The sequence below is a fragment of the Psittacula echo genome, assembly GCF_963264785.1.
Source record: "Psittacula echo genome assembly, chromosome: 2".
Taxonomy (NCBI): Eukaryota; Metazoa; Chordata; class Aves; order Psittaciformes; family Psittacidae; genus Psittacula; species Psittacula echo.
Genome location: NC_137737.1, coordinates 140,627,127 through 140,915,484, shown reverse-complemented (window position 1 = coordinate 140,915,484; position 288,358 = coordinate 140,627,127). Strand labels below are relative to the sequence as shown.

The window sequence follows — 288,358 nt, the reverse complement described above, 5'->3', positions numbered from 1 at the left end:
TCCCAAACGGTAATCCTGAAAGAATACCTTTTAACTGAATATGTCAGGCACATCTACAGGGGATTTGCTTTGGAATCAGAGCCTTCTAGAGCTCTTCATGTCAGATGATACTCAGCTAAGGTGCACTACATGAAACAGTAGTTCAGCTTTTCTCTCATCAGCAGCACACATAGTAATTGATAGCTGAGGCAGTTCATGAACATAATAGAGCCCCAAGAGTGATTTTAGGCTTGTATTCACCACATGGCCATCTGCTGTTATTTTAAATAGAAGTTTTATTAACTTTTACATTTTAACCTTAGCATTTCTACAAAGGTCACAATTAAATATTAACACTTTAGCTTGCAAAAAATTAATCATTCCTTTTCTACTAATAACACTTTGCTTCTGAACATGTCATAAATGTGATAAAGAAAGTGCTACAGTGCATGGGAGGTTTCACCAGCAATCTGGTCAGCAAGGTTAGAAAATTTATTTGTATATCATTTGTTTCTCTCAAGGGAAGAGTAATTGGGATGTTTCGTGATGAGAAGAAAAATCATGCACATTTTAATTCTCATGTGCACCTTTTTTTTTTTTTTTTACAAATACAGAGAGGTCTCTTTCTGAGCACATTATGAACTAGAATTATAATATTGGAAGTATTAAAGTTGACACATCCAGAAAGGGTTCACTTTAAGTTGAAATGCTAAATGGAATAAACACCTGATGGTTTTACTGGAATCAGGATTGAAGTCCTGTTCACATCTGGAACACTTACTAGATAATGTAATTTAAGATATGCAATGTTTAGGGTTGCATTACACCAAATAGATGAGAAGAATCCCAAAAGAAGTACTTGTATTTTGAAGATAACACTCTTGAATGCCCAGTTTAAGTTTTCTTGAATATGATTTAAACTTCTAAAATGATTGCCTAGGGAATTTCTTTGCTTTCTAGATAGAAAGAAATCCAACTTTGAAAAGGTTGAGGCCAGCATATGGTGAAATCATGATTTTATTGCTTCTTAAACTACTATGCAAAACTAGTATTCTTGAAATAGTTTCTGATTTGCAAAACATAGGTTAGAGATTTCACAAGACAAGGGAGGATATTGCAAAAACATGGAGCTAACTAAATGGAGGGGGTACTGCAATGACTCTTGGATATCAGAAGAGAATTTTATCACCATAACTCATCTAGGAAAAACACAAGGGCAGAACTTACAGCAATAGTATCACCACAAAGGCAGTATCTCTGATGCTTGAAGTCCTAGTCTTGCAGCACTAGCACATCTTTCTAGCATTGAAGACAACAGCAAACTGGCAAAAGGAACCCATGATCAGTCTCCCAAAGGCAAACTAAGTGTGAGGAGAAATAGAAGTAGGTAATAGTGAGTGGGAAACATGAGTATTGCAGTGCATCTTATGTTTGCTACATAATATTGGGACTGTGAAAAATGTTATATTGTCCTTATCAAAGAGACCTGAGTTAAGCCAGTAAAGACGTTTTAAAAATCGATTTTCACATGCATGTCTTTTTTTTTTTTTTTCTTTTTTTCGTTGTTTTTTTTTTTTTTTTTTAAATAAGTGTCCTAACTATCTTTGAAACATTTAGAAAATATGGAGCAGGTAATAACAATTAAACAAAACCAAACACAGCACTTACTATAGCATGGTGCAAGAGATATGGCTTGGTATGGAAGCAAATTCCAGAAAAAAAATAATCCACTGAATTTCATTTTATATATTACAGCACCTGGACTGCAGAACACTATGATACAATGCAAAGGATTTTAAATCTGGTTTGGATGAAACCTAGTAAGGATCTGGAGGACACAGCAATGCACTAGGGTTCTAGTTGAAGTCTACTGTTTACCAAAATAGAATATTTTATCCCCAGTGGAAGGTAATAACCAGTCATTTTCTATGGAATGTTCTGTCATCAGTAGAATATTTTGTTTTCTGAAACAAAAGTATCTCGCCAGGAAGGTTTTGTACAGTCTAAGCTGTGAACATGTAATCCAGGACTTCTCATTGTTTCATAATAAGTGGGTTGTACTTCCAAGATACTTCTTTTCTGAAGAGGAAATGAGCCATGTTAGCGTGCTGGGGAAAAAAAAAATATGGGAAAGAAGATTGTCCTACCCTGCTGCTGCAGACACTCTGTAGCTGTAGCTCTTGTTTTCCTTGGCAAGCAAACAACAAAGCCAGAGCAATGAATGCACCAACTAACCCTGTTTCCTGAGCATGAAGAGACTCCCCGTTAGCTGTCAGCAGCAGCAGCAAGTTTGTCTAAACAGTGCCCTGAAGTGCTGAGTCAGGATACCCACACAGGGCAGCCTCCATTCCCGGCTGGCTATGGTTGTGTTGTGCCACATGCCTTCCCAGGTTAATTGCCTGGTTAATCTGCCATTTAGACAGGCACAGCACTGCCAAAGTACTGTTTGTCTGTTTCAAATTCTGCAGTTAATTCATCTGATGCTGTCTCAGATATATCTATACGTAAGGAAGAGATCTCTCCTTTGCTCTTATGTTTCAAGGGAAAGCAATAGGACACAAATAATTTCCAGGCAATTACCAGGATGTGCAGAAAAGTTGTGCTGTGGGCTCTGTCTCCTGCAGGGATGAATAAAAAACCTTTCTATGGAAAGGTGTTATTCAGGGAGTAACGAAGCAGACTACGGAATGAGGACTCCAATGCAGGTTCTAACCATTGTCATTGGATACTCTGTGAGGTCTACAGAAAGAAAATGTGACTGACATCCATACTTGTCTCTAGGGTTCTTATCAACTCACATAGAGTTTTGCTAAAGCTGCTGAAACTAGAATCAATCTCAGGTCTCTGCAATCACTGGAGAAACTCAGAGACCAGAGTCCTACATCATCCTCTGAAAACATCTCTTTTCTCTGACTTCACAGAGTGTGGAGGGCATCTGTAGCCCTAATTTAGACATCACACACAGGTGCCTAACATTAGATAACTGAGTAACAGCTGTGTTTGAAGCTAACAAATCACAGATGAGGTGAAGAATGCATTTAATGAAGGTATTGGAAAAACATACACAGTTTTACCACTTAAATATAAGTATTAAGAAGCTAGATTAGTGGAAATCTTTTCTTTTGCTTTATAATGCATATATTCAGTTACTGTGAAGACATGCTGTTCTTCTACACATGGCATCTTGAAGTCCTGTATGCAAAACATGATGTTATCATTTAATACGCACACCTTGAGCATATGTACACGTCACCATTGCTTTTGCATGGGTGCCTGTTACACAATGCTTACAATGTTCTGTAGCACATGGTCTCTAAACCCAGGTGCTCCTGGACTGACTGTACTATAAATTTTCATATATTATAGTGAAATATGTATAAATTGTCACAGTTAAAAAATATTGTAAGGAATTTTCTATAGAATGCTTTTAATATATAAATTACCATGATAGAGGGATTCTAGTTGGTAGAACCCTCAGGATGCTTTGCAGTCTTATGCTTTTCCAGTTCCTCAGGGTCTCTGGTGAGCTTTACCCAATGGTTCTATTGACTTTGACTACAGACCCTTCCCTGTGGATCACCAGTAATGTGCCTAAAAAGACAGGGCCTTCAAGCTACACAATTGCTATCTTTGAAATCCTGAGGTCACTGTAGCTTTGGGATTGGGAGCATATGAAAAAGTCTTTAAGGTCCATTTTTGTCAGTTCTGCTTATCTCTGACTGTAGCTTCATAGTCATTATAGGCTGATGTAAATTCACATTGCCATTAAGGTCTTTCCCTCCATCCCCAGCTAACTCCTGTTGTGCTGTGCTTGCACTAGCATTTGCACAGCTGTTCTGAGCACTGAGTATGTTGAGAACTAACCTGAAAACTAATCTGGTCAGGTCTGAGTCTTGGTGTCCTGGGCATCCATTCCACACAGGGCATACATCTATGTCAGATAAAAGTGACAGCGTAACTAGACTCTCCACAAACTTGGACTTGGACTAAGCTATGCTTTAAAATATCATTACATAATTCAAGTGTTAGGGAATTTCAGTGGAGCAATGGAGTCTTAACACCACAATTTAGACTCTTCCTGTCCCTAATCTGGATTCTTTCCATTTTGAAAACACTACCAATACTTTAAAAATAAATTACTTAAATTGGATAAGGATCTGTAACTGTTGTCAGACCTATTACAGAGACTGACATGAATGACTAAGTTTCATCTGTGGATTCACAAGGAACTGTTACCAACATGCAAATTAGATGCATAGAAGATGTGAAATATTTGAGTTTTCCTTTTGTTCATCACTAATTCTTGCCTTCACAACACAGGCATCAATTTCCTTCTGTATTAGACATGCAGCATTCATTCTACTCCTGAATCAAGGATTTGAATGGTGCAGCCTTCTATAATTGGGATTTCCTTAAAAATATTGAACATTTTTTACTATTAACTGCTATCTTCTAAATCCTAGGGCAACATTCCAAGAGCTTTGATTTGCCCCGAAATGATTTGGTTCCCAGAATGTTTCAATTTCTGGATTTAGCAACTCTGAGCTGTGGTGCAGAAAAATATATTTTAAAAAATCTTCGAAGCTAAGTGCAGAGAACAGCCCAGTAGCCAGCTAGAAATTGCAGCACGCTTTATTTTACTTTTTCCAGCATCAGGATTCCAGCCCAGAAGGCATACAAACATCCAGTGTGTGCCAAAAAACACAGCGAATGAACTAGATATCAGGATTTAACTTTTTCTAATAATAAAAAGGCAGAGAAAATGTGGCTGCTGATGTTATTTTGGTAATTATCAGCTTCCGCATTATCTCTCTTTCTCCCATTACTGATGGACACAGCCTACTGAACTCTACTTTCAAGTTTATAGTCCTAGCCATAGGTAAAACTGTGCTACTGTTATAAAGCCTTAAATAAAGGTAATTTTCTTTCTGTCCCCATCTCCTCATCTTCAGCAAAGGGGGTAAACCCTTCAACTAACAGTAGTTGTGTGCCAAGGATCTCAGTTTTCAAGCCTTGCTTTGCTGGCTTATGTGCTGGCAAGAAACTCAAGGGGATGGGAGAGATTACACTTAGTCCTGGAGGAATCTGTATGATTATCCAGGAACTCCCACCTATTCTGTAAAGAAGTGATGTAGGAATTTTCTGAGAAGTCTTTCTGGGAAGAGAGTGACCATATTATAGAAATTGGAAGCACTATCTGGTGGATTTCTAGGAAGGTACTTTAGGTCCAGTCTGATTTAACATTTTCATTAATGAGTTGGAAGTGAAAATATCTAGCCTGTAATTACATTTGCTGATACTAAATTGAAAGGAGTTTCAAACTTCACAGGGGACAAAGAAATAATGCCAGGGGACTTATGATACCGATACAGGCATAAAAATCACAAAATGAGTAGGAAGGATGGGAGTAAGGGGAAGAGGAAAGGAAATAGAATATAATTTTAATTATTTTTTTTAACTGATTTGTGTTTCTATCCATTAATTGGCTTTGTGTCACATACAGACAGACACTATTTGCAGATATTGAGTAGCCAGTCAGATATTATAATTAGGTATTTGGCAAACATCTAGTAGGAACAGGAAGAAACTGCAGGGTGGGAACCAGGGGTGTGTGGCTGTGAGGACAGTTGTGGGTTCATTGCATCTGGGAAGTAGTTTCACAAGCAGCAGAAGTGCTTTGATTCTGATCTGGTTTGTGAAGTCCTCACCTTCAGCATCTAGGCAGGGTGGTCCTGTGATAAAGGTGTATGGAACTGGACTGGTAGATCTGGGGAATAAGAAGTGACTGATGGCTCTTGATAGGGAAGTGAACCCAGTTTGTTCAATTGATTAATGTGGAATTGAAACAAATTTGGTTTTAACGCTTACTTAGTCTTTTCATAATGTGACCCTTGTTCAATGGTGAAATGATGATTTGTTTTCTTGTATTACTTAAGAATTTTTGCTGGCTTAGTGGCAGAAAAAGATGTGCCTACATGTGCACATTTGCACATCAGGAAATAAAACCGTTAACAACAATGGAAAACAAAAAGGGGCCTTTTGCTATTCACTGCAGAAAGCCTTCACCATGCTACTAATAAAGGCACAAGACGTCAGAAGGCAGAGCAAGTACTGTATGTTAAAATATTAATGCTAGTAAACATTGATTTGTTTAGATTTAATATAGAGGATTAAGGAACAAAAAATGAAGAAATGGGCATCAGGTAGTACCCCAAGGTAAAATGCAGCTTCATAGTTATGAAAATTTAATTTGACTGCATTGGGAATAATTGCTCCTCTTTGGTAGCAGGCTTATGCCAGCAAGATAACAGTCACGCAAATGGACATCACCCTGCATACACTCTTAAGCAGCTGCATAATATTCTTGACTGGAGAATGATGTTGTCTCCCATTGTTACAGTAGAACCATGCACCTGAAAAAGGCACTAAATCAGTCTGAATAATACTCTAGTGCAATATTGTTCTGTAATGAAGCTTCCTTTTGTTCTAACATGTAAGTCTGCTTAAAAGCCAAAAACTTTTTCTTCTAAAAATGGAAAATCTATTGAATTGTTAAAAAAAACCCAACCTTTTTGAGTCTGATGTTCTCCTCTCCTCTCTTCATTTCTTTTCTCTCCACTATAATAATGTAAAAGCTCTTTCAAGGTGTGTTGATTCTTCCTTCTATAACACAAATAAATTCTATTTGCATTCAGTGTAGGATTGAAGAGCCTTAATAAAAGAGCTAAGTCCTTGTGCTTAATCTGCCAGTTTTTCTGTTTCTAAAATTTCCTGCTAGCCCCCTCCCAAAAAAAAATAGGAAAAAAAAAGAAAAAGAATAATAATTTCTTTCAGATTAATCTGAGATATAACAGAAAATAAGTGAGCAAGGAACTAGCATCCCAGCTGAAGACTTAGAGAAGTAAATGTACTAATTTGCTGTCTGCATTTCCTATAACACCTTTTTTCATTCACCCTTTTCTGTTTCCCACAACCCTTTATGACTACTGAGAAAACGTCATTAATAACTGATGCAAATAATCATGCATGAGCATATAGATAAAGTGAGGATGACAAAATATCAGCTTGCAGCTGCTCAATTGAAAGCCGTATCTACACAACAGGTAATTACTTTTAATTTAATTAGGACTCCTGGTATTGTTTCTATAATCTCATAGATTACATTATAACACGTAATGTGTTAAAGCAGGAAGAACTGTGAGAAGACACAGAAAATATTACCTGTTTTGTCTAGAAATATCGCATTTCAGTACGTCTCTAAGCATCTACTGATCACTGGCAAAAATCAGTGCTTGCATCCTGCTCTTTTTTAGCACTTTGGTACATTTGATACACTCAAATAATATAATTTGCAAAGATACATTTTAGCTTTGTAGAAGTAACGTAAATCAACGTATATATTGGGCAAAATTTTCACAGATTTTATGCTCAAAAAAATGCATATTTTTAAAACAAACTTCAGTTAGCTGCAGAGCATAATCATGAAGCTCAAAGAGCAGAATATATGATTTACAGAAATCAGTTCCAAGAATAAAATCATGTTATGTGAAATACAATAAGACAAACTTCCTACTGGTATAAACAAGAATAGTTCCTTCATCTTCACTCACTTATGTGATCAGAGAATGTATCAGTTCTTAGGAAAGCAGTAAACTGAATGAAAGGAAAATAGCCCCTAAAACCTGATAAAATTTTGAACTTTTCATGTAACTAGGCAGATTTCAGTGCTGTAACTCTGGCTTTTACACAGTTTGAAAGTCCTTCAGTCTATTATGATATACAATATTTTTTAATAGAACCTGACTGTACTCAGAAAACAGCCTCCTATTTAACATATAACAGAGTGCATAATTTTTATCTTTGACCCTCTATTATGTCATCCTTTACATTTTATTGATCAGCAAATCCCAATAAAAATATTTAGCTAGAAGAGCAAATATTTTTACTTTGTTATTTTTTTATGATGTTGAACAAACAGATCTAACTTTGCTTTATATATTGCTCAATAATTGGTGGTATTGGCTTTCAAAGTCCCTTTGTCTGTACGGCTAATGTTAGTAATGCCTTTGGGGATGATTTTGTCCGTATAATAACCTGAATTTTCCTCACTTCGTGCAATCAAATGAAAGTGAACCTGGTACTGGTGTTCCAGATGTAAAACTGTTTGATAAACATCTTTCCTATAACATGGTCCTTGAAATTCTGGCCTTGAAAAACCTTTTTTTTTTTCTTGGTATGAGTTCAACTGAAAATGAGGGTAACTTTCAATTTAGACCTGAAGAACTGCAGCCAAACCATCAGGGTTTTCACTTGTGGCTCTTTTAGTAAATTGTTCTGTGTATTGAGCAAGTTCAGTTCTCCAAGGTTTTTGCTCACAACTAAAGCTAAATATAAGCCCTCATAGCATATACAGCAAACATTATGTGTAACCTGAATAACATAAGTATAAAAACATCATCCCTTCACATTGAAATGAATAAGTCTAAATGATAATAAGGTTCAGGAATGACCAGAACAAATATTTTGTTTCAAGACATCCACTGCAAACTGAACCTCTATAAATCCTCACTGGCCTTGACCCAAAAAAGAAAATTCCATATGAAACCAACTATAAAAAAAAACAAAAAAAAAAAAAACCACATACAAAAAAAGAAAAAAGCAGCTGTCAGCTGCTGCACTTCATATGGTTTCTGCTAAAATGATTAGTCTTCTGAGAATGGCTTTGTGAATTTTCTCTGAACTCAAGTGAATGAATCACACACATTGGCAATCCTGTCCTGAAACAAGTTTTTTCCTGGAGTCACTCATACCACTTGGACGTAATACTTAATAATATTCCTGGTAAAGGAGAAATATTTTTTATACACTTGTGAAAGTATGAATGATTAATTCCTTTAATTCAGACACTTTAAAAATAACTAAATAGCAGGACACTGAGGGACATGAATTTCAGAACATCCTGATGAAGGATGCTATCCTTTCCTGAGATGAGTGTGTTGGAGGACTGATAAAACCCTGCAAACAGGAGATAACTGACAAACTTAGACCTTTCAGAACTGTGCTGGCATCACAAGACACCATAATTCTTTAGAGACTAAGAATAATTAACAGAAAGAGATGAAGACCCAGGGCCCAGGTTTAATGGGAAGTTCAGGGCCATTTCGCTGAGCCTAAACCCGAATGTCATCAGTAAGTCTTAAAGGCAAGACTTATGACACACAGAGTTTTGGAGACATTTTCCTTTTCCTGCAATTTAATTCCTGTTTAAATCCTTACTAGTAAAGGTATTCCAGAAGCTGGCAATAGGTCTGTTTATCCTGACAGTTTTTACCTGCTTATAAACCAAGGTTATCCTTGAAGGGAACATTGAAATTTTAGACTATTTTGCTTAATAGGGAGGAAAATGAACCAGGCTTGAAAGGACTAATAATTTTACCTCTTTGTAATCCCCTTGGTGATAAGCATTTATTTATATCAAGGGAGAACAACATACATGTCATAAGTGCACAAAATTTAATCTCAGCATGAGTCTATGGAAATAGGCTGAAACTATTTATCTCAAGTTGGAGGGAACACAAGGATCATTGAGTCCTACTCCTTGCTCCTTGCTTGGGCAATGGTCTGCTCTTCATCAGAAGGTGCATCTACTTACTCAGCTTATCTGTTTATTTCTCTCAGGTTCTGCTTCACTGATTGTTCAAACTGTACATATGCTGATTTGCTCCTAGAAATTTTTCTCCCAATTATTTCCCTCTGAGATGAAACTCCCATGTAGTCTTGTGTGTTGTTTGCTCTAAGATGAAAGGAGACTATACTGAAGTTCTAGACTGCATCTGTGAACTACATACTTACAAGTACTCAGCCTGCTTCATATCTTGCCACTGCTCAAGTACGCATCACATCCTCAGCATACTGCTATAAACACCATGTAATAGACCATGACAGAGCTGTCACATCTTAGTCACTTCAAATTGAAAATAAAATGCTATTTAAGAGTATATTTCAGAGGGGTGCCTATGAAAATATCTGTATCAAGTGCTGCATATCATGGTTGGGGGGCAGTGGACCTTGATCAGTGTGAGACATATTTTCATAGAATTGTAGAATCAACTAGGTTGGAAGAGACCTTTAAGATCATCAAGTCCAACCGTTACCCCAGGACTGCCAAGTCCATCACTAAGCCATGTCACCGAAGGCCACTCTTCCCCAAGTCTGTAGCACTGCATGGGGTTGTTGTGACACAAATGCAGGACCCAGCACTTTGCTTTGTTAAACCTCATACCATTGTCCACAGCCCCTTGACCCAGCCTGTCCAGATCCCTCTGCAGAGCCTTCCTATCCTCCAGCAGATCAACACTCCCACCCAACTTGGTGTCATCTGCAAATTTCCTGAGGGTGCACTTGATCCCCTTATCCAGAGCACCAATAAAGATGTTAAACAACACTGCTCTAGTATCAGGCCCTGAGGGACACCACTAGTGACCAGTTGCTAACTAGATGTGACACCATTCATCACCATGTTTTGGGCTTGGCCAGCCAGCCGGTTTTTTACCCAGTGAAGAGCCCGCCTATACAGGACATGAGCAGCCAGTTTCTCCAGCTGAATGTTGGAAACAGTGTCAAATGCTTTACCAAAGTCCAAATAGACAATGTCTGCAGCCTTTACTTCATCGATCAGGGGGGTCACCTTGTGCCTTCGCCTTTCTAATTTTCTTCCCTGCATAACCTAACATCCTTGCACTCCTCATGGAGCAATAGTCCCTTCTTCCACAGGTAAAACAGTCTCTTGTTTTTTCCCTGAGTTCCAGCAGTATCTCCGTATTCAGCCAGGTTGGTCTTTTCTCTACTGGTTTTACTTTTGGCATATGGTGACTGCCTGCTTCAGTGCCTTCAAGATTTCATTCTTGAAGAGTGTCCAGCCTTCCTGGGCCCTTTTGCCCTTCAGTAATGTTTCCCAAGGGATTCCCTCAATCAACATCTTAGGCAGGTCAGAGTCAGCCCTCCAGAAATCTAAGGTAGGAGTTTTGCTGACTTTCCTCCTGACTTCTCCAAGGATTAAAAATTCTATCATTTAATGATCACTTTGTTCAAGATGGCCTCCAACCACCATATCACCCACCAGTCTTTCTCTGTTCATGAACAGCAAATCTAGCTGGGTGTCTTCCCTAGTTGGCTCACTAACCAGCAGGGTTAGGAAGTTATCTTGTACACCCTCCAAGAACTTCCTTGACTATTTCTTCTCTGATGTATTTTATTTCCAGCAGACGTCTAGTAGGTTGAATTCCACCATGACTAAGAGCAAAGGCTAGTGACTGTGAAACTTCAAGTTGTCTATTCCATTTAGTCTGTAGGTTATGGACTGTTCCCACAGCACTGTAGATACAGAAATTATGAAACACCAAAGCAAGTACATCTTGTCTTTTACTTAATTAGTCTATGCTCCTTAGCATTAATGAAAGTTATCTTCAAGGAGGCTATGGGCTCTGTCTACATTAGCAGCTATCACTACAAGAATGGGTCTGTATAACAAAAGGGTTATTTTTCCAACCACAGTGTCCATGAGTGTTTCAAGAAAGGCTATCTCCTGTCTTTCCTGCAGACAGAACACCCTTTAGTGGCTAGACCATGCCAGGAGTAGTCCTTTTAGAACTTCTTCTAGTTAGTTTCCTCCAAAGGGAATCCAGCCTGCATGCTCTGAGACCTCTCTTCGATGTCACTCTTGGGTATAGTTAGGGGATTCTCCTCAAAACCACACTCACCAAACAAGAGTGGAAAGATGTACTGCTGGCATGACCATCGGTGGACAGGACAATAAACCAGTCTATGATTAAATGTGATGAGTTAACCTTGGCTTACAGTCAGAACACAGGGGGTCAAAGGGAGAAAATAGGATGAGAAAGCTTGTGGGTTGAGATAAAGACAGGGAGATCACCTACCAATTATTGTCATGGGCAAAATAGGATTGGACTTGGGAAAATAAATTTAGTTTATTGCCAATTAAAATATATTCATTGCTACTTGGCCATGCTCATTTTGAAAAGGAATGGTGACCCCATCCCTGTGCCATATGATTTCTTCCTATCCGTGTTTCAAATCTTCCAGGCAGACTACTGAATGAGGAAGAGATGTCTCTCGCAGTAATGATAGCTAATCTTGTAGTCATGATCAAGGTTTCACAAACATTACTGATCAAAGCAGACGTTAATACTGTCTTTTTTATCAATTGCTTTTTGCTACCAGGGATCACAAAGTTCTGAGGTTTCTTCCTCTGTGAATAAATGAATGCTATAGTGACTTTACCATAGCTTCTCTGAAAGAAGGAATAGGTAATTGCTCATAATTTGTGAGACTTTTAATCTTAACCTTCCTTATTTGATTACTGGTAAAACTGGTGGGATGGCCAAACTTCCAGCCTGTAGATTATACCTGAGCATATCTCTTCTTCAACAAAAGGAGTTCAGATAATAGTATTTCTCCAACAGAGTATCTGAAGGAGAATGACTAGAAAACAAAGAACCCCAACAACAACAAAAACCCCAAACCAAACAACAACAACAATAAAAGATGGAAAAAAAAAAAAACCAAACCAACAAAACCAAAACCAACCAACAAACAAAAACAACCAAAAGAAAATTGTCCAGAGAGAAGTTCAGGTAAGATAAAGGTAACATCTGGTGGAAGAGGAAAACCACTAACAACAACCACCCCAAAAAAAACATTTCCATTGAACAAGGTCTATCACAATTTCTGGAACCAAGTAATCTTTTACTGTTCAAGTAAACAAGAAAATCTGCAGTGGTCCATAACAAAATACCTTATTAGAAAGAATCTCTAGAAATTTTTCAGAGTCTATAAAGTTGTGCAACAAAATCTCAAACAACCTTAGTAACAGAAAAACAATTCCAAGTAGAGTAAAGATGGTGGAACAGAGGTTTAACAACAAATAAAGCTAAAATTAGCAGCAGAAATGGTAAGGAGATCCCTTAAGAAAAAAATTGGCAAGGCCAGATGTTATCTGTAATTTTTGGCTTCAGTACTTTGTATTTTTGCACCCAAGACTAGAACAAAACTCCAGGCAGTTCTCTCAGGAGTAATCATTAAGATGCATATCATAGTAGTGATAATTATGGAAAACAAAAGCACTGGCCATCAAGTAGTTCCCAACTCCTAAATAATCACATCTCTCAACCATGTCCAAACTGTTAGGTTGATCATATCAGAACAAATCTACTACAGTGTGGTTACCAATGCAAATTTCACATCAGAATGAAAAAGACGCAAAAGAAATACTAGTACTTCTGGGGACTGACTTCTGATTCACATGGTGGTTATGAAGACTGCCAAAACCAGAAAATCTCAGGACAGTATGTAAAGACTATGAGGTCTTTGATTTTGTCCCTCATACACAAATAAAGAAAGCATTAAAAACTTATAGCACAATAACATTTTTACAAATTTAAATAAAACAATCTCAAAGGCAGATCTCACCCTCCAAAATTGCAACTTATACCCAGGCCTACCCCTGGGGAAGTTTCCTGGGGAACTTGTTATCATTCCGATTTTCATGATCGCAATCAGCCATTATTCAGCCTTCAGAGGAAACTTTGAATGGAATTTCAATGCATCTTGCAAGATACTACTAATAACCACCCCACATATAAATAATCCCAGATGATTACTAGGTCAGGTAAAATCATCCTAACCTCATGAAGATCATCCTGCCTTTCTAAAAATCATGCATCTCAGACAAGTTACTTACACCTAACACCAGAAAACTGGTGAAAAAAAACCAGTGAAAACTGTTCCCTTTGTCATGGTTTAAGCCCAGGCTGTAAATTAGAAACACACAATCCACTTCCCTCCCCACCTTTCTTCCCTCCGCTCCTGGATGGACGGGGAGGAGAATCGAAAGAATGCAACTCCCACGGATTGAGATAAGAACAGTTTAATAACTAAGGTATAACACAAATCACTACTGCTACGACCAATAATAATAATGATAAAGGAAATAACAAGGGAAGAGAATACAACACCTCACCAAGCGATAACTCGCTCCCACCCAGCAGTGATCTAGCCTTTCCGGGAACTCTCAGTTCTACATCCTGGGCATGATGTGCTGTGGTATGGAATACCTCTTTGGCTAGTTTGGGTCAGGTGTCCTGTGCCTGCTTCCTCCTGGCTTCCCCTCCTCTCTGGCAGAACATGAGACTCACAAAGTCCTTGGTCAGGCTAAACATCGGTGTTATCAGCTCTGTTCCCAAGCTGAAAGTCAAAAACACAGCACTGCACCAGCTACTAAGAGGGAGAAAAAATGACTGCTGCTGCTAAACCAGGACACCCTTAAATGCCAAATTAGCAGAAACACCCTCTCTTCAAGCATGTAATGCCATGTCCTATCCTGACTATATGTTGCAGGGACTTTCTTTAATAGAACTGATGTAGTTGGAAGAATAACTGAGAAAGTGAATTACCATACAAAAAGTATTACATTTGGAATTACCAAATGCTGAAATATTAACTATACTCAGAAGGAAAGCTGGAAGAAGTCTAAAAAGCTTGTGTTTTAGGAGTAGTCTTTTATGCAAGCTTTAAAGTTATTAGGTAAGGGAGTAATTGTGGAAAATACAGTAAAGAAATCGAATTGTTGGAAAAAAAATCAGTTTTAGAGGCAACAGGCCCTGATATAGCAAATGGGTGAAGAGGCACTAAAATGTCAATAAAGACCCTTCTGGTTAAGATAGCTCAGCTAAAATAATTCACTACAGTCCAGGCTGCAGTTTCACACTCTTAACACACAGAGGGAGAAGGGATAACACACTTGAAAGGCTATAAAACATAACGCCGTAATACGTTTGGCACAATGTGTAAACTACAGATAAAATCAACATTGCCCTTTGCTATGATCTGTGTGGCCAATATTCCCCTTGTAGACGTCACAAACAATGAGATCAGAAGCCTGATCTTCTGGCAGAAGAAAGAGAAAGGGAAGAACACTGGGGATCTTATATCTGGATAGATCACTAAAACGCAGAAAAAATGGATTCCAGAGACTTCAAGATCATCATCACCATTTTCAACACTGCCTGCCCATAAACTTAACATCAGACAGAAAGGGAAGTACAATTCCAGAATTTCAGCATGATCACTTTGAATATAAATCTTCAGAAGAACGCTGAAAAGAAGAGGAAGGAGAATGATCAGAGGAGTACTGATCCTTACAACTTCTGTGTCTCAGCCTAATACCCACATAAAGCCAGTGATTATTGCAAGCTGTGCAGCATATTATTCAAAGGTGATACCTTCTTCATTCCAAAAGAAATCATGTTAAAATTTTTATCGGTTCTCTGTTGGCAAAATCTACTGCCCTGACCCACTGTCTCTGTTAAAAAAGCTGTGTAAACTGAATGCAATTTCACTAGCCTTACATGATGTGGACAATATGCAGAAAAGGGTGGAATAACCCAGGAAAAAATGATATTAGCTAGTACTTGAGTATTCACTAATAAAAAACCCCAAATAAATTTCTAACTTGGGAGCTCCTTAGCATAGTTCAAATTGAAAAGAAAATACAAAATCTTTTACCTACCAAAAAACCCGCAAAACCACCAAACAAAAAAAACCTCACTCCTCTCCAAAAGAAAAAAAAAAAGGGGAAAAAAAAAAAAAAAGTGAATGAAAGGGACTGTAAATGGTCATAATTTTGGGCTTAACTATTGTCTTGTGCTGCTGTCACAGTGGTGAAAGTTTCAGTGCTGAAAGACATTTATCCACCAGCTGTATGTTCACAGTATCACAGTATCACAGTATGCTAGAGATTGGAAGGGACCTCAAAAGATCATCTAGTCCAATTCCCCTGACAGAGCAGGAACACCTAGATGAGATTACACAGGAATGTGTCCAGGTGGGTTTTGAATGTCTCCAGAGGAGACTCCACAACCCCCCTGGGCAGCCTGTTCCAGTGTTCCGTCAACCTCACTGAGAAGTTGTTTCTTCTCAAGTTTAAGTGGAACCTCTTGTGTTCCAGTTTGTACCCATTACCCCTTGTCCTATCATTGTTTGCCACCGAGAAGAGCCTGGCTCCATCCTCGTGACACTCCCCCTTTATATATTTATACACTAATAAGGTCACCCCTCAGTCTCCTCTTCTCCAACTATAGAGACACAGCTCCCTCAGCCTTTCCTCATAAGGGAGATGCTCCACTCCCTTAATCATCTTAGTTGCCCTGCGCTGGACTCTCTCCAGCAGGTCCCTGTCCTTGAACTGAGGGGCCCAGAACTGGACACAATATTCCAGATGCGGTCTCACCAGGGCAGAGTAGAGGGGAAGGAGGACCTCTCTCGACCTACTGACCACTCCCCTTCTAATACACCCCAGGATGCCATTGGCCTTCTTGGCCACAAGGGCACAGTGTTGGCTCATGGTCATCCTGCCGTCCACTAGGACCCCCAGGTCCCTCTCCCCTACACTACTCTCTAACAGCTCGTTCCCCAACCTATATTGGAACCTGGGGTTGTTCCTGCCCAGATGCAGGACTCTACACTTTCCCTTGTTATATTTCATCAAGTTATTCCCTGCCCAACTCTCCAGCCTGTCCAGGTCTCGCTGGATGGCAACACAGCCTTCTGGCGTGTCAGCCACTCCTCCCAGCTTAGTGTCATCAGCAAACTTGCTGATAGTACACTCAATTCCCTCATCTAAATCGTTGATGAATATATTAAATAATACTGGTCCCAGTATTGACCCTTGAGGCACTCCAGTAGATACAGGCCTCCAACTAGACTTCGCTCCATTGACCACAACTCTCTGGCTTCTGTCCTTCAGCCAGTTTGCAGTCCACCTCACTACCTGATCATCCAGACCACACTTCCTCAATTTAGCTATGAGGATGCTGTGGGAGACTGTGTCAAATGCTTTGCTGAAGTCAAGGTAGACCACATCCACCGCTCTGCCATCATCCATCCACCGTGTTATTTCCTCATAAAAGGCTATGAGGTTGGTCAAGCATGACTTCCCCTTGGTAAAGCCATGTTGACTGCCCCTCATAACCCTCTTATCCTTGACATGCCTTAAGATGGCATCAAGGATAAGGTGTTCCATCACTTTCCCAGGGATGGAGGTGAGGCTGACCGGTCTATAGTTACCCGAGTCCTCCTTCTTGCCCTTTTTGAAGACTGGAGTGACATTTGCTTTCCTCCAGTCCTCAGGCACCTCTCCCGTTTCCCAAGACTTGGTAAAGATGATGGAGAGTGGTCTAGCAATGACTTCCGCCAGTTCCCTCAGCACCCGCGAGTGCATCCCATCTGGACCCATGGATTTATGGATGTCCAGATTGCTCAACTGGTCTCTAACCCATTCCTCATTGACTAAGGCAAACTGCTCCATTGACCTGACTTCATCTGAGGTCTCAGGGGTACAGGGCTCTTCAGGACTGCCTCCGGCAGAGTAGACTGAGACAAAGAAGGCATTCGGTAACTCTGCCATCTCTGTATCTTCTGTCACCAGGGCACCCATCCCGTTCATCAGTGGGCCTACATTGCCTCTGGTGTTAGTTTTATCTGCCATGTATTTGAAAAAGCTCTTTCTGCTGTCCTTGACCCCTCTCACCAGATTTAATTCTAAGGAGGCCTTATGTTAACAACACATGTTGATGTGTATAATGCATTTTAAACAAAAAACCAATGAAGACCTTTCAACAAAAATCAGTCGTCATCTTTATTTCACATGGTGGGCTATGTGTTGTTTTAATGACAGAAAAACATGACTGACTTCAGCAGTTAGTTTGGATTTGGACAGACAGGTTATAGCTCACAGAACTGAGATGCAGTAATGCTAGTGTGGAGCACCAGCTAAGAAATCAGATGTAATCCCCGTCCTCATTTTCTGCTATTTCCCATTTTGTATGATAGTATCCTTCAGCATATGTCTTCTACAGCTGTTTCAGTGCCAGTGTGCTTAGTCTATGCCATTGCCAGACTGAATTTTGTTAACACAAGCGACAATCGCAGCAGTCCACTGTATCTGATCAATTGTGGCTACTGTTCTCATTTCTCTTCTCCAGCATCAGTATCAGATGGTCCTGTCTTTTACACAACTTGAGAAGAAATTATTTCATCTAAAAGAAAATGATACAGTAGGTCATGGTTCTGTGTCTTCCTACCTGCTGTTTAGCTAACAAAGGTAGCACTATAGACATCTGCTGACACACACACACACACAACTGGCTGAGAATACAGTATGGCATACAGTAGCTCGCTATGAGTTTACTTTGAGAGACATGACCCAGGAAAGTAGCACAGCACTGTAGAGGCTGCAGATATCTTGACTGGGTTAAGCTGTGAGGAATCAATATGGATTCAACACTCACTGAATCAGTATTTTATGATTAAGAAAACTTGAGGAAAAGAAAGCAGTTAGTTTATAATCACTGATATGTATGACCTGTAATTAACAAACTTTCTGCCATCATTTTCAATTTAAGAAAGATTTAAAAGTGAAGTGCTGCAGTAAAGTTTCCTTTTATTAAAACTTCATTATTTTTACAGAACATATTCCACAAAATGTTATAATAAAAATTTAAATCTGAATGAAAAAAAAAAAACCCCAAACATAAACAACCTACATATTGAAATATGTCCTCTTAGACTTTGATTTTTTTTTTGTTTTACTTTTTTACTCACTTGCAAAAGTCACTAAGTTATAATGAGTCTCCAATCATAACATCTCCACTATATTCCTGTATAATAATTCTCTTTCCATCTAAAAAAAAATCACACAAGACCAATAATACTATATAGTTAGTGCTTTAGATCTCCAAGTGGAAGACTCACATTATCTAACTTCAGTTTTCTGAAAACTGATGTCTAACTTGAGGGCTCTGGTAAAAAAAGGAACAATATTTAAAAACTGAACAGCAGAAGGAAAGCCCACTTTGCATCTATGACATGAATAGCCAGCCCAAGGCAGGAACACTTGATCCACACATGAATTTACTCCTGAACCACCGTGTGCTATACAGGTTGACAGCAAGTGTGAGAGCTTCTTAGCTGTCTGTAATGATTTACTGGAAACTTGATTTTCTAATATATTTGTTGACTATGTATGGTACACTAAGATAAACTGATAGTCAACTGTAGAGGCTGTAAGTGTACACATGACAGACTGGGCTTTTAGAATACTTTACTCAATGTCCTGTTAGTCTTGGCAGCTTTGGGGCTTCCGCCATCACAACAGGACTTCAGTTTTTCTGAAGCATTCAATATCCCGGATTTTGACTTTTAAATACATTGTCCTTCTGAAAGGCAACAGAAGCACCTGCCATTTGAGAGGCTGTGGTTTCACCAGAGTTTCCACTTCTGTGTTTGGGTTAGATTTAAACAGTTTTGTTTCAAAAGATCTGCATAACCATCTTAGGACTCTCCTTATTCTGGCATTAATGCTGGCATTCGTGGTACTTTACAGCAAGAGCTCACTATAAGTTCCTTTCATTGACATCTTAGTAATTTCAGGTACAATAAAATGCTTCTGGTTCACACTTGAGAGTTCTAAGACACTGTCCTTGGTACCTTTCCCCTCTTAATTCTATTCCTCTATTCTATGTGTATTTTCTCTTTTCTCTCCTCCCCTCCCTATAGTTTGACTTCAGGATGAACAAGCATAAACACATGCACACAGGTAATAATACCCTGTAGCCCCCTTTGGGTTTGACAGATTTCTGCCTGTTGGTGTCTCTGTCAGCATTACAGCTCCAGTCAGACTTGCTGTTCACTGCAGTCCTAATGGGCAATTTCAGGCTCATGATGAAGAGTAAGACGAACAGGCAAATGGCCGTAAGCAGGCAAGCTTGAAGGGGTTTCATTGCCAGCTCATTATAGCTCCACTAATGAGATTTCCTTCCAATTTGTGGATAGCAGAGCTCAACTCAAAAAAGGGACATAGCTACCAATACAGTAGGATCAGAATGCCTTATTTAAAAAAAACACACAAACAAATAAACAACCCTTTGTTAAATTAGGACCCAGTGGTTAGGGCAGTGACCTTATACACTGGCACAATACAAAAACAATTGCTGCATTATTTACATTACATTCATCAGCTTGGCATAATTGCTGAAGTGATATAAAACTCATACAATTCACTTAGGCACTATCAAATGCATACCTTATGTAAAATCTGCAGTAAAGTACAGTTAGGAAGATTTTTGCTAGCAAGGAACAACCAATACCATTTGTGAAAATGCGTTTACAATGAATCTTAAGATGCATAAAGCAAACTGCAAAAAAAGAAATGGTGATCCTGTGACACTAAATTAGAAACCTTTGAGGAAATAAAAAGGCATTCCCCAATTCTGTGGTTATACACGAGGGTCTGAAATGCTGAAAATGCGAACAGGGTCTAGAAATTTAGCAAAAGTTTCTTTTTGATTCATTCAGAGATCTGCCATCTGCACCCCAGGACTGCTAGCCTTCAAGTCTCAAATAAAGTGGTATTTATTATTTGTTTAGGTATAATTTTTTCTTTTCACTTACCCAGTCCCTATGTAACCCCCATTAAAATATAGACCTACCTCTTTAAATTGTGAACTCACTAACAAAAGGTGATAACTTCATTATTCAAATATGAGGTTATTATACATTATACAATAGGCTGTTTTTAAGCACAGATCTAGCATGTAGCCTTACTGAAAATAGTTAAAAGTTTGTTTCATATCTACCAGAATTAGATCTTGCTTCCCTGAACTGCATTGCCTTTGCCTTCACCACAAAGAATGGATGTTTTTCTCTGTGTTGAGGGACTTACAGCACCAAACTTCTGGGAGTACAAGTAACAGCCGAACTGAGAACTAACATTTGTCCTCTCCGAACATTGCTCTGTCTCCATGGAGGCAGATATTTCTGTCTAAATCCACGTGATTTTTCTTTTTTTTAACTGCAAAGCACTGTAACAGGATTTTTTTTCACAGTAACAAAACCTCAGTTCTGTAACCAAATGGAGTCAGCCTGGTTTAATCAGGCTATCAGTCACCCTGCAGAAGCTAGAAAGGAGGCAAATAGATTTTTCCCCATCTCCTGCAAATGCACAGAATATGCATCAAAATTTCTTAGTGTTGCAGTGGATCTAATTTGGCACAGGATTTCCACCAGAATGTAGGAATGCTGGGCTCTGTTATTTTAACCCAATGCAAGTAATTTGTAAGCCATGCTAGAAAAAAGGCAAAGCTACATTTAGGGACCTTCTCAAAAATGCTGGAGGGTAGAAAGATCATTACAACATGCTACCAGACTGCTAATCAATCAGGCATCAGCCAATATTAGTTGCAACAGGCTGGAGACTCAAAGGGCCTGCCAGTCTTTTAAGGCAGACTGTCAAAGTGGCAAACACATGCCTTAATCTGTTTATTTCACTCACTGCACATGAGCAAGACCAACTGCTAGCTGAAGTGCCCTGGTAAGCACCAGTCTTGGTGAAGGATCATCCATGGCTTCAGTTCTCTGAGCAACAGGAGAGCTGTGCACCACTGGCAATTGTATTTGGATGTCTTGAGCACCTTTGCCATGTACTAAAAGTGGTCTTCTTTGCAATAAATTATACTTTGATTTTAAAGATGCTTTAGAGAGCAGCATGCCACATAAGAGAGCTAATAGCCTTCAGAAAAAGCAGAAATGGAAGACTTTATTAGAATATCAGTGTTCGCAATACTCTAGTGACACAAACTGAAACAATTCTAGGCTGGTGTCTAAAATAAAATAGCTTAACTGCAGGGGCTGCTTGTCTCATTAGCCTTTCCTCAGGGCAAAACACTATCTGTCTTGTTTAACCCACAGATATGCTGGGAGATCTTTTCAATATCATACCTTGTGTATTTTAAAGCATGATTAGTTACATTTCTACTCTGTTTAAGGGGCTGCCAGTTTGCCTAAGTCAGATATTACTATGTTCTGGCATAATGATACTCAAAAGAAAGTGGAGTAATTTGTTGTTTCTTCAGAGTCTGAAAGTAGCTCTAACATTTTTGCACAGATAAATGCAAGAGTTTTATAGCTTGATGAGGAAAGAAACCACCACAATCTGCTTTGGCAGCATGTTCACTGTGATTTCTGCAGTGTGTGAACACAACAACAAGAGTGACAGGGTTGGGGTATTTCTCAGCCAAGCAGCATAAGTCAGAAACAGGTTCAGCCCTGGTGGAAAATCTTCTTTGTCTTTAATTATCATCTCTTTGTATATTCATAAAATCTACTGCCTACAGGGCACAGTGTTAATATCTATCTTTGTTTTTTTTTTTTTTTTAAATTTAGCTCTTTCTCATGTGTTTGTTAATTGTTTTTCACCTCAACATAAATGAAGTGAGAGCCTTGGCATGTTCCTTGTCTAGTTCAAAGAGAAAGGAATGGTTTACAATGGCTTTGTTTGCATGTTGCTTTGGAATTGCAGTCTGATGACTTTCATGGTGAAAATATTCAGATATGGAAATATTCCTGATTCTACAGCATTTCAGAATATTTCCCAACAAGTAGTTAGGTCAATAGATGCTTCAGGAGTTTAATTAGGTTAATAGTCTCAAAACTATTTTGTACTAATGCAAGTGTCAAACACCATTACTGTCCTCGTTTTCAATAGCACATTACTGAAGGAAGACATACAGATCTGTAGGTATGGAAATGAAGAACTTTGGGGGCATTAATGTTTCCCCAGGGAATTAGGTGAATATCCATGCACTTTATAAAAAAACAGGTCAATAACTCACTTCAAAAATGTCCTTTTTCTCAAAGAATCTTATGGTAGCAGACATAGTCATAGCAAGCGAATACGAAATAATTCAGACTATAGCTGAAGCCCAAAGAAAGTTTGCTGCAAGGTACCCTGTAAGGAACAGGTTACACTTCCTAACACTTTTTCATCTGCAATAGTTTGTTTGCGTCTTTTCCTGGTCTTGAACCAGAGGCACTACTGTGCCTGTGTAAGATACGATTATCACAATGCTTGGTTCATATGACATGTAAAGGACAAACATGACAGTGGAAACCTCTTCTGCCAAGGACATTCTGCTTTGGTTTTCACGTAATTGCTACTGAAGGAAGGGAGTTTTCACCATGAATGAACCAAAGGTGTAGGAATTAGTTTTTTTAATTTTTTAAAGCAAGTGCCTTCTTGCAAACAAATATTTTGTTCCATGACTACAAAATTAAGGACAAAAAGTTCTCATGAGTTCTAGTTCACAGCTGTGTGGTAAAATAAAACTATAATCTGCTTGTCAGCTTGTCAACAGTCTATGAAAAATACCTTCAAAATAAGCATAGTTCCCTTCTTTTCTTTACACCTGCTTTATGAACATTTTTTGCATTCAGATCTTCACCTTACTTGTCTTTACATTAGCACGGCTTGTGTCATGACTGATTTTGGTTCAACTAGCTGACAGCAAGGTCCCTGTCTCTTTGGATGTAAGAATCCTTTAACCCAGGGTTGGAAATCATTCTCATGGTGCCCAGAGCCCTAGTACAGGGCTGTGGAAATGAGATGAGGAACTCTAACTGCAGCTTGGCCAACCTGGGGGACTCAGGGCTGGGTAGGAAATGTGTTCTTGCTTGTGCCCGGGCACCAGGCAGCAGCCTGGATGTGGGCTGCCAAACTGGTAGTGGGTGCAGTGTCAGAGCCAGGCTCCCCAAAGAGCATGAAGCAGCATAGTTTAATTAAACACTGGAGCTTGAGAGTTAAGGAGTCAGTTCTTTATTCTACCACTGTGCTCCTGTGCAACCATGCTAATAATACTCATTTTTTCCTGGAATAAGAACTGGTTTAAAGGTAGGTCACACCGCAGACAGCAATACATCAGAGAGATAACTGAGCTAGCTTTAAACAGGAAGAATAATTAGAACCTATCATACTGTAAGCCTCTATACTAACATATCTGTATGGCTTCTGGTAGCCAGGCTAGCCTGGCTATCATTGCATGATACTGCAGCTTACATTGAAGACATGTCCTTAGTATGGTAACATCTACCACAAATAAATCCCAACCCAAGTTGAGGCTTTTAATTAGGATTATTGAATAACTGCTGAGGTAGACAAATGTGGATTCTTGTATGTGCAACCAGTTCTTGTAATTTAGGCAGCATTGCTTAGACCAGACAGTGACACCTCTGCCCATGGCAGAGCCACACTCCTCACTGGTTTCAGTGATCCCACTTGTTTCAGACTGAGATACCGCTCAGCAGTTATGATGGTCATAGTTTGGCCAATTAAGGGAAACAAGCAGGAACTTCTGAAAATGTAAATGAAATTTTAAATTTCCTACTGTTTTCTTCATTTGCTGTTGGGACATCTCATTTATCTGACTGTAGCTACACATCTTTAGTATGCTACAGATTTTGGGAGGTGTACACAGAACTGAATTGTGGAAGTTGCCTGGGACAGAAATAGGGAAAGATAAAAGATGGGATTTTGAGAGCAATAAGGAACAAACAAGGGCATAAATAAAATATAGTAGAGGGCTGGGGCTGTGGAACAGAAATATTCTTCCGCTTGATGAGTACTTAAGTAGTTAACAATTGTGGCACTTCTATTATCTTCATGTTTCACAATGGACAATCCAACTGAATGAACCAGTTTGTCTACATCTCTGCTACAGATAAAATTTCAGGCTCCCTGAAGATTCAGAAAAGTGTATTTTTATCAGCTTGTACCTGGTGCATGTTTTAAAAGATCACAGTGATGAACATGTGGTAGCTGTTTTTATTTTTTAAAGTTTTTTGATTCAACATCAAGGAGCTGATTCTGCAGCCAGTGATAATTATGCAAAGAAAATCCTGGGGTTTCAGTTTTAAACATAAAACACTGCAATAATCCCTATAGGATTGATGACTGCAAAAATCTAGGTTAACCAGACCCACTCATCCCAATCAGTACTAATTCTGTGATCTTAGATTGTAGGCTTTCACAATTTTATTTTCCAAAACCTGACATCTCTGCCTGTAGCTATCTCAAGTGGCTGACTCCTTTCAAATGAATGATATGGACAAAGTTTTACTGCTCTATAAAAAGTTTCCTAGAAACCGTTTATACCATGCTTGAATCAGCTTCAATTTGATCACTTACATTACAAGATACAAGACTTTCAGGGAAGAAGCAATCCCAAAAGCATAATTTTCTCATTTTTTTATTTGTGAGATCCTGTCAGTTTTGGAAGTGGCAAGGGAATCCAGAGACTGGTACTAAAGGACTTCTTCTAATGATACTACATGCGTTGTCAATCTTGTCAGGTCTTCTCTTTTCTTGACCTCCTCATGTAGTCATGCATGGAGAAGTTGAATCTGAAGGGGTTAAGAGGATTTTTGCAGGCCATTACCTACCTTGGCCAACAACACATGCTTCATACTTGCTCTTGTCATTAACAGCAAATCTGTCCAGTCATAAGGGTAGACATGCTGGCCCATTTGTAAAGGAAATGTCATCTCATCTAGGCTTCCTTTTCCACAAAAGGCTTAACCAGGTGATCTTCTGAGGTCCCTTGAAAACTGGGCTATTCTATGATTTTATGATTCTATGATACTTCTCTTCCATTAGGCTTCAGCTATAGAGTTTCATTTCTCAGGTTTTGCTACTGCTGAGTTTTCATGTTTAACTTGTAAAGAATCCAGTGTTCCCACAGAGGGCTTCCAGTGTAGGCCACCTCTGTTTCACTTCTTGGTAAGGTATCCTGCTATTTGTAGAATCCACTGTCTTCTGACTGAAAATAATCTTTCTGGACTTAAGAAATGTTTATCAGGTTTTTTTAATGTACTGTGTTAACTGAGAATTTCACAATGGCCTTCTGGTATTCAAGCACTGCTTTGCACAAGTGGTGGTTTCAGCTTGTCTGTGTAGCTGCCTGATTTAGCTTCATGTTGAACAGCATCTCTGAATTTACACAGGACTGACAATCTCTGAGCACATTCTACTACTGATATCTTTATGGTTTCAATGGTTCATCCCCCTTGTATGCCATATGCTGAAGAAGTCCATGCTATGTCACACACATAAAGAGGCAATGGTATTGTAGTCCTTTTGTGAATTTCACCACAAATAAGTTTCTGATACTTATTTGGTATTCTATGATACTGAACAATGTGTGCTCAGGCTGAAGTAGTTACAAGGTACAATAATTTCAGCCTCTGAAGTCTTAGCAGCTGATGATTTCCGAAACATACTTATTGGTCACAATGAAACAGCATGATTGCTCCAAGATCCCTATTGCTTTTAGAATTAACCTGGCCAACGTATTGAAACTCCACATCTGAGCCAGTCAGGCTATCTTTATATTCAGTGGAGTGCAACAGACAAGTAGCTCATGTCATCTAAAGTAGACATCTAAAATATCCTCCTTAAGGCCCTGTTCTTTTCTATTAAATAAAAGACATTCAAGTGTGCCCAAGTCAGATGTGTAGTTACTTTCACTGTGTGCCACTCAATTTAAGGGGTTAAGGCAAAATAAAGGCTATGTAGTGACTTTTTAAGCATTTGTGGTGTGGAAAATAAAAATGCAGAGGATGTTAATAGGATAATTTTATCCCGGCAATGCATTAAGTTTGGAGAACATAAAGGTTATAAACTAGGGCTGTTAATATATGTGAATGATGGACAGAAAGGATGAACAGCAACGTGACAAAATGTTTGGATGATACAACATCACTCAGAGTAACTAGCACATCAAAGATAAAAAGATTACAGAACCATGAAAATCTAAATGGGGGGACATCCTAAGAAAAATCAGGTAAGTGTCAACAATGGACAAAGAAGGAAATTATATATAAGAACGAATAAAGAATAGGAAAGGCAAGTATCCTAACAAGTTATATCAGGTCATTATGCAAACAAGTAGTACTTCCTCAATGGGAACATTGTGTTCAGCTGTAGTTATCCTATTTTGTAGCGAAGACAGTAGGTAGAGAGCAGGTTTACTGAAAGCTGATTGCTATTATTACAGTCATTAGAGAACTATTTAAAAAGATTCGGAAAAAATTGTGCCAGACTGTTCTAGAATAAGCAAAAATGAGAGTCAAGTCACAAAAATAGTAAGTAGTAAGAGATAGTGGTTTTTGCTAGTTGGCTCACATTTCATTCATGCTCCTAGACAATACATACAAAATATTCACAGAATAAGGAACTTTGGATAATAGAAAAATAGGGTTGTGAGGAGACCATCAAATCCTCCCCCTGCCCTGACAGAGGATGTAACATGCCCGAAGAGTACATAAGTGTTTGGTTTACATGATATGAAAAAAACATGAACTGGGATTGCATAAATTTCTTCATTTGCAATATCCATTGCTTAAGAATCTCAGTTACAAAGTTGTGTCTATTATATAACCAAAATCTTCTTTACAGAAAATTGTCCCAGTTTCTGAACCTACCTATATTGGACATGAAGAAGTCATTTTAGTATTTTTGTGACAAACTTTTACGCATTGAAACGCTGCTACCATGTCTTTCTCTGTCTGTTTTCTCCTAGACTAAACAAACCAAATTCTTTCAACCCTTCTTCATACACCATGCTTTCTAAACCTCTAATCACTCTTGTCGCTCTCTCCTGGACAATCTCCAAGCACAGTTTTTCTTAAAGCATGGTGCCCAAAACTGGATAAAGTATTCCACCAGCAGTAGATAGACCATAATAATTACCTTCCAAATCTCCCATCCAACAATCTTTTTTCCGCATCTTAAATTGAGATTTTCTCTGTTTTAAACAACAGTACATTTCTGCCTCACATTCAGTCTGTGATGCTGGAGAGATTTTCTGCAGTACAGCATTCTTTCTACTTACTGTCCATTTTGCATTTATGTATTTAAAACAGGGTATATTTAGATTAGATATATGGAATAAATTCTTTACTGTGAAGGTAGTGAGACACTGGAACATGTTGCCTCAAGAAGATGTGGATGCCCCATCCTTTGCAGTGTTCAAGGCCAGGTTGGACAGGGCTTTGAGCAACCTGGTCTAGTAGAAGGTGTCCCTGTCTGTGGCAGGGGGTTTAGAACTAGATGATCTTTAAGGTCCCTTCAATTTTGTAACTGTGCTTTCCAGTTCTTAATCCAGGTCATAAAAATATATTGCATATGTTTCATTTTGACTCCTAGTTTTATAGAGTGCTATTGATACTTTCTGTTTGAGAATTGCTTTTCAACCAGTTTTTCTTCTACTATGTAATTATTTAATCTAGTTAATATTCCCTTTATTTTCTTGGGAGTGTCATATGACAGCATTAAAATCTTTGCAAATGTCAAGATAAATTATTGTGATCTCTTCCAGCTTATTCCAATTACTCTGACAAAGAGAGAAAACAGATAGCATTGAGATAATTTTGTTTGGACAAAGCCATGTTTATCTCTATGTGCCTACAGATTATTGGCTAATAATAGGATCAATATAAAAAAACTTAAGTCTACAGTGTCCTATGTTTTGGGGTTTTTTATATATATATATAAGTCAAGTATTCTGTTTTCTATTCCTTGGCCTATGGACTCCCCTCCATATTGTATGACTTCCTAACCATAATCAATTTTCCTTTCCCCTCCCATTAGCATTGTGTCCTTTGTTGTTTTTTTCTTTTTTTCGTTTTTCACTTTTCAATTGCATTAAAGATTTCCAGATGTAGCAATGTTGGTTCTGCGTTGTTTATGGTTCACAATAGTTTACTGCTATGCCTTTATTCTTGTCTCTCTTACACATGGCCTGCTCTTCAGAACTTCATTTTTCTTCTCAGAATTCTCTCCCAACAGACTTACCTAGCCATAGTTTACTGACACTTTGCTTTCAAAGTTTATTGTGATTACTTTTCTCATCTTCTTCCTTTGGCTAGAATCAGGAACTTTCCATTTCATGAGCCTTCTTTCCACAAATTTGTCAAAGTCCCTCCCAAGTAAATCAAACCTATACTGACTACATCCAATTTCTTCTTTTTTCTTTCAAAATAAAAGCTCTTTTCCTCAAAGCAATCCAGAACAGAAAGAATGATACAAAGAATAGGAATTGACTGATCTATTTCAGCCTTTTTTTACAGTATAAAAGAAAGAAACAAAAAATAGTGATATTGAAATTTGGTAAGTTTCAAGTTAATGAGAAGATGTTTTAACCCCCACAAAAAGCACTTTGTGGAACTCATTGCTGCTAGATATTGTAAAAACAAGGAGTCAAGTTCACATGAGGATTGGATTTAAAAAATACTAGTGTAAAATTTTATGCTTTAGGGAAAAATCCAGTCATTGTAATGTCTTAGACTGGGTCTGCTGAAAACATAGGTTCTTTTTTCCCCTTTTTTTCACTTTTCCCTGAAATATCTGGGGTTAGCCACTGTCAAGATAAGAAAAGTGGACTCCTAATCTGATCCAGTTCTTTTACTTCTATGGATAATCTTGGCATTTAGCTTGTCTGCAAATTCTTTCTAATCTAAACACCAGTAAGTTAAATGCAAACCATAAATATAAAACCATTGGCAGGCCAAAAACGATTTTGACGAACAGCTTGCTAATGGCGTAAAAGCCATCTTCAGACATCAAGAAACCAGAAGTGTGCCAGAGTGTCTTTAGAGCTGACAGATGAAGGTGCAAAGGATAGCTCAATGAAAATTAAGCTTCAGCAGTGAAAAAACTTGGAATTCCTTGCATTAATATTCACTCTCTAGGGGCAGAGAAGGAGTCCAACACTGGAGTCTTTCTTTGAAGGGGAAAAGTTTGAAGAACTGTCTCAAACAAAAGCGTAAATTGAAGAGGTTTTAGAGCCTGTGGAGAAAATGAACAGTAACAAATCTCTAGGACCAGATAGTGTTTACCCAAGAGCTCTAAAAGATCTCAGTATGTTGCTGAACCATGGTCTGGTACTGACTGCTTAACTCAGGTTCCGCCATGGCAGCATGGGAGGAGGCAAACATAACATCAGTTTCCAGAAAAGGCTCCAGCAGAGATCCTTGGCAGTATAGAGCAGTTAGTCTCATTTCTGCATCGGGAAAGCTGGCAGGAACATGCTAGTAGGTTAATCACTGTATACGAAGGAGCAGAAAGAATTGAGATACTCTGACAGTAGATGAAGGTTACAAGAAGGTACCAACACTGATATGTGGGTACTGATGCAAGTGGATTTCAATGAATCCAAAATAAGATATATCAGGAAAATAATACTAAATGCAAATTAAATTGTGGTAATAGAATATCAGATAGCTATTCCTCTTCAAAAGTTGATTCTGGAGATACTGTGGCTCGTTTTTTTTTTTTTTTTAAACCTCGGGTCACTGCTGTAGTGCAACCACTAGGTGTTGATGGCATGTTAAGGAGCTGTTGAATGGGCTCTCTCTCAGGAAATCCCTAATCTATGGTGAGAGTGGCAGGATATACCATAAATTCTGTTCTCTCCTTGCCCTAGGTTTCTTTGATTGGCTCGATGGAGGGAGGGGGGAGGGTTGAGCCTGCTACTGGCAACTACTGGACATCAAGACAGCAGGCTAGATGGATGTTTTATCATTTCCAGTACAAACATGCTGATGTTCACATGAATTATCACAGGCTAGTTCTGAATTCACACTGAAGAAGCATCCACCTAATTCCCCTAATCATACAGTGATGTATTCCCCTCTGAAGCCTTTTCTGTTTCTGGCTGAACATTTCTTGAGTTACCTGAGAATTTATGGCCAGATTCTTAAAACTGCACGTAAACACACTTTTTAATCAGCTAATACACCAGATAAATCCATGTTTAGGCACCTAAAACAACAGATAAAAACATGCTTAGGTGCCTAAATACCTTTAAAATACGGCCCTACACATCTTTGAAGATGATGCCAAGACTTCTGTGGACATCGTTAACATAGGGTTGAACTTCAAACATGTTTAGCAGGATTCAGATAACGTACACAGCCCATCTTGGCACAAGCTCCTCTTAAAGGTCAAGAACTAAAAAAGGAAATTCTCCTACAAAGATGGAGTGTACAAAGAATCTTTTGGGAAATAGAAAGACAGTTCCGGGCCCCCTTTTATCTTGATTAATAACATAAGGGTAATGAAAAACAAGGAGAGACAGATAAGAGAACAGAGATAAGAAAATAGATAAGAAAAGAAACCTTTTAAAAGAAAGTTTTTAACATTAATTGCCATTAGAAAGCAATATGACAACTTGGGAAGTGAAAAGAATATAAGAAATTTCAAAAAGAGCATTTTAGATTTTTTTTAACACAATAGAAACACCTGAAAAACTCCTCATATATAGGAACTAGCTTTAACGTGCACAGAAGGCCCTTTACAGAAGAAAACTCAGAGATCTATCCCTTTTCGGGCAAAAAATAACACAGAAGACAAGAAATAAAATGTTATCAATAATCTCTTGAAGATTTAAATGGGAACAAACTTTGAGAAAAAAAAAATTACTTGCCCAAATTCTGTCTTATTTATTTCAAGACACATACCTTTTTGTAACAAGGTATCAATACTGAGGCATATTTCAATTAATTTGTTTGCAGTGAATACTAATTTATGACAGGAGAAGCTCCATTGTCTGTCCAGGACCCGGTTTCACTATGCATTATGAAAAAGGATAACATCTTTTGCTACAGACTGTGGTATTCTGGCACTAATTTTACTAATTAATCTCTGACTTTGGTCTTGAGCCAGGATCATTGGTGACCAAATGACTTTTAGAAATCCTTCTGCTCTCTACATCTCACTGTGAAATTGTTGAGATGGACGTATATGGCATTCAAATAGTTCCATGCCTATGCCCCTAAAATCTGTAGCAAATTTACTTTTTTAAAATTTCACTAATAGATTTCTACAGATATTAACTATTTTTTCCGGTGAACTAAATCTGATCTGCCTGTGACTGTGTTCTTTCACTTTTGACTTGCACTTTTTGTTGCTAGTTGTGATGGTGCAAAACACATGTCCTACTGTACTGAGGTAGAAGCATTCCTCATTCAAACTATGGAGGTACCAATGAATTCACACAGTGTTCAGCCAATAAAACATTGAGGTTTAGGGGCTGTTCAAGATGATGGCCATTTTTCGTATGTTAACAGTCAGCAAATACATTAATTTCTCCAGAGAAAACTCTAGTGATGGGAAATATCCTGATATAATGGACTAAAACAACACCAGGAGGAACAAAGGTGGTAGCAACTCTCTATGAATCTTAATTTACTAATAAACCCAAATAACCTGAAGGATTTGTACAAGTGAGGTCAGGAGCAATCACAATATGCGGTTGTGGTTAACATAGTCTATGATTTCCACAGCTACACTAGTTTATATATTTGACTGACTAAATGCAATCCTGCTGCTATGACTTTCTTGATGTCTAAGCTGATTTTTAGTTTGCATTTTATTGGTGTTAAGGCAGCTGCTTGATTGCACTTAGATAGTGATTATCAGTTCCATGTTATTATACTGAGCAAAATAAATGGTGATAATTGTAATGGACTTTTGATGTTATTTTACTTATCAATTGCACCATTTTTGTAGTTTTCTACATCTGTAAGTATGACACTACTTATGTTGTGGAAGTGTTAATTAAAGAAGAAAAGAGAATTTAGAATAATATATAATCCCTGAATCATGTGCAGCAAAAAAAATTAATACTTGAACTATCTCTGATATTTCTTTAACTTAGTCATATATTAAAATAAAATTGAGTTCATATTCATTTTAAATTTATAATAAAAGACTTAATTCTTTGTCTCTTTGTCAACATTGATTTTATTAAACTCAGTTTTCAAAAATGTTTGTTAAATAGTCAACAGTTATCATAAGGTTATGAAAATGAGAAACAAACACAATATTTTCTTATATTCCAGACTGGAAAATAGTACATTATCACAGAGCCCACCCCTGGCAAAAATCTTTCCTTGAGTTTCTCTCTTTTTTTCCAATTTTGTTATATAATATAATTAAAAGGAGCACTGGAATTGAAATATAGAGTTCATTTATAAAGACTGACTGGCCTCAGGAGAGTATCTCAACATATTTTGTACTTTAATATTTGGGTGAAATTCATTCTTGGCTTAACTCTTGGTAGATGCACCTGGGGATGAGTTTGGTCCTTTCATTTTGAAGAAATATATTGCACCGATTTATCCCTCTCTTATTCAGCTTAGCATCTTGCAAGACTTAGAAAGATGTAGGAATACTATTGACTATCACTTTAAATCCCATTCCACTCAAAAATCCTTAGAGCAAAGTAAGGCAACTAAATTTAAAGTTTAAAATAAGACAATCCTTGCAGTAAAAATCAGTCACTTATCAGTATACTTCCATGCAGCTCATTCGGAATTCAGAATTTGGAACACAAATTTAGAATATTGAACATGGCATTATTCATTACCTGGCACACACTCATTCAAGGCAGTTAGCCAAACAAGCTATCTCTCTACTTACAGGTGAAACAACGTTTTTGAGAATCTTAAAAATTTGAAAACATTCATAAATCAAAATATGAGGGTTTCTAAGAAGGAAGCTAACATCATGCCAATTTTAAGTATATTGGATAGGAAAACAAGTCAGCAGTTTAAAAGGCTTCTCTGACAGGCACTTCCACTTATTCAGACAATATCAATTAGTGTCTGTAGAGCAGACTTACTGATGATATTTCAATTGGTGTGTTTTCCAGATGCAAAGAGACCCTATTTTTCCTCTCTTTGTTCTAGACTTCATCAAAAAGAACAATTAATATTCAGGGTTAGGACATGAATTGGGTTATAGAACAGGTGCTTAAAAATAGGTTTGAAAACCTGTCAGGTCCAGAAACTTTTCCAGTGGTCATCACTACCCCTCGCAGTGATTTTTTCCTACCAGCAAGTTATATTTCTCTTTTCCATGGCTGTACACTGAGAAGCTTGTGACAGGACTGCAGTGGTGGGAAGGGCTTGTGGGAAGTGGCCCAGAAGACAGAGGGGTGTTCCCGGCCACCTAACATGCTCTGGGGGGAATGGGTAGCCTGTCAGCCCACACTCCTGCATCTTAGCCATTGCAGTCCTTCCAGCCCCTTGACCTTTCCTTGTCTTTGCACTTGCAGCCCATAAGTGCTGTTTCCCGAGGTAGCAGATGGAAGCTAGCATTTGCCATGGGTCCAGGAGGAGCATTCCCATTCTGATAAGCTGCTGTAGACCCAGAACTGTATTCTCTCCCCATTGCCTCCTCACAGCACCTTTTTCCAAACTCACAGAGTTTTGGAAAAAGGAAAAAGCCTTGGGAATTTGAGATGAACATTTACTTTGTCACAACAGTGACTGCTGAATGAAAGAAAGAAGCCCAAATGGGGCTTACCGGTCAGTTGTGATTTCCTAGCACCCATGCAAGCAAGAAGATCCAAAACTAAGCTGTCAAGTAGCCCAGTGACCCTTGATTAAACTCCCTTCAATGTGTGCTATGCAGTAAACAGGGGCAGGCTTAAATTAATGGCTCTGAGGCATCTTTCTGCTATAGTGTCTGTGCTCACGTGCATTGTCTTGCCAGGAGATTAGTCCTGGCTTAGAGTGAGAGAGACATCCAGGACAATTTGGACAATTGCTGTGCTTGGAAGAATGAATATAAGAAGTACTATTCAGCTCTTCATTTCTGCCACTGTAGCTAAATCTGTTTTAGACTATTCTGAAACTGCCACTTTATTCATAACGTCCAGGATTCTCAAAACTTTGAGTAATTCAGGATGAATAATTATACTAGCATGGTGTTTTGGCATTCACCTTTTAACCTTTGACATTCCTTTCTTGGGCTAAGGAGACTTAAGAGGTATCAGCCATCCGTCAGGAATCCAGAGCAACCGTACCAGGTTTAGATAATCAGAGCAACTGTATGAGGTTTAGATAATCAGTTATGCCCTATAGACAAGTATTAAATGATTGGCTCATGTCAGTGCTCCAAAAAGATATTGATTGTAATGACTTTTTGAGAAAGTCAAAAGCAAACACTTGTGACTAAAATATATCTACATGAATATTATGTTCAGTTTATGATACAGTAACAACAACAAGATCCAGAATAAAAAGTCCAAAATTCATGGGAAAAAATAATTCATAACAAAGAATTTAATCACATCTGCAAATATTATTCTGTCTGCTTGGAATCCTCTGGAGTTTCAGCTGGATTAGTTCTCCTTCACTTCCTGTCCTAAACATTTGTTTTATGTTTCTGTCTCCTGTTAAACAGAAATTGCCTTTCACTTCAATGGATGCCAGCATTTCAGTAATGCATGAAAAGTTTCACGTATGTACCCTATACAAAGTTAGACAAAAGCATAATGATGGATAAATGGGGAAGTACTTGGTATGGCCATTAGTATACAGAAAAAAACTTCAACCTGTACTATGCAATGCTTATAACCTGGTTTGGGTTCATATCTGTAGAAATGGGTATAGCTGCTGTAATTTCAATAGAGCTAGACTGATGTATACCCTTCTATACATAGAACATGACATTTATGTAGGCCCTTCAATTCAAAAGGATCCTAAAGTGCTTTGTGTTTTAGTAAAAATCTCTTATCTGTATTATAGCTGGGTGAATAATACTCAAGGAATACATTATCTGAGAAATTTTACTATTTCTCATCAAATAATGTATTTAACAAGTCGTTTTATGAGGTGGTAGAGTAATCCCATGTGTAGCTGAATGCTACACATACTTGAATAAAGAATTCAATCAACAATGGTAATATTTATCAAAAGTGTGTTCAATTATTCCTTAAAAAATGTGACTAGCTTCAATCAATATAGGAAATACTAATACAGCTCTAATACTGTCCACCTTGCAATTTTAATCAGCACTTTTCTTTTCCCCAGTAGAATAAATATCTGAATGGTGTCCTATCCTCATTTTATAGACCTGAGATTTGAAAGACAGACCTCGACTCAGATTGCTTTCAGGTACACAAAGAAAGAATAAGTCCCTTCTAGGAACTTTTACCTGCTTACAGTTGATAAGTGCCAGTAAGCAGAATATATGCCTTAGACACCTAAGCAGAATCAGTTGAAAAGAAGCACTGACAAAAGGTGGGTGCTCCATACTCTGTTGGTCCTTCCCTCCCTCAGAGCTCCTCCGGGCTGCCTTTGTCCACTCAGGGTGCACAGCCTGGCTCTCTTCCTTTCCTATGCCTCATCCCACTTTTTTTTTAAACTAATGTAGCTTCTACTGTCACAACCTACCTTTTGTAAAATATCATGGTGAATAGTCCCTCAAACAAGAAAATAACAGACTTCTTTCAATGCCCAGCTCACTTTGAAGGGGTTTAAACATGTTTCCCGCTGGCATGAAAGTAGAATGGGTGGCTTGGGAAAGGTGGGGTTGAATTTTAGACACTGCTTAAGAGCCATTTCCATATTTAAAACTGAGCAAACTACAGAAATAAATCCTGAATCAGGTCTCAGAAGACAGTCTTCCCTCTTCTCTGCTCTCTCTCCTTCTGTTCGTTCGCTCTCTCTTTCTGACCAGGGAAGTCATGTTTTACTTTACTTTGTCCATCTTCTGCACCCTCAACAATAGGCTAGGAGGTCAAATCTAGTCCTATAGTTATGTACTAATTTCTTGCCCACTTGCTAATTCAGTCAGTATATATCTAAATAACAATGTACCTCTGATATAGACATGTTTCTTTTATGAGGAGCACTAATAGTACCTTGTAAGTTACCATTAGGGGTACTATGACTGCTGCAAAAGCCTTCATAGTGTCTTATCCAGTAGATACAGCTGAAAAGACAAGGGTATATTCAGTGTTTTAAAAATTGTGATCTCCCATGATCTTACCTAATTTTCTGTTATTGGGACTATTCTGCATACATTTAAATAATGATCAGATCTTCCTTCAGCTTTATCTTTTCACAGTGCTCATGCAGCCAGAATGATAGCAAGGTATTAAAATTCAAGCGTTATTCTTTTTTAAACCAATTTTTCTTTTTCTGTAAGTATATGGTTTAATTCCATGTAAATTAATTTCACTCAGGAAAGTATTTTTTCACTTCAAGTATCTGTTAAATGCTCCTTTTTACACCCAACCTGCTGGTAAAAAAAAATTAGAAAGCAAACAAATGAGATGATTTGCAGCGAAGAGACGGGATGCCAAAAGAGCATAGTATATAATTGGAAGAACACAGGAGAGTGTTTAAAATAAGTTCAAGAACAACGATAATGCTAAAGATGATGTTATCTGTTGGACTGAAGAAGCCATTAACATATACCAGAGTGTTTTCAATCACTTAATCAGAAAACCCTTTTCCTGAGCACTGTTTCTTGTCCATGTGCCATGAACAAACATAAATATTTTGAATTTCCTGCATCCTTCACTCTGATAATGGGCTCTTAACTGCAAGGCCTTGCCACCTCAAAGAAAAAGCTAAAAACAAATGATAAAACATGAAGCATAGAGATGATTTCTAGACCAGAGTTAAGGAATTCAACTGCATGTTCAAAATGGCTTTTGCACTACTCTGTTAGTCCTAATTTCATATGAATGTAATTTAAAATGACAGACAAGGAGAAAAAGGCCATGGATGAGGATGAAACTGCTCCTAGTGAGTTAAAATTACTAAATTATCCCTTACTGCAGTTGTATATATTCAGCAACACAAAAACAAGAGCTTAACTGTTCTATTTTTATAGCAAATACCAAATTCTAGTTTTCAATGAAATCACATTTGATTTCATGGAAATACAATCAGAGAAAGACAATCTTTTTCTTTTTTTTTCCCTCTTCATACAGATTTTATATGTGAGGGAAATATTCAAGAGCTCAGATGTGTGCTTATTCTAACCGAGATTTTTGAGAGGACTTCAGAATGTCATTGTCTCTGCTGCTGAAGTTTTTTCCACCAGTTTCTGATGATTCAAGGAGCAAATTTAGGTGACACTAACTCTTCTGTACAAACAGTGACATGTTGATTTCTATAACTATATGTCTCCATCAATGCTTCTCACATATGTGCTGCACATATTCACTCTTCTTCATTACAGCTGAATGGCAGTCAAGTATCCTGCCCCATGCTTACAGCACTGCCATAACACATCCAAATACTGCATCAGGAAACGGCAGGACAGCATTCATTCTATAATGGTCCCAGTATATTATCAGAAACATCCCAAGTTTGGCAACAGCAGTATGGCTTCAGGAGCAGTTTTCAGATAATTCTGACACCACTGATGCAACGTTTTCCTTGGTCCAAATGAGCTGTATCAGTCATTTGAATAACAATGAACTGGAAACTGCACAGTGTGTTTCAACAAATAAATCAAAGCAGAATACTTGGGCATCAGGTGAAACTAACTTTAAGTGATCATTACATGGAAAAAAATAGATCCACTTTAAAATGGTTTTGTACTGCTTCAAATGACCAGGAGACAAATTCGTTTGCTATGTTACAACACGTAAAGAAATCACACACCACATAGCAGATTGATCACTAGTCAAGATTTAACTTCCTAGAAGTTATATAAAAATAAATAGTGCCAAATAGTCAGCCGGTGTAAACAGCAACACCTCACTGAACAATACCAATTTGCATCAGGTGAGGATCTGGCTGTTAAATTAGTTCAGGAACTTCAATGTGGTAATTTGCATGGTTTGAAAGTATACACTTGTGGACAAAAGTTGTTTTCAAATCTGAATTAGACTGCAAGAACATAAAATGTATATAAATAGAAAAACAAAGAAAGGGTAACGCTGGCAGTGAACCAAAGTCACAGAAAATAATTACTCAGTTCCATTAAAATATTTGGAAACCCTATATCATTAAATAATTGTGCACAACCTGCTTTTTCTCAGATACCATGCAATAATTATCAGTTTTATACTTAGGTATAGGAGGTCATGAGTGATTTTTATTGTCATCACAGGATGTATTTATAAGCTCACACTTGTATTCCAAGTAAAAACAAACAAAACCTTGAATACATGCAGAACACAGAATGCAGAATTGAGTTGATTCAGTGTTTTCTGTCTATGTTTCCTTTGTGTGTCTGAGTAGCAACAGGAAAATAAACGCGAGTTTCAGATTTATGATGTTTTCCACTTGTTTGTCTTACAGGTGAGGTGCACATTTTATAATATAAGGGTGATTTTTTTCATTTTTTCTTTGTTTCCTGGGGAAAATGCTAAGGAAATCTGATGGCTCATTAGAGGGACTGTTTTCTCATCATAAACATTTCCTCTCATTACTGAGAAAACTGCTACTAATCAAACATATTTCTGAAGTACTACAAAAGGATTTGGCATTAAATTTCAAGATAATGGTTGTTAAGTGCAGCTTGTTTCATTCTTAGTCTTCATTTTACTCTGTTACTGCTTTATTCTTTTTCTGTACGCTGGAAAATGTGCTGCATTGTTTGTTACGGAGTGTGGGACATAAATATGAATCAAACCTGTTTACAGACAATTTTGGGGGGAGGAATTACTTCTCAAGCAATCAGACTTAAGTGCTATGGAAATGAACAGAATGCAAAGTTGGTTTGTTTCTCGTTTTAAAAAATGTTGGTTGAATCACATCAAAATCTCAAGACAAGTCCAAGATGAGCTGACTCTGAGAGTAAATGACCTCTTCATCTCAGTGATAAAGTTCCAGCCAAAATATTCTCTCGGCCCGAGATGTGATTCATTAGAAATATGTGCATGGTGTGGAGCTCTACTTTCTATCTGGCAGAGTCCAGCCTGCAGACTGATAAGAAGCAAATGCAAATGTCCTGATAAGAACTGAATGCAAATATTTATGATATGATATTCCCTGGGAATTATGTGCAGATAAAACAAAGTGTATTATTTTCCCACTTCTCTTTCAGGTTTGCCAAAATGCCCTTTTTCGCTTTCGGAATTTGCATTTCTTCAAAATTGATTCGGCTTGCGTATTATGTTAAGCTATTTGTTTGCTAAGGATGGTAATTAGTTACTGTAATTACAGCAATGACAGTTGCTAAATTGTTTTTAAAGCATTACAGTGAGCCTGTGCCAGAAGATTGCAGTATTTTTTTGGATTTAAGCAGAGGCTGGAAAAACTCCCACTCTAAGGCCAGCATGGGATTTTCAACTACAAAGCTGCTTTTCCTGATTGAAATATTTTTTTTAAGAAATCATTAATTTGCATTGATTGTAAATACTAACTTTAAATTTTGGTTTATTCACAGATCACAGAAATATTAGTGATAGTGGGCCCTGTGGGAAAGGAGATACAAGGGGGACTCCCATCGTAAATACAAGTGAAAGCTGATAGGAGAGGAAAAATGGTATAACTATTACTCTGAGCCTGTTAATTAAACTCTTTAGCCTGTTTTTAGATAAATTAAAAACCATTTAAAAATGGCTGATTGAAAGTCATTCCTGAACTTTTCTGAGGTGCTCAGAGCTAAGTAGGAAACTCAGAAACGACTATATTTACCAAGTCCTTATTGTATAGTACTTTCTGAAGAAGAGAAGAACAGAAAAAGGGAGTAGACAGCTCCTCCAAATAAACTCACAAAATATTGCAAATAAAGGGGGGTTTCTGTGCTGGCTTGCAACTGTAGTCACTGGTTCTTCATTCTTATTTACAGACTAACACTGGACACTTGTATCCGGAATATGTTCAGGGTGAATATTTGGTGATAAACCCAGCAAGTTCCAAGTTTCATCCTTTCCTCCTTCCCCCTAGCATTTCCTCCAAAGGATGCATCGTCACAGCAGGAAGAGTGTGCAGCTCAGCAGTGGAAGAGCCCCAGGCATCATAGCATGAGCTCTTCCTCTTCCAAGACATGTGGTCTCGGGAGATTAGCTGGAGTGTGTGTGTGGGAACCCTAAGGCTTTCACCCATCTCTTCATTCTGTTCCTCCTTCCACTCCACCCCCGTATAATCTCATTCCCCACAGTTTATAGGAATAGACATAATCACTGCACTTTTCTTCCTTCAAAGAAAAGGCAGCTTCCTTTCAGGCTACAGTTCTGCTCTGTAACTAGGAAGCAGAACACTGGCAACCTACCTTTCATCACCTTTGTCCCTTTCTTGGATGCCAATTCACCTAGAGCCCTAATGTTTGAAGAGCTGGGATTTATCTGAAGATTCCTCCCACCCCCAAATCCAGCCTTTCTTGGCTGGTCCTCACCATCAGTCTTGTTTCATTTTCTTCCCAGTCCTATTTTACCTTTTGATCACTCATACCCTTTCACTGCAGATGGCCACTGTAAAACACCCATAAGCATCACACACTGCTGCATTTGTGTGTCGGTGGAGTGTGCTCTTCTACTGAGTATGCTGTCACTGTATTTAAACAGACAGCAATGTATGAAAGCAAAATTTGCTCCATGGTTTGCAGGCCTATGTTTTCATTTTGACATAGACTCAGTCTGTCATAGGTTCATTGTTCTTTGCGGTATCCTTTATCTAGTCTCTAGTTAGTTGATGTTTCCATCTGGTTAACTAAATATCCAGTTCTTGCCCCAGAACTCCAGCTTGAATCAGCTATTGTCCTCATGCTTACACAAAATTTCATTATTCTGATGATATAGAAGTCTTACATTTATTTGGGGGGGGGGGGAATGGAAGAAAGATTCTGTGCTGTATTGTCTTCATGAAGTAGCTAAAGATCCAGAGAAATGCAAATGCCATGATATCACCAGATCATTCAACACAGGAGAATCTTGCTGTTTCTAATCATGAGGGAATAGCATGCTAACAGCTCATGAGAAACACATGGTGTGACATTCTGAGGTCACTTTTCTATCCCCTATATAAACTTAAAATAGTGGATTTTGACTGAGCAATATTGGATCAAAGAACAACTTCAGGAAACATAAGTTAAGATTCAAATATCAGCTAAGTGATTGCTTGGCTACAGAAAGAAAAACGTCCCTCCTGAAGTGAGAGAGTTTTCTTGTCCTGAGTTTCAAAGGCTTATTCTTTGCAAAGTTTATTGGCTTATATTTGGATTATACTCTTCACTTTGAAACTCCTACCAAGGATTTACTTCCAAGGCCCTGCACTAGTTACATATACAATATATCAGGATATAACAGCCCCATCTGCCAGTAAGCAGATTTTAATCTAATTTATACTTGTATTTGCATGATAGTGTTTTTAGAGAAGGATGAGGGCATTATTTTGGATCATAATTTATACGCATTTTCATTTTAAAATGGAAAATAAGTTGATAGTGTAAGCATGTATGGTATGTCATAGACTATTCTCAGAATGTCTATTAAAAGAGTTGTGAGAGATTAGTGCAAAAACCCTAATTATTCATTAGGCTTTGCAACAATTCAGAACTATTGATAAATCATTTATTAGCACATCTGGTAAACATTTAGTGCCATTTATTGGCCATAAAAGTCAACATATAAGTTCTAATCAAGTGAATGAGAACTGTTTATACATTGTCATGATTGTTGCAGAAAGTGAATTGCTAGCTACATTGGGTTTCTGAGAGCAACACAGTAACAGAATATATTTATATTTAACTTACATAATAAACTAGTAAATATATTTGATTGCTACAAGAGTAAACATGACTGTAAAATGAAATTCTGACTCTACAATAACTTTCTTTTGTTTCGTGTGTGTATATATATAATGGTATCATTTGCATTGTGCATGCAGAGTCATAAACTGTACTACTTGTGAGTTTAGCAGACATTATATAGCTAGATGCACGGTTAGATGCATGTGAAAATATGCAGTGTAAAGCACACAAAAGTGATATGCTTATTTGCATACACACACAAAAGATAGCAAGCTACTTCTTGAAATCAGGACCAAGGCTGTGGAAACATGCATTTGTCCAACTCAGAGGTTAGCACAACAGGTTATAAAGGACATATCCAGGTTATATATTGCCAACTTTATTTTATGGTAAAATTAGTTTTGCAAAACACTGGGGTAACAGGTCAGTGGCTGCTTTATTTGTTCTTGAGTTACAGGAGAGTGACTGTGTCAGAGGAGACTCCTGGAGAGAGGGGGATATTGCACTGTCTCAGCAGCTGAGGGGCTCTCAGGAAAGCTGCTTCTGAAATTCAGCCTAGACAGGAATCTAAAAAGTAGGGAGTCATAGAAAGGATGTTGGAGACTGCAGGTCAGGATGGGCTGCTGGAAAGAGCAGAAAGAGGAGAAATGCAAAGCTAGGGTTTTGAGGTGCTGGAAAGAAAAAAGAGCCCGGGGATTAAAGAGGATTGTGTGAAACTGGTGCAATCCAGATTATAGTTTCTGAGTTGCCTGAATCAAGTGGGGAAGCAAAGATGGACCTGGGAGAACTCAGGTGGTTGCAAGAAAGGTCATTCTTCCCTCCTTGTTACTTCCCTGTGCTCTGACCTCATAATTTTTCTTTTTCTTTATATAAGAATTTGCTAATTATCCTGGTTTAGATTACACTAAAACCTGGCATTTTGGATTAAAAGTCTGTTTTGTGTGGGGGTTGTCACTTGCAGTGTATAAAATGTAGGCAGGTGTTCCTCAAAGGCCTGACTACATCAGGATTCTGTCACACTCCGTAATTGTTGTTTTGTTTGAGTTGGGTTGTTTTTTTATTATTTTCCTAAAACCCTCAGCTCTTGGAATCAAAAAATAACAGAAATACTTTCATTAAAAAGGAGTTCACAGACCATGCAGAGGCTAAAGAAATCTTGAAATGCGCCTAACTGAAACCAAAGAGCTCCAAAAAAAAAAAAAAAAAAAAAAAGAGATCAAAAATGGGGAGGAAAAAAAAAACCTAAACTGTATTCTTTAAAATATCTTGTTATTTTTAAACTAGTCTCAGGCTTTTGCAAACTTGAGGTTGATAATGCCTTAACAGTTTTACTTCTGTTCTATCAAGGGACTGTGAACACAGAGCATCACAATACACTAAAAAGTAGTTTTACACTCCCTGAATAATAAAGCAAATGATTAAATAGATTTCTCTGATGCGAAGCATTGTTTAAGGTGCTGTCTTCCTATGTGCATCCTGGCAAATGATAGGGATTAAAATCCCACACAGCATTTAATTAGCGCTAGTGCTCTGGCTACAATAAAAGTTGAACAGATAGATATAATGCTTGGAATTGGATGTTTATTTTCTAGCTTGGAACACATGAAAAGGATTAAGTTAATAAATGACTGCAACCCTTTCACTTCACCAAGGCCAATAGACCCTGATTATTGTAAAAAGTGTTGGTTTTATTCTAAATCAAATCTAGAAAAAGATTATACCAACACTTAAGCCTGATGTTCTGTGTTATTATATTGTGACATGACAAAATATGGATGCCTTGACTCTGCCTGGGTGTTTGGAGTCTGCTATACTTTTGTTAATAATGTTTCTTCTTGCATTTCTGTCACTGCCTACCACAGGTTTGCTGGAATTGACCATCTATCAAGGAGGACTGAAAAACAAAGAATTATGAAGTGTGGGTCATTATCAGTGAACAACCCTTCATCAGTCCCATGGAGAGCTGGTGACTGGATACAGCTGTGATGGTGACAAGGGTGGAGAGCAGACTGTAAAGACACCATAGGTTCTTTTCCCCATCTGGGACAGGTCATGCTAATGGGATCTGAATGGGGAGGCAAGAGTACAGGCCCATTTGTGCTTACTCCTGCACCCACAGTAAATCCTCCACTGACCCTGTTATAAAGTCAGAGCACTATTACACTACTGCTTCATGTGTTGTGTAAGTCCTTGATTCTTAAATCTGTAATTTCATCCCAAAAAGCTGTATGTTCTGTGTTTCAGCCTTCTGCACCAGAGTTGAACTACAGATACTAGTTTGCATGAATTTTCCACCCGAAGTCTTTTTTCTCCAACTCACAGAATCTTCCAAATGATCAGATTAGATATTTTCCTCACATACATGGTGGGGTCAAACTCAGCTTTAACGTGTGATTTTACTGCCACTCCTGCGTTCTGTGACGTGGAGCAAGCACGCTGTGTCAAAAGATGCCAAGAGGGACCAGCTACAGCCTCTTAACCTCAGAAATTCTAAATGCTTTGCAGAAGTATGCTGAATTTGATGAGTTCTCATCAATACACAAAAAGAATTTCAGCAGACTGGAACAGGCTGTAAGGACACATTAATCTGCCAGATTCAGTGACTCTGGGGCAGTACTGTCTTGGACTACCTTAGCCACATGGACTGGAGAGCTTCAAGTTCCATGTCATCTGACTTGATGATCTTATAGGTCTTTTCCAACACAGATGTTTATATGGTTCTGTGATTCTGTGACTACAGCTTAGAGCTGCTTACACCACCTGCTTGCAATGTCACAGTCAGGAGAATGGAAGCTCTGCAGTCCTCAGTTTGAGTTGTTGTAACTTTCTAGACTTCTACCCTTCCAGCTTTGAGTCAAGTGTCTTTCAGACAAGTCAGGTTTCCCTAGTTAAGTTTCATTAGTGAGAGACAGCTTCTGTGTCCTTTGAGGGGGGATGGTGTGATGAGTTCCCAGGAGCTGAGGTACCTGGCTTCTCTATTTCTTCCTAGAAAATGTAATAAAACATACCAATTCATAAAAAAAAAACCCAACCAAACCAAACCAAACCAAAACAAACAAACAAACAAAAAAACCCCACCACAAGCCCAGGTGGCCATTTAGTGTACACACAGTAGACTTCTGCTTTAGATGAGCTAAAGGACTCTTTAGGCTATATTAATTAGGTCCTCATTAACTATAATGAAAGTTTAGGCATTTAGGGCCCATGTGAGCACCTGCCTGTAAACCTCTGAATTTAGGTGTCTTAAACTAAAGCTGACATCACTAAGTTATACCAGTAGTGTGTAGATATTTGCTACCAGTTCCCCTTATTTGTATTTGAAATCACATAAAGGGGAATTGACAATGTAACTCACACTTCATATCTGCATCTAACCATTTGATATAAAAGAAACTGTAAAATTTGCTTATTTGCAAGTTTTTCAGTTGTTAGCATAAGAACATCATTTGTGGTAAAATAGAATAATTTACAAATTAATTGTCTAAAAAAATTAATGATAGCTTTTTTGATGTTGTTGTGTACAGGTTGTGTACAGGTATAAGGAATGTACATTTAACTTACAACTATAGCTTTAGATTGCTAACTGCATGTTGCATATTGTCTTAATGTGCAATGAAGACATGTAAATAAGATAAAATTAACAAGCTCAGGTACTTCTAACAATTCAGCCTTAGAAAAACAGGGGTCAGAATTAGCTAATATATCCTGCATTTCTATAGTCTGTTGGGTAGATACTTGTTCATAATTTTACAATGACTTATGATTAGGATTGCGCTACAAATAAAAATACAATTTGTATGTGTACAAAACACAGCAGAATTTAGCAAGGAAGATAACCTTTCTGATCAAATCACTAAGAAATGTGCCTGTAGCCAAAGCTAACATTGGATGAACTCTGAAATGCTGAAAAAAACCCAAGTGCTTGCTGGCACAAATTTGAAGATGGCTCTGTTGTGTTCCATTAAGAGGATAAATGTGTCCAAATCACAAGTCCTAAAATAGGCTCAAACTCCATCAAAAGAAATTCATTCAGTCCAGGTGCACCCCTTTTCCAATGAAGTTTTGATGGTAGATGATAGATGGTAAATATAAATTAGCTGTACTGGATCAAAGACCAGCTGTAATGATGGGGAGAGAAGAATGGCTGCATTCATCATATCATAAAGCAGAGAGAGACACAAAATGGTACTAGTTAAGCTGAGCTGGGAATATGTGAAGGGGAGAAAAAGGAAAGGGAAACTAAGATATAGAAGAGAGACTATGAATCATCACGCACAATCAGTATCCATATCTTTAAAAAAAATGATTACAGAAATGTGAAAAAGCTATTATTTTCCGAAAGAGCACTGCAGATCATTTAAGATCATTTCATTATCCTTATACTGAAACCTTTAAAAATATTGTGAAAACAGGTTGTAATCCAAGTTTGGTTTTGAGATGTTGCATGTTTTAATATTAGCTTTATTTTTTTTTATCAAAACACAAAATCCAAATACAAGCTATCAATAAGGTTTTGCTAAGAAAGAAATCTGCCTGTAAATGAAAGCAAGACAACATTCGCACAATGAGAAAAACATATATTATGGAAATTCAAGCCTTTTTTGATTCTTGCATATGAAACTTTTGATTTGTGAAATCTTATACTGGAAGGAAAAATGTCAAATAGGTGCAGTTCTACTCTGACAAGTGTTTAGCAGAGCTAAACAATCCGTTTCCCACAAAGCTCAAGATGTTGGAAACAGAACATCAATTGTGTCTTGCTCTTCTCCTGGACTTGATTCATCTTTTATCAGTAATTCACTTTCCACAATAATCTGTTTGCACAACAGCTTTAGTCCCTCTTGATGTGCTTAATGATTTGTATTTGTTATTCCAAACAATTAGCGTTAAGATCCAGCCTCTGAGTTTCATCAAGCCTATGGCCACAGGCCCCAGAACTTGAAGAACATTGGGAAAGTAAAGGGGAATTTAAATTGCTCAAGGTATAATGCTTGGCTCCTTGTTAGATACCAAAGTCTGAAAAGAATATAACTTTTTTCTCTGATGCTCAGAACTGGCCAGAGAAAGTTGATCTGAATGGGTAGGAATTGCTTATGTTTGCATAGTCTAGTCACAAAAAAATATAAGTGTGTCAAATATAGCAAATCCTAACTACAGTAAATATATATACTAGACATTACTGTTTAATACAGGAAGTCAATCTCTCCTTTCTTCCTTTTCTGTATAGCTGACTGTTGTGAGGGTTTGTATGTTAACAGAGGCAGAATTAGGGAAGATTTTACTAAGTTTGTACTTCACAAGCCTTTGCAGCAGGGACCTTCTGTGTTTATACACCACTTACGGAAGTGGGGTCCTGTCTTTTCCTAAAATTATATCAAATAATTTTAATAGCCATAATAGTCATGACAGTGGTAATAACAGCCCATCAGGCTCACCTGACAGCTACTTGTTAGCACACCTGGTGATATTTGAATTGATACCATGCTCTTTGAAGCATTTGAAAGTTATGCAGGATTTCTTTAGTCTTTCTTCAAGGCTATGCTGAATAGACACAATGGATCTAAAATTAATAGATAATTCATTTACACACATGCAAAACTGTTTAACCTCAACACACAGTAAAGTCATTGAAGATTTTATTTGTGAATTTCACTGTGATTATGCCTTCATTGTGAAGAAGCTGTGCTCTGACCTACCTGTACCTAAGAACAGACTAGTTCCTCCCAGGTACCTGTGAGCTACCTCTTTGATTATCCAAGACATAATTTACATATTAAACAAAACAAAAGTATTTTATGCTTCTTAATATGAGAAAGTGATGACAAAAGACAAAATCCGAAACCCCCTCTTCAACAGTAGAGATGCACTTAAAAGTTTAAATCTGCTTCTGATTACCTAGTAAATAAATAAATGTATTTGTCCTAATGCTTGACTATTCAAGCTTATCTGGAAACACTGCAGAACTAATTGCAGCATGGTTATGGGCTGACTCTTTCCCAGGTTTATCACTGAATCACAGAATCATTAGGGTTGGAAAGGACCTCTGGAGATTATCTAGTCCAACTCCTCTGGCAAGGCAGGGCCACCTAGAGCAGGTTACACAGGAACATGTCCAGGCAGGTTTTGAATGTCTCCAGAGAGAACGAGAATCCACAACCTCCCTGGGCAGCCTGTTCCAGTGCTCTGCCACCTTCAATGTAAAGCAGTTCTTCCTTACTTTGAGGTGAAACTCCCTATGTTTTAGGGCCATTGCTCTTCATCCTGTCGCTGGGCACCACTGAAAAGAGTCTGGCACCCTCCTCCTGGCACCTGCCTTTGAGATATTGTCGATTTGAGATATTGACTGCCACTGCTGAACCCAGGACAGATATTTATATGAATTAATGAGATTCCCTCTCAGACTTCTCTTATCTAGACTAAACAGCCACAGCTCCTGCAATCTCTCCTCATAAGAGAGATGCTCCAAAACACTGATCATCCTTGTGGCCCTCCGCTGGACCCTTTCCAGTAGCTCCTTGTCTTTCTTGTACTGAGGAGCCCAGAAATGGACACTGTACTCCAGATGTGGAGTGTTATGAAAGATTTCTACCCTGCTACATATGTTTTAAGACTTTGCTTTTGTTACCTTCAAAAATAATGGGAAAAAAATTTGGTGCATAACACATTTTGTTATATTGATGTGGTTTACTGCAGTATGGCTAAAGTAGCAAAACATGAAGAAGTTTTGCTTTATAGTATCTAGATGCTAGAATAAATAGACATACTCTAACAAAACAGCAATAACTTTGTCAGTATAATATGATGTGAATTATTTTCCCTATCAAGTGGTTTTTGATTCAGTGTAAACCAGTAACAACATCATTTTGATGGGTAAAGACTCAGTCCATAACTCAAAAAAAAAAAAAAAAGAGTAACAGCATGCTTAGTCTTCCTGTGTCTTATTGTACTCTACATACCCTAGAAGACAATTTCAGATGTTCAGGTCTTGTTTCCTCATAAATGAGCCAGGCTGTACCTATCTGCTAATTTTTAATTTCTTTTAACTGTTGCCTTTGACAACACTGATGAAACTGCCTTCTTTGAAAATAAACACTCAAAACTGCCTTGGCACATGGGTGTCCTTATTGCTGTTGTAGCCATGATGGGCTGAAAATGTAAATAAAACAAGATTTGTGAATGATCTCAAAGAAGAGGCTGTGCACCTGGAAAAGCAGGACTGTTTTTCCAGCTACATATTACCTTTTCCTAAAACTTTTGTCCTTCATGGGCTGGAATGCATTTGTATATCCTCACGTCCATTGATTCTGATACTTGTTATCATTTTCCCAGGAAATCTGATGATTTCCCATTAACTCTCACAATAAGGTCTTTTTCCTAAGTTCTCTTTTTCACAGCTTCTCCCACAAGAATGTGGATAAGGAAAAGGTAGAATTTTTGTCCAGTATTAGACAATGCTTATATGGAAGCATCTTGGTGCTCCAGAGAATTGGATACAATTTAAAACCATTTTAAGGCAATCTTAAATTATGCTGTCAGGGATCTCGTATGAGCTCAGGAATGAACATTGGCAAAGGATTGTTTCCCTGCTCCTCATCTGCATGGGATCACACTTCATCACCTAGTTCTATATTTAGATATATTCTAAGCAGTGACAAAACCTCACATGTTTGTCTCAGAAAATAATCAGGTTCAAATGAGTGAGATCTGTGATTTTCACCTGATGGCTTGTTTAAGAAGTCTCAATGAACTTCCGACTCTAAAAATGTGATGACCACTTTATATCTGACCAAACAATAATTTCAAACATTGTAATTTCTATTCAGACCCCTTTAATTGCCTGCAATAAAACAGTACTTCAACAGAGTGAAATTTGCCTATATTTCTTACTTTCTTACGCTTCGCCAACATCTGCACAGTTAGCTTGCCAAGCTACTCTTTCTATTGAACTGAAATACACAGTTTAGGAAACACAAGTAGTTCTTTTTTTTGCTGAGAAAAACATCATTCTGTTGGTTAATAGTAATCAGAAGTCATTGAAATGTTTACTAGATGGCTAAGCAATGAGACTTACTAATAGCTCTTCCTTCAGAAAGGGTTATCAGCCTCTGCTTCACTTTCATGTTTTGTGTCTTTTATCTGAAAAGCACTTTTTAGGCCTACAATTCATGACAAACATAATGAAGGTCCATACAGATTTCAGATTGCTAATCAACTCACTTAATTTGTCAATGAATGCCAACCTATCATATCTACTTAATGTATAGCATGCTTAAAATAAGCAGAACTGCAGTGTATATTAACATAAAGGGGGTATTTCACTGCCAACAAAAGACTGTTGTACACAAGTTTTTAACAATGTGTTACTGATTCCCAAATGGTGTGTTACTGATAGCAAAACTAGCCTTTATAATCGTTCCTTGAATGTGTAAAACACAGTGCTCTTGCATTTGCTGAGAACTACATAGCTGTTTGAGCAAACAAAGAATTCCATACCAGGATTCAAAATATTTGATAGCTAAAACCCTATATTACTGAATTAGTAATAGCTAAATCCTTTACCAAAAGATGCACAACTAAACAAGGAATTGCAGACCTCTCAGCACTGTAAAGATCATGTAGTTATAAGATGAAGCTAGGCCATCTATATCAAACAGATTTGGGACACATGTAGATGTCCTGCTTTTACTGTGGAACTGCTACATCTGCTGTTACTAGGAATCCAGTTTTAGCAATGTTTTTAAAGGATATGAAAGGCTGTTACCAAGCTTATTGTAATTTCTTTTTAATTTCAGAATGCTTGTGTTTGAGCTGTCAAGTGAACAACCTTGTTAAATCCAGAGTTAAAATTTTAAAACCAAAAATGGACATTCATGTACTCTCTTTGACAACTTATAAAACGAAATAGTAACACTGCAGGATGATCTTGTTAAAGGAAATATGACAAATGTCCATGTGGCCTTTCCTACGTGTTTTAAAAGTGAACACTGCTTACTATAGGTGCAATTCTTGTGAAATTATCATGTGGTTCTACAGCTAGTCTGAACTTCTGTAATCCCATTTTGTATTGGCAAAAGCACATATCCTAAATATCTGGTCAGAAATGCTGAAACAATAATGTAGGTTGTAGTTTAAGAACACTTCTCATGCAGATATCATCATAATATCATCCCTTGGCAGTGATGGTTTGAGATTCAAGATGCTTTACACACAAGCTTAAAAGTATGATTCTAAACTTATTTAACAAATTAATGGAAAATCCTTTGCTAATTTAGGAAATTTTCTATTATATGAACTGCCTTACTGATTTTGGACAGAGATACTCACGTAAGAAAAAAAACACCTTTGCAAGTAAAATTAGTAGGACAGAGGCGTGATTAAATGCTTAAGATCCTTGTGAATAAGGAAAGTGCTTAAAACAGACTCTTTCTACTGTAGACAACTTAAACAAGGAGCTAAACTATCCTCTTCCAAAACGCAAGAGTCACAAAAGACAGAAGGATATGAAGGATCATGTGAGGCTCTGTCTGAAGTCCATACATTTTGTCATTAGACTTAGCTTTGCTATCGACTGTGAGTTGGAATAAATTGCATAGCTCCTTAGTACCAGAGCTTCCAATTCCTTTTCTGCTGTGTGCTGAGACACACAATGCTAATGCTTGTAGAACAATGTGAAAGTCTTAGACAAAAACTAATATGAACCTACACTATATTATTTCAAGGACAAAAACTTTCATTAAATTATTCAATACAAACCTTATACTCAGACCACCCACAAACACATATAATTAATGCCTTAATACTTATCATAACTACTTCTTTATGATATTTCAACATCAGTAATGTGTTGAAAATTGAGTTGTTTAGGAAGATATGGTAAGCCAAGCCACACACTACAACTGCTACTCCCAACACCTGCCCTTTTACAGCTAGTGTTCTTCTTGGGGTTTAGGCCTGGCCAATAAATACTAAAGAAAAAATAAGAACAAAAGATCGGAAAACTGGGAAAATTAACAGAAATGCAAACCAAGAATATTAAGCTGATATTAGAATTATCTTCAAAGCTTGCCTGTTGGTATTATTGGCCTTTAAGCATACATTTGCAAGTTACATAAAGAAAAAAAAACCCCACAAATTAATGTTCCAAACCCTAATTGTTGTAACTTATCCATGCATTCCAGCAAAAATGTTCACTGATCTGCAGAAATGTTTGTTCACTTGCTGCAAACCATGTCACAAATCTTCAGTGCAGCAGCTAATATTTTACAATTGATCAAATAAACTGGGATATGTATTCTAAATATGTGACTTAATGAAAACAACTTAAAGATTTATGCTCCATTTAATGTACTTAGTTTAAATCTCGTGGGATTGCCAAAGGAGATAAAAACTGCAACATGGGTTAATGCTTAGTTATCTTTTGGTTAACTTATATAGCTTAGTATCAAAGGACATGAAAGGAAAACCTTTGATAAAAATTAGCGTATTTTAAAATTCCACAAAAGACAGCTGCCTTTAAATATAACATAATGTAAACTTTTATACTTCCAAACAAGAGCTCATAGCTAAACTTAATTTGCAATTTCTAGAAAAGAGCTGTATTCTTAGCTGCTTGGCATCTTATTAAATATGAAAGTCAGTTTGGGGAGAAAAATGAAGAATGTGAAATGATAAGTATTGGTGATATCTCTACATATTTTCCTAGTTCTGTCTTGCACTGGCTTTTGCAAGGCAATAGTGAAAAACAAGATTCTGCAACATAGAAAATTACTAAAGAAAGAGGAAGAAATAAATTATGAGTAAATAGTCATCTAGGTCTGTGTCAAATTCTCAACATTTTGCAGACTGAAATAGAGGTATAAAATGTATTTGCTTCAGTCCACTGAAGAACAGTGTTATTGATTTTCATAACCATATCACCTTGTAGGTGAATATTTCTGTGGCCAAGTGCTATAACACTGCTGTTATAAATATTAAAACAAAAATTGCTTCATGAATTACAGCTGATTGGTTCTGTGCTTTAAACCAACTTGAGCCCTCTCAGAATCCAAGGTAGACAATGTACTCCACATCTGTTTTCAGTCTTCTTAAATGTGTCTGTGTTCAAATCCAGCAGAACAAACAAACACACATATTGTTAAGTACTAGTGATGGAAAGACTGCCTTTCTGAGACTGATCAGTCCAGATACCAAGCACCAGAGATTGGAACAAATGTGGTGTGAATAAACATAGAGGATCAACCTGTAGAAGAATAGTCCTTTCTCAAATGTTACATTACAGGAAGAAAATATCTAACTGAGAAAAGACACTTAAGGTCAGGAAAACAAAAGACAACATTTTTCTGTGGTTGTTTGCTGTTTTGGTAAGAAGGAGAGGTAGGCTGGCCTGCTCCCTGTGTGTGTATTTGTCTGATAAATTGCTTTACTACTTGTCCATGAATCCTACCCCATCTTCGTTTTTGCATCTCACTTTCACAGAAATGGCAGAAAATTACTATTCTGATATTATTCCACAATTTATTTACCCTACTCAGTATGAAGTTGAACTTGGTGCTTAATAATAATGTTACTCCAAATCATGTTACTAGACATTCCTACATAATGTTACTAGACCACTGAAGTCTAGTGTCTGCTGTCAAATACAGCTTTTGCCCTTGAAAGATTTAGGAGATCCAAGAGAAAAAAAAACCCAACACCGCCTTTGGAAAAGCTGCAGGACTGTGTGTGTTGTAACATTCACTGTGAAACTCCATTTTAATATTTGTAGTTTTAAAACGATGGAGCTGAGGGAAAGATTTCTTTCTGGCTGTCCAAGCAGACAAGGAGAGACAAGAGGGCATGTTGCAAGGCTGTATCAGTAACACTAGCCTTACCCCTTGATGGCTTAATGTCAGCAGGGCTGGTCTTGTTGAAATGAATCCAGTCACAATAATGGCACAAAGACATGCATTTATACCTCTATTGACTTTTCACGTTCACAAGATAATTGTTGTAACATTTTCTTAAAGGCCAAAGACCTTTTGATGATAAATATATCTCATTACATGGAATTTTATATGTAATCATCACATGAATCTCAGTGTAATTCAATGGCTGTATTTACCATATGTTAATCCTAGCATAACAAGCCTTTAACCTATGTGACTTAATTATAGGCATATCATCAGATTTACTGTGAAAAAAAGCTGCTTTTTTTTTACACCTGCTTTTAAAACAACTTTCACTCCTTTAACACTTTTGTGAATTACCTGTCAAAGAGTGCATCTTCTCTGCTCCTCACCTTTCGTGAACACAAATCCCATGGATGTGCAACACCATTCGCTCTGCTGATGTGAAGACAGGTAGAGCTAGAGAAGCTCCTCAGCGGAACTGCTGGGTAAATCTAGACCTGGCAAAGATTCCAACTGTGTTTCGTTTGAAATACCTCCCAATTTGCAATGTATAATTGATCAATTCTGATGAGATTTTTCAGTCAGCAGTGGTGATTATATTTTCATTGCTTGTGAACGTGATGTGCAAGACAATGCTTAAAGCCTTCCTAAAAAGGAGAAATATTGGTAGCAGCTATCTTAGTAACCTAAATCTGTAAACAGTTATAAATGAACAGCAGATACAAGGAAACACTGAAGGAATTGGATTTATTTAGATTAGAAAAAACTCAATTGCAAAAACCTAAACTGTAAATACATGTGAAAATAATCAAATGTTCTCGCTGGCTTCTGGAAGAAGCATGAGATCACAGAATCACAGAACAGTTGAGGTAGGAAGGGGCCTCTGGAGGTCCTCTGCTCCAACCCAGCTGCTTAAGCACAGCCACCCAGAGCCAGTTTTCCAGGACTGTGTCTAGGTAGTGTTTTAATATCTTTAAGGAGGGAGACTGCACAATCTCCCTGGGCAACCTCAGCCACCCTCACAGTAAAAAAGTGTTTCCGTACGTTAAGGTGGACGTTCCTGTGTTTCAGTTTGTGCCCATTGCCTCTTGTCCTGCGCTCGGCACCACTGAAAAGAGCCCAGTAAAAAATGAAAAAGGTTGTTAGCATTCAACAGTCAGAATTGTGAAATACTAGGATTTGATGGAAATTACGTAACCAGAGCTTTTAAGAGCTGGGTATAAAATATCAGCTGGAGTTTGTCTAGTCCCTTGAGATTTTCCTTCTCTGGAAGTGGTTATACTGTGCAATCTCCTGAGGTGTCTTTCACCCTCACAGCTCAGTAATTCCACTACTTTCCTCCATTTAGTTTCCCCATCCTATTTCTTTTGGTCATGTTTAGAGCACTACCTTCAGTTGATCATAGATATACTCCTGGGAGTCAAAGCTGTTGTAAACTAGTGCTTGTACCATATGGCCTCTTTAAAATGTGAACAGATTATAGGTATTCTTTCAAACATATACTTCAACATGACAGAAAATGAACTCCATAAAACGAATACTTCTTTCACGAAAAGGCCTTTTCATATGATAGTATTAGTAATATATTAAGAAGAAATCCAGCAAAATCTTACTTAAATCGGGCTAAAGATCCAGTATGTACATACATTACATGTATTCAAGTTTACAGTGTAAATGGTATTCAGCCACCAGGCTGTAACAATCTATATGAGGTAATTTCTTGACCATCAGTGATTGTGTCTAAGATTTTGTCAAGTACGGGGAGGCTCCAGGGGACTAAGAAGGACAAATAAAGCAGCTGTTTTTAAAAGAGCAGAAGAGGACCTTGGAATTACAGGCCAGTTAAAGACAGCTAGAAAGACACACCAACAAGTTATTAAACAATCCAGCTGAAAGCATCAATGAGATAACAAGGTGAAAAAAACAGTCAGTATAGATTTGTCAATAACAAATCACATCAATCTAATTTTTTTCTTTGACAAGATGAGTGGATATCAGCATAGCAGAAAGCAGAAGATTTGATAAATCCTGACTTCTGCAGGGTTTTTAACACTGCTCTGCATACTGTTTTCATAAGCAAGTGAAATGTGGTCTGGATGATTTCATGAAAATGTGTGTGACCAAGTGGTTATAAAACTGTACCCAACATAACAATTAGTACTGATTCTCTGTCAGACTGTAGAGTATTTCAAATAGGATCATACACATGCTCCCTGTGGCTCTGTTCTAGTTTGATTTTCACTGATAATCTCAACATTGGGATGGACAACACAATTACAGTTTTTACACCTGACAGTAGTGGGAAATGTTCAAAGAGTAAGTGGAATGTGACGAGAACTGCAAAGCATTTCTGCAGTTCTGTGAGAATACAAGCCGCTCTTCAAATCCTGAGAAATTATTCACAAGTGAATTTGAAATGCAGTCAATATACATGCAGAATACTAAAATTAGAGAAGTTATATGAACAACTGTCAAAAAAACAATAAATAGGCGAGATTAATGAAAAAACAAAAAAGGCATAGTGGGCCACAAACTAACTGTTTCTTGCTGTTACAATAAAGTCTGGAGCTCAAGTGGCAATCAGAAGTGTTGTGCATAAACTACTGGAGGTGATGTTCTTGACATTCTGTTCTCCTTGGGTAGTGCTCAGACCTCAGCTGGAATAGTGTTTTGCATTTTGGTCACCACCTTTTCAGAAAAGATACAGACACTGTAGAGAGAATCCAGAGGAGAGCAACAGTAATGATAAGAGGTTTGGAAAATGTGACCTACAAGGAAAGGTTGAAGGAGTTGGATTTGTTTAGTCTAGAAAAGGGAAGACTGAGGGGAAGCATGATAATGTCATCAAATATATAGAGCTTGTTAGAAAGAGTACAGTGATCAATTATTCTTAGGGGCCTGAGTGGGATTTGTGAAAGAAGGAAGTGAAACAATTTGCAGCAAAGGAGATTCAGGCTACATTTCCAATTGAAAGGGCAGTTAAGGGTTGAAATAGTTCACTGAGGCAGGTTGCAGATTCTCTTTCACCAACAGTTAAGAACAAGTGAGATATGTCAGGTTTGTTTTATGTACCGTGAGGACAGGAAATGAATTATCTTATGTCTGTAGATACCTCCTAGCCCTATATATCTGTGATTTCCTTGACAATGAAACACTGATTCCACAGACACACAAAAAGATACTGCGGGATATATCTATAGACTGCTTCTTGACAGTCATTTGTATGACTGCATTGTAGAACTGTCCTGTGTGTCCCAGAATTTAGAGAGCTCAAATGTCCTCAGTAAAGGTCTCTACTATGCTTGTTCTTCAAATAATAAGTACTGTGACTGTACACACATGGATAAAATGAGTAAGAAGATGTCCTATTTGCTCTTCACGTAAGTGAAATGAACATCTTTTGGAAATACGAAATACAGAAATACTTTGCTCCTTAGAGGAAAAATGACTGCTCATCAAACCATGATCCAATAAGCGACTAAAATGAATATAAAGACGATGTCCATTGGGTTGGTAGTCTCCTACCTCATTACAGTGAACTAGATACCCGTAAAATTCTGTGATTTTGTAGTTGATAACAATCACCACATAAACTGAGACCAATATACAATCCATGATCAATGGCAGTAGTTCACTGAAGCATCTGAACCTTGGAGGCTAACATAACTGTTCTTCCCATGTTCAGATGAACGTCTAAGCGTAAGTAAAGCCAGGGTGATATAAGCCAGAATATGAACTGAGTTTTGCTTTGCTCTATGCATACGTAAATATTTTTTTTGTATTATCACATGAAACTTGTTAATGGTAATGAGAGCTAACTGTTCCCATGTAGATCTCAAAGGGGAAATAATCCTAATTCAGTAAATCGGCAGACAGGTATGCCTGATGCTGTCTTACCAATACCAAGTGCTCAACACTCAAGAGTCAGGACCCTACAGACCATGAAATTGGCTTAAAATATGGTATTAAAGCATCATACAAGGTTTCTTTCCTTTATATTCTGAGTCTTGAGCCTGTAGTATGTACAAAATTCACATTTTCAGTCTTTTCTCAACAGCCATTAGAGGCTCATTAGCTTTTTAAGTTTTGTAGAAAGGAAGAAGTAACAAAAGATATATATTTGCAATCAAATCTTAATCAATACCAGTTCTCACAGTACTCCATTCTTCCATGCTTTGGTCGACATGGTGACAGCCTGGTTTTGGCACTATAATACAGGCAACTACCCTGCTTCACTGACAGTGCACTGCCTAGCAAAATTTTCACCTGGGCATGGCTTATATGACAGCACAAGACAAGAACCAGCTTCAGGATGAAACAGAAGAGAAACTAAAATCCTTAAGTAGGACCAACAGTGTGCTTTTTTTATAAGTTTTACTTTCATTTGCCTAGGAAAGAGAAAAGCCTATAATGTGTGTGCATCTTCAAACAAAGCTAAGTGACCAGCACAGTTCAAAATCCAGATGCTGAATGCTCCACTTAAATTGAATGTAAATAAACAAGAAGGAAATCCTGCTACCATGAAATTCCCACTGGCAGTATTTAACCTTTGGATTTTCACACTAAGCTTTAATGAACAGGAGGATTGTAACTGGAGAAAGAACTGCAATTAGTTCAAAGAGGAAGGAAAATGTCATTTGGGGCTTCTCCCATGCTGCCATTATGGTCTGTTATGGAAGACAGGGCAAGCTGGGTGCCACAGCCTTCATACAGAAAATAAGAAAATACAGTGAATACATGCAAAGGGAGATATTTATAACATATATAACTATATACAGCATATTAATAAGTAATTCTTATTCATGCAGACCTAAATGAGAGCCAAATTTAAACATTTATTCACATACAGACACACACAAGTACAAATATGGGATATATTTGTATTCCACAGCCCCTTCCTCATTTCTAGAGCATTTCTCTCAACAACAGCACAGTTGTGGCCTTTCTTATTAACTTTAAACTAACCTCTAATTGGGGATTCCATTTCATACAAAGCAAAGCCAAAAGCCAGCAGGTTACCAGAGGAGCATTAGAGAATGTGGTATCTCCACTGATGCAATGGGTGGGGAGCGGAAGCTATTAACATGTCTATAACACTTTGCTTTATATACAACTACCCTGCTTTTAACTCCAGCCTTGGTCACTAAGGTCAGGCAAGACAAACCTGACTAATAGTGTCGCTTTCCTACTGCCTCTCAGCATTCACCCCTGCCCCAGCATGACAGCCTAGAGCTGGAGGGGTAGCATAACACCTAGATGGGATGGGCAGGAGAAGAGCTAATTGGGGCTTTTCATGGTAGATGTTAGGAAAATAAGTGTGATACCACCATAGCTATAAAGCTGTTGAAAAGAGAGCTACTTAGCCATTCATGAAACACTGTTATGTTAACACAATAATGATTAGGACAAGGCCTCTTATTGTCAAGCAGGTGCTGGGCTTCCACTCCACATGAAGGCACCTGGGTGCCCAAATTGCTCTAACCAAGTGTGAAGAAGCTCACAAAACATAGCTGCTAACCCATTATTTGAAGTTTCAAATAAAAGTATATGTGATGAAATGCTTCAACAGGAATTGACACTTCAGAAGTTCCAGTTCCTAAATGCGTCCCCTAGACTGCTCTATGCAGTGAGGCATTAATGTAAGTGTATAAGCTACTGGAGTATGAAGCACTCATTCAATTGCATCATTTTTGAATACGAAATAACAGCAGATTTTATTTTATTATTTTTTTTTTAGAAATTATTGTAAGCTTTCCACATCCCTGTGGTTGTATTTGTACCTGTCATTCAACAGAAAAAGGAGCCACTGTGTAAAGAGCTCTTCTCAAGACCAGTCCACTGACCTACCAACAAAGAACAGAGCAGAGGAGTGAGGAAGGCAACCAATGCCTGCCACTTCCACGTTTTCCCAGCTTCATAACTTTCATGCTCAGCACTTAGATGTGGTTAAGGAACCAGCACTCCCCGCAGAAAACTTTCAGCAGGGAGGCAATGTGAATTTTCCCTCCAAAGCTGAGCATTTTGACCATAGGTATTCCAGCAACTGGAATGGAATACATGACTGAGAGGAATCTGGGCCAAACTTAGCACTGCAGAACTGAATCCACCATCGATCTTTTAGCCTCAGAAAAATACCTAGACCAAGAAGGGCTATACCTTTCCAGTAGAGGAGCTTGGCATCCTGAATCTTTAAGGCAAAACCCTTTTCCTCTACGGTAATGCAGATTCCAAGTAATGGAAGGTGAGTGGTGTTAATTTTATAGGTGAATGTTCTGATTTATGTTATTTTAAATCTTTTCAAGATTTCAAGCAATTCAAGATCCGATTTTCTCTTCCTAATACAGGTTTTTTTCATCAAATACAGCATTGGGTCATTTCCATTCAAAGAGATCTGAATGCACCACCCTTAACTAATGGGATAGAATACTTCATGCTAAATGCAGTTGATACAAGTAAATTTGTTACTCATGCTTATAATGCAATTATTGATGTAATGGATAAAAAATTGAAACCACAAGAAATATTCTAGAAAATATACTTGTGAATTAACATTGGGAAACTGGAGAATTGATGCACGTTTGCATAAAATAAAGCAATTAATGCAGAAGATAATTTGGTTTTAATTAATGCTCTTTATTGGAAAATCAAACATACATTTGCTCATGGTATATACAGGACCACTTCTCTACTTTATAGAAAAAGCAAAAGACAATAGAATTATAAATAGAATAGCTCAAAAATAATCAGCTAGATCCAAAATGGTACTCTGAGGCATTCTCCCTGAAGGTAAAACTTTTTCTTCTCTCAGGTATAAACTTCTGGTTTTATTTTCTCTACAAAAATAATGCAATATATAATGGAAATGAGAAAAAAGATCACAATGACACTAAAAGGATTTCAGAGGTGTTACAGAGTGCCCTGTGCAAAAAGCTGGCTAGACAAAACAAGATAGAGAATTGAATCATAGGACTGAACCTCCCAACAAAACAGGTTCTTTTCTGGAAAAAGGAACAGGTAATTCCTCTAATGTACCCATGTGGGACAGATTTTCCAGTTCTTTCCCCTTACAGTCTTCTAGCAATTCTTTTCAGATTTATTTTTCTCTTCACAAAAAAGAGAAAGAATATAACAACTGGACTTTTTGCTTAGACTTTGTTAATTAGAAATTCAATTTGAGAAATTCATTAATTTGTAATTAATTTTAATTCATTAAATTATTGCTAGGTTTAAAATCAGGCAAAAGACTTCTCACTTGTCCAAATGATTCATTTTACTTTCTGTAAAGAGAATCTGGATTAGATAGACATTTTTTAGATGATACACTAGGAAGCAATTACACACTCAGTAAGAACTATTATAAAACATACAGACAGAGCTGAAGTTTCGTGAGACATCTGAAACACTGCATCCACCCTTGCATCCCAATACAAGGAGGACACTGCTAAACTGGGCCCAGATCAGTGTAGGACCCGCAGGCTGGTCAGGTTAGAGCATCTGCACTGTGAGGAGAGGCTGGGGGAGCTGGGCTTCCCAACTGGCAGCTGGAAGAAGGGGAGACTTCAGGTGCCTAGGAATGTCCTGCTAGTACCTGCTGGGAGGTCATGCAGTCTCCATCCTTTTTGTTTTTCAAGAACAATCTGGATAATACCCTATGTACTACCAGTAATACAGACACATTACCCAAAAGAGGCTTATAGAAGGTGGAAGCAGGGACAGGCTGCCTGGGAAGAATACAGGGATGCTGTCCAGGAAGCTAGGGGCCAGGTGAGGAAGGCTAAGGCCCAGTTAGAATTGAACTTGGCTAGGGATGTTAAGGATAATAGGAAGGGATTCTATAGGTACGTAGTGAGTAAAAGACAGACTAGGGACAACGTAGGCCCCCTTCAGAAGATATCGGGAGAACTGGCTACCCTGGATTTGGAGAAGGCTGAGGTTCTGAATGACTTCTTTGCCTCAGTCTTCACTGCCAAAGGCTCTGACCGCACCACCCAAGTCTTGGAAGGCGAACACAGGGACTGTGAGAATGAAGACCCTAGGCCCGCTGTAGGAGAGGATCTCGTTCGAGACCATCTTAAAAACCTAAACGTACACAAGCCCATGGGACCTGACAACATCCATCCGCAGGTCCTGAAGGAGCTGGCGGATGAAGTTGCTAAGCCACTGGCCATCATATTTGAAAAACCATGGCAGTCAGGTGAAGTTCCTGACAACTGGAAAAAGGGAAATATAACCCCCATTTTCAAGAAGGGGAAAATGGATGACTCGGGGAATTACAGACCAGTCAGTCTCACCTCTGTGCCTGGCAAACTCTTGGAGCAGATTCTCCTGGAAGGCATGCTAAGGCACATGAAAAAACAAGGTGCTTGGTGACAGCCAACATGGCTTCACGAACGGGAAATCCTGCCTGACCAATTTGGTGGCCTTCTATGATGGGGCTATGAAACTGATGGGCAGGGGCAGAGCAGTTGACGTCATCTACCTGGACTTGTGCAAAGTGTTCGACACTGTCCCACATGACATCCTTGTCTCTAAATTGGAGAGACATCAATTTAATAGATGGACCACTCGGTGGATAAAGAACTGGCTGGATGGGTGCACACAAAGAGTTGTGGTCAATGGCTCAATGTGCAGCTGGAGACCAGTAACGAGTGGTGTCCCTCAGGGATCGGTGTTGGGACCGGTCTTGTTCAACATCTTTGTCGGTGACATGAACAGTGGGATTGAGCGCGCCCTCAGCAAGTTTGCCGATGACACCAAGCTGTGTGGTTCGGTTGATACACTGGAGGAAAGGGATGCCATCCAGAGGGACCCTGACACACTTGTGAGGTGGGCTGATGCCAACCTTATGAAGTTTAACCATGACAAGTGCAAGGTCCTACACCTGGGTTGGAGCAATCCCAGGCACAGCTACAGGTTGGGCAAAGAAGAGATTCAGAGCAGCCCTGTGGAGAAGGACTTGGGGGTGTTGGTTGATGAGAAAATGAACATGAGCCGGCTTCAGTGTGCCCTCACAGCCCAGAAAACCAACAGTATCCTGGGCTGCATCAAGAGGAGCGTGACCAGCAGGTCAAAGGAGGTGATCCTGCCCCTCTACTCGGCTCTTGTGAGACCTCACTTGGAGTATTGTGTGCAGTTCTGGTGTCCTCAACATCAAAAGGACATGGAACTGTTGGAACAAGTCCAGAGGAGGGCCACGAGGATGATCAGGGAACTGGAGCACCTCCTGTATGAAGACAGGCTGAGAAAGTTTGGGCTGTTCAGCCTGGAGAAGAGAAGGCTGCGTGGAGACCTCATAGAAGCCTTCCAGTATCTGAAGGGGGCCTACAAGGATGCTGGGGAGGGACTCTTCATCAGGGACTGTAGTGACAGGACAAGGGGTAACAGGTTCAAACTTAAACAGGGGAAGTTTAGATTGGATCTAAGGAAGAAATTCTTTACTGAGAGGGTGGTGAGGCACTGGAATGGGTTGCCCAGGGAGGTTGTGAATGCTCCATTCCTGGAGGTGTTCAAGGCCAGGTTGGATGAGGCCTTGGGTGGCATGGTTTAGTGTGGGGTGTCCCTGCCCATGGCAGGGGGGGTGGAACTAGATGATCTTAAGGTCCTTTCTAACCCTAACTATTCTATGATTCTATGAAACCGTCATTACTTATACTGATGACCATATTTTGTGTGGGACTTATCAATTGCAATCTTAAGCCTAAGGAAATTCAGGCTGAAATGTGTCCCCATTTCATTCACAGTCAATAGACAGGCTATGTTAGAGAGTAATGCAGCGCAGCAGTCTCTGACTTCAACCCTTCAGGTTATTGTTTGTGCATAGAGAGAAGACAGTGTAACAGAATGATTTCATCATGAAAACTGATCATCTCTAGTCTGTCATTCCTCCTTCTAGGTCTCATGCAGTCAACTTAGAGCAGGAGGATTCCACATTAGGTAAATTTGAATTTTGCTGTTGTATTTCCTTTTCTTTCACCAGCAGTGTTTTCCTAGCATGGCATGCAGATCCTTGAGAGATGTTTCACTGCTTCAGTGTTAACAGTGGCAATTTCAAAGGGGCCCCTCCTGCTGCACTATTTAAAATGCTTGGATGGTCCTGGATAATGTGTCCAGTTGTGCTATTAAAAGAAAGCACTTACTTTTCCTTCATAGAGACGAGCTACTGAATTAAGTCTAAACCTTCCGATTAACTTATGTAAGTCAACTTTTTCTATTCAATGAGAGTAGAGCTGCCAGCAGGGGGGGGGGGGCAAATCAGTCCTTCAGTTCAAATGTATGACAAATTTAATAATTTGCATAAATGTAGAAAAATGATTTTTTTTTTCTGTGAACATTTCATTTTCAATGTTGTTTTTGATACTTACACTCCAGAAATCAATTAAAGGGAAGAGTGTGTCAATTAACATGCACTGCAGAATTAGCAGAATGCACATCTGGGTTCATCTTAGTGCAGCCAGTCTGAGTTTACAGCATTGAAGATGAGTACAAAATTTGGCCTGTGTTTGTTGTTTCACTAGAAATTTTCAGCTAAAAAATTACAACATGGCCATCTTTGTAACTCTTTTCTTGCCTATATTACAGCTCAGTAGAGAGTATTAGAGTCTGAGAGTCAAGCAGATTTCTCAAGAAAATCAGAGCAATACTTCTCACTACAGAGCTGGACTACTGTTGTGAAGTGCAAAAATACAGGCTGAGCACAATAAGAATCATCTTGTATCAGGGGATTTATCTTTGTAGTAAACATTGATCTGCACTCTTTAAATGCCACTTATCAAGATGGGACAACTAAAAGGCCTTTGGTTCCTTTATAGTATTTTCAAAACAATGTAGATACTTGGTGAATCTTTTCTGCAGTGGAAAATTATTTTGGAAACAACTGTTTATATTTGGCCACTGTCTCAGAATGCCAGAAAAGGTATATTTTTTCAACTATAAGGCTATTTGTAATGTGGGAAAAAAAAGCCCCACAAAACATAATTTGTTAAATATAATCTTTGAACACGCAAGCAACATGAACTTGTTCCTTTTTTCCTGCTAGTAACAAAACAAGGAATTTCTACAATATGGATGTAGTAGATGTTATCAATAAAATATTAGACCACACAGGGAAATGACCAGATGAAAGTATATATTTTTACAAGGCTAACTTGCCATAAACTGCAAATACTGCAAATCTTGTAAAAGAAAACAGTCATTATAAAGGGTGATGGGATATTCTCCATACAAAAGTCTTCTAAAAACTTCAGACATACTTCAGTGTAGTTTGCATCAGCAATGCAACCTCACTTTACTTCAGAAATGTCAGTGTATATGGGAATACGTGTGAATCTGCCTTTGGGTATTCAACCTGCATGGATTTCCTGTTGGACTGTGCATTCAGGGCTTTATTCCAGGCATCATGTTGAGCTGGGGAAGAATCCCACTGACGGAGACATTTGATGAAAATTATTTTGTGAAAATAATCCTGGCAGAGGCAGGATTATTTTTTCAGGTCAGGTCTCTTTCCCACCCCTTGCTTCTTGGGCCAGCACATTTTTCGTGTCCTAGGTGTCAATAAGCACTCCTCTGGGTCTTGCTTTGCTGAGAAATCAGAATTCAACATAGGAACAGGAGAATCTGTGAATAAAATTGGAAGATGTGTAATGATGTAAGATATTGATCCAAAAGAAAGCAATCACTTTTTACTCATTGTTCACATGCTGTTTAGTGAGTCTTATAGAGCCTCAGCAGTACTTGCTAGCCACAAGTTAAAAAGATGCATGTGGCTAAAGTGGATGAAAACTGGCTAGGAATGGAAGTGAAAAGCCATCACAAATCTACCTCAGTATAGAAAGAAGAGGTTTGGTGCTGACAGTTGCCCTTGACTAGCTAAAATGGGCAATAATGGGAAAGACATATGGGGTAATCAACTGCCACACAGTCCCACACACATTAGTGCAATTATGACCAAGTTACAGCATACCTGTCATGCCTCGTCCTTTCTTTTCTGGTTTTCATGATAATGTATTACAAGACTTTGTGGTAATAGCTGAAAAAATAGGAAGTAATTTTCTAAACCATTATGATTTTGAATACATTTTGAATACATTAACCCATCTCAAACTCATTCCAACATCACCGCAGGATTAAAGGAAAATAGGAATTTTAACTGCACGCTGAGCACAGAACTGTTGAAAAATAAAAATAAGGCAGCTGACCACTGTCACGAGTATCATGGATAGAAACCCTTCTTCTCAACTTTTGTTATTCCAATTTGCATGTAATAGATTGTGGCATAAATTTCTTACTCAACTACTCAGCATAAATCAGTGAGATTTAGGCATCACTTAGACATTGCTAAGAATATACATGGTGGATACAGAATCATGTCCCAGATTTTTCTGGAATGGCAGTAGACACTTCCTAGGCATGAGATTTAAAAAAATAATTAGAGGATACATGATTCTATGCCTTAAAAGTAGGAAAGTATATCATACAAAATACATACGAGTCAGGATAAAGCTCCTATTGAAACAGATTGCATTCTGGTATGGTAATTCTGTGAATAACTATTTTGAAATTTATTTTAGAAAATAATTAAATGTAAAATCATTTTAATGTACAAATGTCTGACAGGAACTTGAAGTCCAACTCTTAATCCTGAGAAAAAGATAAAATAAATTTAGATTAAAAAAGGATTTGAATTTCTCTAAAACCCACAGAAAATGTTACTATTTAGTAATGACATTCACTTTCCATTTGACCCCAGCCTGACATGCTGCATTGCTCTGAACATCCACCACCATATACAGAGTGTGTTACTTCTTAGCTTTTGCTATCCTAATTTGCACACAAAAGTATGTTAAAAGGGATGTTAAGGCTGTGACATAGAACCATAAAAGCAGCATATTCATAAGTAATTAGGAAACATACTATACAAAATATTCTTCAGTGCAAAAGGGCTGCTAATATATCATGGAGAAGACAGAGTTCTATGATAAAGCAACGGAATTTTCTGATATGTCATGCCACATCCCCATTTAAAACAAACAAACAAACAAACAAACAAGAGCACAAAAAAAGAGAGTAATTGCAGCTGGTAAATAATGTATGCTTGTAAAATATTGTGGCCAATTTAGAGACAAGGCCAGCACCATTCATTTCGTGGAAAACCAAAGGACTATGTGCAAATTCTTCACTGTTGTCTTATGTAAACTATATATACAAAAGTATGAAAGGCACCTTCAATTATTTCCTTTATCTTTCCTCATAGTTTTCTCCAAATCCCATTGAAATCAGGTGGAGAGAAAAAGGAATCAAACAGTGCAGAGGTGAGAGCACTTGATTCTTCATATGTATGGGTGACATCTTTCATGCAAGGAAGGCTGAATGTGCTAGACTGATGTGAACAAAGAATATACTTACAAAGAATATACTTACTTTAATCAGCTGAATAGTTATATCTCCAAGCCTCATTTTGCTTCTACCTTTCCCCAGAGGTCTTTCACCAGTAGTTTCTCAAGGCCAAGCTTTCAGTGTTTCTACAGATGCAGCCCTGCCACAATGTAAGACTATCCAAGTTGGAGCTGCCACAATTACAGCCTATGCCCCCCTCCAGAATCACCTATTTGTACTTCATTCACAATGGCCACTCAGTTAAGGAAGCAGTGATATGAATTATAACAAAACAATGATTATTTTTTTTTATATCTTAGTTCATCTCCTAGATCAGCACACAGAGCAATTTCATGACCAGGAATAAGCAGCCAAGAGCTGCTGAAGTGAAGGCCATTACAATTCCCACTGAGATGCGATTATACCACTGCAGAACTGGGGTTCCTTTTAGTCCTTTTTTGTATTCCTGCTGTTTCTTGCCCTTGCACAGATTTTTCAGTAAATAAAAGATAGTGAAACTCTTTTTATCTACATTTTGCAAATATATTCTGGGTAGAAACATATCTCTCTAGTCAGAAGACAAACTGCTAGTTACATAAAGGAGTTAAACAGTTTCTTATGGACTGCATGCCACTAAAGATTGGTGGTTACACATTCCTTCTTCAGAGGAATCTGAATCAGCCTAAAGCACAATTGTCAGCATTTGTTGATGGTACTTTGTATTTTTTTCTAGGAAATGAAATACATAATTTTTTTTTTTTTCTAAATTAATAGATCAATCTTACGCCTATTCACTGTGTTCATTTCTTTCAAGTATTTATATGATCTAGTATTTGTAAAAATCTTTTCAGTTCTAAAATCATTGTACAAGCAGCAGTTGTCCAGGAATGAATTTCAGAACTGTGTTCTTTTTATTCACTATTTTTCATATAACATTCCCCAGTCACTATTTTTCATGTATCATTTTTCTCTTTCAAAAATGTCTTCGAAAGAGCAGAAAAAGATCATATTAAATCAGCTGAAAAATGTCAGTCCTTCTACCAACCGGAAAAAACCAAACAGCCAGTTGTCTCTAATGGAAGCCCAGTGAAGACAATTGTAATAGTTTCAATAGGATTTACTGTCAGGGAACAACAAGCATGAGGCTGCCTCACAAGGGACAGCAAGCCGCGGGATGATGACCCTAACATAGGCAGGGGCAGTGGCCCTCCCCAGTGAAATGCAGGCAATTTTCTTATGAGAATAATAAAAGCAAGAGGCAAAAAAAAAGCCCTTGTGCTAGGTTTTCCCTCTGGATGTTAACAGAAGAAGTGGTTTACCCTAGCTGATTTTGAGTATCTTAAATAGTTCTGCCAATGTCCTTGATAAATTTTTTCAAACTGCCTAAGTTTGGGAGTCAAGATTTTCTTCACAGTCCCTTCAGATTATTCACATTTGGATTTTTTCATCCCAGTAAGCCCCCTAAAATATTTATTGACATTTTGACTCTACCCAGTAAAACAGCATAAGCTTTTTTCACTCACTGGCAGCTGAAATACACGTACTCAGCCCTAGCAACCTTTCTTCATTTAATGTTTCTAGAGTCTTTTTTGTATCCCAGCTTCCATATGCCTATGTGCATCTCACCATCCAGTTTGCTTTCTTCTATCACTCCTACATTTCTTGTTCTGTAACCATAAGGTCTCTCATGCTATCACACTGATATCTCTTCTTCTTTTGCTCTAAGGTCTCTTTTTCTCTCACTCCTAAATATCTCTTGGTTTATCAGGTTTTGCCCGCTGTTAGGTCTGTTGTTGTCTGTTGTCTCTTGTGATCTGTTATTGCAGGTGTCAAACAACTAGAAAATTAGTTATTTTGTTTGAGAGAGAAAATAATTTTATTTCCCTGCTCACATTTCTAACCTATGATCCTTTCTATAGTTTCTTGTTTGCTGGAGTATCTCTCAGCTTAGTATACAATAATATCGTTAACATGCTGGCTGATGCTTCATCTCAAGATCATTAATTACACTATTCAAGGCTGGAGCTACTATTTAAGAGTACCACTGCCCTCCTCAGGAGAGAATGGCAGACATACTTTAGTGTGTCCAAAATACCATCGATTACAGCCACACCTTATGGACAGTCTTCATCTCACCTTGCAGAAACTCTTGATTGTCAATGTAATGGTCTGAGAGGACAAAAGCATGACAGTGGTGTGTCCCATATATTGGTGAGATAACATAGGGAATGAAGATTCTCAGAAACCCTGCCCAACTATTTTCAACAGCCAGTGACAACTGCTTCTGGGTGAAATACAATGAATTAAAACTCCCTCCTTAACTTTACCACTTGATCAACAGTAGACAGAAAAGTTAGTCCTTTGCTCTCCTTCTGAAAGCCTTCATCATGCAATTTCTTCCTATGAATTTCTTTTCTACCTCTGCTATTCCATCTCTCCCTAAGCAAACATTCTTTGTTTTTATGAAATGTTTTCTTTGGAAGCTCCTCACTTGCAGAGATGCCTTACTTCCTAGTCAGAAACACTTGAGTCTTATATGACAAAATAATTTAATGGATGGTTTCTTCTGTAAATCCAACACAGTAATAATCCTCCATGAGAGATCTGCACCTTCTTCCTCTCAGTTTTGTCTTTACTGCAGAAATTATGAAGTGTCCTAGTCTTCTGCAAAACTCACTTTCCCAGGGTCAGTAGCTGCTACTGAACCAGATCAAAGAGAAGAAAGAAGAAAGCCTTCAACGTTTTCTTAGTGCCACTTAGTCTACTGAACTGCATCCTTAGTTTGCTGCTATATGGTCCTGAATCACCACTACTCCAAGTCAATTATACTGGAGTATGGCAAATGCCATATAACTGGATTTGAAAATAGGAATCATTTTTCACAAGGTAACATTTCTTTGGAAGCCTTAATGTTTGTCTGTTTATCTAGAAGCTACTGGTTAAATGCATTACGAAAGATCAGTTTGCAACCCAGAGAATTAGGACTGGCCACATCACTCTCATCAACGTTAACAGACATGCTCATCTATGAAGTCAGTCCTTTACCTTTACAGCTAGTGAAGTATTCCGAGATAAGACCATCACAGAGGGAAAGTGAGTAATATTCACTCTTCTTTTTCTGGTTTGTGCTGGAGTGACTCCACCAACATCAGCAATGAGTTGTCTCTTTTTTTTTTTTTGTTTCCCTATAACTAAGCAAGAGAATGGCCAGTTTTACTTCCCATTATTTATAAATAACAATGCGAAGTGTTATCTCAGAAGGATATTTTGGTAGAGAAGTTACATATCCTTTACAAGAGGGATTTATAATGGGAAATATATAGAAATCAGCTATATACTTGGTTTTGTAATTAAGCTTTTAAAACAGCTGATAATTCAGTATCATTTGTTTTTCTTTTCTTTGATGAACTGATAAATGTCACTTGAATATTTGCATAAGCACTCAGTAGAGAAGCTGGTTTTCTTCAAAAGAAAATAGCATGTACACTTATTGCTCCTCTACTGTATATAAATTCTAAATAGTACCTTGGCAGAATTACGAAATAAAAATGAATGTTTTTAAAGGCATTTGTGGAGTCTGGGGAATAAATGATAGAATTTTCTTATATTTCTCATATATGCAGATAACAGATACATTTAATGCAAGAAGGAAATAGAATTTTAATAGAATTTTTAACTAAAGATCTTGAAACAAAACTAGACATACATTTTAATTGAATTTCTGGCTCAAATTACAGCAAACCATTATAAATCATTAGGAATCAGTTTTAAAACTGCTTTCACTTTTACCCATATTACAAACACAGAGGTAAGCTTTTACAGCTACAGATAAGTGTTAATAAATTACCCGAATTTCAAAATTAATGGCTGCCCGGCTGCTTTGGGGAGATATCATTGTGTTTCATGAATATTTTGATTTTGTGATTAGATCAAAATGCACTGAATTCCTAAACAGTCATAACTAAGGTCTGCTGATCATAAACTGTTCTTTTTTAATAAATTATATTCCTCACAAATCTGCTGATATGGAATAATTAGAAATTGGTTGCCTGCATTTACTGTAATATTTGCATGACTTTAGATCTCCACCTACTGATCTAGTGGCTGGCAGGAAATGTACATTTTGTACATTTCTAAATATACCTTGCTTGCAGAGATAATGGTTTATATTGTGATGTTAAGAAGGTTTTTATTTGCAAAAAACAAAGAGGTGTCACTTGCCAGTTCTGGAAGACATTGATTAGGCTGTTTATGTCATTCCTATTCAGAACTTATTATTTACAGCTTTCCTGTTTCCTTTCCTTTGTAGGAGATAATGATCTGTCTCTTGTAAACTGCTTAAAGTGCCTATTTTCTCTTTTTTTAGGGAGTCTTGAAATACATTTTATAGAAGGCAAACATATTGAAATGGAATGTAAACGGTGTAAAATACAGCATATTAATCGAAAATGATATCTGTCAGTATAATCTTTAAATTAAGTGGTATACAAATATTTATAGTTAGGGAAAATGAGAATTGCAAATCCATTTTTCATTGTGTAAGGCACATGTGTCTGAATGTGGTCCTGTAAGACATATACACTCCATAATTAAATGCACTTACATTTTGGGAACTATTCATTTTAACAGTACTGTACATGTGCATATGTGTTTTTTGCTGCGGATCTTTATCAAGAAAAGGGAGTGTGCATTGCTATCTGGCATTCCAGTCTTGAAATGGACTAAGTACACAATGTCCCTATAGATTCTTTATAACCAGGTGCTTTAGGGCACATTTCAAATACAGAAAGGTGTCTTGCCTTTTCTGGCATATGCAGTAAAAATTTCATACATTTGTTAATGGTTACTGTATTAACATCGTCAAATGTTAAAAACAATACATCAAACAGGCAAGCTACAGCCAACTTTATAACATATTTAGATGATTGGAGAAGGACAATATTTTGGATATTCACATGCTAAAAATAAAATAATACTCCATCAAAAAAACCCAACAGGCAAATAGAATTTTTTACCATTGCCGTGGCTCTACAATCTGAATGATAAATCAAGGAAAAAATATTGATAGCAGACAAAATCTTCAGCCAGTTCACAAGACTTAGAATTTATTCTAATGATACTCTTCCTTTTTGAAGACAAGTTGACCATGCTGCCTATTTTCTCCCAATTGCTACTATAGTTCTTGCTGTAGCCCAGTGAACTGCTTCTTACTCCCACACGGGACAACTGGTCCTGTAAACTAGAAGATGTGTAAAGCTGACAAGGATGAAGCTGTTAATTGCTCCCAATCATGATCTTTTGACATTGCAGCCAAGTCATTGCACTGTTTATTTTACGGATATTTTTCTCATTCTCCCTTGCAGTGTGGCCTACTTGTATTGAAACTTAATACTGAGTTTCGTCAGCAATATTATATACCAATTTCAACTCTCCTCCAGCTTATATTTTCCTTTTAAAGACAAATGCAGTGCTGTAGAGCAACTCCAGTGCCTCCACTTGTTGAATGACATGTATGGATTGATGCTTCATCATAGCCCTGAAAACTGCCACAGAAACATAAATCTATATAGCAAGTTCTCCTTCAACCCTGAAAAGTCTTATAATTTGGCAAAGTACAGATTAATAAATGTGGTGATAACAAAAAATGAATCATATGTGTTACATCCTTTCCACTGGTCATACTGGAAAACAGATTCTTTGACAAGGTTCTGCCTGGCTCACTGTCTGCAAGTCTGTGATTCAGAGCCTGGTGGTGTTGGCCCTATTTCAGCACTGTTGTTTCTAGCACATCAGCAGCTTCTGGTCAGGGCCAAACCCAAATGCAGGGTACGTCATGTGGAGGGGCTTTCCCTGTCTGCATAAGTAGGGCACATTGCCTAGACAAGGTGGCATGTGACCCACTGCCACTAGAGGCACAGAAAACAACAACGGAGAAAGAGGATTTCCTAACGCCAAACCTTAGGTACTTTAAATTGGAAGTGTTTGGTTCTAACAAAGCTTTCTTCAGCAAATGTTTCAGGCAGGAAATTAACTTAGGCAGCCCAAACGTTCCTCTAGAGGAGACGCTCTGTCTTCATTAGCAATATTGGAAGCTGAGAAAAACCAGCTTCCTGACATAGACATGCAAATCAGGCACCTAAAGCTGGCCAAGGAGAATACTGGTGAAAAGAAAAATTAACTGCACAGATAACTAATAACTGTACAAAGGCAGCACACAATGCAGATCATTAATAATTGAATTGGGCTTTTAATTTTGGGGGTTTTTTTTCTTAATTGTTATATTAGAATCAGGGAAATAGTCTGAAAAACAAGACTGAAACAAAACCAAAGAAACAACTAGGCTGATGTATCTTCCAGAATTCCTGACACCCAAGGAAAATTTGGTGCTCTGTAGAATGGAGACCTACAGATAGGAAAAAGCACATGGCCTAGAGTCAGACAAAATAATGTTTTACTTTGAAATCTGTGTTTGACCAAGATATCGTTTAAAAGTACTATGTAGGACATGAGAGCTGCTATGGTTACATTAAGGAAGATAGTCTTATTTGAACCTAAAGATTTCTGTGAGAATTCTAATTCTACCCTTAGCGGATATTGCTAACTCCCATTGATGTTAGTTCTTCATGGGACAAAGTTTGGGCCGGAGGATTGTTAACTGCTATAATTCTTATGAAAAAAGAATATACATTTCTTCTTGCAAAGAAATAACAAGGGATAATCTGAAGTGCTCTAAGCCGCCAACAGAAGGAAGAATTATTATCTTTTCTTTTCATAAGAAAAAAGAACCTACATTTAAGCTAATATTGACAGATCTCTGCAGACCAGAAGAGAAACAATCCCGCAGCCTAAGCAAAGCAAAGAGATCAGTCTCTGACATCCATTCAGAGACCAGCTGCTGGTGAAAGAGAACAGAGTAGCTGAGAGCCAGAAAAACAGATGGGTCTGATGAGACATGTGCAGGGCATATTCTTGGGACCCAATAAGTAGGCCCAGCTATTTAGCAGATTTTGTAAAGTACCTTTTGTGTGGAGAATAAATAGACTAAAATATGATCCTGAAGATTTCTGGATTGTACATGGCATGAAAAACTTGGGGAGCATCAGTGTTCTGCCACTGAATTATTTGTACCTGCTCATGTTTGCATCAGCGACAGTGACTTCAAAGCGCTGTGATGACAGTCATTCTGCATAATGCCAAACATCTGAGCGTGTTTTAACAAGGGGGCAGGATTACATTTTCAACAGTTCCGGTGCTATTTGCTTTGTGCAAATGCTTAATTGTATGCTAAATTGACTGTAGACATGATCTATTAAAGCTTGGTTTCTCAAGAGTACCTCAGGGAGTTAGCGTCCACCTCCCCATGACACGCAGTATGATTTGACCAGGGAACTCCCTCAGGCTCGTGTGAATATCCCAGCCTCATTGTACGTTTCTGGGCAAACATGTGGTAATCATTGTCCTCATTGGGGTGCGTTAATTAGGTAATATTTATATTGTGTTCTGCAGACTGTGAAGTAGAAGTGCTAACTGCTGTTATTATTGTTATCAAATTACAAGACAAAGCTGAGGAAACCTCTCCTGGACCTCTCAAGTGACAGCTATGAGTCACAACCCTGTTTGCACCGGTTGTGTTAAAATACTCAGTTCCAGGAATACCCTTGGCAATTTTTGAACATTGTGTATCTACATGTGCTCATGGCCCCTGCCCCTGGGATATGGAGAATTGCACACGTGATGTGAGGAGTCAGCATCATTCCTTTACTCCCAAGGAAACAAAGGACAAATGCCTCTGCCTTGATCATGGTGAAATGCAGTGTCAGGGATACCCAACTTCTAATATTGTCTAGTAGTACCTAGGACTGCAGGACTACTTTAGTATATAGTCAAACCCAGTCTGTCATACAGATTTTGCTTATAACTTTCCTAAGTCCTTCCTCAAGAAGCAGACTGATCCTCTTGGTGTCTTCTGTTTGCACCTGAACATCCAGAATCTGTTTTCTTCCATCACTGGTCTGATCCCCATCTCTGCAGAGCTGAGATCCCTGGAAATAATGATCATGAAAAATGACCTGGTCTAGCTATTGGGAAGTTTACTTTCCACTTTTGCGTCTATTTGGTAAGGATCACAAGAGAAGGAGCAGTCAGGATTAAATGAATAGGAAATTCATGTTAGAAGACATGGAAATACTGGGCATGTTTATACTGCAGTTCTCTGCAGATGAATACAAAATAGGACAATTGCCAGAGGCAACTGAGACGTGGGTCTGGTAACATTTGGCATGTTTGAAGTCCCTCTTCCTTTGCCTCTGTTCCATCAGGGCAGAGACGGCAGTGTTCAAAAACGAACAGTGTCTTTGGGACAGGCTGAAACAAGCCAATCTCTGCTTAGCAGTCATGTGGTACTAAAACCTTCCGTCTCTCACCAGGATAGGGTGGGAACATCCCTATCATTATCAAGTTGAAATAGTATGCTTTCTGTTCAAATCCATTCTTGTGCCTGATTTTGTGCTTATTAATGCACATATTATTATAACGACACAGCAAAGCAATGTCATTCTGAAGTGTAAAACAAGATCAATTTTGGAAATGAAACCCTAGGATCTTGGAGATGCAACAAACACTTGGAGACTGCAAAAAACTGAGAATGTTCCATGAGGTGGGAGAAAGACAATTTTGCCTCATACGTGCTTGTACTTTTAGAGTAGCCACTGACAATGTCCAAAGAAGGGTAAATTATAGTTCTGCTGAAAAAGTCAGATGTGCAAAATCTTGATGCATTACCTAGATTCTGCCTCGCCAGAATGACAACTGGATATGGTAAAAGCAAAGAGTATTTTGGAGAAGGGGAGCATTACCTATGAATATTTATTCATATGCATATGTGTGATAAATTTCTTCAAACTGCAGTTGGAATCATGACTGGCATGTGGAAAAGAGCTCACAAATCTGAAATAGACCGAAGTTAGGTAGTGCAAATCAAAGGAAAAATGGATAGCTTTAAATATATTCAACTCAGGAGAATAAATAAATCCAAGAGTAGACCCCCATGGCAAAACAGTGTTCATCCTAAAGGCACTTGTGTTAAGTATGAGCTGGGATGTGTACCCACACAACAAAGAAAGATGCTGTGAAAAGATAATGCTTTGGAACACAGAAGCAATAGAGATGTTGTTGAAGATAATCCCTCCTGAAGCCAGTGGTAGTTTCCAGCTGCTAGGTAGTCTCCCTGTATGTTATGGTAAAGCGTCATGCAGATATCTGTTAAGATCCAGTGGATATTGCAGAGGCAAGGGCAATGCCACTAATTATTGCTCTTGCTGCTGCCCTGTCCCATAGAGTTTTCCTGTCTGCTGTATCGGAGCGGGAGCTCACTGTCCCTCTGGCAGCATTCCTTCTCTGTTCGATTAACTGCTTAGCCTGTTTTGGGGCAAGCTCCTTAGGCCAACATTTTCAAAATTAAGCACATCAACCAGACACTTGAACCCATGTTAGGCACTTCAAAGAGTGGACAGATCATGTAAGAGCTAAAGCTATCACAAGATTGATTTAGAGGTATTTGTGCTCAGCTGCTCTAAAAACTAGGCCATTTTTATTTAGAGTCCTAAAGCCAAAATCAAATACTTAGCTTTAGGCAACTTCATCCTGAACCTTGGTCCTAATCTCTTTTTTTAATTCTTTGCTAAGTAGAAGGATGCAAATAGTTGCTGTGTACATAAATCAGTGTTGTTTCAATGATTAGTTAGGGCTTGTAAAATGTTATGCAATATTTTAAAGCTTATCCATTTTTATTCTGTATGGACAGTGAAAATAAAAAGTAATCACCTTTATTTAACTTTTCCTATCACCACATCACAGTACTATTCAAGTTGTACATTAAAAACATTTTCCACATGAGAGGACTCTCTGTAGTGCAAGAATGGAATTTTTGTGGGATGATGGCTGTGGATCATGGTTATTTTGTTTTGAATATAAGCTTCTTTAGTTTTCTGTTAGAGAATTCAATTAAGAAGTTTTCCACTTGCTAAGAATGAAATTTAATAAAGTTGAGATGAGGAAGATCAAGAAAACTTTCACTCATAAAGAGGAATGTTTGCATTTACTTAATGAATTAATTATATGAAGGCCAAAAAGAAAACAAACTAAGTATTTCATGTGTAGCTTTATCTAAAGAAATTATGGCTAAATCTAGATCTTGGACTAGTGAGAGCATATATAAAAATTTTTCTGTCTTCAAGGAGTTTAGAATCAGAAGTATGATGAGAGTTTTGCATAACAGTTGGATTACAAAGTTTACTCTAAAAATCCTGGAATTTTGTCAGTAAATAATGAGTAGATTTTGGTAAAAAGGTATAATAATTTAAAATTTTGGAAGAAACTATCTACGTAGAATAATCCATTCTTAAATTGCTCCAAAAGAAGTTAAATTGGTTCACTGGGCCCGCTCACACATAAATTCTGTTGTAGGGGTAGGCTGAACTTACTTTGAGGAACACTGCATACCCACAACCGCAGCGATCCAACTGGAACTACTTTTAGGATTAATTACTTGCCAACAAGGAGCACATAATCAAGCTCATAGTCTGTTCTGCATACCACCACTGACCTAAAATTGGAAACTCGGTATTTCACAGTTACACTATTCCAAAAAAACTCAGTCAACTTTTTGCTACTGTGAAGTAATCAAAACTGGTGATGCAGCTTTATTCTTAGTCATTAATATTAATTTTTATTTATTCACATTAATAAGCCTTTTAAAAAAATAGAATTATTTAAAGGAAGTAGAGAAAATTACAGATTTGAAGAAATCAGTCAGAGGAACACGGTACAACAGAGGGTCAAATATTAGCTGTTGCTTGATCTGTTTCCTAGTGATTTGAGATCTAAGAAAGAAGTGTATTTTATATCATTTGTCCTGATGGCTAAAAAACCTTTAGCATCTCCAGAATATAATCATAACCTGTCAGTATACTGTGGAGTAATTCCTGGATGATTTGAGGTACTGGTAGAGCTTAGCATCTCTGACAGTTGGGAACACCTCTGTCACTTAAAAATATCATAAGGGCATATGTTTTAGTCCAGGAGTCTAGAAAGATAATAAAAAAAGGGAAGATGATATATAACTTCATTAACCATAATGACATATTTGTCATAAGGGGTATTAGGTATCACAGAAACATGGTGGGATGTCTCCTGTGGCTGGAGTGTTGGAATGGAAGGTTACAGGCTCTTTAGAAAAGACAGGCCTGGCAGGCAGGGAGGGGGAGTTGCTATTTATGTTAGGGATAGGCTGGAGAGTATGGAACTCTGTCTGGGGACAGGTGAGCAGTCAATAGAGCATTTGTGGGTCAGGGTTAAAGGGAGAACAGTGATGGGAGACATTACTGTGAGGATCTGTTACAGACAGCCTGATCAAGAGGACTCTGCAGATGAAGCACTCTACAGACAGGAACAGCCTCATGCTTGCAGGCCGTTGTCCTCATGGGGGACTTCAACCACCTTGATATCTGTTGGAGTGAAGGTACGGCCCAGCACAAGCAGTCTGGGAGGTTCCTTGGTTGTGTGGAAGACAACTTCCTTCTGCAAGTAGTAGAAGAGCTGACAAGGAGAGGTGCTCGAGCTCGTGCTCACCAACAGGCAAGGGCTGGTCGAAAATGTGACTCTCCAGGGCAGCCTTGGTTGTAGCGAACATGAGCTGTCTCCCCACTGCTCATCATCGTTCTCTAGTTTCCTTCACAAAACATCTTTATTATTTGCCCAAAACCCTATTTGTTTGCATATCCTGCATTTTGAGATACAGCATCTCCTGTATTTTGATGTTACCTGGCAAAATCTTGGAGCAGATATTCCTGGAAGGCATGCTAAGGCACATGAAAAACAACAAGGTGCTTGGTGACAGCCAACATGGCTTCACTAACGGGAAATCCTGCCTGACCAATTTGGTGGCCTTCTATGATGGGGCTACGAAACTGATGGGCAGGGGCAGAGCAGTTGACGTCATCTACCTGGACTTGTGCAAAGCGTTCGGCACTGTCCCACATGACATCCTGGTCTCTAAATTGGAGAGACATCAATTTGATGGATGGACCACTCAGTGGATAAAGAACTGGCTGGATGGGTGCACACAGAGTTGTGGTCAATGGCTCGATGTCCGGCTGGAGACCAGTAACGAGTGGTGTCCCTCAGGGATCGGTGTTGGGACCGGTCTTGTTCAACATCTTTGTCGGTGACATGGACAGTGAGATTGAGTGCGCCCTCAGCAAGTTTGCCAATGACACCAAGCTGGGTGGTTCGGTTGATACACTGGAGGAAAGAAATGCCATCCAGAGGGACCTTGACACGCTTGTGAGGTGGGCTGATGCCAGCCTTATGAAGTTTAACCCTGCCAAGTGCAAGGTCCTTCACCTGGGTTGGAGCAATCCGAGGCACAGCTACAGGTTGGGCAGAGAAGAGATTCAGAGCAGCCCTGTGGAGAAGGACTTGGGGGTGTTGGTCGATGAGAAAATGAACATGAGCCAGCTTCAGTGTGCGCTTGCAGCCCAGAAAGCCAACCGAATCCTGGGCTGCATCAAAAGGAGTGTGACCAGCAGGTCGAAGGAGGTGATCCTGCCCCTCTACTCTGCTCTCGTGAGATCTCACTTGAAGTATTGTGTGCAGTTCTGGTGTCCTCAACATAAAAAGGACATGGAACTGTTGGAAGAAGTCCAGAGGAAGGCCACGAGTATGACCAGGGGACTGTAGCACCTCCCCTATTAAGATAGGCCGAGGAAGTTTGGGCTGTTCAGCCTGGAGAAGAGAAGGCTGCGTGGAGACCTCATAGCAGCCTTCCAGTATCTGAAAGGGGGCTATAGGGGTGCTGGAGAGGGACTCTTCACCAGGGACTGTAGTAATAGAAGGAGGGGTAATGGGTTCAAACTTAAACAGGGGAAGTTTAGATTGGATATAAGGAGGAAGTTCTTTCCTGAGAGGGTGGTGAGGCACTGGAATGGGTTGCCGAAGAAGTGGTAAATGCTCCATCTCTGGCAGTGTTCAAGGCCAGGTTGAACAGAGCCTTGGTTGACATGGTTTAGTGTGAGGTGTCCTTGGCCATGGCAGGGGGGTTGGAACTAGATGATCTTAAGGTCCTTTCCAACCCTAACTACTCTATTATTCTATTATTCTATGATTTGTGTTTGAAAGTGTGCCTATCAGTTTTATATACCCAAAGTAAGAACTTTTTGTATGTTTAAGGTACTGAGCAGAACGATCACTCTCAAAATATGCAAAATATGAAAGAAAATAATACATACACACTTTGCCAGGTAGTAAGAAATCCATCTTATTCATGAGAGCACAGGTCTCTTCAGATATATACATACCAATAAGACTGGATTCAAAGCATTGCATGTTGTAAGGGAAATACTAGAGAGTAATATATATTGATTGAAATTAGATGTTGATTTTTGAACTAAATTAGGTTTTGAAATCTTTTCATCATCCTTCTAAATCTGGAAAGTTATTTTAATTTGGTGGCTAATTCATGCATTCCCAGGGTGTAATGTGAGAAAAAATCATGTTGGTAATGTAAACTGACCTCCCACATGAAGAAGGTGTATGGAAGTTAATATTATCACAGAATCATAGAACGGTTTGGGTTGGAAGGGACTATACAGATCATCCAGTTTCAACCGCTCCTGCCATGGGCAGGGACACCTTCCACTAGAGCAGGCTGCTTAAAGCCATATCCAACCTGGCCTTGAATATTTCTAGGAAATATTCTTTACAACTAGGCAGGATTCTAACAAAAAATACCCAAATTCTGTAATTATTTCATTGAAACATTCTGTAAGACCCCTAATTTCAGACAAAGTCATAAGCAATAGTAGTAAGTACTTTTTGTACTGCACCATGAAACAAATCAATGGAAACTCTCCATATTGAGATAATGCTGGTGGTAATAATTTGATAAAAAGTTTTACCATTTCTGCCAGAAGGATTAAACGACCACAATTATAGACCTGGGGAACTATATACTCTAAAAGTTCTTCATGTACATGAAGAGAAGGAACACCAAGTGACATTTCCAGCCCTTTAAAAACAGTATTTCAGCAGTGCTGCATACGCAGCCTCCTGTCTCTGTTTGAAATCTTTTGGTTTTTTGGGGTCGGTATCACAGTTGGAACAGAAAAGAACCCCACTGGTCCCTCCCTATCATCATTCCCTCCTTACCTTAACAAGTGGCTTTGGGATAGGTCTGAAAAGAAATTGCATATCATCCCAAAATTGCTGCAGTATAGAGAAATCTCCAGTGACTACTATGGTTGCGTCAAAGAACTGGATACCCATTTCTTGAAAAGAAGTGAACTTACCAGTGACTTAAGTTGGGTTCTTAAATTTTCTGAAGTAGAAACTGTCTTAAGAATATATTAAAATTGGATCCATTTTTGAGGCCTGAAATTTTCAAATTACTACTGAATTGGTTCTAAGAAATATGACAATATTTTCCTGTGTTAATGTTCATTTGATTTAAAACATTTAATGAAAAAAGTTGGTGAAAAATGTTTTAAAATATTTACAAATACTGTTTCGATTTTTTCAGTATGAATGTTTTACTTGTAAAGGAATGATTTATACATATATATTAATCTCAAAATACAAATATGCTTTAAAGATACCTAAAACATTTCAAATTTATTGAATAAAAGGATTCAAAGTGGCTGTTAAAACATTTTAGAAAATGGTCTCCTCATTTAAAAAAAAGTTAACTTTGTTTTGCAAAAATTGTAAAATATTGGATTTTGCTCCTAAACAAAAAATATCATTTTAATTAGGCACAAAATCTATTGTTCAGCTAGCTCTAACTTTGGAAACAGCTTTAAGCACACATGTATCAGTAGCATTAGCCCTAGTTTCCATATATGACTTGGAAGTTTCTTTTTTTGTGGGGAAATTTCCCTGAAAATGTCACTCCACAAAAGCTGTGCAAAAGAGATGGTTATATTAAAAACCAGATAAAATGACACCAGAGTGTCTCAAGATGGGACTGAGATGCTGCCTTTTTGATCATTAATATCATTCCTCTGTCTTCACAAAGTTCTCTGCCCCATAGAAAATTCTGGCACAATGAACAGTCTTCAGAGCATGACATATTTGGTTTAGCAAAGGACTTACTAAATATTTTACAAAAACTGATGGTGCCAAAACTAACTGGTAGATGATAGTATTTGAAATTGTACATGCAGAACTCATCAAAAGGAAATGATGGTGTTGAGATGCCAGTAAGTACAAGCAGAACATGGGGTTGACTGAGTAAACCAGTGGTTTATGTTGTAACTCAGTGTTGTCTACCTGATAGATACCATTACACTGACCTCAGAGTAGCTGCAAAGTTATAAAGCAACAAGTACATTACCGTCCAGTCGTTCTCTGGTGTTGAAGCTGTTCTGAACACCTGGCTTTTAGTGCTCTGCAATGGGAGCTTCAGTGTGAAATAACAAGCATCAAATGATCAGTCTTCAAAAATTCTGCTTCTCCAGAGCTTTTCAGAAATATGCCTTTAAAAATATATATCTTACGGGCAGCACGAAAACGTTTTAATGAATGCTAACATGTTTGTAAACACAATGAAAATGGTATTTCCTACTGAGCAGTATAAGATCATTTAAATAAAATATCTGCCTTTGGACATCAGACCCTGCTGGTGATCCCAATAGGATTTGTGCTCCATTTTCCTATTGGAAAACACAGCATATATGAACATGTTTTATGAGAACTGATAAAAAAAGAAATCTCTAACACATGACATCTGTACAGATTTCTCCTTTTTAAATCTGTGCATCTTAATAGACTTCCAAAATTCATCCCTGAAAATGTGTTGACTTGTTCTAAATGCCTCATGCTAAGAGGCGAATATCAGCATGTGAATTCATTATTTTAATAGAACTAAAGTTTGACAGAGGTAGGAGAGCAGAATGCAAATGTCAACATTGCTGGAGGTACCAGCAAACTGATAAAGCCCATTTATTTATATGACTATATTTTCAGTACAGCAGTCTCACTTGAATATCTTCAGTCACTTTATGTTTATTCTAATTTCTTTATAAGGTGACTTCCACCTAACACCAGAACCTGATGTCCTAACTCAGTAAATACTGAGTTCTCACTCAATAAAATATTATTTGGGCTAAATATTTAAACCAATTAAAACTGTGAACAGGGACAGGTTTGCAAGATGCTGAGCCCTTCTGCACAGCTTGAACACCATTCATATGGTGTGACAGCTGCAAGTGACAGACCATGAGCAGACGAAGGTGACCAAAGAGCTTCTCAAAGTTCTGGCTGCGGGTTTTGGTGGGAAACCTAAGCCTAAGGGCTTTGCTGGGCAGCCACGCACTGCCACCAGCTTTTTCACCCTTCTGCTCTTGCAGACCTGCTTGTTCTTGTGCAGTCACTGACCTTTAGATCATGTGGCTCCTCCCTCTAAGCCCACTGGCAAGCAGTAGTTGTATCTTCCTCAAGTACTGTAGACAAAGCAAATGAAGCTTTTTCTCTCCCAAAAGAGTTTCTATTCCCCACACCTTACTGCTGGCCATTTTCACACCTTTTCCAGTTCAGATTTATTTTTTTTTAGATACCAATGCCAGAATTTTTTTACAAGCAAAGGAGATTGTTCCAGAGTTCAAGGATTCCGGGTTGAGAGAAACACAACACAATAAAGAATCATGACTAGTTTATTAATACAGGAAAAATATAGTGGTAACAAAAGATGCAGTAAAGGTTGTCTCTGATGTTTGGTTACCTTACCAACCCCAAGGGTCATGTAATGACAATCAGGAAACCAGCTCCAAGAAACATCATTGCATTATGAGGTGGCAGGCTCAACATTAGCGGGTGTCCCCACAGAGGCAACGTTGACCTGGGTGGTATGAGGTTCTGCCTCACAGCATTGCATAATGCTCAGGCTTTTATACAAACTGATTTTATAAAAAATCAGAAGATTTTATAAAAAATTCTGCATCATTCTGATGCAGGGGGCCGGCCTACGTCAGAAGAAGTGGCCAACTATATCCAGAAAGGTCTCCAAGGATATGGAATTTTCCAGAGAGTTCTAAAATGGAACTTTCAGGGGAGGAACCAAAGCTGGACTTTCCGAGAGCAGCAGGACTCTCTGGGGAAGAGCCAAAGTGGGACCTTCTAGGAAGGAGCCAAAGTGGACAAACAGTACTTTTCCATCTTTGTGTGTTTCACCATGGACCATTATCTATTGTCCCTGACACAGAGATCTTACTACCCTAGTATGTGGTGGCCCTAATACCTTTTCTCTCTCATAAATTCTCTTCTGTATTTGTCTTCTTTATGGCTGCAGCATCTCTGCAGCCTGCAGTCATCCTGGGATGATCTGCCACACTGATCTGCTACAGGCATTCCCAGCTGGTGATGTCTCTGCTTTCAGGAGTTTCTGATCATATTTTTCCTAATGAAGACCAAGCTGAAATTGGTGCATCATTTCAGAAATGGCCCTATGAGGTATGAACTGTAGGTAGCTATCAAGTAGCTGTGCTTCAAACAACTACTTTCATGTGTTATAAACTGCCCAATTTGTTAAACTCACTATGCATTTTAATTTATCTTTCTTGAAGAAAACATACTTAGAACTGATTTATTTTTTTTTTACAAATATTATTTTTATGGCCTATAAAGAATATCAAGAAGACTTAAATATATGTACCCACAGCAACCATATCTACTAGCATTTGTATAAGCCACTACGGAGGCTAATGAAGGGCTGTTCACATTAATTTTGGTGATATATATTCAGTAGCATAATTTATGGTATTTGCAACACTGAATGGCTACTGACTAGGAAATTCTAGCTATGTGAGATACAGCACTGAAAAAAATCTGAAGGAACACATTTTTAAACGCAAGGTCTGAGTGCTGATTGACATGCTTTGTACGATAGTAAAATCTGGCAGGTGCATTAACTTGCATTCCTCTGATCTGTACACATCCACACTTGTCTTCTTAGGGTACTTGGTAATAAGCTTCTTTAAAGATCCCTGAGTAAGCACTGAAGATAATATCTGGAGTATGTAGCACTCAGTCCTTTTAGAATGGCTTTTTCCTGCTCCTTTCGTTTTCTTAAGAAAATGTCAGTTTAATCATATCTTAATGCTTTGATAATGCATTTCTTTACATAGCTGTAGAACACTCACTTCAGTGTTTTAAAAGAATTAATGTAGATGTAAAAATGCCAGTTAAATGAGATTTCTTCCAACAGGCTAAGAAAACTGAAGTGCAAGGCTTCAAAACTTGCAAGACATTTGCACAGCAACATAAACGTGCCTTAACAGACCAATCTGCATTTATCATTGCGGAAGAAATTCTGTTCCTATTTGGCAAATTCAGAGAATCTATAGACAAGCTCGCCCACTGTCAAATGCTGTAGCTAGCTTTTTTGTAAAAGTTTACTTCTTATTTATGCCTAGCAGTCCACAAACATCACCAACCCAGGAACCCCAGTGACAGTTCTTTGGGACTCAATATTAGCTACCAGTCCTGGTCAAACTTGTAGCAGCATACCCTTCTGTTGCTGAATAAAGTATTGTACCATGCTTCACTGGCTCCCTCTATACCAATATGTATGTTACAAAACAAAAATACTCTTGGAAGACAACACAATGAAGCCCCCATATAGGTTGCCACCAAAGACCAGGCACACTATAGAGAGTGCTGAGGGAAGAACCTTCAGAGGCAGGCGCACCTTCCTCAGCTGAGCTCTGCTTGGTTCACAGGCTTCCAGCAGATGCATCTCAAACTGATTATATATGTTAGCAAAAGTAGCCATGATTTTACCTTTCACTTAATTTCTTCTTACAATACATGCTCAAATACAAACCCAAAATTTTCTTAATCACTTACAATATAAAATTGAATATTGCAACATGTGTTACAATGACATCTTAGAAAATTATATTAATTCATACATACACAGCAAAACAAGCAACAGGGAAAACGAAAACACAAGCTTTTTTCCTGTTCTCTGGCCCAAGGAGGATTTGTGATGTTTGATATTAAACTTAAGGAATCTGCATACTTAGAAGATTCTAAAAAAATCCTTCTCCACCATTACATTTGGCTGTAACCTACTTTTTATTATTGACTTGTAGACTCAGCTCCTCTAATAGGTATAACTGAAAGGTTTTGTGAGTCTTGTTTATTAGTTTCTAAGACTAAGAGTCCCTTTACACTTTCAATTATGAAGAGCATAATTTATGATGTACTGCAATATACATTGTATAAGATAAATTGACATCTTACATATCTTCAGCTATAGTAATTTTCTATAAGTAGAAAATACTCCTAATTCCCTGTGCTTCTTGTAAAAAGTAAATATCTACTCTGAAAATCCAAATGCAATTTGGCAGAACACAGCATCAAGTAAGATGATCCTATCTTCGGTATTTTGCTTGAAATGTCAGCCAAGACTCACCAGTGTTTCAGTAGGCACAGAACAAAACCAAGGAAAATCCTCATCCTCGCCCATATGAATTTAATGAAATTAATTTAATGGATGAATAGATTCATCGATCTGGAATATTTGTGGTCTGATATTATTTTTGAAAAACTCTTACTCCAAATTGCTTTCAGATGAATAAATTCAAATTGTTTGGAGAATGTGTCCTTTTTATGCCCTATGTCAAAAGCAGCATGATCAAGGCCGTAATTGTAATAGAAATAATGAAGCACAATGATTCAGAGAGTTCATCTTTCGTTTATGCCCTTATCTAAGGCCTATGGAAGTTAATAAAAAATTTTCAAATGATACAGTAGTCTTTCAATGAAGCCCTTACACAAGCATGAATAAAAAACAACAACCATGAAATCTATGAAGTTTCACAGTTGTGTAGCAAGTAAGAAAGAAAGAATCAAGCCCTCCTTAGCTGTTGAAGAACCATTGTTTTCTACCCAGGAAGTTTTAAAAAAATTATGTATTATACAAAAATATATTTAATACCATTATTTGAAATGCATTTTGCAAAGCAGTGATTGCAGCCTTAAGCCACTGAAGATGCACTTTAGGAGAAACTATGAGCAGATTACCATTTGACCAAATTACATCTTCTGTTTGTGTTCCAAGAGACTGCTTTACTTTTGTACTGATGAAATCTTCCACCATTTTATTTTGTGATATTTCAGCTTGATTCCATCTCCATTGTTTAACATCCATTCTTTTGGACTGTTTCTTATAGACATACAGGCAATTCTGTTCTTCCTGGCCCACATCATACCCAAGACAGTGCAGGCTGGATACATCTTTACTGTGCTTGGTTTACATTAGGGAAAGGGAAGGCCACCTAACATCAGAAAAGCCATTACTTCTTGGCAAACAGTAGCCAGGTCACCACAAAGGCTATTTTGTGGATTAATAATTGGACTTTCTAAGCAAGAAGTCAAGACACATAAATCCTTTTGAAACTGAAAACTGAGAAGCATTTCAGAATTCAGAATAGAAATTAGAGTAATGAGGCTTTTGTCTTTGCACTCCAGTATAGATATTCTGACAACAAATTCTTTGCCTGGAGAAGACATGCTTTATTGGCGTTCCCAGAAATACAGTTTCACTGAGATGAGAAAACAAAGCTTGGATGCCTAATATAGAGTAGCCAAAGAAAGGAAATAGAAAGAATTGCTACTGTTGAAACCAAGAAAATACAGAATTTGACACGAAGTCTTTCTAGTAAATAACTTACAGGTGTTCTTTCTTGAAGCTAATTTTTAGCTATTCTTCCCACTCTTCTCACCCCTTTAAAACTCAGTAGGGCTGAGCCTGTGATTGTGTTACATAGGGCCATGGGTAAAAAACATGAACCCAAAGATATTTAAATTTAGAGTTCTTGTTTTGCTCTGTATCCAAATGTTACCTTTGGTTCTCATCTAAACAGGATGAATCGAGACTGCAGATTTGAAAAGCATGTTGCAAGTTTATCTGAAGTTTGTAGGACTTAAGATGCTTGAAATTAGACTCTGAAAATTTGCATTTCCTTCTCCCAAATTATGACCTGGGGCTATATTTGGTAGGGAGATCACTAAGTAGGGTTATTATGTTCAGATAAAATACACTCAAAACACTTAAGAGAAGATACTTCAACTGGCTGTCTCACATAAAGGAGATGTCACAGTTCTGACAAAAAAGAAAATCTTTTTCATCAAGTCTAATAAACGCAAAATCCAGCCTTCCAAATTTTATCTACACCTTCTTCACAAGCTCTTTTTGTCCTCCATTGAACCAGAAATTGTAAATAATTCTGAGACTGCAAACCATCTATCAGATTAAGGATGTGACCTCTTTACCATTATGAACATCTAACATTCATTTCCTCCTGTTGTGTATTACACGGGCCTTACCATGAACAGCAAGTTTGCAGGGCATGTACCACAGTACTTGCATATCATGTTCTACCAATGAAACTCCAGTCGTGACTGGACTTAACATTGCAAATATCAAGCAATCTTAAAAACTCAGTAAACTATTACGGATGTTAGTCAATCTGATTAGCCAAGTTGCCTCCAACTGTGTTAGCTTGTACTATTTCATGCTGCATAAAGCTGTCATTATGTTTGAATGCTGGGTGTGAATTTGTCACTATAAAACTACCAAAAAGGAATAAAGATACCAGATAATTCAATTAACTCAGTTTTGTCCTGTTTCGATTAGAGGTCCTAGATACTCTAAGGAAAATCTCTCAAGCACTCCACAGATGAGAAGTATGTTTCCCATGTCAAAAATTAGGGGAGAATAGTACTGGTAGTTTTTCCTTATGAAAAGTCAGACTGCCAGAAGTGTTCAAGCATGTGTTTATTGGGTCCTTACCCAATAAATCCTCTACTGACATTAATTTTCTTGCCAACTACTGTCTGATTGCTAAAACTCCCATTTCTGGATAAGATTATTGAAGAGATGATAGATAGCAAATAGTGTCTAGCAACATCTGCTCTTAATTTTTAGTCAGACTTCAGACCTTGACATGGCATCTGAAGGACATCAGTTTCAGTGACTGACAATCTCCCTAAGGCAATGGACAATGTTCAGTGTCCTTACTAATAACTCCAGGTCTTAGTGACCTTCTATCTTCGATTTCAGAGACAGTTAGGTGCTGTTTATTTGACTGTGGAACCTGACGAGGGCTAAAAAAATTAGTTTATCCTTTCTTATGCTGGAGAGGATCCTGATGGGTTATGATCATTTGCTTTTCCTCTGCATGGGGCTTTGCTAGGGCTGCCTCTCAAGTATAGCCCTGACAGACTTAATGCTTTTTATTCTGTACTAAGGGGAAGACAAACTAGGAAGCTGGAAAATCATCTGAGCAAATCTGGACATATTTGCAAATGTAGAACTGATGGTATTCCATTTGGCCTTCTATTTTTCCAGATCATGGCCCTGAATTAATTTCTTCCAGGTAAAGGTCTTACTGGCATCGAGGCAATGCTGGCAAAGGAAAGCCTAGTATTGAACAAGTAAAATTTGTAATTGCTCCATTTAGCAAGAGTAACTTCCTGCACTTTTCTAAGGTGTAGGTATGCGGTCATGCTGAATTCATTCTGTTTCTAGTTTCCCAAATAAAAAGAATCCACATACAGGTTTCTGTTCTGCAGTTAAGACAGAAGCAGATGTCACCATTCTCAGCCATACTTCTCTTTTGCCTGGGTTACCCCACAACACGTCTCACATATGATGTTAGTTAAATTCAACAGTCAAAGCCCACCTCATCAGGAGAAAATTCGTATCTCTCTCTCTCTTCCAAACCCATCCACCTACTGCTGTGCTGAGTGGAGCCAGCCAAGGAAAGGGTAGTTTGGGCAGTTCAGAGAACTTGTTCTCTCATAGTTCTCTCATAGTCTTAGGTGTAAATAAAGTTTCAAAAATCCAGGATGCAATGCAGTTAATACATGAGCAAAGGGTGTCAGGTGTTAGCAGTGGTGTCTAACTCATTCCAGTTTTGCAGTTTTCTTCCCTCCCTGCCTGAGGAAAAGCAAAATTCTCTGTGCCTTCTCCTGGGACATGGTTGCTTGTTTACTCAGATGCAGCCGTGATGGATGTCTTGAATTGAGGAAATACAAAACAAAACAAAACCACCCCAAACCTGAGAGAAGGTTAAAATAAGGATTTATATAACCAGTGAGATCAAAGTAAGAAGCCATAGATTTAAAAACTTAATGAGAAAACAGAATCTGAAAAAAAACTTGCTTGGTTTGAGGGAAACATCAAAAAATAACTTGCCGCTGTCTCCAGGATATATTTTATGGACATTAGGCATTTGCGTACCATTGTGGACTCTGAATATCAGACTGACCTTCCATTTCCTTCTCCCTTCCCCTAGTGAGGGTGTCCTGTGTGATGAACATTCCCCAGTTCCAGGTAGTTATGATGTAATGTGGTTGTCAGTGACACTATTCACCTGTCCTGGTCAGAGCCTCCCTCCTTTCACATCTGGAACATTAGGTTTGTTTGAAATCTAAATCCCACTGGAATCAGTGAATGCAGCATGCAGCAGCCTAACCCTTCCAGCTTCACAGATTCGAATGGTTACAGGAGACAGTTTATATATACCATCAGAGGGAGATCTAATAATATGTGTTTAAATGTAATTATGAGACAATTCCAATACATTCTTCAGAGTCAGCATAAGGCATTTGTTGCAGTACATCAGTGACCTCAGTGCACTATCCTGAGAGATTTAGGGCATGTCATAAAACAAGAAGGGAGCAGAAGAGTAAGTGAATTTGCAAATGAATAAGGAACGGTGTGTATAGAGTTATAGATATTAAAACATTATGGATTCTGAACAAATATAAACCAAATTTTAGTGAATTTGAACCTTGGCTTCCTCTATTACTGCCCCTGTTTGCATTATATCCCAAAATCACCATGAATTTACTGGGAATATAATGAGAAATCTGAGAACCTGAAGAGAACAGCACAGAAAACCAACCAGTACCACAAGGGCACACAAACTGCAAATTCACGTAAGGTATTTGCACCTATAATTCAACTTGAGACAAATCTTAAACTCATCTCCAGGCAGAATAAGGACAAAATACTCTCCTCAGATATGCTGACCAAAATTTCGTCTTTCAGACAGCATTAAAAAATCACTTCTAAAATCACTGGAAATATATGCCAGTAAGAATAATTAAGGAAGGCTAGCATAACTGTCGGGAAATACTAATAGCATATATTTTTCCAGCATAATGAGAGGTTCTTACAAATAAGAGCATGTATATCAAATTTATAGAATTCACATAAAAAGCTAAACATAGCCAGAATGTCGTGAAAATATTGCACAGTGTTGTGCATTATTGTTCGCAATGCTCTCTGAAGGGAAATATAGGAAGCTCCATCACTTCACTCTCTTAAGGCTGGATTAAGGAAAACACAAATACGCTTTGAGAGAAGAAAATTGCAGTTGGTATACATGGAAGGCTAAACATTTCTAGCAACAGATCTTGTCCATTTCCTGTTCTTTTTATTTTATTAACGTGACAAATACAGAGATGCAGAATTACGTATCATCACAGCATGGTGTTAGTTTCCATAGATAGAATTTACAACGAGATTTTAAAAATCCTGGTGCTACCTTGGAGAAAACTGAAGCTATCAGAAACCAAGCTGAAACCTGGATAGTATGTACCCAATTTCCGGTCTCATTACTCAGTTCTATACAGTTGTGAGAAAATAAACAAGGACTTGTCTATTGAAAGTCCTTGATTACTGCAAATAACTGCAAGGCCACAGCCCCATTCAGCTGTTTCTCTTAAAATTTCTTGAACTTTTGAACTGCTATTATTAACCTGATTTTTTTTGCCTTCTGCGACAACTACTCTGTCAGTATTCCTGTTGTGGAGAATACATAAGTATCTCAATAACATGGAAAACTGTAGATTCAAGCCAGTACTCAATAATAGCCATTTTTTTCTAAATAATATTTGTATGTATGTTTGTCAGGTACAGCTTTCTTTTAACAAGAAGCTACTGATGAAACAAACTCTTTTATAAGACACTTCATTGCAGAATTTCTTTTCTCTGTTGTCACTGCCATTGTTATTTGGTAAAAAATCAGTCCTAATGGTTAAACTGTAACTGGAATATGTATCTGTATTCATAAATCCAATATTTAATAATCTTTTGTACCCAGCAAATCATGTAATCACGTCTCACTTCATCCCCCAACAAAATGGGTGATGTCCTGTGCCCTGCCTTACATAGCTCAGCATCAAGCTTTGAGACTTAATTAGTTAGAGTCAGTTGAGTGTTTTAAAATTCCCAGACAAAATATGTAGAGACAAACTGAAATCAGCCTTGGCTTTTTGCAGGTCTCTTCAATTGCCCTAAATATACACAGAACATTTATTTGGTTCACCTTCTTTTTATTATTTTCTGATTCTGGCAAGGTTTTTTCCCTCTGCTGTTTTAATATCTCAGGTTTAGGAACGGGAGAATAAAAAGCCCCTGTGGGCATACATTGTGTGCAGCAGAAGCTGAGATACCACAAAATAAAGGTAGAGTCAAAGAAACACACTTACCTAAATAAAGAGGTGCTGGCAGGGAAAGTCAGTGAAAACCTTTACCCGTCTTTTCTTGAAAATAATAAAAAAGGTATCAAAAGATTTCAACATTTCAGTATTTCAAAATAACTGGAATTCATAAGTCTTAAGAAAAAGGACTTTGCTAAAGTGAAGTAAGTTCAGTCTTTGCAGTGTAATTCAAATTGCTCTTGTAATTCAGGTCCTGGAATTAACCCACTGAAGCAAAGCTTGAAAAGATTTAGATTTACTCAAGCTACCAACAATACAATAATATCTTACAATTTCACAACTCCCTGTCTATTGGTGATACTGCCAAACGGCAGTAATCTGTCAGTTTGAGGCTCAGAGTTGCTAATTGTTAAAAAATTAACCTGGACATCATTGCTGAGTTTCTCTGGCTGAAAACTCATACAGACTCAAGCACTTTTTAATCAGGATGAGATAACTGAGCTCTTCATTGAGACACTTGGGGAATGATTTCTACTGTGGTGTTAAAGTCCCATTTTTTATGGGAGAAGAGGTGTGTTCAGGAAAGAATTCCTGCATTGTCTGACCACTGACTGTGATGAAAGGAGACTCTTGCACGGTATTGTCCTGCTTGAGGCACAATTCACGTCACCTCTGCTAACACTTCATTTCCTGGGGATGAGTCCCTTAGGTATTGAGCACAGAGAGATTATTTTATTATATTATTATTTAAGAATATTAAATATTATTGTATTATCATCATTAATAAAAATACTAATTATTATTAATTACAGGGAGGACTGTGGTGCACACAGGGAGGGAGAGGTGGAAGGGAGGAAAGGGCTGGGAGAAAGACTTATTTGAGGATATTAGCATGTGGCACAGCCTTCCTTTTGTGGGGCTGTTTGTGGCTTTCCACACAAGCAGTTTAGGCTAACTCTGCCATTGCCTCTTTATCAAATTTGGCAACAGTTCAGACAGTAAAATAAATCAGGTTTAAAGCTTCATTTTTAATAGGTATGCTTTTTTCCTGCCTAACAAATAATGCTACAAACCAAGTAATGCTATTGTGATGGAAAACTTCAAATTTCCACAACTTATCCATCTACGTTTAGAAGTGTTCATGATTATTTGGAAACCCATCTGGATCTCCAGGGGACACTGAAGCCAACTCTTCATTGTCTTAACCTCCATGTCTGATGGAAAGTCGACTTTAGCTAACAGGATCCCTCTGCTGATTTGGATCCAGCTCGCTGAGAGTCAAAGGAAGCTGCAGTAATGTACTAAAATTGATGCTATGTAAACAGCTAAAATAATAGGAAAATATAATGAGTTCAAAATTACACACAGAGAGAGATAATAAACAAAATGCTTTGTGTAGATGCTGTTTCCACATGAAAAAAAGAAATATTACTGGGAGTAGCACAAGGAAAGTATTGCTGGTGAAATCAGAACTTTTTCCAGCATTTTATATGATACCCCTACAGGGATAATATTTGTTATCACAAAATATCCATACTTTTTGTCTCATAAATAAGATATAATTTAGTATTAGAATATTGTATTTTCTGCTAAAAACATCCTATGCAGAGCAGTGCAGTTTTACATATATTTAGCTTCCTGCTTTCTCTCTTTTAGAACATTTATTAACCAGAAAGACCTCAGTGACATGTAAATTTCATTTTCTGTTCCCTGCAGATTAAATACATCTGTTTTAGACATCATTCAGTAAAGAAATAATTTGAATAGTTCATTTTATTAGAAAAAGATTTATGTCAGCATTCAACTATGACAAGAGAGGGGATAGTGGCATGTGCACAATACTGGAAACAGATTTTCCATGAAAAGTATCTGTACTGAACAGAATTGTGCCAGAAATAACGTGGGCTTTCTATGAACAACCTAATAGGTTGTGGACAACACTGGTCTTTCCAGGTAGAGATATTTTGTTCCGTCTCTGGGCAATTCACTCAGTCTTCTGAATTAACAGCTGGCTGAATCAATGTACGTTTAATACACTTTAGGAGAATGTGCACAGCAAGGTAGATGGGAGTCAGTCCTGCCTGGCTATATGGAGCTCTATGGGTCAAGGAAGAAATTTTATTTTCTTGGGGGTTTAATTGTGTTGTCTCAGGAAAAGTAACTTTTATTTTATTTTTATTTTTCTTACAGTTTGCAACAAAACCAGTAGGCTAGACATCTCTTTCATAAAGGCATAGTAGACATAAAGCATCATAAATACAGGAATAGCATGTTAGGCTTCAGTTTCCTGTGTTACATGATCTAGCAGCATATTATAACACACTGGATATGAAAGGTGATAAAGTGCCATGCATGCCTAGGTAATTTAGGGAGTGACAATAGAATACAGATCCCATCTTATCTAGGTCACTAGTCTGAAGGCAACCTGGTTTTGTGATTGAATGTCTTTGCTATCCAATAGATTTTTAGTACTCTATATGAGTTGAGACCATGAAAATCTTATATTTTTAAGTATTCCCCATAACACCAGCTGAACCCTGGTTTCTTCCAGGACTGGACAAAAATGACTAATGTGTTTGTAAATATTTAAATCTTTCAAATGTCATGATAGTATGCATGCTGTCATGCATTCATAATGTAAATATTAAATAATTATTCACTTCCTGGGAATATTCACACCAAGTTAAGAAACATGCTTGGGCCTGTCAAAATTAAAGTATGCTTTTCAGAACTTGCTTGAATACAGAAGGTGGGAAACTTTCTTGAACTGGAGCACACAAGGAAATGGTGTATTGAAAGAAAGGATATATCTGTTGAACAACTTTTTTGAGGAAAAAAAAATCACAGCATTCAATAAGCTGTTAAGGTCGTTATGAAAACATACTGGCAGGTGGATTCAGAAGGGAGTGGTATCTGTGCACCTCTGATGCAGTCAGACCACGTCAGTAAATCTCAGCTGTGGGTCTAGAGACCAAATTACCACAAAACCTCAGATTCAAAAATGCTAAATAAATATATGTCACACTGGCTGAGTATATTGCAGCACTGTAATGTGTTCCTGTTCATACAGATATTTGGTAATAATGAACAGCCAATGCAGGCTGGTACAAAAAAACAAAATATCAAAGCAGAGTCTGAAAGAGATGAACTTCAGTACAGCCATCATTGAAGCTTGATAAAAGAGCATGCACACATATTTTTGTAAGTTGAAAATCCCTGCTTATGCAAGAGATCTTTTAAAACATATACAGGATTAAAATACACTTGCTTAAAATACTTATCAGATAATGAAATAACTCTCAAGAAACTAAATATGAATATCTCAAATTGAAAAATTGGACTAATAAAATGGAGGTAGAATAGAAGCAAATTTGGAGGAGAATGGTAAGGGCTTTTTAAGTACTAGTTATGGTATTCAGTAATCAGCATTTGTGTTTTTTACAGCCAAAGACATATATAAATCTGCCCCATGGAATCTCAAAAGATGTAAGTCTCTGCATTGCTCTGGTTCCACTCCACTGAAAACAACTGGTAAGAAACTGGAAATCTTCAGACTCAGCTTTGAATTTTGCTAACTGTAACTACAGATTAAAGAAAACATTGCAATCCAGTTACAAATATGACCACTATTACTCATGACGGAAATCTTGATTTTGTACAATTATTATCAGAATGCGTTGGAATTCTCTCTTAAATAATTCTGTTGCAATGTCCTTTAAATATTTACACTATCTATTTCCTATATATATCAATATTCAATTCTGTGTAATTACGTTCAGTACATATATAAGTTAGTAGTAGGAATAGTGAGCTAGTGTTTACATATATATTATGTTCTGTATATAAATACACAAACACAAATCAGAAAGCTTTACAGACCAGGATTAATTTTACCCCAATTTTATGCTTGTGTTTGGAGGCCATTACAATATGTTACTAAGGTATATGAATAATTCCCTATTTTCATGTTAAAAAATCGGAGTAATAAATGAGCTTTTGACTACATTTTCCTGTCTGCAGTGTACTGCAGCACTTGATTAGAGATGTCCTGAGAAGGACATTTGTGATGAGAAGGTACTATATGTCTCAATTTAAGGATCATTTCCTGATTAAATAAACCAAATTGAACTGGCTATAGCAAATAGCAAATGGAAAAGTCCTTTGTACGATGCCAAACATCTGCATTCTTCCTTTTGTTGTGGGTGTGATTTCCAACTGTTTGTACCTCCTGAAGGATTTACAGTAAATGAGAAGTAGAGAAGATGGCCACTTCATTGTGTGGGTCCAGGAAAGGATCCATAGTCCATTTATTTTTCATTAAAGAAATCATTTATGGCAAGCCTTGGTTAACCCATTCCTGCTCCAGGCAATCCCTGTTTTATTCAATGTAAAACAAACTTAACGAAAGCAGGCTAAAGAAAATCCTTCTGAGAACTGTGTATCTAAAGCTGCTTCCCTTAATTAAATCCTTGGCAATTAAAAAAAAAAAAAAAACTTATTGTTATATCTCTGAATTAGATGCAACCACATTCATCCTAAAGGACTGCAAACTGTCTCACAGAGTGTGTGCATGTGTGTGTCAAGCCCACGAGGTGGTGAAATAATCCGTCAGAATGATTTTTGGATCAGTAGAGTTGCCTTTTAACACTAGATGGAAAAAGGGTGCACAAAGATGCTGCTTGGCATAATTATATTTGTCTTTTAAAAGAAGGCAATTCAGGGAGTTCTCCTTGAATGGAGTTTGGAGAGAAAAGCCCAAATCCAAACTGCTGGTGCAGGCAGGTAATGCATCACACCAAGCACAGGATTGGGCCCAAGGATGATGCTGCTCTCACAGAGCGCCATGGGGATAAATGTGCTGGCAATGGTTTCATCACCCACACTTCTTGTTAAATAACATTCAGTTATTAAGGCCTGTAAAAGTCAGGGAGACAAAAAGGAAGAAGAGATCTTGGAAAGATCTGAGGGGGAAATGGCATTTTTTTTATTAGTATAAAAATTACTTAACTTTGGAGCTGTACTAATGATAATTTCTGTGACCAAAAATGTCCCCTTATGATTAATCAATTATGCAAACCATCCCATTTCAAGGCTAGTAAAGACTTATTTAATGACATTTTTCATGCATCTCATGTCTTTAATATATTATTTTTCCCTTTGCTCTGACAGAGCAATCTGCTCTGCAGAAGCAGCACTGTGTGCCATCAAATAAAATCATTCCCCATATCGAGAAACAATTGTTTATTTATCAAACATTCTAAAAACTGATCCTTTTAAAAGAACTGATTCAGTGTTCAGCTTGTTTCTCTGCAGCACGAATTATTCCTCCACTGGCATGTTTCAGTGCAGAGTGTTCCAACATTAATGGCATGAGACACTGAGAACAACAGGCCCACTGCAGGGTTGTTTTTTTACTGTCTCTCCTTTCTCCTGCCCAAGGAATGATCCCATTTCACCTTGGATATACCCTGTCTCTACAGATGCAGCAAGAAATCCTCCAATGCTTTCACTAATTCCTTTCTGGGTATCTTCTGGGCATCTTCTGGGCAGAGACTATCAATAATCCTAAACGGCATGTTACGTGGTGTGGACTAGCGTGCCCCTACAAAATGAGCTAAGACAACCAAACTCATTTTAGTTAAGGCCAGCCATAGCACTGTTCAAAACCTTGAGGTCAGTGCCTCATGTGCCACTCTGCAAAGGTATTTGCAAAGCCCAGTTTACTGCAGAAAGGAGAAAGAATCCATCAAGAAAGGAACTGTTTAAGACAGTGGCTCATATTGTATGGCTTAGATTGATATTGCATAAAAGAAAGAGGTACTTATTAAACAAACAACAGCATGTTAACAAGAGAGATTAATTTATTATTGTGTGTACAAGTCATAGAAAGTCATAGAAAAATTTGGGGAAGATTGAAGGAAAGCGGCTTTCACAGCTGTATTACTCAGGTTTAGTTAGCACACAAAGATCCCATTTATGGAATAACAATGCTTGGGTCATTAGTACTTCTGCAAGTGAGCAACTCTGACATCTTTCCCCTTGTGATAATCTGTGCTACACAGCGGTAAGACAATTGTCACTGTAAACCACATCCCGCACTGAAAAGTGAGAAAACAATTTCAATGTGTCATTGGAATTAAACAATTAGGACGAAGAAGAGCATGTGCTCTACAGTTCCAGATGTATTTCCTTCTCTTTTGAAAGATGCAGTGTAATCTTAATTAAACTTGTATGACGAAAAGTAAATATTTATTTACTGTAGATTACCCTTCCCCAAAAAAAAACCAACCCTTAGTAAAAACATAAATGCCTGAAGAGTAAACTTACATTGCACATACTTTGTCCGGGATAAAACACATTAAAATAAAGAAAAAGCAGGATAAAAGTCTCTAGCATGGCTGACTCAAGATCCCCATCTAGCGTCCAGATGAAGATTAACAGAACCTTTTTAAAAACATGGTCTACAATTGAAAAACTCCCACAGAGTATTTCTTTCTCTGAGGTTTCAGGTCTCTTCATTTTATGGTACACCATGACGATATTTCATTTTATGGCCACTGGTTGGTTTTTTCATGAGTAACTTCTATTCTTTTATACTCTATTCATGTCCTTGTACTGTCCTCCTCATCACTACTTTATGCGAATCTTTAAGGAGTACACCAAGAGATATGGCTATCATATGCTATGTATTTTTTTCTATCTTATCTTTAGTAGCAAATTATATTTAGGATACATTTAACTAGGCTGTATTGTAGAAACGTGTAGCTTATAAGTCCAACTGGGTTCCTGTGCATTGCTTTCTGTTGTCACTGCATACGCACATATTGGTCTAAACCTTTACCACAAAAAGAAAGATCAGAATCAAATGCTTTGTGCTCTGGTGCCAGCAGGTACCATAGTTGGAGAAGCTCCTTGATTCTGCTACTTGGACCTGCCACATTCCCCTCCCATAGAAATAACCAGCCTGAGGCAGGGTGCAATGGCCACGGAATGCTCATACAGCCAATCTTGCAATGGACAGCAATCCAGTAACAAAAATCAAGCAAATAAAAATGCCTAATATTTATCCAAACCTATCATGCATGCTAAAATCAGTCTTTTTAAAGACTCATTAAAGTTGAATGGAGGGATTTCTTCCTCTCCCCCTCATTCTTGTTCTACTCCTCTATGCTTCTTATAGTTTGGCTAGAAAAATGGATGAGATTTTAAAATTCTTTTCATAGTATGCAGTTCTCAGCCAGCGTCCTTTAACCAGCAGTGTGGGAAGAAAGAGCAGCATGGACTTCAGCACAGCTGTGCAGAGGAAAGAGGCACTCTCCCCTCAGCTGCTCAAGCTCAACTAGATCCAAAAGTGATGGCCCACACCACCTGACTGCCACATCATTCCTACAAAGGCTTGTTTACCAAGGGACACAGAGGGTTGCTATCCTTCCATTTTATGGTCCAAGATGAATGGGTATAGGCCACATGGTGTCTTGATGGCTCAGAGTCTCTCAGGTGTCAGTTTCTGGATGTATCTTCTGTGCTGGCTGCAATCAACTCAGGAGAAGGAGGAAAAGCATTATGGGACAAACCAAAAAATGTTGAGCTGTTGAGAAAGGTTGGGGTTTTTTAATATTATTTCTAACAGGTTTGTAACAAGTAAACAAAAATTGGTTAAGAAAACTTCTTCTGAGATTTTCCTGGACTAGGGCACTCTGAGTGAAATGAACCTGCCAGTACTTGGGGTCTGTGCTCCCTCCCTTCACATGAACTAGAACACTTGATGAGCACATTTATAAAGCTGACCATGGGTTTTATGATTTCACAGAATCACAGAAATATTTAGGTTGGAAAGGATACTTAAGATCGTTGAGGTTCCCAGGTTTTTGCAATAGTCCTTATATTTACAGTAGTGAATGCCCCTGGAATCGGTAATATTTCTGACAGTGGAATCAATTTTTCAAGAGCAGGACTGTGACTAAGCACATTACAGCCATGCTGAACTCAGCGAATGAGCAAGGCACTCTGAGCTGGCTTCTAAATCCAAGTGGATATTCTGTGAGGCAAGGATAAAACACTCTGTCTTTTCTATATTTAAACTTTCAGATCAGGAGTGGGCTTTCTTACACAAAAAGACCACATACTTCTGCTGCAATATATAGACTACTGAGGTAGTGCCTCCCAGTTCTAGTCAGAGGCTTGTCCCAGAATGCTGTACAAATGCAAGAGAATTAATAGGAGTGAACCCCACATGCCCTGTCAATCAGATGGTTATAGACAGGCTTGAAGGAACAAGACAACTGTAGTAGGCGATGGACAAAGTTATCCACCCACCAGTCATCTCATCAGTGTCAGATTGTCTTATAGACACCATGGAAAAGGGGCTTGAAGGATGGAGGCTCAGGAGACCATTCTCTTAGACTCTCCCAAGCCTGGGAGCATTGTATGAGAAAGAAGGAAAATGCTTCTGGCAAAACAGTAAAAGTAGGCAGCAACAGCTGGCACTGTTGGAGTGGATGGAGGTTGGAATCCACCATACCAAAACCAAAGCAAGATGCGGAGGATGAAAAAGAAGATGAGTATCTGATAGCTGAAGTGAGAAAAACATAGGAGCAAAAGGAGGTGAGAGGGGTAAAGTCCCACAACCTTCATGCCAATATTATTGGATTGTTAGAAGCGTAAATATCTCTAAAACTTTCTAATTTATTTTATTTTTTTAACCAAAATCTCGTTACTTTTTTCACTGTGCAAGTGCGCTTCCTTGAATTTACAAATTCTTAGCTTTTCTTTCTCTACACTTACATAAATTTAAAAAAATTATTTAACACTAATGATCAAGAAATTGCAAACTGACAAAATTAATATTAACAGACTTCTCATGATCTTCTGTGTACTAGTGAAATAATCACTTTCTCAGTGTCAATACGACTCTTCCACCCCTGTTCATCACGCCTTGTTATCTGTGCTCTGGTGCTTTTAAGAGGAGCCTTCATATCCAAATTTCTTCCCTTTTCAGGTCAGTTCTGGAATTCCTTCTCCACCACACTTTGCTTCCCTCATTTCCTGTGATTACTCAAATCAGGTTTCATAGCTTCCCATCTCATATGTAAACATCTCCCCATTAGTAGTTCAGCCATGCTACATTTTGTAGGACTATGTGGTGCTGTTTGATAAGATAGTGAGGAAGAAGCTATTTTCTGATTTAAAGATAGGGTATCACTACCAACGGGTTGTGTGGCAGTTAAAAAGTTCTAAAAACATTTGGATTCCCATTAGTACTCTGATGGCAGAGCACAGATAAAACATGTCAAATTTTATCAACATGCAAAAATCTCCTCAGTTCTAAAGGTGTAAACCAGGCCCTACTATATCAAACATTAAGTCTTTGGGTACTGAAAGTCACAGAAATGAAAGGACCTGTAGGGTAGAGGAAACTGTATGACTAAAAGGCATAGGCAAACTCTGGCCGTGTTTGCAGACTTTTTATCCAAGAAAGGCTGGCAGAAGCAGAGTGATCTCACTGCTATTGGCAGGGTGGCCACTTCACAGCGATTTCTTGGTGAAGAACCTTTCTGCTGTAAAACCTGACAAGTTTTACAGTTATAAATTGATTCTCCAGTATCCGCAGTATCTGACCATCAAGCACACTGTCTCACTTAGCCTTTTATGTGAGTCACACTTGAAGAGTTTTCCTGACAGCATTGTCAGCAATAATTTTCTAATGTAGTGGGCTGGACACACACAAAAAGTATTTGCTTTCTACTGAAATTAATTCTTCTTATAAATAATTATATTCCCAGAGTCATGCAGTGAACTTTTCAAAAATATCTATGGACATTGCACTTGTGGGAATGGCTTTGGTATTCAGGATAATATGGCCTTATAGCTCCCAAGTAGTCTCTTTTTTGGGCACAACAGCAGTACTTAATAGCAGGCTCATGGCCTTTTCTGAGGCTGTCCATGCAGTTTAGAAAAACAGCAGTACTTTTTGCGAGCTTGTGATCTTTTCCTCAGTCACCTGCCCTCAATCTTCTTCTGATGACTTGGTATCATTAAGGTTATATTTATGTGGCCCTTACGCAGTGTGGTATCACTTGGTACCAATGCAATTATAGACAACTAGGGACAAAAAATGTCTCAAATTCCAAATAAAACCAGAAAACAATGTGCCCAGCCTTCCACACTGCCAGTCTAAAACTACCTAGGGTGCAGCCACAAAAGCTATAGTCTCTGCTTTGGGCTGGTAAACTCTCCCTATGTTTGTTTTGTACCCCAGGGAAATTGTTACTCATCTCTGGCTATGAAGAGTCAGAAGTTGAACTGGAGTTATGTTTAAACCAGACATTGTTTATTCAAAAGAGAGAAGGAGAGACAGAAGTTACTGACAAAGCCAAGAAATAAAATAAAAGCCTGACCAAAGCCTTCCTAAAGGAATCTAAATATCATTGTGAAATAGTGGCAGCAATAACCTTCCATGGTGCTGACTCCCTTCCCGATATCAGCAATCCCTGACAGGTTGCCCAGGAGGGAGGCTGCTTTTCTTCATCTTCCAAAATATTTAGTACTCGCTTCCAAGAATAGGCTGTGGCAGTACTGCCCCAGCTCCCTCATGGGCTCTGGCCGGGGAAGCAGCTCTGAACTCTACTAGTTTCATCCACAGCAGCGGCTGCTGCTTGAGAACTGCTTTAAATCAACACATTTACCAGATGTTCGGCCTCTCCAGCTTTGGCAGCTGTACCATCTGTCTCAGTCCCAGTGATGGAGTAGACTTGGTGGGCTGGTTGTAACTCCCACGGGGCCCTCTGCACAGCATACATAGCTGGGACTCACTACCTGGGTTCTGCCAGCAAAACACAAGCAACTAATCCATCTGAATGCCCTGGGCAACAAGGGTAGTATCTGTTACATACTGTTTCCCTCAATCTGCATCCCAGAGGAGGTAATCTAATTTTCATGTAGAACTCCAAGTTTCAGAAAAGATGACAGACTTAGATTTAAAATCTACAAAGGCATTTTAAAGTTCTACCAATTCCTTCTTTCTTGTATCTTTTGGCTGAAGTCTGGAGAAATTGTTATCACTTGCCCTTGGAATTCAATGCTTCTCTCTTTCCAGGCTGCCTGAAGGATCTTCTCCTTATCTCTCATTTCCATTAAAGTCACAAGCATTGTGTTCTTGGAAGGAGTACCCTTGAGTTGGTTGTGGGTGAGTATTTTATAGCATCAATCAATACAGGAAACATCCTCATTCTCTGGCAGCTCCCAAATAGCAGACTGTCATTTTTCTAGGAAATCCACTAGAACTTTTTTGTCAGTTCCTGCTGAAGATACTGGGATTTATTCACACTCAGGGTCTGGTTTAAATACTTGCTTGTTTCTTAGAATTTCATCTCTCTGAACATGGATTAAATGGTTTGTTTCAACAGATCTTTGCTGAGCCTGCATGCAGAAGTCTTTTGTGTCTGAGGCATTGATCTGTGCAGTCAATCTGATTTCCCCCACATTGACATAGAGCAGTAGCACCCACTAACTTTGCTAGAAGCCGAACATCATCCATAAGACAAATCCAAGGTCTGCATTAGTAATCAGGACCTTCTCATTCTTTTTCTCTCCCTTACCTCAGAAATCAGTGAATCTTTACCAGGGGTGTGGGGGACTGAGTGAGGGAGAAGACAGATTTGGAAAAAAAGTTACTGATGATATGTCATCTAATATAACTGATTCAACCCCTCCAAGGTACTTTTATGATCCAGAATAAAAGCCCAGAGCTGTAATGGCTTAGCAGTATGCAGAGCTATAAATTATTCACTCTACCGGGGGACAGTCTCAGTAAACTGACTGAGGAAGGCAGGAGAACTGCATTCTGCTTCTGCCACCACTTCTGATGTGTGCTGGACAAGCCATCCCAGCTGCTGGTGCCTCCTGGCCCCCTCCTTATTTTGTGTATCTAGCCTGGGGATGGAGGATAGCATGTGGTTAAAAAGAGGTTTCAATCTATTAATTATAAGTTCCAAGACAAAGAACATGTGTGACAGGCTGCAGTGGCTCCTGGATGTGCACCCAAAGGATGCACATTTCCCAGCATGGTGTGGTGAGGAGCGAGCGCTGTGTACCTGACTACTTTCCTCACCTCTGCCTCTGAAAGGGTTGCAGTCAACAGGGAGAACTGCAGGAGTTGGAAGAAATTAATTCCCTCTGGTTTAGGAACCTGTTCATGCAGAACTGGGGAAGCAGGGAGGGTGCTACAGCCGTCCTTCTGATTTCTTTAGTATTGCCTGTGAGGCAAGCCTGCTCCTGCTGTAGGGTGCAAAGGGCCTGGTTGGGCAAGCTGTGACTCTCCATAAGCCATAGGGGTAGTAAAAGAAGTGGAATGTGCCTCGGAAGGGGTAGAAGAGAAGAGGACAGGGGACAAAACCTCCAAGCAACTGGATGGCAGCATGGCTGAAGGCTGTGAGGATAAGAAAGAAGATGATGTAAGGGCAGAACAAGGGCCGACATCTAACGACAAACTCTTTTCTTGAAGACTTTATTCACAAAAGCTGACGATTTCTACTGAATGCTACACCGTTCTGCTGATGACCACAGTGCCACTATATTCGTTAACACCTTCAGGTCATATTTAATTGTATTTATTAATTGTCTCCTTTTCCTCTATTATTTTCCTCCTGGATTTAATTTCTTCATTTCTCTTTCTGGTTTTGCTTTCTGTTTTCATTTTTCCTCGTTCTTTCCAAATTGGCTGAGATTATTGCAAATATTTTGTGAAAAAAATTTATCCTTCACTGAGTGCCTAATAAGATGAAATCACATGTTAGTACATGTTAGATGTATCACAGGAGTGACATCTTCACTGCAAAGTTCACAATCTCACTGTGTTGAAGGGATGAAGCATGGAGAAAGCAACAGATTCCCATTCTGTGACTCTCAGATGCTCAAAATAAAATGAGAAATATGTGCAATGAATTCTGATGTGGCATCTTCACGTCACGTCAGGATTATACCTGACCACCCCTTCTCTCAGCAGGTGTGCAGAGGAGCTGTGACCAAGGGTGTGATGGAAATAACTGGATAAATTGTCTACCAGCCAGAGCTCCCCTTCTCCAGGGGCACCACCACAGGAACCTCCAGCTGTGAGCACTTTCTGTACCTTGTTGCAGGCTAGATCTTCATCAAGGATAAATCAGTTTAGCTCCACTGACAGCAGGGAAATTGTATCAGTGTAAATCAATTTTGAGTGTGATAAAATCTTCTTGAAACTAATTGAAGTGGGCTTCATTAGGAAACTTTCAAGAGTCTAAATTGATTAAAATTAGGAGGTTATTATTTTAATAAATTGCAAGAATCACATATACAGCAATTTTTAGCTTTTCCCATTTAAGAATTAACCACAAATGAGTTACAAATTTGTCAAATATACTTATTATTTCAAGCCAGTGGAAATATTATGAATAATTTAATCCTCAAATTGTGTATCTTCAGGACTTAGTGAGAATTTGGTATTCACAGTCTCAGATATTTATTTTTGTTTTGACTGAACATACAGATCAGTGATGGATTTCTGCTCATTAATATGAATTTTATGTTGTTGCACGTAAGATTTACTATCCCATAAATAATATTAGCAAACTCATTTGTTAGTATAGTCTGACAAAATGAACACAAAAAAAATACAAGCACAGATGAATACAGTGTAGTTAGAAACTGGATATTCACAGAATTTGACCTTTTGAAAGCCTCTTTGTGTGAGCCCAGTTTTAGTATGCTGTGAAGTAGTCAAATCTCGAATATATTTGGTGGAAAATTGTGAATTTATGTTCCTTTACACCTTTATAAATAGTCTCAAAGGGAATTGAAAGTGTATGCTGATGAGATGTTGAGAAGGCAACAGCTGGGGGAGAGGTAGAAACAAAAAGCTGGACAGAAGGTGGACCTGTGCACATGACGAGAAAATAATAAAGTAAATTCAATCTGCAAATATGCTGGGGGGAGAGGCAGGCAACACCTGGTCTAAGACCACACGGTGAGCCAATAGTCAAAATGGCCATGGCTGGTTAGAGAGATGGTTAGAGACTTCAGGAATTATCTTCTTTTTTCCACCCTCACCCCTAAGCTCTGCCCATTTCTTGCTGTGGCTCCTTTTTCTTGTAGGAATTTGTAGCAGTCATAGTATCTTTCTGGAGGTTTTTCAGAGCTGAAGCAGCTCTGAGATGCTACTGCAGTCAGGCCTGACCCTGAGTCTCAGACTGGTGACCAGAGCCTCCCCAGGGAGTCCATGGGCTTTGTAGCTCTCTGGGGAGCCTGTGCTACTCTGTAGATAGGAGTATTTCAATTCTCCTGGTCAATTTACTTCTTTTAAAGGCTGTTATGCTTTCCCTTATAATAACTTCTCCTGCAGTAGAAGTTTCTATTTGCTCTCATTTGATGTTGGTTTTCTCAGGCAGTGGCTGTTTGGTACAGCGTTACTCTGGTATTGCAAACAGTATGATGGCTGTCTTGAAAGAAGATACCTTTTGTTCCAACTAGTTTCAGAATTTGCAGGGAGCCCACTTTCCTGAGCTTCTTGTAAAGGTACGGCAAGGGGTAGAGGGTATAAAGGGCTAGTTTCTTTCTATATACAGCTACTAAATATTATGTTAGATTTTAGAGCTAAATGGAGAAAAATTCCTCTGTGTCTCTATGTGAGCTCTTTCTTTGGCTGTGGTTTTGGGATTTTTTGGTCTTTTGGCTGAAGGATGTACTCAGATGCTGACATTAAGAGTTTAATCATAGAACCATACAATATTTTGGGTTGGAAGCAACCTTTAAAGATCATCTAGTTCACTCACCTGCAATGAGCAGGGACATCTTCAGCTAGATCTGGTTGTTCAGAGCCTTGTCCAACCTGACCTTGGACGTTTCCAGGGATGGGGAATCTGGAATTTCTTGCAGCAACCTGTTCCAGTGTCTCACCATCCTCACAATAAAAGATTTCTTCCTTATATCTAGTCTAAATCCACCTTCATGTAGTTTAAAACCATTACCTCTTGTCCTATCTAAAAAGTTTGTCCCCGTTTTTCTTATAAGACCTTCTTTAGCTACTAGAAGGCTACTATAAGTTTTCCCCAGAGCCTTCTCTTCTTCAGGCTGAATAGCCCCAAATCTCTACGCCTTTCCTCATAGGAGAGGTGCTCCAGCTCTCCGACAATTTTTGTGTCCCTCCTCTGTACCTGCTCCAAAAGGTCCACGTCCTTGTTATGTTGAAGGAACCAGAACTGAACACAGTACTCCAGGTAAGATCTCACCACAGTGGAGTAGAGAGACAAAATCACCTCCCTTGACCTGCTGGTCACACTTGCAGCCCAGGATACAGTCAGCCTTCTTGGCTGCAAGCTCATATTGCTGACTCATGTATAGCTTTTAATCCATTTAGTACTTCTGTCCATTCTCTAAATTAGAAGTACCATAAAGTACCAGGAAGCCCAGTGTAACAAATTCACATTATTATGTGTAGATCTTGATGAAGCTAGTGATACATGCTCAAGGGTTCCATAGTGATACATACTTTCAGGGTTTCTGCTGCTCCTCCTTCCTTGATGCTTCAGACTGTCTCTTTTCCTTGATTATTTTTATTGAAAGATGAGAAAAATGCAAAGCCTCACCTTTCAAAGTACTTGTAATCTCAGCTGGGAAATGAGTCATATCAGCAGGGACACTTTCCAACAACAGTACAAGATTTGTGTGTGTAATTTGTAGTCATAGTTCATACAAGAAAGGAGAAATTAATTGTTAGTTGTTGGCAATCATTCCTGATGAAAGGATGATAGAAACACTGTTAAGGAAAAATGAAGCTTGAAAGACCTTTTATGAAGGAGGGAGTAGCTGACAAAAACAAAAATGGGGGAGGTGGAGATGCCCTGGAGAAGCTGTGTCTTCTTGGACTGAGCCTGTTTAGAAGCCCTCTGAGATGAGGATGTTTGTGTAGTCCGCTGTCAATAAATAAAACATTCACAAACTAGGTCAAGATTAGAGCTGAGACACTAACAAAACTGGATGATGAGCAGCTCTTTTATGTTGTTGAATAAATGCAGCTAGACTCATAAGCTGAAACTATTAGAAACTGCTTGTTATTAACTTTAAACATCCAGGGGAACATGAGGGCCATAGGAAAAAAATGTCTGGAAAAAATTCTTCAGGCAGAATAACTGTCAAGAGTACTGCTGCACAGCATTGGCTGGAGCTCTTCAGCTTCAGGAACTTGAACTTTGAGCAATTTTTGTAAGTATTACACAATTTGAAGAGATCTGTTTGGCATATTCAGGCTCTACTGTAGAAACAAAACTGGAAATTAAATGGAAAACCATTCAAATGTTTTATTTCATCACTATTCAATCTATATGATTCAATCTATACAGCATACGTGATTGTCAGGAATGGCTTGAAACAGCTTTTGGGAGCCAAGCAAAGTTTACTATCAGTCAACCTGTCATGGGCAAAGCAGACACAGCACTGAAGGCATGTTACTGAATGAGGCCTATCTCAAACCACTCTTCCAGTTTCCACCAGGTTTCACTGCCATATTTTAGGGGCAGGCAGCATGATTTGCACATCCTCTGTCCCTAAGGCTGGGAACTGAGATGGTGCATTTCGGCTTTTTTCAAGACAGTGATTCCTGGACAATCAAATAGGATTTCCTATTTGAGCTCATTGTGTGGTCAGTGCGATCCACTTTGAAGTGTAAGTGCCACTCTATAGCATCAGCTGCATGATAGGTGGAGGACACTTTCCCTTTGAATACATTAAACAGGAGACAGTTCATGCAGTAGCCCTTGGGGCAGTCAAGACAAGGCAAGATGTGAAAAATGTGTTCTACACTGCAGCCAGAGAGGATGGTCCTTTCTGGACCCTCTGGGAGAAACCACCAGTGGAGACTCGAAGTTGACCCCCTGGCTTTGGGAGTCAGGGATACAGAGGATCCAAGGCCTGCTATACAAAATATTGGCAGGACTGGGGTGGTTTGTGTGACCAGTGAGTTTTCTCAGGCAGGACTTGTCTCTGCATCCACACACAGCCAAATTCTTCATGGGGAGCACTGCAGCATCAGGAGGACAGCTACAAGTTGGGCGAAGAAGAGATTCAGAGCAGCCCAAGGAGAAGGACTTGGGGGTGTTGGTTGATGAGAAGATGAACATGAGCCGGCTTCAGTGTGCGCTCGCAGCCCAGAAAGCCAACCGTATCCTGGGCTGCATCAAAAGGAGCGTCACCAGCAGGTCAAAGAAGGTGATCCTGCCCCTCTACTCTGCTCTCGTGAGACCTCACTTGGAGTATTGTGTGCAGTTCTGGTGTCCTCAACATAAAAAGGACATGGAACTGTTGGAACAAGTCCAGAGGAGGGCCACGAGGATGATCAGGGGACTGGAGCACCTCCCCTATGAAGACAGGCTGAGAAAGTTTGAGCTGTTCAGCCTGGAGAAGAGAAGGCTGCATGGAGGCCTCATAGCAGCCTTCCAGTATCTGAAGGGGGCTTATAAGGGTGCTGAGGAGGGACTCTTCATTAGGAACTGTACTGTCCAGGACAAGGAGTAATGGATTCAAACTTAAACAGGGGAAGTTTAGATTGGATCTAAGGAAGAAATTCTTTACTGTGAGGGTGGTGAGGCACTGGAATGGGTTGCCCAGGGAAGTTGTGAATGCTCCACCCTTGGCGGTGTTCAAGGCCAGGTTGGACAGAGCCTTGGGTGACATGGTTTAGTGTGAGGTGTCCCTGCCCACGGCTGGGGGGTTGGAACTAGATGATCCTAAGGTCCTTTCCAACCCTAACTATTCTATGATTCTATGAGTTCGGAAAACTGTGACCTGTGACAATGAAGTTTGAAGCAGGCTGACATGCCTTACTTGAAAAGGGTCTGAGCTGGTCAGCGGGCACGCATTCGCATCGCCTTTCCGATTCCTTTGGCTTGTGTTAAGAGGCTGTGTATTTCAGCAGGCAGTGCCAGCCGGTTCACGGCAGCTGTCAGCTGGTGATCAAGAGTAACCGTTCACAGGCAGATTTTAGCACCCGGCGGGCCGGGCGCCGCGAGAGGCCGCTGTGCTGCCGGCGCTGAGCACGATGAGCCTCCTCTTGCCCGCAGAGCGGAGCCGCCCTGCCAGCGCCCTGCCCGGACCGTGCCCACCCTGCCCGCATCCAGCCCGCATCCTGGCAAGGACCATGCCCACCCTGCCCGCATCCAGCCCACCCTGCCCGCGCCTTGCCCGCACCCTGCCTGGATCATGCCCACTCTGCCTGGACCCTGCCCGGGCCATGCCCACCCTGTCTGGACCCTGCCCGGGCCATGCCCATCCTACCCGCATCCTGTCTGCATCCTGCCCACCCTATTGTAGCGGCTTTTCCAATACATCCTCGTGTCCGCTCCACTTTCCACTCCTGTTGCAAGTAAAAACACACTGGTGGCATTTATGGATTAGCAATTTGTCCAGAAATTCAAACAAGCTACGGCACGTTTTCTTTTCAGCACAAGATTCAATCCCCTGTAGGATAAAAGGATACTGTGTGCATGTATAATCTCTGAAACAATTCTAATCACCTATGTTATTTAGGCAACCTGGTATTTCCACGAAGCCAGTGTAGTATTTACAACATGAAGAATAGACAGAACCCTTCACATTGAAAAAACATGGGCTAATTGGCACAAGTTACTCCTGGGGATATTCTGACTGGACACAAGAGGAAAAATTTTCACAATGATAACAATCAGCCATAGGAATAAACTCTTCAAAGAAGTTGTGGATTCCCCAACACTGGACACCTTTAAGATTCAGCCAGAGAGGGTGCTAGCTAGCAGTGCTAGGTTTACAGTTGGATTTGATGATCTTAAAGATCTTTTCCAACCCGAACAATTCTATGATTCTACCCCAAAAATAATTTCTATTAATTTTTTTTCTTCAGCTTTCCAAAGGGATGACATTTACCCGAAAGAAATGTGTGTATCTTGCTTGCATCAGTTCATTGCCGTGTGCATTCAGCATGCGATTCAGGAGTGCAGCTGATGGAGTGGTTAAATGTGGGAAAGAGGGAGGATAGCAGGGCTAACATCTGAAAGGAGAGCAATGTACCCACTGTGCCATAAGGCACAAAGCAAGTCAGAAATACGACACTAGTCTCACAGAATTTGAATTTTATAAAAATTAAAGCTGACTAAACTGTGAATTATTGTGCGTAATGGCCACCTTCCTGTAGGATCAGGTTTCTCAGCTACATTGAATAGGAAATGGTCTCTTACCTGCCTCTTTTTTTTAACAGGATACTTTGATGAGAAACTGTACCTACTCTTGCAAGTAGCAAGTATGTTCAGTGGCATCTGAACATACAGGCACACTGATGTTAAACTGAAATCTGGATCCTGTCAAACCATTTTAAACAGCCATACCCACAAAATATCCTGCTTGGCATATAACAAAATCAAGAGGTCACTTCAGTCTTTCTAGAAATTTCAAAAAAACTCTATCATGAACACTCAATGCTTTTAACCTTCATCCTCATCTCCTCTTGTCCTGCTTTTCTCACTGAAGTATTTAAATACCTCCCAGGCATTATGTGAACTGACTGAGACCTGTCATGTGTTGTTCTTTCCATCCTTCTCTCATCCCTTCCTCATGGAAAAATATTTATCCAACTTGTTGATTCATGTAGTTATGCAAGGTAAATAGCAGGGCATGCAGGGTTTCACCTTTCATCCAGAAAGTCTTTTATGGATAGCAAGGTAGGGATCGGAGTATAAGAAATGCATTCCAAAATAAAGTCTCTCAGATTTCTTAACATCTTCAAAACCAGAAGAGAGGCTAAACCATCATAGCCATTCGATTGTTTATCTATTAGCATATAGCAGGAATCAAAGCAGAATCTGATACTGTGTTTCTATACTGACATAAAGTGGGATGAAAAAAGTGTCAGTAGAATAAAGAGAAAGGACATATGCAGAAAGACACTCACAAAATTATTTCAGAAACAATGCTAAAAAGAGTTATTGTGTATGTTACTCCAAAGCTCCAGAAGTTATCTTAGGGTGCCCCAGCTGAACAACTAGGGAGAACTGTGCTTCCTGGCCAAGCATCAGCTCTATGCTCTGCTTAGCAGAGTGGAAAAGGACAGACTGCTGTCCTTAATGGCCACATACTGACAGCAGTTTTAAAAAACACAAATGCCAAGGAAATATCTGACTAAGAGTGATTTTCAGAATAAAACTGTGAGTTTAATAAAAAGAAATCACTTCATCCAGCAAGGTGGGCCTGAAGAGACATGTTAGCTGGCTGCTTTCCCTGCTCTGTGGGTGAGCTACCTACCTGCCAACAGAGCATTGGGAGAGCCTAAACATGTGGATATGTTTATTTAAAACATGTATGGGTAGCAAAAGCTGACACACCAGCTTCTGGCTGCCATAAGCTTACTCCCTACTTTGACCCAGCTGGGCGATTTCTGCTGGAAGTGAGACTGTGCCTTAGGGGAATTTGAGGTTCAGCACTACCTTAGCCTGAAACAAGTGTGCACCTCACATGATCCAGAAAGGGACTGTAATTGCTGGGGTAAAATTAGACTTCGGGGAACATATTTCTCCTTGTACTGCTGAAGAACTGCTTCTGTGGGTAACACAAACCAAACCCATAGGGTCAAAAATGGGAGTGCTGTAAGAGAGCATGTAACTTAATGACATAGATTGCCTATGCATTTTATACTAAATATTCATTAGATTAAAAGAAGGGAAATAACTCAGGAAAAAGATCTCCTTTTTTTTTTCCTGTTGAGCTGACGAGTTCTTATCACTGTTGTTGCTTATTTTGGAATTTGACAAATGAAAAAACCTGTGTTTTTAGACCTGGAAAAATTCAAGTGAGAAGTTACAGGAAACTTTAATGGTCATAAAATGTGCAGTCTCTCAAATTTGGCTGACGAAATCACTTCAGCTGACAGCTTCCATTTTTAGGAATGTAATGGGTTTAAAAAGAGATGGGCAGCAAATTATAGGCTCCCTGCAAATCAAACCCATGCAGCACATTTCTGCGGTAGGCAGCAGTCACTTCTGCAGGTCTCTGTCAGGCAGAGCCCAGGGTAGGAGGTATGCTGCACCTCCAAGGGGCTGACATGAGACATTTGTGAGATTGTCATGGTTTAAATCCTGTCGTCAAGTCAGTCACGCAGTCCACTCCCCTCCCCCACCCTTTCTCCCCACACCCTCCCCACCCCCCCAGAGGGACAGGAAGGAGAATGGAAAGAATGTAACTCCCACAGGTTGAGATAAGAACAGTCCAGTAACTAAGGTATAACGCAAATCACTACTGCTACCACCAATAATAATAATGATGAGGGAAACAACAAGGGAAGAGAATACAATACTACCCATCGAAAACCAGCCCGACCGAGCAGTGAGCCAGCCCTTCCAAATAACTCCCAGTTACATCCCGGGCATGACATGCTGTGGTATGGAATACCTCTTTGGCTAGTTTGGGTCAGGTGTCCTGTCTCTGCTTCCTCCCGGCTTCCCCTCCTCACTGGCAGAGCATGAGACTCACAAAGTCCTTGGTCAGGCTAAACATTTGAGCAGTAACTAAAAACATCGGTGTTATCAGCGCTGTTCCCAGGCCGAAAGTCAAAAACACAGCACTGCACCAGCTACTAAGAAGGAGAAAAATGACTGCTGCTGCTGAACCCAGGACAGAGATGAATACACTGAATTGCCAGAAATACTTCGCAGTGATGTGAAGTTAAATTTGTAAACTTTTGTCTTTAGTTCACAGTGTTTAAGAATTTATATTTTTTGACTACATCACCTAGCACATACTTTTGAAGGACTGTTGCATACCATTCCTGGGTAGCATTCTGTAGTTTTCATGGGAACACGCTTAAATTACTCTCAGTTACCTTGATTAGCTGTGACAAATTTTGTGTCACATTTATCTTCCCCTCGCCTCCACTTTTACTTGGAAAACCCCTTATCGGTAAAGCACACTTGTGCTCTGGTGCCAGTGGGAAGACAGCAGGAAGGAATGGGAGGAGGCAGTGGGGCAGAGGGAACAAGAGAGGATGCTCTGGCTGGTTTATTCAGTGCCTTCTCCACTCCCTTCAGGGACTCTTGGGGATAGTGAGGAGTGCTGGAAGGTGTGTTGGCATCTGCTGCACAGATGTGAGGGTGCAAGTCCCCTCCCGACCTCTTTCTGCACTTGGTAGTGGCAAAAGGTTGTGACTGGCTTTGTGGCAATTATTTGCCATCACCATCTGATTTAAAGCTGCTATTACAAGTGGCACACAGAAGTCATTCCCCATGCAGCTCTATCCAAAGTGGCACTTAACTGTGCTGAGTGAATGCTGATGAATGTTCTTTAATTAAAGCGCTATAATAAAAAACACAGAACATCTGTGCCAAGGTGCTAAGTAATCCATCTAAACAGATGTCTAATTTTAAGTTCAGTCGTGTTACAGAAATATTATATAAAATTTTCAAATAGGAAATAACTTGCTGTTTTTCATATACTTAATGCAAATCTTCTCATCCTGCTTTTGGTTTTATTCAATATTTAGTGAGTTATTCCCCTTTGGGCTTTCAGTTAAGCAACAGACACACTCTGTTGGTAGAAGAATTAAAAAATTTGCCTTTTTCTTTTACTGTGATTTAACATCCTTGTATTTATTGCACATAAACTAATGCAAACATATATGCATGCAGACATGAACTTTCATGATAAATGTAGTTTAAGAAAACATGTGGGATTGCTTGCGTTGCAAACAATCTTTTTGAAAAAGAGATCTTCGCTTGAACAAACTGACCTTCTTAAACAGCTCTGCAGTGCACCATGAGTCTCTCCTTTCAGTAGAGAGACTGTGGGCTCCAACATAGCCTCACCACTGACCTTGAACACACCAAACTGCAACATAATCCTGAACTCCGCAATGGAGAGACAGCAGCCTGAGTTCTACTAACAGGTATTTTCTATAAAACTCAGAGCAAGATTTCATCCTTGAAAATAATAGGTCAAAAATCAAAAACATTTTCAGGAATGATTCAGCTGATATTAACAAACCATATTCGTATACTGGCAATCTTTCACTGCTCATTTTATATCCTTGTTTTCAGAAAAGAAGTTACAGGCCAGTACAGCTGCTGCTCCTTCTGTTGCTAAAACTTTCCCAGCACCTACCAGTCACTAAAACCACAATGATACCTTCTACTTTTTTGATATAGTCTTCTCTTTACCTTTAAGGGTCTGCCCCTTTCACTCCAGCCTTGGTATCACAACTCATCATGGGGCAAAATGCCAGCTCTGGTAGACTTTTGCTGAAAGGTCAGAGTTCTGGAAATGGTCAACAGCCGCCTGGGCACTGGGGAGCATGGGTGGCCTGGAGAGCAAGGTGTGCTTGGTATGGTTTCTATAAAAGGTTTCTGAAACAAAGCCCTCTGCTAAAAATAGTTTAACTTCAGGTTTGTCACATTCTGCCACAGTTTCCCAGAAACCCAGAGGAATAAAAACATGTTTTGATTGTGTTTCCCGATAGCTGACGCTTACCCTAGCTAAAGCTTGTCAGTCATGACCCTACAGGCAGAATAACACAAGGAATGGTATTTATTAACACAGCGAAAAAGAAAAGGGGGAAGTTCGCTAAGCAGGGAAGTGTCAGTCTCACTTACAAAACCTAAATTATAATGAGAGGCTGGGGTGCCAAAAGAACTTTTTGTCTGCCAGTTTTTATGTGAGATGGGTAGCTTTTTCCAAAGGAAAGTGGAAATGACCCTGACAATCCTCCCAGGCCAGTGGCCACCGGAGCCATAATCAGAAAAAGAAGGGGAAAGGAGGAGGCTGGAAATAAAGCTCCTTATGTTCTAGAGGAAAAGTGATCTGAGAAGGTGAAAGAGGGAAGGTTTGGGGTGCAAAAAGTCTGTATGCAGTGGAAAATGCAGGAAATGTTCAGTTGTCAGAAAGGACAGAAATGGTGTGTAGGGATGACCACAGCGAGAGGATGGGAAGAGGCATGCAGCCCAGGCAGAGAGCCTGTGTACATCAGGAGGCTGAATAAACACAGGTGTAGGGAGATAGAGAAATTAGGGAAACAGTGAGTGAATCCCAGGGAGAAGTGGTGATGGGGAAGACTGGTGGGATCCGGAAATGCAGGAAGCTGGAAGGATTTGTGCCCTCCTTTCCAAATGGGCTGAGTGATTGCCAGGTTCTCTGAATGGGCTGAAGGGTCGTCCTCTCCTAGACTACAGCTACTGCATTGTTAGGTTATCTTAGACACATTCTCCTTCTTCCTGAAAACTTTTCCTAGGTGGATTTTAAATTTTTTCTCATGCTTGTCCCAGATTCCCTGGCATGCAGCAACCTGATCAGAGTAATTCCTCAGTATGCAGCCTGTGTGCTGTGTGTCTCCAAATCCTGAGCAACTCCACTGTGGGGTGGTTGCCAGCACTTTCAGGAAGAAGCAGCTGTGCTGTAAATTAACTTTTCTGCATGTACAGGAAATCCAGGCTGTCCAAGGCCCTTCTGTATTCACAGTGTGCGAACAGTGGGGGTCAGTAGGAAGTTGTTGTGGAGGTACTGCACAGCCTGTGCCAGGCAGTCTTTGCATAGAGACCTTTAAAAAAGGCTGGGGTTTGCTTGTTTTAATAAGATCTTCCAATGTTTTTTTGTCAAGAGCTGTAGAATTAACTAACTCATGCTTCTGGCTGTCAATCAAATAGGCTTCCATTGCCTCCTGGGAAAGCATTACTGAGGCATGCAGCTAAAAGCAGTGTGTCCAATTTAATTCTTTTCTGCTTTGAATGCACCTAGGCCATTTTCTTATATTTCTGCCTACACATGGGGATTGGTTATGCCTGTGTCCCGATTCCTGCTCTCTATATAGTCATGCTCCATGACCTACCCCATAATGACAAAAAAAGAAACACCTCCAAGGAAATAACTGTTGCTCCATGGAAATACCAGCTAAGCAGTTACAATTCTTTGCAGGTGGTAGCAATAAAAGGGGGGAGACAAAGGCCAGGGTGCAGATGATCCAGCAGGATGGGAGGACAGAGCCTGGCAGGCAGCTGGGTGGGATGTCCTGGAGGCGGGCTGGTTTGCTATCCTGGCTGGGCTGCTGAGATTGGTGTAATAGCTGCTTCTGATTTATGTCTGCAGTAGCAAAAATGCTGGGCAGCAAGGAGTAAGTGTTCCTGCGTGAATGGTTTCTAGAAGGCAAATGCCTTGATGGAGCGAGAGGAGAGGAGCTAGAAAAACTGTCACTCGATTTTATTATGCCATTGATCCTGTAAGGATGTGGGGAAAGACAACCTGATGTATTGTGTTATGACTCTACAGAGAGCAGCTTAAGCTTTCCACAGTGCTCCTTAGTCGATCCAAGTGCAAATGGAAACCCAGTTCCTTGGGCTGTGGGGCTGCAAGCAGCTACACAAACAGGCAGCCATCTCACTCCTTCTGTTACCATGTCCTGATGTTGTGCATTTATGGTGCTTCTACGCTTGAATAGATCTTAAATCTTCGTGAATTTTCATCATCTGGTCTTTAAGCTATGTCAGCCTTTGTGATCTGAAGGGCAATACCTTTATCGTCGTAAATTTATGGTAATCGCATGCAGTCTTTGCAAATGCACTTCTGCTTTTTGTGTGCTCTACATAGGCATTCCTACAGCCTTCTTCAAATCTACCAAAAGATTTACCTTCATTGCGACTCCCTGCTACCTGATTACAGCTTGGCTGCTAGTGAACTGATTCTATTCCTTGCTTTCTGAAAGGACCAAAGCAAGGGAAAACATATCAAATGCTGTATTGATCCAGTCAGTTACTGTTTTGCAACTTAGCATACATAATTCTCAGAACAGCAACTTTCTAAAGTAAAGATTTTCTTTTCATCGTTTTTTGTGTAGTTTCTAACACAATGGAGTCCGAATCCTTGATGTGTGCTGTATTACAGACCAACAAATTACCATCCTGTTTTTGATAGTAAAGAGAACAAAGGAGACAAGTAGGAGATGAAGCTTTATTTCTAAGGGCAGTGCAGGGGAAATGACTCAGAGGAACATTCTGTGGTCCAGTGCACCTGCTTTTGCAGGTAGTATAAATGATCTCTTACAGGCTTCTTTGTCTTCATGCACAGTGCAGGACCAGCATCCAAGAAAAAGAAAGCATAGGGTTAAGTTAAGAAATGGCTAGCACAAAGAAAGGTCTCTTTTCCCAGTAAGGATACTCTTCAGAGTGCTGCAAGGATTTGTCCTTGGATCTCTGTCATTTCTAACTCACATGAATGTATCCAGATAAATATTTCCATGTGAACTGGTTAAAATATGAAGACTGAAGTGTTCTAAAAGCTGAATGAGCTGTACATGTATTAGCTGGAGAGGAGGAAATATCTGGAACAAATGGATTTTTAGAAATATTTTATGGGAGTGTGATGTAATAGAGTACCAGGGAGGAGGTAAATACCTTATTTTATTAGACAGTCTTTATCCACTCTATTATTTGTTTCCTTTCCTACTACTTATTTATCTTAGGAAGTAATGCAGGAATTGACTTGAACAATGTAGGGGGAAAGTGACACTGATTGAAATCAAATGCTTGTTGTATTTGATAAATGTGTGGGCACAAAGGTACTTGCACCAATGTGTGTTGACCGCTTTGCAGTATCTTTGCTTTTCCTCTTGTTTACTAAGAAGTTATAGTTTATGCTGTGAAAAAGCATATGACTAGTTACATCCAATTCTGCTGCCTTTTTTGTTTTTAAGTGGAGGCGATTCACCATGTGTTTTGTGTTTTGTAGGAATGCAGTAAGTATTTATGTAGCTCAGAGACTTTCCTGGTAGTCATGTTTCTGTAACTGGCAAATTATAACACGCTCATTTTTTATTCTTACTGAGTCCTGAGGATATTTAATCAACAGTGCAGTCTGAACAAGTCTAGAAAATTAGGGATGTTAATTAATAACTACTTCTGTTGCAAAGATTGAGATGTTTGCAGTCAACACAAGTAGAAGACAATTACATAGCTTGAATGGTTTACTATTTGATTCTGCTTCAAAAATATAAATATTTTAGTAACAATGTTACAAATAATAAGCATTTTCCAGCTGATGTGGTAAATAAATCCCATTGAGGCATTCATCATAAATAATCTTTTTCAGTCTGCAGTTGCTTTTGTTTGCAAACTATTCACAAAGAATTTTAAGTCTTAGAAATGTTTGTGTGAGGACAAGTAGTATATAGGCCAGCCCAAGGCTTCTTCCCCTGCTCTGGCTATTTGTTCCTCACTGTTGGTAATATGGGTTTCATGGAGTCCTGACAAGTGGGATTGCTTCTCATCTCTGGTCAGCCAAAACTTAATAAGGGAAAGGGAATCTGAGTGTCATTAACGAGAGCTGACTAAGCAGGATGAACTCAAATATATTTCTGAAGTTAGCGTGTTAGCTGCCCAAATACCTCAGTTACCAAACAGTGTAATTCCACTTCCACCGCTGTTCATGAGTGGTTGTGTAACCAAATTGACAATAGAGAACCAGACATTCTCACGAAGCTATTTTAGAAAGCAAATATAGCTAGAAGTGAGCAAATTCAGGGAAATTGAATTTGATTATGAATATGGAAATTAAAAACGCCCTAAAATCTGCTAAAATGTATTTATTTTCATAAGTGTAACATTTATACTGTGCTTGCTGCTACCAATGGCTTCTTTTTTATATAAAATACACACCCAACTAGTTGATGCTAAACCATGTTCTAGCTTTTTATGTTACTTCATTATCCAACTTGCCTTGTCTTCATCACCCACTAATGTTTATTAACATTATTAACATTATTAACATCCACTAGTTAGTTACACACTGGCTGTTTGCACGGTGCCTGCAGCTGGCCGGGTGTCTACCTTTTGTCTTGCATAATGCTGCTCCCACTTGCTTCAGCCATCTACACACACCACAGAACAAATAATTACAGCAGCAGTGCTCTGCTGTGTGTGGTTTGCTTGAAAATGAAAATCGCCATAGATCTGTGAATTTCAAATGAATTCTGACTGTCTGTACCATGTAGCAATTTATAACAGCTGAGTATTTGCCCTTAATACTTGAAACAAGTCTTGTGTTGGGAAGCAAATTGAGGATCCTCAGTGTGCTTGTATTTTTTTTTTTATTGCACTCATGCATGCAGAGATCGCAAAAATATTGCTTTATGCATTGAAAAGGAGATACCAAGCACTGATCTTAGAGGAAGAACTTGTCTATAACGAGGACATCTCAATAATGAAACACTACGGCCCGCTGTGGGCAGGGGCAGAGCTGATGCTTGGCTTGGACAGCAGACTGCTGAAGGCTGTTATGTGGCTATGTCTTTCCTGCTTACATTGCCTGTGACAGAATAAGGAAAGTCACTGCTGGAAGTGGAGATACAGCGTGAGGATTATATATAGGCAACTTAGCCCTGTGGGAGTGCCCAGTCCTCACTGACAGAAGCAAACCCACCAAACTTTGTACTTTCACCAGCTTCCCATGATGGTTCTGTCCTTTCCCACGGTCAAATCCCCAGCTCCTCCATTCTTGGAATGGCAAAATTAGATTTTACTGTTTCATACACCTGAGGAGCCTTAAGCTGCCTCTGTATCCTGCAACTCCACGCTGCATGATTAGAAGTTCTTTTTTATCCTTCTCCAGCACAGAGCTTTTTCTGTTGATGACCTCACAAAATTTTCTGCATGGCTTCTTTGGCCTGAAAAGCAGCACTTTAGGGATTACTAAACTCCAGTGTATCCAGATTTTTTTACAGCATTACAGATGGCAAAATATCATGAAAATTATTATAATTAAGAGTGAAAATGAATGGTGGTGTAATTTTAAAAAAAATCATGTCCCTTTCCATGAGTAACAACAGGTAGATAGATTACCCTTTGCATTGCATAATATAACCGGCAGAAAAGTAAACACAGGACTTGATCTGAAAATGAGAATTTACCATCAGCTGGTTAGATCATTATAACTATTTATTTTAGCTCATTTGACATGTTTTTCAGTTCACTCTCCCCTAAAGGCTGTTAGACTGCATATGCAATCACATTTTCACTTACCTGTCAGGGCTAGTGGAGAAGAAATTTAATTAACTCCTACTTAGTTAATGGCTGCATGAGCTTGACCTATTATTAATATAGATGATATAAAATCCACATTCTAGATCTGGAGCCAGAGATAGACATCTTTAAAGGTCCATACTTGCTCAGAGCCACCTTGGAGATTAAGCTGCTTTCTAATTCTTTCTGAAAGATCAACTAGGCAAAGTAAATATACTCATCTTCAAGACCTTGTTGTCTGTAGAATATATGCAACAATTCACCATAAGTTTTTAAACTTCCAAATTCTCCTCTTAAAAAAGATAAATGGCCTGGCATCAAAAGATGCCTGTAAGACAGCTAATTTAATGCCATTTTACCATGCAGCTTTGGAAAACATTTGCACAGCTGAGTGTTTAATAGGTGTATAGATGCTTCAGATGGTCCTGCTGAAATGTATGCAAACAACTTTCCATAATTACTGGAGTGCTTAAACTTCTGCATAAGGACAATCTGCTTTTTTGCAAGATTCAGGTAGATGACAGAAGTAGAAACTTGGTTGTGCTGTGCCTCCCTTTGATCCTTGTCAGACTTCCATGGGAAGGATTTTGGTGTCTTTCTTGAAAGGTAATGACAGTGGGTTTAGGGGCAGTAAGGCCTCATTCAGCATACACAGCTGCTGCTGGCAGGGCCATATCATCCAGCCAGGACATGGAAGGGACAGTCCAACATCTCAAGATCATTGATGACTCCTTGCTAGGACAAAGAATATTGAAATACCTTCGAGAGATCTGGGGTTCTGTTGTTGCTGCTTATAACTAGGTGTCAGTTAAGCCAGCAATTAGTTAGCAAATGATAGCAAGCTTTTAAGACCCATCTGGAGGAAAAACATGTAAATGGGAAAGAGAGAAGCAGATTTAGTCTTAAAATTATCACTGAGTTTACTACCTATCACTAACACTATCAGTATTACATCTCATCTTCTTTATGGCTTTGCAGTCTAGGAAAGAACAGTTGCTTGACTCTGGTTAGGTGTATTTTGAATGTAATTGCCTTGGTTATTCAGCTTGTCAAACCTAAAAGAGATTTAAAATGACAAACCATGGCATAGAGCATAGTTATTTTCCGTGGCAATCATAAATATTCACTGTCTATTGTAACTTTCTTTGAATTTACAATTGTGGAGTACTTACCCAAGCATATCTGAGATTTGTTAACTGGAAAGAGGCAGAATAAAAGGATACAGGAAGCTATAAATGATGCAGTGCAAACCCTGAGGGGCGTAATTACATAGCTAAAAACTTTTAGCCACAAAACTTCTTCCAACTGCTTTTATGTGTGATGTAGTTCAGTGTATCCTACTGTCGTGGTTTAAGCCCAGGCCGTAAATTAGAACCACGCAGTCTACTTCCCTCCCCAACCCCCCAGAGGGATGGGGAGGAGAATCGAAAGAATGTAACTCCCACAGGTTGAGATAAGAACAGTCCAGTAACTCAGGTATAACACAAATCACTACTGCTACCACCAATAATAATAATGATAAGAGAAATAACAAGGGAAGAGAATACGGTACCGCCCACCGGAAAAGAGCCCGACCGAGAAGAGAGACGTGCCCTTCCGGGTAACTCCCAGTTACATCCCCGGGCATGACGTGCTGTGGTATGGAATACCTCTTTGGCTAGTTTGGGTCAGGTGTCCTGTCCCTGCTTCCTCCCGGCTTCTCCTCCTCCCTGGCAGAGCATGAGACTCACAAAGTCCTTGGTCAGGGTAAACATTCTGACCAGCAACTGAAAACATCGGCTTTATCAGTACTTATCCCCAGGCCGAAAGTCAAAACCACAGCACTGCACCAGCTACTAAGAAGGAGAAAAACTGACTGCTGCTGCTGAACCCAGGACACCTACATATATCTACTACAAGATGGATGCACTTCATCTCTGGAAATGACATACTGTGGCAGTCGCAAGGGAAGCTTTCAGAAATAATGCTCTTTCTCTGGAGGGACCTTGACTGCCAGGGTTCTCCTGAAGCAAAGCAAGAGGATGGGAACAACAATGGGAATTTTAGGAGAATAGCTGCAAGTCCTGTGTGTGCAGTTGGAAAGATCTTGGCAGAGTTGGTCTTAGTTTCATTTGGAGGGTTGAAGAAGGCAGACAGGAGCTAGGAGGACCAGATGCACAGGACATAGCTCAAATGCCATGCAGATGTCTCAGGGCTGTGTTCTTTACTTGTGGCTTACAGAAGAGTCTGAAAACCATCCTTTAATCTGTTATTCACTATGAGATTTCTGAGTGCCATTCACTTCAGCATGACAGAGAAAAGACTGAGGGCTGACTTGTTTCCCAACGTAGCCTGTGATCGGAAATTCATGAATGTGAGGGTTTTGGTGCTGCAAATGAAGATGTGATTAGTAGTAGCACATGCTCAACAAAATTCAGTCTAGAAATTGAACCTAGAAGTTTACTTTGATTCATCAAATCATTGTGTTGTTGTTTCAATGGTGAGGACAAACAATCAATGAATGCTGTGAGTTGTCTACTACATTTATTGGTTTTTTAAAACATAGAAATAATTTTAATAGATCTATGTGTGTTTAAGTGGTTGTTTATTCAAGGATCTTCTATAGTCTAGTTCATAAGAAAAAAGATTATGGCAGTGGTTCATTCTAGTCTTTTAATGTGGAAGGTTTTGTTGCTACTTAACATACAAAAGCAAAATTAATACATATCAAATAAGAGTTTAATTTCCCACAGTGCCTACCTTTAGTCTGGTGAGAAGAAGAAGAGACAGGAAAAAGATACACAAATAAATACCATGTGAACTGAAAATAGGATGTGCACAATGTTTCTCAATGGTAGAGAAGGGGTTTGACAAATTCCCACAGAATTTTCAGCCTGGAGATGAGAAGGCTGCATGGAGACCTCATAGCAGCCTTCCAATAACTGAAGGGGGCCTACAAAGACGCTGGGGCTGTAGTGACAGGACAAGGGGTAACAGATTCAATCTTAAACAGGGGAAGATTAGATTGGATATAAGGAAGAAGTTCTTTACTGTGAGGGTGGTGAGGCACTGGAATGGGTTGCCCAGGGAGGTTGTGAATGCTCCATCCCTGATGGTGTTCAAGGCCAGGCTGGACAGAGTCTTGGGCGGCATGGTTTAGTGTGGGGTGTCCCTGCCCATGGCAGGGGGGTTGGAACTAGATGATCTTAAGGTCCTTTCCAACCCTAACTATTCTATGATTCTAATTGGGAAATAACAGACATCGCCCATTCTCACGAGGTCAGTAGTCATGGGATGTTTCACCCTCACTCATCGCTCCTGAAATCCACCTAAGGAAACAAAGCATATGGGTGAAAAAAACACAAACACTAAATGTTCGTTGCTGCTTTGTGAGATTTGGAGTAGTTTCCAGTTCTTGAACACTCTTCTACACAGCTGATTTTTTCCTCTCTGTGTGACTAGCAGGTGCACATCACAGTCCAAAGAAAACCAACACTGAGTCAGGGTAACCTTTGTTCTGGTGGCTTCAAAACCCACTTGACACCTACGTGTTAGTTCCAGAACTTCTTTGTACCTCACCCTGTGACCTTAAATGAAGTCTCATAAGCTTGCGTAGCCAGTTCATTTTCATTTTGATATGGAGTACCCCTACCTATGGCACAACTATTCTGTTTTGGAATCTTAAAACCTGTAGGAATATTTTGGGGGGGTAGGGGGGGCGGTGTTTGAATGTGTGTTACCATTGTGCCTAGTCTCTACTCACACCAGGATGCTGTTGTATATCAACAGTACAGAATCACGGAGAGAAACAGTTCCTTTCCAACATATCAGCTGCTTAAATAGCAAAGTGCATTCCTTTTGTCTGACAAATGCATAGTTATGGAAAAGACATGAAGTGAATAGGTAAATACGAGAATTGACTCTAGGTTTTCTAACCCTAAACCCAAGTCTTTAATCACATGGTAATTCAGCCAATCTCTTATCTAGTTTTGGGTTGTTCTTAACAGGAAGTCTTTCTTTTATTATTTTCTTTTACATATTTTAAGCAGATATTTCTTGTAGTTGTTGCTGCAGAGACCCTTACAGGTCCTACTTCCTTCGGTGTGATCTATTGGTTTAGTATCACTGCCCCAGTGTAACTGGGGAGAGGATGCTAAAAAAGCTTAATAATGATAAGCATGTGCAAAAGGATGCTTAAAAAATTTATTTTAGTCTGATATTTTTGAAATGTATATACATAATAAAAACTTTCTGAAATTGGCACTATTGATCTAATGATACATTAACTCCAAGTTATCTTTAATATAAGAGATTAATTGATACTTTCAGTGTAGGAAGAGTGTTACTATTCTTATTAGCAATTATATAAAAAGATCACTTAGCATAGTTATAAATTATTGCTTTGTAGGATTTAAAAGCAGTTTGCAACTCTTAAGGACCATGCTATACAGTTAATCTTTCCTGTATGACTAGCAAATGTGCTTCTATTGAAATGCATGTAAATTTGACACATCAGGTCAGTTCTAAAAAAAGTGAAGAAAAAAGATTAGCACTAACTAAATTGAATGAATTATGTACTTACTGACAAAGAACACTGGCATTTTCTAATCCCGTCTAACGCTTTTTCTCTGTGTGCAAGATTATGGATATTTTTCTTCAATATAATAATATGTTTTCAAGGCTTGCTAAAGGCTAATACATGAATCTGCTCACCTTTTAGGAAAAGAATTATTTCTTAAAATTACAGAGCATTTTCCACACTTCCACACTGGTTCAGAAAGAGATTAGAAAGTTATACCCCACCAGAACAGAGTCAACATTTCTGAGAAAAAAACCTGTCTCTAAAGGAAACTAAAAGTTTTGTAGTGTCTTTATAAATCACCCCAGAATGGTTTTAAATTGCCCACATTTTGGCTGGTGATTGCACCTAACTGAAACTCTTCCTATAGAAATTTGTTTTATATTTACTTCTGTATGTGTCAAACAGTGATGAACCTGGGTTTTTCCAAAGCTCAGTAGTGCTGTTATCAAGACAGAAAAACCTCAGCTGTTTGTTCTAGATTTCAGCTAAACTTCTGGTGTAATCATAGTGAAACTATGATATTTCTAGTATTTTCTTCGTTGAGTACAAGTTTATTGGTGATTAAATATTTGGCTTCTAAAACATTTCAATAAATACCCAATAACTGTTTTCTTATTTAAGTAGTGAAGCAATCTTCAGCAACACATTGGCATGATTTAGCAAGGCCGAAGTGCTTCAATCCAATTTTTATAGTTTTAACTTTTATCTATAACTCTTCCATAAGCTTACTTTAGGTATATCAGGACTAACTTTTTTAAAGGAATCTTGAGTTATTAGAAAAGACAATTGTCCAAAGAAAAGACAATTCCAAATTTTGATGTGCCCATATTTCAGCTTAAGCCAAAATATCACCATTTTTTCAGTCATTTTCATTCTTTACTGTGAGGGTGGTGAGGCACTCTTGACAGGTTCCCCCAAGACATTGTGGCTGCCCCATCCCTGGAAATATTCAAGGCCAAGCTGGATGATGCTTTGAGCCGCCTGGTCTAGTTGAACGTGTCCCAGCCCATGGCAGAAGGGTTGGACCTGTATGTTCTTTAAGGTCCCTTCCAACCCAAAACTTTCTATGATTCTATAATCTTTATATATATGATGAACAAAAAAGACCAGGTTAGAATGCAGTATTCTCATTCCAGGGAATGTTAGAGGCTTAAGATAGTGCTGTTCTTTCTAGGATGTTTTCTATTTCATTAATAAATAATAAACAAATTACCACACAGGTTTTTTTCTGAAACAAAACCCCCTTTATTTATAAACTCTTAATGTGAGTAACTGACATATTTTAAAATGTTTTTGGTTTTGTCCATAATCACTTTGTCCATGCTAATACAGCATCATAAAATTTAGCATATCACTATTGTTCTTTGCTTTAAAATAAAATACAGAATCATAGAACCATTTAGGTTGGAAAAAACCTTTAAGATCATTGAGTCCAAATGTTAACCCAGCACCACCAAGTCTGCCACTAAACCATGTCCCTAAGTGCCATGTCTACACATCTTTAAATACCTCCAGGGATGGTGACTTCACTTCCCTGTGCAGCCTGTTGCAATGCTTGACAACACTTTCCATAAAGAAATTTTTCCTAATATCCAGTCCAAACCTTCCCTGGCACAACTTGAGGCCATTTCCTCTCATCCTATTGCATGTTATATGAAAGAAGACACCAACACACACCTTGCCACAACCTCCTTTCCTTTCAGGTAGTTGTAGAGTGATAAAATCTCCCCTGAGCCTCCTTTTTTCCAGGCTGAACAGCCCCAGTTCTCTCAGCCACTCCTCAGAAGACTTGTTCTCTAGACACTTCACCAGCTTTGCTGCTCTTCTTTGAACATCCTCCATCACCAAGGGAGAAATTTCTGCCCTTCCCACAAGGTCTGCATGTTTCACATCTCACAGCAGTACTCCCCATTGACCCCATGCCTTCCTATCACACAGACAACCTGCTGGCTGTCTCAGAGATAAATCATTCCAAGGTGCCAAGCTGCTAAACTGCCTGCTGACCTTTTGGGCCTACTGACAATGAAGGGTGTGCTTGAAGTTGCAGTTGTGTTGGATGCATATTCTAAGCATATCTTCAAATAATGGTCAGAAATGGCATTCATTCTTTCATACTTAGAGACAGAAAAAACACTGATGGACTGGAGGCAAGAACTTACAACCTTACACAAGATGGTCCTAAGTAATAATTTCGCTGCTTACTGGCTTAGTTAAACATAAATTGGCACATTTGCTAATGGCCTTTTGAAGCATCACAAGTTGCCAAACTTGTGCGCTATGGACAGAGCTTTTTGTGTGAGCCTGAGAACCTCACCTGAGAACAGCTGAGTCAAAATGAGCTTCATATGCATTTTGACACATCTATTGAGATGCTGGGTTTTGGTGAGCTTTCAAAGGCAAACAGAAGATTTCTGTCTGATTCTGTCCCAGAAGGGCTTGCTGCCTTGTGCAGCAAAGACAGAACAAGATTTATAGTCAAACCTGCTCAGAAAACTGCCTTCCAGCAATGTGGATGTAGAGGCTCTTCACCAGAAAGCTTTAATCTCAGGCTCATCTTTCTGTGCATAGTAAAGGAATAGCTAAAGTGGTATTTCTACTCAAAACCATGATGTTGTGATGTTAACTTTTCAAACAGCACAATTTTTTATTTTTTTTTTTTTTTAGATGAAAGCTAAAAAAGGCCTTGTCTTGAATACATCTGATCTAAATCAAAATCTTTTGAACTTCACTCAAAATGTAAATCTGAAGTCAGTTCAACCTTTAAGTGTTATGGATGATCTCATGGATTTGTACAAATGTTTTGCGGCTCTCTTTCCCTCTTCAGTCTGAGTTTCTTATTGTCTATACATCTTCTCATGATGCATTATGACATAATGTCATGGCAATCATGTGCTGCAGGAAAGGCTGCCTACTCCTTAGACAGGAGGGTGGGCTCTAGAATGACAGTTCCCACGAGGCACTTCATCATTACAGGCTGCTGCAACTCTATGTGGCCTTCAGTAAACTTTTCTTCAGTTGTTTTTAATGCAAGAAAATTAAATATGTTCATATTTCAGCATTTTTATGCTGAAATATTTCTTTCTATTTCAGGGACAAAAACATCTTTTCTGTTTTTTCCCAAAACATTTCAAAAAATTTCTTAGAATGTGTTGGTATTTAGTCTGTCCACGGAACAAAAGTAACGTCAAAATATTTGAGCTTAGAAAACATTTGAATGAATGGTCATGGCACTCATGAACAGGCCCAAAAAGAAGAAAAGATGCTCTGGAATATAAATTAAAAAAAAGAAGAATTTCCAAAATACAGTGGTGGCACCATGAAATGTTGGGTATACAGACTGGATCAGGTTTTTATGTGAATGACAGAGAACTGCTTGTCATGCATAGCGGAGTTGATGAGACTGAGTGACTCAAAATGTCTTTTCTTAGCCTTTTGCCCAGGTTATGCTATTACTTGTTTCCTCTGTGTGGATGTACCAAAAATCCATAAATCCTCCTTTGACTTCTGTACTATGCTAGTATTTTATTTAATTGAGTTTCTTTAGAAATTTTGGTTTTATTAGTATTTTATTTTGGTGGCTAAAGCAGTCAACTGAAAGTAGCTAGCTCAAGTTTCTCACAAATTTTGACTGTGGTAGACTGCATGTATAGACCAGTATCCAACTAGTCTGGGATTTGGCTTGTCATGGAAATGAAATCATACCATCTTTGTGCAAGCATATGCAGATGTAGATTCTGTTCTCAATCACTTTTCAGCTCATTGTCCTTGTGGAATTCAGCCCCTGGAGAAAATTACACTCTGTGAAAACAGGTAAGTGGTTAGAAGGAGATACCATACATGTCCTCGGGAAAAGATGCTGGGTGAGTTCATCCCTTTTTAGACACTAGATAATCAACAGCAGAGGAATGATACACAAATGAGCTGGCCATAGAATTTTCAGATGAGCTTGCACATTTCTAGACAAGTAAACCAGAAGTGACTTACAAGCTGTAGAAACCAGACATCATTCATTGTAATGTTTTAAAATAAAGTTTCTCTTCTCCTCTGTCTGATGTTCCTGTGGTAGTCGTTGATTCAGAGAGGCAAGTTCTGAACCTGAATTAAGTAGCTGACAGAGAAAAGTCTTTCAGTGAGATTTTTGTGTTCCCACAGCTCTCCAAAGCTTCCAGACACCTTTCAGCAGTCCTGGCTGGAAAGTATCAAAGAAAAGTAACTAAAAAGAAATGTTAAGTATAACTAATCTATTTCTCTCCACTCTGTCATATAGATATCTCAGTACACAATTGAGGGATGTGCTGGTCTCCGTTTCTGGTGCAGTGCTATTCTTGGAGCAGGGCTGCTACAGAAAGAAGAGTTGATGTTGGATAGGATGAGGTTTATGAACTCTAGTTTGTTCCCTTTTTGTTTTGATATTCTGCTATCAGGTAGGTCTTCTGAGGAAAAAGAGATGAGAGTGTTAGATGGGAATTCTGGGTCAGACGGGTATTAAATAGAAACTCAAATACTTGCTTTTCATAAAGTATGGAGTTAATACCCCATGATATTTTCATTTAAAACCTGGCTTTGCTTCAGAACTGGAAGGCATTTTAGTGTATTTGTAATACAAAGATAGGGAGGGGTAGTTCCAGAAGGACCGAAATCCTTTCTTTAGAAACAATGCTATGCTATAAATTCTGTGCTAATTAAATTTGCATATTCTGCAAAGACAGCTGAACTTAGTGAAGGGTGTTGTTAGTCACTTTGACCTTAGTGTAAATGTTCAGCAGAAAGCTCTTCTATGAGATTTAGACTTCTTTCTAAGAGTCATGCTTCATCTAGCTTATGAGTGGAAGACAGGGAGGAATTCAGCCTAAGTTTGTGAGAGCAGTAGGGATGATTTGTATTCATCTCAGTCTAAAAGTCACTAACATTGGAAGTTGGTCCCCATCTAAAGTATGAACTGAACCTAATACCGATCCAAAGTAAACGCAAAATTTGAGAGGAGGTACAAATCAAAAATTGGATGCCATGCCTTATATGTAATGTCTAAACTTTTCCTTCCATGGCTGGCAGTGTCTTAGATTTATCTCTATTACCCTGCTGACAGTGCTCATCGATTGTGCACACTGTAGCTTGATGGACCATTTAATTAACATTAATCTGTTTTGAATATACAGCCTGCATAGGTAAGACATGTACACTGTAGTAACCAGTTTCTTGTGAAGTATTCTTTATACAGTTAACTGTTGATAGCCTATACCTCATTTAGAGATAAGCTCCTTATAAATTTCCTGTAGTGTGGCAATTCTTATTTTAACTTTTTTGTTGGTGGTGTTTGAGGTTTTTTTTAATGCAAGGTCATTGGCAAAGTTGTAAGTGTAATTTCTTACTGTAAAGGCTGACTTCTAACACTAGTCTGGTAACTGGACTATACAGCTGGTTCCTGAAGAGAGGCCTTTGAATCATTTGCCATCTGGTTACTTGGAAGTTTATGGAAAATGAATTTGGTGTCATTCCCCAGATGTCCAGCCTCTTTTGCCATTTATGTTAATTGACCCAGTTTCCTGGTCAGGTCCAAAGAAGGGACAAAAAATTAAAAGATTGTAGAGATCAAATTTCTCTGTCTCTCACAGAAATGATTGAAAAGTGGTCAGGATGGAGCAGGGGAGCTGGCATTCTCATAATATAACTTTCAAAACGATTTTTTCTTGTAGTAGACAAGGAATTTGTAGAAAATATGAATGAGATTTTTTTTTTTGTCTTATTTAAAAAAAAACTTTCATTCCCAGAGGACATGGTGTCTATTAGAGCAGTAGAAATGTACCTTCAAGGTGAGCAACCGACATTAGCCAAGCTGAAAATTATTTTAATGGATCACACAGGAGTACTGGTTATAATTTTTTTTTTTTTTTTTTTGTCCTATAATCAGTGCCAGGAGGAAAGAACTAAAGATTTATTCCAAGTTTTTCATGTACATCTGGAATAAAAAATTGTTATGAAGGAGGAACAGGAGTTGCCTAACTCATCAGACTACAGAACCATACTATCAAATTTGAGCCATTCTTTAGGAAAATATGAATCTAATGACTCAGAATTGGAGAATGTGAACTTACAGACTGTAAAGAACATAAATATTAGAAATATGAAGATATTTGTAGTATGTCTACCTTTTATGAAAGCTAATCTTTCAAGTCACTGGGGTAAAAAAAATGATACCAAGTTTGTGATTTCTAGCTCTTTGCTTCTAAGATTAACCACGGTTTAAGAATTTTGCTAAGAGAAATTCAGACATAGGAACACCAGTGTTTCTGGGATGCTGCTTACACTGCAGGCTTCTGCAGACTATATCTTTGCAGTGGTAATCATGGGAGGCATGTACACTCCCAGCACTCAATATGGGAAGGAACTGAATACCCACCACATCAAAGCTGGAACTTCAGCTAAGCAAGTGCAAAAAATAATTAGCTTTGCCTCCAGAGCTGATTTCTGCTTTCTAAAAAGATTTACTAGGCAGACCTGTGATCCACATCTTAATCACTGCTTCTTAGAAGGATTGACTATTAAATACAAATCTGTGATTACCATGTGGTAATCACTTCCAAAATTTTGGATGCTCTTCAAGGCAAAAGGTCTAATATCTGGTCTAGTTCTAAAATCTCAGTATTTTACTGTCATTTTTTGGTTTATACAGGCAAAGGCTCCACTGAGAGCTGAAGTTAAAAAGGGAAAAAAGAAAGTAGATGAACAATTGCTACGCTCCTTAATTCTGTTCTGGGAACTGGTAGCAGCCATGTCAGCAAAAGTACTTTTTTTTTGCTGGTGTAAGTGAAGCTGTGGACAACCATCTTTGTCCAAGCTGGGCTGTACTGACTGGTGATATTATTGTACCCAAGCTGCTCATTGTTTGCCTGTCTCCATCCACAGCCTTGCAGATGAAAATAACCATACCATGACTTCTTACCCATCTGGGTGTACTGAAACCAGAGCCCTGGGTGGCCTGAATCCACTGGCCATGCTAACAGCAAGAGAAGGGAAGAGTCACCTGATTTTCCTACCTGCAAAACAGGAATGGTGACATCTCCCAGCAAAGAGTAAGTGACAGCTAGGAATGCTATAGCACACTCAACCTGCATGGCTGATGTGTAAAAATGTTGAAAGCTTATTTTAGGATGGTGTGCTACTATGATCGTTCCTATGTTACAGGAAGGTTTTTCTAGTGAAAACAGGTTTAAAATATTCCATAGACATTAACGTGAAAGCATACGTTTAAAAAGCCTGCATGTAATGAATATGCAAGAGGTTGTGCAGACACATTTAACTTTGGCTGGTTTTGCAGTCCCTATGTATTACGAAGATAGCTTTTATATGGAATGTATATATATAATGTATTTAACATAATCCAATGCTTTTTTCTATGTGAAAAAGCATAGAATATCTTTACTTCCTGTGACAAAAAAATTGCAAAAAAGCCTCAGAACTAATGTATTTAAATTGATTGATATAAAATAGAGACTTTTTTTTTTTTAAAGGATCTGAACATTTTCAGCATTACAGACACTAATTCACACTGCACTTAACTAATGGCAGCTGTATTCGCCAAAATCGTACACTTGGTCCTGTTCTCCCACATGCTGTAACAGCTAACCACCAAAAGCTCTCAGGGGTTTAAAAATAATCTTACTGAGCTGAGGGCAAAAGAGGCTTTTACAATCATTCTGTCCTACAGGCTTTTTGTAAATCAGTTTATCAAACCCAAGATAAAGCTGAAAAGGTAAAGATAATTTTTTAACTCTAATTATGCATGTGGTAATTATTAACAAACTGATGGACAGCAATTGAGTGCTCATTAGGTACAAAGTATTAGTTCTGCAGATACCTCATGTTGCTTTTAACATTCAGATATCAAAATAAATCATTATCAACCTCTGGCATTTTGAATTAGTGAGAAATCTTTATTATTTTGATGGAGCACTAATTTTCTGGAGAACTGATATTTCTCATCGTCACTGATGATAATTGGTTGGGACCAGTGAGAAGTTTCATTGACCATAGTTTTATTTACACAATTAAGTTTAAGTAGCCGAGTTTGAAAACAGAATGCCTAATTTAAGCACACTTTTTGACAGTGTCATGTCTAGGACAACATACTGCTCAAAAGACAGACATTTTAAAAAATGTGGTTAACAGTTGGTACACATGGTCACAAAAAAGGGAGAAGAAGAAATCACCCTTTTTTCCAGAGGAAGCATTTATGTAGGAATTATATTTACCAGCAGTACTTACTGTGTAAGGACATGTGTATTGGCACATGCTGCCGTACAGTCATGACACTAAAAATTCCAAGAAACTACCTTGCAATGCAGCCAGAAAAAAATATGCTGATAGCTATAAAAGTAAATACAAAACTTCATGTACTTTGCTGGATGTATTTTAGGTTTTTCAAGGGTTTCCCTCCATGCTGAAGCATGGCATTGTCTGCAGCTTCGTAGCAGCCTCTTGTCTCTGCACGACACCTCTACACCTGTAAAGGCATGATGCAGAACTAACTGCAGAGTTTCAACTCGTTTTGAGCCTTACTGAGTCTGTAATTTTAACCACTGTAAATATGGGAGTTCAATTTCCTTCCCCCCCGTGTTGCCATTCTAGCATCAGGCCAATGAAATGCTGCTGAAATCAGGAGTTGCATTTAAAAACAAAAGTAGTCAGTGGTGAATCTAACATGGTTTTTAACTGCAGGCTATCACTAGAACGGAGCTGGTGAAATGGGACATGGGACTAAGCCAGGGAACAGGGGAAAGTAAAACGAAATTAATGGCAGAAAGTTAGAAAAAAGAAGAAGGAAGGAAAAAGCATGGGGAAGCAATCTGGACATCCATAAATCCATGGGTCCAGATGGGATGCACCCGCGGGTGCTGAGGGAACTGGCGGAAGTCATTGCTAGACCACTCTCCATCATCTTTACCAAGTCTTGGGAAACGGGAGAGGTGCCTGAGGACTGGAGGAAAGCAAATGTCACTCCAGTCTTCAAAAAGGGCAAGAAGGAGGACCCGGGTAACTATAGACCGGTCAGCCTCACCTCCATCCCTGGGAAAGTGATGGAACACCTTATCCTTGATGCCATCTTAAGGCATGTCAAGGATAAGAGGGTTATGAGGGGCAGTCAACATGGCTTTACCAAGGGGAAGTCATGCTTGACCAACCTCATAGCCTTTTATGAGGAAATAACATTGTGGATGGATCATGGCAGAGCAGTGGATGTGGTCTACCTTGACTTCAGCAAAGCATTTGACACAGTCTCCCACAGCATCCTCATAGCTAAACTGAGGAAGTGTGGTCTGGATGATCAGGTAGTGAGGTGGACTGCGAACTGGCTGAAGGACAGAAGCCAGAGAGTTGTATTCTATGGGGTGAAGTCTAGTTGAAGGCCTGTATCTAGTGGAGTGCCTCAAGGGTCAGTACTGGGACCAGTATTATTTAATATATTCATCAATGATTTAGATGAGGGAATTGAGTGTACTGTCAGCAAGTTTGCTGATGACACTAAGCTGGGAGGAGTGGGTGACACGCCAGAAGGCTGTGTTGCCATCCAGCGAGACCTGGACAGGCTGGAGAGTTGGGCAGGGAGTAATTTGATGAAATATAACAAGGGAAAGTGTAGAGTCCTGCATCTGGGCAGGAATAACCCCAGGTTCCAATATAGGTTGGGGAACGACCTGTTAGAGAGTAGTGTAGGGGAGAGGGACCTGGGGTCCTAGTGGACGGCAGGATGACCATGAGCCAACACTGTGCCCTTGTGGCCAAGAAGGCCAATGGCATCCTGGGGTGTATTAGAAGGGGAGTGGTCAGTAGGTCGAGAGAGGTCCTCCTCCCCCTCTACTCTGCCCTGGTGAGACCGCACCTGGAATATTGTGTCCAGTTCTGGGCCCCTCAGTTCAAGAAGGACAGGGACCTGCTGGAGAGAGTCCAGCGCAGGGCAACTAAGATGATTAAGGGAGTGGAGCATCTCCCTTATGAGGAAAGGCTGAGGGAGCTGGGTCTCTATAGTTTGGAGAAGAGGAGACTGAGGGGTGACCTTATTAGTGTATATAAATATAAAAAGGGGGAGTGTCACGAGGATGGAGCCAGGCTCTTCTCAGTGGCAAACAACGATAGGACAAGGGGTAATGGGTACAAACTGGAACACAAGAGGTTCCACTTTAACTTGAGAGGAAACTCCTTCTCAGTGAGGGTGACAGAACACTGGAACAGGCTGCCCAGGGAGGTTGTGGAGTCTCCTACTCTGGAGACATTCAAAACCCGCCTGGACACATTCCTGTGTAACCTTATCTAGGTGTTCCTGCTCTGGCAGGTGGATTGGACTAGATGATCTTTTGAGGTGCCTTCCAGTCTCTAACATACTGTGATACTGTGTGATACTGTGAAATTAGGGAGGAAGAAAAAGGATGAAAACAGAGGAATCATTGCTGGAATAGAAGGATGCATCGAAAGTGAACTCACAGACACTCACAGCACAGTAGGGAAAAAAAGAGAAGTACAGAAGAGGAGGGAAATTAATAATGTATTGCTCCATTGGACTTCAGTTCTGAAGTGGATTTTGGAGTTATTATTGCAATCTTAAAGTTTTCAAACTGTATTAGAATCAAGCCCTCACTTCACCCTTCACATCCTATAAGGCACTTCTTAGATCATAGCTTAGTTATTAGGTGCTCATAATCTCCCTACTGACTGGTAACTTTGCTACAGCTTGACCTTCTTGAGCCTTAAATGTCTTCCCTCTGGCACAGACTAAATGCAATCACCTCTGCATTCATCTGAAGCTGGTCTCCCTTTTAATCCTATCACTCTGAATTTCCTTTTCCTTTCTAGAAGCTGACAATTTCTCTGTTTACCTTACATCTTTTTGCATCATCCCATTGGTTGTGTTTATGAGTCAGGCTTCCATGTACAATGCCTATCACATTGCTTCTCAATACTCTCTTCTTCTATGAAGTCAAGAAAAACACATTGAAGTGTGTTTGATGGAGCAGAAGCTATGTTTTAACAGAAGAAGAAAATTTTCCTGCCAAGTTCAGTCACCAAGTTGCAGCCTATTGTAAACTGCATCCTTTCAAGTGCTGTTTATGAATTTTATGCTCTTTGGGACAAGCTTTGCATTTTCTCATTTGGATGGAAAATATCTACCACATGGGTATAGGAAAACCATTTCAGAAAGTACTGCAAGTCTTCATGAGTAATGGCCATGATAAAAAAGACTTGACTTGCAACCTGGCTTGCTAAGCTTTTGCTTTAGGCTACTGGGGTTTCTGAATCTCTCCAACAAAAGGAAATTGAAAAGTAGTACAAAGGTAATTTGATTTACAACTGAATGAATTTTGAGACTGAGAAGAGACAGCTTGACTGCCCACCTCTTATGCATCTCTTGCCCACCTTTAGCCCTTCCATTGCTTTACCTCTCCCTTCAGCATAAAGGTTGCACATTGAATTATTTTACAGCTTGAGGAAAAGGAAAGACTTTACTGCCTTCATCTACATGTGCTGTATAATGAGGGGAATTAGCAATAGATGGTAACACTGATATTCCCTCTCTAATGCTGCAGAGAGGACCACCAGTGCAACTATTCAGTGGTTTTGTAAATAGCAGATTACTGTGTCCTAGTATCTTTGATGAGCCAAAGCAGTCAACACCAGAAACAAGGTGCCCCATCAGACCTACATTTGTTCACAGAATAAAGGCAGGTCCTGTCCAATGCACTCCTTACCAAGAGAGGAAGAGCTGACCATGCTCAGTGAGAAATTGAATTACAGTCACAGCAGAAGCCCTGTTGTAATTTCATTTGGTTTTCATTGTATTCTTAAGATTATTTTGTTGTTTGCTTTAAAGTTGTTGTACAGCTTCAGTGATCTAGCTGTCCAAAATATTTTAAGTAGGTACTTTAAATATAATAATCAGATAAAGATGATAACATGGGAAATATGATTGACATATGATTTCATACTTCAATACAGGAAAAATATGGGCATTGACAAGATGTCTGTAAGCCATTACAATTAAGTTTCATTGGTTTAAATGTAGTTATTATTTTTAAGATCACTAAAATAGTCTCGTAAGCTGGTGCACTTTGAGATTTTCAGAAAATCAAAAACTTCCATTTGTGCTTTAGAAAATTGTCTTTGAACATTTTAATGAGTAGCAACTCATAAAATTATTTTGTATGTCTTTATGGTATTCTGACATTAATGGAGTTGCCAGTTAAAAACAATCATTAAAATAAATGTGAACAATTAAATGTTTCCTTTGCATAAGGAAAGTCTGAATCCCAGTGAAATTACCTATTGTATCTGAGGAAATGTGATGTTATAAACGAGGCTGTTAAAGCCTGCTAAGATATTCAGCCTATATTTCTTTTATGTGTAAGAGGAAGCAAATGTGTGTGTGTGTGTATTTATATATGTTATTTATTTGTCCGCAATCTAGAAGTCTTACTGAGTCTGTATGCAGACATTACTCAAATTAAACATCCATTGGCTTTTGGAGACATTAGAAGCACTGTGTATACAGCCTGAAACTCAAAGAGCAAGAGTACAGGCTATGTCTTTGGTGGTAATACTAATTGTCTAGTCTTATCTTTCATCTTTGTAAGTGCATTTCATTCTGCTACTTCAGCTTTCTATGCTGGTCACATCAATTTGGACACACTGAGATGCTCCTGTGAGTTCCACAAACCTTGAAGCCTTGGAGGCCCACCTAGTACACAATTTTCCATGGACTGCATCCCAGTCTTATCCGCAGCCCACAGGAATCATACATCACACCATCTAGCCCTTCACCATACTGTTGAGCAGCTGCATGACCATGCTGCCTAGTGCTCCCACAGCTGACAGCAAGTTACATGAGACCTGGGACTGGAAGGCCATATGATGCGTACTCCCAACTTACCTAGACTTACCTTTTCCTCAGTATCAAAGGGGATTAATGCAGGCTGTGCCACCTGGTAACCTGCTTCTACCTACCCTATACAGTCAGCAGCTCTGGAGAGCCATCCCTCAGTGCAACTGCCACTGGGTAATGAGACACCACCAGCTGTTGATGGGACTATGTACATGACCACACACACCTCTACATCAGGGGCAACCATCATTATGTATTATGCATATATGCTTTTGTTACTGACTTCACAGACAGCAGAATCAAATGCATTCCATTAGACTCATAAAGAATGTTTTCCTCTCTGCATATAAATGTCAGCACCGGTGTCTTTTTTTTCGCTATTGCTACAATTTTACTGGCCAACTAACTCATGCGATGAATGGACAAGTACATATAGGCTGACTTATTTTTGCACCTTATATTGAAGTTATTTGAACTAAGAAGGAGAAAAACTGACTGCTGCTGCTGAACCCAGGACACTTCGGAACAGTCCTAAGGTATTTTATAGGATGGTCTCATCTACTCTTAGCAATTTCAGAATGGGGAAACCAGATTGCACAAGTGAGACCACTTGTCCTGCCATAACTTGACACAGCCCACACCATGCACAAAACCTCAAGAAGGGGCAAGTGTCCTCTCCTTTTGCCAGGAGCTGACTCCCATACAAAACCGAAGAGCAGACATTTTCAACGAAACAGAGCAACTCTGCCTAATTAGCAGCAAAGAAAAAACTTTGTCTTCTACATCACAGAGATGTATCTGTCCCTCCTAGGAGAACGACCACATGGATGTGTGCTTTTTAACTGTTCTTTTTGAGGTACCTATACCCGAAAAGCAAAAATCTCATTATCGTTCCTTCTCCTTCTTGCCCCGGAAATCTTTTCAAATATTCCCTCTGGAAATGAGCTCTGTGATTTCCAGAAGATATGCTTAGTGTGTCCTGTTACTCTTTCAGGTCTTTAAAGGCCGAGATGCTCTTTTCCTCCTGATCCTCTGGGTTTGAGTGCTCTCCCTGACAAAGACTGCTGCATGGGCATGGTGGCTGTGTGCTACAGAAGCCATGAACATGCTGTAATGCATCTTATCTGATTACAGGCACTTTAATAGGAATGGGTAAAAATCAGTCACAAGAAACTTAGCACTGATGTTTTTATTTTTCATGTCCCACATTTCATGGCCTTATCCTGCCAGACTGAGCCTGTACTTGGACCCACAAAGAAGTCTATCAGGAGCAAACCTTTACTCTCCTCTGTCTCCCAATATGCTGAAGAAGAAGGCAGGCTCTGCATTAGAAGTCAGGCTCCTGCCACATCACTACACATACTCTTTTGCCAAGGCTGAGTTTGTCACTTTCCAGACTTTGCTGAAGGAGAATTGCCTGGAGATGGTCTTTGGCCTCAGGTGGCAACACCTGAGTGCCTGGCAGAAACAGCTGTCTCTTGATGTCACCATGCTAATGGTACTACCCTGCTGTCTATCTTAGATGCTTGACCTACTGTATGTGGACAGAGAACTCATGGCTCCTTTATATGTCCTTGGAAAGTAAAATGGGCATTTGAGATGAGTGCAGTGATGGTGTGCTATGGTTACAGTATATCTGCTTAGTGTCACATTGACCCACATCAAACCAAAAATGTGGTCTAGCCTGGAATGTTATAACTATCACAGATTGTTGACCATAGCCTGCAATTAACAGGGCTTGAATTTTGCCTAATTACGTGCCTGATAGGTGAGGACTAGATTTATAACCGCTTTACTGTGACAGATTTACTGCTGGGTGGATGAGGGGGAACAGCAAAGATGCATATGCAGAGGAAACTGGGAGATAGGGGAGTCTTTTGAAGACCCTTCCTAGTCCCAGGCACTCAGGTCTGCCTGCTGAATGCCAGTATGCTCTCCATAAACAGGGGTGGGCAGAGCATGATCCTTGTCTAAGGATGACATTGTCTTTCCTTCAGCCTTGTTCCCCTCCGTGGCATCATGCATACCTGCACCAGCACATCTGCAGAACAGTGCCACAAGGCTGGCTGCACTGGGCAGCTTAGTTTTGACTTGCCCTGGAGGTGAGGAAAAGTGTTGCTGCCATGGCCACAGACAGGGCTTGCAGAGCAATAGTCTGTATCCTTTGTCAATTCTGAACCTTGTGACTCAAGAGGAGGGTCTCCCTTACCCTTTGTGCCTTTGGTCACTGCATCAATCTGTTACAGCTCGATTTTACCTCAGTTTTCCTTTGTATGTTTCATCCATGTAAGAAGTAAGAGTGAACCTTGCCATTGAATTCTGTTAAGTCGTGCCTTTATAAATCATAGTGAAACTGCTCTTGTTAATACCTCTGATGGTCATTCTTTGAGCAACCCTAAGCCGCTCATTTCATGACAAAAGTGTTTTGCCGATCTGCATGTACCAGGCCTGGGACAAATTCACTGCCACCAAACCACTGTGGGAAACTACTGCTTGTCTTCACTACCTTTACTGCTGTTACAGCAGATGTGAGAAGGTATGAGCTCCTCCATCAAGCAGCACGTGTTACAACATTGGACAGTCACAGTGCCTATGCCTGGTGGCACAGAGCGAGAAGGGGGCAGGATACCTCAGGGGGTGGCAGGCAGGCAAACTGGAATCCATGACTGCAGATGCTGTGAAACGATCTGCCTACTCCAAACTCTTCCTCACAGACATATCAACTTGTAGGCAGCATGGATGACTCTGAACTAGGACTCCTGTGAGAAGTTCAGTACAACAGTATAAACACACCCTCTTAGTACATATTGCCACTGTCAGTCTTAAAAGAACTAGTCATGATTTGTTTTGTTTTTCAAGAATCAGACGACAGATATTTGTAGTTATGAACTTAACCACAAAGCATCAGGACATCATCAAGAAGATCATGTAAGAAAGCATTCCAATACGTGGGGTTTATGCCCTAAATATTGCAAGTTTTCTCCCTCTCTTGGATGCAGTTTTGTGAGCAGAATCTTTGCTGAAAGGAATTCCAACTGCTTTTCCATCAACGATGCACGGTGCCGGCACATATGTTCCTGTCTGAATTGTGAAATGGAGAAAATGGAATGTGAGACAGCTGTGACGAGGTTAATAGTAAATTAGCATTTTCCTATTGGAGTCTGAAGAGGGAGGTGAAAAGCGTTATTAATGCTCAGTCTCCCACAGGGCATGGGGGCTGTGGTCAGTTGATCACACACTGTGTCTTTCACTCCTTCCTCAGGGGAGGACTCCTCACACTCTTCCCCCGCTCCAGAGTGGGGTCCTTCCATGGGTTGCATCCTTCAGTAACAGACTGCTCCAGTGAGCATCCCCCGCAGGGTCACAGTTCCTGCCAGCAGACCTGTTCCAGCCTGGGCTCCTCTCCCCATGGGGCCACAGGTCCTGCCAGGAAACCTGCTCCAGTGCAGGCTTCCCATGGGGACACAGCCTCCTTTGGGCATCCCCCTGCTCTGGCTGCAGCTGTGTAGTTTTTTTCCCACTTCTTAGACACGTTATCTCAGTGATGCTACCAACATCACTGATGGGAGCAGCCTTCGCCAGCAGTGGGTCCGTCTTTGAGCTGGCTGCCATTGGCTCTATTGGACATGGGGGTAGCTTCTAGCAGCTTCTCAAAGATGCCACCCTTGTAGCCCCCTTGCCACCAAAGCCTTGCCACAGAAACTCAATACAAAGTCTTAAGAAAACTGCTTGATATCTTGCTACTCAACATTTTGCAATGCTGCTTAACATTCAGCTACAGTAAGTGAAAGCCAGCACTGGCTACTGTGCTGCACTTATTAAAGCTAACAGAGCATTACGAAAAAGACTTGTGGTTACTAGCAGGGTGAGACGAAATGTTTCCAGTGAGAGGGAAAAGAAAATAATTCACAGGGCAAATGTTACTTTTATTTAGTTTGCATACACTATCCATTATTTACCTAGTGCCCCAAACTTAAAATATGAGCGTTCCTAAAGAAAAGGAACTTTTTCATTAATGAAAAGTACTTTCATGTCAGCAAATGAAAAACACATTACATATAAATTGCCTCAAGATTGAAGACACATCCATAGATTTAAACACTTAAGAATATAAACTGCCATAAGTTACAGAGAGTAATTTCACTACAGTTGCCAAAGTTTCTTAGTGCTCACATCTGTGTGAGGCAGATATTTTGTTCCAATTAAATCCCTATGCATTCATGGGGATATCACAGGTGATACTGTACTCTTTTGACTGTTGCATGATAGTCTGTTTAATCTCAGAATAAAGCACAAGGAAATATGAATCTTACTGAATAATAGTATTTCTTTAGTGATGTATTCTGAGTATAGGGCTTTATCAGAAGGGCATATACACATATATGTATGCAGCGTCTTCTAAATTCCCCATGCTAATTGTGTATTGGGGTGTTACAGAAGACAAAATGTTATGATTTTGCATAATGACATTAGGAATGGAGGGACAATTTGGATGGTTTGTGAGCTGGAGGAAGCGAGCTGATAATGGGTCCAGCCTCTGCTTAGCTGGAATCTCTCCTGATTCTTCACCCTTCTGTGCCAAAACAGGCATTTGAATACCTCCCTTTAAAAACAGTCAGGACTGGTGTATGCCTTCCACACTGATGCAGAAATAAACTTGGTAAGAGATGTGTTCCTCTTATGCCTCCACCCACTTATTTGCCATCAATTTCCTGTGTGTTAGGGGTGATTTTCCCACATCATCTGTAGTTGGACCTTGCTTTGGAACTTGAACAGGCATGAAAGAGATCTGCTGTTGAAAGACAGGCTATCTCTAGCGTTTATGCTTTTCACACGCTGCCAGTAAGAAAGGAACCCCTGAGAATGGTGGCAGTGAGCACTGGGGATAAGGCTGGAATAAAAATAAGTTGTGTAATGTTCCAGATTAGGCTTGAAAAGATTCTTTTAGCAACCTTTCTACCAGGCTCAAAGCTTTATCTTGTTGCTTTCTGACTCAAGTGCTTAGCCAGTATTCAGAGCTGCACCCAATTACTCTGCTGGTAGGGGAAACTGATTTTTACAATATGGTCTTTCTTTAGCGAAATTCAGTTTATTTACAAAGAAGTCTACACAGCATCTTGCTTGTGTGGACATACTGAGACCAAATAGCAACAGCCAGTTCACTTCCTCACATTTTCCAAGCTGTACCTTCCACTGAGTTTCACCTCAGGACCTGAGTGCTCCTTCCGCACACAACTGCAAACATAACTCTGCCCTCCCTTCCTTGTTCCTTTTGTCTTGGATCAACAGATACACTTATCTGCTGTCAGTACACCTCCTGGTCTGTGCAGCTGAGCCATGCTCTGGCCCTGTCACCCTGCCTTCTGGCCTTCAGCTTCAGGTTCAACTACTCTTTCATTTAGCAGGAACAAAGGCTGCCCTGCCCACGGAATCCATTCGGGTGTTCTGTGCATGACAGTCACTGGCTTCTCTCAGCACACCTGAACAAATGGCTTCCCCATAAAATGCTGTACCTTAAGTATTCGGAATATTGGTTTGTGTATGTTATGGCTAAGACCTGCAGAAAGAAAAGTACAATAATGCCTGTTCCAGTTTTGTGTTTGTTGGATTTCTTATATGTATTTACATCCACATTACACAACATATCCCCTCAAAATGAAAAGGGAGACCCTTAGCAGACATGGATTATGAAAGGAATATGAACACCAAGTCTGAGAAGAAATGCATGTGTCCAAACATCTGAGACACAGTTTTGGTACTGACCACCGCTGCTAACAGCTCTGAATTCCAGGATGTGAAAAATAGCATAGGGGGCTATTTAAATTTATGCAAAAGACTTATAGATCCAGATTTTCTCAAAGCACAATTGTATCACTTCAGAGAAAATACTCTAAAGTTTAAAGCAAGTGTGAGTCTAAGTTTCTTCAGGGAAGGAAAGAGACTTCTGCTGATCAAAATATAGGAAAACTTCAACAGGAGAAATTAATTAAATGTCTTACTTGGTATCAATATCGATGACCTACACTTAGAAACATTTGTTTTTAAGCCGGTAGCATTTAACCTATTAGTGTTCACAGAAGGAAGTTAAAGAGTTAAAATCCTGTCTGTGGTATTGATAGATTTTTACCTCAAAGACTGTTGCCATCATGTGTATTTATAACAAATAGAAATTTTTGTAATTGGAAGAGCTAGCCAAAGAAAACCAGACATATTTCAGAATTAAAATATAAATATTTAGTAGTAGTCAACAGCCTGAGTTATATCTCTGATACTGCAGGTATTTATTAATATAGTAGCTAAGATTTCACTGTAACTGCCAGTATGAAAGTTGCTGATTTTTAAAATACAGTGTATGAATGGAGTGGACAACCTCACCATCTCCTTTACACTGAAAATTTTCATGGTGTGACTTTCCCTAGATTTCCCACTGCTTTGCAGAGCTAGAAATATAATATCTACGTACAGCATTTAAACTGAATACTTACTAGGAAGACATAGTTTCAGAGTTTTTCATTTTGATACTTTTAAAATCTACTGAAATTAAGAAATGGGTTTTATCTTTGTTTATTTCCATCATTTTATATGACCTGATTGCCAAAATTTTCTGTATTTGTATTTTTTAAGAATTATGACAACAGATCAAATGGTAAATGGGTTGTCTAACAGATGTTCTACATTTTTCAATTTACCGGTCTTTGATGATGTCTTGTTTCAAACAGTATTTTTCTGATTAAGATACTGTGTGATCCCTTTGTATTTCTGCAACAGTTAACTTGATTTTTTAATTTTCAGTAATTACTCTTACAGGTCTGTTTGCTGAACTAAAATGTAGGTAGTCATTCTACCTGTGGTATAATCACAACAAGTTATTCTTCTGAATTAATGTACAGAGGAAGATTCTTACAAGTTAAGCTACTTTGGAGAGGATGAAATATGGTCCAGATAACCTGGCAGATAAAAGACTGGCAGCGTAATGCTATGAAAGTGAAATGTAACTGTAAATTCCCTTCTTGCAGCTGCTCATTGCTAGCACTGCTCGGACCTTGGTATAAGTACATGTACAGTCAAACTGGTGAGGAGAGGTATGGGTGTGGGCTCAGACCTTTGTCCTGGCAGCCTCTGTGCACTGGCATCATTATAGAGCTCCTTACAGTGGCCAAATCTGTGCTGAAGCCACCTGACATTTGTGCCTCATTCCAGATGTACTTCAACTCCTGCATCCCCATGCACTGCACTTACATTTTTTTTTCTGTAAGGAAGCACTGGAGTTACCTGGCGGGGTCTTTCTATTTCACCTCCAGAGCAAAGCCAACCACCCAGAACACAATCACTTCTGCCCCAAGGAATATCTGAGTGACCATGTGTGACAGATGGTAGCTATCTCCATAATCCCCTGCAAAATACTCAGAGATTGAAGCAATAAACGCAGTGTAAAAATGGATGTTGAACAAAATAACACAAAGCATTGTCTGCTCCCACAGGAGTTCATGAGTATTTTGTTGTTGACTTCAAATTCATGCAAAATTCCACCCATGCTATTTCAAGGTAATTGGAAAGTTTTCTTGAAAATTTCTATCAAATTTGGAATATTTTTTTCCCATGATGAAGACTTTCTCTGTATTTAACTAGGCAAGTTTGGATTTTGCTGTTTATCACTGCACTGTCTCACTGGAGAGGGATCTCAAATTCATGCTGCTACTGACTACAGAATTGCTGCTCTCTCCATGACTCCTAATGTCTTAAAAGATTTTATAGTTGTATCTCATAGCTATCATCTGATCTAATTCTGAACTAAAATATTAAGGTGTCATATGCCTTTGCATCTGCATCCTTTGACTTGCTATTATTCGTCCTTATGGGTGTAGATACATATAGATTTTCTTATTTATTACCTTAATTAAGGTTACTATAATTCAAGATTTGCTTAGCAAATCGTAATTACTAGTATTTCTTTATATATAACAAAAAAATTAATCAATCCATCTTTTTATTTCCAATTCCTTAGATATGATCCTGACTCTCCCTTAGCTTACAAAATACAATCACAAGTCATTCAGAAATTTTATTAGTGAATACTCTGAGGACTGCCGGATGCATATCTTCTAGACTGACTCATCTTTATATATTCTGTTTCTTCATGTATTCCCTTACCTGCCAGATCACCAGATATAATGACATAATTTTCATTACTTAATTATAATTATTAGTCAAGGGGCTTCTACCCCAGGCATACAGCTTCCATGCAGACTGTTGAACAGATTATCAACAGGTTTAAAAAATAAACCATTTGACACTGGGAGTATTATCTGCTAGTCACCTAAGAACAGTAGGAGAATAAATACCCCTTTATTCTTTGGAGAATGCTATGTAATGAATAAGCACAAAGGCAAGAATGAAGGCTGTATGCACATCCATTGTTGAAATTTATTCACTTTTGAATGCACTGAAGTTTAAAGTACTTTTTCTCTTTAAATTATGTATGTATATATACGTATATCAAAAAAGTCTGTATGTTCTTTATGTGGGCTGGGGGCAGGAGGGAAGATCTTGAAATGAAACCTGATTTGCAAGCAATTTGCACTAGAAGGTATAAATTTCACTCAAGAGATTTCCAGGTGTTTGCTGCACACCAATACATGGGGAGCATTTCCTAAGACATGAAAGTTAATGGCTGCAGTAAAATGAATCAGAGGCCTTATCTTGATGCAGGATATTTGCATCTCTACTCTCTGTGAATCTTTACTTCATGGATGAGTCTTATGCTTTTGCACTGTCCTTGTATTTTGAAAAGAAAGTAGATGAATAGGCTTTCCACTAATAAGTTGCACTAAGAGCCTTCTGAATTTCCAGACATAAATTTAACGAATGTACTTGTCTTTTACAGAGCCAGTTCTTTAATTCCGTTTACTATACACATAGCATACTTGAAATCAGAATCCTTGAACTTGAATGGGCACTGTGCATTCGTGAAATGAGATATCCACCATCAAAATCTTCCCAGTTTAAATGGAAACTGTGGGCAAAGGGGCATTGCCTCATTCTTTACACTGGAAGCAGAGATTCAGAAAGGCATTGGTTTTTCTCAAGGTCACTGAGGATAACTGTAGCAAAGCCAAAAAGTTATTTTTTGATTTTGTGCCAGTTTGTGATAGCTCCCATGGAAGTCCTGTCAGCAGCACTCCAATCTTGTATTACTCTTAACCTTCCTTTTTTTAATTTTCTGGCAAAGCCTAAATGTCACAAATTGCCACAAAGCTAAGAAGATCTTACATGCTAGGCTTTAGTATCCTATGCAGAATTGTCAGTACTGAAAGTGAGACTTTAGTTTGGGTCTGTTTAATGGGTAGTTCAAGGAGGCAGCAAATTGAAATATATGGGATACGTTCCACCTCTCCATGCTATTGGTGGGAAGAGCAAGAAATAAGTAACTAATGAGCAGACCTTTAGAGTCCACAGAAGAGTTGCAGCAATATGTGGAGCTTTCAGTGATCTTCCCTTTGTCAAGGAAACTTTAATACTTAGAGCAACAAGCACCATGTCTGTACAGAGTCTACCCAGAGGAAGCCAGTGTATTCACTGCGAACAGCAGCTGAATTAGGGTTTGTCTTGATAAGGTTTCTTGATGTCCCAGATTGCTGGAATGAAGTTACATAGTCCTGTCCCTATTTTCATCACGTTTTATCTCTTCCTACAGGAAGAAATTGCCAGACCAAGACAGTGATTTGTTCCTGCGTTTTATGTCCACATTCAGGCTAGGAAGTTGAAGTCTTCCAAGGAAGCAACCAAGTGAATTTTATCTTCTGCTCAGTGTCTACAGCAGCTTCTCTAGAAAGCTTTGTCTGTTTAGGGGATTTAGAGATTAACAGAATGCCCAGAGTGTATATTGCCTCTGGACACGCAGATTAAGTATGAGGAAATATTGTCTTCCCCTCATTTTTTATTCTTCCAGCTCTAGATCTGTGATGAATAAGGAGGGGGAAGAAGGCACACAGAGGAGTAAAATGAGAGACGGGTGCTGCAGTGTCAGCTAGCTGGGTTTCTGTGATACAGACCTGTCATCAGGGACAGAATTGCAGATAGCAACGCACTGTTTATTACTGACACAGCCTTTGTCTTTACCCTTTTGCTCTGGACAGTCATGAATAAACAAGTAAAATTTGAACACTGTGAAAAGGAACAAAATGCCCTTCTGAATTTTAAGAGCTTCATGTGCTAGTTCAGAAGAAAATGATCCCAGCTGCCAGAATTTCCAGGAGTCCCAGATATCTCCTGCAATGCAATTATGCAGGCTCAATAGAAAACTATTCTGCACATTTGGAGCTAAAGGACAATATAATAAATGACTGCAGTGAACTACATTGCTGTTGCATCAGATTGCATCTGAATCCACTACTAGTGGGTTTTCTGGTGCTGGAAATCTGCCCTTCAGGATTTCATTGTCCTCTTGTTTGTTTACTTACATCCTCCTTGATACTGCAATACCAGTGCAAGTCCAAAGTAGATTAGAAGCAGCTGTTTGGTAGCAAACAAAAAGCCTTTGTCCATTAGCTGTTATCACTTTTTTCCAGTGGGGAAAAAAAAAAGCACCAGTTGTCTCTTTGCAGACAAGTGAAACTTCATCAAATGGTGGAACTTTTTACAAACAGAAAATCTGGGGCTTGATCCAAGAGTGGTTTTCAGGAAAACCTGATATGAGTGGACCTTCGTTTACTTTGAGGAACAATGCTAATGCCTGTAGTTCATGGTACAGACTGTAGCTCTAAAATCTCTGAATACTGCCATGAAAATATTCCAGTGTTCCTGTGCTACTGCTCACCTGGAGTGCATCAAAGACTTCTACAAACCTGACAGAATATATTGAAAACACCAATAAATAAGCAGCATAATATATAGGACTAAAGCTTGAAAGGGGAAAATAAAGTACAAAACTGTCTGGCACAGTGGAGAACTAAAATGTAAAGCAACTAAGTCTAGTCCTAAATGTATGTTTTAGTATATTTGAATGCTCCTTCAAATGATCATGCTAACTGTAACCCACCGATCTCTGGCTACAGGGGAACAGGGAACATGTAGTGGTCTCTTCTGCTATTGATCTCCCACTCTCACTCACAGCAGATGCACTGAAAAGTGCAAATGGGATTTAGACATTCAGGTCTTAATTTACTCCTGTAGCTCTAATGACTAGATGTAAAATGTACTGTTGGTATGTTCCCTGAAGGGTGATGGAATGTGAATGTCATAATCTTAATCTTCCTTTCACATGTTCTTGTATTTTAATTAAAAGATGGTGAAATGATAAAAAAATATATATATAGAACACCTTTCTACACTACAGAATATCACTGTACCACAAGGTCCAATTAAAATATTGAATTATTAAACTGAGGATGTTTTATTTTCATTTATATTGCTGAACATTTTTCTTGAATATACATCTTGAATATGTACATCTTCAGGAAATGCACTTATTCTGTCTTCTGTGCAATTTAATATATGCTTTTACAAATGAAAGTAAGTTTATACATTAAACTTCAAGTAAAGGCTGTTTTGTCAGAGTAGACTAGAATGGTGTATGAAATACCTTTGTAAATGGAAATAATCTAAAAAAAATGAATTACCTGCTTTGAGTTCTGATTTACAAGTTTATATTACACACACTTCAGAACTAAAAAGTTCATGCTCATCTTGGGGACCTCCAGAGCTTTGAAAATCTCTAGCACTCTTAATGTAGTACCACATGGTTTTTGACTTGGCTTGAATGGGTGAGCATATGAGCATATTGCCAAGTTTTATGAGTCAAGTCATATGCAAAGTCTTCTTGAGAGTCTTACAATTTTTTAATAACCATGTGATTTGGAGCAAGGGAAGACGAGACCTAGAATGACTCCTAGGCTGCTCAGAATAGGTATTATTAAAATCAAGGTACCTAAATACTAGTAGAAGGTATACAATGTATATTAACTTAAAATATATACACATATATATATATATCACACGTGTGTTTGTGTGTGCCTACTATCATTTTGACAAAATTACTATCTTGTTCAGAAGTTTAGGAGGAAAAGTGTAGCTCTCCTTGGAACAATTTTCCTCAAGCCAGTAACTGTCAGTTACTGTGTCTGTATTTAGCAGCCTGAGAAAAGCTGTTAGAAGTTCTCTCCTCTAGCCATGGCTAACCTGTGGGTTATATGAAGGTCTTACTACAGCTAGTTGTATGATCTGACTCACAGTTCTCATGAACCTTCACCTTTGGATTTAAGACTGGAGTTTCTCTTGCCAAATCCAGTTCAGTCAGGTATTAAGAGACAAATTATGACATAAAAGGATAATGTATACTGGATGGAACAATGGAAAGAAGGAGTAACTGAAGTAATATAACCCCTTTTTGAACATCTAGCTGCTGTAGGGGTTCTTCCTTTTGGAGCTAGCAGCTATCCAACAGAGTGCTCATGCTCACCTCTACAAGTTTACACCCCAAGGTTTTCTCCAAATTGCAACTTACATCTATGAAATGGTACCAGGCATGGCTAAGCCAAAAAAACCTGTTACGAATTTTAAAACAGCAGCATCAAACTGCTTACTGTGCAAGAAAAACTAAGCACTTTAGTCTTGGTCCAGGGGAATTGTAGGCATTGTTTTTAGCATGTATCAGGGAAAGAGACTGGCTTAAGTTCCTCAATGCACTAAAGGACTGCAAAACTCCTCTGACTGAGATCCTGCCCTCAAAATCAAACTCCTCCACTTGGAGGTTATAGGCGCTCAGTACAAACAGATGATCTGGAATTGCAGCTAAAAATTAGCTGTGCTCAATAAGATTAAAAAATGTAACTGAGCAAAATATTAACACGCCATATTGGTTACATTTTCTTCCCGTCTTGTCAACATACAGAACATGATTACCACTATAAAACTAGAGATCATTCTGCTTCTTTAAACATTGGGCTTAATCTAGAAGTAGTTCACTACTTTGGACTTTATGTTCTTTCTGCCCTAATGACCAGTGGGCACATGAAGTCTCACCTCTGTGCCCGGCAAACTCTTGGAGAAGATTCTCCTGGAAGGCATGCTAAAGCACATGAAAAACAACAAGGTGCTTGGTGACAGCCAGCACTGCTTCACTAAGGGGAAATCCTGCCTAATCAGTATGGTGGCCTTCTATGATGGGGCTATGGAACTGATGGACAGGGGCAGAGCAGTTGATGTCATCTACCTGGATTTGTGCAAAGCGTTCAGCACTGTCCCACATGACATCCTTGTCTCTAAATTGGAGAGACATCAATTTGACAGGTGGACCACTCGGTGGATAAAGAACTGGCTGGATGGCCGCACGCAAAGAGTTGTGGTCAATGGCTCGATGTGCAGCTGGAGACCAGTAACGAGTGGTGTCTGATCCTCAGGGATCAGTGCTGGGACCAGTCTTGTTCAACATCTTTGTCGGTGACATGGACAGTGAGATTGAGTGCGCCCTCAGCAAGTTTGCTGATGACACCAAGCTGTGTGATTTGGTTGATACGACGGAGGGAAGGAATGCCATCCAGAGGGACCTTGACACGCTTGTGAGGTGGGCTGGTGCCAACCTTATGAAGTTTAACCATGGCAAGTGCAAGGTCCTACACCTGGGTCGGAGCAATCCGAGGCACAGCTACAGGTTGGGCAGAGAAGAGATTCAGAGCAGCCCTGCAGAGAAGGACTTGGGGGTGTTGGTCGATGAGAAAATGAACATGAGCCGGCTTCAGTGTGTGCTCGCAGCCCAGAAAGCCAACTGTATCCTGGGCTGCATTAAAAGGAGTGTGACCAGCAGGTCAAAGGAGGTGATCCTGCCCCTCTACTCTCATGAGGCCTCACTTGGAGTATTGAGTGCAGTTCTGGTGTCCTCAACATAAAAAAGGACATGGAACTGTTGGAACAAGTCCAGAGGAGGGCCACAAGGATGATCAGGGGACTGGAGCACCTCCTGTATGAAGATAGGCTGAGAAAGTTGGGGCTGTTCAGCCTGGAGAAGAAAGGGTTGAGTGGAGACCTTATAGCAGCCTTCCAGTATCTGAAGGGGGCCTATAAGGGTGCTGGGGATGGACTCTTCATCAGGGACTATAGTGACAGGACAAGGGGTAACAGATTCAATCTTAAACAGGGGAAGTTTAGATTGGATCTAAGGAAGAAATTCTTTACTGTTAGGGTGGTGAGGCACTGGAATGGGTTGCCCAGGGAGGTTGCGAATGCTCCATCCTTGGCGGTGTTCAAGGCCAGGCTGGATGAGGCCTTGGGTGGCATGGTTTAGTGTGAGGTGTCCCTGCCCACGGCTGGGGGGTTGGAACTAGATGATCTTAAGGTCCTTTCCAACCCTAACTATTCTATGATTCTGTGATTGTTCAGATTGAATTGTGAGTTATAGTCACAGGCTCTGTAGTTTCCCTGACAATAATAGCCCTTCTGTCATATGCTACATGAATTGCTATTAACTAATTTTGTAGCTTTAAACATTTCTGGAAATGTTGCCCAAGCTTGTTCATTTATTAAAGTACATTGCTGCTGCTGCAAGGACAATCAAACAGAAGTAGCTTCAATTTGGAGTAAGGCATGTGATAAAGTGTGATATAATTCAGCCTGCAATTACACTGTGTAATATAATGCTTAGATGAGTACATACAGCATGTACTTTAACACCACTGGTGTTAAAATGGCTTTTGTTCTTTCCCCACTCTTAACTAAAGCAGCTTAACTCTTAACTGTGGTGATGTGGACCTAGATGGCAGGCAGAGATCAACAAGTATGGTGATACCTACATTCTTCTGCTTGCATCCTTAATAAGAGCCCCAGAATTAAGAAACACTATATTAGCATTATTTTACTACAGGATTTCCAGTGCTCTAGATAAGTATCAGTGGTTATCTAACATGGTTGAATAGCATCAGAAGATAGGAGAGAATCTGAGACCATAGCCACATCACATCTCAGAAGAAAATCTGCTGTTTCACTCCAGTCATCAGAGATCACTTAGGTGTTCTCTTACCTTTGGATTTAGCTTCTCAGGACTAAGGAACAGGATCTGCTCATTGATAATCTGGAAGAAAATTCTATCTCTGAAATCTCTGCATGATTTTTACACATGTATACACATTACTGTATAAAGCATAATAAACCAACAAGGAAAGTCTGAGTTTAAAGGCTAGGCAAAACAATGAATTTATAGTCAAAGATATTTGTTTAAAACTTTCAAATAATACTTAATAATTATCCAGTCAGAGAAAAGGCGCATCTGTTCAGCTGATTTGTGGATAGAATGAAGAACTAAACTGTTAATACTATTTAAATTTTAGACCAGACAAACCCAAACACCAAGAGGAAAAGAAAGACAAAAAACCATAATATGACAAAAAAAATAAAAAGCCAAGAAAAAAAAAAAGACTTCATGATTGCAAAGAAAACAAAAAAAAAAATCTCTTCAGCATTAACAGAACATTTAATGAGCAGTTTTCAAAACCTAAGAAAGAGACCAATTAGCTAGCGTGGAAGGAACTATTAAAAAGGCTACAATTTTTTGTGGAATTTTTCATTTCTTAAATTTAATTTATTTTTTCTTATACACAATTTTTGAAGCAATTATCTTTTCAAGCTTTATACTGACACTGGTAATATTCTTTATTTTTAACTATGTTAAATTAGAACCTCCTTCATCTGAGCTGCGCATACACATCATAGAATAGTATCACAGAATAGTATCATAGAATAGTTAGGGTTGGAAAGGACCTTAAGATCATCTAGTTCCAATCCCGCTGCCATGGGCAGGGACACCTCACACTAAACCATGTCACCTAAGGCTCTGTCCACTCTGGCCTTGAACACTGCCCCCTTCAGATACTGGAAGGCTGCTATAAGGTCTCCACTCAACCCTCTCTTCTCCAGGCTGAACAGCTCAAACTTTCTCAGCCTATCTTCATACGGGAGGTGCTTCAGTCCCCTGATCATCCTCGTGGCCCTCCTCTGGACTTGTTCCAACAGTTCCATGTCCTTTTTATGTTGAGGACACCAGAACTGCACACAATACTCCAAGTGAGGTCTCACGAGAGCAGAGTAGAGGGGCAGGATCACCTCCTTCGACCTGCTGGTCATGCTCCTCTTGATGCAGCCCAGGGTACGGTTGGCTTTCTGGGCTGCGAGCGCACACTGAAGCCGGCTCATGTTCATTTTTTCATCGATCAACAAGCGCAAGTCCTTCTCCTTGGGCTGCACAAGTCCAGGTAGATGACATCAACTGCTCTACCCCTGCCCATCAGTTTCGTAGCCCCATCATAGAAGGCCACCAAATTGGTCAGGCAGGATTTCCCCTTAGTGAAGCCATGCTGGCTGTCACCAACCACCTCCTTGTTTTTCATGTGCCTTAGCATGCCTTCCAGGAGAATCTGCTCCAAGAGTTTGCCAGGCACAGAGGTGAGACTGACTGGTCTGTAATTCCCCGAGTCATCCATTTTCCCCTTCTTGAAAATGGGGGTTATATTTCCCTTCTTCCAGTCATCAGGAACTTCACCTGATTGCCATGATTTTTCAAATATGATGGCCAGTGGCTTAGCAACTTCATTCGCCAGCTCCTTCAGGACCCCTGGATGGATTTCATCAGGTCCCATGGGCTTGTGTACATTTAGGTTTTTAAGATGGTCTCGAACCAGATCCTCTCCTACAGTGGCTCTAGGGTCTTCATTCTCACAGTCCCTGCGTCCGCCTTCCAAGGCTTGGGTGGTGCGGTCAGAGCATTTACCAGTGAAGATCGGGCAAAGAAGTCATTAAGAGCCTCAGCCTTCTTCAAATCCTGGGTAGCCAGTTCTCCTGATAGCTTCCGGAGGGGGCCTACGCTGTCCCTAGTCTGTCTTCTATTTGCTACGTACCTATAGAATCCCTTCCTGTTATCCTTAACATCCCTAGCCAAGTTTAATTCTAACTGGGCCTTAGCTTCCCAGACAACATCCCTGTATTCTTCCCAGGCTGCCTGTCCCTGTTTCCACCTTCTATAAGCCTCTTTTTTCCCTCCAAGTTTCCTCAGCAGCTCCTTATCCATCCAAGGAGGTCTCCTGGCCCTCCTGCTGCACTTCCTTCTAGTTGGGATGCAACACTCCTGAGCTTGCAGCAGGTGAGCCTTGAATAACAACCAGCAGTCTTGGGCCCCCCTGCCCTCTAGGGCTATATCCCATGGAACCTTACTAAGTAGGTTCCTGAAGAAGCCAAAGTCTGCTCTCTTGAAATCCAGGGCAGTGAGCTTGCTGCACGCTCTTCTCACTGTCCTGAGGATCTCAAATTCGACCATCTAATGGTCACTGCATCCAAGGCTGCCCTGGAGCATCACATTTCCAACCAGTCCTTCCCTGTTGGTGAGCACGAGGTCAAGCATGGCACCTCACCTTGTCGGCTCCTCTATTACTTGCATAAGGAAGTTGTCTTCCACACAATCGAGGAACCTCCTGGATTGCTTGTGCCGGGCCGTACCTTCACTCCAACAGATGTCAGCGTGGTTGAAGTCTTCCATGAGAACAAGGGCCTGCGAGCGTGAGGCTGTTCCTATCTGTCTATAGAGTGCTTCATCCACAGATTCCTCTTAATCAGGCGGTCTGTAACAGATGCTCACAGTAATGTCCCCCATAGGTGTTCTCTCTTTAACCTTGACCCACAAACTCTCTGTCGACTGCTCACCCGTCCCCGACAGAGTTCCATACTCTCCAGCCTATCCCTAACATAAATAGCAACTCCACTTCCCCGCCTGCCAAGCCTGTCTTTTCTATAGAGCCTGTAACCTTCCATTCCAACACTCCAGTCATAGGAGCCATCCCACCATGTTTCTGTGGTGCTTGCTATATCATACTCCCGCAGTCGTGCACACATCTCTAATTCCTCGTTTGTTCCCCATGCTATGAGCGTTTGTATAGAGGCATCTGAGCCGAGCTCCAAATGAAGCCGGCTCATTGGCTGGAGCAGCTGGAACACCTCTGCATCGCTCCGAGCATTTATTATAGGTGCTGGCAACTGACTGGGTGTGTTGGGATGAAACAATGTCCCCTACCCCCAACACATCTAGTTTAAAGAAACCTTGACCAGTCTGGTAAGCCTCCTACCAAAACCTCTCTTCCTCTTCTTTGCCAGACTAGCTCCACCAGCCCCCAGGAGACCTGGCCTACTAACTTGGGCCCCGTGTTCAAGACACCCAAACCCCTGACTATGGCACCACCCTTTTAACCATTTATTAACCTGGCCAATCCTCCTGCCTTTTTTAAGGTCCTCCCCTGTATCCTGGAGAATTGATGAAAAGACAATCTGAGCTCCAGAGCCCCTAACCACCTCTCCTAGGGCTCTGTAGTCCTTCTTTATGTTCTCCAGGCTACTTCTATCAACATCACTAGCATCCACATGGATCACCAGAAGTGGGTAATAGTCTGTGGGACTCACTAGAGCAGGCAGCCTCTCTGCAACATCCCTGATCCGTGCCCCTGGTAGGCAACACACCTCTTTCGGGATCGGGTCAGGCAGACAGATGAGTGCTTCTGTTCCTTTCAAAGTAGAGTCCCCTACCACAATGACCCGCCTCTTTTTCCTGGCAGCACCAATAGAGATCTTCTTTACCGGTGCACCAGCTGGTTGTTTCTGGTGCAAGTGCCCCTCCTTCTTAGCCCCTTGGAGGACAGCAAAGCGGTTCTGGGTGGGACAACCAGTTGAACATAAAACATTTGTAATAATATTTAAAGCATAATATCCGATACATGTAAGAGAGATAGTCCAGATTCAGAAGACTAACAGGAAAAAACAAATACTATTACATTAGGCACATGAATTGCTTTTAACTGAGTCAACAAATTTTGCAGGCAGTTCTCAAATGTTGCTTATACACAAATCCTTTTCTCCTGCAGGAGACCCCGTTATTCTGTTTAGATTCTAGGCAAAAAGATTACAAACTGTGTACAAAGAGGTCTCCTCAGCATGGAAAGAAAAAAAAAAAAAAGCATGTAAAAAGAGTAGGGACTGACTCTAAGTGGTCTGCAGTGGTTTGAAGAAACAAACTTGAATCCCAGAAGCAGACAGTGGAGCACGGTGCTTAAACTTAACATGCCCTACAAAATTAGTTTGGGTGCAAGCTAGAAGGATGCAGCTATGCTGTGAATGGCTCCAGACATCATTTGCAGTTAGCCAAGCTATATTTGGACTGTTTTCCACAGCACAATGTACAGCATGTCCTGCATCTGTGCAATCCTTAGCTCAATGTGACCTTACTCGATTGGCCTTTAGACCACACAACGATACTACTAATAAATACCAGGGAAATAAATGATCACTAAACACACTTGATATATTTGCTTAGCATGTAACAGCAATACTAATACATACACCAGCACAATGCAAGCAGATTCTGATGTACGCTATATAGTTTTAACACAATGGCCTTGATCCTGACATTTCTGGCACCATCTTCTACTGTCTTTCTTCATTTTGCAGTTACGTTATATGGGGTACTCTAGATTCGAAGTAGCTTTGGTCAAGTATTAACTTAGAAAAAAAGTCTAGTTTATTAGCAACCTTTAGAAAACTGCTGTGTGAACAATGATTTCATTAAAAATAAATAAATCACTGAATAGATGGAACAAACCATTTTTGTTCCAGTCTTCATATGCTGTACAGCAAAACAAATACAAATCTCTGAAAGAAATGTACTTCCTCAGCTGCTTACTTTTTTATGCTTTAAGTTTACAAACAATTGATTTTGAAAAACTAGCATCACAGAAAAAGAATCTTTAGAATTCTGTGGATGTCCTTCTTATGATAAAGTACTTGAGTTCTTTGGCAAAAAACAGGTGAAGTAAATTCAGATGTGACAGAGGTCTCACAAAAAATTAAACACTGGTACTGAATATAGTAACATTTCTTATGACCTCACCTGAAGGGAGGTTACAGAACAGAAAATAATGGCAAAGGAAAACTACTGTTACTTCATTTAGCTGAGATCAAGTCAGCATCATAAACTGTCCCCATTCTTATTGTGTATTAAAATGGAGCTGAGAGGTTGCGACCAGGACTTGGCGTTAGAAAGACACTGTAAGATTTTCTCCCACAATTTTACAGTCAGAGCAGGAAGAGAAAAGCGAATGAACTGGGAAGAACTTTTACAATGGGTCATAAAACTGCTGTTAAATCTGTGGGTGGCATTTGTTAACAGTATAGTCTGAAGCGGCAAAAGAGAGAACTGATGAGGAAAGGATATGAAGAGAAAAAAAAGAAGAGCAAGGATGGCAAGAAGGAAGTGCATGTGACAGGCACTGAAGTGAAGCTGAAGTGCCTGTAAAAAACAATTCTTAAAAAGAAAACAACGTTGAAAGTAAAACTGTGAGGGAAGGAGGAGGCATCATGGGCTGATATTGTCAGATAATTCTTGCTGAACTGCTTGAGTAGCTTCATGTGCCAACCTTGAGCTTCAGACAGCAGAATGACTGCCTGTTAGAACAGTTTGGTTTGGTTCAAGGTGAATCATGTGTGCACTTTCAGGATGTTTTATCTTCACCTATCTTCAAATACAAAAGAAAGGCAGTGTCAGCTTCTGTTCCAGCTTTAAAATGTTCGCTATTGATAAACTTTTGTTAGTCATCTTCGGATAAGACTAAAGAAAAAACACCAGATAAAAGAAAAAAATGCAGTCAGAATTTCATGTATATAAAGTTATGCCTCTGATTTACTATGTACTTTTCAGGCTTAGGAAAAATTATATTCTTCTCCTCAAACATCAAAGAGATTAAGATACAGCTTGCAGCAGAAGCCAACAGAAGGAGAAAAAAAAAAAAAAAAAAGAGTAAGACTTTTTATTTAGATAGCTTTGCTAGGAAAGAAGTATTTTGAAATAATTTAAAGTTCTTAGGTTGTGTGAACTTGGGAAGATGCTGTTTGATATCCTGAGTGTTTTATCTGGACTAGTAACCTGTTCTCTTCCCTGGACTTATGCAATCCAGATCAGCTCAATACGAAGGCAAATGACTCCTGCAAGGTTTTTTTCTCTAGATCATTACTCAGTATCTCATCTTTTCCTTGCCAAGCTCATTTAGTACTGAGGTAGGACTCTTTTGCATATCATCCTTGGCTTTGAGCCTTTGAGAACAATGACACTTGAAATTAAGCCCATGATGCCAGGGCTTGATGCTTTGCCGTCTGCTGTCATTAATGATCAATCTGGGTACATGTTAAAGAATAGCCACTTGTTTGTGCAAGTGATCGAAAGCAGTTTTGTTAATGGAGATATTTGGGTTGTTTATTATTATATGTTGTTTGCGTACAATCTAAAAGATAATTACTGTTGTCTTCTTCATTATGTAACTAAAATCTATGGAAAGAGAATTGTGTCACATCTCTCAGTAACATACAACTGGGTGGTAGAAACTGGGTTGACCTAGACAGACAAAAATAACTTTGGGAGGAGTGGAGGATGGCTATGGATCATGTGCTGATTTGTTTAATGTTGACCTAGCTCTATGGCAAAGAGTTTAACAGGTTCCAGCAAGGACTTGCTCCCAGCATGTACAGCTGTAATTACTGTGGGAGGGTTAGAAGCCCCTATGTCTTCATAGGCTTTGTGTGGTGTCTGTTCATCAAACACTTCCCGAGCATCCTTCCAGAGCCTGTTGTTAATAATTAAAAACAAAAAGAGTGATGTGATACAAGGGGTAGAAAATAGGGCATCTGAGGTTTCACTGACGAAGCTGGTACAGCTTGCAAGTAGAAAGAAACCAAAAACCTGTAGCCCACAATGCTCTAAATGCTTTTGTTATTTGCATAATCCTATAAATAAAGGTTGTGAGGTTTTCTTCCTTTAAGTGTTAATTTTGTACACTTACTCATGGCTTTTGAGAGGGGGCCACATCCCTCAGAGGTTCAAACTGTCAGAGAACAGATTTACTGAAGACTATTCCATTTAGTACATCTCGAGTACAGAGTGTTCCTTGGCCACAACTTCTCAGAGAGTTACAGAGCATTCATGCTTGTCTTGTTTACCTTCCTTCTTTGGCAACTATTATTAGTGTTGCATCTTTACCCAAACGCTCACCTTAAATAAACCTCTCCTCCCTCCCATTAGAGACATTCCCCCAATATACTTCTCTTCCTTCCCAAATAGATGAGGATTGAGAAATAGTCTTAGGAGTAATCAGAGAATAACAAATGAAAAGAAATGGCCTCAAGGTGCACCAGGGGCGGTTTAGATTTGATATTAGGAAAAACTTAAGATTTATAGATGTGGTGCTTAGGGACACTGTTTAGTAGTGGGCCTGGCAGTGTTAGGTTTACAGCTGGACTCGATTTTAAGGGTCTTTTCCAACTTAAATGATTCTATGACAAAAGAGAGGAATGAGGACAAATAGCGTAGAGCACTCTGCCTAGCAATCACCATTCATAGAGCAAGAACTCTGGTCTGATCCATCACATCTGTTCTCACATGTACCTACACAGCCCTACCAAGGTAAGTTAGATTTTTTTTCTCAGGAATGGAAATATTTTGTTTTTCCAAGCAGATCAGTTGATTTAGTAGAACAGAGGCAGTAAACACTTCCCCTAGCCTGCAGCAGGCACTGCAAAATATGCGAAATATGAAAGTAGCACTGTGAATCTCCATTGCTTTTGACACTTGATTAAACAGCTGAGAGCAACAGTAACTGTGCAACAGGAAAACAGTGTCATTAAAGGGTGAAAGACCTACACGCAAAGCATCACAAGGAATCTCTCTTAAGTACGTAATTTTGGATACTATGCATCTACAGCAGTTTGCTCCCACTGTAGTTTTTTGGTCTCACTGGTGAAACGCAGACTTAAGAGGTCAGAAACACAGCGGATCCAGCTGCCGGGGGTCTGTGCTCTATAGATGGGGTTTGATGTCACACACAGTTTTTTTCAGGGCAGAGCGCCAGGGCACTCAAACACCCGTCTGCTTATCGTGCGTGAAAGCCGGGAATCTAAGCTCCCCTGCCGCCGGAGGAACGGGAGAGCTCCTTCCCTTGTCCGAACCCTTCTCCTCGTGTCAGAGACACGGCGGCGCGGTCCCCGGGCACCCGACGGACGCGGCCTCGGCTGAGGGGGAAGAGGCAGCGGCGGCTCCCGGGACGGGGCCGGCAGAGAGCTGTCAAGAGCTGGCCGAAACCTGGCAGCAGCGGAGGAGGAGGAGGAAACGGAGGAGGAGAAAGAGCTGGCGGCAGCAGCAACAGCACCGCTGCTCGGGACCTCCCCTATCGTCTGGGAGCCGCTGCTCCGCCCCGCTCACCCGGCCGGCCCGCGGCTGCCGGGAGCGGCTCCATGCGCTTGGGCCGCCAGTGCGCAGCCGCGGTAGAGCTCAGCCGGAGAGGAGGAAGCGGCGCGGCGCGAGGGGAAGGAGGCCGAGGCCGACGGAGGTGGCGGTGGCTCATGGCTACGCGAACGGGCGGACGGATGAGGCGCGGGTGTGCGGGTCGCTAGCGCTTCCCGAGGCGGCAGCTCCGGTGGGCTAGGGGACGGCGCGAAGCGGGCCCCTCTTGCGGCGGCAGCTCCGGCTCTGGGTCGGGGCCGCGGCGGTGGCAGGTCCTGCTCCTCGTCGCCTCCCTGTGGGCTGGTGTTATGGCCCTTTGGGGGAGCGCAGAAGGCTCCCCGGCTTGGAGGTCAGCGCAGCTCCTGCTCCTCGTTGTCTCCTGCTGCGGTAGGTACCGTGGGGGGTGACGCCACTTGTCCGCCTCCGTCTCCCGGGCCAGGAGGCGGCCGCCCGCCGCGGGGGAGGGCGAACAAAGCGGCCTTTCTCCCGGCCGGCCGTGGGGTCCCTCAGCTCGCCCTGGCGCGTCCCGGGACTTCAGCTTTCCCCGCGGCTGCCCTGACAAGTGTCCCCATCGTCCCCCATGCATGGCGGCCGCTCCGAACCCGGCGGCTCCACGTCTCGCTCCGTTTTTTTTTTTTTTTTTTTGTTTGATATCTGTGGGGGTGGGCGGAAATCTCAGGGAAGTCCTTAAAACTGGGGCTGGGATTTGGCCCAGCAGCTCTCGGCTTTCTTTCTCGCAGATGTACGTTGCCGAGAACTCCGGACTTGGCGTGGGGCCGCGCAAACAAACCAGCCCCAAATCCTCTGAGTCACGAATAATCGCAGGCTGTGGATAATGGGGATGCCTGGGAGATGTTCCACGTCCGGCCTGGTGTCTGGGGGCAGGGCGCGCCCCTCGGGGGCACCGGGCTGGCGCTGTGTGATGAGTTTGTGACACATCAGCACAGGCCTTGGAGCTCTTCCAGGGACCTTTGCTTCTGCTCAGCCTGCTCTCTCTTCATACCGAATGACATTTAATTTATGGTTATGAGCCTACCTTTGCACTGACCTGCTAACAAGAAATGTTTGTGCAGATGTGTTAGGGAATGTGCTTGCTTTGGTTTTACACTACGTAAGTATATATACACAATAGACCAAAACACGGACAATGAGAGTCCTTGCGTGTTTTTTCAGAGTCTTGTTTGTGTCATTAACCTATGAGTATAGGTTGTGTCCGTGGGCCCCCAGTGCTAGAAGCAGCGTTTGGCACAGAGCTGGGCATATGCCTTGCCCTGAGAAGGACAGCAGCAGGGCCCTGGTTTAGCAGTTTCTGAAGTAGTTGCCTTAAAACACATTATTGAGCATATGAAATTGGAATCTCTTCTACTGTTTTGGAAAACAAACTTGTCTGGAACCTCAAGATATTTCTGCTTTGCCCATGCAAAGGGCTTTGTCCAGCACATGCCTGTGCTGGAAAGATCAGTGCAAACTCAAAACTAAATGTACCACGTAAATTTGTAAGAATGTTTCCCGTTTCATATTTACATGAGAAGAAGTAAGGTAAGCTTCTTCAGAGCTACAGTTGCACCAGTATCTGTAACTGAATAGCTATGCTGGCATAGTTTAATTTTTTGAGGGGACCTACTTGCATGAACAGTGAGGTACTGACCAATCTTTTAAATGCACACAAAGTCAAGGAGAAGAGTTTAAATATCTATAAAGACTGTTAAAAGTTTGGTATGTTAAAAGCTAAGTTGAAAACACAACTGGAAAGGAGTTGGCTAGTGCAAGGAGTGTTAGAGAAAATCTCAGGTCTGGATAGATTAAGTTATCCTCATGTTTGCATACTTAATGTACTTGAGAAATTTTATTTCGGTGCAAAGTTTTTTAACAAACTCCATGTATTTGTTTTATCATATCACAGAATTGAAGTAAAAAGACAATGATAATTGTGATATACCTCATCAGCCTCATTGGTAGTTGGATTTGGATCATGATGCTGTAACTTAAACAGTACTGTCAGCATTTACACTATCAAAATTAAAACCACAGCACAATCTTTAGTTAGAGAATAAAACAATCAAGTAAATTTCGTGCTAAATAACATTTTTTGTAGACTTTTAATCAAGGCTGTCCAGAGTTAAACCAAGAATGAAGGTTCCATAAGTTTCTTTTGCCTTGCTGAGAAACATATCACCATCTGTTATCGCCACTGCTGGGAAGGAGAAGCTGCTTCTGATTCCGATCAGTGTGCTGCCTCATCCTCATGAGGGATTACTTTCTCCTAACACTTTTTGTTGCAGATGTCTGAAGTCCTGACTGGTTGCACTGCTTGAAGGAAGGGAACTTTCTCCTGCCCAGGCTAGAGCATCCAAAACGAAAGCAAGTGTTGGCTGTGTAGGGTAGCCCTATCTCTAGCTGTTATTTGGTTTGTTTGTTTCTTTTGGGAGAAGGAAGTGGGAACTGTGTTCTACTAAAGTATTTTATCTCCCTGTACAACTGCTTTTAGCTCTTCTAAAATAAACTAATTTAATATGGGCATGAATTTGATCAAGGCAGTGTTGACAGCAGAGCTCTGGTCTGTGATGTTGATCCTGAGCAGAGCCTTGTGTATATCATGATACTGTGTATTAAGGCTTTGAATACAGTAGGCAGTATTCAAGGTAAATGCATAGTTGGAAAAGCAGTGGTTGCTTTCCATTATGGAAAGCATCACTGGTTGCTTTCCATTATGCAGTTGCACAGCTAAAATGTCTAGAATTTTCCACTAATTAAAATACTAAATTCACGAAGGCTGATATGTGGGCACTGAGCTCTCAAGAGAATGTTTCTCTGTTTCCCTGTACTTAGTGAATTCTTCAAACCTTCCTTCTGATGATGACTATAATTATAAAAATTTGAGAAGGAGGAATACTGATGAGTGAAATATTGGAATAGCACCGACTAAGAGAATTATAGCTCAGTAGCGTGTTGTTGGGCAATGGGCTTTTAATACGTCTGGGCTTACTGTTGACTTGGAAGTTTCATATCCAAGAAATAATTGATTGTATGTCTATATAATCCTGGCATGGCTTTTACTGGGACAAATATTAAGACATTTCTGTATATCTCAAAGGTCCTAACAGTTCTCTGATTTCAGAACAACCATGTGGGTTTTTTTTCCGGGGGGGTGGGGGGGTGGGGGGTGGTGGAAATGCCTTTTGAGAAATTGGTCCTGTTCTTCAGAGCAATGTTTTCGAACCAGAGTTTGATAATTGATCAACTGAAAATCAATCTTAGAATTATTGAGTCATTCAGATTGGAAACGACCCTCAAGGTCATCAAGTTCAGCCATTAACTTAACATTGCCACTTCCACCACTATGCCAGGTCGCTGAATGCCACATCTACAGGTCTTTTAAATATTTCCATGAATGGTGATTTTAATTTTTTTCTTGTTAAAACATGAGCTTAAATTAGAGAACTGAATTCCTAGTGTTAACATTCTATTTGATTTTTATTTCACCCTTGGCAGGATGGTGGTTCATATCTTACTGGTACTGTGATAGCGCATTATCAGGAGCAATTGAAGAGTGATTGGTGTTCCAGAGTAGAGATTGAGTTATGAAAAGTGTCTGAGGTGTCACAGCGCAAAGCTAGGACTTGCCTGCCTCTGGAATGGAATCCATAAGCATGGGTATTTGGCTTCTTCAGATTCCTGGAAAGTCTTATTTTTGTTAGTCTTAACTATACCTGTCACCCTGATATATTAATTTGAATTTCCATCCCACTTGAATGAAGGAATACAGAAAACTTTTATAATGTTCTGTACAGTTGGTAGTAGTCAATGCAGTAGCACAGTAAGTAAAATTCTTGCTTTACCAGGTGTAGGACAGCAAGACTGAAACAGTTCAAGATAGAAATGGGGGCAGATAAAGATCAGTCTTGATCTCCAGGGTGGTGAGTGAATACTCACTGGCTGTAGTGAGTACTTGAAGCACTAATGACTGAGAAACGTTAGCAGAGGTCAGAAAATTATTATTCCACAAAATTGTAGATGAAACAATGTTTTGTGTAACTACTGAGATTATGATGCTATTGATGTTATTCTGTCCCATTAAAGAAAGACATATTACACTTATCTAAGCTTTAAAATGCTTAGCTTTGGGTTAGAACCATTCCAGGTTTCTGTGGTACAAATGTTGCTTGAGATTACAATGAGACTATATGTGTGTGTATATATATAAATCCTTGTTCATTTCGTTTTAAGATAAGGCAAGTAAAATTGTTATGGAAGTTCACTGATCAGGACCTGAATTTTACTTATATGTCACTTTGCTAATGATGGTATGAGAAGGAATAAATAATTCTTCAGGATCATTCACCTAGTTTGAAAGAATAGCCTGAATCATGTAAGCAAATAAAGTCTTGTCAGCCAGTTTATTTGATTTTCTAAAGAAGCTGAACAATAAAGCCAGAGCAGATTGTCCTAAAGGAATGGCTCGGCTTAATAAATTGTTGTACTTTAAACTCTTGAATGTCACTCTTCAGTGATACTTTTGTGATATACTGAATAGATATATCTTGCTAAGCCAGAAATCGTTTTATTGGCAAAACTGCTGCATTTAATTTATTAGAAGGGTTTGTAGTGCTTGAAGTGAAAATGCCCTGATTTTAATGCCATAGGAATTTGTATTGTCTAACAAGTTGATCATATGTCAAGTTGTGCAAGTCCATGCACACTAACCTGTCTATTCAGAGCCACAGTTAGGTCTGTAGTCAAAGTGAAGTCACATGGACGACATTTAAAGCAGTGTTCATTTGAGGGGAGAAGAAAAAAGCCCCACATCCTCAACAACCTCATAGCAAAAAGAGCTTAATCTAAGGTAGTTGATGTGATTGTTATTATGCGCTAAATGAGAAAGTCGTCTGCCAGAGGAAGAGCAGAGAGGTACTTGTAACCAGAATCAGGACAGAAGCCATCTGACTTCATTCCTGTCATCAGAGCAAAGAATATAATTAGCATGGCTTTTTTGGCTGTTTCTGTCATTGCTAGGAGAGAAAGAGCTCTGCTGGGTGAATGTTGGAAGGGCCCTGCAGGTTTGTTTGACTCCTTTGCTTTAGTCACTCCTATTTTAGTATCAAATAGATGTAAACTGCATGGGTATTATTTCAGCTAAGCGCTAAATATATCGATTTGTATTTGTCCTGACTAAAACTTGCACTTATGATCAGTCTTGTGGTTCATTAACAGATCTCAAATTTTTAAACTCGGTGTCTTTGATATGTTAAGGACATTCTTCCACAAATCACTTATCTTTTGCCATAAGCCTCAGTTTCCCAAGCTGTAGACATGATTTTCATACTTGCTAAGTATAATCCAGTGATTTGCTTACAATTTTTTTAAAAATTCATGAGTACTGTTTGAGTTGTGTGAAGAGTGTGGTTTTGCTTTCCTAGATGTCTCCGCATTTTCTAGTTTCAGTGTTCCATTTATATTGTCTCAGATAGTTAATGATTATGTTAAATATTGGAACAGCTGAGCTGTCTTGCTGGGCATTAATTGAGTGTGGTTTGTCAACAACCTGGAATTTTTTTGGCTTGTATACAGTTCAGAATTACTAGCTGTAACATTTTGTGGTACTCGTTACTACAGAGGTGTCAGTTGGTCAGCGAGATTCAGCCTACTTAGTTTACATGGTTGTAAAAAAACACTGGGTACCAATGCGTTTGACGCCATGGAAGTTGGTTGTAGATCTGAGTTCCTGTGTTTGTCCTCTCAGTAGAAATAGTGGTTTATAGCAGGCTATATGAAACCGTACTCTGAAGAATTGTGCTGTTCTGATTACACTTTTTTTTCTACACTTGATTTTTTGCTGCAGTTGTTATTTTACTAATGCTTTATTGCACAAAGGTTTACAGTCGCATTGAAATATGTAGTATTGATTTTTGTATATATGTTTTAAACTACTAAATTTGGCATAATTGACAGATCAGTGCAAATTCTGTCAAAAGCACTATTGTAAATTGTGGTTCAGACTTGTTTCTCTGAACAGATGCTTTAAATTTGGATATACTATAACTTTTGCTACATTGTTAATCTGTTGATGGTTTTTTTGTGTGTGTAGTTTTTTTGTTTTGTTTTTTAGCAAGGCAGGCATATTTAGTAACTATCTGCTAGATTTCTTTCCCTCCTATTCTGTTTGACAGTCTGAATTTTAGGTTGTGAGGGAATTCCTGTTTATTTTTTAATCTGTTTTGCGAGGAACACTTTTAGAATGTTCCCACCCCAACTTACTTGTTACTGGATCAAAAGTAAGTTAGCAAGCAAGAATTAAGAACCCCCTCCCCCCAATTAAGAAAGCTTAAGTAGAGCATGTTTTAAAGGAGAGGGGAGGAAGTCATATGAAAACTATTGGTTTAGTAGCTCAGATTGTCGTAAGATGGTCTCTCTTTTCATTTAAGCTCTTGTGACTTGCCAGTACTTTCCCAGATACCTTTAGTTGGTAGTGGAATTCTTTGACGTGCAAGAAAGGTGAACTTGCTTGCTCTTAATGAACTAAACTTTCCACAAAGCAGTGAAAGTGAACTAGTCATGATTCTCTGTAAGTGGAAAGTACACTTGAACTATGTATTAGAATGTGAACTGCATGTTTTCGCCTGTCTGATTCTGTGTCTGTAATTCATTACTACCTTTCCCTTAACATCTAAGAAGTTTCCTTTAAGTGGAAGCCCCCGGGACTGACTGGGTAACAGATTGCAGCCAGAAAACAGTAGAGTGATCCTCTAACAAGCAGTGTAAGCACACTGGTATGTGGTGGAAATCTATAATGAAGTTGCATGTGTTTAAAAGTTACGAAGAAGTGACTCTTCTAGAGGTTTCTGTAGCTTGGTTTTATTGTTCCAGCTCTGTGTGAGCTTGTTGGGAGACATAGATAGGTCTCTGAGAGTGCAGGTTGTGAGAATAGTTCTTTCATGGCACTCCTAGTTGTTTTAAGGAACTGCTCCTTTAGAAAGAACTTTTGAGTAACTGAAGGTAAGCAGTTTAGAACAGAAAATGGAAGTTTTGTTCATGCATCTTGTAGAGGGAAGGCATGCACCTAGGTTCATGTCCTCTGGCTTCTGGAATTTAGCTGTATAGGAATTTTTGGAAGACTTTAGTATCTTTTTTCCTACACTTTACAAAGTATATTAGAATCCAGTAAATTAGTATACTCTGGTAGGGTGTTTTCCTTATATGAAATTGTGTTTTGAGTAACAGACATTAAAGCTTCAATTATGGATATTGTAGTAACTGGGGCTGGGGCAGATAAGACACAGGTCACATGCAGTAGAAAAATCCATATATACATGTTCTACTTATCACATAAAGTAGAGGCTTTAACCCACCCCTCCTGTTCTGTACATCATACTTCACAGAGTTGCTTCAAAGATAGAACATTAATCAGGACTCTAGAATAATTCTATTTTATTCATAATATTGTTACATTTACTCCAGCCTGCTGTTCAGCCTGGGGAGGGAACACAGGCCAGCAGGAGAGCACCTGAAGAGCAGCACGAAGGAATTCCAGCCACTCCAGCCAGTAAGTTGGCTTCATCAGGAGCCCAACTCAAATGCCTGTATGCAAATATGCATAGCGTGGGGAATAAATAAGAGTTAGAGGCATATGCACGCCTACAGGGCTGTGGTCTTATTGTCATCACATAGACCTGGTGACATGGCTCCTATGATTGAAGTGTTTGAATGGACGGATAGAGGCTTTTTCGAAGGTCAGGCAGGGGAGATGAGGAGGGGCTGTCACCTCTATGTCAGTGACCAGCTGGAGTGCATGGAGCTTTGTTTGGGGATGCATGAGGAATTGTCTGAGATCTTATGGGTCAAGATTAAAGGGAGGACAGGGACATAATGCTGGGGGTCTGCTACAGGCTGTCAGACCAGGAAGACTGAATGGATGAGGGCTTCTATAGACAGATGAGAGCAGCCTCATGTTCACAAGCCCTGGTCTTCATGGAGGACTTCAACCACCCCATTATCTGTTGGAGGGACAGCACAGCAAGGTCTGAGCGATCTAGGAGGTTCCTGCAATGCATTGATAATTGTTTCTTCCTCCCAAGTGATAGAGGAGTCAACAAGGAAAAGTGTTGTGCTGGACATTGTTCTTGCCAACAAGAAAGATCTGGTGTGGAATGTCAGACTCCAGGGCAGCCTTGGCAGCATGTGGCCATGAAGGAGTTTGAGAACCTTAGGGTGGCAAGGAGGGTACACAGCAAGCTTGCAACCCTGGACTTCAGGAGAGCAGACTTTGTCTTCTTCAGGGATCTGTTTGGTAGAGTACCATGCAATAAAGTCCTGGAGGGCAAGAGGGGCCAAGAAAGCTGACAGAGCTGGGCTTGTTCAGCCTGAAGATGGGAGGGCTCCAGGGAGAATTTACAGCAGCCTTCCAGAAACTAAAGGGGCATATAAGAAAGTTGGGGAGATTTTTACAAGGCCATATGGTGATAAGACAAAGGGTAATGGCTTTAAACTGAAAGAGTGTAGATTTAGATAAGATATAGAGAAGAAGTTCATTACTGTGAGGCCAGTGGGGTACAGGAATGGGTTGTCCTGAAAAGTTGTGGATGCTCCATCCCTGGCAATGTTTAAGTCCAGGTTGGATGGGGCTTTGAGCAACCTGCTGTAGTGGAAGGTGTCCCTGCCCAGGGATTTAACTCAAAATGTGTGTCAAAACCATATGGAAATAATTCGTGACTGGGTTTAGGAAAGTACGTAATTCTTTTTTTTCTACAGTTGATAATAAAATTATGGAGACAGAACATTTCTTCTTTCAATAACATAAACATCAGTTTAAATTTTCTGAAAGAGGTGCCTGTTGATGGTGAGGGAAGATGAATGATAAAATCATCAATCATATTTCTTGATGACAGTGTCATGCAGCTGGAAGTACTGACTGGGATATATTTGGGTAGCTGTGTATCTAAAGTACCTAAAGGTACTGAAAGGGCAGCCAGTGCTGTGGCAGAAGTTCAGCTAGTGTTTGTGGTTAGAGATACCCATGAAGGCTAGAGAGCTGGGATGGCAAGGGAGGGAAAGATTGGGATGTCTTGGGAAGGCGTATTCACTGCAAAAGGTAGCAGAACTGTTCTTCGGTGTGGAAGAGCAAGCCATGCCGTCTGAGAGAGCACCTATTGTTTAAGAGGCTGTGCAAGTGCAAGGGAGGAAGGGAACCAATCTTCTTATTTTAAGGGTTGTTATGGTTGCTGAGTGAGCATCTAATCAATCTTAAATCTAACTTAATCTAACTTAAAGAGTTACTCTTTTAAGAGTTACCAGGAAGCGATAGAAGGGGGATGAGTGCAGTGGGAGCTCAGAAATCACAAGGTCTCTCTCAGGCTTTCTAAGTATTCTTAGGCAGGGAGATGTTACAGAAACGTTAGATTCTTGCATTTTACCTGTACTTTAAAAAATAAGTGGATGAACGTTTTTGAACATTTTGTAGCTCGGTGCATGGCTTTTGTCAGAGTTTTGAAACATCTTTTTTTTGTGATGCTGTTGTGTGTTCCTCTTTCTGGCTGATCTTGACATTTGGCAATTGTGCACTCTGAAACAGCTCTACTGCTGGATGTGCCTGGGAGCTGTATGCTTCTAGAGTCCAGTTACGACTGACCTCCCTGTTGCTGCTGATCCAGCTAACGCTGTTTCCAGTGCCTGTTGCCTAGGTGTTGTCTGGCTTGTCTCATCCAATCCCTGATTTTGGGTTATCTGTTGTCTGTCATCTGTGCACACTGTAACAGAGCTTCAGTGATGTCACAGTTCTCATGTAAATCACAATCTAATGTACCAAAGCTAAATAGTAATGTTACTAATCCCTGGTAAAGTCCACAATACTGTCTTTCTAGTTTTCTTCATCCGTTGTGGAAATTTGGGACAGTACTGCCTGTGCAGCCCTTTTGCCTTTATGCAGTAGGTGAATAAGGCTTGGGAGAAAGACCACCTCTGTCCTCTTACCTCAGTGATGAGGACAGTCTGCTTTCTCCACTGTTTGTTGGAACCACACAGCTTGTGCGTGGTGCCTTTGGGGTCCATGAGGGACTTCCTTGAAATAAGAGGTCCTGTGTTCTAAATGTGCAGACTAGGAGGAGCAGCAGTGCTGCAAACTGTCCTATGCAGTGACATCCCCCAGGGATGACTCCTTTGCAAGTCAGGTCTGCTCAGAATGAAAGTTAAGGTCATGGCTGGGGAGCTGAGAAACACACACCCCCCCACACCCCCCCCACATTCCTGAGAGAAAGTTCTAGCAGTGCTTAATAGTGACTTTTTGGAATGAGTTTTATGAAATACTGAATTGTACATCTGTCTTAAAATGTTAATTAAAAGCATGGAGGCCAGGAAGGTGTATGTGGGAACTGAGTGAATGAGTCTATATTTGAATTTCTTTCACCAGTTTTCTGGAACTATCTGTAGTTTGTGGCTTTACAAAGGAAGTGGATGTGAACTCTGGATATAGCCAGTTGAAGCATTGAACATAAAGGAATTCAACATAAGATGCAGTAGCTTTCAGAAATGATTAATGACCAAAATAAAGCTGAATTTAAATTTTTAATTTGAGATCGGGCTTGCTGACCATACTGCACATTTGGGAGCCAGTAAAGTGCTCAAAGCACTTAATTTGAAATAAGTGTGCATGGTTTATCAAGTGTGTGTGTTATTCAAGTAAAATGATCACATCAAACAGTTTTTTTCAAGGGAGATGAGCTGCTCTGATGGGAAGAAGGTCTGAACTAGCTTTAAAATTGTGAGCTGTTGAACATGGTTCATAAATTATTTCTGTGAACTTAAGGATCATGCTGTCATATTCTCACTAAGAAACTCCCTAATGCCTGTACTGAAATACTGTGTAGTTTGATAAATTTTTGAAGTGTCTGAAGATAATTTATGTAGACATGTAAACAGAGCCTGTGTTCTGCAGTTTATTTATGGGGTTCCGTTGTTTTGGGTCTACTTTTCTCCCTATTTCTCCCTAGATCTGGAATGTTGCTATTAAACAGGAAGGACATGTACTTAAATGAGTGATATACTTCATTATATAAAGGCACATAAATAGAAATTTGAGTATGTAGGCATTATGTCTGACATTGATCTTGTACTTGTCACCATACTATGTCACATTTTTTGCTATTTTAGAATTCATTGCCTCCCTTTAAAAAGGGTGTAGGAGCAAGCGCTGAATTTTGTTAGCAGGTTGGCTTTTAATAGAGTAGAATGTCTGCCTGTAGATGTAATTTTTTACCCTTTATTTTACAGCTCAATTAGTGCATTGAAGCCTAATTTAACCATTTTCCTCTTCAAGGTACATTCCTTAAAAAGGACACCCACAGCTATTTGAGCCTTAGAACCTTTCTGTAGCAGCACAGAATAAAGCATTCCCTGTTCTAACATGGTCATTATTATTTAAAAAAATAAATATTATCAAGTACTATATTCTTCAGTTAAACCTATCAAGAGATAGGATTTGTGTAGAGCAGGCTAAGAAGTTCTGTCATTAATCCACCACAACTTTGTTTCCTAAGCCAAGACTAACTTTCTCTGTGCCTTACTAGGGTTGTCTCCTGTTAGATTTGCTGACTTGCCTTAGCAGTTCCTAAGTGAAGTTAATCGTTGATTTCATCCACAATTCTGTGTTAGCAGAAGTTGACAAAATCAAGGTAATCTTAGATTTTCCAATATGCATATGATTTAGTGTAAGTACTGTTAAGTTTTGTGGATGATATGTATATGGATATGTATATTTGGAAGGGGGAGTGTGGAATTTTAATCATGCCCAGCCTTGACTTTGCTGTGCTTTGTTGTGATTGGTTTAAATTTTACTGCTGGCATCAGTAAGATTTAAGTCAGACTGTAGTGGTAGGACAAGGGGTAACAGGTTAAAACTAAAACAGGGGAAGTTTAGATTGGATATAAGGAGGAAGTTCTTTAAGGGTGGTGAGACACCTGAATGGGTTGCCCAAGGAAGTTGTGAATGCTCCATCCCTGGCAGTGTACAAGGCCGGGTTGGACAAGCTCTTGGCTGACATAGTTTACTGTGAGGTGTCCCTGCCCATGGCAGGGAACTAGATGATTTTAAGGTTCTTTCCAACCCTAACTATTCTATGAATCTATGAAAATGAATTGCTTTTAAAAATGTATAAAAATTATCTGCAGTTTGATAATTAGAAGCCATGAAATTAACTTCAGACCTTAGAAACTCTCAGTGGTGTATTTAATAATTCAAAGTTATCTTTATAAAAAGCTGCATTTGAAAGTTTTACCCACCCATAATTATTGTACAGCATTTATCTCCTTTGTAGGAGGTCCACATTAGAAACCTACACAGTCTGTTTTGCTTTGAGAGGACAGAAGCCAACAGGCATGCCATATGTACCATCACTTTTAGCTGCAGCAAGCCTAGCAGTTACCTTCCGGGGACTGAGCTGGCTAAAATACTTCCAGTGAATACACATCTCTTGAGAAATCACATTGTCTTGGTGCCCCAACACTGGTAATGACTAAATCCATGTAAAAATTGTCTTGTAATGTCAATGCTATGTTTCTTAGTACTTCTGCAGATGATCCAGAAATTAAAATCAAGTAAATAGTCAAATGGGTAACAATCAGTGGTGAAGTGTAAACAGTGTAAGAATTTGCAAGTATTCTGTCTTCACAGCATCTAATTTATCACAAATGAACCTTGTTCTTCAGTTTTGCAGCCTATAGCAACTTGAAAGTACTTAATTTTAGAAGGTAATATATGTATATACTATCAATAAAAGTTGCGGAATGGAAAGCTCTGATACCGTGAAATATTCCAGATTTTTTGTATGCTTCTTTCCCAGAACTGTACCTCTTGTAATGATACCCTCTTCCTTTTTTGAATAGCCAACACACAGCAAAACCAATGTCCTTAAACTGTGGCTTATTGTTATTATTCATTAGGCAGAGTTGCCAGTAAGGAATTGTAAGGGATGTAATATGCTTTCATCAATGCACAAGTGTAATAATGCTTTTCATGCAAATTGAAAAGAAGCTGCATCCAAAAGAATACAACTGCCTGTCAAATTTGGTAAATGGTACTAACATAAAAACTAGTATCTTTTTCACATAGCTATTTTGCAAAGCATTCTTCATCCCTTTCTTCAAAAAGTAATTTTGTTTCATTTCAGACACAGATTGAATCTAAATGTCCAAACAAATAGCTGCTGTTTGAGTTTTGTTCCCCAGTTGGCTATTTGTATGTGGCATCTCTTTGTAAAAGAATACTTGCACATCAAGCAGTGACTTACTGGTCCTGAGCTTTCTTCTTAAAAATAGGCTTATACCAAAAGAATACTATAAACCTATCTCACGCCTAAGCTTAGTGCGCTTTACTGCTGTGGCATATTTGGAAAAAATCTTCAACTAATTTTTTTCTTTCTAAATAGTGATTGTGTAGTTGCCTGAAAAAAGCTATTTATTGTCTGAGGTTGAAGTATTAAGATAGACTAATAACCTCTCACGCTGACAGTGTTCCTGTCAAGTATTGTTGTTTGCAGGGGAGAAACTGAAGCACGGAAAATAAATAGCTGCCCTATGGTTGTGCATGAATACTTTGTTACTTCACATTTCTGGTCCTGTGTTGGTTTTGTGTGAGTGTGAAGTGGTGAATTGCTTTGTCTTAACTTAAGGCAGAGTCAGTGTGGGAAAAGGCAGGTCTATTAAAGGGATGAGGCAACAAGAATGTGATTTAGTGATCTGAACTGCTTTTCAGAGAAGTCTGTTCTCAGCGTAGGCAGACTAGTCTGTCAGAGGAAAGATGAAAAAATGAAGAGTGGTCCTAGAGTACTTAAATGCAAACCCTTTTGGGAATGACACAGTTGCTGAGTTTTCATTGTGGAACTGGAAATACGCTACTTTGAGAGGATTGTGTCTGGTCTCCTTCCTTTAAAACTCCAACTCCTACCCTTGTCTGTTTGTACAAATGTAACTGCCAACTAGTTTCTCTCATCCCCAAATGCCAGTGCTCTTCTGCTCATAAGAAACACAGTCCATTGTATATTTCAGCTATTGTTTCTTAAGTGAATGGGTGCTAGTTATTTAAAAGGTTTAGTGATGATCATCCGACACTTAGAGAGCTCCTTAAAGCTGTCTTTTATTTGAAGCAGACAGGTAAAATATTTTTTTCATCATGGATTATTGTATTCTGTGTGGAAGCTCTTACATTTAGGAACAAGAAATTTTGCAGTGAAACCTTTATGTTGGAACACGAGTAGAAATGCATTTTTATTTCTGCATTTCTTATTAACTGGATTTTTGGGACTGTTACTCATCTGCCAAATTTCGTAGAAACAGCACGAAGTATTGGAAGTTGTGGGGAATGTACAGATGTGTACAACTGCTGTTATACTGTGCGATCCATGGGAAACTAGGCTCAAGTTAACATTCAGATTGCCAGATAACAGTGAATATGTGCAACTGAAGCATCTTTTGGAGTGTCGGATTGTGAACTAGATGGACAAAGGGGTGAGCAATAATGATGTAACTTGACCTTCAGTCATCTGGTGTTTACTTGAATGATTCTTGGCAGGGATTTCTCTCACAGGAAGAGTTGAAACATGTCTTGGTATGGTGTCCCTTATATTTAATAAGATTTTTCTAGGAAGCTGGAGTGCAGAAAGAAGTAAGTTGTTAGAACTGTTCTCATGAAGGAAGTTAATGACTCATGTAAATGTGTAGCGAGAATGTTTTTTGGTCAAGGAATATATGAGATGAAGAGCTGTAAGAGCTTGTATCAAGGCAGAAGTGGAGATAAGGTGTACTAGGTGTAGGGATAGGATACTGGAAGGTAATTATGAATGGCGGGGTAAATGGTGATAAGATTTTGGAAATACCTGTTAGATCACATTCTTTTCTCTGACGTATTCATTCCTCTTACTATGTTTAAGCCTTTCTTCCTATTTGTGCTTTTGTCATAGGAACTCTGTCACAGAGAGAGTGTGCATGTGTTTGTATGCATTCACTTGTGGCTACCTGCTTTTCCCTCCCTGAGGAAGCTGGTGGTTTGGTAAGGTTTTTCAGCATACTTCAGTGTGAGGATGTGTTTTCTTGGTGAACATCCTAAGACCTATAGGGGCTGGGAGCATGTGCACATGTGAATCCCCTTTCCTAGTTCTGCTGGTGGGATTGTTATGTGGATAAGCCTGAGAACAGGGGTATTGCAAATCAGCAGCCTCGCGACAGCTGTGTTGAAGCTGAGAGTAATGATACAGTACCAGGCATGACCATGTTTTGGTGAAAGGAGGCAGCTTATTTCTTTGTCAGTCACCTCCGTAGGGCTTTTTCATTAAGATGGTAATACTAGGTGAAAGAGAACGGGCCAATTCACACCTCTGTAAATTTCAACTATCTAACTTCTTGCAATTTGTTTGCTCTTTCAAATTACTGTGAACCGTCATGTTTTGGCTGTAAATTCATAACACAATGAAACATCAAATTTGGGGTTATTTGACTCTGAGATAAACAAATAAAGCATGTATTACGAATTTTTATAGACATTACCAATTTCTTGCAATGTAAAACATGATGATTCTGCTGTACTGGGGTACATGCATGTGGTTGGCAGGGTCTAGACAGGAGTGTTTCCCGCTCAACACTTGTCAGGCCACACCTGGAATACTGTGCTCAGTTTTAGTCTCTACTCTACAAAAAAGATGTGGACAGGCTGGAGAGGATCCAGAGAAGGGCCACAGAGATGATCAGAGGACTGGGAACCCTGCTGCATGAGGAAAGGTTGGGAGATCTGAGTTTGTTCAGCCTAGAGAAAAGAAGCCTTAGGGAAGACCTTATCACAGTGTTCCAGTATTTCAAAGGTGGCTACAAAGAAGACAGAGACTCCCTTTTTATGAGGAGTCACACGGGAAAGATGAGGAGTAATGGGCACAAGTTCCTCTTGGTGAAATTCTGACTACACAAGAGGAAAATTTTTCTCAGTGAGAGCAATCAACCATTGGAATGAATAATCTCCCCAGGGAAGTGGTGGATTCTCCAACACTGGATGCTTTTAAGATTCTGCTGGACAGGGTATTAGGACATCTACTCTAGGTCATGCTTTGCGTAGAAGTTGGAGTGAATGATCCTTGAGGTCCCTTCCAACCTGGTATTCTATGTTCTGTGCCTGTTTGAGAAGGAAAGCAGGATATAGCTCAAATTCCGTATTACAAAAAGAGTGAGATAAATCTGAGGGATGCAGGACTTTGGTGGCATGCTTAGAGCTACTGTAATGTAATAAAACCTGGGACTTTGACCATGCAGTGTGAGACTTTTTCTTACTGACTTTATTGAGAGTAGGCACAGAAAGTGCATTTAGGGTCACACAGGCAGCCTTTATTGTATACTATGGCATCTACCAGTCATTGTCGTCTTCTAATTTCTGTAACAAATACTTTCCTTGCAAAAAGCCAACATCGGAATCCATATAGTAAATTAGCTGTATGTCTACTTTAATACATTTAAAGTTTTCCAGTGGTAATTTGTGTGTCAGGGATGTAGTCTGACAGCATGGAAGCGATATCCTGAAGTGTTTTGAAACAAACTTTGTCTGCTCTGTTTGACTCATGTTACGTACACTATGGCTGTCTTGAAAGCGTGCTGTACTCTGCTAAACTGCCTAAACTGGCTGTCAAGTCAAATGCTTATTCAACTCTACAGAAAGGATTTCTTCACTCCATTTTGCAATTGTAGATCGTAGTACTATCCAACACTCCTGTTTCTAGTACCTGATAGTAGAAGATTGTTTATCTTTTCTAACCACTGGAAGCCCTCATGGCAAGAGGCTGCAGTACCCTGCAGTACAGTGCAATATGAAAAGAAGTATTCTGGCTGTCAGATGTGCACTACTTTTCTTTGCATATAAAGATGGCAGTGTTATCTGTCTTTATATGGCATGTACTGTTTTACAACTGGTTTCTCATAAGCTCTCCTGCCTCTATAGTTCCTTCTTGCACAATTAATATAATTCAGACTTTCCCAAATGCTTCCCAAAGTTTCTACATTTGGAAAGGGATGAGCCTTCACTTTCAGTGTTCAGACTTTTGAACTTTGCTCCGAGTGACTGGGGGAGAGAGGGAAGGTGAGGCACAGTGACAAGTTGTTAGCACAGGATAGCTGCAAGTCAAAGTTCTGTTTCACTTGAGTTTACTATCCTGTTAATCTTCAGTGGTTCTTTAGTTCTGGTAGTTTTACCACTTACTAACATAAGTCAAGTTTAGCCATTCTTCCCTTTGTTCTTCCTACCACCTTGGTAGTTCTGTTCATGGGGAACACAAAGCCATAATGTTTGCTTTCTTCAAACCCTCTTGACTCTGCTGTGATTCCTGTAAAGCATTGCCATTTGATTATGTTTTGGCACCTGGTGGGCTGGGATTTCCAGTTGGTTTATATATTGTGCTTTCTTATTGTCCTTCCCTTTACCTGATAAAAATGTAACATATACAGTTTTCACAAAGCAGTGAGGTCTGTGGAGCAAGAGCTGTTTTTCTTGTTTGTACAGTTCCTGACACAATAAAGCTATAATCATGATAAAAGCTTATTTGTGGTGTTATGAAAAAATGCAGCAGTATGTTACTGTGTTCTACAGATAGCATAAGCCAAATAAAGAAGACTCTAAAATTTTTTTAATGTATTTTTCAGACACTATGTAGAGTTTGAAATAAAAGGTGTTAAACTTTTCCAGGTGTACTCATGCTAATGTGTGAGACACAGCACCAGTAGCATTCTTGCAGGACAAGAATCAAAGGATTAATAGCAGATAATGTGGAAGGGGAAGAGAGAAAAAAAGAAAATATCTGCTTTCCAAAGAGAGGGAAAGAAGTACCAGTTTGGGTCTTAGAGATTTACAACTGTTTGTCTATTGCATTTTAATTCTATAGATATATACAGAGTACTTCTAGACTTCTTAAAATATCCATGAGACTTCCTGAAGTTTCCTATTTTAAAATCAACATCTTGAATCAATGCAGTAGCTGTAGCAGAGTGTTCGTAAAGTGCACACAGGTCTTGCATAAAACGCTGGAGAGAAAATAAGTTTTTCAGTAGGTTATAAATTTTATTGGGTATTTCCCTTATCATTTGCTTGCTTTGATGAAGCTAATTTGTTTGAAGAAAAGAATGTAAAAGTAGGAAGGCTGCCACACAGAATTTACATGGGTGCTGAGTGTACCCATGCAAGTGTGTGTGCACATGTTTGTACCAGGAGTATGCTTTGGCTATTTTAAGATCCGATTCTTAATTAAAGAAGTTATTAATCTCAGTAAAATCAATTTCGTTTCTTGCAGGCCGTCTGTCTTCTATTAATGTCTGTCTTTTTTGAATAGAAGCAATTCACAGTGCATTTTTAGGCATGCGGCTATATTACAACTAGCAAGTTTAAGCAATTTTATCTCTTACTCGTCCTAAATCCTGAGGATATTTAACAAACAGCATAGTTGAGGCAGGTCTAGAAAATTAGTGTAGCTAATTGATAGCCTTTGCTATCATAGTGATTGAAATTGTGAAGCTGTTAAATAACAGTAGAGAAAGAGCTATGTGGATTGAACATCTTAATAGTGAGAATGAGTGTGTCTACGTATTGTGGTTTACTCAGTGACATCTCCACTTCTGTCTGTTGTAACTAGAGCAGATCAAATTACTCAAATAATGAAATTAATTTTGCACATAGGTGTTTGCATGAGATTAACAAAAAGCATTGTTTTACAGATGTCAAGGGCACAGGCAAGGAGTGCATTGCCTTAGGAGCTCTCCCCTCCTTTGACTGGGCCTGTTCCTGTGTTGTTGCAGTCCATATGAATGATGGCGTGCTGAGTTATTTCTACACTTTTAATTAGGTCAGTGAAGCATTAATAAGAGACAGAGACTGTGTCCTGTGTTACTGGAAGATAGCTGGGTGGACTGTATGACATTTGTGTAAGTTCAGTTTCAGTCTGAATAGGGGCTAGGGGTCTGAAAACTGTGGTTGCCAGACTTTGCATAAACAAGTCTGCACAAGCATTTGCAAGGTCTGTGGTTTCTGTGAACTTTTTTTGTAAATTAAAGAAATCAAGCTTTCTTGAGAACTCTGCAGTGCTTAATTCTATTAGAAACCAAAACACACTGAAGAATATAAAAGGTTGTCAAAAATCAAAGTTTTATTTCTAGTAATAAGTAGCAAGAAGGGAAGAAAACAGTTTTATCTTTCAAATGAGGATATTTTTCCTAGATGCAATAAACATGCTGTACTTTTACGATTTTTATATTTGATTTATGTGTGCAAAATGTGCATGTAAATATACTGCTACTTCACCACCCCTTCCAGTAAACTGCTTGCATGCAGTTCAGTTGTCATTACAGTGAATGCAGCTGGGATGCTTTGCAGTTAATTCTAATTAGAATCATAGAATAGTTAGGGTTGGAAAGGACCTTAAGATCATCTAGTTCCAACCCCCCTGCCATGGGCAGGGACACCTCACAGTAAACCATGTCACCCAAGGCCTCATCCAACCTGGCCTTGAACACTGCCAAGGATGAAGCGTTCACAACGTCCCTGGACAACCCATTCCAGTGCCTCACCACCCTCTCAGTAAAGAATTTCTTCCTTATATCCAATCCTGTCACTACAGTCCCTGATGAATAGTCCATCCCCAGCATCCTTGTAATTTATTGTTGTTACGTTTATGAAGGCAGAGTTGAAGCTCCGCGGGTATGATCTCTTGACTCCAGTATTCCCTGGTTTGGTCAGGCCAATGTTCCAGAAAGAATCTAGCAAATCTAGAGATGATGTTTAGATTTTTCAGTCCCCTGCTTTTGCTCTGGTCAGATTATGACTTTCCTCTTTGATTCCTGCCTGAATTGTAATGTCTTCACCCTTCTGTTGAACAGACTTAAATAGAAGTTTTTAATATAATTTTATGAATCCAACAAGGCTTCTGGATTTTGAAACTATTATTTTCTGGATGTATGTTAGTTGGTGATTTTTTTTTTCCCTTTTTTTTTTTGTGTGTGGTTTTTTTTGATGTGTGTGTGTGTTTTGTTTTTTCTTTCTAACATGACTAGTGTTTTTTCTTTTTGTCTTCTGTTTTGATTTGTTGATCACATGAGATGTAGGCTTCATAATAAAGAGGCAACAGTTTAGCAGTGTTTTCCTTCTTTTCAGAAATCCTCGTGATTCTCCTCCACACCCCAGTATCAAGTACTCCTACAGTATTTAAGTCTTTTCTGGAAAAATATCAGTTGTAAGCCTGAGTCATGCTGTCATCTTGAACTAGAAGCTTGGATGTTTTGAGGGTTCCTGGTAGGGATTCATGGGGTAATAGCAGATAACATTTTAATTTCTGCAAGCTTATAATAGATTAATGATGGCTGCAGTTCTTAGTTTATGAATAATGGTTTTGTTTCTTCTGTTAGCACTTTTTTCAAGATGGAATGGAGTAAAGCCATTTGAAGAAAACATGATAACTAGCATATATGACTTGAAGCCCTGCTTTAACCATCTAACTTACAATAGAAGCATGAAATCTGGGTGACTGTAGATGGGGTGGTTTTGTTTGTTTGCTGGGGTGTTGTATTTTTTTTTGTTGTTGGTTGGCTGGTTGCGTTTTTTTGGGGGTGAGTATAACATAACAGCTGTATGTAGATTGTTGCATACTGCTGTTTGTTCCAGTAGTTTTAAGGAATTAAGAAGGGAAATCAGTCTAAACTTACATGAAGCTAAACCAAAACCAGGATGTTTACTACAACAGCGATTTAAAGAAACTGTAGTAGGTAAAAGTACAAAGCACGTAAAGAGCATGAATCAAATCTGCGATGCTCTTCCCCCTCCTGTGTAAGCACCATGCAGCCCACACATTGAAATTTTCCACTAGTCTGGCACTTCTCAAATGTGAAATACTTCTAGTATCTGAAATGGAATTTTGGAAGAAAAGAATAGTTACTGCAGTTGCACATGTGCAAAGGCTCTGTACAGTCCTTTGTTAAAACTATTATTTTAAACATAGCTGTTTAATATAGCTAGAAACTGTTTTTCTCTAAGTTCGTAAGTAATACAGCAGGGGAATGTTTTGAAATAGAAGGCAAATTGTTTGGTTTGCATTCATGATAGGGTCTAGTAAGTTAAGAATAGGCACCTAAGTCTTATAAAGGAGATAGTTGATTTAATTGTGGGTAGGTGGTATAATCTCTCTTCTTCTTCTTTCTCTCCCCCAGTTTACTTCCTTTAACTCTGATGTTACCTTCTTTTCTTTCTTTAAGTTACTTGAGAGGTAGCTGTAATTTAGAAGACTGTATTCACTCTTTGAACTGGTTAATTGGTGTTAATAATCTGTTTTTTTTTCTACCCTGTCCAATCCAAAATGCTGTGCTAGAGTATCACCCAAGGATATGTACAATTTGCGGGCAAGGGTCAGTCAAGTAACTTCCTTTGTACCTGGCTGTGCAGAAGTACAGGGTTTGACATGAATATGTCTCTTATGTGCTAAAATCAGGAATCTTGTTGAAGCTGAGCCAGTGTCTCTGCTAGATTTCTAATTTCCACTGCTTACTGCCAAGTATATTAGAGCTGTCTATAAATAGTTTGTGGAATTTTTGAGTGTGAGTAAAAAAAAACCAAAAACCCTCAGGTTCTTTTCTTTCCTCACTGTTTCAAACTACAACTGAGAAGCTTTAACTTTTTTTTTTGGTTTTATGGGTTGGTTTTTGGTTGGTTGGTTTTTGGTTTGTTTGCTTTGGGTTTTTTTGGTGGGTTTTTTTTTTTTTCTCCCCTGAAACTTTCACACACAAGTTGTTCTTTCAGGTTAGTTATAAATTTAAAACTTTGTATTTTAATAACAATAGACTCAAAATTTTTCTTGTGGGATTTACAGGTGTGATCAAATGTTTGTGGTTTGTGGGTTGTTTTTTTGTTTCCTACCTGCAGCATAAAGTCCAAATTTCTACAGTTACTACTCTAGCTTCCTTTTGCAACCTAGGATAAAGCAACCTCAGATTATCTTGCTATTTAGCTGTGCAAAGTTCTCCTGAAAGTGTTTCATGTTCCTCTCTTGTGAGTCTTTCCTGCTGGTTCACCCTGAGAAAAAGTTTGTGCTGCATTAAACACAGCCAGGTACAGAACTGCTGGTGACTTCGTATGTTTAATTGGCAACAAGGGAGAGCTGTTGTTCGCTGTAGAAGTGAGCAAGAAGAGTGGAAACTAACTGAGAAGCCACTCCCATAGAGCAAGAGTGCGAGAGCTCACACTGTAAATTACAGCATCTTCTAAATGTTGTCTTGATGATTTCCAGTGGTGCTGGGTATTCTGTTTCAAGACTCCAGCATCATCTGGCTGGCAGTGTCTACATCAAATTTGCATTATGCTAACATCCCATTATTACAAAATACGGAATTTTTTAAATTTTCTTTTGTGCCTTGTGACAGCAGTCACAATTGGTGTAGTATTAGTGAATAATGTATGCAGTGCTTAATGAATCCAGAAAGAGAACTTATGTTGCTTGCACTAAATGACTGCAGAGGCCCTGGAGCTTATGCCTGAAGTTGAGGTAGTCTCCTTGGCAGCACCAAAGCTGTGGGCAGCAGAGAGCACAGTTGGGATGTTGGGTAGTTGGGGGTGTCTGTTGGCACATCTCGCAGCCTGCAGGAGCAGATTTGTGGAGCAGAGCAAGTTATGCTGAAAATGCAATGTTTGTGCTATATACAATTCTGAAGGGTGTTACCTTGACTAGCTCTAGTGTGGCCCAGAGGGCTGAGTGAGTATCCAGTAGGAGTATGTCATCTAAAAGGAATCCAGTTTGATGGTTCCAAGGCCACAGTGTAATGTGAAGCAAAGCACAAAGTAGGGCGGAACAGGAGATTCAGATGCATGTTCCTCATCTGAAATAAAATAATGTAGATTTGTGCGAAATCTACCAGATTGGTGCACAGATCCCCAGATAACACCATAAAATTATCAGGAATAAAGGGTATATTATGTTTTGGTAGAAAAGCTAATAGATGGGTTATGACCTAATCATTGTATATTCTTCAAATTCAAAACATTCACTTACGTAGTGAACTTTTATTTTTAGAGTACCTGTTCTAATAGTCAATTACTGAAGAATGAGCACAAACTTCTTTTTGGTGGGGGGAATAGTGTTACAATGCTAAAGAATTTAAAAGTAGTAGGATATTTTTCTTGGGAGATTTTTAAGTCAGTGTTATCAAGACTATAGGAATAAAGGTATGCACTTTTGCTAACTCAAGTACTGATTAACTTTGGGTTTAGGTTCTTGTCGTGGTTTAAGCCCAGCTGGCAACCCAGAACCACGCAGCCGCTCGCTCACTCCCCCCAGTTCTGCCCCCTGCTCCTGAAGGAATGGGAAGGAAAATCGAAAGAATGTAACTCCATGGTCTGAGATAAGAACAGTCCAGTAACTAAGGTATAACACATACCACTACTGCTGCCACCAATAATAATAATGATACGTGAAATAACAAGGGAAGAGAATACAACCACTCACCACCCACCGACTGACCGATACCCAGCCCAACCCGAGCAGTGATCTAGCCTTTCTGGGTAACTGCCCCCAGGTTACATCCTGGGCATGACGTGCTGTGGTATGGAATACTTCTTTGGCTAGTTTGGGTCAGGTGTCCTGTCTCTGCTTCCTCCCGGCTTCCCCTCCTCCCAGGCACAGCATGAGACTCACAAAGTCCTTGGTCAGAGTAAACATTACTGAGCAGCAACTGAAAACATCGGTGTTATCAGCATTGTTCCCAGGCTGAAAGTAAAAAACACAGCACTGCACCAGGTACTAAGAAGGAGAAAAATGACTGCTACTGCTGAACCCAGGACAGTTCTGTACAGTGAATGTTGATTATGAAACTTTGTGGCTGTGTTTTATTCACCAAGAGATGAATGAAGACCTCTTTTTCAAAAGTATCGTGCAGTTACATGTAATTTGAAGTCCCTCTGTGAGGAGGAAAGGACAGTATGAGAATGAGGGGGTGATATGAAAACGTGGTGTTGGGCAACAGGTTTTAAGCGTACAGCGCAGACTTGAGAGCACCATATAGAATCATAGAATAGTTAGGGTTGGAAAGGACCTTAAGAGCATCTAGTTCCAAACCCCCTGCCATGGGCAGGGACACCTCACAATAAACCATGCCACCCAAGGCCACATCCAGCCTGGCCTTGAACACTGCCAAGGATGGAGCATTCACAACCTCCCTGGGCAACCCATTCCAGTGCCTCACCAACCTCTCAGTAAAGAATTTCTTCCTTAGATCCAATCTAAACTTCCCCTGTTTAAGTTTGAACCCGTTACCCCTTGTCCTGTCACTGCAGTCCCTGATGAATAGTCCATCCCCAGCATCCTTGTAGGCCCCCTTCAGATACTGGAAGGCTGCTATGAGGTCTCCACGCAGCCTTCTCTTCTCCAGGCTGAACAGCCCCAACTTTCTCAGCCTGTCTTCATACAGGAGGTGCTCCAGTCCCCTGATCATCCTCGTGGCCCTCCTCTGGACTTGTTCCAACAGTTCCATGTCCTTTTGATGTTGAGGACACCAGAACTGCACACAATACTCCAAGTGAGGTCTCACGAGAGCAGAGTAGAGGGGCAGGATCACCTCCTTCGACCTGCTGATCATGCTCCTTTTGATGCAGCCCAGGAGAGGGTTGGCTTTTTGGGCTGTGAGCACACACTGAAGCCGGTTCATGTTCATTTTCTCATCAACCAACACCCCCAAGTCCTCCTCTGCAGGGCTGCTCTGAATCTCTTCTCTGCCAACCTGTAGCTGTGCCTGGGATTGCTCCGACCCAAGTGTAGGACCTTGCACTTGCCATGGTTAAACTTCATAAGGTTGGCATCAGCCCACCTCACAAGTGTGTCGAGGTCCCTCTGGATGGCATCCCTTCCCTCTGGCGTATCAACTGAACCACACAGCTTGGTGTCATCGGCAAACTTGCTGAGGGTGCACTCAATCCCACTGTCCATGTCACCGACAAAGATGTTGAACAAGACCGGTACCAACAGCAATCCCTGAGGGACACATATCTAGTGTTTTATATCCAAGAAATAATTTTGTAAGCACAAAATGGTAGATATCAGTGGTTGTAAAAACAAAAATCTAAAACCTACATAAAACAATTGTGTTGCAGAATTGATTCTTTGGTTCTTGTCTTAATTTTCTAAATAGAGCTATGTCACAGTTGGTCTAAAATAAAAATGGTATTATATAAAATAGCAACACTGAGTATTGTAAACAAATTTTGTGCTTTATCTGTTTTTACAGTGAAATTTTATGTGCTTATTTCCTTCTTCTGTATCATAACCACATTTAAATAAGCCACTATTTAATAGTTTCATCTGTTAGTAAATTTTTATTCTTTCCTTAATTAAAGAAATTAATTATACCGTTGTAGTATTCAAGTATACAACACTGTCTCATGTTAATACTTGCTTTCACTGTTTGAAATTTTAGATATATTTACTGTATCTTCTCTCTAGCAGATGTTCTTGTGTTAGAGGGATTTGGAATAAATCTTGTCACTGTTGCTCAGCTTGCCTTTAGTAGAGAATTCAGACTGATATCTGCACAGCAGTAGGGCTTACTCTCAATGTTTCTGTCTATTGCATGTGTAATTTTATATTAAAAGAAAGTTATTTAAACCTTTCCTTACATTAAGGATAATTTACAACTTGCTGCACAGTTTAACGCTGTTTTACAATTGACCTGAAGTTCAATGACTCCAGTATTTAAGGAAATATGGAAAAGAACTGCCCCTAAAAAATAAATAATATAAAATTTGTCAATAACACTTGCAAAGATTCTTCATCTAAACTGGAGATGATTGTTTGGTTAATGCCTAAAAATCAGTACTGTCCCTTCTCATGGTGCTTTTTTAATGGCCTTTTGTCATTAATTATATGAACTTATGCAAAAGTGTGTGTTGTCCTTTGTCAAGGAAACAAGCAACAGCTGGGTGTAGGATGGAAGCTTCTGGTCGAAGATGCAATGCAGTATGTTAAAAACAAACCAACAGTAAAAACATGAAAATGATATGACTAGGTATCCTGAATTTTATCTTGAGTAGTTAATCCAAACCCATACTGGTGCACAAATGAGTTAATTTGATTGCATGCATATCTCTAATCAGAAGGATGCAGTGATTGCAAACTAAGCCATCAGAAGGCAGGAAATGATAAAATGGTGACACCTGTAAAGGCTGTGGCTGGTTTCTGTAGGAATCTGGGAATGACACTGTTGCTTCGCTTTGTTTCTGAACATAGAAAAGTAACACATGTTGCTTGGCTTCAGTGGACTGTGTACTCTGAGCTCTGCCGCACCTTAATTTGAAGTATTCCTTGTAGCAATAATACTGTCTATTTCATGAACTGTTCAGAGAGGGTAAGTTTCAAATGCTTAAACTGCTTGCTTGTTTGTGGCTCTGTGCCTCCATTCTGGGGAAGGGAAAGTCTGAATTTCTGTAGCGCAGTTTAGCAGTGGTAGGAGAACATGTTTGCGCAGGTATAGAAGAAAATGCAAGAGAAACCATATACTCAGAGACTTTTCAGGTTTATAAAAGATGAAAGATCAAGCCTAGTCCGTTTTGTGCCCCCGTGTTCATTTGGGATTATAGAAAGTGGGATTTTTTTTCTCAGTTGCATAATCTCAATTTGCTGTGTACTGCTCCTTCTGCAGTACATGAGTGTTCGGCAGCAGTATTGCCATATACCTATGGATATGTAGCTCTTTGCTGTTGCTACAGCATGAAATTGCCATGGCCAATGCATTTAATTATAAATGCACAGTAGTTTAACAAATGTAGGTGCAAAGTGTTCAGGAGATGAGGATGTGTTAAACCATGTTCCAAAAGACTGAGGAGGATCCTACCTAATTTTTTTAGCTCATTAGCTGCATGCAACCTATGTGTACATAATTCAGTATAGTGTTTTGAACACTGAACAAATGTTTTGATCACAGGATGGTTTGAGTTGGAAGGGACCTTTAAAGATCATCTAGTTCATCTGGAGGAGGATGGTAGTACTTTTTTTTCTTTTGGTTTCCTCCATGCCCGGCTCTGAGCTGTAACATCCTAACTGTAGGTTAACCGTAGGCACTTTTCTCCCACAGGCTTGGCAGATGAGTGTGACTGCGGTTCGGCCTAACAGGGTGTCTTTAGGTGGAGCTTGTTTGTGCTCAGCTGTGCTTAGATATTTGCAGGAAGTGGCAGGGGTGGGATGGCCACTGACTGAGACTGACAAAATGTGCTATCAAAAGCGGTCATTTCTAAGAAGGGTGCTGGAATATAACAGGAATCATGGATGTTTATTTCCAACTCCAATATCTAGATTAAAAAGAATATTGCTAGTTTTGGACTAGGGCATCATAGGACTGGTGTGAAGTGGGATTTTTAGTGGGGTGATACGTACTAAGGCAACACCAGTTTATTCACGGAATTTTATAGTGAAATTCTTATTTTGTTGGCATCATCCACACTTGGTCAGTTAGAAGCAAAAGTTGATGAAGATTAATGCAAGGTAACTTCAGCTGACAAGAGGCAGTGCAAACAAGTCAAGTTTACTCTTTGTAAGGTGCAGGGTGAACAGGAACTTTGCGAGTAGAATGAGAAAAGGAAGTTTGGTCATGAAGTACATTGTCTAAAGTAAAGCAAGTTAAACATGTACTGCGATAAAGGGTGTTTGGAAGCACATAAAATACAGGAAGTGGTGTTGATCTCTTGTCCCTGATAATTGTGGTTCAAGAGAAATATCCTGTCCAGTCTGCTTGTGTAGCATTCATTATGCACCACAGTACCTTTTAAGTCAAGGTAGTTTAGAAAAGGCTTTCTCTTCATAGCCATTCAGTTACAGCAGTTCCTCAATTTATAGAATTCCAAGGGTTTTGCTAATGCCAAAGGCTTAGTCTTGATATTGAAGAATTTAACTTCAGTGGAGATACGAGCACATGATTTTTTTTTTCCTGTGGAGAGTGACTGGTCTAACAGCAAAAATAAAGGTAATTTAAATGTGGGGTTTATCACTAGGGTTTTTTCATTTATCATTTCAACAGTCGAGTTAATTTCTTTGTAAAACACAATCTGGATGTAACAGAGTCCCAAGATACATGGTGTTCTTCCAAAATGAAGTTACAAAATTTGATTTTAAAATCATGGTAGACAATGTCGCATGTATCAATTTTTTGAGTGCATTTAACAACATTAATTGCTTCACTGTGCGTTCATATTACTAGTTCTGCTCAAATTGAAATTAAAGCAGGGGTTTCATTTAAGTCTTCATGCTATTTCAAATATATCAGTATTTAAATATAAACTTCTTTGTCTGAAGCCTCCAAGTTCATGTCCTTGGAATGCTAAAGCTTGTCTTTAATCTGAATGTTTTGACTAAGAGGGACATTAGTTACTGGGGTGGAGGTGTTGGTGTCTGGCTATGCTTTTTGAAAACCGTGAATCAGTAAAAATTAAAGGAGAAGCTCGTTTCAGGACTGTAGGCTTAGTTTTATGTTCTGACGTTATATGCAGGTAATCCTTTGAGTCTGATACTGATGTCACTTTGAGAGCGAGCTGTGCTGCGTAGGCTATGGGGAAAGAGATGTAGGGGGGTAACATCCTAGAATGCTGCACTGTGGTTAGCCTCCATTAGTCTGAGCATCACTGCTACTGTTTGGGTTACAAATATATAGAACTTGGCAGCTATTTTTTTCCAAACATACAATGTTTCTGAAGTGTGAAAGCATTGGGGTTTTTTCCATACTTTCCCCTTAGAGTTTTCCTCTGCATTTTTTTTGGAATGTTGCTGCTGCAACATTTTTCTTGTAGCCACTCCCCTGGCCTGTGTTTATTTTTCTATCTGTGATGAAACTGAGAAGATGTTAGTGAGCCAAATACCTTCCAAGGCTATGGTTTTTATCTTTCACATAGTTTTGTTTTTCTCTCCAGACTTCATACAGGAGTATAGGGCTCATGGCTCTTGGACCAGGATGTTTGGAAGTGACATTGTGAGGTTGTGAGTTTTCCAGGGTGGGGTAGGTGGTATTTAATATATTTCTATATAGACCAATAGTGGACAAATGTCCCAACTGCTGGGAAACCTGAAGGTAAATCTAGTGTCACCTTGCTTCTGTGGTCAGTCAGCTGTGAGACACAAATCAAAAGGAATGAGTTTGTTTCTGCCTGCTCCTAAGACAAGACAGCATCCTAACCTGCAGGACTTGAGTTGGGATAGGTAAAAACTGACAAAGGTCAAAGGGGACTGGCTTTCTGCTGTGAAAATAAAATGAAATTTTATGGACGAGTCTCAGAATCAGTGACCAGCTTCAACCATGATCATTCTTTGAACTTTTGAGAGATTTTTAAAGTTATTCAAAGCAGAAAGACACCTCAGAAATGGGAAATTGTTCCATATTGTAAACACACTCTATAAAGAGTCCAACCCATTTTGTAACCAGTTGGCTGATTTATTTTTTTAATTGCAGTCAAGGAATATTTGGAGATATTACCAGCAGTGGTGGTAACAAACTCACATGCACTTAATTAGAAAGCCATTAAAAGTACTTTTCAGGCTTTTCTTACTATAGGTTACTTATAACCTAACGTATAGGTTACCAGTAGTTTAATGTATCTCGTATCCTATTTACTCATTTATTTTTCTTTTTAAACATAGTAAATGCTTGGGGTTTTATCTTAAGTTTTGTCCATTTGAATTTTTTAACTCAGGTGCAGTTGCTGACCGTATCTTAAGCTTCAGGACTAATGTTGATATATATTTCTCTTTAATACTTCACTTCAAATAAGTGGTCCATTTGTCATAAGTGTTTGTAAAAGGATATGAAGGAGATGGGTATAGTCGTGGCTGCTCAAGTGAATTTTGTTTTTCTTTTTTTTAAGAAGTTACCAAAAAAAAAAAAAAAGGGTGATGGAATGTGTCAGTTTTTGAAAAATAAACTGGTTTCTTGCAGTCAGAATGGATTTGTGCAGGAGATTTTTAGTGTGTGTCTTCCAGCACTGTGCTGTCACACAGAGCAGTACTTAACCAGCTCCTGTAACTAATATGAGCAAACTTTGTATCAAGTTTTGTTTGGTGGCACATGTTTCAGTTTAAAACTTCATGTTCAAATGGGAATGAATAGTAATTATTTCAAGAAATATGAAGGCTTACTGGTGACCTAAGAATTTTTTGTAATATACTCTTGCTTTGCTGTATTAAATAGACTAACAGGAATTTCAAAGATAATTATGTTCCCATACCTTACTGGAAATTTCTGATGTGTTATCTGATATATTGATATTCTAGTGGGCTCAGTTTATATGGAACCGGGTGTCATAGTTATTGAGATCATATAAGGATCATTGCCTTAAAATTTCATAAAGGTGTTGGCAGTTAGTAATGCTTAAATGGCATCTGAATATACTTATTTTAGTGACAGTTCCCAATAAAAAAGGACGAAGTAATCTGAGAGGTTTCTAAGGTTCGTCTTTCGTGTATTGGGAAGGAAGTAATTTTAAAAACCCACCTTATTTTGATACTAAAATACTTGGATCCAAATCAAGGCTTCATTTCCCTGCCCATGGCAAGGGGGTTGGAACTAGATGATATTAAGGTCCTTTCCAACCCTAACTATTCTATGATTCTGTGATTCATTACACATTAATGCTTCTAACTAATCACTGAAGTCAGGTTGACAATAAATGTGACATCACTTTATGTCAAGAGATTAATTGTTATTGTTATTAATTGTAAATATGCACAAAGCATATTTAGGTGGAAAATATTAGTATTACATTTTTGGATAACGAGTTTAGTTTTCTTAATTTAACACATTAAAGTCAATGTGTACAGGATTTGGATTCAAGTTCCTATTTTAGTATGTTTCTCATTGTTACTGATTCATAGTATTTTCATGTTTTGTCACTGTATTTTTATTCAGAACTGATTACATTAAAATTCTGTGGGTTTTGTTTCCCTGGCTTTTATGTATAGGCAGCTTGTCTGTAATTCAGATTCTGGGGTCATCAGTGGAGTGCCCAGATTATTGATGTCTTCAATGTAATTACTTAGGGGGCTTTCATATTTCTAAATGTTTGTGAATGCCTTTTTTTTTTTTTTTCCTTGCTGTTCATTTTCAGTGTTCAGTAACAACTACAGATACAGTTGTATGTGCTGATAACCCTTTTTTGAAAATAAAAAACAACCAGTGAAAAATCCCTACTGTAATTTTGAAAAATGAAATAGCAGTAAGCTATTTTTAGCTTAAAAGAAGAGGTCTTGAAATGTGTTACTGTTTTCCTTATGTTGATGGAAATAATAGCAAACAAGACAATCCAAAATGTTCTTCTGTGGAATTGGTTACAAGCAAAATCACTTTACAGCAAAGATGGTGTTTGTTTTGTAAATGTAGAGCTGTTACTGAAGACATGAAATCAGAGCAGCAAACACTCCTTAGCATGCCAGTCTATATGCAAAGTGAAGAAATTAGTTGGAGAATAGCTTTTTAAAACTTAAAAGAGATTTTACTTTTTAAAATAGTTTAATTGGAAGATAGTTTCTCACTCAGATTATTTTTTTGTTTTAAAGTACTTCTTTCTTTTGAATGTTGAGAGAAATACAGTGTGGATTTTTTTCTTTCTTTCAAATTGAGACAAAGCAACTTGGTATGTAAATCTATGCAGTGAAATTAGTACATAAAAGGCAACACACATTACTTTTAAGAGTCCAAGAGTTTATTTTTTCAAACAAAACCACTTTGCTGTCCTTCTACATATTCTGATCATGAGGTTTCTAACTGTATTGTGTTTTTAGGAAGTAAAAAACTTACATCTTTGTGCATTTGGGGTTAACCCTGGGAACAATTTGAGAAACATTTTATTTGTAACCACTGCAATGCACCAGCATTGAGATGCTTACTTAGGTGTATATGTTGTAGGTCAACTCTGACCATGGTCTTTAACCTTGGTATAAAAGGAATATTGAGTTTTCTTCAAGTATTTAATGTTATTGTTACCGAGACATATCACACATACAATGTAGTGCTGGCCAAACAACTGTTTCCACCACATGTATGAACATCTGCGTAACATGGCAAATCTTCAGTATTACAAAACTTTGAGGGGTTAAGAGTTGTGGTTTCAAATTTCGCTTAGTGATGTATTTCACGTTTTAGATTCGCTGCTTATGGTCAAAGGAACTTATTTATGAAAGTACCTTTTCCTCCTGAAATGCCTGGAAGATTTTATTAAAAATTTGCTTTAAATGTTAAAAGATGTTGAATAAAGGAGAGGAGACTGAGAGCTGTGCTGTGTTAGAAAGTGCACCAATACAATTTTATCTGTCACATCATGTACCAGGGCTACCACCTGTCAGCAAATGTATTCACTTTAGCTGACTTTTACTTTGGTGGAGTGCAAAGTAGTGGGCCATTTGGAGGAATAACTTTTTTGTCTCTTAACTCTTGACCACATGGGTTTCACTGTTCGTCTTTGCAAGTATATTTCCGTTTAATGAATGTTAATGGGGATTTCCTCTTAAAAGGTAGCTAGTTTCTGTCTATATCTGAAACATCTTTCTGGAGGAGGGGTTTAGGCTGCAATTGGTTATGAAATAGATGTCTTTCCATGGATGTTTTTATTTGCATAGCATTTACTTAAAAATCGTGATAGGAGGAGGTGGGGGAGATGGACTGAAATAAACCTTTCTTGAAAAGAAAATAGCATTTAAGAAGATGCAAAATCATGCAAAGTCCACCATCTAAAATGCCTGAAGTTTCTCAAAACTCTTGGCTACTATCAGTTTTTTGTTCCTTAACTTTATAGTACATTTAATTGTTCTGGTACACTAACGATACTTGGGTTCTTTAGTTTTTCATTGTATAGTAACTTTTCCTCTAGTTTTTCTCTTAAGTTTTGTCATAAAATGAGCATGGGACCTTTAATGTTTAATATTAATTAAAATAGCTTCAGTTTTGTTCTTTCTGTTCTATAAAAGAGTATCTGAAGAATTTTTACAAATTTTATCTTGGAAATTAGCTTATTCATTATGTTTAATTTTAGGAAATGGTGCTCTTGCAGAACATTCTGAAAATGTGCATATTTCAGGAGTGTCAACGGGTAAGTCATTTTTTGTAATGTTTAAATTTCATGCATGACTTAAATAGTAAATATTGAAAGCCACCTGGTATCTTATGAAGAGATATTTGGCTATAAAAATTATTACTGCCTTTTGCAGCATGTAATAAGGAATGAAGCAACTGGAACATGGAAAAATTGTCATAAGATAAAATTGATACCTGCATGCTCATGAACAGATTATGCCTTTCTAAGTGGACTGCTTAATTATTTTTCCATACAAACATTGAACTAAGAGAAAAGTTGGTTTAAGTTGAATTGATGTTTTCTTTCCATAGTAAAGTTTTTGTGAAATGAAATTTATTGAAATGTAATTTTGGACACTGCTACTATCAAATAATACAAATCCAGGAGTTATGTGTTTCACCTGATTAGATTGAAGCAGTAACTGAAATTACTGTACAGTTGACTGCACAGTTTCCTTAATACAAGAAAAAAGAGGTTTAGAACTCAGGAAACTGAGAAACTAATGGGATGCTGAGGGTATATGGGGTATAAAAGCACCACACATTGCTCATAGATTGCTGCATTCCCTTCCAGTAAATCAGTCTTGGGCCTTTTCTGGGCAGGAGCCGTGGCTGGGACTGTTCTGTGTTACTGATGTGACTGTATGTCTGTTAAGGCATTAGATGATACTGGTCTGTAGCCTTTGTTCTTCAGATGTTATGCAGTGTCAGCTAAGCTGCTGGTTGTGTTTTCTGATACATACTCAGAATGTGTGCAGCTAGGAAGATAAACACTCTTCTTCAGTGGGTAGAAGAATACAAGCCTCATTCTTTTCATAGGGAAGCTTCCTGTAATCCCTGGAAATCACACAGATTTTCACAATTTTCTCCTAAATAAGAGTCAAAATGTGAGCTCATCCTTTCTGACGACAGCTTGCACATGTTGCTGTAGTTACCCCTGTAATATTGCTTCAAATATTACATTGCTACTTGTGCACATGATTAAATTTTTGGGTAAATGTGTGGACAGTGGGTGGTCTCTGTTACCCGACACTACTTTCTTTTTCCCTTTCACCATTTGCCACACAGACTGTCAGAAGTCTAATTGTAGAAGATCTTTGCTACCCATTCTTGTGCTGCATCATGGAGAAAGTTGTTCCTGTGCAAGAGTAGTAATGCACCAAGTATATCATATATATGGTCTTTTCATGGCACACTGTAATTAATAAATGACAGCAGAGGTACTTGCCACTGTTGGAACAGTTGTTGCTGGAATTACATTGTACGAGATCCACAGCCTAAAATCTAGCTATGCAACTTTCAGGATATGTTTGAACAACCCTTCACCTCATTTAGTTCAACAGTCGTGTCACAGGTTGCGATACAGGCAGAAAAGCATCTGTTGGGTAAGAAGCGAATGGAATTTTTGACTCTGCTTTCAGTACTTTGGCCAGCATGCTTGAACAGGCAGTGCTAAGAAGAGAACGTAATGTCCTTTCTACACAGGATAACAGCAGCTGGTAGACAGACCTTTTAACTACTGAGGAGAAAGATCCAGTGAGGACTTCCATTTAAAAATAAATGTTAAATAAATAAAGCTATCTAGAAAAGTAGTTCGGTGGTCCTTTGTTTGTTCTATTATAACATTCCAGCTGGGGCAAAATAAATGTCTTGCTCTTAAAAGTTTCTGTTAATATAAAGTTAAAATTCTTAACTAGAGAATTTTGAGATAATGGGGATGGGGGTGGTCTGTTAATGAAAACCTGGAGAAAGTGTGTAGACAGATCTGGTGGCATTTTCCTTACAGTCTTTGTATGTATGTCTTAAATGTTAGATTTATGGCTCAAGTATAAAAGATGTGAATGGATTTAGATAATTTTTGAGTTCTTTCAAAGCCATCTGGGTTTCCCAAACATTTTTTATTGAACTTGCAGATTATATGGTTCATCAGGCGTACCTGGACAGCTTTATGTTTATCAGAACAATTTTAAGCAGAGTTATAAAATAGAACCAAAAATACCTGGCCTTTAATCTTTCTAAATCCAACTTTAACTTGATTTTGAAAACAAGCAAGTGATTTTCTTGGACAGTTGCTACTGAGAAGGGATTTCAAATGAAATTATTGTCTTGATGGTAGATTTCCTATCATGCTGCCACTGTAAGGCTACATGACCTACCTTACTAAATTATGTTTTAATAGCACAGACCTCCTTGGTCTTTGGTATTTATGCTTCTGCTGTATATTATGTCTGCCAAGTTACAGGTACACCTCTAATATATGAGCATGCTTTTTCTACCAAAAACAGTAATGGAATGTTCTCTCTTGTGTATAAGCTATCACTGGAGAACAAGCATGAAATATTTTCAGGTCTATCTTTGGGGTATGTTGCACCATAATTGTAACAAATGCAAAACTGATCTCCCCTTTTTTCCTCTCCTTTTCCCCCTGCACCCCTTCTTAAAGAACTTCTGCATTGGTGAAAACACTTGTTTCTAACAAAAAAAATATAGTGATTCCTTTTCACTGAGTGTATCTCTGTATTGCAGAGCAAAGGGCATTTTAAATTAAAGCTTTTCAGCTTGACCTGGAGGCAAAGATTCCTATGCCACCTTCTCCTGTAGTTCTCCAAATAAGACTTTCAGTGGCTCCTGAGAGTTACAAATGCAATAATTATCCTCCCTATTCATGGTTTAGACTTTATCGCAACATTATTCTCTTTTTACTCTAAGCTGTTTTAAACACCTTCAGATCATTCATCCAGCTGCATTCATGTCCTTACCATGTCCAATATAATGCACACCTTATCATCTTGTGGTTCACATTGAAAGCTAATTCTTTTATCTTTTCAACTAATCTCCTGGCATTACTGTGAAGATAAATCCCTAATCTCCTTCTCCCTGCTTTTCTGAAGTGACTTTTTTCCTTGACATGTTGTTCACTGTTACTACAGGTACTTTACTTCTTTAGATATTGCTATACAGAACTTTTGCATAGGTTTCTTAATGATTTTCTTAATGATTTTCTTGTTGTAACTTGCAAGTTGAATTCGGTTTCACTGGCTCTCTTCTGTTTACCAGCCATAGGTAGTTTACAGTCATGTTCCATAATGTGGGGTGGTGAACAAATTTCAGGAAGAAGGGAATAAGGAAAACTATTGTATGTGGTTTTAAAATGTCTACAGGAAAATCCGGGCACAGCTTATTCTCTCAGCAGTTTTTTGTTTGGTTTTTTTTTTTGACCATTATTTTGCACTTTAGCCTGTGAAACATCTCTGGTCCTAATTGGAGTATTGCAGTCTATGGGGCAGAGTTACAGAAACATAACAAACAATTGAAAATAAAGTGTTAATAAAATAGAGGCTCACAAAGGAAAGAGTTTAAAAGAGGTAAGAGATGGGTGAGCAGAATGCACAAAGAATGTAGGAGAATTGAGTGGAATGAAGGCAAAGACAACACCCACATAGAAAGGCTTATGCAGGAGGGATTTGTTCCCACCCAAAAATCTTACAGCCACCAGCGTGAGATTTAAAAACATCTTTGGTACGTGCATCACTGTGTCTTTGCTTCTCTATAATGCAGCCTTCCCAATTTGTTTTGTGCTTCTGTCTCGATTGCAAACTCATCTTTTTTTTTTTTTTTCCCTGACTCCTCTATTTTTCATTCTGCTGTTTTCTCACATATTTTTTGATAGTTTAGTATTTCTAATAAATTATTCCAAACCTAGTCAGTTTTCCTGTAATTTTAAGTTCCTGTAGACATAACTGACCTGTATGGTAAATGCCTGCAGGGCCACTAGCAGCGGAAATTAAAGTGCAAATTCTCCACAACTTAGCATAAAGATGTTTGCTTCTGTTAATACATGTTTGTGTTACAAAATGTAAACATTTTTTTTGTTCTACCTTCTCCATGCTTACAAACTCATGAAGAAAATGTATGTTACGTTATATTCTCAAAAGCTTTAGAAGAAACATGCTAGTTAATCAGGTAGGGAATTGATCTTAAAAGGCTTGCTATTGTCTCTGTAAAGTAGAGTGCCTTTAAAACTGTTCTACTTCAAAAGGTTATCCTTGATTTTAAAAATCTTGCTGAGAAATTATTCTCTCTGAAAATGATAGCACTTCTGAAGTGCAGCATCTACACAGTTGATCTTGACCTTTATACCCTTTGTAAGCAAGTGGGAGATTTGTTGTCTCCTGAGTTATAAATAAGGGATTTCACTGCATGAATGTATGCTAAGTATTCAAGTACATTATCTAGCTAACCTGAAGGAAGGTTCCCATGTAATTCCCTTCTCAAGTCTGTTCCCTTTTATTTTTTGAACCCCCACTTTTTCATATACACACTTTTATTTCAGTTTTGGTTGTTTGTTTCTGTTTTTTTCCTCTCTACAGTTATTGTTCACTCCACACTGTATTTTAGTGCCTGAGATCATTCTTGCTTCCTCATGCCCTTCCTCATCCCCCTTCCCATATTGGGTGGTGCTGGAAATGGTCATACTTTGCCCTCAGCTCTTGAGAGTTAGTTTTTGTGGAAACAGAGAAAAAGACATCTTAATTAAAGTAATATAGAAAATATGGTGATATCTCTGGTATTACAAAGGCAAAAAAACTGAATTTGAATAAACCTGGAAGTTTTCATGGTGCTCTGAAAGTGCTATCTTGGTTATACAGGTTTTCTATGTGGAATTTCTTCCATTCAAACTCATGTAATGAGTAAAAGTTAACTGCAGGGGTTGGATCAAGTAGATTGTAGTTGTTGGGGTGCACTGACAACTGTGCCAGCATAGTATGTTGCAAAGCTAATTACATAGTAATTTAAAGTTGCTATAGCAGTGTTTGGAGGTTCCTATTCAGCAGATGCATGCTGTACATTTATAGCACACTTAGGTTTTTGGAGGTGAACTTCGTAAAATTGAGTGAACATATGTTGAATGGGTTATTTTTATCTTCTGGTGTAAGGTTTTTCTTTGTCAGGCAGCTTTTAAAACTTCCTTGTTCTCTTTAACGAGGTCTCATATGTCAGTTTGTAAATATCCAAAACCAGGTGAACATAGTAGTAGTGTAGTTTCAGCCGAAGGCAACTTATTTTAACCTGAGCACTATTTTAGTAATAATAAAGTAGTGCATGGAATTGCTTGACAAACATCTACAACCTTGGTACAAAATGTTACATGCATTCTTCTAGTTTTTTTTCAAGATTTTGTTTGAACCTGTTGAAACTGATACTTTACTTTCAACATTTAATTGTGAATAACCACGTTTTCTTTTCAGTACTTCCATTTCCTTGTACTTTACATACTGTAAAGTATATCCAGATCATTCATACAGGAGCAGTCTTCCAAAATATCATAGTGTTAGAGCACCACCTATAGGGTTTGCTCAGAATTAAAACAATAAAGTTTCCAGAGAATAATTGATTGAATATTCAAATAAATAATATCTTTCTGTATTTTGAGACTGTTTTGTTCCTAGATGCTAGGACAGGTCTTATGTTCTATAGCTAAAGTATGTTAATACTTAACTGTGCAGCTGTGAATGAAGCTTTGATAAGAAACATGAAAAACTATATAAAGGAATGTGTTCTTTCAGCTGTACCTGAAAACAGTAAATCTACTGTTTTATTTTTGTTTCTAGATTTCTGTATTTAAGGTAATACAGAAAATTCAGACATATGTGAGCATTTCAAACTTATAGTACTTTTAAACCTATTATTAGAAATGTATTTGTTATGCCATATAGAAATCTTTTAACTAACAATAATAATTCAGGAACATAACTTTTTATTGTTTAAGAGCTAGATAATTTCAAGTCCTCATAGTCTTGAAAAAGATATCTGAAAAGCTTGATTGTGGATAAAAATAAAAAGTAACCTGTTCACAAAATACATTATTGCAACTTTTGCACTATTATAAATGCAGTTCCTTCTTAATTGTGTTTGGTCAAGGCATCATTTCTGATTTTATTTTAATCAAGTACATATAAAGAACTCTCAAAGCTTTTGATCATCACACAATAACAAAAATATTTCCTCATTTGTAATAGTTCTTGTGTTTAAACTGTAGTATGTAACTTATTATGCTACAGTAAACTTTGAGAGCTCACAATAGTAGTGAGGAAGCTGTAAAATAAAAGCACAGAGTGCAATTATTTTTAATGTGAGTTCTGGCCTTTGAAACTTCATCATAATTCCAACCTCTGTAGTGAGAGTATTCTGGTCTTCCTATTTATGTGAATGTTGAGAATACGCGATATGACAGGTGTTGGATATAAGGCTGTTAAGGGAGGGGAATAGTTTTGTGGGGTTTTTTTGGCTGGCAAATACATTACTTGAAATAAAACCAGCAGGGCTGAGAACACTCCAGTAAAAGGAACAAGAAACTGAGTTAAGGCCAATGCAGAAAGCTACATCTGTAATAAAGTAAGAATACAAATGGCTGCGTTACTTCAGTTGCATAGAATTAGCCCTGTAAGTATAAGCTTTCTAGTCCATTATCAGAAATGTAGTTATGCAAGTCCCTTTTAAGAATAATCTCTTGTGAACCTAACTTTTAATATCTGTACATGAAAGTGTACTGCAGTTAGTGCTCTTTGCATTCCAAGCATTTGGAATTGTGTGTATGAAGATCATTTCCATGCTAAGGGCTGAAAGGGGTATTTGAATGATGGCCAAGCACTGGGACTTCCTAAGACAGAAAATTTCAGCTACTTTATTATTTTATGTAACTTCTTTTCCACCTTCTAATGCATTTGTTCAGCATAAGGTATAAATGCATGACTAAATTGAACTGAATATTTGTGAAAGCTTAAAAAAAACAGGAAATAGAAAATCTTCTCATTTTTATAATAAAGTTAAAGGCTATATTGAATAATCTTTTTTCATCTGTACTATTAATTGACATGAGTATAATGCACTGGCAACATTGGAAAACATCTTTTGAAGTGCGTTCCATTATGAATTCCTTTAGACATTGTTTTTATTGCTGTGTCATTTAACTCAGTGTGCTATTTTCCCTGATTAGTGCTGGTTAACTTTTTTTCCTGGCCTACTAGCTTTTTAAAAACAAAATTAATCAAACCGCTTTCAATATATATGTTTGTTTGGGTTTCTTTTTTAGCTTGTGGAGATATTCCAGAACAAATCAGATCACCAAGCGGGACAATCACAAGTCCAGGATGGCCCTCTGAGTATCCTGCCCGAATCAACTGTAGCTGGTACATCCATGCAAACCCTGGGGAGATCATTACTATAAGGTAACGGTGTTCCTGTATTAACCACATGGGTTAAAGAAGTACTGACTAGACATTTTTAACTGCTAATTTTGTATGTACCGGTGTCGCGGAATGGACTCAGTCGGAGATCAATGTGATCAGACAAAGCCATTTATTCTAGAAAACTAACTCTTTATATACTATTTCTTAAAGTTGTTTTCACTAACTTGGCACATTGTGATTGGATACATATCTGTGAGGCCCTTAACAACTAACATATAATTGGTTAAGCACAGGTGTGAGAACCTGACCTTCAGAGTTTTCCAACAGTCCTCAATATATCAACTCAGTAAATTCCAGCTCCTTCTTATCTTGCTGGGATTCTCACTCCCAGTGCCTCGCTCCCATCCTCCTTCACCTTTTGTTGTTCCTTGGTTTGTGTCGAACTCCATGTAGGCACTTGCTGATCTGGGCACATGGCCGTTCTTTGCCAGAAAATCATCCACATACCGGCTTTCTTTTCCCTCCTGTAAATGTAGGATTTCTAGTCTGTGTGTTTTCTGCCTTTCCTTTTAACTGATTTGCTCTCACACAGCCATGTAACATTTGTTTTCAACTGGAGAACTGGCAACTCGAAAAAGTGTCATGTGCTCATTTGTTTTTAATGTCTCTGAAATCTAAAAATTCTGCTTTAAAAATGTCCGGGGAAATTCTGTAATGCTTCTGCTTTGAAGTCTCATGATGTGATTAAAAATGACAGGGTGCAAATAGTAAATTAGTAGATATGATTGCAGTTTTGGAAATGCTGAATTTTGAGGCAGGGAGCTCCTCAGTTTCACATATCTTGTAACTTTTCAGAAGAAGTAATGTAAAAAAGTTGCGTGTAGGTTCAAATTCTCATCAGTTCATTCCCTATTACTGCCACAAGGGAAATCAATGCTTGTTTTTGCATAAAGATACAAATTAGTACCGCTTCAAAGGCTGATCATGAAACTGCATTAGCTGCAGATTTGCTTCAGTTTCCAGTACAGACTTGCTGACCTAAGAAGCAGCTCTTCATTATGAAGTATTTGCTTTGACATCAGTTACACATTTAAAGTACAGCTTTGTAATTTAGTTTCTGCTAAATATTAAATTGGCATAAATGCAATGTAAAGTAGGTAGAATTGAATGCTTTCTCAACTTTTTCACACTGTTTAATAAAACTTTGAGGGTTTTTTTCCTTTCAAGCTATTTTCCTCCACTCATACATTTCGTATTTTGTTCCTGGTTCACTGCTCTGTTATCTGTACAGACCTGGTTTGGCCAGACTCTCTCCCCTTCACGCTTCATTACCATGACAGCATGTCTTGATATAGTTGTAGCCATACCATGACATTCCATGACATATCCGTTGGGTAAGCAAGTAGTGCAACTGGAAGAAAATCTTATCTGAAATCGTAGTTCTGAAGAGTTTAGCTGTATTTGTGATGTCAAGTCATATTGGCTAAATGTAGCATTAACTTAAACCACTTATAAGTATATGAAAGTCATATTCAATGAGACTTAAAAACAATTTCATGAATGGATTTTTTTTTTTTTTTTTGTTCATTTTTAGATGAAGGTTTAATTTTTTTGTAGCAAAACAACTTAAAGTACTGCAGGCAATAGTCTGGTTGATAGAATGGATTTTTGTTGTCCTTGTAATGTAAAAGTATCATCACCACAAGGTTAAATCGTATTCTTACATGGAGAGAGAAGCCATGCTTTATTTCAGAACAAAAAAGAACTTGGAGCTAACTTCCATTTTTATGTGTAGTAATTAATCAGCTTAGTTACGTATTATGCAGTTGAGTAGCAATTTTGACCTTTTTTGTTTTTTTCTTTCAGCTTTCAAGACTTTGATGTTCAGGGATCAAGACGATGCAGCTCAGATTGGTTAACAATTGGAAGCTACAAGAATCTCGAAGGCTATAGAGCGTGTGGCTCCTCCATTCCTTCACCATACATCTCTTCACAGGATCATGTTTGGATCAGGTTTCATTCAGATGATAGCATCTCCCGAAAAGGCTTCAGATTGGCCTACTTTGCTGGTATGTTTCAAATGATACCTAGTACAGTTTTATGGTTTCATTTATTTGTGTCCTGTTTCAAGAACTACTTCCTTGTAGCAGAGTCCAGTATACGTATTTTTGTAGTCAACTCAAGGCTTAGTGAAATCAGGGAAAAGTTCACTATTAATAGTAGGCCACTGGAAGTTTCTTTAATATAGTTTAAGATTCAAAATGTTTTCATCAGACAAAAATCAGTTTAGGATAGTTGGGTTGACTTCTGAGTACCATAAATATGGCAAGAGAGGGGAAAAAATGGCAGGAAATTTTTTACATTTAGTATAGAAATTGCATAATCTTTTCCTATCTCCAGAAGGTGTACTGTCTTCAAATAAACTAAAACATAAAACCCCCCAACATTATTAATATGATAGGTTACTCTGGCCAAGTACAGACATGGTTCTGTAGGTGAAAATTTTTCTTGGGTAATTCAAGTATGTAATATAAGCTAGTTATTGGTAGTAGTAGTTTGGGACTGTTACCTAGGCAATTATTTCTCTAGTAGCTGTAGAGTATTTCTCTAGTAGCCAAGAGAGAGGAGGAAGCCAGTCATGGGTAAAGACTAGTTCCAAACTTTTTCTGGCCTTATGAGGTGTTACAGTTTTATGTAATAGCATTATTACGGTGTTCTACCCTAAATACTGGATTAGATTCTTCTTTGTTTTCATACTGGTTTCATTTCCTATTACTCCCTCCAAGTGTGTGCCTGTATCCACCCTCTGGCCTGCTCCATATCTCTGTATACCAACTTTTGACTCCTCTTTTCCATAAAAAAGAGGACTCTTTTTTCATACTCTTCCACCCATCAGAACTATTCCACCAAGATTCAGTAAAACTAGCCCTGATTTCCTCTAGCCTAAGCCGTATTTACTCCTGTTGAGTATTCTGCACTCTATGTGGTGGCTTCCTCCACACTGTCAGCCTTTCAGAAACCTGAAGTTTCCAGGGCTTGTCCTTCCTGCTGTATCACCTGTTTCAAGCCTACAAAAAGGTTCCCTCTACTGGCTCCTTGCAGCTTAGCAAGTCTTGAGAGAAGTAATGCACGCTTTACCTTTGTTGATGGCTCAGCTTTCAGGACAGTGTTCTACCTGGGTTTTGCTTACTGTCTCGCCAAAAAAGATGACAGGATGGGAGGGAAAACCACTGTCTCCTCTACTACTGTTCCTGGTAACTGTCCTCGTGCACACTGTTCTCCTGTGTGAAGCATCAGCTTTTCCCCTGTTTATCTCCCTTTCCTTGCAGACACAGAGGGAAGGCAGTGTTACTGCCTGGGGGGCTTTGGGAAGGAAGGACATTTTGAATACGGATGTGGAATGGGTAGGGGAGGAAAGCCACAGGCTCAGTAGAGTTTTTCTGAAAATCCTGTCTTTGCTTTTCCTCTAATCTTGAAACAATTTCATTAGGTAACCCCTTCTGGAAGAAGCTGTAAAGTTTCCAACATTAAGCCATTTTTTTCAGTTACCTGATTTCTTCTTTTTAGTGTTATACAGTGGTACTCAGTACTTAAGACTTAAATCCTGTGGTTTTAAATGTCTTGTTTTAAGAAAAAAAAAAAACCAGATTTGTTTTCTGGAGAAGGGATGTTAATTTTTTAAAAAACAAACCTTACCAAAACTTTGGTTTGAGCTTGGTCCCTGTGCTTGACGTGATACTTAGGAAGTATTTCATGACTGAGGCGGAAATGTAGTGTTTCAGTGATCAGAGTAGTCTTCTAATGTTGTAAACTGACCTGCGTGTAGCAAAATAGTTGAAAAATCTGCTTTAATAATGATCGTGTCGGCTTGTGAGTGTCAAAGGAGACTCCTGAAATACTAACATTTTTGCTACACATTCAGCTGTGCCATTATGGTTTTTTTTTATTTCTGCTCTTTAGCATCATGCAGTAGGGCTCACTTGAATACCTCAATGGACTACTTAATTCATTGTTGTTAAGGCTACTCTCAAAGGTGACGTGTGGTCTTAGAAAAAGGGGAAAAATAGTAGTACTTACATGGATGCAAGTTAGGCCGACTTGTGCTGGAATGATAAAAATAATTAACCTATATGTGCAAAAGAGATCATCATGGAGCCCCATGTTTAAAATCTGATATGGAAGACAGACCATGTGAATTCTTTAAATTCTTGTTTAATATCTTCAAACAAACAAAACAATAAGAACAAAAAAAGCATTACAGTTTAGGAACGTTGGTTAACTATAAGGTAAATTTTGTATCACTTGCCTTTCTTCCCTCTCTCTTACTCCCATCACTTTTAAACTATCAGCTTATTTAATTGTGATTATTGGAAATGCGTTGGAGTTCACTGATAGTGGAGTAGAAAACAATTAATAAAAGTACAGAGGTCTGTGTTCACTGTAGGGGTGTGGAAGGATTGTGTTAATCCTTTGGCTACAACTGTGCTTGGGTTCTGCAAAATATCTTGTACTATCCTGAAGTCTTTTGTGGTACAGCTTTCAAATACAGTCTTGTGTACAGGATCAAGTAAGGAGCTCTTTTATAGGATGATTAAAAGCCTGCAGAAGGAGTGTAGCTTACGTTGAAATTGCATGGTTTTTTGTTACAATACTGCCATTAATATTTACAGCTCCATATTATAGCTTTCTGCTCAAGTTTTTCCAGGTTCTGCAGGGTAAGAAGCATTGAACTAGAGTATCATCAGTACTTGAGCAAGTTCAATGACTCTTCTCATGCATATTCTACTGTATTGCCCTCTGCCTGTGGAGCACAGTCATACAATTTAGGCAGGACAAGTCTAAGAGTTCAGTTTTAAAAGTTTCAAATTCAAGGCCGAGGTTCTAAGTATTTTCCATCCTAATATGAATGATATGTATGTGTGTATAATATATATAAAGAATACAAATATAGATACTTACGTAACAGAACAGGAAGATCATATTGTTTATACTAAAGTGATACTTTAATCACTTAAATCATTTTGCTCTCCTTTCACTCTTGTCAGCAAATCTGTTGACTTAAAAGCTCTTCAGCAGTGCTTTTAACTGCTGTCGCTCCTCTTGAGTTTTTCCTGCATTCATTTTTAAAAACCTTAGCATTTGTGAATTTTTTAAAGTGTTTATGTTGCACCCTTAAAAAAATATTTCAAGTTAGAATATTTCTTTTTAATGCTTTATAAGATACTAAAATAGCAAAAAGGAGAACTGAGGTTCAATATCACTTGACCTATCACAGCAGATTAGCTGCAGCAAGGGAAATTCTTTATCATTTCATATGGTTAAGCACTGGAACTTTGAAAATACTTGATTGGACAAGGCTCTGAAGAACTGCAGTTATCCTTGCTTTGAGCAGATATTTTGATTAGGTGACCTCCAGAGATCCATCCCAATCTGAATTGTTCTTTTGTAAAACAAGAGAGAACCTGCTTCTCCTGTAGGGCCATCTGCATTGCAGATTTTTTTGAGGTGTTTTTTGAGGACTGACCTTGGCAGTTTGTTTTGTAGCAAATTTTGCAGTCTGTACCATGTTTTTTTAGGAATTGCAGTGATTTTAAATGATACAACAGTATTTGACTCAGCTAAGTTGGTGCAGAGCTCAAATACCTTGCTTCCCAGCTGTGCTTCTGTGTTTAATGTAGCTTGAACTTTAATAAATGAAGGCCTGAAAAAAATATTCTTATCTTACAAGTGTGGTGGTAGCCAGTAGACCACTTTATTTTCTTAAATAAAGGTGTTTCTTGATTATTTATTTATTTTCCTTCAGAATTAATAAAAAAAAATTACCAAAAAACCCCACACTTCCATGTTTTCTGGACCACTACTTGGATCATTAACTTTTAAAGTGTAATTTTGTATTCAGGCAAGCATGTGTTTCTGCATTTGCTGCACTCTCCTCTTATTTATTGGAGGAGAGACAGGAGCAAGCAGTGGGAAGAGGTGAGGACAAAGGTTTCGTTTTGGTTGGTGGTAATGGGTAATGTTCAGCTGTTAGCTTCTCTCTTGCCATAGATTTTTCCGTACAAAGTAGGAACCTATGAAAACAGGAGAGAGACAGGTCTGACTGCTTTTACAAGAAAGAATTATGTGACTGATGCTGCAGGACAAAATGTTTCTGTATTTCAGATGAGAGGGAGGAAACGGTATTTCGTGACTTAGTTCTAGCATGTTAGAAGTCAGATTTTTCAATCACTATATAGGATCATTGTTTTCCTGCTTAGGTTGAAGTTATTTGACTGAAAGACACTAAGGATGAGGCTCATGCTGATGTGCTGTCAGACCATCAACTTGAAAAAGCTGTTTTATCTTGGAACTTACTGAAAGCTGTGATTTACAGGGACATTAAATAGTTGTTTTGCCATTCTGAACTACCTGGTGCAGCAGATAAATATGTGACAAACCATAAAGTGCTAAATCTAAAAGAGATTTTATCTTTTTTTTGTTTGTTTTTTTTTTCTTTCAGGGAAATCTGATGAACCAAATTGCGACTGTGACCAGTTTCATTGTGCTAATGGGAAGTGTATTCCAGAAAGCTGGAAATGCAATAACATGGATGAATGTGGAGACAACTCGGATGAAGAAATCTGTGCCAAAGCTAAACCTCCAACCGCTTCTTCCTTTCAACCTTGTGCTCACAACCAGTTTCAGTGTCTTTCTCGCTTCACCAAGCTTTACACTTGCCTTCCAGAATCTTTAAAATGTGATGGTAACATTGATTGTCTTGACCTAGGAGATGAAATAGACTGTGATGTGCCAACATGTGGGCAGTGGTTAAAATACTTTTATGGTACTTTCAGTTCTCCCAACTATCCTGACTTCTATCCACCTGGAAGCAACTGCACCTGGCTGATAGACACTGGTGATCATCGCAAAGTCATACTGCGATTCACTGATTTTAAACTTGATGGTACAGGTTACGGAGACTATGTCAAAATATATGATGGACTAGAGGAGAATCCACGGAAGCTGTTGCGTGTGCTAACAGCATTTGACTCTCATGCACCCCTCACAGTTGTTTCATCCTCAGGACAGATACGAGTGCATTTTTGTGCTGACAAAGTAAATGCTGCAAGAGGATTCAATGCCACCTATCAAGTAGATGGCTTCTGTTTGCCCTGGGAAATCCCATGTGGTGGCAATTGGGGTTGCTACACAGAGCAGCAACGCTGCGATGGCTACTGGCACTGTCCAAACGGAAGGGATGAAACCAACTGCACTATGTGCCAAAGAGATGAGTTTCCCTGCTCTCGGAATGGTGTGTGCTACCCTCGCTCAGATCGCTGCAACTACCAGAATCATTGCCCTAATGGTTCAGATGAAAAAAACTGTTTCTTCTGTCAGCCAGGAAATTTTCATTGTAAAAATAACCGCTGTGTGTTTGAGAGCTGGGTTTGTGATTCTCAAGATGACTGTGGTGATGGCAGTGATGAAGAGAATTGCCCAGTCATTGTGCCCACTAGAGTAATAACTGCAGCTGTCATTGGAAGTCTTATTTGTGGATTGCTGCTTGTCATTGCACTGGGGTGTACTTGTAAATTGTACTCACTCAGGATGTTTGAGCGAAGGTAAGTAGAAGAGATGGCCTTGAGAACTTAAAAAGTATTTTCATCTTTTATTTCTACACTTGAAACATTTTTATCCTATAAAGTTATTGCATGTGCTTTCTAAAGGCATTGTTCTTTCTTCTTCTTTGACAGTAAAAATAGATTAGTTAATCGTAGAATATATCAAGTGGGAAGGGACCCAGGACTACCTAAAACTAAACCATATGGCTAAGAGTTTCATCCAGATGTTCCCTGAACTCTTGACAGGCTTGGTGCTCTGACCACTTCCCTGGGGAGCCTGTTCCAGTGACTGACCCATCCTCTCAGTGAAGAAAAGGGGACAGAAGTATTCTGATCACTTAACTATTGGGAATTAAGCTTTCAGATTTTTCTTACCAAAAAGAAAGTGTGGGAAAGCTGCATTTCTGCAACTAAATATCTCAGTTGTGTATTTAACAGCATGTTTCTTTCATTGTAGACTATGCATACCAGGATTACACGTTCTTCAATTTTTATAAAATAAGCATCTCTCATGCTGCCTTTTATATGTAGCCCATGGGTTGTGTTTTCAAGAATTCATTATCGGGTTGGTTTTGTTCTTGTCTCAGCTGGACAGACCCATAGGAATGGCTACAAGGACTTATTGTATATTCTTTGTCAATTAAATTTCAGTTAAACTAATTAATCTGCTCAAATTTACTATTTCAGATTATAATAGTCTGATGTAATTTTATATATATGTATATATACACACACATCCTAGTCTTATATTATGAAATCTCTTTTCTCTTTGAAAGATCATTTGAAACTCATTTGTCAAGGGTTGAGGCTGAGCTGTTAAGAAGAGAAGCTCCTCCATCCTATGGACAATTAATTGCCCAGGGTTTAATTCCACCAGTTGAAGATTTTCCGGTTTGTTCACCAAATCAGGTAAGACTCCAAAATAGCAGGCAGACCATTTAATTTTGAAGAGATTGAAATAAAGGTATTTTAACATTTAGCTGCATTTTTCTATAGCATTTCCTTTTCTTCCTTTCAGGCCAATACTATAAGGATTAGCCATTGGAGAAAATTATGATATAGTACACAGTTTTCTTAGCAGGCATTTTTTGTTGTTAATGAATGCCAGTAATGCGCGCAATAGAATCCCTCTTGCATGAAAAGGGACAGATCAGTAAATCTAGTTGTATTGTATTGATGATGTTGTATAAGTAAAGTTTGCAAGATAGAGCTTCAGAATTTCAGAAAGAAGAATTGAGACTTCTAATACAAAATGGTAGCTCATATCCACTGTGCATATACAATTAGGTACTGTCATGCCTACTGTTCATAGAAAAGATGATGGCAAAAGGAATGCTGTAATTTATAAAATTAACAGAAGTAACAAAGTAAGAGCTAGTAAATACTAGTTAACAGTGTCTAGCCACCCTGATTCTCAGATGGATCATTAGCACAATTCTTAGTTGGTTGATGAATGATTTTCTATCAAAACAACTTTTTCGTTAAAAAAAAAAAATCAGTTATAATGCTCTTTGGAGAAACAAGACAAGTCCTCAGTCTAAGAATCCTGCTGTGGTGCTGTATTAGAGTTGGCGTTAACTTGCATTTATGTGTTGCAGTTAATACAGCAAGGTTTACTGTTACCTAATGTTGCTAAGCATGTAAGAATAAGAGATACAAGACCATGAAAAGGGGAACAGGCTTGTTGTTTTGTTGGTGGGTTTTTGGTTGGCTTTTTTTTTTCCTAATTTTGAACAGAACTGATTTTATTTCTGTCCTGGGTTCAGCAGCAGCAGTCATTTTTCTCCTTCTTAGTAGCTGGTGCAGCGCTGTGTTTTTGACTTTCGGCCTGGGAACAGCGCTGATAACACCGATGATTTTAGTTACTGCTCAAATGTTTAGTCTGACGAAGGACTTTGTGAGTCTCATGCTCTGCCAGGGAGGAGGGGAAGCCGGGAGGAAGCAGAGACAGGACACCTGACCCAGACTAGCCAAAGAGGTGTTCCATACCACAGCACGTCATGCCCAGGATGTAAACTGAGAGTTACCTTGAAAGTCTAGTTCATTGCTCGGTTGGGCCAGGTATCGGTCAGCGGGTGGTATCGTATTCTCTTCCCTTGTTATTTCCCTTATCATTTATTGGTGGTAGCAGCAGTGGTTTGTGTTATACCTTAGTTATTAAACTGTTCTTATCTCAACCTGTGGGAGTTACGTTCTTTCAATTCTCCTCCCCATCGCTCAGTGAGCGGTGGGAGGAGAGGGTGGGGAGTGAGCGAGGACTGCTTGGCTGATTTTATGACTGAGCTTTAAACCATGACAATTTCACTTACTCTTTCACATGTACATGTTCACAAGTAGCAGCTGTGATCTGTCACAAAGGATTCTGCAGATGAAAAGGGGAAAATAAATTACAATTCACTTGAGAGACTTTGAAAATATATCAGAAAGAAAATACTGTGAAGATTTATTTTATTATTTTTTAGCTAAATTACCACTAAACTTCATTAATAAATGTAATTCCTCTAGCAGAGCTAACTTGGAACAGACTGTTTCCTGCACATCCCTACTATGTACACAGTAATTCAAGTTTGGTGAATGTGAAGACATTTAGAAACCATTAACATTTTCAAACAAACATTGCTTGCTCAGACCAGGTTTTCATCATGAAATGCCACAAAGGTGGCCTAAAGATCTTGGGGTTTACTACAGTGAAATCTCCTGATAGAGAAGACAGTTCTGGAAAACCCAGACACGTAGTAATACATCCATGAATATTTTCAGAATCATGGGCATCTGGCAGATCTTCCACCCTAGTATTTGAGAATCGAGACACTTAGCTGAGGCACAAGTAAGGGATCCCCAATTCAAAGGTTTAGTATGTTTGTGTTACCTTACAATTTCAAAGTTTCAAGCAAAGTTTTAAGAAGAAAATATCAGGCATACATTGTTCTATAGCTTAAAGGCTAGCAAATACATAATAATTGGGGAATGTATGGTTTAGAACACGTAAAATAATTTTAATTAAACAGAAGCATTAAAGCATTTTGAACCAAATTAACTGATTATGCCAGAATGGGAAAAAATCAAACTACAAGCCCCTGCTAGAGAGGATATTTTATTTAGTCTCTATTCTAGGCAGCCCCATGGTAGTGGATAAGTAAAGGTCACCTCTGTTAAATTTTTCTGGAAGATTACATTTTTAAACTCCTAAACTTTTTGAGGCATGTTTCTGTGTACTGTAAAATCCACAGTGACTACTTTATTTTCTTGGTAAGATTGTATGAAACAGATCCTGCATACCTGTTGTGCTGGGTCTGCTGTGGGTCTGTGAATGTACTTTTCTGTAAGCAGTGTTCCATACTGTCCTGGGTTCAGCAGCAGCAGTCATTTTTCTCCTTCTTAGTAGCTAGTGCAGTGCTGTGTTTTTGACTTTCAGCCTGGAAACAGCGCTGAAAATCGAAACCACTTAAGTCTTTGGCGAGCAAAAGAGGTATTCCATACCACAGCATGTCACGCCCAGTATATAAACTGGGGGCAGTTACCCAGAAGGGCTAGATCACTGCTCGGGTCAGGCTGGGTATTGGTCTGTGGGTGGTGAGCGGTTGTATTCTCTTCCCTTGTTATTTCCTTTATTATTATTATTATTGGTGATAGCAGCCATAGTTTGTGTTATGCCTTAGTTACTGGACTGTTCTTAACCTGTGGGAGTTACATTCTTTCAATTCTCCTCCCCATCCCTCCAGGAGCTGGGGGAGAACGGGGAGGGAGTGAGCGAGCAGCTGTGTGGTTCTGGGTTGCCGGCTGGGCTTAAACTACGAGACATATCCAGGTTACAGTGCCTTGGTTTCACTTTGCCTTTATTTAGAGGCCCTTGATTTTGGCAGAAAAATGCCTTTTATCTTCATTGCTCTTTTATTCTCCTTTTTCTGCAGCATGTATTTTTGCTTAATTTCCCTGTTCATACTGTTTTTTCCTCAAGAGAATCTAGACTTTTTTCATTCCTGCTTTGTTTTTAATATAGCCAATTGCTACGTACATCAGATCCTTAATACTAAATATGTGACATCTTTTTAATATGTAACTTTCTACATTTAGCTTTGTGGTTTTGCACTGTAGTTATCATACTTTAGTTAGAACAATGACAGCACACTGTCAGCACTTGATTGTTGCTTGTCTTTTCATATAGGCTTCAGTTCTGGAAAACCTGAGACTGGCAGTACGATCTCAGCTTGGATTTACCTCAATCAGACTTCCTATTGCTGGCAGATCAAGTAACATTTGGAATCGAATTTTTAATTTTGCAAGATCACGTCATTCTGGATCGCTGGCATTGGTCTCAGCAGATGGAGATGATGTTGCCAGCCAAAGTACTAGCAGAGAAGCTGAAAGAAACAATACTCACAGAAGTCTGTTTTCAGTGGAATCTGATGATACAGATACAGAAAATGAAAGAAGAGACACAGCAGGAGCTGTTGGTGGTGTTGCTGCCACCTTGCCTCAGAAAGTCCCTCCTGCAACAGCAATAGAAGCAACAGTCGGAGCATGTGGGAGTTCCTCTGCTCAGAGCGGCAGTAGCGGTAACACAGATGGTGGAAGAGAAGCGACAAGCGTAGAGCCCCCAAGCACAAGTCCCGCACGTCACCAGCTCACTAGCGCACTAAGTCGTATGACTCAAGGCTTACGCTGGGTACGCTTTACTTTAGGGAGATCAAGCTCAGTGAATCAGAACCAAAGTCCTTTGAGACAGCTTGATAATGGGGTAAGTGGAAGAGAAGAGGATGATGATGTTGAAATGTTAATTCCAGTCTCTGATGTAGCATCAGACTTTGACATGAATGACTGTTCACGACCTCTACTTGATCTTGGCTCAGATCAAGGACCAGGGCTTAGACAGCCTTACAGTGCAACACATCACGGTGTAAGGTCATGCAGTCGAGATGGCCCCTGTGAGAGCTGTGGCATCGTACACACTGCCCAGATACCCGACACTTGCTTAGAAGCAACAGTGAAAAATGAAACTAGTGACGATGAGGCATTATTACTCTGCTAGGTACGGATTGTTTAGGAAAGATTGTGTACAAGTTGGAGCAATATCTGTCATTGTTTTGTACTTCACAGTTAAAACTAGTTTTTAGTTTTAAAAAATCCAGGACAACATTATGTTAAAGCTATTTTAGCCTGTGTGGTTGATTAAACTTTTCTTATCTTGGATGATGTTATGGAACTATTTGAGTGAACATTTTAATGGCTCTGAATACACGATGTGTGTATCCAGTATAATCTGATTACTCTTTAAACTGAAGTTATCCCAGTTAGTTTCAAATTTAGTTTATCCTGGTACTGTAGTTCAAACCAGAAACACAGCTGCTCAAGACTTATTTGGCTGCCTGTTTAACCCCATATTAACAGGTGAATTTGTACAGAATTATTTTCCTTTAGGAATTGACTCTGTTGTATTGTTGCAAACATACTTGTAACTTAATATACTAAATACTGGTAAGGATTGTTAATGTAAAATACATATTTTTCTTTGAGTTTATACAACTTCATTTAAATATTCTTGAATTTCATCATAATGTGAACTTATTTAAAGGGAGGAGAAACTTTCTTCAGCAGCATTCTTTTTCTTCCAGAAGTACAAAATGCAATGATTTGTGAAATTTAGATATAATAGATAAACTGATGGCAAAAGCTTTTATAGCACTGACTTTCCTAAACTGCAATCTAATATTGTAAAGCCAAATAGTATGTAAAATCCCCAGTCATTAGTCTTTTCAATTTGAAGTAAAAAAGGGCCGAAGATATTACAATACGTATTAGTTCTTTAAATGTCTGCTATGTACAAATACACTACAGAACAAGTTCCAACTGGTAATGGATCTTTCCCTAATACTGTAGGGTATAAAGCTTGTTTGGACTCAAGGGATTTGCACTAAAATAATATTAAGGTCTCTAATGAGCTTAGTGCACAAGCACTATCACTTTAAGTACTATTATTGTCTAATATTGCAATGGCTATATATTTCCATGGCTCTTTTCTTGGGGTGTTGCATTTTTGTTGCAATTGAATTTGCTTTACTAATTCCCTATTTATTCGTTGTATTTAAAAACTGGTTTACTTGGTTACAGACTGGTTGTTTAAAAAAAGAAAAGGAAATCCCGTTAGTGTGGGTTTTTTATACTATTACCTGTTGGAGCAAAACAGATCAGTGGGAAAAAAGCTCCTAACTTCCAATTTTGTGATAAGCAAGTTAATATGTGGCTACTAGCGTGACAACAAGAATCTATACCTTTTAAAAACAAAAATATCAACTACTGTTTTATTTATTCTTTGCCAGTCTGTTTTTAGTAGGCTTAAAGATCCAGTATGAAATGTATTTGTGTGTGATTGTATGCTATTTATTAAATTTTAAATACTTTGTTGAATGTCATTTTAAAGCATGTTTAAAGTCTTGTGCATTTCTGTCGTGTTATGCTGTCGGGCAGAACTGACTAAAATGTTTTAATATGTATCAAAATCAAATTGCATTTTTGTTATGTTTTTGAGGTACTTTTAAAGATAAATCCAAGGTCTGTCTGGCTTTTTATTTTTGCTTTATTTTTTTTTCTTTCTTTTTAAATCCTCATCTCTGAAGTACAAATCACATGCAGAAGAAACAAACAACTGAATGGATTCCAAAGTGTATATATCTTCTCCCTCTTCATTCACAGACACTGGGATGAGAAAAATAAACGATTTTACCACCTGGTTGATTTTATTGATGAGAGTTAGCAGGTAAATTCTGAGTTCAGGACACATTATGTAGATTTGTGCTTTTGAGGAACCTTATGTGCAATACAGTAAAAGATTCTATTACAATAACCCATGTGGTTTTCAAGTTTCAGAACAAATCACATCGCACTGGTACCAGATCAGGTACAGACTGGCCCATAAGTACACATACTCGAGTAAAAGTCATCAATGGCCATTTTTATTCACATTGAATAATATCTAAATCTGTGGGTAACCTTTAGTCTGATTTCAGTGGCATTGCTTATAGAGCAGGCAACTTTGTAATATGAACATGGTAACACACCCTGAAATATATGTGAACAGTATGTCCTGGTATAAAATACTGGGTTTTTAAACCTTCCTAACTAATTGTCATTAGAAAGTGGTTATGGAAATGTTTGTCCCTGAGGCAGATACTTCCCAGAATACTTTCGGTGTTAAACACACACGTAATGACCTAAATGTCTCCCATTAGATGCCCCAAATAGCATGTACCTATAGACTCCATCCTGCAGATGTAAAAAGAACACGTTTAATTTGTTTTATGGAGAAATGCTACACATTTAACTGAGAAGTTGGATTTGATTGAGAATTTGGAAAATTGTAAATAAAATTCATATTTGTATGAGGCTAATTTGTTGCAGTGATTTTTTTTTTTCTCAGTGATTTTAAATAAGTGTTCAGTTTTTCTTTTGATTAATGTATTGGTGACTGGGGGGAGGGGAAGGGGTTGGTTTGTTTTTACTGAGAGTTCCATTAAAGCATATTACTTCATTTCTTTTTATTCTGGAGAGCTTGAATTAGTACCTTGTTTAAATCATTCTTGATTTAGCTTTGCTACAATGCTGGGGCATTTTGAACAAACGTCCGAATGACTCTCTGGAATTATCTTCTTTTCTGTAATAAATCACTTTCATCTGAAGGCTTTGAAGAATGTAGGTTATTGTGAGGCAGCTTTTTTCCTCATGTAAAGCTTTCTAAGTATGGAAAGAGTTTGTCATTGTTCCTTTTCACATATCACACTTGTCATTTGATTTGCATTGAAACTCAGGGGGCTGACTGAGCTTCAGATGCTGCAAAGGCTTGTTTTGTTTCTAAAGTCAAGTCCATTTTCTGGACAAGTTCAGCAACTATTGCTGGTAAATCATCTTTCAAAACAGGTTCCTGGAGAGGATGCTGGAATTAGTTACAGTATCTTGTGTTCTACTCCCTATCTAAATGCCAAAGCAAGAACTTGTGGCAAAGCTTGGATTCAGTCTAAGGGAGTCACAGAGAAGTTTGGGACACAAATACCTTTCAAGTGACTCTTTACATTAAATGCTGCAGATCAGAGTTAATCACAGCTTTTCCTGTTAGGATGAGGTTTTGCTTCCTTTCTGAAAAGTGAATGTTTACTGGCCTGTTTCACTCTCCTGCAGCTATTGTCAAATTATCAACAGCTTTAATCTTCCTGTAGCTGTGATGAGGCCCTTTGTGGGGTGTGTTCTGTTGGTTTGTGAGGTTTTTTGATTGTATCTCTTTTATCCTCTACCTGTGGGTTTCTGAAAATAACCAGTTGGTAACTGCACAACCCCAGGACATGAGCTACAATTCAGCTGCCCAGAATATGGGAAGTACTGAAATGACAAGGGAGAGAAGTCTGTCTTGTCCTTTTGCCACGTCACTGGAAGTATGGAGAAATAAGCAGATGGATAGCTAAAACTCTTTCCTTTCTCTCCTCTTTTAGGATTTGACTACTGTAGTTAGCTTTCCCTCATCAAAGTAAAGACTATCATTACTGGATTTCATACATAGAAATTTTATAGCAAAATATTCTTTTCAAGTCAATGTATTTGTCTAGTTGAGGCTTCCATTCACATCCACTACCACACTATAAATTTATTTGGCAAATAGTAACTTTGGGGAAGAGAATGTAGTACTTGCTAAATTGAAGTATTATCTAATAATTCAGGTAGACAAGACTTCCTCTGTCGCTGGTAAATTAGAGAAGTAACTATAAGCAGTCAGTTTGATAAAGGGCATTTGGGGAAAGCCAGCATTAACAAAATGTCTCTAAACTGAAAAGCCATGGTTTTGACAGACGGATCACTTGCTGGATAAGGAACTGGCTGGATGATAACACTCAAAAGATTGTGGTCAACAGCTTGATGTCCAAATGGAGATGAGTGATGAGTCACACTCCTCAGGGGTTGTTTTTGGGACCGGTGCTGTTCCAACATCTTTCTCTACAACATGGACAGTGGGATTGAACGCCTTCCAGTTACCTAAAGAAGGGCTAAAGAAATGAGAGGGACGTTTTACAAGGGCATGTAGTGACAGGACCAAGGGGTAATGGCTTTAAACTGAAAGAGGGATGTAGATCAGATTTTAGGGAGAAATCCTTCGCTGTGACAGTGGTGAGGCACTGAAACAAGTGGCGCAGAGAAGTGGATTCCCCATCCCTGGAAGTGTTCAAGGCCAGGTTGGACGGGGCTTTGAGCAACCTGGTCTATTGGAAGGTGTTCCTGCCCATGGCAGGAGGTTGTAACTAGATGATATGTAAGATTCCTTCCAACTGAAACCTATGATTAGTTTCTCAATTTGAAAGATTATTCTACATTGCAGGCACCAGGAGGAAAAAAAAAAAAAAAATCACTATATTTTGAATTTCAATGAAATACATTTTCACTGCTTCTCCAGGTGCAGAAAACTGAAGCAAGAACAATTGGTAAAAATTACTGTTTTAAACTTGTCTTTCCTATAGTCACTTAAGAAGGACCTTTGACAGATACAATTAGAGGAAGTGGTTCTGGTGCACCAGATGAGAAACAAAGGCAGGAGCAATGAACAGGATAATGAAGAAGATCATAAAACAGACATCTGATTCCTGCAGTGGCATGGCAAGGAACAGAAGTGTTCAGTTCTGCTTTCTCTTGCCTGGTATGTTGAGCAGCGGTTATAATTCTTCTTCCTTTAAAGAGAGATGTTGAGTTTCAAGATTGGCCAAAATAATAGAAATAATATTTTGCAGTATTTTTCTAGGCAATTTGTTAGTAAACATAACAGTTTCCAAAGGCGGCTGATCTCTGCTTTTGTGGTTATGTTTACTGGAGTTTGGAAAAATCACACCTATGAACTGGGTTTCTTTGGCTGAGGTTATCCTCCAGGAAGCAACTGACAGATCTGATGAGTCTTTTTATCCCAGAACATCCAGAAACCCTAGAACTTTGATTCCTAAGTAAAACTGCCTTTGTGGTCTCACAGATTTTCAGAAGGTGGCCATTTTATTAGACCCTTACTAAGCCACTCTGGGAAATGAATAGTAGAAAAAGCATAGTATTTGGGTTTCTCAGATGCTCCTCTGCTGGGTTCCTGGTCTTTATTCTTCCTTGGTTGTGCTGTGTGTGAACCATCATTTGTGTTGAACAAGTTCAAGGAGCAAAAGGCACTTAGCCTTATGACTATGAAAGAGAACAGTCACTACCTTTGTTGCTTTAAAAAGTAGGACAGTTTTCAGCACACAACAGCTTTGGCTGCCTTTTTTGGTGTCACAAGTGTGGGGCCCAAGGCTGGGTGCTAATAGGCTGCAGCGTCACTTCCAATGTATTTAGGGAAAGACTGGCATTAATAGCTTGGATGTGGCCCAGTACTTCAGATTATGGAAAGTATATTTAAAATTGTACAGATTACGTGGAACTATAGGATTCAACACCCTTCATAATCTTCTTTTAGCCTAGTTTTATTATAGGAAATCTAATAGGATGTTATTGCTAGTTTTGGAAAGCATTCACAACTGAAGAAGCCTTTAGCTATTAGCTTTTAAAACATCACCACTTGTGTCTGTAAATCCATCTCATGAAAGTAGTCAGCACCAGACTGTTCAGAAAAATACTTGTGAAGTTTTGACAGGGTGCACCTGACCTCACAGTTAGGAGGACTTTCCAGGTGTAATTACATGTGGACCATCTAATTCTATTGAATGAGCATTAAATTCCAACTGAAGAAAAGAGGGGTGTGAAATCTCATGTGATTAGGCTATACACTTTACTGGTCAGGCAAATCCAAAACTGAAAGTCATCCTTCTGGAGTTGGCTTCATAATTAAAAACTCCATCATCTCTAAACTTGAAAATCTGCCGATAGGTCATTCCGATCATATTATCTCCTTACGTCTTCCACTACACAATAAGCAACATGTTGCTCTTTTCAGCATATATCCTCCAACTCTGCAAGCTGACCCTGCAGAAAAAGACAAATTCTACTCCGACCTGCATCGCCTCACTCAAAAGGTTCCTGTAGATGATAAGATCGTAATTCTTGGTGACTTCAATGCCCGAGTAGGTAAGAACTTTGAAGCCTGGAAAGGAGTACTAGGCAAACACGGTAGCTGCAATGATATGCGTAATAATGGTCGCCTCTTGCGAGAGTTTTGTGCAGAGCAGCAGCCTACCATCACCAACACTATTTTCCAGCAGAAAGACAGCCTGAAGATAACCTGGATGCATCCTCGAGCTAAACATTGGCACCTTATTGATTATGTCTTAGTGCGCCAGAGAAATGTTTGCAATGTCTGTCACACCCGAGTGATGCCTAGTGCAGAATGTCAAGCAGACCACCACCTTATGCATTGCAAACTTAACCTCCACTTCAAGCCCAAACCTAAGAGGCGCGGCATTCCGAGGAGGAGGCTCAATGTTAATAGTCTTCAAATAGCTGCAGTGAGGGACAGCTTTCAGGCTAACCTTCAAACTAGGCTTGAAGACCAGCTTATAGATTCTTCTCCTGAAGCACTTTGGCAACATATTAAAAATAGCATCCTGCAGTCCTCTGTAGAATCCTTTGGGTTTTCCTTAAAGAAAAACAAAGACTGGTTTGACGATAACAATCAGGAGGTCCACGAATTGCTGACAAAGAATAGATCTGCCAATCAAGCACACCTCGCTCAGCCATTTTGCCATGTAAGAAAAGCAGCCTTTCGTCTTGCAAGTAGTAAACTCCAACAGAAACTTCGAGACATCCAGAGCAAGTGGTGGCTCAACCTAGCAGAAAAGACTCAATTATGTGGAGATTTGGGTGACCACAGAGGATTCTATGAGGCCCTGAAAGCAGTGTATGGACCCACATTTCAGGTTCAAAGCCCCTTACTTAGTGCAGATGGCCGAACGCTTCTTACAGATAAAATCTCCATCCTGAATCGTTGGTCTGAACATTTTCAAACACTCTTTAGTGCTAACCGTGTAGTCCAAGGCGAAGGAATCCAATACATTTTACAACATCCGGTGAAAAATGAATTGGATATAGCCCCTATCATGGGAGAGACTCTTAAGGCTATACAGCAGGTGAAAACAGGCAAGGCAGCTGGGGTCGACGGAATCCCATCCGAAATCTGGAAGCACGGAGGCCAAGCACTTCATGCTAGATTTCACAAGCTAGTTGTGCGCTGTTGGGAACAAGGTAAACTACCATCAGATTTTCGTGACGCAATCTTCACCACTCTGTATAAGAAAAAAGGTGTAAAGTCAGACTGCTCAAGCTACCGAGGTATAACTCTGCTCTCCATTGCTGGAAAAATTCTTGCAAGAATACTTCTGAACAGATTAGTACCCACTATCACAGAAGAACTTCTACCTGAAAGTCAGTGTGGTTTTAGAGCTAATAGAAATAACACAGACATGGTATTTGTTCTCAGACAACTGCAAGTGTAGAGAACAGAATAGGGGGCTCTATGTAACTTTTGTTGACTTCACCAAAGCTTTTGACACTGTGAGCAGAAAAGGCCTGTGGCTGATCTTGGAACGATTAGGTTGTCCCCCCAAGTTCCTCAAAATGATTATTCTGTTACATGAGGATCAGCAAGGCCAAGTCAGATATGGCGATGCACTCTCTGAGCCCTTCCCAATAACCAATGGTGTGAAACAAGGTTGCGTTCTCGCACCAACTTTATTCACAATCTTCTTCAGCATGATGCTCCAAAGGGCTATGGTAGACCTCGATGAACAAAACGGCATTTATATTCAATATCGTACCGATGGGAGCCTATTCAATCTAAGGCGACTGAAGGCCCACACTAAGACCCTAAATCATCTTGTCCGTGAACTGCTTTTTGCTGATGATGCTGCCCTTGTTGCCCACATAGAAGCAGCTCTGCAGCGCTTAACATCTTGCTTTGCGGAGGCGGCTGAGCTTTTTGGGCTGGAAGTCAGCTTGAAAAAGACAGAAGTTCTCTACCAACCCACACCACAAGAAAATTATCATCATCCTCACATTACCATCGGCGAGTCAGAGCTTAAGTCAGTTCAGCAGTTCAGCTATCTGGGAAGCATTATCTCCTCGGATGCCACGATTGACAAAGAGGTAGACAACAGAATAGCAAAGGCATATAGAGCCTTCGGAAAACTCCATAAAAGAGTCTGGTGCAATTAACACCTGAAAAAGAGTACAAAGATTAGTGTCTATAGAGCCATTGTACTGTCTACTCTTTTATATGAGTCTGAATCATGGGTTATCTACCGCCATCACCTGCAACTCCTCGAACGCTTCCATCAGCACTGCCTCCGTACAATTCTAAACATCCATTGGACTGACTATGTGTCAAATGTTACTGCCCTTGAACAGGCAGGGGTCACCAGTATCGAGGCCTTATTGCTGAAATCGCAGCTGTGCTGGGCAGCGCACATCTTTAGGATGAAGGATCACCGCCTCCCTGAGATTGTGTTTTATGGTGAACTCATCACTGGTTACGGCAAGAGAAATGCCCCAAAGAAGAGATATAAGGACTCCCTGAAACAATACCTCAGCCTTGGCCATATTGACTACCACCAGTGGTCCACCTTGGCCTCCAGTCGGGAGACTTGGAGACCCACCATACATAACGCAGTTGTCTCCTTTGAGAACACATGCAGAATTAGTCTTGAGGAGAAAAGACAACGTAGAAAGAATCGTCCCCCGCCTATATCACCCAAGGAGAGCTTTCACTGTGCTTTTTGCAACCAGATTTGCCTATCCCACATTGGCCTTTTTAGTCATCAGTGAGCTTGGCATGGGTAAAGCCCTTTCCCAAATCTTCTTTCGCGAAGTCAAGCCATGATGATGATGATGAGGTGTTATGGGCCTACTGTGTATTCAAAATTCTCCTAACTTTCCAAATATGGGAAAAGATAACCATTCATTCCCTTTTGCAAATCCAGAGTTCAGCTCAAACTAATACATCTTTAGACAGATTCTTCAACAAGGGCTTTTCCAGCATTACTGAGAGTCAGTGGTATCCTTTCTGTTGATTTTCTTGTGCTGAAAATCTGGTTCATGATGCAGTCTTTCTTCCTTGGAGGAAAGTTGTCAGTAATGGAGAATACGATTAACAATGCATATTTATTAGCTTAGCTGTCTCCCCACTGCTCATCATCAGTCTCTAGTTTCCTTCACAAAACATCTTTATTATTTGCCCAAAAGCCTATTTGCTTGCATCTCCTGCATTTTGAGATACAAGATTTTTTGCATCTCCTGAATTTTGATTTTGCCTGGCAAAATCTTGGAGCAGATTCTCCTGGAAGACATGCTAAGGCACATGAAAAAACAAGGTGCTTGGTGACAGCCAGCATGGCTTCACTAAGGGGAAATCCTGCCCGACCAATTTGGTGGCCTTCTATGATGGGGCTACGGAACTGATGGACAGGGGCAGAGCAGTTGATGTCATCTACCTGGACTTGTGCAAAGCGTTCGGCACTGTCCCACATGACATCCTGGTCTCTAAATTGGAGACACATCAGTTTGATAGATGGATCACTTGGTGGATAAAGAACTGGCTGGATGGCCGCACGCAAAGAGTTGTGGTCAATGGCTGATGATCCAGCTGGAGACCAGTAACGTGTGGTGTCTGATCCTCAGGGATCAGTGCTGGGACCGGTCTTGTTCAACATCTTTGTCGGTGACATGGACAGTGGGATTGAGTGCGCCCTCAGCAAGTTTGCCAATGACACCAAGCTGTGTGGTTCGGTTGATACACTGGAGGGAAGGGATGCCATCCAGAGGGACCTTGACACGCTTATGAGGTAGGCTGATGCCAACCTTATGAAGTTTAACCATGACAAGTGCAAGGTCCTACACCTGGGTCAGAGCAATCCCAGGCTTGGCTACAGGTTGGGCAGAGAAGAGATTCAGAGCAGCCCTGCAGAGAAGGACTTGGGGGTGTTGGTCGATGAGAAAATGAACATGAGCCGGCTTCAGTGTGCGCTTGCAGCCCAGAAAGCCAACCCTCTCCTGGGCTGCATCAAAAGGAGCGTGACCAGCAGGTTGAAGGAGGTGATCCTGCCCCTCTACTCTGCTCTCGTGAGACCTCACTTGGAGTATTGTGTGCAGTTCTGGTGTCCTCAACATAAAAAGGACATGGAACTGTTGGAACAAGTCCAGAGGAGGGCCACGAGGATGATCAGGGGACTGGAGCACCTCCCATATGAAGAGGATATGGTGGGGAGGGACTCTTTGTTAGGGACTTTAGTGATGGGACAAGGGGTAATGGGTTAAAACCTAAACAGGGGAAGTTTGGATTGGAAATAAGGAAGAAATTCTTTACTGTGAGGGTGGTGAGGCACTGGAATGGGTTGCCCAGGGAAGTTGTGAATCCTCCATCCCTGGTGGTGTTCAAGACCAGGTTGGACAGAGCCTTGGGTGACATGGTTTAGTGTGAGGTGTCCCTGTCGATGGCAGGGGGGTTGGAACTAGATGATCTTAAGGTCCTTTCCAACCCTAACTATTCTATAATTCTATGATTCAATACATCTTTGCCTCACCAACTTTTATTTGAAGCTTAATGCATTAAAAATCTTTGGGTTATTAGATTTCTTAATGGCCCTTCCTATTTCTGAAGGGCTTTTCAGAAATAGGAAATGGTAAGAAGAATGTGAAAATAGAAGCAAAGGTAGAATAAGAGTAAGATGGGATAATTACAGCAGAAGATAGAAATTAGTAACATTTTATCCTGAGAGGCAGCAGCTAAAGGTTTCAGGGAGAGGTGGGTGTGTCTCAGGGGTATTAAACTTACTGTGTCTTCATTATAATGACTTTTAGAAGACATCCTCAAGGTCTTTTGAATGTTCCAAACTTCAGTCATCCATTTTATGCAAACGTATTCCTTAATTTGCTGAATTATTTTCTTTTGGTAAATAATAGATGTGGATTGGATTTTCTTCAGGGTTCTTAAGATTAAATCAGTTACATTAATCATTAAGCTACTGAGAAATCTCTGATCGTATTTGTGTGATAGCTACGCTAAACAAGACATTCCAACATTTAGATTTCCAGAACTATCTGCTTTTCTGCATACCACAAAAGCATTAGCATAAGATTCAACTTCAGGATTGCAACTGACAGCTTTCTGCAATACCTTTCAAATCACTGAACTACTGGGAGCTAAGCACAATTGCTTGCTCACCCCAACCCCGGCAGGATGGGGGACAGAATTAGAAGGTTAAACTGCAAAAGTGCAAAAACTCACAGATTTGAGAAAAAGACAGATTAATAGACAAGTAAAAGCTGCACTCAGAAACAAAGCAAAAAAAGGAATTAGTTCACCACTTCTATGGTTCAGCCATCTCCAGGAATGCAAGGTTCCATCACGCCTAATTGTTACTTGGGAAGACAAACACTATCACTCCAAATATCCCCCCTTCCTTCTTATTCCCCTACATTTACATGCTGAGGACACCACCATATGGTGTGGAATATCCCTTGGGTCATTTGGGGTCAGCTCTCCCACCTGTGTCCCTTCCCAGCTTCTTGTGCCGGCTCACTGGTGGGGCATGGCAAGAAGCAGAAAACGTCTTGACTCTGTAAGCACTGCTCACTAGTGACCAAAACATCCCTGTGTTATCAACAGTTTTCAGCACAAATCCAAAACATGCCCCACATCAGCTACTGTGAATAAATTTAAGTCTCTCCCAGCCAAATCCAGCACAACAGTGCAGAGTCAGCCAGTGATTACAGAGGAAAGGTTTGTTTTAAACTGTGCAAAGGAAAGGACAAAAAGAGTAAAATGTTTTGTGGATGAAAGAAGGTTAGTTACAAAGCCAATTTGGAACCAGAAGCCTCACTGCAGCAGCAACACGTATTCAGTGGTGACTAAGAATATGGGATCAGTTGTCTTCTCACAGTATTATAAGGATTATTTCTGTCCCACAGGTGGTATTTCAGGCCATTACTTCCAGGGACAGCTGAGCTGTGAAATATCAAATATTTACCAAATGTACATAAATGCAGCTGATGTGAGATTATCTTGTTCCTCCAAAGAGACTAAATAAAAAGGCTGCTTAGACAGAATGTCATTATCTACCAATAACCTATTTAATGTGTTCAAAACCACTTGTGGGATAAATTCAGTTTTTCTAAGCACAGCATTATAAGACCTGACACTTAATTACCTTACTAGTTTGGGGGCCTGCAGCTCTGACCTGGACATGAAGTTACAGCTAGGAAGGTTTAGACACTTAAGAGTACGATCCACAAAGTCTAAATTAGCCAGGAGGAAATCAGAAGCGGGGAAATAGAGCTCAAGCCCAACAGCATCCAGAAACAGAGGTAAACAGGATTTCGATCAGTGTCAGCTCTTCCCTGTGCAACTCACAAAAAAAGGGAACTGAGTACCCTGGTGTTTACCATAGTCTGCTGTGTTGTGGCAGGCCTGACTCCAAATCTCCCTCTGCCCAATTTGGGAGAACGATTTAAGCAGGAATGGTTTACTGCTGCCCCTAGCACAAAAGCATGCTTGGAAGCGGTTATCTAGGTCTGTCGTGTAGAAACTCATTCTGTAGAAATAACTAAATATTCATTGACCAGGGAGAAATAGTAAGAAAGTCACTGGTTTAAGTTGGCAGTTTTGGCAACAGGCTGGGGGATTCAGGGTGAATCCTTTTTGCCAATAAACACTGAATAAGTTGTGGATTCTGTAACCATCTGGGAAGGCATATGAACCTGTCTGCTGCACCCCACATAACTACATGTGACAGAAGGAACCTCTGTCTTTTCCACCCCCTCTCCTCACTTAACTCACTTAACTTCCTTCCTGCGTCTTTATAATCCTCAGCTCTTCATCTGAATAATCATATTGCTGGAACTCAGCTGTTCCTGGCTCATCGATACCACTGCAATTAGCAAGCCAGAGTTCCTGCCTGAATTCCCATCACAGTATGTCGGTCCCTTTCTTTCTACTGGCTTTAAATGTGGCAGACATGGTAGGTGGAGGTTGTCCTTTCCTGTCCATTCAGCCAGGCATAGCTGCCCCACAAACCTTGAGCATTTCACTTTCTTGCTCTCATTCTCTGCTCTGCTTTTCCAAATGAGTTGTGACCTTTTCTGTTGCTGTGTGGAATGATGAAGCCCGCTGGGTCTCTGTCTCACCACACACGTGAGGCACAAGACAAAATTTGGGATGATCAGATACAAATATGTGGTACAGCTCTCCTACCCGCTGGGAGAGAAGGAACATCACCTTGCTGATGGGAAGGTGTTTTCCAAATCCAGTGTCATCTAAGTATCTTTCTGGCAGTATATGTGTGCACCCTCTCACAGCCCTCAGGGACAACACTCTGTCTTCTGAAACATTCATCGCTGACCTGGAAGAGGTAGAGGGGATGAAGATGCTGGTGCTCAGCAGTTTCGGGGACACGCTTGAGCAGTGTCGTTGCTGAGTGTGCAAACCCAGGTTACTGGAGGAAGCAGGAAAATTCCACATAAGCGCATTCCTCTGGCATGATGTAGAGCACGTTTTCCCTCTTATTCTGCTCCAAGCTCTGGGCTCATTTTCCACTCATAATTCCACTTTCCCCCCTGTTTTCCGGGCCTGTGTTCTGAAACCCACAGACCGCCTCTCCCAGCGGGGCCACCCAGCCTCGTACGAGGCTCATCGCAGCAGCCCGGCCCTTCCTTCCCGAGGTCCCGCCGCCGCGGCCCTCGGGCAGGGCGCCGCGAGGGCTGAGGGGCGGTGAAGAGGCGGCTGGCGCGGCCGTTGCTGTCTGCGCCGCCCGGGCCGGGCAGGGTGGGGCCGGTGGCGGTTGTGCGGGAGGCACCGGGAGGCACCGTGGGGCAGCGAGGCGCCGGGCTGCGCACGGAGGCCGGGGGCAAGGGGGTGGTGACGCAGATGGCGCAAGGGGGCGGCTACCGCAAGATGGTTTTCACGTGGTCCTTCGACAGCGGCCATACGACTGTGCCGCTTGAGCCCCCTCCTTCTGCCAGGGTGAGCAGGGGCCGCGGCAGCCTCCGGGCGCTGCCCCCGCCTGCCCGTGTAGTGTCCGTGCAGTGGCACTGCGGGGTGTGTGTGTTCGGGTCCCGAAGGTTGTGTGTTCCAAGTGATCATCTGAGAATCAGCTCGGGAGTAGTTCTGATGTGCTCCGGCGGTGGCTGAGTCCCGTGGCTGCACGGTGGACCTCACCACAGTGCTCTGTGGGGCTCGCCTGAGATGGGCACAGTGCCTGGAGCACTGCAGCCCAGTCCTCTCCCAGCCCCACTGCACAAGCTGCAGTGAGCTCAGGTCACGCCTGGGCTCCCTGGCCACTCCTGTGGAGAGCTCAGGTCACCCTCGGTTTCCTCAAACCCCGATGCAAAGAGCTTGGGTCACCTTCGGGCATCACAAGCTGATGAATGGCCACACTCTCAAAACAGCCCAGCGTGTTTCAAATCCTGGGGTATACAGAGCAGGCTGGATGGAGCCAGTGCCATAAGTCAGGCACTTCTGAAAACCTAGCCTTGTTTTCTCAAGGCAAAGATTCTGGAGCAGAAAGGGCCCGAAGCCAAAACTCTGCCACCCTGTGGGCGTTTCTCTACATTTGCAGGGCATTGGTCCTCCATTGAAGGCCGTAGGAGGAGCTGCCAAGGGCAGAGGGGCAATTCTGTTTAAAGAGCACTGTGGGGTATATGTTTAGAACCATTTGGAGATAACCCCTGCTCTGGGAGGAGGGTGGTCAGTGAAATGCTTCCAGGCAAGAGCAGCTTTCTGAGCCTCACTTTTGCCTTCTAGGCTCCCATGCCACCGCAAAAGCTGGCGCAGCAGAGGCTTCTGATCAAGGGGGGGAAAGTTGTGAACGATGACCTCTCTGTGGAGGCTGATGTGTACGTGGAAGATGGAGTGGTGCAGCAAGTGGGACCAAACCTAAATCCTGAGCCACTGACTGGACTCATTGTGCTGGATGCAACCAACAGGCTGGTGATCCCTGGGGGCATCGATACCCATACACACATGCAGTTCCCTTTTATGGGCAGCAGATCAAAAGATGACTTCTATTCAGGAACCAAGGTGGGTGCATATATACGTGTCTGGTGTGCATTTGGGCTTTTGTAGAAAGGGATGCCTGCTGGTTATTCATTAGTACTTATAAAACAATGGATGTAAATCAAGCACAGGCAATTGTTACTGTCCCTTGGCTGGGACATTGTCATAAGCAGTTGGGGTACTCGGAGGTCCACCTTCAACCAGTGTGTTATTTTGGTTCCTTCAGACATTTCTGGCTGCAGGTGACAAGTCAAGTACAGTCATTTGCCCTGGTTGTCCTCATGCAGACTACGGCTTGCATTGGTGCATGCAACAAGCCTTATACTTTTTTGAGCAAAGGTTATCTAAAGCAACAGTGTAATTCCTCAGTGCCCTGGAAGCACCTATGTGGTAATCTGAACTTCTAGCAAGGGTCAATGCAAGCTTTTCCTCTGTCATTCATTCACTGCAGACCTCACTGTGTCTCTCAGTGATAGTCCAGTTCAAATACACTTTCTAAAAGTGTCTTATTTCTCCCAGTTTTATACTTGGAGTGGGGTTGGGGTTTTCCCCAGCTTTTGAGCTGATCTAATTGCATTCCTTGCATTAGCAGTATGTGAATTACTACTATTAACAGTATTATGCATTATATCCATATAGTAAAAATACACAGAGCTCCCTCAAATTTGCAAGGTACTTCTCTAAGCTTTGCTGTGCATGCTGAGATCCTTTGCCTACAGAAGGGATCACATTGCCCTACTTTGCTTGTCTGCTAGACAGCATCCTCAGGCAGCTTATTATATCAGAAGTGGGGTTTGCTAAAAAGCAGGAAGTGTAGTGCATGCCTTCAAAATAAATGGGTTTCACCAGTGTGCATTTTTTGTGGTGTGCAAAATACCAGTTTTCCTCTTTGAAATAGTTGAAAAAATTAAACTCAACTCATTTTAATAAATAGTGTGATGCAGTAATCACACAACTATTAAGAACCTATAAAGTTTGCAGTCTTGCTAAGATTGACCCTGTTCTTTAGCAGGAAATTTAATTTCTTGCTTGCCCCATCATGTCATGAGAGTGCACTTTAAATTGTCTGAGTAGTCTAATCATAGTCATAGAACGGTTTAGGTTGGAAGAGACCTTAAAGCTTATGTAGTTACGACTTGCTGCTATGGGCAGGGACACCTTCTACTAGACCAGGTCCTTCAAGCTGTGTCTAACCTGGCCTTGTCTTGCTTCCCCCTTATTGTACATTTTCATACTCTTAACAAGGAGCTGACTTCTTCCAGTGCTGACTCCAGAGTACTGAAGGGAGGACTACAAATGACCTGTATGCTATCCTTAAATTAGTGGCATATTTTCTTTCAATAACAATTTTATTCCAGCTCAAGATAGATTTGCTGGTGTTGCTGCTGTTATTTGAATGGAAATATTTTACACTGGGTAGTTTTAAGCACTAGAATTGTTCTTTTCAATGAGCACGGAAGTTGTAGTATAATAATTTTTATTATTAATAATAAAATTGTAGTATAATTATATAATAGATTGTAATTATTCTGCAAAACTTTGACAAAAAAATTAATTTGTCCCTAGCAGCAGATCTTTCCTGACATACAAAAATGGCTGCTATACCAAAAATAACATGTCTAAGTCAAATGTAAGATGCAAAAGGAAAGCTACAGCTTTTCTACCTCCAGAACTGATTGCTGGAAAGGTATTATAAATACGATAATGGATTTTTTTTCCCCCTAGACTCTGTAGCTATCTGGTAGAAATTAAGGAATCTAGTATTATATGGGCCTAACAGTGCTGTCTTTTTAAGATGTCCATAGACAGGAAATATTTGTTGAAAAAAATTAGTTACCATAATGGCTTCCACAGCAGATTTTGGCCTTCATGCTGCTTTTTGTGATAAGTGGAGAGAAAAAAATAAAGCCCACAATGTCTGTTCTGCTTGTCTACAGACATCACAGGGTATGTTTCCTGGCTGAATGACATGCAGGATTTGATCTCTGGAATACTTCCTTTATCTGATAGTACACATATATATATTAATATTTTTTCATTTTCTGCAACAATCCTTTATTTCTCTGTGAAGACCACTTTTGTAAACTGATTATCAACAGTGTATCTAGAAATTTGACATTGCAAGAGAAATCAAACAAATGTGACTTGAAGCCAGAAGATGATTTTGTTTGAGAGGAGGAAATATGTAAAAGAAACAGCAGTGACTGTGGCTTTCTTTTAAGATGCCTTTGTAAGGTATTAGTGATTGCATTCTTAAAATGTTTTCATTGTTTAAAAAGAACCAAAGATGAAGACTAACTCGGATATAGGTGCCTGCACTGTCATGTCCCAAAGCAGGGAAGACGAATTGTGTGCTTTCAAAAGAGAAAGTAGTATTTTTATTTTTTAGGTTTGAAGTTTTTTGAATAACTTTTTTGAGTCACTGATAAGGGAAGCTGCAAAACAGAGACTGCATACACAAAACAGGATGAGCGGATAGTGCCTAAGAGAAGACTCGAGATCCAGCCAAGTGATCAGATGTCAGAAAGTTAGACATTGTGGACCCTTTTAACCCAAGTCTAAGTGTGGAATGTGTTCAGAGCTATTTACTGAAGGTCATCATCTTGCAGATATTCTGGCAAGAGACAGAGCTGTGTTCCAACTATTGCAAAATACGCTACAATGATTAGCCAGGATGAACCCATTCAGCCGAATAAATAAAGGCACAGAATACCTCTCCTGACAAGAGAGAGGAAAAAAAGGATGTTAAGGAAAAAAGAGAATTTGAGTGGAGTTTGCAACCCATGACTTTTTTTTCGTCAAGTCTATAAATATTCTTTAATTCTAAATCCTGTTTAAAAAATAAGAAAGCAATCTGTCTTGTTGGAAAAAAAAATTACAGTTTGAACAACTTTGCTTGGAGGAAGCATCCCTGCTTCACAAAGGTTTGTCACTCTCTAAACGTCTTTGCAAAATGTACTGACATATTTACAATTACATTTCTGATTGATAAGTAAAAGAGAGGAAAGAGTTAACTGATCTAGAAACAGGAAGAGTAATATGAATCTGATCTGAATTGGTTGTCTCTGGGGTGCAAAGGGGTGTTGTTCAGAGCAATAGAGAGGATTTCTCTGACTAATTGCAACCATTATGGCAATCTGGAAGACTGCAACAGTTACAACAAAGGAATTTCTATATTGGGTCAGTTTCTGTTAGTTGAGGATCTAGTTTCTGGAAATGACTAACAAAGATCCTTTAAAGGAAAAAAAAAATAAAATTTGGCATTAGACAAGAGTTTAGGGATTTTCAAAGTGGGTTTTCAGACCGAATCTGTTCTTTTTCATTTTGTATCTGCCCCCCAATACTTTCCTGTCACACAGGCTTTTTTTCTTCAGCTACGTAGACTCCAAGGAAGCATTTCTCAAGCTGGCCATGGTCTTCTGATGCTCTTCTTTCTCAGTGATCCCACATGTTGCGGGAAACTCAATGATGCATCAATGTCACACTCATCTCCAAGCTTTTCATAAGATTTTGTACATGTGTGAAAACTTCTCCTTCAGTCTGAGAATTTCCTCACAATTCTCCTGAATGCCTGTTTGAGAACAGCCTTCTCAAAGGAGGCAAAATTAATCTCCACAATCATTTTGCAAGTTCAGACTTTACTCAGTGGAACTCTTCAGTGAGTTTTGGCTTTTCAGTGTATCAAGATAGTCGGAGAGGGTGGGAAGAAATCTGCATTCTCTCCACTACTAAATATTAACTTTCTCCCTTTCAGGCTGCTGTAGCAGGAGGAACCACTATGATCATCGACTTTGCCATCCCTCACAAAGGCTGTTCTCTGATTGAAGCCTTTGACACATGGAAAAGCTGGGCAGACCCCAAAGTCTGCTGTGATTATTCCCTGCATGTGGCAGTTACGTGGTGGAGCAGTAAGGTAAACACAATAGCTGATTTTCAGTTCCATGAATTGGTACCACACCTGCTTTGAATTAGTCCTTATATGCTAAATATAGCTTGCTGTCAGTGTAATAGTATTTTTGTGTATAAAAACTACATTTGAAATATTCCAAACCCTTCTAAAAGTACATGTGTTTGGAAAAAAATACCAGAAAAATAAAAAGAAAGAAAGGAACTCTGCAGATAGCCTGTGTCTTTGGATAATACTGCTCAAGGTTAAAGGAAGCAGTTGTGCAAGACCAAGACAAGGCAAGTTAGAGGGAGTAAGAGGTGTTTGCATAAATTTTGCCTTTTATTTCTTGAACACTTGATAACTTTTGCTCCTATTGAGTCTTGGTTGTGATGTTTGTTTGTTTGTTTGGGGGTTTTTTTGGTGGTGTTGGTGTTTTTTTGTTTTTACTGACGGCAGTAATATCTCCATAAAGTAAAGCAGGACTCCAGCCAACTGTTAGATTATCTGAAAAAACATTTTGGAATTTACATATTGGAAAATCATCCTTGTTGTGTGAATGTTTGCTGATAGCCTGAAAGCTTTACTGAATAAATTAACTTTCCAGGTGCTTGACATCTGTCTGAACCTGACCCATGTTTTACAAGACCGCTTTGAGTCCTCAGAGGATGTGCATCAGTACATACATATATTAAGTAAATTACATTTTAAAATATGAGTACTTTCTCTAATTTTTAACTTTTAACATATATGAACCAAAGCCTTCACTCTGTGAACACTCCATCTTTGGTATTCTGAGCACTAAGCACTAAATAGACTGACTGCAACTTCAAGCTCAAAGCAAAGACATAAAATAAATTCTCCAGTGAAGTCTGAGGAATGTGTGTTTGAAACCGCCTCAGCAGAGAACAGTGGCATTGTACTGAAAAATCCAATAAAACTAGTGAGGTGTAAATCAATGAAATGTTCTGGTTTATGTTAAGAAGTTAACTTTTTTTAAAGGCCAAGATTGAAACAAATAGAAAGATCTGATGTTTTGTAGCTGTAAAAGATCTGGGTAAAGACAACTGATATTTCATGCCGTTTTAATTAGCTGTCATCTCCTCAAGATTGATTAAAAACATACATTCTTTATAATGCTTTTCCTTAGTCATAGTAAATAGTAAAGAAGAAAATAAATGCCATGCCTCTATATTTGTGCCAGAGCAGGATCTTGTGTCAGGTATTTATTCCCACTCAAGATATGCTCCCATCCGTCCTCTGGATAAGTCCAGAAAATTTTCTTGAATTTTATATCAAAGCTTTCTTAGGCAGATCCAACCAGATAATTACAGACAAGATGCAAAACAATATTTTACTTTCTGAAAGGAATTCACCCTGTGGAAATTGTAATAGTATCACAGATACACATCAATTAGTATCACCATCATTTTACTGGGAAGGAAGAGCCAAAGTTAGGTAATGGATAGTTTAGGTTAGGTCTAGCTAACCAGCTGGAACTGGTTATACAAGAGACCTCTGGGCTAAAATTTTCATCTTTCTTTCTTTGGGACATAAAGTTTTGCTGGGCTTCACAGACCCCAGCAGAAGCAGGGAATCCTATCAAGGAGTTCATACGAAAAAACCTCAAAACCAAACAACAAAACCAACCAGAAAAGCACACTTCCTTCTAGAGTTTAGAGCCATTTTGCTTGATGACAAAACATTCCAAAAGGCTGTGTGGTGTTGTTTAGAGTCAGGACAAAGCTTCAGGACATGAGATGCTTTCTGTTACTGTTATTTGCCAGAAGATGAAACCTATTATGATCCAATTTTGAAAATAAATTTTTTTGCTCAAAACTCCATACTGTATACATTGAATACATTGATTGTAATATTGGATTAGGTGTTTTCAACATCAAGAGGTTTATTTGGAGTGAAATGCTGCTTTGCTTTCTTTTGTAAAAATCATTCCCTTCCTGCAATTAGCTTGTACCTTCAATATCTGCACTGCAGTGGTACTGGCTTATGTACTTGAAGGATGAATTTTATACAAGAAGAATAATATAAGTCAGTCTTTAAATATGTGACTTGGGCTGTTTGGACTAAACATATGTTTGATGGGTGAGTAAAGGATCACCCTTCATAATTACAATTTCATTATATAAAATTATTAACAGGTTAAATATAATATTGCTGGTTTTAAAACTGCTGTCTTTCAGGTAAAGGAAGAAATGAAAACTCTTGTTCAAAACAAAGGCGTCAACTCCTTTAAGATGTTTATGGCCTATAAAGATATATATATGCTCAATGATGAGGAGTTATATGAAGCTTTTTGCTGCTGTAAGGAACTTGGAGCAGTTGCTCAAGTCCATGCAGAGAATGGAGAGCTAATTGCACAGGTAGGCATTTGACATTTTGTCCATCTAAGTCAAGAATATAAATGGTCATGTTGCCATTTATAAGCCTTTCAATAGCTGTATTAGTACTGTCACTGTGTCTCAGGGAAAGGCTTTTCTACCCTGTTTGAATTCCAGGGAACTGAGGACAAACATTCATGTCCAAGATTGTAAAGGATGCTTGTGGTGGGCTAAGAAATTGTAATCTTGAGTCTTGGATTCAGGATAGACAGGAGGCAAATGATCCTGTTATAATGAGAGTTATACTTGCAATACAATATGTATACTTTCAATATATGTATACTTTCAATATATGTATACTTGACTGACAAAGAGAACAACAGTCAGAGCCTGATCATAGAGCAAGTCAAAGGGGGAACACTCAGCCAAGTATTTAGACATCAGGTATGTAATGCCTAACCCTAGGTCTCTCCAAACATAGTCATCTAACAGGAACAAATCCATGAGTATGGAGAAAGCTTCACTAACTAGGCACAAAAGTCCCACCCTTCATACTTATAATTTCATTATACAAAATTATTAACAAGTCCCTCTGTGCCTAGCTAGACTCTCTTCACACTTTCCATCTTAGTGCTGTGTGAAGGCTCTGGGAGTATAACTACACCAATGTCTTTGAGTTTCTTCAAATATTCTAGTCAATAGTGTTTCGACTTCCAACCCTTGGGATTCTGTGATTCTGTGACTCTCATAAATAAGCTAAGGAAGTGTGGGCTTGATGATCAGGTAGTGAGGTGGATCAAGAACTGGTTGAAAGGAAGAAGGCAGAGAGTTGTGGTCAATGGGGCAGAATCTAGCTGGAGGTCTGTGACTAGTGGAGTCCCTCAGGGGTTGGTGCTGGGACCAGTGCTGTTTAATATTTTCATCAACAACCTGGATGAGGGAACTGAATGTACCCTCAGCAAGTTCGCTGATGACACTAAACTGGGAGGAGTGGCTGACACACCAGAAGGCTGTGCTGCCATTCAGCGAGACCTGGACAGGCTGGAGAGCTGGGCGGGGAGAAACTTGATGAAATTCAACGAGGGCAAGTGTAGAGTCTTGCATCTGGGAGGAACAACCCCATGTACCAGTACAGGTTGGGGGTTGACCTGCTGGAAAGTAGTGAAGGGGAAAGGGACCTGGGGGTCCTCGTGGATAGGAGGATGACCATGAGCCAACACTGTGCCCTTGTGGCCAAGAAGGCCAATGGCATCCTAGGGTGCATTAGAAAGGGTGTGGTCATTAGGTCAAGAGAGGTTCTCCTCCCCCTCTACTCTGCCTTGGTGAGGCCGCATCTGGAATATTGTGTCCAGTTCTGGGCCTCTCAGTTCAAGAAGGACAGGGAATTGCTTGAAAGAGTCCAGCGCAGAGCCACAAAGATGATTAAGGGAGTGGAACATCTCCCTTATGAGGAGAGGCTGAGGGAGCTGGGTCTCTATAATTTGGAGGAGACTGAGGGGTGACCTCATCAATGTTTACAAATATGTAAAGGGTGAGTTTCAGGATGATGGAGCTAGGCTTTTCTCAGTGATGTCCAGTGATAGGACAAGGGGTAATGGGTGTAAACTGGAGCATAAGAGGTTCCATGTGAACATCAGGAAAAACTTCTTTACTGTGAGAGTGACAGAGCACGGGAACAGGTTGCCCAGGGGGGTTGTGGAGTCTCCTACGTTGGAGATATTCAAGGCCCGGCTGGACAAGTTCCTGTGTGATGTACTCTAGGTTACCCTGTTCTTGCAGGGGGGTTGGACTAGATGATCTTTTGAGGTCCCTTCCAACCCTCGGGATTCTGTGATTCTGTGACTCTGCTCCAGGTCCCATAACAGAAATTAATTTATTGCTACGTAATCTCAAATCAGCAAAGCATAAATTCCTGGAATATAGTAGGCTCAAAATCTTATGCCTCTTAAAACTTTGGTGCCTCATTTGAAGGCTCTGGATGTGTATCTATCCTTAGTAAAGATCATTCTGTTTTCTTTCCAGTGAGGGGTTAGTACTGTCATCTCAGTTACTGGCTGTGATCATTTAAGAGTACATATTGAGAGAGGGGTAGGGCTTTCAAAAGGGGTGATTTATCCCTGCAAGCTTGTAGTGTGTTCTCTAAAGTCACTTAGGTATTCTGAGACCTGTGATTATTAAGAGACATTTTGGATTTCAGATAACAAACTGATAAGTTCTTTTGAAAAAAAAATCATAACTGTTTGTTGGGTTTTGTTTGTTTGTTTTGGTTTTTTTTTTCTCAAACTAGCTGTAGTGGCTCATTTAGCATCCATTTCGCCAGCAGCATGTTCATGACACCATGGTTGCGCTGTATCTGACTCTTACATGTTTTTGTGTGTGTTCAGGGTGCAAAGAAGATGCTGGCAATGGGAATAACTGGCCCTGAGGGGCATGCACTGTCTCGTCCTGAAGAAGTAGAAGCTGAAGCTACACAAAGAGCAATTTCCATAGCAAATGCTGTAAACTGCCCCCTTTTTGTAGTCCACGTAATGAGTAAATCTGCAGGAAAATTGATAAGTAATGCACGAAGAGAAGGTAAAAGTCCTAATTCTTTTGTGTTTGGGCTATGGCATTGAAGAAAGGGTCATGGAAAACCCAACATAGCATCAGTGTTCTACTTGTCATGGGTGCCATAACCCTCAGAACATGAGTGAATTTCTTGGAGTGGGATGTCTAAACTGTGGGTGTTTTGTGGGGCCCAAAGACTGTTAAGCAATGTGGCAGAACACCAAATGGGATTGAGACTTCCCATTCTCCTCAGAGCAAACTTTTTTTTCCTTTGTGTTGTACCTCCAAGATGCTTTCAAAATTATGTGACCAGTCTAAGACAAAATGTGCTCTTTTATTCCTCTTCCTTGAGTTATAATCTGCAAGCCTTTACCAGCTATTTAGATGAGAAATTCTACAACAGAGACCACGTTGTGTTTTTGCAGACATGACAAGGATTCCTATTTACTGGGCACTTAGAAATCATGGTGATGATGGCAACATCTGAAAGCATTGATTCTGTCAGGGAAGGGTTTCTTAGGTCATGCACTGCAAGGTTTATAAATAGTTCTGGTCAGCCAAGGGAAACCTGACCCTCTCAACTATCTATTGGGCAGGCTAGAAGCAGCCTGAAAGATGTAGGGATTCAGGATGTTTTTACTTCCTTATCTGTGGGTTCATCTAACCAGGGCAGCCTGTGGAACCACAGCACTGTGAGGAGACATTGTATGGGTGGAAGAAGCAGGTCAGAAGCCCATGATTTGGAGGGCCTAAAACTTTATGGAATGTATGTCCTCATCTGACCTTACATGAATTGCATACAGACCTCAGTTTCCTTATTTCTTGACTTTAGATAATTCTTACACAGCAGGTGAAGATTATTAATGGCAAAATGTGGAGTATGAGAGCTTGACCAAAGTGCATGAAACCATTGTGCTAATTGTGTGAACCATTGTGTGGTTCAGTTGATACGCTGAGGGAAGGAATGCATCCAGAGGGTCCTTGACATGCTTGTGAGGTGGGCTGATGCCAACCTTATGAAGTTTAACCAAGCCAAGTGCAAGGTCCTACACCTGGGTCGGAGCAATCCCAGGCTCGGCTACAGGTTGGGCAGAGAAGAGATTCAGAGCAGCCCTGCAGAGAAGGACTTGGGGGTGTTGGTCGATGAGAAAATGAACATGAGCCGGCTTCAGTGTGCGCTCGCAGCCCAGAAAGCCAACCCTATCCTGGGCTGCATCAAGAAGAGTGTGACCAGCAGGTCGAAGGAGGTGATCTTGCCCCTCTACTCTGCTCTCATGAGACCTCACTTGGAGTATTGTGTGCAGTTCTGGTGTCCTCATCATAAAAAGGACATGGAACTGTTGGAACAAGTCCAGAGGAGGGCCACAAGGATGACCAGGGGACTGGGGCACCTCCCATACGAAGACAGGCTGAGAAAGTTGGGGCTGTTCAGCCTGGAGGAGAGAAGGCTGCGTGGAGACCTCATAGCAGCCTTCCAGTATCTGAAGGGGGCCTATAAGGATGCTGAGGAGGGACTCTTCATTAGGGACTATAGTGATAGGACAAGGGGTAACGGGTTAAAACTTAAACAGGGGGAGTTTAGATTGGATATAAGGAAGAAATTCTTTACTGAGAGGGTGGTGAGGCACTGGAATGGGTTGCCCAAGGAAATCGTGAATGCTTCATCCCTGGCAGTGCTCAAGGCCGGATTGGACAGAGCCTTGGGTGGCATGGTTTAGTGTGAGATGTCCCTGCCCATGGCAGGGGGTTTGGAACTAGATGATCTTAAGGTGCTTTCCAACCCTAACTATTCTATGATTCTATGATTCTATAATATAGATGGATATATGTATGTAGAATATGCATTTATTATGACTTCTAGTAGGACTTATCAGTAATTAAAGTTTATAAAGGAAACTGCCAGAATATTTTTTACTAGCACACCTTTCAGTACTGTGCTGTATTAGATTCCTCCACTAGATGACAGTGCTGCTGGTGATGTGGATTTTATTCATCAGTGTACGATTATTTATACATTCACGTGTGTGATGTCAACATTAACTACAAGAGGATTAAAGATAAAACACTGGCTGTGAACATAAAAGAGCTAAGATGTGAGATGGTGTTTTATAACACACTGTTTGAGTAAAAAATTCTATGCTGATCGTAAATACTGTAAAATATTGTTAGGCTTTGTTGTAAGAATAGTCTTCAGTGCCAGTTTGATAACTAACGTGGTATATGTATGCTTCTTCAATGTGCAAAATGAAGAATTTAGTACAACTTAACTCTTATTGTGGTGCAAATTAAATTTTATATTTTCCTGGGTTGATGTGGTCAGAGTCATCAATGCTTGCCTTTGTGCACAGGAATGCATAGCATCTCTCCATAATTAATTTCTGTTTTCATGGATGTATACTGTTTAGGAAACAAAAATCTAGGATTGAGTAAGACATTTTGAAAGATAGCTAGTGTACCACAAAGATAGTTACAACAATTATAGTTTCTGATGAGACCAATCTGTATAATTTCTGGCAATTAAAAATTCATTGCTGTTAGTTTCAGTAAAAGTTATTTTCCATTCTTCAGTTAAAAATAGTAATACAAAACAAGGAGTTCCAGGCAAAAAAAAAAATAAATTCTCAAAGTGTTGTATGAATGACATAAACAAAGCCCACATGATTTGCTGAAAGATATTCAGCTTGGACAGGTTAAAACCACCTTAATGTAAAAGCTGTGTAAACTCTTAAATATCAGAAGGCTCTCAAGTGTTTGAAATATTCACTATAATGCTTTATTCATGTTTTTTCATGTTTTCAAGATTACTTCTCCATCTCTTGTTGCTAGCTTCCTACTATTTACAATTGTGGAACTTTTCATGTTAGTTTCAAGCATGAAGTACAGTGTGTGGGTGCATATTCATCTCTGCCTATGTCAGAGGAAGACTGATATCCCTTCCTATTCCATCACTGACCTCAGAAGGGGAGAGATGGCTCTTCAGTGAGCGTAATCTATTTTCTGGGTGACAGTGTGATACCAGAATTGAAGCATTACTTCTCAAATTCTGTGAGTTGATAGTTTTCCTAGTCAAAAATATAAGTCAGAGCGCAGTTCTTTTTTGTCCCTCATTTAGCTGGAGACCGAAGGGCTGATACAGTTTGCTGAAGACAGTAGGCATAATTGTGTTGTCTTCAGTGAGGTATGGGTCAGACCTTAAAAGCTAAAATCAGTCATATAGACTGTAAAGGGATACTGGCTCTTATACTACAATAAGCAAACTTTAGGGAAATAACTTAAGTAACTGCCTTCTCTCCTCCATGCCAAAGTCCCATCTATGTCTGCTCTGATCTTTAGCAACAGCACTTACAGAAGGAAATCTCCAGATTGTAGCAGCATGCTTTTCATGTACATCAGTACAGCTACAGTGCTGCTGAATCCAACAGGAAATCCAAGATTTCCATGTTGTGACTGTGAGAGGTACAGGTTAACAGAAGTCCCCATCCTGTTATTTTTCTGGGGCCCTACCAGTCTGTTTGCCGAAAGCAATGGGTCTATAGTTCACCAGTTGAGAGGGCCAAAATGAGCACTTCTCTGTGACAACTGTTCTTGCTTATCTCAATGGGTTGTTTCTTCATCCCTGTGCAAAACATGATCTTGAATCTTGCTCAAATAGATAGAGGAACTATCTGATTCCACAGAAGGGCCTTCTGATATCTCTGTGTGCATGACAGTCTTGTTCCCTTGAGTGGGAACACAAAAAGGATCCTCTGCCTTCTGTTGTGTAAAGTCTTTCCTAAAATGAGAAGACAAGGCTGCAGAGTGCTGGTGTCAGTCAGTGCAGCTCCCTGTCCTTGTTAGGACTACTTGATGTGAACTTACCAGGGAAAACTAATGTGGCCCATTCCTTTGGCCAGTAATGCCAATAGGGAAGCAAGACTAAAAAATGTGATTTGGGGATATACAATTTATATTGCCACTTAAAAATGCTTTCATTCTAAGTGTACTAAAGACTAGAGATCATGTGCTGTAACTATAGCTGTAACTGTGCTGTTACAGCTAAGGAAATAAGATTTTCTAATGCAGATCGGTATCTTGAAGTAAATATAAAGGAAAGTGTCCTGGGTTCAGTAGCAGTAGTCAGTTTTTCTCCTTCTTAGTAGCTTTTGCAGCACTGTGTTTTTGACTTTCGGCTTGGGAATGGAGCTGATAACAGCGATGTTTAGACTGACCAAGGACTTCGTGAGTCTCATGCTCTGCCAGGGAGGAGGAGAAGCTGGGAGGAAGCAGGGACAGGACACCTGACCCAAACTAGCCAAAGAGGTATTCCATACCACAGCACGTCATGCCCAGGATGTAGAACGGAGAGTTCCCGGAAGGGCTGGATCACTGCGGGGTGGGGGTGAGGTACCAGTTGGTGAGCGGTTGTATTCTCTTGCTTGTTATTTCCTTTATCATTATTACTATTAGTGGTAGCAGTAGTGATTTGTGTTATACCTTAGTTATTAAACTGTTCTTCTCTCAACCCGTGGGAGTTGCATTCTTTTGATTCTCCTCCCCGTCCCTGCAGGAGCGGAGGGAAGAAAGGTGGGGGGGGGGAAGTGGACTTCGTGGTTCTGATTTACGGCCTGGGCTTAAACCACAACAGAAAGCAGTATCTTACTAAAAAGTAATTTTTTAAAACAAGGTTCCCCTTTTAAAGGAGTGCATAGAAAAATATGTACTTGGTCAGATTACAAGAAGCTTGCTTAGACTTAAAAGTTAGTACCTCCTACCATCAGTCGCAGCTTAGGTCTCCTCTTAGTGAGAGGAAGGGCGTGTCCATAGCGGGGGTATACAGACTGTCAAGCTGATTCTGAGCACAGGAGCGCAGCTGAAAAATGTGGGCTGTTCAGCCAGCTCATGCAGGGCAGCTCAGGTCCAGACTGTAGATAGTATAATTGATGCAATGCTATGCCTGATTCAATAAACGTTTTCTTGCAGTTCTGTTTCTTTCAGATCATTCTGTTTCTTTCAGATCATAGCGGCCAATATTTATGTCCTGTATGATCTTAAGTACTTCTGAAACTTTTTCTAGAATAAGCACACAAGGACCAGTTTTTCAAGCCCATGAATGTTAGTTGGTGTTTCTCAAGATTATAACTCTGAGTTCTGATAAGTGGTAAAATAAAACACAATTGCATGTTCTTCCTTCTTATAAAGTAACTCATGTGAAAATAGTTTTGCCAGACAGTTTGGACATCTGATGAAGAAGTCACCAAATCCAAAGCTATCTTCCAGCAGCTCAGAACACTTTCTGCTTGCTGTTTTTATTGAATGAAGGAAAACATAATAAATGGAAAGACTTGATTTATTACCGCATTACTCCACTTTTATGCCTGTAGGCAGAAGCCAATTGAGCTAGAAGAATTTAAATGCAGAATTTTCTTGCTGCCAATGGAGCTAAAAGAGCCTTAATTCAGAATTTCCTTGTTATTTGGATTAAAGTAGAATCTTGATATTATTGTACCCTTCAGGCTGGCTAGTCACGGTCCAAGTGAAATGTGAGAAATTGCACAGTCAGCAGAAGGGTCCAGATGTAGTCTTTTAAAACTGCAGTGTTCAAACTCAAAATCGCTCAAGGAAATGACTTGTACTTCTTTCCAGTTGTGGGAATAAAGGGAGCTGCTCAGGTCGGATTCTGACTGCAGAAATACTGTCATCAGCTGTTAAAATCATGAGTTAAAATTGACTCATCATATAAGTGAGCTTGGAGACTTTTCATTTTATGTTATAAAACTGAGATAAGAAAATTATTTATGGAAACTAAACATTTACTCTTTTCCTATCATTTTGACTTTTATCATTTATAGCTATGTCCTAATGATTCATAGTTCAGGTTTACTTTGGATGGAAGTTTCTTTAGCTTGTTTAGATATAGTAGGAAATAGCACCACAACACACTTCCCTCCCTCCCCTTCCTACTGACTTTGCTTATGAAAAATCTGTCAAAAGCCTAATAGATTAATGTAGGAGATTGTTTATATATGCAGGATGTTTCTGTGTGTACCAGGGTTTGTTTCAGTCTGCTCTCCAAGACTGTGTTTGGAATTCCCCTGGAAAGGCCAAGATTCCCCTGACTCCTGCAGCAGCTCTGAGTTGGGAAAATACTAATCTGACTCAAACCTCCTCTTTCAGAGTAGTCATGTCACATCTATAGATGGCCTCATATTCATTGCTTTAAGTTCTGTAAAAAAGATGCAAAAACCAGTAAATAACTGCTTAAGTCATGAATTCAAGTCCAAACAATAGTGGTGATCTCACCCTTGAGTCCAAGTGTAAATCTATAATATATGTAGATAAGTGGGACTGGGAGCTTAGAATGCTCCACATGAAACCATAAATATGAGACTTGTCAAAGCATGCTGAGATGGTTACAGCAAATTAATGATGCTAAGAGGGAGTCTTTAGGTCATGGAAGAAGTTATACTATGTAGTACTTGGGGTAAATGTACAGTACAGTAATGTCAGAGCAGGTCTTTAAACCTTGTAGAAATGATGGTAGAACTATGAGGTTTAAATTATATGAGGACTTTTTGCAAGTTTAACAGAGAAGATTTAAGGAATGGCACTACTGCAGTGGGAAACATATTTTGAAAAGAACTGAGTCCCATGGTAGTAAGCTGTGCCAGTGTAGCAGTTATAATTCAGTAATTCACAGAAACACCATAATCTAATATACAGAGAGAAATCTGCTGGGGTAATACAGTGATAGTTCTAGTAAAAATTGTGCCTCAAGTGGAATCTGGGATCCACAGCAAGATACCTACTGTCTGCAGGGATCCTTGCTGAAATCCAGCAGAGGCTGCCTGTAACCAGCACCAAGCAGCCTATGAGGGGATGCGTGAAGTACTTGCTTTGGTTCTTTGGAGACCATCACAGTCGGGGCATTATTACCAGTCACCTACAGAACTGCAAAGTGGCTGGATCACCTCCTCAGGGAGTGAAACATCTTGTTTCATTTCCCATCTTGTTCTGATGGGTTTCAAACCCATGTTTCCTAGGAGGGAAAAATAGTGAAAATGTTAGCTCTGTCCAAAGGCTAACAGTGGGTGTGGGTTGGTGTCGTCTTCTGAGGACATAGAATATCATGCAGCAAGAGCTCAAGATTAAAATTTGGGAGATAACATTTAAAGTTATTGATAATTTTTCATTTGGGAAATGTTTTTACATTCTTTAGTTTATGTCTTGTGCCATGTTGTGCTTCCTGGAATAACTATAGCCTGATGATTAAAAGTATCACCTTGCAAAGTCTGTATGCTGTATGTGTTAACTTACATAGTCAATAATTTCAGAGCACCAAACAGGTCCTACCAAGAAATTTAAGGATCTTGAAAATAATTAATGCAACTGAGGACTCTGTTCCTTTTGAAATCTCAATCACAGGCCTAGTAAACAATGTGTAAACCCCATTATAATATATCTGTCACCAATTTCATTAAAAAACTTGGCTAAGCAATGTTCTTATGAGGAAGTATACTGGGAGATCATCAGCAGAATATTCAGAACAGGGATGCTGTGTTATAGGTTATTTTATTATGTCCTTCCATATGTTAGTGTTTAATTTGAAACACTTATTCAAATTTAGATCCGTTGCCATCAAAAAGATCCGCAACAGAGAAAACACAAGATATGCATTTTTATGTTGTTTGATGATGATACTATTGCTTTATATTTTTTAGGAAAGGTGGTTTATGGGGAGCCTATTGCTGCTAGTCTTGGCACCGATGGCACCAACTACTGGAATGAAGACTGGGCTCATGCTGCAGCATATGTCATGGGACCTCCACTGAGACCAGATCCATCTACTCCTGGTTTCCTCATGAACTTACTGGCCAAGTAAGCAGATGAACAAACAGTGACAGCTGATGCCCAAATGCACAGCAAATTCTGTCTGTAGTATATAATAACAGGTTGATGCCCTGGAGATTTTCTATGTACAGAATGTTAACACTATGAGGAAGGAGAAATGCAAGGTGAAACCATAGATGAAAAACATTTTTTTGTTGCAGAAATTAGAAAGTGTTCAGATTTTGTTTCTCTGGACTCTTGTGGCCTCTGGCCCCAATGATTTCAATCAATAAGTCTTGCCTTGCTAATACTGCATCAAAAATTGAAACATGACCAAGGAGACAGTAAGGTTGTAAGTCAGTGGGAAATGTGTAAAAAGTGGGGTCACAGCTAGGGGTTCTGATAGCTGATAGCTGCCTTTTTCACTTGAAATTTGGATGCTATGTAAAAACTAAGCCTGCTGACTTCTGAAGGTAGACGAAAGTTATACACTTCTCCTTTCAGAAGGAAGTAGGAATAGAAGTATCCTTCAGATACCTGCAGTTAACAGCATGTGTGGTTTGCTGGTATTTCATTACCAATAAAGCTTAACTCCATGAAAGGGTTGAATTTGACCAGTGTGTGAAGGTATGCCTGAACACTGGCTGATGGTTGTGCAGATCTGTGGCAATTTTGAAGGGTATATAGAGTGACTCAGTCTAAAATTGCCCTAAGTGAGGATAGAACCAAGCCGCTTACTCTGGGCAAAGTGTGTTAGTCCTCCATTTGTGGGACACCTTTGTTATATCCAAAGTAAAAGTGTTATTTTTGCTGCTTGGTTTCTTCTGAGGGGTTTCTGAAGAGGAAAGTACTTTACAGGGGAACTGACTGTACTGTGGAGCTACTTTTGGAGGATGGGACTGAAGACAGGAAGGCAGGACATACCAGTTTTAGCTTGCAGCATGGATGGCTGGATCTACCAAGCTTTGCAATGGTTTTTCCCATGTGGCACTGTCTGGTACATGCTCTGTTTCATAAAGAACTTTATCTCTCCACAGTGATGACCTATCTGTGACAGGGACTGACAATTGCACCTTTGACACATGCCAGAAAGCTCAGGGGAAGGATGACTTCACAAAAATCCCTAATGGAGTGAATGGTGTGGAAGATAGGATGTCAGTCGTGTGGGAAAAAGGCGTTGTAAGTATATAAATTTTCCTTGGTTCAGCTGTAACAGTTAGTTTTCTCCTTCTGTCATGGTTTAAGCCCAGCTGTGACTCAGAACAATGCAGCTGCTCTCTCACTTCTCACCCTTCCTCCCCCTCGCTCCCGGAGGGATGGGGAGGAGAATCAAAAGAATGTAACTCCCATGGGTTGAGATAAGAGCAGTTCAGTAACTAAGGTATAACCCAAAACCACTACTGCTACTACCAATAATAATAAGAGAAATAACAAGGGAAGAGAATACAACTGCTCACCACCCACTGACCGATACCTAGCCCGACTGAGCAGTGATCTAATCCTTCCAGGTAACTGCCCTCAGTTTTACATCCTGGGCATGACGTGCTGTGGTATGGAATACCTCTTTGGCTAGTTTGGGTCAGGTGTCCTGTCTCTGCTTCCTCCCAGCTTCTCCTCCTCCCTGGCAGAGCATGAGACTCACAAAGTCCTTGGTCAGAGTAAACATGACTGAGCAACAACTAAAAACATCGGCGTTATCAGGCTGAAAGTCAAAAACACAGCGCTGCACCAGCTACTAAGGAGAAAAATGACTGCTACTGCTAAACCCAGGGCACCTTCCTAGTAGCTGGTGCAGTGCTGTGTTTTGGCTTTAGTCTGAGAACAATGCTGATTGATAACACACCCATGTTTTAGTTGTTGCTAAGTAATGCTTACCCTGATGAGGGACTTTTACCTCTCTCATGCTCTGCGTGTGAGGAGGGGCACAAGAAGCCAGGAGAGAGCAGAGACAGGACACCTGACCCAAACTAGCCAAAGGGGTATTCCATACCACAGCACATCATGCCTGGTATATAAACTGGGAGGAGTTACCCAGAAGGGATCTATCACTGCTCAGGTCGGGCTGGGTATCAGTTGGCAGGTGGTGAGCAGTTGTATTGTGCATCACTTGTGTTTATTGGGTTTTTCCCTTTCCCCTTTTAGTTTCATATTCTCTCCCCTTGTTATTTGCCTTATCATTATTATTATTAGGAGAAGTAGTAGTAGTAATTTTGTATTATACCTTAGTCACTGGACTGTTCTTATCTCAAACCATGGGAGTTACATTCTTTCAAATCTCCTTGCCATCCCTTCGGGAGCGAGGAAGGAAGAAGGGGAGGGGGTGAGAGAGTGTCTGCGTGGTTCTGAGTTACCGGCTGGGCTTAAACCATGGCATCAATATATATGAACATGGAAGTAGCTGATTTCTCCAACAAAATATAATCTCTCAGCAGTTATCAACCCTCCAGTTTTATCAGGTGTATATATCATAGGATAAATCCTTTGGTAAAATACCATAATAGAGTCCTTACTATATTACTGTCTATCTCTCACTTTATGGTCCTGGGAGGTAGAAGATCCTTAGTGTTTAAAATACAGGACAATAGAATCATTTCTGTAGTTTAGAAGCAAAGGACTGCTATTGTTTCAGCAGTAGTGCACAGTAGATTTACTTGCAGCATTTTTTTTTAACAAGTGAAAGGAAAGTAGAAGGAAAGAGTTATCCACAGTTTCAACTTGGTCAGTTCTATATTTTTTTCCTCTTTGATCTCTCTTAAACTTAGCTGTTGGAGAAGCTTCTGCACTGGGTGTGTGCCTGTCAACTTCTAATTTGTGTTTTCAATCAGAGGAAACAAGCTACGGATAAGAAATGCTTCTCTTAACATATGGCTCAGTCCTGTGATATGGTGAGATCAGCACCTTCAAGTCCCATTGACTTCATATTGTCAGTGCCAACACAAGAATGTTCAGTGCTTTTCAGGACAATGCCCTTCAGGCCCTAAACAAATATAAATACAAAAGCTAATGGCCAGGTTTTTTGCATATGGGGTAGTCTGATGGGGAACAGGGAGGTGACGGGAGGCAATCTGGTGAGGGATCTGCTGCTTGCTGGATGTTATGATTGTGCTGGCTAATACAATACTGTTAAGTTCTGGAGGCTCTTGTTCAACTTTCTAATTACTAGTAAGTTCTCTTGCAATAGTGAAGTCTTATTGATAACGCACTGCAAGGCATGTTTATTTGTCACTGTAAAATTATCTAACTTGGTAAGGATGTGGTTCAGAATCTCTCTTTTTATCTGATTTGGGATTCCACTGAAGTTGGCATGTACAAAGCAGACTTCTGCCTATATTCACCTGTGGCATAGCTCTAGTGTGATTATTTATTGTGTAAACTGGAATGTAATCTAGCTTGTGGTTCGTATGAAAGTAAGACATGAATATGTACACCAGTGCTACTTTGGAACAGTCCATCTTGTTGGGCAAGTTAATTTTTCAGAAGGTTCTTCAATCAGGAATAGTCTCTCTTTTCTTACTTGTAAAATATTACACAGCTGTGAGAATTTGTGTGGAAAGCTTTCCTCCCTTCCGATACACCATTAGTTAGAAAAGCAGTGTTCACCACTCATGCTTTTCTTCTTAGATGCTCAAAGGCTACCATACAAACACATTTTTATGACATTCTGATTCCTAGACTGACCTGTGCAGTATGTCTGCCAGTGTATCTGGCTTTCCAAGCAAAGAACAGTCACAGAGGTTGGATTAAAACTAGTTATGTAGCAGTGAACAGTCCCAAGACACGTTTATATCCATTATTATTTGCCATTTTGCTGATGTGTCACATCAGCAAATCTGATTTTTATGCTGCTTGTTCTCAAACATTTACTGAAGAGTTCTATCCTCCGTGTTATTGCTGAAGACATTTGCAAATCACCTTTCCTATGTTACACATTGTGCCTTACCTCTCCTTTATCATCTTCTAGGCTCTCCTTATACTGTCTCACCATTTTGTAAAACCTAGATACTTGTTATGAGAGATGTTATGTGTCCTGAGGAGACTGCTGAGCAGGACTACAGATGCAAAGCCAGATAAAAAATTTATTTCATGTGACTTGGGACTGGATCCACAAAAGTTTGGATTTAAAGTTGTCTTTTTTCCTTTTGCTGTGGGATAAAGTAAAATAAGGTTACAGTATTCAGTGAATGTGCATTGCAGCTTGTGCATCTCAAATAGTTATTTTTGTTTCTTTTAAACTCTTCAGTATGACATTAAAAAAATATATTGATGTGACGCTGGCAAAGATCTGTCACTCGTCCTACCCTTTTCAATAACAGGAACATTTGTTTCATTCCTTGTATTAAAAAGTAATGAGTTTGCTTTTTTGTACTCTTGTGCAGCACAGTGGAAAAATGGATGAAAACAGATTTGTAGCTGTTACCAGCACAAATGCAGCAAAAATTTTTAACCTTTACCCAAAGAAGGGGAGAATTGCTGTCGGTTCTGATGCTGACATTGTCATTTGGGATCCCAAAGCTTCGAGGTAGGTAAGGGTAGTTATTTCCTACCATCCAGCTCCTCTGCAGGAAAAAATATCTCAAAGCCTCTGTGCAGCAACAAGCACTTGGGTTGAGGTTATGGTGGTTTTTGATAGCACTTAACATGAATTATTTACATATATCCTAGATTTCAGACCAACTGCAAAAATAACGAGGTCTGTACATTATGCTACCAGGACTTAGTATCTTGAGCGTAAAAATAACCATGCTGGATCTTACAGTAACTCTGCTAAGTGCTTCCTCCCACTGCAAAGAGCAGGGAAAGGACCCTGTGCTCCTGAAGGATGACCCATTACAAGCTTGTGTTTTGAACTTACAGCTAATTCAGACATATTCAAAAGTGGTCAGGATGGGTGGTGGGAGTGTGGGGTCTTGCCCTCCTAATGTCTTTTCCCTAGTTGATAGAGCAAATACAGTGGCAAGGCCAGGAGTGAGCTTAGTTCTGAAGCTCAAGCTGCGCATACTTATGCTATTATTTATGGAGTTTTCTGCTTCTGTGCACAGTAAGTCTGTTAGAACAGACCTTGTCACATCAACAACAGATGCACGAAAGGTGTGCTGTCTCACGCTGCAAGACTTGATGACATGGTGCATTTTTCCTACAAGTGTCTTTCTAGAAGCCTCAACTCAGCATACTGTGCATTATAGCTGATTCCTGCCTTCACACCATCAGATAGCTCGAAACTCAGGCCACTATGTATTTGTCAGGAATTATATGTCCTGAGTCTTGTGCTGGCTCTTATGGCCCTACTGGTCTTTTTTAAACTGCCTGGAAATGGTCTGGCAGCTGACTGTCACAGAGCTAGAACACTTGGGAATTGGCCTGTGGGCTGTGAAAGTGCATCTCCTGTCTTCAAATGCTGAGCAGGTTGGTTTAAATCTGCAGGCACTGTAACAGCTGAGTCTTATATCTGACCACATCCAGCCCTGCACACAGCAGCAGCTGTTTGGTTCTCTTGTCTTGGGCTCAGCTCTAGTGAGCGTTGTGAGCATACAACTGTGCTGAAGGCCCACATTGACCCTCCTTGAAGTCTCATCAGTGTCATCCAAATAGTAAATCCACATCACATAGTTATCAGAAACCCTAGATGAGTTTTGTGGGCTGTTGGGCATGATGACAGTATGGCCAGCTTTATTGAAGATTATCACAGTGCTTGGTTTTCCTGAACTGTTGTAACCCAGATGGCATTAGATTTTCAGCCTTTGGGTTGTTTTTTTTTTGAGGCCAAATGGAGGCACAGAAAGCCTAATCCTAGATTTACCTTACACAAACAAAATTTTCTTGACTAATCTTCTGGTTTTTTAAGTTTTGACAATGCAATACTCACACATTTCAGCTCATTAATGAGTACCAAAACCATGTGAGAGTTAGAGGAAAAACACTGTATTTTAAATTGCAAAGCTTGAAGGCATGCAGGTTGTTATTCAGAAGTCCCACAAAAAACCTGGCAGCACCAGCAAAATAAACTTCAGGAGTGTCAGCAACCCCAGTAAACATAGAGGCCTGCCTACAGCTGGGTGCATTATGCCTTCCTGCATGTTGAGCAAGCATATTTTGAGATGCTAGCAATGAGTATTTCAGGACAGTGGAGCTATGAACTCTGATTATAAAATCCTAAAGGATTAATTTCTGAGCTCAACTTCTTCTCTGCCTGGGGACAACTGAATCTAGAAGAATAGCAGAATTCTGACATTGTTCTCAAGATGCTTCATCAGCTCCTGTAATTATTTATCCTTTTGCCTCTCAAACATTCCTTCCACCTCCTTTCACTCTCCTGAGTGCTCAAATTGCATTTTGCCTACTGCAGCTGTGAAGGTGCATTTCTTCAAATATTTTTTCAAACATCAAACCACATTTTGTTACTGAGCAACCTGAATATAAGTTCAGCCGATATTTTTTTCCTGATTTGGTACTGTTGCCACTGTTTATCCCTTTGGCTTTTCTGGAAACAAGCCTCTCTACAGCTACAATTGTGTGAACTACGTGAATAAGTATAAACAAATCTTACTAATGCTTGTCTATTCATTTCACTACAAATCCTGAAGAGGGCATTAACAGTCCAGCAGAAAAAAAGGATCCAGCTAATGGATCTCAGCCTTTTAAAGTATTACACAAGGTGCAGTTTTGTGCTTTGTTGACTCTAAGGAGTAATTTTCAGTTTGATAAGAGGCTTATTCCTCTTTCTTGCTAAGTCCTTCCTCTTTCGAGCATGACTGCTTTTCTTGTTTGCAAATCTAAATCTTGCAAGAGGAAAATGCAGTTTTCCAGTTCTGATTTGATCTGTGTTCCTGTAGTCTTAAAATACTGGCTGATACTAGCCTAAAGAGTTAGACAATTGCTGGAGTATTGCTGTGAGGAATTGGTATTATAACAATCTGTGAGAGAAAGTCTATAATGATGATTCTTAAGTCCTTCTGAAAGGTAGTGAAGCTCTTAAAAAAATAAAAACTTATATTCCTACAAAATCAGCTTCATTTTCCCTCCTACATCATTGCATAATACCAATATGTTGGGTGCTATCTGGGCATTCAGGATTTTCTTTGGAGGTTGCAAAAACCTAGTGAATTAAATGACGGCTCTGCAAGCTGGGAGCAATTGCAATTCAAGGTTCCACTTCCAGCACTCTACCGCTTTACCTGAGGCTTGCCTTCTATGGGTCAGCTTCAATGACTGGTCTGTTTCTGTAATGTTTTATGGTAATTTCTGCAGAAAATGTTATATGAACAGTTATCAGATTTGCTACACTGTTTAAAAGCTTCTAAATACTGGGTTTAGCAGGTCTGCATGAAAGAAAGCATTAATGGAAAGAAACATATTAAATTTATAAATTAGAAAACTTGTCTAGTAAAAAGATGGGTTGTGAGTTCTGACATTAGGTCTATTTCATAGCTTCCTTATTGCATATTCATTAAAGAACACACAAATACCAGAGGAACCTGTTGGTTTATTGCAGCCATGTGCTATCAATCACCATCTTGCAGACCTCAACACCCTCAACATCCCAAGTACAGCTTGTGCACACGTTACTAATTTTGTGAGTATTCCTTGGAAAATGCATGTAGGCAGCAAATATGTACCGTCTTATTTTAATCTGTTCTTTCATCAGGAATGTTCATGGACTTCTTTCAGCTACACACAAATAATATAACAGCCCCAAGTCTGTGAAACAAAAGCAACTGTAAAGACTGCTCCCGAAGGAGAAGATAGAGTAAGCAAGGAAAAGGGAATGTCACCTGTCAGCAAGTCAGTGTCCTCTATAGCTGATGCCTTCAGCTATTTGAAAGCAAGCAAGAATACAGAATCTTTATGGCTTGTTTCAGAAATGCCCAGCAAGGAATCTGAATACTGCAGTACCCAATTCAGACTGTGGGAAGAGCTGAGCATCCCTTGTAAAGTAGGGGCAGAAGGTGCTAAAGATCTCATAAAACAGATTAAGCTCCTGGCAGATATTAGGGCTCAATAAATTCACTGTAGCCTGTCGGACCCTTGGAAATAAGCCTTGGATCAGGCCCCAAAGGCAAGATGAAACACCCATAGGGATAAAAACACTTGTCTCAAATCGAGTTTTTCTAAGTCCAGCCACTTCATTAGAACAAAGTGCAGTCTGGGAAACCTCACCCATCAGGTTTTTACCACTCACTAAATAGACCCTAAAACATCTTTTAAATGCAGCAGCAGAGCTGGCTGTGCCGTAGCAGTCTCTCATGCCATCCTACTTGAGCTCTGCTGGAGTGTCCCTTTATGGCAGGCCCCTAGTGTGCCCCACTTGTGCCAATGGAGCTGGCATCAACCCTGATAGCTAGGCCAGTCAGTGGTGGCTGCAGCCCCAAATTCACAGCTGATGGAACAGGGTCCATGATTAGCAGGGAAATCAAGAGTTCTCAGATGAGTAGGAGAGGGAGGGGAAGGAATGTGTTTCTGTATAATCTACCTGCTCTGACATGACTAGGGAAGATATGGTTAACAGCCTATTTCCAGCGTTTATGCATTTTAGGGGAAACAGTCACTGGATGTGAATGAGGGAGGAGTCAGAGTGTCCAGGTCTGCTGGCATGTTTCCTCAATGACTTTTTTTGTGTGTAGATTTGTTCATGGGAAAATCTTTTTCATTTGTTAGAAGCAAAATCTGCAGCCTATGTCTGTCTCATTTGTGTTGAAGTCTTCATCCTTAGAGTCTTAACTGGGGACAAGTGACAACACTTAAACACTCATTGCCTGTAATTTTTCATAAAATGAAAGGGGAAGAAACCAAGATTTTAGCAGATGATTAGAATAAATAATGCTGCAACTGTCTTACTCTTTTGATGAATGAGGATAATTTTGAATACTGTGTATATGGATAACTTCATCTAGACACAATAAGGCAAAATGAAATAATGTGGCATACAAATAAGTATGCATAGGAGAAGTATATTCTGGCATTTTCAATAGTCCCGTGTTCTTTTGCACAAGTGGAAGCATGTGCATGCATGAATCTACACTAATTCACTAGAATCAGAGTTCCTGTCAAAGGACTGTCATCTCAAATTAAGGAGACAAGGAGAAAGAAACAATAGGCACAAATTAAAATACAGGAAATTCCATTTAAACATTAGAAATAACTGTGGGTTGGTTTTTGTTTGGTTTTGGTTTTTTTCCTGTGAGGATGATCATAGGTTGCCCAAAGAGATTATGGTCTCTCCATTTTTGGAGGCACTTAAAACCTGATTGGACATGGCCCTGAGAAGCCTAGTTTAGCTGACCGTGATCAGAGCAGAGGCCTTGAAATAAATGATCTCCAGAGATGCTTTGAACCCCAATGACTCGGTGGTTCTGTGAACTGTAACAAAATAACCCTCTCTGAGTGAGCATGATGTACGTTTCCCTAGAAACTTGCTGTCTCACCAAATGTCAGGTGCTCTCCTTAGAGAACTGAATTTTAGAAATGTTACACCCCAAAAATTTAAATCTTTCTTATTTTCTCCTTATATAACCTTGCCTTTTTCTCTCTGGTAATCACTTCCAGAGCCTCTTTAGCCATTGCATAGACTAATTTGTATTTTCCTTTCTTTTTATGCTTTTCTGAAAGCTTAATTTTTCAGTAGTGTTTCTCTCCAGCACATTATACTGTTGAGAATTTTCACTTCCATCTCATATCAGCTTGGAGTGATTGACAGGACCAGACTGATGGTATTGTTGAAAAATGAGTTACCATAATCAGAAAAATAATTCTGTTGTCACTTGCTACCCACTTCAAAATGATGAATTTTAGGAGATATGATTGCATAAAATAAAGATCCCATCCCTCAGGTAAGTTACTTGGACTTGGAGCTCCCGAACGTTAACTTCCTACCTCTTGCATCTGTTGTTTTATCCACAAATTTCCTCACTTGATACGGCTACTCATAGGCACCACATGTTTAAAGATATTTTTAAGAACCTAGGAATACAGCTTTATGAAAAGTTGCCTCTATGTATTTGCATGTACAGTCATTGCAATTCCTAAATATAAAAGGCCATCAGGTTTTTAATCCACATTATAAGCTTATAGCTAGCATTTTTGCAAATAGGTTTAAAAGACTTTCTCTTCATTTTCCTCTCTCTCTTTTTTCCCCTTCTTTTCTTTTTAATAAAAATGACTCCAACATTAACAAAGTTCAACATAATTAGTATTATAAATGCATAATGGCTCAAGACAGCATGGAAAGGTGAACAGTCTATTTTTTTTTAGATTTTAGAAAAGCAGCTTAACAATCTAGAGTTCAAAGGCATCTGAAAGTGACCTGAAGAGGCAGCTCTCAAAGGCTGATGCTATTCAGCAAACTGGCATTTCTCACCTACCCCAGCTCCAAAAAGCTTAGACATACTGCACTGTAAGCACTGAGAGAAGTTGCTTACAGCTCAAATACCCTTACATAAGTTGGGTTTCTATGGCAGCTGTCAACAAAGCAGTTGTTTTCTTGTCAACAATGGACTCATTATAGCTCATTATGGCTGCTTTATTACTATGTTTTAAATTAATGAAGTAATTCTAAAATAGGTGTCTTCCCTTTACTGAGATGTTGAGCAGCTGTTCTTGCCTAAGGGCTGTCAACTACAGAATTCCTTCATATTCCTGTACCTGGAAATTTTCAAGAAAACCCTGTGAGGTATACATCCAGTTTCCATTGAAAGTAATTACATTCTTCATTTTCTTATAATCACCTTGGAAATTAGAGTGATAACCCTTGCAGCACACAAAATCTTGGATTTCATGGAGTATAAGTAGATTACAGGTGTTCTCGCCATTAGTTGAACAGTCAATAGTGTCCAGACATTTGGAGCAAACAGTGGAATTTCCCTAACATTCGCAGCAAGATGCCTGCTACTGAAATGGCTGATACAGCAGTAAAAAGTATGTTGCATAAGGTTGCTGAATTGTGAGCTTCAGACCCAAGCAGACTGTCTAATTCTGTTTCAATTGGTTGCTTGCTTGCCACCTGAAACTTTCACTGCATTGATGATATCAAAGGGTTAAAACACAAATTAATTTTGATGATCTCCATCAAGCAGAATGCTCTTCACCCTTCAGAAAGGGCAATGTGGTCTAAGGCTTGTTTCAACACAGCAGTTATAAATGAGTTCTATACAAGTTTGTTTTTGAGACAAGCTCTGGGAAATGTGTTTTGTCATATTGTAAGGTTTAGCTGTACAAATGGAGGTTACTTTTCAATATGCTAAATTCCATTCATTTTGTATCTTTTTATGAAGGATGTACTTATCTGTGAGGCATGTTTACATCTACTGGTCCTGCAGTAGCACAATTAAACAGCTCACGAGTTGAAGGATCTTATTTTTCTGTTTGCTCAGATTACCTTTTCCATTTTTCTTTTGTGTCCCAGTGTGATTGTGCAAATAGATAGGATATATACCCAGAGAATACTAAAGATAATTATATTACTGTTGTTACTTACTGCTCTAGCAATTGGACCCACAAGGCCAGTGCAATGAGCTAGAGGAATATGTTCACAAACTATTTGTAAGGCTATCATAACACTCACGGGTAAAGTTGTTTGATAGTGTTCATAGGACCGGTGAATACAAGAGAGGTATGACTTCTATTGCTCACTCTTTCCACTGTGAATCCACAAAATGATGCTGATACTGGTTGAGCAGAAATGCGTAAGTTTTCTGTCCAGTGTGTGCTGAATAAGGTAAAGTTTTTATTCCTATGGACATATTGGTGATAGAGATATTTCTATATCCACAGCCTTTGAAAAATCAATCACCAGCAAGATTTAAATGTATCCCTTAGTGGAACCAGTTTCTTAGTGAACCAGTTCAGCAAAGTGATAGACAAGGAAAACAAAATTTCTTTCACAAATTCTTTTTTTCTTCTCTGTATAAGTAACCATTTGGAATATTTGGTATGTGAGTGCTTTTGAAAATGGATATACTTCAAGAAAGATACAGATTTTGTTGTGGTTTCTACATTTTCATAAGGATGTTAACAGAAGATACACATTTTAGATAGAGTAACTAGTATGTAGCTCAGTAGGGAAAATAGATCATAAAAAAAGAATGCACAGCCTGCACTTCCAGATGCTAATGTCAGCTGTAGCATTGGCTCTGCTTCTAATGTAGCCAGTTAGGGTTGGAGAAATTGGCTCCAAAATGGTGACCATAAAGAGTAAGATCTATGCATAAACAAAGCAATAATACTGTAGCTCAAATGAGTACTTCTGAGGTCTAAAATTTGCTTTAAACAGTTGGAGGAAAGGTGTGTAGAAGTGTGATGTTCTCATTACTATTTAGCAGCATCGAGATATTTGGGCTGTCAGTCACTGGATCAATCCAACTCACATTAAGAGTTACCAAAATGCATTACCATTTACTGGCTTTTCAGTGAAATAGTCTTTGTATTATTTGTGAGTCTCAATCTTTGAAACATTGCAGCCATGCTTTTAAAACTTGAAATTGCAAGTCATTTTAGTTAAAAGGTCAGAGCTTTTTCTGACCTTATCATGCATAGATATTTGCTTGACAAGGCAGAATGAGATCATGTTATCCAAATAACATATTACAGCCTGATTTTTTTTTTTTTCCACCAACCTCTTTCTAGTGGAAAATTTTGCGTTTCAAGGCTGCAAAGTTCCGTCCTTTTGACTCCCATCTTCATTCTTTTGAAATGCAATTACTGTTCAGTGAAATGCTATTGCTCTATCCTATTTTTACAGCTGTTCCATGAGGTACTGTACAATGTTGTATTTTAATAATGCTGCTAATTTTTCTTCCTGTATCAGTTTCTCAAAATTTTGTAATGAAGTGAAATGCAAGAATCAGAGCAATTTTGGGTGTTGTTTTGTTTTGTAAACACAGGACAATATCTGCAAAGACACATCATCAGGCCAACAACTTCAATATATTTGAAGGAATGGTCTGCCATGGAGTCCCAGTTGCGACAGTTTCAAGAGGCAAAGTAGTTTATGAAGGTGGAGCTTTCAGTGTCACAGCAGGAGATGGAAAATATGTCTTCCGTCCACCATTCCCTCCATATGTCTACGAACGAATCAGGCAGCGGGATCAGGTTAATTAAACTAATAAATCTCTATAATGCTTTGTACAGCATGAGGATAACTAGCTCTTGGGAAGAGAAGTTTGGGGATTCAATAGTAATTTCCCTTACTAATAAAAATCTGCCAAGGTGAGAGAAAATGAAACTAAGGACTCAATTTTTATTGCTCTTTATCTTACAGAAAAATGTCATAGACTAGTTCCTGCTGTTAGTCAGTACAACTTATAGACTTAGCCTGGGTGCTTATTGAAATAGACATATCTCATTTCCAATAAAAATGGACAAAGTTTTGCTCATGAGTAATCTGACTAACTGCTACGTTTTATCACTGAATTCACTGGAAAACAAACAGGCATAACATCATCTGCAGGAAGAAGTCTTGGACTGAGGAAGAAATCAGTAATTTTCTAACTCTTTCATGGATCAGATATTTGGAGCTAAACTCTGTAGAATATTGAAGACTTAGCTCTGTTCCAGCAAGAATGTGTTATAAGATGAACATGTGCAAAAAGTGCACTGCTGGACCAAGCAAGACAACTGTCTTGTTCTTGGTTTTTCTGGGGGGTTTTCTTGAGGTTTTTTGTTGGTTTGGTTTCGGGTGTTTTTTTAAGAGAAATATTGCAAAATACATGAAGAGTGAATTTTCAGTGCCCATTTGCCATGAAAGCATTCATGAAAAATGCTTTTGCATGCTTAGTGTAACACAGTTTTGATCAGCACTTTCAAAAGCAGCCAAAGTATATCTTAAAATCACAGCCTTAGTCAGTGTGATTCACTGCAAGACCTAAAAGTTGAATATGAGCATCCATGTGAGATATAGCCCATTGAAATGCTTCCAAGATAATTCTGTATATTTCTTCCTGTTGTCTTGGTGGACTGAGAAAGGCATGTGAAAGTGACTGAGTGAGGCTTCCCTCCAAATCACCCTTTTAGAGGGGCTGGTGGGCTGCCTGCACATAATGCAGTGGATAGGCAGGAAAGTCCTCTCCTGACACACAGTTTTTCCCTGGGGACTAAAAGAATAGGAAACAAATTATTGAATTTATTATTGCATTTTGGAGTTTGGGTTTTCCAGGCATTAAGGAACACTTTTTTTTTTTTTTTTTTTTTGGTACTAGTATAAGTCAGGGTAAATTAGATAAACTACAGTTATTTTCAATTGCATTACTGTTAGCATCTAACTGTGCTGTTTCTACTTTACTTTTATTTTGAAACCGTGTCCCTCATTTAAGTCTGTCCACAAATTTTTTATATTCTATTCACCTTTTCAATGTGAATGAACATTAATGCTTCTAGAGGAAAGGAAGGGCAAAGAAAATAATCTCTGCCTCTAGGACTTTCAAGGCCTAGTAGAAAAGTGAACCAGTAGTCCTAACTGTGAATTTGTCTGAAGAAAAGATCTTCCCTTTCCACTGAACATGTAACTGAATTGAAACAATTACTCCAAAGGTCACTGTTTACCTACAGTAGACTCATTCTGCATTTTTAATCCAGATAGATTCTCTTTGCTGTGTTCCTCTTAGAAATCATAGTTTTATGGATCTGTCTGCGCAAAGTTGTATGTGCCTGTGAGTCTATTTAATCCACTGGACACTGAAGATATGTGGTACTTTGTTAATGAGTTTTGTTGTGCAGTGTTGATCCCTTTGGCTTTTAATGCATAATAAATACCAGGTAATGGTAATAAAAACTAGCTACTGAGGGCAGATTTGTTCTGGCATTACAGCAGCAAAAACTTGGGCCATTCTTTTTTGTGTAAGAGAACATTGCAGTTATTTAAGTCTCCGAGGGAAGGGAGAAGCATCAATAAAATGAGATGTAACATGGGCAGTTGCTTTTTTAAAAAAAAATGGTTTATAATTGCTTTGTTACAGTGCTGAAGAGATTGAGCCACCCAGCTCCTGATGAAAGCTGAGAACTGAACAGTTTGATCCCCGTGTAAGGGATCTTTACAAGAGAGAAGTTTCATGAAAGTGTTGGGATGCATAACATAAAAAGCTGGGTCATCAAAGGACTGCTATTTTCATTTTGTCCAATTAGCAATTGCAAGGGGAAGACAAATAATAGTGAAAGATTTATAACATTTTTCTTGCAGGTCTGTCATCCTATTCCTGTTAAGAGAGCACCTTATACAGGCATGGTCTCGGAAACATGGGTCACACAAAACCAGTAGGCTCATTCCCCAGTTGTGGCTCTTGCAGGTAACTGTCTCTTTTGATTAATGAAAACTTCTTTACTAAATTTTTCTCTGAAACTTCAAGAAAATGAAAGTGTAGCAGGTCGTCCAGATTGTGACAGGCTTGTCTAAAATAAGCCTTCTCAGAAGCTGAGTTGTCTTGGTATCTTTAAATTTGATGAAAATGTGTGGCAGCCCAGGTGGGGAGGAGCTCTTTCTGATTGGAGCCTCATTTAAAAAGCTCAGTTGAAAGATGCAAATGGAGTTTAACTGCTAGACTAAGAGGTGGATATGAAGGTTCATAGGAAACCTGAGTTCAGTTAGCACCAAGAATACAAAGACAGCATAATTGGCTTTCAAATTTACAGGGAAACAAACAAAAACAGCTGGATGTAAAAAAAATATTCTTTAGTGTCCCTGTGTTACAGACAATAACTTTCCACCAGTTGTGGAGTTTGGTTTAGTTGATAGATCTGGTTTGCAAGAACCACAGCTGTCTTCATGCAGTAGAGGTGCTGCAGTCAGTGCCAGCAGTGGTATAATGGATGATTGAGCTACTGTAAAGCTCAGTGCCGCTAACAGGGGAATAACACCTGGCATCTCCCCTTCCCCATCTACAGTGTCCAGAGTGCCTAGCTTGATATTGACACTCCCTGACCTTTATATGCCGTGGTGCTCGGTGGATCTTTCTGTGAGCTGATTTACTTGCTAAGCCAGCAGAAAACAATTAGCTCCTTTTTTCTGTTGGCTTTGTGAATTGAACTGTCTCTCAGAAGAACCTAGCAAGGGAACCTAGCAGTGCAACATATGGGTAGGATAAGGCAGCTGGGGAGAAGAACTAGGCAACAACACCTCACTCTTTAATTGTTTAACAAGCAAAAGAAATGTCCCAGGGAAAAATAGAACTAGGTAAGACCTTCAGCAATCCCAATTGAGACATGATGCTGCTGCTGCATGCCAACTGCAGCTGAAGTGTTGTCTACTGCAGCAAGGGAGTTGATTAATATGGGTTGGGGGGACACTGAGTAGCAGTAAGCATGACAAAATGCAGGCTGAGTTTGGGTGAAATCAGCTAGTTTGAGAAAGGATTTCACAATAGATGGATGTAAAGCCCCTCACATAAAATGGGTCAGTTCTCAGTGCTAATTAATCTGAGGATAGGGACAAACCTGCAGTGGTAGGAGAATGAAGTTAGCTTTTTCACATTTCATCGTAGCATTCCTTAAAACTACCTCACAGTGAACCTCATCCAGGGCATCAGTAGCAGCAACAGGGTGCAGCATCCTATTTGTTTTCCTCTGTCATAAGTGAGAAAGCTTCTGTAATAGAGGGGACTAAAGGCTAAAGCTGCAGTAGAATGAAGGAGCAATAACATTCTCTCTGGCTCCTAGAACTCTTTCTCCATTACCTCTCTGAGTGACAAACTGCAAAGCGGAGAATTTCTTTTGAAAGATTTTATCATATTGTCTTCTTCTTCTCTGTAGATAAAAGCAAATGAAAATGACCCTGCTGTCCCCACCAAAGAAGTGCATTTTGGTTCCAACAATCGATCTACAACCAACTTCTCAAGAGCCAATATGAAAGAACAGCAACCAATAAACATTATACTGGGCTTCCTTCATGAAAGTTGTCATTGCAGTTTCCCTTTAAAAGGAAATTTGTTGTAAGAATTGGAAAACTCTTTTAGAAAATGGAGTAATAACTACAATTATAATGTGGTAACAGTTTTGTAGGTTCTTAAAAGTAGGTAAGTTTGGGGATGATATTGCTTAATATTTATCTTTAGAAGGTCAGCTAACCTATAAAGTAAAAGCAATGCAATGGCCTTTAAGCACATTTTCTACATGCTTGCTCTGTTAGGTAACAGGAGATGAATCCAAATTCTCTAATTTCATGTGTTAGAAAGATCTCTGTTGTGCTTAGCAATGCAGAGAATTCTGATAGAGATGCTGAATTTGATTTTTTGTTTCTCCCTTCTGGAACAGGTTAGGACAGAAAAATGCTGATTCAGAAGAGTTGCCACTATTTTAGAGCTGCTGCGACATGTCCATATCCTTGTCTTTAAAGGAGTTGATACATTTTGTCTCTGCAAAACCAAGCATTTTTTAGTGTGCTGAAGCGTTTTGTTTGCTACACCCTAGGCAAAGCTATGCTAGCCATACTGGTGAATTCACCTACAATACTGTTTGGGGTTCTGGTGTTATGGAGAGACATTGTAGTGACAGGACAAGGGGTAACGGGTTCAAACTTAAACAGGGGAAGTTTAGATTGGATATAAGGAAGAAATTCTTTACTGAGAGGGTGGTGAGGCACTGGAATGGGTTGCCCAGAGAGGTTGTGAATGCTCCATCCTTGGCGGTGTTCAAGGCCAGGTTGGATGAGGCCTTGGGTGGCATGGTTTAGTGTGAGGTGTCCCTGCCCATGGCAGGGGGGTTGGAACTAGATGATCTCAAGGTCCTTTCCAACCCTAACTATTCTATGATTCTATGATTCTATGACATAACCCACAACTTAAAGACTTATGAAGTGGGAACATCAGAGCACAAACATAATGTATTGATTTCAAAAAAATTTTACTTTTTTTACTGAAAAATGTGAGTTTTTTTCCCAATGTAGCTAATACTTTGGGTTGTGTAGAATAGAATTCCTAATTTAAAAAAATCTCAATTGCTCAATTTATTTGATTTCCCGTTTGAGAGGTAATTGTATTCTTAGAAGTATGATTCTGTTACTGTTACCATGTCTAGACAGGTTTTACCTTGGAAACCTATGATGTTGTTTACAGTTGCATTTTCACATATGATAGCCCTTCTTTTTAAGCAACTGTTTAGAAATGAAGCCAACACAAAAACAGCCATTCAGTGAGTTCATAGTTCTATGTGTAGAAACAGTATAACCTGCTTTTCTGTGCAACCCCTGGGCCAAACAGGTACAGAAAGACTTTCATATTATAAGACAGATACAGAAAGCATGTAGTAATTGCTGCTATTTTTCATTTGTAATGGAAAGCAGACTTATAGTTCCTGCTACATTCATAGGCATACAGTGATGTATGAGTTTATACGAGAAACAAACTCCTACTAAGTCTGTAATTGTTGTGTCTCTAAATAGCAAAGTAGAATTTTCTTTGTAAGATGATGGAAGGTAACAATGAGGATGTTCAGAAAGAGCTAGCACAGGCTGCCATTTCTCAGGTTGTCTTTGGGGTGGCAGAATAGCAGAACCAGGCATCCAGCACTATTACAATGACTATTACAAGGGAGCAGAGTTCAGTGTTGACTTCTGTAATGGTATGCATCTGAGTTCATTGTCTAGTGTCCCTCTGCAATCAGCAGAGAGTTCTTCTGTGCAATCAGCAGAATGTTCTTCTGGAACATTATTCATCTCTGCATCAAGATCTAAACCAAGCTAGATGAACCTGTCCACTGTTGTTCTTTGGGATGAGATGAGTAGTTTTCTTTCAGTGCCAGTTTGTCTCCATTAACTACAAAGAGTGTGACTATGATGCAGATGTCTACTCTGCAGCAGTCATCTATGTAGCCTGTCTTTGCTTCTCAGACCTGGAACTCTCTAGTATGAAGAATGCCTGTCTTATGTTTTGTCTCGTCAGGAGTGTGCCAATCGTGAATACATTCTTTTTAATTAATGTTTTGCTTGGTAGAAAAGCAGAAATTTGGGAGAGTAGGGGAAAAGGCGGGGGGGGGGGGGGGGGAAGACCTATTTCTGCTTTCAACAATATCTTATATTTGTATAGTCTTTCATCTGAGGCTTCAGGTTTTAGTAATTGTTAGAGCCTTGCAATTGCATGATATACCTGTGAGACAAGTAAAGGTAGTTAGAATAAATTTACAGTTATGAAAACTATGGATGCTCAAACCTCTGAAATCACTCAAGTGGTGGAAAATATGTATAGTTGCCTTATGTTTAACATCCAGTGCTGACTTAAATGAGTTGCTCAGGGCCAGAATGATTCATTTATGACAGAAATGAAACCGAGGAATAAAGACTGCTAGTCCTTTGGATACTGTGGACATGCCCAGTACTTTCAAATGTCCTTTGGGTTCTTGGGATACCTACTGAGATCAAAGTCATACAAAACACTGCAGATCATGAAAGCCCAAAGGAACCAAGTTAGTGATTTGTCTAAAACCAGATGTTTTCACAGTGTGATAACAGCAAGTAGTTTTATGAGTTACATAAAAACCCATTTTGTAACCTGAGTTCTCCAAATCATGAAAGTGTATTATCTATGGAAAAAATTACAATCTTTTTGGGTTTCCTATAGATTTTTATTTGATTAGAAATGAAGAAGCTTCTCCCTGTACAATTAGCAGAGTTCCTAATCCTTATGTTGGTATTTACTGCCCTGTAGCATGGATTATTCTCCTCATAGGAGGTATCCTTTGGATTTTGTTCTTAACACCTACTTTTTCATTTCAATGACTGTTTTAATTATTGTGATGAAAAATTACCTGCATATTGTGAACAGGGATTTACACCAAAGTGTCAGTTGTAGTTTTAAGTCCATGAAAGCAACAAGTTATTGAGCCTGTCAGATTTGTAATATTTGTTTTGCCATGGCACATGCTGGCCCTAGTACCTGAATCCTGCCTCTGTTTACAAGGTGCCAACTAATAGCCCTTGAGAAACTGTGTGACATCAGAAGTATTTCAGCTGTGCTATTAAGGACTACTACTAAAGTTGAGACTGTCATGCTCCAAATCCCTGCAATCCTTGTTCCTTTTACACTTATGTGGGGCACCCTGTAGTGGTGGGATCTTCATAGGGGTATAATTTTGGAACTGTCCAGGTCCCTGTTCCATAACACCAGTAACGAGTGACACCAGAGCCAAATTCAGTAAGATGTTTTTTCTAGTAGGCATTTAGTTAATTTGGCGTGCAATGGGATTATAAAACACATTTATGTCAGCACAGGTCCTGAACTGGAGCACTGGAAGGAGCACTGAGAGGTGTCTCAGTCCTGCCTGAGTCTGTAGACCCTGACAAGACTTCTGTATTTGTCCTACATCTTCGTCCCAGCTATCACTTGCTTATTACATTCTCACAAAGTTGTTGCTAAGCTGTGCTATAATTGTTCTAAGACAAGGGATGCCCCACATGAGGTTGGGCAGCTGGTTTGAAGATAACTTTGGCAGCCCACACAGTTTCCTTGAGCCATTCACAGGATAGAAATGCAATGCCTTTCCCAGATGTTTGAATCCTATCTTATTTAGCTGCAATCTGAGGCTTCTCCAGCACCAACTGCAAAAAACATTTGCTTTCTTTGATTTTTCCTTAAGTCCATTGGTCACTTAAGTAGCGTAGACTATCTGATTGCTTTGAGAAGTGGCATTACTGCATTAAACCCTTTTTTCTCTGAAGCAATATGTCTCAGTACAAAGAAGTTGAGTATCTGTTTTGTCAAGGCTGAAACACAACAGACTTTTCTTGCTTAGCACTTCTCTTTGCAATTCTGCTGGTTTCCCCTCTCTCTTCTATGGTAAGGTTGAAGACTCAAATAAATTGTTAAAGAAAGGAAAAAACTCCATTAACCATATTTTTACCGCTCTCCCCAGCAAGACAGAAATCTGGGATCTTTAGAACTTGATCCTCCCTGGTGACGTGAATTCTAGGTGCAGGAGCAGAGAAGGAATTTGGGAGATCTGATCCTGGCATACCTAATATTGCTTTCATCCCCATAGAATCATAGAATACCATCATCTGCCAGAGAAATCCTCATATAGCCAGTATGTGTTTATCGTCTGGTTGTCTGTCTGCTATCCTTTCACTGCCTGTGGGGCAAGCACCTACACCTGCAGTGCTTCTCTCTTCAGCCTGAAGTACCAGGGGATCTCTGCAGAGTAGAGGGCATGTGGCTTTCCTGGGCCACTGGAGGGCAGGGCTGGTATTATGTATCGGGAATAAAATTAGAAGGAACTTACTCTCATGCACAACAGCTCCCATGAAGCACATTTGTGTATTTTGAAGTCTGTGCCCATAGAATAGGCAGTAACACCCCCATTTTCAGCCCTTATTTCAGCACCAGCAGAGAGTGATCCTTTGATCCTTACTTTGCACTTTTGCAATGTAAAACAGAACTAGAGGAAAGGCTTTGCCTGTTCATTTCTTCTTGAATTGCCAGCATCTCTGGGCTGTTTAAACTGTGATGAAAACACAGTGAGTCATCGTGACAATATTGACAGAGCAGGGATCAGGGTGAAAGCAGTTGTAAACCCAGCATCCTCTGACTTTGCACACCCAACTGCCCACATGGAATGCTGCAGCAAAACACACAGATTAAAAATAGAGTCTTAGTTTAGCTATCAAGCAAGCCAAGTTCACGAGTATGGGCTGGTGACAAGGAGAGTTCTATGAAGATGGTTGTTGAAAGGAAGCATCCTTATTTGTATTGTGCTTCAGGAGGGTCAGGAGCACTGGCATGTCTCTCTAAATTATCTTCACAAGACAATCAGGTCAGCCTTCCATTAATTTTACAAACCAGATTTGATCCATTTGGGGGATTTTTCACAGTAATAAATCAAACAGCTTCTGCACTGGTGAAGGGCATTTAAAAAAGGAAGTTGAGCTCCACTGTGAGCTAGGGGAAGGAAAGGGATGAATGAGTCAAAAGCCAAATCCAGACTTCTCCTCAGACTCTTGTTCTGAGTGCTGAGTACATTTCTGACAAGCCGTAAAGAAGCAGTTAAAGACAATGCCCAGTAATGTGAAAATATTAAAATTTTCAGTTAACTCAATAAATGAATAAATAAAATCCTTAATTCTAACTGTACCTGTAGTTCATTTGTGCTCAGCAGAAAAAAAAATACATGCTTTTATATGTGGGGAAGAATGATCTCAGAGAAGAAGAAAACATACCAAAAGAGGAAAACACTTTGAATGACAAAGACAGGGAAAAAGAGCCAAAATAAAAAGTAGGAAATGTGAGGAGAGGGTAGACAAGAAGAGGAACAGAAATAATTGTGGGTGGAATACTGGGGTTTTATTGTAACTTGTAGAGGGTTTTTTTGGGCTTTGTTTTGATTTTTTTTAAAGAAAAAGAACAATGTAATCATGTGGTTGAGGGTTACGGCAAACAGAGAGGCCAAGGGAATAGCTGAACAACTTGCAGAGGAGACAGCTGAAGATAAACAAGTCCCCAGACTTCTCCAGCTCACAGGACAGAAACAAATGGGAGAAAGCAGAAACCAAGTAAGTTCTGCAGAGAACGAGTGGTATATATTTGTAATGCCAGGGGAGAGGCAGACCTGTACGACTGAAGAGAACTGAAGGAATAGACCTAGTACTGTAAATCATGGTAAGAACTGTTCTACCACTGAGGTAAACTTCAGTGTCATTGAGGTGCTGACAGTGAATTTGTTTTAGAATTTAAAAATGTGCAGAATGTGACATTTTCCCTGGTAACCCAGCTTTAGGGAGATGGGGAAGAGCAAATTTACCCCTTTGCATGTCATTCAGCTCACCTTCAGCACACGGGTATGCATGGGTATGGTCACAGAAACAAACAGTGCATTAATCCACTCAAGTGTGTGACTCCAGTATAAGTGTAATGACACCAATATTTGTCAGGTGGGACCCTGGTGCTGGCACAGCATATTCACAAATTAACACAAGCTTTTTGTGTGCATGTCTAATATTTTTTCTGTACTTCTGTGTGTAAAAGTCACCAAATTGGAATGGCTGAGACTGGCAGGCACCTCTACAGATATCTGCTCCAGGCCCACTGCTCTGAGTTGCTCAGAGCCATGTCTAGTTGGGTTTTGAGTATCTCCAAGGATGGAGACTCCATAACCTCTCTGGGCATCCTGTTCCAGTGTTTGACCACCCTCACAGTAAAAAAGGTGTTGTTATGTTTGAGTGATATCCCAGTCAAGTCCTGGCCTTTCTGTTTTTTGGAAATGGAGTCCAGAGGAAATTGCTCCATCACTTCCTGACAAACCTGTAGTTTCACAGATCCTTCTTCTTGCCCTTTCTGAAGATGGGAGTGATAGTCTTTCTCTTCTAGTCCTCAGTAACCTCTTCTGATGACCATGACCTTTCAAAGATAATCAAAAATTTCCTCACAATGACACCAGCCAGCACCCTCAGCACCCAGGGTGTCTCACATCATGTCCTATGAACTTCAGTATGTCCAGTGCTCCCTGACCATGCCATCTTTCATGAAGAATGTCTTTCTGGGTCCAGACTTTCTCTCTGGTCTGAGGGGCGTAGTATGGCTAAAGATCGGTCTTACCTATAAAGACCAGGACAAACAATTACCTTGGGCTTTTCCATGTCGTTTGTCACTGATAGCAGGGCCAAGCATCTAGGTAAAACGTTTACCAGAGATGAACATTTTGTACAGAATTGCAGTTAGTTTCTCAAGGATTGCCTTTTATCACTGCCATGACTTTTGCCAGTTTGAGGGTGCAAGTGAAGCAATACTCAGTAAGCTGCCCTTTCAGTTAGTGGTGGGAGCCCCAGCATTCAGGTACAACACTGTTCTGTAAAACCTGCAAAGTCTCACCTACCCTACCAAAGGCTACTCTTTTTCATAATCAGTCGTTCCCACTAGGCTTAATTTTCTTATGTAAATGCAAAGTATAGACATGGCATAGTTCTAAGGAAGTACTCCAGAACTCAAAATCTTAACAGATTTAGGTATCTCTCCCAGCCATTGACCCCTGTCTGAGGCATTTTGATGAACCATTCCCATATGCTGCAAAGCTTTCACTTGCTGCTTGCAGATCAACTGAGAGAAAAAGTATGCTAGGTGGCAACACACAATCAAACAAGAAAGGCAAGAAACTCCAAAGCAAATATCACCTCCTGACGCCAAGTGAAGTGAGCAGTATTTTGTGGTAGTGCCATCAGCCAGACCTGCCCACACCTCTGGGTGTCGCAATCAGTAGGAGATCAGGGCCTCTCAGCAGCCTGTCCTTTGAGACTGAAAGGAGCACAGCCGGCTCCCACCAGCAATGAACTTGTCAGAACTCAGCCAAAAATGCTCAACTCTTGCTGACACTTAACTCTTCCCCTTTCATCTGCAATGATAACAAGAGTGAATGAAATATATTCATTTGTCTATAGTACCTGGATAGCTAGTCTGGTCTGTGAAAGCAAATCAAATCAAGCTTCATTTTTCTTCTTTTTCAACAGGGTGCTGCTTGCTACTGGGCCTTGACAGTAGTACTTGGGATATAAATGACATTCTGCTACTAACCAGGGCTGACTCACTTTAGCAGAGAGGATATAGTCAGGCCACTCAGAGAACATTCAGCACAACTGTCAATAATGCATGGCTTTAATCTAGCACCTCATTTTCTAGAGACAAATTGTTGGCACATTGGCAACCTGAACCAGCTATGTCCATGGAAGAGTGATGCTTCCTTAAGGTCCTTTCCAACCCTAACTATTCTGTGATTCTATGATTCATTTGGAAGGTCCAAAGAAAAAAAAGACTTTGTGTTTCAGGTGGAAAATAACTTCTGACACTTGCTAGTGGAAAGCTTTAAATAAGTCAACATCAGCCACATCAGTCAAGCCATCAGAAAAGCTATGTCTTTATGCTTTTAGTGTTTATTCTTGTGTCATATGAAAGTCACAGCACCAACATTAGTTAAATAGCTGAAGTGCTCAGTATTGGCTCGGTTTTGTTTCAGTGAAGTCAGTGGTGGCTTTATCAACATAATTAAGCCCATTTTTGCCACTTCTGCAAGCTCCTTTGGACTGCAAGATTCAAGGCATTGTTAATTTCTGCTCGCATATGCCTACACCTCAAAACCAGCTTTTTTGTACCCACAGTACCTGATTTCTATGTATTCCAGCTCTTGTGAGCAGTATCACTTCTGTACATGCTTCATTGCCTCTCTTGTGATCATCAAAGATACAGGACAATTTACACTACAAATTGCAACTGAAACTAGTCTATGGATATGCGAAAGGAGAAGACTAAAACCAAGTGAAGAATTCCATGTGGAAGACTAGGATTAGAAACTTCTGAGAGATGCATAACCAAAAGTAAGTAGGGAAGCCAAAGTGCGAGGGAGAGTTCAGCTGGACTAGAAGATTGACAGGGCAAATAAAGCATTCACCCTGCAGAAGAGACTGCTACAGAGTCAGGAGCAGGTATATGAAACTAGGGATGGGAAAGAACCAGGCTGAAGCGTTTGGGGCAGTTGAGGGTTGATAAATAGAAAAGTCTAGAAAATTCTAAACCCTCTAATTAGGTTCTTGGCCAGCCCAGAAGCCAATGGGCAACCGCTGATGCATCTTGTATCTTCAGTGTCTAGCAAATGTGAAGATGACAAACAAGCTGTGCCATTATGTGTGCAAAATACAGGTTCCTGTGGAGCTAGAACATCTCTGCCTTAGCCAAAGATTCTCTTGGTCTCTTCTATACCCTGCTGTCATTTGACAGACTCCTTTCTTTCTTCCTCACTGACTCTCTTGCCTTCAGTATTGGAAACCAAAAGTTGACCTGAAAAGACATAAATATGACACTATGATCTTAATGTTACTGAGTTAGAGATCACCCAAGCACTAACATCCTGTATAGTTAGTATAGCTGCCACCCTGAGAGTGGGAAATTATTTTCTCCCCTAGAGTTTATGGCTCACCGTTTTAGCAAACATGTTCTTCCCAGTTTTCTCTTGTAGCTTTGCTCTTTTCTTCAGTAATTTTGCATGCAAGTAATGTATCCGTTTCATCTCTGTGTCAGGATAAAATGAAGTCAACACAAGTATTTTAAGTTGGGTCAGGAGGCCAGAGAATAACCCAAAAATGATTAAGAAGAAGATGATGACTCCAAGCTGGATCCATGTTGTGGAGAGTGCAAACTCTGGCTGAGGAAGGCAGTCGTGCTTAAACAAAGAGATCTTGAAAGGATCAGTCTTTGCAATATGCTCCCTCATATCAAAGATAAAGCTGTTCTCGTTCCTCTGCACAAGAAAAAGGGAGAGTTTAGTATAGTACTGATTCCTTCCTTTCTTAATATTTCTCTCATTGGACATTCAGATTTACAAAGGACCATAAATCATCTAGTCAATCCAGTGTCAATATATTTTCTATGCTCATAACAGTGCATTTATTGATTATTTGTAAATATTTCAGACTGCATTTACACCATTTCTCTTGGGACACTGTCCCACAGTTTGGAACTTACCTTCTCAGTGGCTCTGATAAATAAATATCTAACTAATCTGGCTATCATGGTGTAATATATTCCCAATAATCTGCTCAGATCCTCTTTTGAGGGTCCTTCCCTCAGAGTAAAACAGCAGAGCAGAGTGTGTCCATCCCTTTGGCTGTGGCTAAGTACATTATAAGCAGAGCTTCCACACCCACCCAGGCACGTGCTCTGACCACAAAGTTATGCAAAGTCACATCTCCTCCTATGATAAATGCCTTTGTTTAGAATGTCTTGCATTGCTTGTGAACTGAAATGCTGAAAGAATGAGGGGGACTTCATTAGACATACTGATGGGAACAGTATTTCATGCTGGCAGGCAACTTTCTGCTTCTGGACACCCTGTCCCTGCTTCCACCTTCTCTGTACTTCTCTTTTACATTTGAGTTTTGTCAGGAGCTTGTTGCTCATCCATGCTGGCCTCCTGCTGCCTTTGCTTGATTTGATTGAGATGAATAACTCTTGAGTTTAGACTAGAGGGTTTCTGAATATCAAACAGCTCTCCTGAACCTTTTTTCTCTCAAGAACTGGGAACTGGGATCATTTCACATGCCGGTTTGGTGATGCTAAATCACAGCTGCTGTGCAGCAGCAGAGTTTATATGAGGTGTGAAGCCCCCTTAGAATGCTTACCAATCTGCCTCCTCAACATTTCTCAGACTGATTGACCAGATGATTAAAGCCTCTCTGCTTTTGCACAGAAAACTGACTTCTTCAGGTTGCGTCTGACTTGCTATGTGTGTGCTGATTGCACACTTACAGTGAGGCTTTTGTACCTATTTTCCTAAAAGAAAGTTCAGGTAACAATTAGAAAGGCAAAAATTAGAAGTTAGCAGCCTCCATCTTCTAGGAAAAGTTTTCCATTGGCACGATTTGGAAACCTTTGACTTACATCTGTCATACAGACCCTGAAGTTTTGTACTCTTCATTAAAATAAAATTGGGCAATCATTTAATTTTTGTCCCATGGAAGAGTTTGATATTTTGATATGCAATGCAAAATATCATAATCTGAAGTATGACAGAATTTGATCAGCAGCTTGACTTATTTTCAGCTAATTTTGTTAGTAGTTCACTTTTGTCTGAAGTGCTGCCATTCTGCAAGGACACTATGTACTATGTCTCCCTTCCCCTTCATGGTTCAGTCCCAACCAGATGAACATCCTATGACACACAGGGACCACCAGTGTGCCATACACTAAGATGAACCTGCAGCGGCTCAGCAGTGTGTCACAGAAAATGGCTGAAGAAACCATCTCAAAGTTTCAATGTCACATATGGAAAAGTGATAATGGGAATGTCTCTGCCAAAGATTGTATGTCCTCTTTTGTTTCCTTGTAATTTCAAGCAATGCACTTACTGCAGTGCTCACTTTAATTATCTTACTCTATGTAATTGCTTTTGGCTAGATGAATGTTTGAGGAATAAGAATAAGCGGAAATGAATTCTCTTTATTATGAGCTCAAAGAGGAAGTAATAGAAAATGAGGAGTAAGAAAAAATTGATAGAAGGAAGAATATATATCGTATTGTACTAAAAATCATGCATCCCTTCGAAATCTTATTATCTTGAAAGTATCAATTGGTTATATGCTTTTGGGAACTGTTTTCAGCCTTATCTTCCAAGCTGTCAAACTGGGCAGCTTTCTGATGCGTTTCACGGCATCACATGGGTCCTACACTCCAGTGGTGAAATCTCCAGCTTTAGAAGTGTTCACAGACAAGACCCTGAGCAATCTGATCCATCTCTGAAGTTGGCCCTGTTTTTAGCATGAGCTTGGTGTAGATGGCCTCCAGACATCCCTTCCAACCTAATTACTCCATGGTTCTCTATGCTGCTACTGCTTCTGCTAGAAGAACCTTGTAATTTCAGCAATTTGTTATTATTTCATGTGTATGCATCCAAGCTTATTTAAATGATGAGCTCCTCACACTACTGAGCTATAAAAAGGTAGACATCTCTTACATCAGTGTCACAGTGGCATTTGACTATACAAGTGGCAATTCACACATATCAGCATTGTTAGTTTCCAGTTTTAAGCTTCTGGTCTTCCCCACATGTATAAATAGAGTAATGGAAGTCCTTCTTCCTATATTTACTGTTCTCTAGAAGTATGATGACACTTTGGAAAGTACAGAGAACTGTCCGGTTCCATCTAGCATACCTCTCTGTAAAGGCAGTGGTCCTTTTTGAAACAAACAGATGATAATGCTAGGAAAGAATTGATGGTTGTGTGTCTGCTCCTGCAGATGCTGAAGATGAAGAGAACTTTTTCAACATTAAACTAAGAAATAAAGTAAGATAATGATAGAATCATAGAATAGTTAGGGTTGGAAAGGACCTTAAGATCATCTAGTTCCAACCCCCCTGCCATGAACAGGGACACCTCACACTAAACCATGCCACCCAAGGCTTCGTCCGACCTGGTCTTGAACACCGCCAGGGATGGAGCATTCACAACCTCCCTGGGCAACCCATTCCAGTGCCTCACCACCCTCTCAGTAAAGAATTTCTTCCTTAGATCCAATCTAAACTTCCTCTGTTTAAGTTTGAACCCATTACCCCTTGTCCTGTCACTACAGTCCCTGATGAAGAGTCCCTCCCCAGCATCCCTATAGCCCCCCTTCAGATACTGGAAGGCTGCTAATAAAAATAATAAACTAAGAAAGTACTGATAAGTACTTACTTGCTGAAAAACGCTGAGCTGAATCTCTATATCTGGTATTTCTTGGAGGTGTTTACTCACAGAGACAATTAACCAATAAAACAAATAATCTACTGCAGCAAACAGAAGCCAGATGCAAAGATGAATAATTACAGGGAAGAAAAAGTACTGCATGTTTTTTCTATCCTTCCTTGTGAGGCAGAAAGATGGGATTATTACATAATCTTTTCTTTCTTTTTTGTTAAGTGGCAGAAGACAGGGTCTTTGCTGTTGCTTTTGGTGCTCATCGAATACAATAAACTCTTTTGTGATGTAAGTATTCTTATATTTGGCACTGTGAGAGCCCACAAATTTTTTGATAAAGAGGCCGGTTCCAAAAGAAGCTAGAAAAATCCCCACTATAGGCAGTACTTTCTGGCCTATATAGGGCAATATAGTCAGCATAAAAGATATCTGGTTAGCAACTCTCTGGATTTCTTGCTTTGTGTCGTTTAGCTCTTGTTTTAATGCATCATCTGAAATTGAATAAGATGGTGTGAATTCGTGCCTTAGAAACACTATATGTTTAGATAGATCAGAGGAAAGCTTGGTCATCTCATAAATCCATTTTACTGCCTCAACATAATATTTTATCAAGGTAAATTGTTCATACTCTAAATGGCAGGTTATACTGTCTGCCAGAACCTTTAGGTTGTGAAATATATTTTGGATGTTGCCAGCCACCATGACACCTGTGCCAGCCGTAATAAGCGCATTCCTACCATTTTGCAGTCCGCAAGAAAGAAGGAACAGGACACTAAAACAGCGCAGGTGCTTGAAACACAAAAGCATGATAGAAAGCAAAATCCAGATGAATCCAGCTATCAGTAAGGGACCCAAAGGACTGTGTGCCAGGGAAAAGTGCATGCCAAGGAATAATAGAAAGCTTGAGACAAAGCCAACTGCAGAGCAAACTGCAAAAAGCTGCATCAGGTACTTCCAGCCAGGTTTCCTTTCAGATATAAAAATTCCCCACGCTTTCTGGGCTATCGAGACAAATGTTTGCATTTTCTTCCGATGCTGACACTGCGATGGCTCAAACTAAAAGGAAAGAAAAACAAAAACACTGTTAGTTACAGGGCCACACATCTGACAGTGATGTGCTTCTAACAGTACTTCACATTGCAAAAGGTCTGACTCACATGGTGGCTGAACCCCCTGTGTGAGACTCAAATCTTTGTCCCCAGTATCACATACATAAACATGGAAGAGATGATTATAAAAGGTATTCTATCTTTTCTTTTTTCAAGTATTTTTGCCTTTTTGCTTTCTATAAACTTTGATTTCTCATTTGCTATATAGACACAGTGGTTCCTACGTACATATATCTGTGTATATACGCATGAGAGAGACACAGGCCTCTGGTAGCATCCCGTGCTTCCATGCAGGTGCTAGCTTTGCCTTACAGGGGCACTGAGAAGGGGAAGAGGGAAGCATGGGGACTTCCATTAGTACCCTGGTGCAGGGGAACACAGCTTGACCCACAGGGAGCAGCCAGAGTAGCTGCCAGGAAGGGAGGAATGGGCGGACAGCCTGTGCACGCTGCCTAGGGATGGGGGAATGAAGATCTTTTTCAGTTGGAGGTGGGTCAGTACAGAGTGGAGGAAGTATGTTTCGAAGGCATCAGTCCTTCTTTGGGTCTATCCCGGGATAGCACAGCTACAAATTGGTTCATATACACTTTCTACCCTAAATGCTTGTACTTGTCACAATCTCTTTTGCCTACCAGCATGTCCATTTCTATAAGTTACAAGGTATTTCTGTGAGATTCAATTCGGTTTGATGGGAGACAACCCAGCACTCACTATCTTTCCTTCTTTTTTCAACATAATTTTTATAGTGCAATTTGTCCAAAGATGCAAGATCAATATATATGCATATTAGCCTCAGAGCAAATGAAAAACTAATTAAATAAAATAAACTGTTGCATTTTTTTTCTTAAATAGGGAACAGTTTTCTTCACAAATACATCCTGAAGATATTACTTTGTCTTTTGTTTAGCTTAAACACAGCAGGTAGCCAGGAACTAAACTATTATTTTGTATACTGGCATTTGATTTTACGAATTCTGCTAGCATTCACTGTACCACTTTGCCCTTCCTGTCACTGTAATTAGTTAATAGTTATGTCATTATTGGCTTTGCATGCAACAGAAGATGAAGGTAATTGAAGCAGGCATCTGACCCCAGCTGGGACCTTCTTGGACTGCTGTGCTTGCTGTGCTGTTTTTCCTTGGCCTCACTTGAGTCTGATCCTTTCTAGTGCTGAGGACTATCCTGAAAGATGCTGAGTTTTTTGGTGCTTAACTGCTTCAGTAGGGATTAACGGAGGTCAGCAGCTCTCAGGGTAGGCTCCATCTTTAGCACTATAACTCTGCTTGGGAAGGCTGAAGAAATTGCTTCCCTTCAGGGCCTCAGTGAATTCAGCTGTAAACTGAGTATAACATCAATTAGAAGCTCCTTCACAGAGAAAAATTAGTTAATTAACGACCCTGAAGTATGTAGAAATCGCCATGTGTTTGGCAAAGCAGTGCAAGTGAAATGGGAAGCAGAGGTAGCACACAAGCCACCAGGCTCCAGCTTTGCCATGAGACTTGCCCTCTGCTTTCATGGATGGTGCTTTGCCCTCTTCCTACTGAGTTAGATATTAATGAGGCATTTTTAGGAAACTTAGTTAAAAAGGAGATGTTCATAATCCTGGAGTCAAGTAGAACCAGACCTAACATCCAGCAAACCCTGGCAGTGAATCCTAAACTTGCTAGATCAAACAGTACATGTCATCCATCTTATTTGTAGATCTAAGAAAAATTGCCCTGTACAGTAAATAGATCTGAAGTCCTGTTCTTGATTTAAGAAGCCATAAAAAAAAAAAAAATGCAAAAAAGCTACCATTAATGTAATATTATGCAAACCCATTCGTCTGAGAAAATAACACATTTTGAGTTTTCTTTTACAGCACTGATTTTACACCTATTCTCAAGCAGAGTTTCTACATGGTTTTGTGTGTTTGTATGTGTGGGTATGGTGTCTTCCTGTTAATGTTTATGAGCATTCAGTAAACGGCTGCAATATGTGATGAGGAGTTTGGCATGACTGCATTTAAGAACTGGAAAGACAGTCAAGGACAAAGTCCTCGAATTAGCAAAAGCCATGCTTCTGGATCAGGAGGCTGGAGACTTGCAAAATAAGGACAGAACTTGAAAATAATCAGAAAGTCTTCTTTACCGGGCAGATTCAATACTGTCACATTTGATTACTGCAACACTCAACACATATATGACAGGTTTGCCCCTAACGTACATGAACCTAGAGTTCTAAGGCAGGAAAGGCATCACAGAAGTCCTCCGGATTTTGGAGGCTGTGGCATGGGTGCTCATGTGGCATGGGAAAGGAGCGTTCCCATCCCCTAGGGAGACCATCTCAGAGCTCAGCCACTGCTGGGGTCAGTGTCAGGCTCACAGCGTGCATATCTGTAGCTTGTCTCACACCTCCATTTCCCCCCATAAGACATCAGCAGCAGTCATAGATACTCAGCACAGGAGAACTATTTAAAGGATGAAAACTGTAACCCTAAAATATGTGGAGGTTGAAAATTCTTCTATCAGCAGGCACTTAAACAGCTGTGAATGCTTGGGAAGAGAAAATAACACTCTGACTCAGAGGTAGAAATAAATCTTTGGCTCGACTAAAAAGGCTAATTCAATGCTTACAGAAATAGTAAACCTTGAGCGCTTTCTGGAATGGCTCCTCTTGAAAACATAAATCATAAAAGCTCTCCTGAAGCTGTTAGGTGCAGGTATGAATTTTAACAGGAGACTGAATAAAGAACAAGAATAAAACCTTCATTTCTATTGCAGTCTGAAGCAAAGTATTTTTTCTTCTGTCCTATAGCATTAAGTAATGTGGGGGCTGCTACCGTTATTTATGTAGCATAAGGAAAGAATTATTCTTGGAAAGCAGTTTCTTGCTCTTAAGTGCCAATTTCTTTCCACCAGAGTTTCTTGTGATGTACGCCACAGAGGGGAGCTGGAAACTCTTGTGCTTCAGCTCTGCCTTTGAACCTGATTTTTCTGTAGAGTCTAAGGGGAACCTTTCTATGCCTTATTTTCCCTCTCTAGGAAATACTTATTCATATCTGGAAATGTGATATTCATCTACCATATGTCATGCTGGCAGAAGTAATTAGAAGAACAAACTCTCAAAAGGAGGCTGTCCAGCAAGGAGTTTGGGCCATACTTCCTTAAGGCTTGTGATGTACGGAAATTAATGCAATATAATTAAGAGTTATTTTTCTACTCTTATTTAAAAAAAAAAAAAAGAAAATTTTAAAGAGTTTTTAAGATCCAGCTTATAATATTTGATATTGGCTACAGTTTTATGTAAGCAGAGGATAAGTACATAGCATCAAGGACACCTTCTAGCTCAGCCATGAGCCCTGTGCTAGAGCTATGTCATTTTTATACACTACAAGTTCACATCATGTATGATTTATTCCCTGCCTGCTATGGATACCCTTCCTATTCATTGTCCAAGAAGTTGTGGCCACCTTCACTACTGATTTGGTCCTATCCTAGTCACTTGCTCACCCCATATGTAATGATGGCTTGCTGCAATGCAATAGACTACACTAGACTAGACTAGACTAGACTAGACTAGAATAGAATAGAATAGACTAGAATAGTTCAGTTGGAAGTGACCTACAATGATCATCTAGTTTAACTGTAGTAGGTTTAAACTCCTCATATTTGCAGGGACTATTTCTGAAGCATTCTCAACCTTCTACAAGCTAGTGCTTGCTTAGAAATGATCAGCAGGCCTAAGTTTCTAGTGTATGAATTAGCCACTCATGCAAACTCTTTGCCAGTTTTTAATGTAATGGAAGAAGCAAATGTCTCCTAAAAATGTATAGTGAGAAAAAGAATGGGATTTACTAAATAATAAGCTTTTTAACAGAGATACTGCTGATTTGGCAAAGCGTGACAGAATCAGATCTTGAGTTCTACTTTGTGTTTTGACACAGACCTAACTCAAACAAAGCCTTGGGATAACAAATCCAATTGAGTTAGGACTGATTAGTGCCACCAGGTTTTATGTCCCCACACAAAGTCTTACACACAACTTTTCTCTGTGCAGCACTGTTGGTTGAGCTGATCTTAGGAGCAGTATGGCTGTTTGGTAGTTCCTTGGCCCCACACAGTGTACAGGATCCTCAGACATAAAAATAAAGTCTTACTAAGAAAGGCATTAGGTTAAATGGGAAACTTATATCCTATTGACGTTCAAGCTTCAGCTACACAGTGATCTTTGCCTCATAAATGCTGTTTGGATTTTACACAGGAATTAAGGAAGAGAAAGCACACAATAAGAATACAAAAACAAGTGTTTCCTTTTTTGGCTATTTCAGTGGCCTTCTCTCCTAGCCTGAATCAGTTACATTGAAATGTAAGAGAATGACTTCCCTTTTTTGGATACCATAAGAAAAAAACAACACTGAATTATGGTTTTGTAAGAAGAAAAATACAGGAGGGAGTCTCACATAATTTCCTTTGGTCAATGCAGGGCATTCAGCAAAGAAATAAAAGCCCAATCAAAAAACCAGCAATGCTATTTGAACTATCCCCAGGGTTTCGTTGAGACTCCTCTCATTTCTTATGTTCACATTGTTTGCTTGTAACTGCAGGGGGAAGGAGAGTAAATGGTACTAAACACAACAAACACAGGCGAGGACTGAAATATCTAATCAAATTTGTGCACATAGAAACTTGAAATGTTAAACAACATAGCAATGCAAATAAAACAACAATTTATACACATGCAAACCGAACAAAAATAACAACTGCTCAACATTTCTTTTTCTTCATGTATTTAAAATACATGGCCCAGGAAAACTCTGAACATTGCAAGATATTATCAAGTCTTTAGAATGCCACAAATTGTTTAAATGTCATCTAATATCAGATGTCAATAGCATTGGGTGTTGGACTAGATGATCTTTAAATGTCCCTTGAACTCAAATAATTCTTGATTCTGTTGTTCTATGATTCTGTAGTGTCCACATCTGAGCTATCTGTCTTTCTGTCAGGGAAGAGAAAAGGGCTATTACCCAGAGCCCTACTTCAGACCTGGTTTAGAAGTCCACCTTCACATGAGACGGATTGCATTTTATGACAGTTTTTTCTCTATCTTGACTATGAAAAGAATCTGAATTACTCAGACAGAGTTATCCAAAGCCAGGTGAGATGAACATCTCCCTACATTTCTGCATTGCAAGCACAGATATTTGACAGAGCTGAACACTCTGAGCAGGACACAGAAAATGTGTTGTGGGAAACCATAGAAAATGGACATATAACACTGTGGGCCATGTTACATTTGGAAGTTATGGTACAGCAAACCTACAGACAGATTCTTCCTTTAAAGTGCAGGCAGGAATGGAGGCACAGTTTGGGAAACTCAAATGGTAGTTTTCTGATTGACAAAGACAACTCTACAAAACACGAAAAATTCCAGTATGAGGGGTGGAAGGAAAGATGAGAGGTTACATAGTCAGCCTTCTCCAACATACGATATCACCAGACATAGTTTTGGGAGAGCTTAGGACTAAGTTGTTTCACAGACCTTCCAATCAGTAAGGTGCAATTAACTTAACAATTAACTTAAAGCAAGTCATTTTACCTTAGAACAGCTAATGCAGTCCATGACTACTATCCACAGTTCCTCTATATTAACCATAAGCATTACTTACAGACCCTCCTGTAAAGTGCAAGAAGGATCTTCACAGTGCTGTGTGCTTCTTGATTTTGGTGAGGAACCAAGATGGGCACTAGTAAAAAAATTCATGAGTAATTTGTTTCCCATCCCCTCCCTCAATGAGTCAGGCACACTACAATTTTGAAATTATCCTGGTTTTGACGAAGATTCATGGGGAAGTAACTTATGCACAAGACAAAAATACTATATAATTTGCAAATGCCACTTTCCACCTTTTTTCTGTCAGAGTAATAGATATCAGCAAATGAGTTCTGGGCTGGAATTTCAAGGACTTAATTTTACATTGAGTAATGCCTTACCTCTAGAACATCTAAGCTATTTGGGTGCTTCCTCTTGAAACAAGCAGCAATTCAGTGCCTAAATAAGTCTGAACCTCGAAACTTTTTTACCCTACAAATGTTCCTACTGAGATCTATGCAAATATTTCTGTAACAGTCAGTTAGAATATGGTCCTTAGAATTGTACCCAAGTTAAATGTCCAACAAACACATTCAAATTATGTATAAGTCCTTGGTTAATAAAGATAATTCATATATAGGAAGGTAGAGCTGCCATTCAGAGGAATTTTGATAGGCTGGAGAAATGGATTGACAAGAATCTCATGAAGTTCACCAGAGGAGAATGCAAAGTCCTGCCCATGAGGAGAAATAACCCCAGGCACCAGTACAGGCTGGAGCTGACTGGCTGGGAAGTGGCTTTGCCAAAGAAGCTTTGTGTCTTTGAGGAAAACAGTTTGAACACAAGCCAGCAATGTGCCCTCACAGCAAAGAAGGCCGACAGCATACTGAGATTATTAGCAAGAATTTTGCCTGCAAGTCAGCAGAAGTGATTCTTCTCCTTGACTCAGTACTGGTGAGGCCACATGTGGAATGCTGTGTCCACTGAAGAAATCCCAGTGCAACAAAGCCATGTGATCTAGCTGGACATGCTTTGAGTGGGGAATTGAACAGTCAGCTTCCAAGATTTTCTTGCAATCTAAATTATTTTCTTCTTCACCAGGTGCCTTACCAGTGAAGGCTGAGATATCAAATCCATTTAAACTTGTTTCTTATCTCTACTGGCACAGTACCATGTGCCATGTTCATATTCTGAATTTGCTCTAGGCAAGTTTAATGAATATTACACACCTATAAAAGGTAAAGCATTATATCTCTGTAATAAAAAGTGTCCACAGCAAAATATTATTACTTTAGTAGCTTTGAGGTTGTAAAGAAAAGGTGAAATAGTTCTGTCTTTCAGGCATTTATCTGCATAAGAGACTGCAAAGTAACTTAGGGATTGAGGTTGGCATCTTAAGTACCCTACAGCTTTTGTAACTTGGATAAGCAGACATACGATCTCTTATTTTTGCAAGACAGTAATTTTCCTGCAAGGAAATTAGAAGTTCATTTATTGGATGTGCCAAATGGATTTGCTTCTTGCTCATGGTACTAAGAAAAAAAAAGATGAGAAGTACTAATTTGTGTTCAAACATGAAAAGGGTTGAAAATCTGGGAGTGATTTCATTATCACAGTGATATGGGAACACAATACACAGCACAGACTTTTAATAACTTCTGATTCAGTAGCAAAACAAGATCATATTTCTTAGAACTTTCTGGAAAAGACATAAGAAACTTGTTTTGCTTTAGCTTTGGCACTTAAACTACTGGTTTTTGCAGACACTACAGTTTGCATGTACATTTGTGTGTTTGGGAGAGAAAGAAGATAATTCTGGACACACTTGAGATGAGTCATACAGATTCCACTAATTATTAGATTGATCCATTGAACCAATAAATCTTTTTATTCAGTTGTCATCCAAGCCATCTGATAAAGAGGACTACAGACTTACTTTAGAGGAAGGCAAAGGCTGATACACTGCTTTACAAGGACAACAGCAACAGAAGGAGTAAGAGGAGTCCTGCACACAATCTTCTATGCACCTATGATAACTTTCCAATAGCATCTCCATACACTCTTACAGCCACTTCCAGAACTAACTTGCAATTATGTTTTTACTGCTTATGTTTAAACTTGCAGATACTTTTTTTTTTTAATAAAATATATCTATTGCTTTTCTCAAAAATGCCATAGGTTATGTCCATTGTAGGGATGCTACTGCTACACCTAAGGAATTCTGAATTGGAGACCAACTCTCACTTAGATTCTGATTTCAGAGATGCAGGGCTGTACTCCAAGCTCAGTTCTGTTCTTTGTCATCTTTGTAGCATCCAATCAGCAGCTACTGAAGTGCTGGCATGTACATTATTTATTTGCTCTTGTTTGCAATGTCCCTGCATGTAATTTTTCCAGACGTTCCAACATATACTGATAACACTGATGTAGCACTGTCTCACTGTTAGACCAGGTTTCACCTCCACAGAGCAGCCATATCCCTGCTGTTTCAAAAGCAGCTACTGAGCAAGTTCAGAAAGCTGTCAGGCGGCAAGATGAACATCATAATGTTCATAGCATCTAAATTATGTATAATGTAAGGGTATAATTAGAGTGGACCATTTATAACTGGAGAAAGTCTCTATTACAGGACAAATGAATGAAATGAACTTTCAGCAGAACATATCCTTCTTAGTATTATATAGGGGAAAAATTCCGTGAAGTGACCCAGGTGAGTGGGCAAGTGTATATTAAGTCAAACCAAATTTCCACTGAGCCAAACGTCTCAGCCTTGATAGCAGCATATAGCGTATGTTTACCTAAACACAGAATGGTGATTCTGGACCATCTGAACATGGTCTAGGTAACCTTACTTGAGTGTGTGTGTGTGGAGATGTCCAGAGGTCCTTTCCAACCTTAACCATTCTGTGATTCTATGGCAATTGAGATTCCTGTTGGTTTATTTCTCCAGCCTTTGAGTCCACTCTGAATGGCAGTACAATCATCAGACACTCCTTCCAGTTTTGTATCACCTAAAAACTTGTTGAAGGTGCACTCTTTCCAGGTTGTTAATGAATATGTTATACAGTGTTAGCCCCAGTATCAACCCTTGGGACACACCACTAGTGAACTTTGTCCAGCTGGACTTTCTGTTGCTGAACAAAAACTCCTGAGCCCAGCAGTTCAGGCAGTTTTCAGTCCACTTCACTGTCTATTTATTTAATCCATGCTTTGTCAGCTTGTCTATGAGGATATTATGGGAAACAGTTTTGAAAACCTTTCTGAAGTTGAATTAAACAGCATCCACTGCTCTCATCCACCAAGCCAGTCATTGTAGGCTGTCAGATTTAGTAAGGATGAGTTTCCATTTGTAAGTCCCTGTTGAAGACTCACTGCAAATTGTTTCCTGGATTAGTTGCTCCATCACCTTACAAGGGATCAAGGTGAGGCTGACCAGACTGTAGTTCCCTGTGTCCTCCTCCTTGCCCTTCTTTAAGATGGAAATGACAGTTGCTTCTTTCCAGCCCTTTGGTACCTCTTCCAAGCATCATGACCTTTCAAAAATAATCGAGAGTGGCCAGTGACAGCTACATAAGCCAACACCCTGATCTGATTCTCCTCCATCAAGGATAATACTTCCTTCCTCCAGACTTCCCCTAGTCTCAAAGGTTTGGAGTTCCTGAAGGCTGGTCTTCCTAGTAAAGGAAGAGCTGAATGTGACATTGAATACTTTGGGCTTTTCCATGCCCTTTGTCACAGGACCCCTGCTGCACTTAGCAGTGGACCCACATTTCCCTATGTCTTTCTTTTAATGCTTATAGACCTGTAGAAGCCCTTTACGCTGTCCTTCAGCTGACTCACCTGATTCTGCTCTCTCTGGGCTTTGGCAGTCCTGCCCCCATCTGTATACAATCAGACAGTGTCTCTTTATACCTCCTTGGTCCTCTGTACCGGCTTCCACCTCCTCTCTGCTTCTTTTTTACGTTTTTTTTTTTTACGTTTAAGAAGCTCCTTGCTCATCAATGCTGGCCTCCTGCTGCCTTTGCTTGGTTTGATTGGGATGAATAATTCTTGAGCTTGGACCAAGGGATTTTCGAATACCAGCCAACCTCCGTGGACCTTTTATCCTGTGCTGTATCCCATGGGATCTGTGGAAGATCTCTGAAGAGACCTAAGTCTTTCTCAACAACCACTAAGCGTTCACTGCTAATCACTTTCTTCAACTCTGCATCCAGCCTACAGAAGGCACTATTTTCCTCACGTGGTATTCTGTCTGTCTCCTAGTCATTTTTATACAGGGGAATAAACCAGTCTATAGACACAGGTTTTATCTCTTGCCTACAGGAATTTTGCAGAACTTCATAATCCCTTTGGGGCTCCAGGAAGAAAAGAGGCTCATACAGCACCATTACAAACAGTGGGAATGTGCAACAGGACTTTTCTTCCAGCCAGTTATGGCACTGAAAGTTCATCCATAATAACACAAATGCTGGCCAGGTCAGCAGCTTTTAGACAAAGAATTGGGCCCAAAAAGGAGGGAGGAGGAAGGAATTTTTGCATTTTCTTGGGCTAGATATGAGAAAGAAAGTAGTTTGTGGTCATCTGGATGGAGTAAATTTTTCCAGCCTTTACATTTTCAAGAGCAAGGAGTTGTGGGCAGGCTTTACCTGTACTCACCAATTTGAATCAAGACATGGCAGTGACTGGCAGTGCTTCTAGCCTCTTATCAGTGCTTCTAGCCTCTTATATAGAACAAAATAAAGCTGTAAAGTACATACAGACAATGCAGAAATTAGTCCTGCAGCCTGAAAAGTGTCCTGATATTTCAATTACCTAAGGCCATAGTGCCCTTCAGTAATACAGCATGTTGATAAAGAGCCTTAGCTGGTCTTTCTCAGCCCATATGCTGCAACCAGGGCACCTCTCAGGCCTGCTGCTATCACTGGGATTCTTTGGCAGTTCTTTTAAAACAGAATATTTTAGTGACCCACTCACAACACACCCTCACAAACTGCTCTGCCAGTACAACTCTCAACTACATTTTCTGGCACCAAGGTCCATCTTGCTGCTCATGGCCTGCTGATGAGGTGGCTGAAGCCACCAGGTCACAAACTGCAGCATGAGTTCTGTTGGGGGAATATATTCTCTAGCTAAGAGCTGCTGGGGCTGCCTGGTTTCTAAACTTTCCTGCTGATGTTGTCTAGTACCGGCCACTGTGAAATGGGAGAAACT

General features: G+C 39.5%; 3 protein-coding genes across 4 annotated transcripts; 2 read left to right on the top strand and 1 right to left on the bottom strand.

Annotated features, from left to right (window-relative positions):
- The first annotated feature begins 162,986 nt into the window (after positions 1-162,986).
- Positions 162,987-218,545, top strand: LRP12 (LDL receptor related protein 12). 2 transcript variants are annotated; one of them, XM_080610730.1, is made up of 8 exons: positions 162,987-163,307; positions 195,955-196,011; positions 203,089-203,224; positions 205,052-205,254; positions 209,685-210,786; positions 211,563-211,695; positions 214,952-215,524; positions 217,401-218,545. In XM_080610730.1, the coding sequence occupies exons 1-8, from the start codon at positions 163,229-163,231 to the stop codon at positions 217,431-217,433; spliced, it is 2,316 nt and encodes a 771-aa protein (XP_080466856.1). In that variant the 5' UTR covers positions 162,987-163,228; the 3' UTR covers positions 217,434-218,545. The 2 variants fall into 2 exon arrangements, with proteins under 2 accessions (XP_080466856.1, XP_080466855.1); XM_080610729.1 differs by having other exon boundaries at positions 214,952-218,545.
- An 11,979-nt stretch (positions 218,546-230,524) lies between these two features.
- Positions 230,525-264,259, top strand: DPYS (dihydropyrimidinase; the record flags this gene model as incomplete). The annotated part of the gene is made up of 9 exons (XM_080609728.1): positions 230,525-230,794; positions 234,525-234,683; positions 236,858-237,037; positions 239,380-239,569; positions 247,240-247,396; positions 248,386-248,527; positions 251,725-251,867; positions 260,221-260,428; positions 264,077-264,259. 9 exons carry the CDS (start codon positions 230,525-230,527, stop codon positions 264,257-264,259), a joined length of 1,632 nt encoding a protein of 543 aa, XP_080465854.1.
- Positions 264,260-272,985: 8,726 nt separating this feature from the next.
- On the bottom strand, positions 272,986-277,487 carry DCSTAMP (dendrocyte expressed seven transmembrane protein; the record flags this gene model as incomplete). Its single annotated transcript, XM_080609727.1, has 3 exons — positions 272,986-273,069; positions 273,209-273,529; positions 276,462-277,487. The coding sequence occupies 3 exons, from the start codon at positions 277,485-277,487 to the stop codon at positions 272,986-272,988; spliced, it is 1,431 nt and encodes a 476-aa protein (XP_080465853.1).
- Positions 277,488-288,358: the final 10,871 nt, after the last annotated feature.

What these genes read in the sequence shown, in the direction of transcription:
- LRP12 (XM_080610729.1), top strand. Translation starts at nt 163,229, where the DNA reads ATGGCCCTTTGGGGGAGCGCAGAAGGCTCCCCGGCTTGGAGGTCAGCG. An exon ending in TATTTCAGGAGTGTCAACGG is followed by an intron (nt 196,012 to 203,088) that starts GTAAGTCATTTT and finishes TTTCTTTTTTAG; the next exon opens with CTTGTGGAGATATTCCAGAA. An exon ending in GGGGAGATCATTACTATAAG is followed by an intron (nt 203,225 to 205,051) that starts GTAACGGTGTTC and finishes TTTTTCTTTCAG; the next exon opens with CTTTCAAGACTTTGATGTTC.